The following is a 288358-nucleotide window of genomic DNA, read 5'->3' on the forward strand; positions in this document are numbered from 1 at the left end:
TGGGTGAGAAGATCTGGGAAAGAGGGGCCTTTAAAACAATATTATACTACACAGCACTACACTATCCTATACCATAAAATTTCTCCTTACCAAAACATCACTAAAAAAGTGGGAGAGTTAATACCTGGAACACAAAAAAAAAGGCTAATATGTATTTTCATAGCACAACCAGTAATATGAGTATATTCAATAATGAAGCTGTCATGGCTCACTTCACTTGCAATTAAAATGTTCCAAAGGCCAACTCCTATTACCCTGTCCAGGGTTTCTGATCACAAGCAGAAAATAGGCCAGGTACTATCATCTGGTGATCCTGCAAGCCAGCTGTCACTGAAGAATAGTCTGACCCTACAGTCACCCTGTTTTTTTAAACCAGAGAGATCAAGAAGAGAAATGGTAGATTTCTCTGACCAATCTTTAGTGAAGTAAAAGGAAATAACAACCTTTGGCAACAATCCACTCCTTCTTTGCTCCATAAAAGAGATCACCTTTTGAGCTATTTCAATATTGAATCTGTAGAAAAATTACTGTAGGTGACTGCAGTATCTGACGTGAAAATTATAGCTCACTGAGAGCATTACTCTCTCTACTCCCTGTTTGCAGCTAACTTTCCTAACCCTAGAAGTATGAGGCACCCTAATGTGGGCTAAATTTGGACCAGAGATGTCCCTGGGGCAGAGGATGCCCTGATGAGGGATGCTGATGAGGGATGAAATCTCCCTTGGCAGCCAGCTCTGCCTGAGCCCATCCCTGCGGCACGGCCGTGGCACCAGAGTTGCACTTTGACCTGGCACAGGCTGCACCAGGGAGAGAGCTACAGATGAGTGATCCTCAGGGTAGATCAACACCTGTTACTTGTTCCAGAAAATACATAAGGAATGTGTATTAACTATGGTGCAAAATAGTGAATATAAACTATGGTGTCACAGTGAGGGAGCTCCCCTTTAGTGACAACAGTGTCACCGGGACTGATGGAGCTGACAGCAGCCACAGCCCCAAGCAGTGGTCACGAGTCTAGATGGATGACACAGTGCTAAAAATCCTGTCATGCCATCATTATGGCTCTGTTGAAGAGCATCTGGGCGAGGTTATTTACATGTTCAGCCTCATTCACTGTGTGTTTTTCTATTTTTGAAAGAGTAAAAGTCTCTGAAAGCAGAGTTATACCAGGAAGTATCACATAGAGCTAGGAAAGAAGTCAGTCAGGATTCAAATCTAGCATTTGACAAAAAATACTTTTACAGACAGCTCCTTACATTTTAACTTAGTTACTTTTTAAAATCTGCAGCCCCTGCTTAGATACCAGAGGTAAGCCATGCTTTCCAGTGCATCTAGGAAGATAAAAGCAAAGAATTGCTACTGTTTCCCTTGGTACAGCAAAGGGAGCAGAATCATAGTAAGAAGCTGAAAATATCAGAGTAATATCTTTAAAAAGCACTGAAGCCTTCTGGACCCTGAAATTGTTGACAAATAGAAAATCATACCTTCTCAAAGCAAAGGTAATATCCCTTTCATACTATTTGAAGTCATTTATTTTCCTGTGGTAAGGAGAGAAAACTTTTAAAAACAATACCTGGCTGCTTACAAAATGTCATGCCAGTCAGAAATGTAGCCCTTTTGCTTTGGGCAAATCTAAGACCTTCAAGCTTCTGCAGAAATACCCATCAATAGCTGCAGGCCTAATGCTGCTCTGCACGGTGAGCAGCTCCTGTATGGAGCCAGCACTGACTGGCCATGTGTATTGAGCTGGATAAATATGAAGGAACATTTGCTGCATTAAGCAGGTAGGTATTTTTCTGCTTTAGTCCCAGTGGATTCATAGCCTTCACATTCTGTTTTGAGAGCAGATCAAAGTTGTGAGGCCCTGCCATTTCCAGCTCTTTTCCAAACTGACCTGGCATTTTTCATAAATGACCAAACATAAAACAAGGTTATAAGAGATCCACTGTTGTTTTCTATGATTCTCTTGTGGCTCTCCTGAGCATTAGTTCCCCAGCAGCTCACAATGAAAGGAGCTGACCCATACAGCTCTCATGGAAGTCAGAAAATTATAGATATTCATCACACTCAGGATAAGGGTCTGGCATCTGTCAGTACCAGTTTTAGACAGAAGAAGTTCAAAAGCTAAAGATGATGATAACTGATCCCTGATCCTTATATTTTCTCTTGAGAATTGGTTCTCCTTTGGTTTCTTTCCTTTTTTCTTTCCATTCACTCCTCTTCTTTATTTTACTATTCCATTATGAATCCTTTTTTTTTTTTTCCTCTTTCTCTATGTAAATCTTTCTAACTCAAGCTCACCAATACATGTATGTATATTCTTGTGTTCATATGAATAAATGAGTGGGACAGCAAGATGGGAGAAAGATTAGTCATTGACTTTCAGTCTCATTCTTAAAAACTTTCTTTGCTCACATTATAGCAGCCAAGAGGCTCTCTGATAACCATGTCACTCATACATAATTAAACAAAAGTGCTGATGATATTTTTAAGTAACAGCAATTGACATTTTTCCCACTTCGGAATCTGACAGACAAGTCTGGACTTCATTAACCTTTTGCAGTTTAATAGTGATTTTGTGATTTAGGAGAGATGATAAAAAGGCAAGAATCTTTATGTAAATTCTGCATGCCAAAATAAGTTGAACAATAAATCCACGTAGACAGCTTTTTGTGGCCAGGTAGAAGTGAAGAGATATCCTCATTAAGCTTCATCAAAGCGACTCAGAAAAAGTAGGTTAAGTCATTTATAATGGGGAACCAAAATATTACTGTGAGGTGACCTTTGAAGAACATGAAGAGTAAAAGTTTTGAGAAAAAAAGGAATACCTCTGAGTATTAATGCACCATAAAGCCAAATTTCAGTTTCATCAAAACAGATTTTCTCTAGAAAAGTTATCACCAAATATATTATTTATGTGAGACTTGATGACTTGCTTTCTGGGGGAAGCTGTGGCAAGGCACAGAGCATTTCCTAGGGCAGACAGGCTCTGAGTGCCCACTGCTGTCTCAGAACATGTAATTCAAGAGCACCTTGGGATTTGCTCTCAGCCTCACACAGCACGCAGGTCTGTTGAGCATCACAGAGTTTTTTGGCTCACCAAAGAAGCTTGACAGGCCCTGGCATTTACTGTCACTTCCTAGCATATCAAGGGCCATAATTTTTTTTTTTTTCCTCATTTTTTTGTGCAGCAATGTCTCTGTCTAGAACAGTTCATGTGCTGAGTTGATTGGGAGAGCTGCCTTTGGGATGCAGAGGAACGGGCATCTCTTCTTCATGGCCCATTGACCATACAACACATATACTGAGCTGCTGCCTTGATGAAGGAGACTCCTGATATCCAAACAATACCCTTCTGTCAACCAAGGCTTTAATAGAGCTCAGGTATCTCAGAGCAAAGTGCATTTCACAGAAAATCTGAGAAATCCCAGTTTGCACACAGGTTTTCTATAAAAAAGATTAAATACCCATGTCTTTTGTGTATGCATGTTGATGCTACAGTCATCTATAAATCAATATGCACAAGTATTTTTGGGAACACACAAACTCAACAGAGGGTCTAATTCTACTGCCCCTTGGTTTAATGCACTCCATTTATTTAGATTGCCAGGGCTCTGAACTGTCCATTAGAAAGAGAGAAACCTATGGCATTTCTATATTGCTTTATAAGCATCTCATTAGGTTTTTAGCAGTTTTCACTGTTGTCTTAATTTTACTTATATTGTTGGTCTTATTTAAGTTATTAAATTCTTCAGGCTGTGAAACTCAGTACTTTCATTTTTTATATATATCTAAAAAAAAAGATAAATTGACCAGAGCCCTTTCTTACTCTCACCAAACTCCAAATCAAGCCTTGTGAACTAAACAATAATATTCTATACAGCCTAATCCTTCTTGTAAGGTCCTGGTTATACCTGTTCAGGCCACACACAAATCAAATAAAAACTGGCAATGGAAGAACTCTACCTGCAGTTTCCATTTGTGTAACATTTTCCTCCCATCAGCTATGACAGCAGGTTTTAGAGCAGAAGCTGTTCTACAATGGGATCAGGATCATGCAACCAGGATTCAACAGAGAAAACTAGCAAAATATGTAAAAAAAGGGGTTTTGTTAAATAAACCTGTATTTACTGTTAGGTTTTGTATTGTCAAAGGTCTCTAAGGGAGGCATTTTGAGTGGAAGTGTGGCACCCAGGTTGCTGCTTTGAGATTCCCTGCTGAAATGAGTAACACAATCAGCTCTCTTGGAGAGGAAGGGCTGTGCAGGTTGGATTGCAGCACTTTTTGCTCTGCAGTAATATTTCTCATTTCCTTCTGAATTCATTGGTGTTGTGCTGGGTAAATTTGGTGGCCTTGTCTGAAATCCAATATGCTATAATTTATATAAGCTGCCTAACTATACAGCTGCTCACAGTACAGTAGGTGCCCATTTTGCTGTGTAAAAGTCTTTTCTTCTCACCTGATTTGCTTCACATATACCATTCATTACAGGCTAATAAACCTGGGTTGATTTACTTGGCAGTTTCAGCTGAACTCTTTCCTACCCTAAAGAGCTGCTCATCTGAGGGAACTGTTCACTACCCAGCATTTGAGAGGTTTATTTAAAACCGATGTAGAAATGACCCCTAAGGGCATGTTCCATCTCCAGCTCAGTTACTGGCAATGCCCTCAATGTGTCTCCAACCAGACATTCCAGTCTTTTTGGGGAGTGGGACATAAAGCTCTACTTATTTAGACCCTTCCTGCCCATGTGAAAATTATTTGTACAGGCACATAAGTCACATTTTGTAATGAGAAACCTCAGTTGCCTTTTGTCTGGAACAGGTCCCATGGAAAAAAATATCTTGTTTCTCTACCCTGTTAGCAAGTTGTTGATGAATGGTCACTGTCTCTGGAATACCTATACCTACAGTTCCTAATGGGAAGTGTCCTCACACATTGATTACTCTAAAATGGCTCCTTCCCTCTAAACTCTGTTGTGCTGTCACAGCTGTAACTTTCCCTGTTTCCTTGTTTAACCTCAACCTACTCTTGTCATTCCTGTTTTGCTTCTGTTCTGTTCAGACATTTCTTTGATTTCCTTACATTTTTTACCAATTATTTTTATGTACAGAGAGATCAAGAGAAGGTACAGGGACTCACAGGACAAAGTATCCAGAAAGAACTTGGGAGAGATAGACGTAGTCCTTCCCGAAAGGAAAAAGGAAAAATTCCACAGCTTCTGGAAGACTGTGGTGCTGATATTTAGAATTGAAAATTGCTTTTCTCTTTTTAAAAAGTACCCAGGACGCTTTTATATCCTGGCCAGATGTCTATCTTACTCCTATAATCTATGGACTGTATGCTGGGTTGATGCTTCCAGCAGGATGATGGGTGCACAAGTGAAACATCTCTTCTTTCCTATTAAATTGCTGTCAGTCTTAAAATTAGGCTATTAAAATGTAAAGAATTAGGCAAAAAAATGTGGCAGCTGTACAGACTTGTTTAAGGATCTTATACTGACTGCACTTCGAGCATTCTAGCACCAGAAGCATTAATTCATTCCTAAAGGTTGATGTGTTTCTTTCCTGAATATGTGATTTGCAGCCTGCCTAACAAGGAGTTGCTGCATTTTATGTTCAACTAGAAAATTATGCTGCATCCTATAAAGAAGACAAATGCATAATATGTTCTCCATGCTAGGCATCAAAATGGCAAAAAGCTTTGCATATGTTTGTATTCCAAGGGAGAACAGAAATTTCAAGTCTTAATGTATACAAAATGTGTTTCTCTTCCAGAACAACATCTTTGGACACAGCATCCATTTTAAGGATGTGCCTCTGGAAAAGACAAGGAAAGCAGCTCAACGTTTCTTTATCTGTATTTTCTCTGGAGTTTTTCATGCAATTCTAGCTAATCTTCTCTTCTATTAATAAGTACTGTAAACATATTATTTTCCATAAATGTCAGCCAACTGAAATTTCTTTTATCAGCTGAAGTTCCCACATATTATTTCAAATGCTGAAATGGATACAAAAGGGATCTGTTAGTGACTTTCAGACAGCATGAACCTATTCATCAGCTCATTCAGGAATGTGTTCTGTTTCTTTAGTTGCAAAGCTGATATATTTAAGGTATGAGGCAGTCAGGTAAGCAGCTTGTCTGCATTTGTCAGGCTGTTTTCTTGGGCATGAACTTAGAATATACTCCAGTGGTTTTGAATCTAAGAATTTTGGATGCCATGCACACTTAATCTCTTTTATCACTAAAAAATTGAGTTTTTTATTTCTTTCTTTCACAAACTCTGAAGAGAAATCTCAGAAAAAAAAAAATGCAGGCCAAACTTCCTAAGAGCTAAAACAGCCTTGTAGGTGAATTTATGCAGAAGTGGGACCTAAACCCATGGCCTCTGGAATTCAAAGCTCATCGTTATCTCTGCTTTCCCTCCTCTACATTCATTTAAGTCTGTGCACAGTGGAAGTGAAACACTGCTATTTGGATTTGGTTGCATGTAATGTTCTATCACGTTCATTTTGCTCAATTACATATCAGTTTGCACAAATCTATTTCTCCACCTCATATTTGTTTGGACCTTTTTTCCCAAAGACCTGATCAGAGCAATTCATGTGCTTTCTGACTTCAGATAAACAGCTGGGATATGTTATACCTGACTTTGCCCCTGATGCCTTCCCACAGAAGCTGCACAACACTGAAAAGTTGGATGGGAGCCTGGGCTGAGCTTCCTACAATGTCATAGTGTGTATTAGTGAGGTCTGGTGCTCAGAATGGCTTTCCTAAAGAAGGGAGTTCTTCCTGGGGCAATTGTGGTTGGTTGTCCCACATCCAGAAAGGAGATATAATAGCAACAGCAGGCTTTAGGGAAAAGTAGAAGGAATGGTCACAGGTAAAGTCCATTTTTCATGTGAGGAATGACTGAAACTAAAATCTCTTCAATCTAGAGAAGAAGGATATGGTGGAGGTCTGTAAAATAGCAGGGAAGAGAAAAGAGAAGAGAAGAGAAGAGAAGAGAAGAGAAGAGAAGAGAAGAGAAGAGAAGAGAAGAGAAGAGAAGAGAAGAGAAGAGAAGAGAAGAGAAGAGAAGAGAAGAGAAGAGAAGAGAAGAGAAGAGAAGAGAAGAGAAGAGAAGAGAAGAGAAGAGAAGAGAAGAGAAGAGAAGAGAAGAGAGAGGAGAGGAGAGGAGAGGAGAAGAGAAGAGAAGAGAAGAGAAGAGAAGAGAAGAGAAGAGAAGAGAAGAGAAGAGAAGAGAAGAGAAGAGAAGAGAAGAGAAGAGAAGAGAAGAGAAGAGAAGAGAAGAGAAGAGAAGAGAAGAGAAGAGAAGAGAAGAGAAGAGAAGAGAAGAGAAGAGAAGAGAAGAGAAGAGAAGAGAAGAGAAGTCTGTTATTCACTGTTTGCTCCACCACTGTACATCCAGTGGTGCCAGGAGGAGGCAGGTCCCTAATGAGACCTTCACCTTCTTCACACCAGGGAGCACAGGGAAGCTGTGGGTCCCTGTTCCCTTGAGAACTGAATGAGTTTAAAATTAACACAGGTTTGTGGGCAACTTCTCAGGAGAAGATTTCACTGAGGGCTCTGAATACACAAACCCCACATGGTCCTAATGAAAGTTTTTATGCTGCTGAGAGATGGAGTCTGGGAGAGTATTTGGAGGAACTTGTGCTGCCCTGTTTTAACCAGGCACACAATATAATTCCCTGTCAAAAGCAGTTCTGGACTTCATGACCCCTGGAAATATTTAACATGCTGGGGGTTTTACTCCTTGCTAATCCCCTTATGATGAGTTGTACCTAGAAGCGTTTCATAGCAGGAGAAAGATGTTCATACTTTACAACCTCAGGTAAAACCTGGGAGAAGATGCAAATGTTTGTTTCCACATCTAACAGCATTTTCCTTTTTTCAGCCCTGATAAGGCAGTGTCCAGTTCCCATCCCAACTCACATCTGATTCCCACACATGAAATTTCTTCGATGTTACTAGGGAAGAGTCTGAATTCAGGTGCTTTTAATTCTCTTTAGCCTTTGCTATGAAGTAAGAGGGCAAGATACTTTAACCTGCATCTGTATGTCCTGTTGCATCCCCAAAATATGCTGACTGAATATATGCTCTTACAACATTTGAAAATATTACCCTGAGCTAGAGGAAAATTTGCTTTTTTTACCTTGTACTACTTTCTGGCCTTTCAGGAGGGAGAAACCAGGCAATTCTGAGACAGCATATTCTACAATTAAAAAGCTGCTTTTAAAAATTTCCCTGATCTACCTGCAGTTCAGATTGTTAAAAGCAGAATATTAATTGTAGCAATAGCAACAAAATCATCAGTGCATACATTTATGAATGTACTAATTATGTTTTCAGCTAGAAATCTTTTATTAAATACCCTGGTTTTGTATCTAAGAAAAGAATGCTCTGATATTTTCTAGTTAGGTCTTAGAAGGTTGCTTTAGAGATTTCATGGCAGCAACATATGAAGCTCTGAAGACTTTTATATTTCTTCATTTTTAAGAGTTCTCCTGTTCTTTTAAATTGCTGTTTGGATAAGAATGTGGATAATGATTGGGAGTGGGGTGTGTTTTAAGGATCCACTTGATGTTGACGAAGTCACACCTTAAAAATACAGTTAGAGTCGCAGTCTTTTCCTGGAATAGTGGAATTGGTATTTCCCTTCTTCATAAAAACATTGTGAGAATTCAGAATTTTACCTCTGTACAGCACATGAAAGGTGAAGAATGCCAAGCAAGTGTATTTTATTAGTATTCCTATTCATTTTGTAACATGCTTCAGGAGTTTATCTTGACACATCCTTGTTAAAAATGATATGTCATAAAAAAGTAATGTCATTAGCAGTCAGGTCATACACAAACAAGCTACTCTATAGAACATCCTGTAGAAATAAAATTTTGTAGCAATTGATTTAGCTGAATGAACCAATACAGGCTAATTTCCTTTGAATGTTTTATAATTCATCTCAAACCTTGTAACTTTTCATAATGTCATTTCAGGATGGAGACAACTGCCAATGAAGGCATCATATTATAGTGTTTCTGTTTATAAATAGAGCTGAATCCTGGTTGATTCCTGCCCTTTAGTCTCTCTTTATTTTCCCCCTCCCCCTTTTGCTTTCAGCCAAGTGCCTGGAATCACTATAAATCAGATTATGAAAAAGTCTTATTCTAAGAATGGTAAAGCTGTCTTAAAGTTCAAATGCAATGAAGAAGAAACAAAATTATTGTTATTTCTGGCATTGTTTGGGAAATCTCAGCTACTGACTGCTATGATGAAAAAACCCTGCTGTTATTTGGAATACCTTTTCAAAATGCAGTTCTATATAAAAAGCAAACATTACTACATTTAAGGATAAATTCACCCTTAAGATAAGCCATTAAACTAAGTGGAATTTTAGTAGGGATAAATATGGTCCATCAGGTTAAATTCCCTTTTGGTTTACACTACTGGGAATTGGAACAGTTTCACTTGATGCAAAAGAATAGTAAATTATTAAAGGTGTAGAAGAAAAGCAGAGTGTACACATCTACAGATGTAAGATTTTTAATTACACATTTTATGACATGATAACAGTATGACAACATAATCTCATGGCAGCGAGGCATTAAAGTCTTAATTAAAAAAACATCAATCTGCAATATCTATTAGAACCATATACTTTCCACACATGCAGAAAGGTTTTCATACTTTATTAAGGTGGATTTCATGTTGGGTAAATCTTTGAAAACTCAGAAAAACAGAGCTGAATCTAAGCTAGACAAAAGAAATCGTCACAAGAGGAGAACTCGTTGAAGAGATGGCATTTTGATATATGTTTATTTGCCTGCTTCCTTTTCACTCAGTATTTCAGTGTTAAACAGGGACTCTCTACTGAAGTAGATAATAGAATCTGGAATCATAGAATCATAGAACTGGCTGGGTTGGAAGGGACCTCAGAGATCATCAAGTCCAACCCTTGATCCACTACCGCTGCAGTTACCAGACCATGGCACTGAGTGCCACATCCAGTCTCTTTTTAAATATCTCCACGGATGGAGAATCCACTACTTCCCTGGGCAGCCCATTCCAATGCTTGATCACCCTCTCGGTAAAGAAATTCTTTCTAATATCTTGTAGTGCTTTGGTATCAAAAAGAACTAAGGTACTGTGGAGGTGGGCATGATACCTACATTTTTAAAAGTATAATTTGATAAAACTTTCCCCTTTTCTTCCCGATTTTATCCCTGATAAGGTTATCATGTCAATTACAACGAGAGGCACAGTATAGAGTAATAAGGAAGTCATATCTCAGGGGTTATTGACTCTGTTACTCCCTGCTGCAGACCAGAGCTCTCTCCTACACCTCAGCTTTCACTACACAATCAAAAAAACCCAAAACAAAACAAAACACAGAACACCCTCAAAACCCTCAAAAACCTCCTCTCAACTCAAGGATGACAGATCAGACTCCTGAAACTAACTGCTGTGTTTGCCACAGTCACATGTTCTGCTCCTGATGCTCCTTGTCCTCCATCAAATCCAGCATCTGTGCCCTCCCATCTTGATAGCAGCTGCCTCCTGTTCTAGCAAGTTGCCCCAGGTCCCCTCATCTTCTGGGGTTGAACTCTTGCTGTCCTTGGCCACAAATTATAAATCAACTGCAATCTCTGTGAAAACAGCTCAGAAAAGACTGCTTTTTTGTTTGTTAGTTTTTAAAGGTGATATCTCTTCAAATAACTCAGTCAGCCTGGAAAGCAAAATTAAGCCATAACCTAAAAATCCCTGAAAAAACCATGGCCATTGATAGTTCATGGATTTCTTTAAGCCATCCAGAATACAGGTCAGTATCTTTGATGCTTAAAAGTATATAACACCCTTCTTAGCTGGGTGTTTTCTGCAGCCTGTTAAATCCCCTCCCATTTGTTGAGAATGATGGGCTATGGGGAGCAAAATGAAAAAACAGTAAAATCTGTTGTCTCACAGCATTTTGCAATAACACCCTTTTGTTAGAGGACTATTCAAAAGCTATAACAAGTTGCAAAGAACATCGGCAAGTTCAGACACAATAACCTTTTAATACATGTATATTTTTCTAACATTCAATTAAAATGTCATGTACGTCTGCATTTCCTCTGCCATTACTGGTGATGTTCACCACAGAGCTATATTAAGCTTCCTTTTGTTTAATCAGCTCATTCATCTTCATCAACTATTTTAGGTATTCAAGAACCTGAAAATGTTCAGGATATCATTATAATAATGTAACATTTAAGAGTTCTATAGTATTTTCTTGCCAAAATATGTGGTAACTTGTAAATGAGTTTCTGAGCCTACCAAAATCCCAGTGGTTGGAGTGAGTTTACTCCTATTTAATACAAATATTTAAAAGGTTAAAGTCCTAAAGTCAAATATTCACTTTCAGTGCCAGCAGTCAACACCAGCTTTCCTGATTTACAGCCATCTGGAATGTTTTAAGAATTTTCCAGTGTTTTACAATTCATTGTTGTGCATGCAGTTGAGATCAATTCTGTGAGAATCTCTGCATGTTCAGAAGCTCGAGGGTCTGTTAAGAAGATCCATAAGGAGTCTCTTTTAGATCTGTAGAACAATTTATACCAGGTCAGGATGTCATTCCATTTCCATATGGGAATTGACATGAACTTTCCAATTTTCAGACTGAGTCGGACTCAGTTATCCAGTCCTCTTGGACAGAGGTTGGCACAATTGTCAGTAAAATAATAATAAGTTGTTTGGTTTGGTTTGGTTTGGTTTATTTTTTGCAGAGTAGTAGCAGCTCTGGGTCTTTGGTAATTCAACTGTACACAGAGTTTATAAAAAAACAACAATGAAGAGGAGATTGTACCTATCATGACATACCTCAAAGAAAAAAAATACTACAGTGTTTGTATATTCTCTATTTGGAAACTCTAATTTGAAGGGTACCCTGAAGTCATCCAGCAACATGGGGAAGATCATTTTCCTTAGGAAATTAACAGATGGTTTTAGATAATATTGAGACACCAGATTTGTTTAAGAATGTGATCACGACTACCTCAAAGCCAAAGAAAGACATGACTCTTCATGTAGGAGTAACCTCTAAATGAAGCTCATCATGCTGATGTGGGCCTACTGCAGTCTCATTGTCCAAAAATTATGGAAGCTTTCACATCTTGTTTGTCTGAACAGATTCACATCTTGTTTGTAGTCCTGTGCACCCTGGCTATAGGAGAAATACAGAAAGGGGCCTACAGGAAAGCTGGGGACAGACTTTTGACAAGGGCGTGTAGTGATGAGAGGCAACAGTTTAAAGCTGAAAGAGGGAGAATGTAGATTGGTAATTAGGAAGAAAATCTTTACTGTGAGGGTGGTGAGACACTGGCACAGGTTGCCCAGGGAAGTTGTGGCTTCTCCCTCTCTGGAAGTGTTCAAGGCCAGGCTGGATGGGACCTTGAGCATCCTGGTCTGATGGGAGGTGTCCCTGCCCATGCGGGGTGTTGGAACTAGAGGATCTTTAAGGTGCCTGCTAGCCTAAACCATTCAGTGAATCTATGATTCTAAGAAATGTTCTTGTCATAATATTAATTTACAAGCACATGCACACACACATATATATTTATACAGAAAAGTTTGGCAGTAGACCATGTGCTGAATCACAAAACCATACTCTGCTGTAAGTGTCAAATATACAGCAGGCGTGTTTCAGTTATCAGTGCTTTATAGGAGTAGTCTTAACTGGGTGTATAAAATCATTTTTCTTACTGAAAAAGCAATAGGAAATATTAATAAATGAAATATGAACGTGCAGTCAGGGACTGGAGAGTGCCAAAATCACGTCCAGAATTCTAGAAACAAAGTGTCTGATGTCTCATCTGGAAAACTGTATGGAATTTAACTGATCTTACCTCAAAAGATTAAAGGCTTGTGTTCTCTTTGGTTGAGTGTATTGTTTTACATGGTTTAAACCTCTTAACACTCACACATTCCAGCATTATATTGTTACATGAAGTTATCATTCATATATCTATAAATATGTTTTTATTTCAGTACATCTTGAAAATAAAATATTTTGTCCTTCTCAAATTGTACCATAGGACTGTTCTGAACTATTAAAATGACCTTTCAAAGTGGATTATTTATTCATTTAGTTCCTTGTCTTATTTGTTCACATTTAATTGGAGTATTAATAATGCAGTCCACTGCACAATTTCATTTTAATGGAGATTTTTTTTTTCATATGTCACATTTAACACTTTTTTCTAGCCCTAGAAGACAGCTCCCATTTTCCTTTATGGCATACAGAAAGATCTGCCTTTTTTCAGTATCCTCTATTTTTGCCTTTCTAATATCATGCTTAAAATAGATATCCATGTAAAATATTTAGATTTTGGATGTTAAAGGATGCTCCTTTTTTACAGGTTGAAAGGTAACCAAGATAGCAATTGTAGAGATCACATTCTAGTTCAAATCTTGTTCTCATAAATATCAGTGAAGCTGCATATCAGACCCTGAGACCCTGAGAACCAGACCCAGAGTATCTGACACTGCTGATGTCTTTCCAAATCCTTTTTTTTCTCTAGTGTGACTGGAATCTGATCAGGTGACATCAAGCCAGATATGCTCAGAAGAACTAAAGCTAGAGGGTGATTATGAAATACTCACCAAAACCAACCCTCAAACCTCTGTGGAGCAGCTAGTTTGGTTTGTCACCCATGTGTCACCATTAAGCCAATAGTAATGAAAAGTATCCTGAATATCAGCATCCTCTGACGCCCTTCAGGGAATGGAATGGAGTAGAATAGAATAGAATAGAATAGAATAGAATACAATACAATACAATACAATACAATACAATATGCACAGCATTGCTCAGCTGGAAGGGACCCACAGCCATCATCTCAGCCATCATCATCATCTGCTCAATAATTCAGAGCAGATCAGAAGTTAAAGCATATTACTAAGGGCTTGCCCAAATGCCTCTAACAGGCTTAGGGTATTGACCACCTCTCTAGGAAGCCTGTTCCAGTGTCTGACCAACCTCTCTGTAAAGAAATGTTCCTAATGTTAAGTCTGAACCTCTCCTGGTGCATCTTTGAACCATTCAGTGGCCTGAGACCTCCTCCCTGCTGCCTGAAGACCCCACCTACCTCCTGGCTCCATCAAGGACCACAAACACCTGCAGGAGCCCTGGCACCCCAGGATTTACCTCAAGGACCAAACTGAGATGTCTGAGTGGATCCTATGTGCAGGCTGTGCTTTCTGAATAGCAAAAAACAAATTGTTGAAAACAATGTTTTGATTTTTTACTGTACTAAATTTTTTACTGTACTTTGATTTTGTGATTTAATTAAAAAGCAGCTTTGCAGCAAAACCCAAACAGGCTTAAATTTAATGACTGGTTATAACTTTTCAGGGCTGCTGAAGCAAAATGCTTCCTCTGTAAATGTCTGGGATAACTCTCCTGTCATTTTAAAGCACTGAATTTATACTATTTATTGTGTCTGTCATCTATAGCATTAAGCCTTATGGCATTCAATTTGAACATATGGCAAATGTTCTTGAACAAGGATTTATTCCAGATTCTGATGATAAGAAAATTTCAAGCTGTATTTTTCCAGGCTGGCTATCACAGGACAAGAGCCTTTGAATGATTTGCAATATACAACAGCAATACACAAAGAAAAAAGTGCTGCCAAAACTGATGGGTTAACTATGTAGCTTTTGAGCTTAACCTGGTTAATTTAACAGTTTTAACAGTTCTTCATAATTCATGTCTTTGTAAATACATGAGCCAATTGAGTTTGATTTAAAGATAACTCCTTTATGTTTCTAGACTGTTAATTCAACTCTGTATGACTCAGACAAACACATAACATTTTCATAAAAATTATGATCAATATGGAGATGTTTGGGTCAATTTCAGCCACTGGACATATGCCTAGCATTTCCAAAATTTCTGGCATTAATTATCTGAGAATGAAAAAAAAAAGAATGAAAGATCCTTGTAGGAAAATTGCTGAAAATTATTTTCCTCATATCAAATGTAAATAAACTGACTATTTCATTAAGAAAACAGATATTCATACTGAAATTACCCTGAATATATGACAATGCTGCTTAGTAAATGCTGGATCATAGAACTCATAAAATTGGATTATTATTATTACCAGCATTATTTCAGTCAGGAAAAAAATCTCATATAAGTGTTGAAAAATAAATCATTAAATTGTAACAAATCAGTAAGATGTTTATATTACTTTAAACCCTCACTATAATACACCTAATTGTATAATGTATTTACTTATGAAAAATTTGATCTTTCCAATAGCAGTATTATTTCTAGCAAGGAAAAAATGAAAGGTAACTGCTACTGTAGGTGATGTTGGATCTAATTTGAAAATTGCAGTGTCCAGTGGAAGTATGTGATACATCATGGATGGCAAAGAGAACACAAACATCTCATAATTTCCTCCAATCATTGTTTCTGAATGTGACAGTCCAGGGATTTAAATACAGTTGAGCACCAAAATTAATAATTCACACTCTGGAACAACTCACTAATGTGTGCTGAAAGACTTTAAGGAAGGCTCCTTTAAAAAGACTTTAAAAAGACTTTTGTCCTTTAAACAGATCACATTGCTAAACTCTTCATACCTATGCACTAATCAGTCATGACCTCCTATATAAAAACATTACAAGTTCAGGCAGCCACAAAAATTGTAAAGAAATGGATTTTAGTAGGGCAGGAATAGACAGGGGTTTATTTGATGTGCAAAATGTACACCCCTGACCCAGTCCATAAAGTTCTGAGTTTCCAGAAGAGGTGGAGCTAATGTGAAGGCTCAGGTTTTGTGACCTGAGGGGAACACTGTCACAAATGGAAAGTGAGTCTGAAAAGGCAGGATTAGATATGCATATAAATTCAAATGGGTATAATCACTTGACATGGCCCCAAGTGAAGGATCATAACTCTGCATTGCTAACAACAGACCAGGAAAATACTGATGCTCTCAGTGTGATATTCCATTTGAAGTGGCTTTTTCCAACCAGTGTCAAAGAGATAGTAACAAAGTCCTGGTACAAGTCATCTCTTTTAACTTACAAATCTCATGCCTGGGCACATTACCAAAGCATTTCTGGCTAAGTTACCGATGTAAGTGAAGATAAATTCAGATTTACTTTGGAAAAAAACACAGAGTAGGCTGTGCCTTTCCTTGTCAGTACCACTTTTGCATGTTTATATCTCAGCTGCTGTAATACTATGTGTCATTCCCTTCCACCATGAACATTTACACTTGAAATTATCTCAGTATCCAAGCCATTAGGAGGAGTAAATATATCATTAGGAGCAAGAGATAGGCAGATATGGAGGCAGTGGAGGATGCTGTAATCTGCTCATGGGCACACCACGGTCAGAATTCATTCTAAGACCATCTATCAGATCATTTGTTAAATACTGTTACAACTGAGCTATAAAACCTGAGGGGGTTTGTGCATCTAAACCACTTTTTTTTTTTTTTTTAGTGTTTGCTTTATATCTGCCTTGTCTCACTGCCTGTGTAACCATCTACTATATTTTTAAGCTTGCCAAGCCTTTGCTTTCAGAACTGCTTCAGTTGTTATTTAGAAATGTGGGCTGTAGAAAGGATAAAATAAGTTGATGCATGTGTCTGAGTCTCATGTGCCAAAGGGCATGAAAGGAAATACTCAACTAATAAATTTCCACAAATGATTGTGTACATTAACACACTCTGGTCCCGCATCTAAGATGTCAAACCCTATGTCTGGGAAGTAACAATTACAGAGATAACTCAAAGAAACCCTTACATTCAGTTTTTAGTGCTCTTAACAGCCTTCTAGAAACTATGATTAGTTGGGGACAGAAGCACTGACCCCGGGTAATTTGTTGTCTTGGGTGTCTCGTTTAATCACAAGGCAGGAAAAAGACACAAGAGGAATTCTTCTGGCAGGCAGATATTAATGGTTTTTTCTAGTGCACAATTTGATCACAGCTGGACTGAAAAGAACGAGACAGATATTCAGGAATGAACCCCAACAGAAAGTGCCTGGGAAGCTGGTACATAATTCTTGTGCTAATACCTTCTGCCTTCTCCTCAACTGCTGCGAGCTCTAAGCCATAAACATCCAGCAAGCCTCTCATTAATGCTCACTACTGGCTTGGGTTTCTCATGACCTCAACTGAAATACAGCTCACAGAGAAAGCAGCCAGCCTCCAGCTCTTACTGCTGTCTGGGATAAACTGACTCCTTTAGATTCTAACTTCAAAAAGATCATCAGTAACCAAAAATTAGATAAGCATCTTCTTTTGGCTAGATCATTCAGATTCCTACTATTCCTGCTCATGTAAATGCATATGCACGTGAACCCATACACATGCATGGAGGCATGCACCCAACTCTGCTAATGCTTGGAATTTGTTAGATTCTTTTCCCTTTATAGTTAGACATTAAATATTGTATCTTCTGAACTTCTCACAGGAGTTACTTAACCTTTAGGAAGGCAGAAATATCTGTATAGGATCCAGCTTTATGTAATTGGTAGGTATATTAAAAGTAAAATTTTATATCTTAGTTTCTGCAGGTTTTTTCCTTTGTTTTTCCCTCCTTTTAGATAATAAAAAATAAGTAAAGTATTTAACTCTGCATATTAATTTTAAAGTTATCACAATGCTTGGTTGCAAGTAATGCAAAAAGTGTATTTTTCATCATAGCCATATTATTTTGTAGGAATACCATTTGGTTTCTTTATGTAAGTCTATATGTATACGTGATAGATATGCATTCACATTCACAATATATATATACACGTGTGTTTATATACATATAAATATAACACATTTAAGCCTACATGTATATGAAAATTTGTATTTCTGCATGTGTTTTAATTTCTTTTTGGTTTGTATTGTATTTTATTTATTTAATGTGTTTTAATTTATAGCTCAGTGCTGAGAGTTTTTTCAATTGATAGTGTTCACTGGTCAAAGGAATGAGCTATTTTTCCAACAGATTAGCAAGCTTAAAAGAGTCCTCTGGCTGTAAGTGGTAGATCCATTTCAAGCTTTAGAGTATTCCTCTGTGTCTATAACATGAGTTGTAGTGAGAGACAGACTGAGATGAGAAAGTGAGGTAATTCATGTGCCATTTTGCAACATCATACAGTGTTTGCCTTTTTTGGCTTGTTTTTAAGGACAGGCAGGCATTCCCTGTCACTCTCATGCAAATAATTCCAATACATACATACATGAGCAATAATCCTGCTATTTTTGTCACTTGAGTAATGCCATCAATGTAACTGAGCACCAAAGTGGAGATGACATGTTGCTAGAAACAAATCCCTATGGCCAAAGGCTCCAGTGGAAGTTCTGTGTATGGTGTCCTGATCAACAAAAAATATTAAACAACTCCATTCACTTAAAGTGCAACAGCAAAAACACACCCCCGTGCTAAAATCAGAGTGAATCTATAGAGGGAGTAAATAAATCACAGTGGATATGTAACATGATTTCCTTAAATAACGGTGGGAACGTGTTCAGAAACTTCTGTGCTGCATGAAAAAAAATTTTTCCTGTACTGTTATCAGGTTGAGCTCTCTGCCCACAGATTCCAGACATAAAAAAAAAAAAAAAAGGTTTTGTAAATATTCTCCACTTATTCCTGCAAGCATTTGTAGGACTGCCATCACAGTGTTATCCATATAGATACGCTATTTATCTAACATAAAAAATGGTGTTAATTTCACAAATGTTGGATTAAAAGCAACACCTATTTTTCCCTTCTGCTTCTTTTTATGTATTTTTAGTCTCCCTCTTTTGGTGGCTCCATAATACAGACCTTGCTCCTAAAACCAAACAGAGAGCATTTCACTAAGTAGAGGGTCTGATGTAGACACAAACTTGATTTCAAGTGCTTATGTTTTACCAAGTATATACCTAGAAAGGCATTTAGTCACTCACTTAGGTGCCTGAGGTTATATCCAGGCCTAAACACAAGAAAGTGTAGTGATAGAACACTAAATCATGGGCTCAAGAGAGGACCCTACTTGGCAGGGCAGTTGGGACAGAAGGACTCCTAGAGTTTGGGCAGCCTAGAAGGGGAGCAAGGAGGGACAGCAGCATCACAGTAGTTAGGGAAAAGAAGAGAGAGCTTGCAAGGTCATATTCCGTCCATTTGTCCTGAATTTTTTCCAGTGACCATCTAAAATGAAGCACATGAGTAGGGCAGGGAAGCAGAAATCCTGTGTGCTGATTTCTGTAGCACAACATCCGATGCCCATGGCTCTTGCAGCATCTCTCCCACCCATCCCAGTCTAACTGGAAATGAGCAGTTTAGCAGCATGAAACCCATTCCCAGGCTAGGGCTGCAGCTTGGTCAGTGCAGCAGAGCCAGATGGCAGAAGCCCTGTGTTTCTGTGGTGAATTCCTACTGCTTTTTCCTGAGGAAGGATGCAAGCATGCAGTTAAGTACTTTCCAGAAATTTGTGTATGATTAGGTTTCAGATGCTGAATAATTTATTCCTCATCTTTGCATGGAAACATGCTTAAAAGCATTTTGATTAGTTATTTGGGATATATTTAATAAATGGGCTAGGCTGACAAATCTGGAAAATAACTGAAGGATGGGTAGATAAGGATCTTGACAAAGGAAGCTGCTGTGCCTGTGGTTTGAACACGCACAGTCTATGCTCCCGCGGTCTGATGAGAGAACCAGAAAGCATCCATTGTTAAGAAGCATTTCCTCAGGGAATGGGCACTGCTTCTTCTTCCAGGCTTTGGCCTTTTTCTAATTATCACTAATTGTGCTAGTGATCCAACTTAGTGCCTTCTTTGCTAACAGCTGAACTTTATTCCTTCTGAAGCCTGAAGTTTCATAGACAAAATTACAGTATTGCTAAGCTGGCTAATTGCAGCACGTTCCTCCATAAAAAAGATCATCTCAAATGTAGTGTGGATGCTGGGAAGGGCTGGATTCTGCAGCTACTATGAAAATGCAGATTATGCCACTCAGTACAGCCGTAAAAAAGATCATCTCAAATGTACTGTGGATGCTGGGAAGGGCTGGATTCTGCAGCTACTATGAAAATGCAGATTATGCCACTCAGTACAGCCTTAAAAAATAAACTATGTGAATCCAGAACTGCATGTCACTCTTGTAAAGGTCTGGCAGACTGTCTAGCACTCATCATTTTTCTTTCCTTCACCTAGGCCTTTGACACTTCTACTCCCCGTGTTAGTCTAAAATGATGCAACATAAGGCATCAGCCAAGAATAGCTTCAGAAAAACAGCCATTTTCGAAAGCTATTTTAAGATTGCTGTGCAAACCCAAACACTTCAAAGGCAGCGTAAACTGTGATTGTCCTGTATATCACTGGGAAATAAAAAACATACACCAGTGCCTTCCTGAATAGAAATATTTCTTTGATGATCCAATATTTTAGTTTCTATTTGCACCATTTTGGTTTCTACTTATTTTGTGGACTGTTTTGGCAGTCTTTTAAAAACTGTTTTAGAGAAAAAATTTTCTTTACAAAAATTGTTTCTTTACCCTGTTTTCACAGAAAACAATTTATTTGGATACTATGATCATACTCAAATTTTTATTTTAAATTTAGAAAGTGACCCCTGGTGAAACCCTGTGTGACAGAGCTCCCATGTTGCCTCTCCTAATTAAAAGAGACGCTGTGTGGTTTTGAGATGATTTATTATCAGCAAGTCAGGTGGGCCTATTATTTTTGAGGAAAGGCAAATATGAAGAAACAAATTTTTTAATCCATCAGAAGAAAATAAATCCTGATCTCTCGAATAGACATTTCTTGTGTTTTGGCCAATGAAACATAATGAGTGTTACAAGTCACTTGAGAACCTTGTACAGGTTTGTGGGAAATTTTCTCCCTCATAAAACATAGAACAGTTTGGGTTGAAAGGCACATAAATGACCATCTAGTCCAACCCCCTTGCACGGGCAAGAGCACCTTCCACTAGACCATGGTGCTCAAAGCCCCATCCAAGCCCCAACACTTACAGTGATGGGACATCCACAGATTCCCTGGGCAACCTGTTCTAGTGTCTCACCACCCTCATAATGAAAAATGTCTTCCTAATATCTAATTTAGATACACGGAAAGAAAAAAGTGACACTTCCAGCAGTTTCTGATACCAGAAACGATGAATGTCCTCTGCCTTCACAGGAACATGTAAAAAGAAAATCCTGTTTTGTTCTCCTATTAACTGATACTGGGTCATGATGATCTTTTCTTTCAATATGGCAACATCCATGGTGATCATCTCTATATCTGCTAGGAGCTGATCTGGCATATGTTCACTTGCTGTTGTCACTTCCCTCTCCAACACAGCATCCATTTGGTTACCAGGTAACATGCATTGCTAGGCATTTGCATTAAGCATCAATGCTTGTCATGTTTTTTAAACTGAGTTTTTAAAAATAACCAAGGTTAAAATAGGATTGTGTTATGGCTGAGAATCTTCAGATTCATCTTAGTGACTTGTCAGGATATCAGAAGTACAAAATCCATCTGTTGACAAATATATTACTGTTTAATAAGCATCAGGCCAAATTTCTGTACATGCAGCTGATTTTGGTGTTGACAGCTAGAGACAATCTGATATAGTGCCATGTGACAACATAAGGCATTATTCTTCTCTTCACTTTGAGACAATAATGGGCCAAATTCAAGTCTCAATTCAGCAAATGAAAACGTGAAATTACTAGAATGGATTCTGTATATTTTGAGGATGCTTTATGTCCATTAGGAAAAAATATTAATCACTTCCCACAGAAGAAGTTGTACACATCAAGTTCTCTCTCAAAACATGCCTAATGATGACACAAATGCTAGAGTCAACTGGAAACATTCATTGTCAGTTTTATGGAAAATCTCCTTTTCTGAACATCATCTTTCACAATTCTGTGAAGAAAATTAAAACTTTCAGACAAAACCAGAAAATCAAAAGCAATAAAAAAAAAATTCAAGCAACCCAGCTACCATTTAAAAGCTAATTTACTAGAGTATTTCAGATAGACAGCAAGTTGGAGACATTTTCTGGGAAGTGGCGTCCACGTAGCGAGACATCATCATTGGACTTAGAGTATCAGTGGCATATATGACCCAAAACTCCCATATGTAACATATTCAAAATCAGTCATTTTGTGTGCATATCAAGAGACTTTGAAATGCCAGAAAACAAAAAAACAAAGAAAAATTATATTTCCTCAAAAAAAAAGTTTTTAGATATATTTGCGTTCATAGTTTTTTAAGGTTGTCCTACGGAGAATTTGCCATTTTTTTAAATGTATGTCTCATTTTGGTACAAAAATCTTATGGATTTTAAAACGAGACAACAACAGCTTGGGATTTTGGCTGAGCTTGAGGAGGACCACAGATGAGCTGATTCCTGGTAATGCCAGAGAATGTTTCTAAGCTCTGCTCACTAATCAAGACACTGGCAATTAATACTATTATATGAATTATCAGTCAATGCAGAATTGCACCTCATAAAACCTCTAGTGTTTCACCCTTACCTTTTGAGATCTGACATGAAATTAAGCATACTCAGAAGTATAATGCTTCATTAAACACTTCTGCACCTGACATACACATTATAGATTATATTTCAATATACTATTCAAAGATGCTCGTTCTCAATGTCTTGTCATTTTTCTTCTGGGATTTCATTGTATATCATAAAGAATTAGCCTTCTTCCAGATATGTAAATCACTAGCACTTCTATCATTTCTTCTTCCAGTGCCAATTGAAAATGTTTTATATAACCAAAATGTGAAGCTTTTTTCCTTCCAAAGTATTATTTGCATCTCTCGGATGTTAATTTGGAGTGTCAGGTTACTCACTTAGTGTTAAGAGATATAGCTGCAATTACTTCAGCACAAACTCGATAAAGCCCACAAAAATATGAACTGCAATGAGTGGTTTTCTATCGCCATGGTATCTGGTGGTGATGGAATTACTCAGTGAGAGTTCATTTTCATATTTGGTCCCAGGCTGTGCCTTCAAAATGCTTCAGTACATGAAAGCATGTGTGTGTTAAAATAAGAAAAACTATTTGTGGAAGTGACAATCATGAAAAGAAGAAGCAGGTGTAAATGAATTATTCTTTAAACTCATGGCCTGCTTGAGTAACTATTGGATGGATCCATTTCTAACTGCTCACAATGTGTGTGTGTGTGTGTACACGGTAGGGAGATAGATGGGGAGACACTAAGGAAAATAGTTACAATGCTGACAGGTATTCATCTCAAGATAAATTTCTCCAAAGTGAGGAATGTTCTTCAATTGCTTACGTGTAACCTGCAGGGTCTAGTACTATGAAATGGTTCTGAATGGATGGTGTGATGATGTTTTCATTCTGTAGTCTCATTGATGTTCTCTTTTCAGCTGCATGTAGAAAACAGTGCTTGTTGCAGTTCAAAAGGTGCTCAAGGGAGTGTCAAAATTTGCTGGGTCTTAATTACTGTGCTGCTTCCCAACAGATTGCTCCTGTTATTGGTTCATTTAGACTGTAGTTTCTCCCATGGCACTTCTTGTACTTGGCTATTACCATACACCAGAGATGAAGTATCAAAGGAAGGAGATAGGAAACTGCATTTGTCTCCAGGCAAATATTTCTGTGCAAACATTTGCATTTCCAGTCTGCAAGAGGAAATCAAGTATTTTGAAGCACTTCAAGGTCTTCGTTAGAAAACTGCTCTTCAGACGATCCAAATGAATAGAAATAATTCTTGTCAATGAACTATTTAGGATATTAGGAAAAGGTTTTTCACAAAGAGGGCAGCTGAGCAATGGAACAAGCTCCCCAGGGAAGTGCTCCCAGGCACCTGGTGTGAGTGTGGAGGTGCCCTTCACAGGGACAGGAGTTGGACTTCATGATCTTGATGGGTCCCTTCCAAACCAGCAAACTCTGATTCTATTCAAATGAGACAATGATAGAGTGACAAGACTGCAAACAAAATATATGGTGCTACGCAGTGAAATGAGGCAAGCAGGTGTCACTAATTGCCAGGGAGTGAACATGAGCTTGTGTCAAGCCCACCTGTGCCTAATTAGGATTGGCCCCCTGGTCCTGCTCATGCGCAGTGGGGGCCCACCCTAATCAGGCACAGGTGGGCTTGACACAAGCTCATGCTTGCTTCCTGGCAATTAGTGGCACCTGCTTGCCTCATTTCACTACAGTGCTACTTGACCCTTTGCCTAGGCAAGGTGTATCTCTAGAAGTCACCAGTATCATCAAACTGTTATTTATGATACCATGAGATAAGTTTGGTGCTTGGCACTTCTACAAATAATAAAGTATAGTTACTTTCCCAGACTGCTTCAGATATTTATAAACAAGGAAATTATAGGTGTGTCTTTATTTCTCCCACTGAGTCTAAGGCTTATTTTATCTACCACATAGTTCCACCAATAGAACATTGGGATTCTCCATGAAGGACTGACAGGTGAAAAAGAGAGATCCTATCTAGAAAAAAAAAAAATTGGTGTCTCTAAGAGGGTAGTTTACTGTCTCTTATGTAAAACCAAGACTTATTATTTCCTTGGCTTGTAATATTTTTTTCCCCAAAAGATTACAAATTCCATAAAGGCAGATAGTTGCATTTAATGGTAGTGCTCTCCTCTGAGGGAAGTAAATTGTTGCTGAAGGCTACAAGTAAAGCCTCAAAGGAGTACTTATGTATCTACTTATTTGTTTATTTTTGAAATTAAATGAATGAACCACTACCAAGAGGTAGGCACATAGTGGTCATTTTAGGTATAGCAAATTTACACCCTTGTCTTGCAAAACCAGATGTATAAAAAACATTGTGACTGAATTCAGCATTCAGATGTTACCTTGTGCCAATTCTATGATTTTTTCTTGCATTTAGGAGCGTTAGAAACACATTAAACCACACAGAAATGCCCAATATGCTTACCACAGGAGTCATGGCAAAGTTAAATTTGTACCAGCTGTAAAATCTAGGCAGGGTGGGGGGAAAATCCCTTCTGGATGCTTTGAAGGATTGTGAGAACATCATTAGAGGGCTGCTACAGATGGGATATCTGTTGTGAGTTGCCAAAACACTCCCAAGACATAAGCACAGCCAGTAGATGTATAGTGATGGCCAAATGGGGAGAATGCAGGGTGTCTATGCAAAAATGTTAAATCCCAAGCTGAATTTAAATCTGACTTTTCTTGACAAGAATGACAAAGAAGGAAAGGTGGTGACAAAACAGGCAGTCATCCTTCAGATAGGGGCACAAAAGGGCAACTGAAACTTTACTGGCATCTATATTAAGGGAATTGGACCCTAAATATTTGGCTTCTTAATGACCCAGTCAAGAAGATTTACCACAAAAAGAACCTTTGTGTAAAGGAGTATTAAATAAAGCTTGCAGGATCAGTGTCTTGGTAACAGTCTGACTTCATGGACGTATTTTACAAATGTAGATTCAGAAAAACTCTTCCAGTTTGAGATGTACTGAACAGTGATCTATTTATTTGTTTTCCTTGATACAATAGCTAATTGACAAAACACTCTGACGAACCATCAGTGGTTAGATTTCTGTGAAGCTTTAAAAGACAATTAAAGAGCCACAAATCAGACTTTTTTCTAGATATTGTAAACATCCATTCACTTCCAAATCTGGTGTACTTCGCTCAATAAAAATTGGATATAAATTGCCAAGAAAATTGTCCCTTTGCGTCTATGTCTTCCCAGAAGTCTTTGATCACTGTGTGCCATCATGAGCCATTAATGTCACTATGGCATGAGTTAAGGACAATGTTTATCTTGAGATCAGTTGCTATTACCAGTAAGTTTTACAATTTCAATGGTGATTCCTAGTACAGTGTCACAAGGGTATATTTGATGTCTTGAGTTAATGGGTAACTTCAATCGATGTTGTGCCACGTTTCACTAAACAATAAGTCATTCACTTGATGTACTGAATGTTATTACAGGGAAAACAGTCCAATAATCTGTCCCTTAGAATGTGAAAACATGGTTTCCTTGGAAAAGAGCAAATATTCACTGCAGCTAAGAAAAAGTATAACTAATGAAATATTTGAAGTTCATCCTCCCGTTTCCAAAGGGGAAATGTCTATGGCAAAATGTCTCTGTTATCATAGCCTCACTCCTAGGAACTACATGATAAAACATGCTGCGTGTTGTTTTGATCCAAAGAACCTCATTTGGAGGCGTGCAGCTATAGTTTCCCCTAATTTATTATGTTATAGGAGTAACACAAAAAGCACATTATTCATTTTGACCTCTTTACATCTTATACCGAGACAGCATTATGAGTGCTATAAAGTGAACCCAAAAGAGACTTCTCCCATACTTATGAGAACATGAGCTATGACCACAGATATATACCACACAAGCCTCTGCAAATTCAGTTGATTTCCTGCAATCTGATTTCAGGCCTTTAAAGTGAGAGGTAGAGAGAGAAAAAATATGTATAACTACATATATAGCAAAGTCTAAGTGATACACCTGCAACAAGAGCCAAGATATTAAGTTGAGACACAAACGTAATGAGAACAACAACAACAAGGGCAAAGTAATGATACTTTCCCCCATGCCAAATCAAGTGAAAAAAGCAACAAGAGAAACTCTTCATACCTACACATGCTTTTGTTAATATGTGTGAATGGAGTGAGGAAATGCTTCTTCTGAACATCAGTAGGGAAAAAAGAAAAAAAGGAAAAAAAGCTGGTGATGCTTGAGGATTGTTTTTGTGACTCTTTTTTTTTTTTTTTTTTTTTTTTGTACTGGGAGAGGCTATTTTCTGTTAAAGTCCAAGACGTGGATAAGAAGGAAGATGGTGAATATGATTCATTGATTATTAACCTTGAACTCTTCGCTTGTTTGACTAATGAAGTTCACATCTTTATCAGTACCTGATATTTCACAGACTGCACCTATATTTGCATGCAGATTACACGTGTAAGGCCACAGTATTTGTAGCAGAATTAATGAAATTATTCCACTTTCAGGCTAGATAGATTAATTCTATAAATTAATCTTTCTGTCATTAAGTCTTTTTTCCATGTGTGATACACTTCATCTGTTCTTCAGCTAATTGAGTGCAACAGTAGGGACGGGTGTAGTTCTTAAAAGAGGGCTAAAAGTCATAAGTGGTATTGACATCCCTGTTTCCTGAACACCGAAGGAATTTTAAGGTACCTGTACCAGTTCAGAGGACACTTTTACAAATCACTTTAAAGGATCATAGGCCTGATTCAGTTCCTTCCTGTGATACCCCAGTATTTCATATATCATAAACCATATCATAGAATCATAGAATGTCAAGTTGGAAGAGACACCTCAAGTACCATCTGGTCCAACCATGGACAAAAAATTCATATTCAGATATCTTGGCTGTTTCACACATCGGAATAAAAATTCCAGAAAACAGGTTTCAAGAGTGCACTTTCTTCTAATCTATTTACAAAACAGTTTAATACTTGTGTAGATGCCCAGAGAAACATATTGAGCACATTTCCCAGTTGTGTTGAAGGAGCATGCTACATGCATGAGCATGCCAGCATGACTTTTAGCACCTGAAACTTCCACATAGAATCACAGGATCACCTGGGTTGGAAGGGACCTCTGAGATCATCACATCCAACCCTTAATCCACTACCACCATGGTTACCAGCCCACGGCACTGAGTGCCACATCAGTCTCTTCTTAAAAGCCTCCAGGGGTGGAGAATCCACCACCTCCCTGGGCAGCCCATTCCAGTGCCTGATCACCCTCTCTGGAAAGATTTTTTTCCTTATACATCTAACACTTCCAGCCTCTACTAACTCTAAAGTTGCAAGACATACATGCATTTATGTATCTCATCAAAAACTGCAAGGCACCTGTGATTCATCACACTATGCACACTCCTTGTCCTTCGATGGTGTGTCTGGTGCCTGCCACAGTGTCCTCAGAGCCATCATGACAGCTTTACCTTGCTGGGAGCTGCCCCTGTGCTGTCTCTACCTCTGTCACTCGCAAGACTGGCTTTGAGCTTGTGATGCAAATCAGGTGGAGCACAGCCAATGGCTCAGGCCCCAACCAACAAATTTTTGCAATGATTTAATGTCACATTGAACCAATATACTGGCACAGTTCATTAGACTGATAATCAGAGATGTAATAAGGAAGTTCAAAAGAGTCCTAATGTATGTAGTCTAGGAGGAGAGTCAGATTATGCGGAATTGCTTATCTAAATATAGAAAAGCATAGCCTTTTTTAGTAGGTTGAAGTCCAGCAATGAGACTGGGCCAACTCAAGAAGCCTAGAGTATTGAACATACCGAAAAGGTTCTTACTCCTGCAGTATGGAAGGTAGATGTGCATGTGTATCCATTAATCTTTAAAGAACTTGAAATAATACATCCATCTTTAATAACTGGATAATTCTGACTAACATCTGCCAATATAACATGTTAAAAAATATATTCTTGCTTTAATGTATAGCCATTGAGGAATTCTTAAAAGCTTTGACAACTATTAATCATTATGATGAAGTTAAGTACATTTAATTAAGGTAATAATTAGTTCCAGTTTATATGCTCTGCCCTGCTTGTATAATTCTCATTTATGGACATACTTCTATCTAAAACCAAAGCAGCTGAGATGAGAAATGATTCAGGAAAATGACATATTTTCATCCCATTTAAAACACTTAATTTGCAAAAATTCTGTTAAAAAGGAAGCAGAAAACTAATACCTCTTATTGAGGAGTTCAGCCATGTTCTGATAAATGGTTTGATAGCTCCAGTCTGAGAAGAACTGGTAGCAACCTCAGTTACAGTGTGACAGTACTCTGGTGTCCAAGTGGTCGTGTATTATGCTGAATACATCCTTGTCCACTGAAAAGCAATGTAAATAAATGCACCATCACTTAAACTATGATTCAGTAAGATTTTACCTATGAGTCTCATCCTTAATATAAGTATATTCACACTTACAGTGTGAAACCACACTACAGATTATAGCTGTGTGGTATATACAGTACCAGAGCTCTGCTCCATACTGAAAGCTGTCCAGACAAGGACTTTCACTACAGTGATTCTGGTACTTTTGCTGCACAATGTAGCTATATTCCTAGTGGAAATTATATGGGTCCATGCAGTAAAGGAAAGAAAACCAGTGCAGCCCCATCTCAAGTGAATGCAGGTGCTGGGAGAGTTGGAGAAATGTGAAAGTTTCCTCATGCTGGACCCAGCACTTGCAACAGCCCAGTCCTAGATAGCTCACAGCTCTCAGAGCCAAATCCCTGCACATCAGCCAAATTAGATTTGTAGCTGCTCTTCTAGAGACAACCAGAGGCAATCAGGCTTTGCATAAGAAAGGAAAACATGAGAGGCATTCAGCACATTTTTTACTTAGAGATAATGCAGCAAACAGGAATTCTTTGAACACAAAAACCAACACAGCCCAATTTCCTAAAGATCTGTGTCTGATTGCTAGTACTGAATCTAAAATGTAATGTTGATGAGAAGACTTTTTTGTAGCTTGGATATTTGTAAGGGCTTCTCTGAGTGAATTCACCAGTGCCTAATAGCAGCTTTTTTCATAGTTGCAGATTTTTTTTTTCCACTACCTGATGAAAACCACAAGGTTTTCTTGTAAAATTGGAACCAGCTGCTGCCTTAGGGCTTTTCACTCACTAAAGGATTATTCTGCTAAAAGGATCTAAATAGAATAATGCAGGTCTGCATTACTCTGAGTGAACCTGCTTAAAATATTCAGATGGAGAGAACCATTAGACATTTTCAATAGTAATAACTGAAAGATAAAGTATTTTCTGGGAAGCATTCTGCCATATAAAGAGATTCAAATATTGCTCCTAGTCATACTAAATAATCAGGAGATTAGAGTAGAAAAGGATTGTCTACTTATTGAAGCATCCAACCAGAAATCCAGTATTGCAGATTTTGATTTCCACTAATCCACCTTCGTTTTCAAGAAGTATGGACCAGAATTACATCTAGTTAACAGAATTAGAAACAGCTCTTATTGCTCTGCTTCTTGATCTTCTTGGATTTATTCTTTATTTCAGAAAAAGGAAGGGTTTTATGATGGAGAAGAAAAAGTTTAAAGTACTTTCCCATCTCAGAATTGACCAAAATTGTCTGTTCATCTTCAGTTTAGAGAATGGATGGCTATGCCTCTAAATGATGTCAGGAATTCCTTTGAATAATGATGAAATTCCCTAAAGAAGTGGTTCTTTGAGAGACATTTGAGACTATATGGTGGCAGCTCACCCTGAATACTGTAACTCGATTACACAAGTTCATAACCTAGTATCTTCTTGCTGGGAGGGTCACAAACATGCATCAGTCATAAGATGATGTATATCCAGGTTGTAGCACCCCACAGTAAAACCCATTTATTTTCAGAAGCTCTTGTTTGCCCACAAAATTAAAGATACAAGCCCAAGAGACTGTTCTAATAGTCTAGCTACACTTTATGTAGTATATCTGATATTAACATCTGTCTTTGAGAATAAAAGACAGTGTATTCACTGTGGCAGCTAGGAAAATGATGATGGAAAAACAGATGGAAATACAACAAGAATTGTATTCCCTCCATGGCTTGTTTCTGCCCCTCCACAACACATTGTGCAGATGGGACAAGCTAGCAGTGCTTTGTCATAAGTCTCCTTCTCCACAATCATGGTCTCCTTCTGCTTCAAGTGGACACACAGGTTTTTCACCTTCTGTCTCATGAACTGAGCCACTGGCATAGTCTTCTTACTCAGGTCTTCGGTCAAGACCAATAAGAAGTGTCCCATTTCTCTATTACAGGGTTTCTCTGCTTCATAATTTCCTGTGGCAGCTAAGTTTACATGAACACTTAGCAATAGACTTTCGAGAATAATTCAAGGAATGTTTGAACTTGTGATACAACTTATTTGCACACGTGCTTTCTAAATTAAAATCCACTGATGGTGGAGGTGAGTTGTGAATGCAAAATAAAGATGAGGATTGCTGTTTCACAACTACACACAGAATACCCTCTGCATTTCTACTAGCATCCATGACATCTATGTACCATTATTTATTATTGATGGGTCAAAAATATGGTGCTACAGCCTACTTTATTTGAATCTGTAGCAGTTACATACTACGTATCTATTACATAAATATTATACTTGAACAAAACATACGTTTGCCAAAATATATGGAAAAGGCCATAAGCATGCAGATATTCATGCCATCCTTGAACTAATACAGGATAGTAAGACACAGGAGTAGTGGAGAAGTTGTGGACACCCCCTCCCTGGAGGTGTGCAAGGCCAGGTTGGCTGGGGCTTTGAGTCTCTGGTCTAGTGGAAGGGTTGGAAATAGATGATATTTAAGGTCCCTTCCAATCCAAACCATTCTGTGATTCTATGTCAGCTACAGCTGACTGGGCACACTTCTATTTTTGATGGAAAATGAGTGATGGAAAATTAAAGGATGGCAAACCAAAGTAACAAGAGCTAGCAGAGCAGTCTATTGAATGAGTAGCAACAGAACATTGAAATGATAGACAGAAAAGTGACATAAAGCAGTGTGTTATGGTGCAGGGATCATGTTGTTCCTGAGTCTTCAGCGGCTTTGAGAACTGCCTGGTGAGGGAGTGAAATTATTTCATGAGACCCAGTGCACTGCCATGACCCCAGAACACCATGCAAATAGGAAATATGAGTAATGAACATTTAAAGCAAGAACTGTGAACCAGGCAAACAGTTCATAAACTGGGATATTTGTCTAAACCATTGTAAGTAAATTCAACTAATAAGCAAATCAATAGTAATCACACGGCTGTCTGTGTATAAGTCACTAGTAAAGTATGGGGCATCATTCCTTGCTACTTGCATCTTCAGCTGCCATTTCTATCATGTATGAAGAGTGTAATGTTTTTCAAATATGATTTTGTAGGATTTGCCTTCTTCAAAGTCACTTTCCAGGGACACAAGGAAGTATTCAGGTGACAGAGAGCAAGGGGATCCACTGAACACTTCTGCCCGCTCAGCTCTGCATATGACAGCTCAGCCTGGCTTCCTAAGGAAAAAATTTATGCCTTTGCCTTTCAGGTCCATTTTCCTCTCTGCAATCTCTCCACCATCGCTTCTAAATCCATTAGCCCATTTCAAAGCATCTTATCAACTTTCATGAAAAATAGTGACAGGAGAGGAACTCCCATTAGTGTCTCTGCTGAGGCTGCAATACACCGTTGATGTTATTTGCTTAATTTAGTGGAAACACTGGCCTTTCAGCATCTACACTTCCAAATAACCTGCAGCGTACGTCACTAGCAGCCAGGGAATGGGAAACTGAGGGATGGAGGATACTGAGCATAGCTCTGCAAGACAAGGAGTATCTCAGGAGAGTGAAGTGGCACCGCTTGTGGGAATAAATTTCAAGTAAAATTGAAGGTAGTTAGGTCACTAAAGCGTAAATTAAATCCACCCCAAAACCGACACATGCAACCAACAGCAAGAACACAAAGTTCCATGACTCTTTTTCCAGTCTTAATGGGCATCTACATTTAGGTAGCACTGCTAATTCATACAAAATGTTGTGCTTCAATGTGGTACCTACACAGTATTTTATCACAGAATCACAGAATCATAGAATATGCCAAGTTGGAAGGGACCCATCAGGATCATCAAGTCCAACTCCTGTCCCTGTGCAGGGCACCCCAAAGATCACACCATGTGTCTGAGAGCATCATCCAAATGCTTCTTGAACTCAGGCAGGGTTGGTCCTGTGACCATTTCCCTCTAGAGACTGTACCACTGCTGAACTGCCCTCTGGGTGGAAAACCTTTTCCTAATATCTAACATAAACATCCCTGATTCAGATTCTTACCACATGAGGTTTGGGTTTATTGGTTTGGTGGGGTTTTGTTCTGTTTATTGGTTTTATTAGGTTTATATCTTCTGCTGAATCACAAGGGACTTAGATAAGCAATTTAAGAATAAGAGTTTTAGGTTTTCTTGTTGCTGTTTTTTTTGTTGTTGGTTTTTTTTTGTTAGTTTGTTTGGTTTGCTTTGGTTTGTTGTGGGTTTTTTTTGTGCATGTGTGGTTTTTTTGTATATGGGAGCAATGAGAAATGTGTTCTATACAATTCAGAAAAATGTGACTATGTAAATGTACACCTCCAAGGTAGGTTTTATTTAATGTAATGCCATTTATCCTATGCTACAGGTATTTAAAAGCAGCTACCTGGTAACAACTTCATTATTGTTTTGATTCAAGGAGGTTCCACTTGGACTAAGCGTCCCATTTACACACCACCCCAGTACTCCCTTCCAGACATTACAAAGGGTGTAATTACAAAAGGCTGTAGGGAACTGCTGGAGGTGAAGGCTACAGAAAAAAAACCTGTTAGGTTTATTTACTACTTTACCAGAATCATAAACAATCCCATAGGGAAAACAAAAACAAAAAAACAAAACCCAGAAACCTCTGCACAAACCCTGAAAAATAGCTGAAAGTAACTTGTGGTTTTTTTTATCTTGCTGGTTGTTTTTGCTGCAAGACAGGAGCAGAACTGTGTTCTATGCAATGTTTTATTCACAGCTAGAGAAACATGGGATTAATATTGGGTCAGGATTTTTCGGGGATATCAAGACGTTTCATTAAAAAAGGTAACGTCTGGTTGTTGTCTGCATCTCAGTCCTGATATTTAATCCATGGGGAACTACCTGAAAATGAAAAATAAGGATCATAATGAGAGCTCCAAGGACTAACACTTCACTTGTGAATACCATAAGTTTTAAACAAATTATCCACATTCAATTTACTGTGTTTATTGGCAGCACAAGTTTGTCAGACGTGTCAACTGCAGATTCAGTCTAATCCCTGGGCAGCTCACTCCCCACTTCCCATCACAACGTGGGAAGAGGACTGCCCTGCCCATGCACAGCTCCCTGCTCCTGTACTGCAGAACTGCCCTGCTCAGGGAAAGCCTCAAACCCTCTTTCAGGAAAATTATCCTCCCTAGAGTTCTCCCAAGGGCCTGTTAGAATACAATACGTGGAGGAAGCTCTCCTCCCAAACGCCAATCCTCTTCTACCCGGCTGCAGGGGAGGAGCATGGGGATTGCCCTTATAATTAGAAGCTTCATACCTCTCACAACTAATCACAGTCTGATCCTCCTCTCTCTGCAGCTTGCTTCTTCCCATTGTGAAATTCTCTGTTCCTGGATGCTTCATTCTCCTTTACTAATAAAGGTAATTCTGAGTGGTTGCTGAACATCTCTTCTTCCAGTCCTTGCTGTTTGCCTTCAGCTTTGACCTGCAGAGAAAATGCCTTCTGCTTATGCCTAAGTTATTGTGACAGATTACTTTTAATTATTCTATCACTAAATCCTATTTAACGTAGAGCAGAAATAACCTGAAGTGAAAAGCCTAAAAATTCTGACTCCCATTTCATCAGACTGGGGAAAGGCAAACAAATTACTGCCTGTTACCCAGACCCCAGGCAGGTACCACAAACCTTCAAAGGAGCTCAGAAAGGATGTCTTCCATGTCAGCTCTCCTGGGAAGGGAATGCTCAGCTTGTGTAGCTGTGCCTTCACAGGGACAAGGGAGAATCCAGAGGTCTGAGCCCTACCTTCCTGCTCAGGTAGCTGTGCCTCAGCACTGAGTGAGTGTAAAAGAGGCTGTGGATGTTTCTGAAGACACAAGAGCTGTCTCCTCGGAGATGGTATTTAAGGAAAAATATTTTTGCATTGCAAAGCTTGCAAAGTTCAAAGCTAGAAGCTGATCACCGAGACAAGCCTCACATTAAGTCGACTTTTGGCTGTAAGTGTCCCCTGGCTCCCCCCTGTATAATACAACCAGGAAATGCCAGGTCTTTAAGAATGATGAGACTGGGGTTTCTTCAACTGATGTTTTTTTTTAATTTTTTTTTTTTTAATCATAAGCTTGGAACAAGTTTCTGCAACTTCTAGAAAGCAACAGCTGAGCAAGTTCAAAGCTGGGATATAATCTACCCAAGACTCATGAGCAAAGCTGAATAATTTCTCAGATTGTGAGAAGATGGACTCTCCATTTAAAAGGTTTGTGAATAAAAAAGGATAACATTTTACTTGACAGAAGGGATTACCATTCAGCTTTTAAAAAACAAACAAAAAAACAAAACAAAAAACATCTATGAAGATTACATTACAAAATATTAGTATTTTAAAAATAAAAAAAATAAACTAGAGTAAATCATTATAGAAGGTGGAAAAAAGACTTTTGAGTTTGTGGAAATCATCACTTTCTCATATTACACAAAGGAGAGCCCTATATCATAATGTTGCAAGCTGGAGCTCCAGAAACCACTCAGCAGGCATTCTGTCTGCTTGACAGAGAAGCCAACTAAGTAAATCTTATCTATTTGACTTACACATATGAGGAGATGCCTAAATTTGAAATAAATCAGTTTTTTTGACTCTGATTCAATTATAATCAAATTGATATGCCTCTGCTTAGTTCAAGTTTATTTGCTGTTTGTGTTATCCTGTGTCTACAATTGATTCTACTCCTGACAGCAATTACTCTATTCTTGTGCAGTTTTTTCCATAATAATAATAATCTGTATTAAAAAAATCCACCCACAGAAGAAAGGAACAATAAATCAATTTTTACAAACAGAAAAAAAAATCCAAAACCAACAACCAACACAAAGCCCATCTAACTTGGAGCTAATTTGACAATGGCATCTCACCAGTGATCTGCCCTTCCTGGCTATGCTCTAGCTCAGCTCCCTTGCTGCTTTTGAGACACCCAGCCCCAGCCCTGTAAGTTTCCACTTACTGTGCTACAGAGGAAAAATAGCATATAATAGCAGCATATAATTTCTAAATGTGTGTACACTGTAGCCTTTAGTTACGTGTCAGAATGCTGTCCCACTGCATCCTGTGAAAGAGCTAAGACTCTTGCAGGATCCCGTCTCGAACCTGAGACTAGGAGAAAGTGTGTTGGAGTCTGATCCATGGCAAGAGGAATAGAAAACATATTACTCCTTCTCTAGAGACTTTCAAGACCTGTCTGGATGTGTTTCTCTGTGACCTGCCCTAGGTGATCCTGCTTTGGTAGGGGGAAGATGGAATTGATTATCTCCAGTGGTTCCTTCCAACCCCTAACATTGTATGATTCTGAGCTGGATACATCTGATGAAAAGAAATAAAAAACAGAAAAATCCTTAAATCACTCACCAGGAAGCATGGAAAGCTATTCCATGATTCAGGAGGTCCCTAATCTAGACCAGACTTGGTCTGAACGATGGTGGGCTATGTTATTGCCAGATATTATTTCTGACATGACTTATTTTAAGACAATATTAGACTTGGCCAAGAAGCAGCCTTTGTTTGACTTGGTCTTATCTACAGATCTTGGCTGATAAAATGGGCAGTAGGATGGGGTGAATTTTCTCCTAGAATAGAGCTACCTTCTTTTTGCCTTTTGTTGGACTCACCACTGGGATATTAGGAGATATTTTCAGACCACCTGACACCACATTTTGGTGTTGCAGTAATTAAGATGATTACACTCAGGCAAATGATCAACTCTTTTTTTAGACAGACAGACCAGTTTTGATGCTGATGACAGCAATTGTCCTGTTGCTGGTAATATCTGCTCCTCCAAGTGAAAAATAGCCATGGATCCTGCCTGGAAAGGATCATTCCCTTCTCCACAGGAAAGTATCTCTAGTACTGCTGGGGAAGGGTCTGAAAGCCCTGGGCTGAGCTTAAATGAGGTCCTGGACTATGGGCAGGGGGAGCAGCCAGGGGAGGTTGGGCAGGGCCAGCAGCCCTGAGAATGCTTTCAGGTCCCTGACAAACACAAATCCACTCTTCTTTCTTTGAAAGAACCAAGTGTGTGGGTCACATGGCATCACTAATGTGGTCAAGAGGGTCAGCCGTGGAGAATATAACTATTTCTTGCAATGGTCAGATTGTGATTTTGAATGATTCTCCTGCGGCATATAGAGCTCCAACTATGCCTTTCCAAAACTTTGCCCATCTTTCTCCATCTGTGCCTTCCTTCCCCCTGGCTCCTCTCACTCCAGGGATGTGTTAGGGAAGCATTGCCTCACAGAGACCTAGTGGGCTCATCTATACAAACCAGGCATGAAGGGAGAAGGAAGAGCTCCAGCATGTTTACAAGGCTGGACTTCATAAAGGGTGCTCTGAAGAACATTGCTGTTATGAGGGAAAAAACCCTGCAGTTGAAAGCCTGGCAGAAAAGAGATTTCTCTTTCACTCAAGATGTCTTTCTGCCTCTTACTTGACCAACTGAAACAAAACATCTCTGAAGGAAATCTTTCCCACACAGTCTGCAAGACACTGGTAATCAGTATAACCAGAGATTTTGCACCTTTTTCTGGTAAATAAAGGAACCACAAAACAATCCCTTCAATATCCAAACACACAGGTCTAATCTAAGTGCAGAAGATGAGTGTTTATGAACAGAAAATCTCCAAGCCTAGAAAAGGATCCAGACAGCAACAGTTAGCAATTTGTTTATGAAGAAAAATTGGTTAATGTAGATAGAGGGAAGTAAACATGTATCCAGGTATGACAATAGACCTCCGTGCAGAAAATTCTTTCCCAGAATAAAGCTATTTTAACTGTGGAGTCACTAGCTTAGAGTAATTCCAGGATAATTCCTCCCTTTTGAAAGCAGATCAATTGGTTATTCTGGAGCAGTGTCTACACAGCATGCACACAGGTGTAGCAGAGAACTGCAGGAGCTCACCTATTGACTGCTCTCCCTGTCAGCTTTCTCAATGACCAAGTCCTGTTAGTGTCTCAATGTATGTGTGTATGAGAGAGAAATAAGAGACTCTCCCTTTCTAAAAAATACAAAAAAATCCAACATTAAAATTTCACAAAAACATAGTCTACTTCTATAAATTACTTACAGCCTTTCAAACTGCTCACTGAATCATGAAAAGCAGCAGAGGAACACTGGAGTTCCTGAGAATCTATTATTTCATGAGCATCCAAATGAATGAACTGGCTTGCTACGGCTTTGCCTCATAGGGCTTATTCATTGCAGTGGATAAGAAGACATTAGCTCCAGCTGAATTTTTTCTCACTGATGTGACATAAATGTATGCAGTATGAGGTATGTAACAGTGCATGAACTCCTAAACTCAGTGCATGAACACCTTTGCCATGCCCTGGGCACGAAGGATACATAGTGAGCCTATTGACACAACTGCATTCTTTTTCTTAAACTTGTAGAAATTTAATTGTCTGAGAGTTTTACCCACTTCTCATATTCAGCTGAAATTCATCAGTGGTTTCAAAAATTAGGAGTGAGATACATAGACACATCCATATATAAGGGGAGGAATATATGGAATACATAAACTACATTTCAATGTGTGATTTTATTTATAGGAGTAGGTAGCTATGAAACTTCGGTTTAATGTATAAGATATTGAAGTGTATTTCCCTGACTAAACTTAAGGATAGGGTAGGCACAAACACAGAAGTCTATGACAAATGTCCGTATTTCAAACAAAGTTGCTGGATGTTTCAACATATACCATTATTTCCATAGAAAACTAACTTTGAAATCAGCACAGCTTTGGACTGCTGCTACTGTGGGACCCATTCAGAAAACTTCAGAATGCAGGCCTAGAGAAGATCATCAGCCTTTTTAAAAAAAATTAAATATCAATATGTTCTCAAGCTGAGATACAAGGAAGCAAATAGTGTGAGGGAGAAATTAACACAGTAAATGAGCATTTAAAGTTTAACCTAATTTTCAGTAACTGAATTAATGGTGGCCATACTACCCAATACTGTTTCTTGGATGGCTTTCAAAACAATTAGGAGGTCTTTGAATTAAACAACAACAAAAAAAGGAAGCTGATAAATGTTGTGTTGGAAAGCCTTCAACTCAGCAGTGAAATGTGCAACACTGAAGGCAGAATCTCAGAGCAATGGGATGAGATGAAGTCTGAGCAACACAACCCAGTGGGCAAAGCTGCAGAGGAACTGTTATTCAACCTGAGAAAGAGAGAAGAGCTTGGAAAAAAAAACAGCCTTCTACTCCAATACCTAAAATATAGAGGCCCTTCACTGAAAGAGGGAGAGAGACTTCCTCTCACTATTGGGAATGATAAAGGACTTTCCATTAAAAAGCAATAAAGAAGAGCTATTAAACCTTATGGGAGGAAGGAAGAAGCAGCAGGAGTAGCAGAAGTCTTGAATAGACCCCATCAAGATTTGATATGATTGTGTGAGTTCCCACACCGTCAGGGGTCCTGACTCCCCAGGGACTGTACCTCTGCCATGGGATTTGGCCCTTGTCAGGCCTTCAGCCTGCCAACAGCGAGGCTGGGCTGCGGCTGCCAAGTTGTCAGCAGGATTTGGGGAACAAACATGGGTTTTGTGTTGTGTCTCTGTACCCTGCTTGGGCTTGGGAAGGGGAAAGGAAAAGAGGGGAAGGATGGTGGTGTGGGTGCCCTACTGACCAGGAGAAGGTGGTGGGTGGGTGTGTATGTGTGAGCGAGGGGGGTAGTACATGGAAGAGTGTGTGTGTGTGCACACATTCCCTTTCTGGGAGGGAGGTGTGTGTGGAGGGAGGGGAGTGGGGAGGCCTGAGGGGGTGTGCTCATTCCCTGTACTAGAGGGTTACTGTGGGTGCTCCCTTGTCTGAGAGTGGGATCCCCTGGCGGGGTGGAGGGGAGGTTTTAGCGTGGGTTCTGTGTGCGCGTGTGTGTGTGTGTGTGTGTGTGTGTGTGTGTGTGCACCCCCTGCCTGAGGGGAGGGAGGGTTAGCGTGGGCTGTGCATGTATGTGTGTGCGCATAGACGCGTGGGTGTGCATCCCCCGCCTGTGGCGGTGATACCGTGTCCGTGTGCGCCCGCACACACAGAGGTTTTTGTGTGCCTGTGTGCGCGCCCTCTACCCGCGCAGGGGTGCGGGGTGTGTGTGTGTGTGTACATCCCCCGCCTGGGGTTCATGCAGGGATGTGTGTGGGGGGTGCGTGTGCGCAGCCCTTCCTGGGGGCAGCGTAGGGACTGTGCGTGTGCGCGGGTGTGCGCGCAGCCGGGCTGGGGGGCGGCACGGCGCGGGGTGGGTGTGAGGGGGCACCGGGGGTGCCCCGAGTGCCCCGGACGGCAGCGTCCGTGCCCCCCCTCCCTCCGCCCCGCCGCCGCCGCCGCCCCCACGCACAGCCGCAGACACGGGCGGCCGCGCCGGCAGCTCGCATGAAGCCGGGGATTACAGCGGGGCGAGGGCAGCGCGGGCTCGGTTTTTATTCCACCCCCCCACCCTCCCAAGCTCCACACCTCCTCCTCTCCCTGCCCCCCCCCCTCCTCCGCCCGCCACCCCAGCCGCTCGCCGCGCTGTTTGTTCGGCGGCTTCTCATCTCGGCGGGTAGGAGGGAGATGCCTTTGCCCTGGTTTTCCACCCCCAGTCCTCTCCGTGCCCGGGGGGGGCGGTGATGTGGAGCCGGGAATGTAGAGCAAAACCCTCCCCGGGAAGGAACGACCAAAACAAACCTCTCGCCGTGGCTTTGGCGGCCGCGCAGTGCCCGGGGAAGCCCGAGCAGCCCCTGCCAGCGCCGGGGAATCCCTCCTCCAGCCCCCGGCGGTGCCCCGGGCGCCCGTGGAGCCAGGTAAGCGGACGGGCATCTCTCCTCCTCCCAGCGCTGCATTTTGCTTTTGTTTGCTTTGGGGTTAATTTTTGTGGGTTTGTTTTGTTTTGTTTTGTTTTTTTTAAAAGAGACATCCACGCCTCCCGCACTGGTGGGAGTTGTAAGGGTGGAGAAAACTGCCGGCTGGCTCCCGGTGGGCTGCGGGGCTCCCGGGCCAGGCGGGAGCGCGGTTCTCCCGCGGGTACCTCCGTTGCGCCCCGGCCACCATCCGCTCCGCTGCGCAGCGGCAGCCCCGGGATCGGGAGCACCCCTCGGGAGAAGGGGTGTGCTCGGCGGTGCTGGACGGAACAGGGTTTCCTCCCCGGCTGCCTGGATCAGTTTAAGGGAGAAGAATGCAGCCCTCACGCTAGAGCGCTTTGGAAACCGTGGCTGTATTTTTGTTCTTCCAGAGCTGCTAAAGGGAAGGGGAGAAATGAAATTTCGTAGTATTCTACCTCCTGCTGTGAGTGAGCTTTAAAGATAAAGGCTCGTCATTTGTTTCCGATGCTCTAATAGAGCTTGTGGGAAGCTGGTGATACAAAACCTCAGAGTTCTCGGTAGACAGCTGTCACTCGAATTACCCCATGTACCCAGAGACTGAAAAATCCTCCCTGCCAAAGAGGAACTGTATCATTGTGAAAGTCCAAAACATACCAACATATATGCTTTCTGTAGATAAGAAGCGTGCTGTCAGTCCCCCAGATTTAAAAGCCCAAGTAGCTTTCTAAACAGGCATGTTCACTGCATGATTTCTGCAACAAACCCAATGTGTTTCTTGTATCAGAATTTCCCTGCCCGGGTAAAGGTAAACCTTTTCTTACACCTTATGTATATACTGTCCGTATTTATGGTAAGTCTTGGACTTCATTCAACTCAAGTTACATAATGATTAAGATATAAATAAGCAGTATATTTGTGTTTTCTTGAACATTTATATTCGTTGCAGAGGGGACCATCCTTGGCTTCACTTTGCCACTTTTTAAATGTTTGTGTAAAAAAGGAAGTGTCAACAGCATCAGGTGGAGGTAACATTCCTTAGCAAATACCCAGTCATCAAGATCTTTCTATTAAAAGGACACCAAAGTGAGGGATTTCACTGACCCTGTCCTGTAGCTCTGAGGAGCTGCCAGGATTGGTTTAAAAGAAGGATAGCAGCCAGGCTGGACAGGCTTGCAAGTGGGAAAAGCCTGTCTGCTGAGGTTTTGCTTTAAAAACACATCAAGTTAAGTTTGCTCCGTTGGGGAGTTGGATCCAAGTCAGTGCAGAGCTAACACTGAACCTTAGAGTCTGAGGAACTAAATGTCCTACCAAGCCTGGGGCATCATCCTGCTCTCAGAGAGTTTTACTAGAAACTTTCAGGGGAGAGAGGTCAGTCACTACACCTTGCTTGAGAGATTTGTTTGAGCTGTGATCACCTGAGATGTGCTAGCAAAGGTCTGAAAATGTTTCCCAGAGAGATGAGGTGCAGCACACAAAAAAAGTTTGTTGCTGCTCCTTAACACCGTTGTCTTTTCCTTTCAAACAACAACAGATAAACTCTCTTCTCTCAGCCTTATTGGAACTTGCAGCTGCCTTGTTGTATTTTGTTGTTGGTTTTGGGTTTTTTTGTGTTTTGTTTGGTTGGGTTTTTTATTTTTATTTTTTTTAATGATGCTTCTACAAGCGGCTCTCACAACAGCATTTGAACTGCTCTCACTGCCTTCTTTCTCAGCTGGGTGCTGTGACTGGGGCTCAGCAGGTTGGCCTCAGTCAGACATATGCAGACAGTAACAATGAAAACATCTTCAGCTCAAGATGAGGGAGAAGCACTGTTTGGGGCAGCTTCAGTCTGAACGTTTCCACTGGCTTCAGCATTTTGAAGCATCCCGTTGCCGTAATGATGCCATATCACATGCATTTATTTATTCATGCTCAGCCTTCTTTTCCTAAGTGCAAGTTAATTGGTAAATTCTGGCTTCCCATTCAGGGCAAGGCAAGGAGTTGAGATTCGCAAGAGCTTTCTTGTTGCTTGCCAGCATTTGGGATTTTGCCAAACAGCTTGCTACTGTGACTTTTAGAAGACAATCTTGGTCTTATCTGACTTCCTTGAGCTTCATGTCACTACATGTGCAGGTAAAATCTTTTTCGTGGCGCTGTTATATTTAAAGCTACCTTCTGGGGGACATTTCAATCAGTGTTTTACTCTGTATGTTCTTATATAAACAGCATGCTGGGGAGGAGCTGTCTGGTCTCAGCTCTCCATGGTCTGGAGGAAAGGAGTCTTAGTGGGTGGGAGATGAGGTACCTGGTGAAGGAGGCAGTGACTTAGGAGCACAGCAGTTCTGTGGGATCCTGCTGCAGACCCCTCTGAAGGTGTCTGCTTTTCCTGAGTACAGACCTTCTGCTCCCAACAGGCAGATCCCAGGAGAGAAAGCTGGGAGCCAGAGAGGGAAGCACTTAAAGTTGCGAGCCACTTCGGCTTCATCAGAGTAAACACACATTCAAAAAAAAAATTTTTTTTTCATGTTTTCAGTGGCCATTTTTATTAACTAATCGTGTTATTGTGCAATACCTTCTTACCCAGCAACAAAATGCTCACACCTCTTGCAGATAATTAACTATGGCCTCTGAAAGGACTTTCCTTTTTTCTATAGTATTGCCATAGGAAATCTTTTCATTCTTAGAAATGTTTTTTTACCTAATAGGTGTCTGAATATTATAAACTTGGATGCATGATAAAAACAAGCTGTTGTTTACTTTGTTGAGCTGTGCTATTTCTACGCTTACCAGGATATGAGCACCCCAAGAAAATAGTTCTTATTTCTCATAAGTAACTCGCATCTTTCTATTATAGTTACTGCTGAGGCAGTGGCAATGGTTACTTAATTTCTTGGATTTTGTAGTAAATCTTTGAGAGATGTTGTTTTAGCTCACACTTTAGCAGGTAGAAATGAGCGTCTACTTCCTAACAATGATTTTAATTGTAAATCAAAATGAACATACCAACATTTAATTGCAGAGATCTCAAAGATGAGCAACAGTGTTCTGTGTGACACTGTGAAAAAAAAAAATTGCTTGCAGTATTATAGATTAGATTTTTTCCCTATTGCAAATATAGATTTTGTGGCATACCATACCTTCCTGTGTTTGTTTATAATTCTCTGGCTATATGAAAAGGATTTGGAAAGAATTTCAGTATTTTGAATATTTTCTTGAGTATTATGCAATTTTACACATAATATTTCATGCTATAATAAATAGATCGCTAAGTGATACTCAAATTCAATATAAGTAAAATGCATATATACTAAATTGTTTGAATTAATATAGAAAGTGAATGGAGAAGCCTAACAACTCAAATTTTTATCGAATAGAACTTGAAAGTTTCTTATCTTGGTTGGCTATAGGTATAAAGCAGTCCCAAAATAGCTCCCCAGATTACTAAATACTATAAAAGCCTCAGATATAGTATGCATCCGTCAAGACATTTAAAATCTATTAAGCTTAAAACTGCCTGTGTTCTCCATTACAGCTGGAAGGTCTGACAAGGCTGTTCTGCTTTTTGTCCTTCCTGGTGCTCATTACCGCCCGTGCAGAAACTTCAGTGCGAGTTGCCCATTAGCATCCTCCAGAAGTTTCACCTGTTTACTGTGCAGTACATCACTTTCTTCCAAAGCTGGAGTAAACTGAGGAGTTTTTTAAACTGAGGAGCTACTTTTTTTCACCAGCATGAAAGTGAGCTGCACAATCAATGGGTGATGAATATTATTTTGGACGTGCTTGTTCGTGGATCTTGGTGGCTGCGTGAACAGTATGGAAAGAGTAATGGAAGAATCTTAGGCCACTAAAAGTGTTGGGGGTTTTAATTTATTTGTTTCTAACACAGGAAATCTATATTTAGCCATAATGACAGATCAGCTGTGACTGAGGTGTCTGGCTTCTAGAGGGTCCTACTCCTCCTCTGGATGACTATAAGAAATAGTCTGTAGCGTCACTGTTGGCAGCAGCAAGGGAGTCAGAACCAGCAATCTATTAGCTAATAAATAATACATGTCACGCTGGCATAATGCAGCTCCGAGTATTTAGGAGTAGGTTGTGCTAAGCAGCAATTGTAGTCTTTACAAGGAACAATGGCAATCTACCAATTTACCTCTTGCAATACCATGACAAGGGGATGGATGGTGGTACACTGTAGAATTGTGCAAGGGCAGGCACAGTCCGAGCCTGGATGGAGGGGCTGAGCATCTCTCTTGGCACAGCACTGGTGTGTGAAGCCTCTACACTGGTCATTGCTTCCCCCTGGGAAGCCATGCTTGCTACTACAGGGTGTTCATTCCTCCATCATATTTGGGTATTAGCTGGTTAGGAAATAAAGGTTTTCTCTTCAGGTAAAACTGTGTAAAAAGGAGATGAATGCAAAGCTGTGCTGATAATAAACTGAACAAAGCTCTCAAACATCATCTGCTTTGATGGCACTGGAGATGAACTTCTTCCCCTGACTGCCTAACAAGTTAAGAAATAGAAATCAATTATGGCAGTACATACAGTCCAAATACAGAATAAGTTTGCCTCAGAGCATTAATAAGACACCTCAAGGCAGTTAATAAAATAGTTTTTCACAGTACCTCATAAATAGTTGACTTTTAGATAATTATCTGTATTTTAAAATACAGATATAAAAAATTACGACCAAATTCAACAGCTCAAAGTGAAGCCACACAACATTTCAGTTGGGTCCTTTTGCCCTCCCAAAGTGTGAGGTTTTGGTTTACCTACAAGGTTGATGACCTCATCCCAGGTGGATGCACTCTCAGGTGATTTACTAATCCTCCTATAATTTATGGCCATACGTTCACTGTAAATTTACATATAGATTGGAGAGCTCCCAAAACAGTTTGAGCAGAAAGTGCTGTCAGGCTGCAGCAGCTAGAAGAATCCCACTACTGTATTTAAGTAGCCTCAAAACACTGAACCAGCCCAATTAGCCTGGAAACCACAAAGCTATGTGTGACACTATTGTAAGTGCTTGTCCAGTGGCTGCAGAGATTTATAGCACCCAAAGCTGATCTACCTTGACAGCAGTGCCATCTAGGTCTTGCCTTCTAGAGTATTTTTATCTGATGCTTTCTTCATTCTCATTATTGCTGACAAAGAGCAAACTTCTTAAATGGGTAGGCCTTGTTCTTGAATTTGTATTCAGGACTAACCTGGCTACGGATAGCCACTTCTAAAGTGACTGTCACTGTTGAGGCATGTCATTGCGATAGCATTAGCAGTGCTGGGTACCTTCTGACACCCTTGAACAAGAGAAGGGGTTAGAGTGTTTGCCTGCCCCAACATGTTTATAAATCACCTAGCAGAAGCAAAAATATCTGGCCTTTGTTCAATAGCTTTCTGTTTAGGGTACTCACACCCCAAAATCAAGCTTTTAGGCCTTTCTTAGATTAACCTAACACCAACAAATATTTTGCTTCTTATAACCCAAGATTCCCCCTCAGTCAAAGGACTGCTCATACCCCTTACCTATAGGCTCATGCTTGTTGCCTTCTGAGCAGGGGCTGCCTCATTCTTGCTCAGCTGGAACAGGGATGGTTAGTCTCCATCTCTGCAGCCATCCTGGGGACTACTGGTAGCAGCAACAGCCTACAGAATATAGACCACAGCTCTGAGTCTCCAGGGATGAACATGGTCCATGGGTGAATGTTTAATAACAAGGCAAGTACATCAATAGGTTTCTACCAGCACAAGCTGTATTTTGAAAAGAGTGGAACTTGTCCAGTGCTTTTGAGGGGATGTTTTACATGCCTCTTACAGGAGGAGGTTTCCAGGCTTAGAATATAACGTGGGTGAGTAGTATCACCTTTGATCTTGCTTATGCACTGAACCTGGATAGGAGTTCAGAGTATCTACTTTCTGACCATGAAGTATCATGTTGATCTTGCCTTAGAGGTTCCCACACCCTTCTTTGAACTTGACTCTTGCATGTTTAATATTAGAAACCCTGCACTAATGGCTCTGATGAAGCATATTTTTAAGAGGATGCTGTGGCTTTTAAAAATACATTTTACCTTGGTTGAGGTAAATACATGAATTTATAAGTGGCAGTTTTTTAGAATTTTCCTTTTATGCTGTCTTGGTTTCAGAATTACAGCAACACTAGCATGGGTTTGTGTATGATAATGAGTCCTCACATTTTTTTATGGTCAGCTCAATTTGAGGGTAAAAAATACCAAAGTTCCTGGTATCAGTTGCCTTTAAGCTTGATATTCTGCTTTTCAAAACCTAGACTGTCTCCACTCATGATAGGACTAAAACTCAGTATGAAAATGAAGTGTAGCTTTTTTTCTGCAATGTTAAGCTGGAATTCTTAAAACCAGTCTTAGCCAGTCCCCAGATCATCGTACTTTTGTGCAGTGTGTGGTACCGAAACACTTTAGATAAGGTTGGGAAACCAAACCAAGTTTTCTGCTTTCTTGGTGACCTCTTCTCTCAGACGAGCAAGGTAAGGTGACAGGTTGTCATAGGACCTACATGACAGTTTTCAGTAGGTTTTTGGAGTGTTTTTTTCAAGACATTCCATAGCTTAAGGCATAAGAACATTGAAAAGATGGATCCTCCAGAATCAAGCCTAGACTGATTTTTGTCTTAATAATGAACAGTAAAGGCTTTTTATGAAGACTTGCTGATGCTATGATCTTGGGGACATTTCCATCTATGTATGAAGGTGCTTTTCAGAACTGAGTCACCCAAAAATTAAGGCCTTGATTCATTCCTTCTAGCTTTATTGTTCCCGTGAAGCACCAGAGATAAGAACACAGTCTGTACTCCTGCTGGGTAGAATGACTGGGTTGAGACAAATGTCTCTTGAGTATATTTGCCCTTCTCAAACTGAAATCTTTGGCCATGACTTTTCCTATCTGTTGACTAGAAAGGTCTAGGTCTACCATTTTCCTTTATTGAATCAGGGAATGGTCCAGCTAGAAATGGTTCAAAATGAATTTTTTGATAGAGGTAGTAATTGAACTGAAATGTTTTTATTTCCAAAGAAATAACTTAAGAATACAACCATGCTTTCCTTAACTGGAGATCCAGGATGATGGCATTGTATGTTTATCCTCTTTTAGAAATTTTAAGCATTGTAGACAAAGTGACAAGACCAGAGTTTTGGGTGCAATTTCATTCAAAGAGGGGTAAAATTTGACTTGTCTCAATGAGCCTCATTTCTTCAGACATCATTCTCCATGTATATGGGGTAATGGTATATATTGTATAATACTTCTCTGCCCAGAAACCTAGAATCAGTCAGTGCTACACTGAGCAAGCTTTTCTTCAGGAGAACAAAAAGACATCTGTGGCATATTCCAGTGCTTTCAACTAGCTGGCAGCACTGTTATTCAAAGGGAGCAGTGGAAAATTGAAGGGTTATAGAAGATAACATGTTTAGAATATCCCTAAAACTAATTGGTTTAGGATAACTGATTGCAATAGGGCCTCCTCAAAGAACAAATTGTGTGTTGACAATCTCCTCCATCATCTTGGATTGACAGGAAGCTGAACATGGGCCAGCAGTGTGCCCACGTGGCCAAGAAGGCCAATGGTATCCTGGCCTGTATCAGGAACAGTGTGGCCAGCAGGTCCAAGGAAGTGATTCTGCCCCTGTACTCAGCTCTGGGGAGGCCACACCTTGAGTACTGTGTCCAGTTCTGGGCCCCTCAGTTCAGGAAGGAGATTGAGGTCCTGGAGCAGGTCCAAAGGAGGGCAACCAGGCTGGTGAAGGGACTCGAGCACAGACCCTATGAGGAGAGGCTGAGGGAGCTGGGGCTGTTCAGCCTGGAGAAGAGGAGGCTCAGGGGAGACCTCATCACTCTCTACAACTCCCTGAAAGAAGGGTGTAGCCAGGGGGGGGTTGGTCTCTTTTCCCAGGCAGCCATCAGTAGGACAAGAAGGTATGGACTTAAGTTCTGCCAGGGGAGGTTTAGGTTGGATATTAGGAAGAAATTCTTTACAGAGAGGGTGATTAGGCATTGGAATGGGCTGGTTCAGGAGGTGGTGGATTCTCTATCCCTGGAGGTTTCTAAAAAGAGACTGAATGTGGCACTCAGTGCCATGGTCTGGTAACCACAGCAGTAGTGGATTAAGGATTGGACTTGATGATCTCAGAGGTCCTTTCCAACCTAGATGATTCTGTGATTCTATGATCTTAATGCACTGCACTGCAATTAAAAAAAAAGTAATCAAGTAGTGGATGAATAAATTGCAATTCAACACTCTAATTTATTAATACTAATGTATTTACTATTATTATTGTATCCTGTATATGTAATGTTTGTAATAAAATATCTGTAACACAGTTCTCCAAGAATTGTATGGAAAGATCAAAACTATGTATCCATAGGGCTAGCCAGGATATAAATATGTTGTTTGATTTAGCCCTGAAATGAAGATCTTACATAATCTCATTTCTGTAATATCTGGTTGCTTGAAATTAAAGAAAATGATCTGCCACTCAGCCTTTTACTTCTCTGATGAGAGAAGCTCATTCCCTCTGAAATTTCCAAGGAAGGCTAAATATGCAGTGAAAGACAGTATCTTTGATGAAAGCAGTAACTCAGCCCTTAGCAACCAACTGTAAACATAAATAGTAAAGTGCAGACACAACAGACATCCTAAAAAAGAGATGCTTCAAGTTGGGCTGCAGTGGAAATTGAACTGTTTTTGTAAACTGATCAGAAATGCATCGGGATTTTTTATAAGGATCAAATAGTCACACTTGTCACAAACACCAACAACAGAGCATTGCAAATAAGGAAAGAGACATAACTAGAACTGGTCCAAAATAAAGGCTGGTGATGGTCTTGATTCAGTGCTGGGAGGCATTGAAATGCCACATTTTTTACTTTCTTGAGACCTCACTGCAGTCTGACTGCTCCAAACTGCTGCTCCAAACCCAGCTCTCAGCTCCAGAGTTGTGGTGAGGCCCTACTCAGAAAGGCCATTTGAGTCTTGAATTCTAGATGAGTCTTGAGTTAAAATTACCCCTAGTGCTGTCAAGAGTTTTCAGACTTTCAGTGTAAAGTTGTCCACATCACCTTTAGAGGAGGCTAGGGCCCAACCCACAGGGCTATACCTTGAGTAAGAGCTCCAGTAAGAGCAGGTGCTGTTTGAGTAGTTTGATGTGATGTTGGGGAATTTGGTTTAGAGGAGAAATTTGTAGACTAGGGATTAGGTTGGACTTGATGATCCCAAGGGTCTTTTCCAACCTGAAAGATTCTATGATTTTATGAAAACTCAGGTTATCCAAAACTGCCAAGGTTGTGTGACTGCAAGATTTTTACAAACATTTTATCAGCTATACTCTCCCTTTTTTTCTGTCTTCTGTCTCCTTACCTATTTCTATCTGGCTTTTCTTACCCAAGGCTCTTAAAGAATATATAAAGCTTCTGTGCCTGCTGCTCTTTGATGAAGTTCAGCTCATCCATCTAAAAGACACTTCTGTGCTCAAGGTGTTGAGAACAGAGAGCTAGCAGGATTTTGGTGGTTTTAAAAGTTCATCTATAAAAGGCCCCATGTTTTTGAATGTTTACTGCAGTTTTCTGAGTCTTTGTGCAGCCGACGTTTAATTTTTCACATACCAAAAGTAAATAATTTGTGAGGTCTGTTATGAAACAGAAATAATCTTAATTTTGGACCAATTAGCCATAGTAATGGCCCAAGAGCAGGTTTTGCAGGATTCATTCTCAAAGCAAGATTTTACTTTCCATAGGCCAACACATCCATAGAGTTCTCAGGGCTCCAGGTGCTACTTGGCCTTAGCTCAAGGAAGGATGCAGCTCTCTTGCAGTCCCTGTCACCCACCAGCAGTGGCCCTGACCATGCTTGTGGTCTGCTGTGAGCCAGCCACTGCTTGCAGGGAAGATCTGTCACAAAGGAGACTCAGGCTCAGGCTCCATCCTTTTCCCTTCAGGCCACATAGCTTCAAGTGGTTTCAGCCACTTGGGTCTGAACACTTGAGCCCAAGTGATTTCACTGATAGTCTGGACAGTGAAATCTCACCTACTTCTCTCTGTGCATGCATCCCTGTGTTCCTGCAGATGGATATGACTCTGAGGCATGCATATGATGCTCAGGAGTAGTTTGACATGTTTTCCTGACATTCCCTCCCTTCAGCTTGCCAATCCTTAACTGTATGAGATGTGAAGGTGGGAAATGGAAAGAAAGAGTACCATATTTGAGAAGGGTTTTATTCAGCCATTTAAAAAAACCCTGAAAGTAAGGGAAAATACTATTAATAAAGCTCACTGCTCACCATTAAGAAGCTGCAAGTCTTCTGTTTTAAGCTGAGCAGACAGCTGAGGTGTGGTAGCAAAGATATTACAGCAAAGCAGAAGTTGGAAAAAGTAGAATCACAGTCAAACAAGCTGACATGTAAAGTTCTAAGAATTGGTTTACTCAGTAGAAATGCATTAGTTTGTCACAACTAACTTGCTCTGTCTTTTCTTGACTGACTTGCTGTATTCAGCTGTATTCATTCTAAGAGTGAAATGCTGAGGTGGGTGCAGACTTTCTAAGGCTCTTTAGAATCATAGAATATCCCAGTTGGAAAAGAACCTTATGGATCATTGAGCGCAGCTAAACTAAAAACTAAACCATATAACTAAGAATGTTGCCCAGACACTCCATGAACTCTGACAGGCTTTGTGGTGTGACCACATCCCTGGGGGTCTTGTTCCAGGGACCAACCACTCTCTTAATGAAGAACCTTTTCTTAATGTCCAGTCTGAACTTCCCCTGATATTACACGTACAAAGAGCTAAAGCTGTTTTTTTTTCCAGAAAGTGTTACATATCTGCATTATATATACTGAAAATCCTGATTTTTTCACACATAAGTAAGTAATTTTTAATAGCAAACTAGTCAACACAAAAATGACCTACTCTATCCAGATTTTTCTGGATTTCATTGAGTATTTTTGCCTGGGAAAAAAGAAAAAAACATTGGTCTTAGAGTTTTGAAGCCTGAAAAAAATGTGTTGAATGGGGTCACCTACTTTATTTTGTTTAATAATTTCAAAGTTTGATGGAGAGCTTTCTTAATCTTTAAAAAATAATAATTAAACATCAGTATATTTAGAAGCAGAAATATAAATTTTGTTTAAAAATGTTGAAGACAGATTTTCAACAAATTCTGAAAAGCTTCTTCCATTTGTTTCCAAAGAAAGGAAATAATTAATACAATCTTTTGTTGCAAACAACTTGACAAGTTTTGAAAAAAGGACATGTCCTGATAAATACAGTAACTTTGTCTTGTAAAAGTCAGAACAAAGCAAATTTACTCACTTTCTAGGGGCCCTGTGACACAGCCTTTTCTTATGTACCATGTACTTTTTTCCTCACAGTGCTTTAAATGCACAGGGGGTACATGCTCCAGCAGTGAAGTGTGGCATCACCACTTTCTTTGATGCAATTTCTATGCAAAAGATTGGGAGGGAAGTTTACGAGACCAAGGCATGGAAAAGTAACTTGGATGTAAATCTGTAGAAAGTTCTTGACCCTGGAGTCTGTGGAAGGGACTGGTGCTGCTCAGGCCAGATGGTATAGTGACCTCTGTGTGCACTATTAAACTCACCTAGTCCATAAAGCAGATGGCTGCAGATAAATAATTTATTAGGAGCAGACCTTGAAGCATGCTGACTCTTCAGCCATCCCTGAAAATTATTTGGGAGAGTTCTAACTGTGCCATGCCACTGGATGCTCCAACAGCACAGAAGCTTAGACAACTGAGTTCCTCTGTCTGAGGCTTTAATCTGCTCACATAAGCACCCCCATCAAATGGGATAAAAATGCTAAGGAATTCATAGAAAGCAGCTATCTTAATTTGAGCATCCAGAATTATTGGCTACTTCAGGCACCTGTGGCCTTCATTATAAAGCAATGGTGATAATGATCCCCTGGTGATGCTGAGAAGGGAAGCCCTGGGATACCCTAGAAATGCTCAGGTAGGATTGTGAGAGCTCCCTGAGGGAAATTCATCATTTTGCATGTAGGATTTTGTTTGCAGTTAGGGCACGCTAAATAACATCGTAGGCCAGATACTGAATGACAAAGATGAAAAGAAATGGTAAACAATTACTCATTCCCTTAAAGCAGAAGGAATTGGTGTGGGGGGAAATCACACCATTAAAAGTTGTACAGATACAGTGCTGAGAAAGACACTTAATTCTGGCTTTTCCTATCTCTTTGAGTCTTTTCATGTTTAACTTTTACTTGATGCAAAGAATTGGCTTGGATTTAGAAGACTTCCATTCAATATTACAGGTATTTCCTACAAAGTAATGTTATTATTGCAAGGAAATAATATGAGGTTTGTCTGGAGTTCCTCATCTATGTGTGGTTAGAAATTGTGTTTAATGGTCACCAAGCAGTGCTAATGAGCAGGAGTCTGGCTTTGCTTGCCTTCTGAGAGTGACATTTCTCACTAGTACCTCCACAGAGAATGTGTGTGGTGGATGTGCACACAGCCAAAAAGTTAAAGCAGTAAACTAAACTAAAAAATATTTTAAGCCTCCTCAGGACAGAAATTGCAGTGTTGAAAGGGCGGTGGTAGCTGAAATCCAGAAAGGTTATTTAATGACTTGTGAAGGCAGCTTTAGCTGCATACTTTTGTTGTAATGAAAGTTGAGGTGATTTTATATGAAATTTATGGTGCAGAATATGCAGTTAAAATGTTATGAAGTTAGGGGCTATTGATTGTTTCTTTTAAACAAAGGCACAGTTAAATACAGACTCTCTAGCCCAGACTTAGGGAAAAGCTGCACAAGACAAAATTTTTAAAAATTATCATCTGAAAAAAAAGGAAGGTATAGAGAAAGGCACTTAGGGACCAAACTTGAAGATTTTTCTTTTACTTATTTATTTATTTAAGTTATGTAGTCTGCTGCTTATATATATTTCAATGAAAGGAGCTCTGAAAGAGGGAAAAAAAAACCCTCTCACTTTTCAAGACTCTACATCTTGAAAGGGAAAGTGCTTTCTATTTTTCATCTTGTACTGTGAATGGGAATGCTGGTTCATCCCTTGGTCCCTATGTAGCACCTTGGATCCAGCTTTTTCAACACTAAACATAATGGTGTTGCACTGCTGACTTCAGTATGACCATAGTTAACCAGGATTTTTAAAGCTTTTCGGGAAAGACACGTTTCCACAAGTAAGAAGATGCAACCAGTAATTACACTGACAAATCAGAAAATGTTTTATCAGCTTTAGAGCAGTCTTGGTGACACTATAATTTTGCATTGTTTAGCAAATGTGTATGGTGACTGTACTAAAAAAAACCCTATGCTATGGTAACTAAAAGCTAACACAATGCATAGTCTTGCAGATATTTAGCTTTTTGTAATCAGAAAGGCAAATGAGGGTATGGTTAACCTAAGATTAAATGGATCAGCTGTTGGGTTTCTACTGTGTTTTACTGGGTATTACTAATATTAGGGTACACACAGTAATTTAAAAAAAACAAACAAAAAAACCAAACCAAAAGAAATCCCCAAGATTCAGTAGGGAATAAACTAGTGAAAATTTGTAGAAATTGCCTGAAGACTTGGCTGATTTAATTGAGAATGACAGATTCTCTCTACCCACTTCCTGAATTCTTTCATTTTATCATTGAAGATATCCTTTAGAGAAAAAGATTCATTGTGCATTGAAGCCTGAAAGAATTATTTCAAAAAAGATTGCAAATACTTCTTTTGTAAAATATTCTGTAGAATAGAGAGATATTTCTGGAGAAATATCCTCTCATAACTGCTTAGTGTTTATGTGGTTGTCTCTCTATCAGAAGATTGAGAAATGCATCACAGACCACTAGGAGATGCTTAAGTGAGGAAACTCTTTGAAGACAGGAGTCCCCCCTTCACAGAAGTTCCTCACTTGCATCTAAGGCAATGAGGAAGAGGGTAAAACCAGAGAAAACTTCAGCCTAAAGTGAAGAAGAAAAAACAAAACAAAACAAACCCATACAAAACACAACAGAAAGGGATATGTGCTATGGAAACCTACTGACGTCAGGGCTTTGATTTTGAGATCACATTTATCTTTGTGAGCAAAGTTATCACATTACCTTTTTCACGAATGAAGGTAAATGCTACAAGCTTCAGCCATCACATAAATAGGAACAGAGTTGTTCCAGGTTCCACTGGCAGATCAGGAGGGAGCTTCACCATGCAGTGCTGGAGGCAGGGTAGGAAGAAGCAGAATATTTTGGCCCTTGTGTTTCTGCTGTAGGTTTAGCTTGACAGTGAAACTGGAAACCTGGTGGTGTTTTGGGATGTTGCCATCATGGATGTTAATAAGACAGTAATTAGTGCACTGAACCAAAAAAAAAAAATATTCTGTAAATACAAATATGGCTCTGGGAATTTTTCCTTTTCCCTGATGTTTTTGGATGTGGAAGTCTGTTACTGCCTGAGTCTTCGTATAGATTTATCTGTTGGTGGAGGAACTTTTAAAGTTTAGATATAATGATGTATAGTGATTTTATTTTAACACTAGCAACATAGTCAACACCAGTATAAGCATGTCAGGTGACACACTGAAATAATTATTTGTTTTTCCTGATACTTTTACTAAAGCATTAGTTTAGATCCCCATTGCTCTGGTGAGGATCTGGTCCTTGTGGCTTTGTAATTCCCTTTCAAATTGCCATCTTGTTGGGTGGTGAGTTTGTACCCAGCTCTTCTTGTGCCACCGTGGCATTTTAGAACTAATAGTTCTTTTCTTTCCCTGGTGCTTACCCCTGAGGTATTTGTAGCTAACAGTTTGTCCCATCACAACCTCCATGGATACTTTGCAAAGAGAATCAAATTCTTGTTCTCACCAAATTTTTCAAAACAACAACAAAAAATCAAAATAAAACCAAAAAACAAAACAAAAATCCAAAGCACCAAAGAGCAGACTGTGGAATTGCTGATTTGCAGAGAATGGGAGAGGAGGTGATTTCACCTCAGGGAAAGCCCTAAAGAGGACTTTCTTACTTCAGAATGCAGGTTTGTCTAAGCATTCCTAATATTCTTCCATTTGGCCATGATACCATTGCTAGGTTATTATTATTATTTAAGCACTGTGTCAGATAACTGATCACAGTAGAGGTGGGGGGTGGTTTCCTTCCTTTTCGATACCGGGACTCTACATTTGGTGATGAAAAGCTGCACTTCAGAGTTCCCAGGAGCAGCAGGCACAGGGAGTGAGGACGCACTTACGGATTATTAAAACTGGAATTGCTGTTGTGCAACTGTGTCCCTGCAGCAACTCAAGAGGTGAACAACTAGGGCAGGGAAGAGCCTTTCTGAGTGTCATGGTTCAGGCCCAGCCGGTACCAACCAGGACTCTGCTTGCTCATCCCCCACTCCCACTGTGGGACAAGGAGGAGAAAATCCACCCAAAGGCTCATTAGCAGGGACAAGGACAGGGAGGTTTGCATTCCCTAATTACAGTGACAGGCATAAAACAGACAGACTCAACTTGGGAAGAAAAAACCTAATTCAATCTACAAGGAGAAAGAGAAAACATGGCCAGATCTTCATACCCTCACCCCTCCCTTCTTCCAACCCCAGATCCCTTCCCTGCTGCCTCCCCCTCAGGGCACAGGAAGGGGCAGGGGGTTTCAGGGTTAGTTCCCCACATGGTGTTTCTGCCGCTCCTTCCTCCCTCAGGGGGAGGACTCCTCACATTCTTCCCCTGCTCCAACGCGGGGTTCCTCTCATGGGGGAGAGTCCTTCAGGAACCCCTGGGACATGAGTCCCTCCCACAGGTGCAGTCCCTCAGGCACAGACTGCTCCAGCCTGGGCTGCACACAGAGTCACGGCTGCTGCGGGAGCAGTCACCTCCTCTGCCACGGGGTCCTACATGGCTGCAGATCCACATCTGACCCTCTCTGTGATTCCACACAGGGCTGCTGCTTCACATCTGCCACCTGTGACAGTTCAGGGGCTACAAATCCACACGTACCCCACTGTGGTCTTTCAGGGACTGCTCCACTCTGCTCTTCCATGTGCTGCAGGGGCAGAGCTGCCATCTCACCATGGGCTGTGGGGAAACCTCTGCTCGGGCACCTTTCCCCCTGCTTCCTCACTGACCTTGGTGTCTTCTCTGGTGTTGCTCTCTCATTTTATCCTCTATTCTGCTCTGCACATCCATTTTTTAAGCTTGTTTTTGCAGTTTCTTTCCCCCTTTCTTGAATATGTTACTCACAGAGACACATCCAGCTTCCCATATCTGCTTGGCCTTGGGCAGACCCAGCCCCAGCACTGGAACCAGGGGAGCTCCCAGCAGCGTCTCACAGGAGCCACCCCAGTGGCATCCCCTCTTCCAAAACAGCACTGCAACTGACCCAAGACACTGAGGAGCTAAGGAATGGGATGCACAGTCCTTGCCTATATAACTCATATTACTGGTCAGTTGGCTGCACAGAGTTAGGATTCTTTTGAGCTGTTTGTAAAGAAATCAGCACTGGCTGTAGCTAAAAAACTTGACTTATCAGGATGGCAATTGAATTGTTTCATAGAATCATAGAATGGTTTTGGTTAGAAGGGATGTTAAAGACGATCTAGTTCTACCCCGCTGCCATGGGCAGGGACACATCCCGCTAGGCTGGGTGTCTCAAAGCCCCATCCAACCAGACCCTGAAAAATTTCAGGGAAGGGGCATCCACAGCTTCCCAGGGAAACCTGTTGCAGTGTCTCATAGTAAAGAATTTCTTCCTAATACCTAATTTAAATCTACCCTCTTCCAGTTTACAACCATTACTCCTTGTCCTGTCACTACATGCTGTTATGAAAAGTCCCTCTCCAGCTTTCCTGCAGGCCCCTTCAGGTACTGCAAGGCCTCTGAAAGGTCTTCCTGTAGCCTTCTCCTCTCCAGGCTGAAAAACCCCAACCTCATTCTGTCTTTATAGGAGAGGGTGCTCCAGCCCTCTGATCACCTTTGTGTCCCTCCTCTGAACTTGCTTCAACAACTTCATGTCCTTGCTGTGTTGAGGTCTCCAGAACAGAACACAGTACTCCAGGTGGGGTCTCAGAACAGCAAAGTTGAGGAGCAGAATCACCTCCCTTGACCTGCTGGCCATGCTTCTTTTGATGCAGCCTAGAATATGGGTGATTTTTTGAGCTGCCAGTGCACACCCCTGGCTCACGTTGAGCTTCTCATCCACCAAGTCTTTCTCCTCAGGGCTGTTCTAAATTGATTAGTAATGTTTGGCCATGCAATAATACAGCAATCAAGATTTCAGCTGGGAGATAGAAGGAAGCAGTTTCATTTTATGGGAGGTTTTGAGAGGTTCTGTTTTATTCGGTTTTGATATCTCCCAGTTTTGATTTTTCAATTACAGGGAAGAGAGCCTCTGTCTCACTTTTTCCTGATAGGTATCCTTACAATCTTTCCCTTAGCACACCTCACAAATTTATTGGTAAATCAAATTAAGCTAACATAACTGCATCAGAAACTGTTTTTTTAAAAAAAACCCAAATGAAATGATAAAAAACCAGATCCTCTGTACAAACTATCACAGTTGATTTTTCTGAATATAGTGAATTTTTCCATTGTTTAAACATAGTGCTCTCACCATTCCAATTGTTCCAGTGGTTCTGTATACTGCCACAGAAGAGCCTCACTGTAGAGAGAGCAAATTACCATCATTAAATTTTCATCTACATATGAAAGCATAAAAGGAGAGAGCCAGAGGGAGACTGAGCAATGTATTTTACATTGTAATATTGTAAATTTTTGTCTTTTTTAGCTTCAGGAATGGAGCTGTCTGTCTGAAGAGGATTCTGCCCAAATATTTGTAGTTTCCAAGCTCATTCTCCTGAAGACTCTGGTGTTACAACTGCATCCTTTCCAGAATGGCTGAGAAGGCTCCACCAGGGATCAGCAAAAAGTCTTCAAAGTCTACTATTTCTCTGCCTCCAGAACCAGTGGAAATCATTAGGAGCAAAGCCTGCTCACGGAGGGTTAAACTAAATGTTGGTGGGCTCAACCATGAAGTGCTGTGGAGGACTTTGGACAGACTTCCAAGGACACGATTAGGAAAGCTCAGAGACTGCAATACTCACGAATCTCTGCTAGAAGTATGTGATGACTATAATCTAAATGAAAATGAATATTTTTTTGATCGGCACCCAGGGGCTTTCACTTCCATTTTGAATTTCTACAGGACAGGGAAACTACATATGATGGAAGAAATGTGTGCTCTTTCTTTTGGCCAGGAGCTTGATTACTGGGGGATTGATGAGATATACTTAGAATCTTGCTGCCAGGCAAGGTACCATCAAAAGAAAGAGCAGATGAATGAGGAGCTGAGGAGAGAGGCAGAGACATTACGAGAGAGAGAAGGAGAAGAGTTTGATAATACCTGCTGCCCAGAGAAAAGGAAGAAGCTCTGGGACTTGCTGGAGAAACCCAACTCATCTGTGGCTGCAAAGGTAGGATAAGCACTAGACTTAAAGGAAGTAGAAAATGGTTTCACAACCCATGTATCTGATGTGCAGGAATCATCAATTTCACTAAAATATTTAGAGAGAGAGTAATCTAAAAATCTACTTATCATTAAGTGAATGCACCCAAATCTGTCCTAAAACCCACTGAAATCAGCAGAAGGAATCTTGCTGACCTCAGTTGATTTTAAGCAACTGCTCTACTTTACTTCTGTTGCATATAATCAGAAACATCTGTGTGATTGTTAACAGACTTCACATTAAATGCTTCGATGAAAATACAGCTGGAGAACACTACCCTCTTATTTGTTAGAAAAACATTTGGTTATGAGAAACATATGTTTTGATATTGCTCCTCATCATATTCCAGGCCTTGCACAGGTGTGGTGTCCTTGTCTCGTAAGATGTGCTGGGTAGATTGTCAAAGGACAGTGTTGACCGCCCCTGTCTGGCATGGTTTTACATTGAGCAAGGATTGCAGTATGCCTTCTCTTATACTATATTGTGATCAAGAATTAGAGTGTTCTGAATAAAAGTGTTAAAATGCTTAAGAACATATAAGCAGACACTTACATATATCTGTGCATACACATATATGCATGTGTGTATATTATATTCATATGTACACACATGCATGCATACATATAGACATATATGTGTAAAATTGGTACATATTCAGGAAGAAAAGAGGAGCCTTTCAGATGAAGCCATGTTCCAGTACTGCTGTTTTCAAACAGGCAAGCTGGCAAAAGTCTCACTGACAACAGTGGGAAATACTGCCCTTGCTAGGGAAGCAGGACTGCACACACAGATATTGGTACTGCTATTTATAAGTTTTTCTTGCTTCTTGAGGAACTTCATTGTTCTATTTGTGATGTGAGGCACTATTTGATGTCAGAAAAATTGTGGAATCTTGTCTCCACTTTCAGTCATTCATAGTGCAAATGCTTGGTGTTTAGATGTTCATATTAAGCTTAACAATAGCTTTATTTTCTGTTGTTGATTTGTTATTGGATGCAATGCTACTTGTCTAAGGTAAGTATAAAATTATGATGGTGGAATGGACAACAACTAGAATCCTGGCAAAGATTTTGCTTGCAATAGCAACTTCTTACTATTGAGGTTCATTTTATATATTTTAAAATTATTTTTGTTTGTCATTGTGGGATGCCTTATTGTTTAAGCGAGGACTTTTGTAACAGAAATTATTTTTTGTGCTGGAATATGAGGTTCATAACTGGAATAAAAGCTTATGGGAGAAAAAAATAATGAAGTATTCAAAATAATTTAGGAAATGATATGAATACATTTTCTGCTTCTGAGATACAGATTCTGGGCCATATGTTCCTCTCCAGAAGAAGGAGCAGAGGGGAAGCAGATGGGCATAATTTGTGCCAAAAAGGTTTCAGGGAGGCCATGTTACACACCACGATCCCCTGGTACAAGCCAGCATCCATCAGCCCCCCTTGAGCACATATGTGACACAGCTGCTACACAGCCTGCAGGAGTCAGGGACCAGCTTCTCACCCCTGCACAGCTTGAAACATCACTGCTGTGGCCTGAAACAGACCTCTCCTCCTCGTGGCACCATGTCAGAGATTGGAGATACTCTGGCCAAAGGTGCTGCCTCAGTTGCATCCCACATCGTACCCTGTAGGCAGATTTGAGGGGAGAGAAGACAGGGTGTCTGTTTGTAGAACCTTTTTTGGTTTGGGTTTTTTTGTTATAGTGTTGGGGCTTGTAGGATTTGAGACACATCCCTCTTTATTGTTTTCCTAAGACTGGGTAGGAGTCAACGCAGTAAGATGGACCAGATGAATAGAGCACAACTAAAACACTGATTCTTGGGTCATTTGCTGGTGACTTGCATTTGTTCTTTTGCTTGGTGAACAAATGCAGAAATGTAGGACAGTTAATCTTGCATGAGTGCTTGCCATTGACCAAGCCCTTCTCATGACATAACAGTGCCCCATCACAGGTTTGCTTGAAAGGAGTTGGGCCATTTCTGAGCTTTAAGGAAAATCCCCCTCTGGCCACTCAGGTCAGATTTCTCCTCAGGTTTTGCAAATTAAAATGGTCGTTTCTTTCATTTCCCAAGATGCTTAAATATTTATTTTTACCTTTTTTATCTCCGGGTTTGTTTGAATGTTACAGCGCTGTGCTTTCTTGCTACAGGGAGTTTCACACTGCACATGCATACATGTTGCAATGATTTTCATTATTTCTGTTTCCTGCTGTCAGAATAAATGTCATTTGATGTGATTTCTGTGATTCTAGCAGCCAGAAGCCACCATTTTACATGCCCTTAGTTTCTCTTCCTAGTGACCCTCAGTCTCTAACTATATATATAAGCCAAAATCATAGCCAGATACACCCATGGTATCTCAGATGGCTGTAGAAACTTATCTGAATGACATAAAGGAGAGTACAATCTGCCACAGCACATTCAGGCTTGGGGAACATAAGCAAACAAGGAGAGTTGCATGTAAAATGAGATAATGTTGTAATGAGCTGGATATATTTCCAGACAATCTGGATCCATCATAGGCTCTGTGGCAAGGTTTTATCTGAAGTGTTTGGATACTATCACTTTCAGCTTTCATGTCTTTTGTTCCTTTATGTTGTAAGTCACTAGTTTGTCCTGAAACAAGAGACAGAACCATCATTCCTCTCTAGGAATAAGAAGGATGGTGGGATTTTGAGAGTGGAAAGTTGGAAACCAAATGAGAAAATACTACTGTGAAGCCCCCAGTTCAAATATTTTCTCCCTTTTGAACCGTGTTATAAGGTATATGTAACTATCCTACAGATGCCTGTTCAATCACTCAGATCCTGTACAGCACCCAGGCAGCTGACAGGAACAGCTTGCTTTTTAATCCCTTCCACGTAAAAGATTAGGAATGTGAGATAAACACTCAGGTGTGGTTTTGATACATGGCTGTGTCTCGTCACTTCTTGATTCTGCTAAGATCCCTTCTAGGTCTGATCCAAGGCTTACTGAATTAAGGGGGAGTCCCATTTGAGATTAGGCATCTCAGGACAAATCCTTGTCCTTTCAAGGTCATCAGAGGTTTGCCATTGACTTCACTTCAGCAAGGTGAGACTCAAAAAGATGACAGTATATGAGCAGCAGGTATTTTACAGCTTCTCTGACAGTGAAGAGGAGAGCACAAGAAGTGTGTGTGGTAAGGAATGAAAACTGTGGTTAGCTAGTAAGAAAGGAATACTTTGCACAGTATAGGGAGGCTTTTCTATATGAGTGATTTTAATTTTAGTAAATGCAGGCATGCACCTCATCTCAGTCATGGATGAATATCTGCTAAGCACAGAAGTTCTTGCTTCTGAATCTTCTGAAGAAGATCCAGCAAAGATCTGAGTTCAGTAAAGGTTTTAACTGAGAAATAAAAAAGATTTGCCTCCATTTTCCTGTGTTCTCATTTTTAAGCTTTATAAGTAGGATTAAGACAAAGAGGTCCTGAAGTGTGGCCATTTCTGACTTGCACAGTGATATGAAATGAGAAGCACTGCTAGAAATGAGGAAGAATGGAGATTTAATGTATTCTACACCCCAGAGAAGTCCCATAGCCTGGGCATTGAGTCACAGAGTTTCATGGGAGCCTGGCATTCTTTAAATCAGAGTAACACCTGAGGTTTTAGACCAGACATTCATTTATACTTACTGTGCAACCAGTATCTTGTGAAAGCTCCATTTGAAAAAAAAAGAAAAGTTATTTTACTAATGCATGGTGAAACAAAATGAAAACATATTGTTGAAAAATGACAGCAAAGATGTTTGAAGCAGAATAGACCTTCTCCAGAGTGGGGTCAGGATACTTCCATTTTTCTCCAGAATAGTCTTGCCTTTCACCTTAGAATTTTTGGCTGGAAGATAAAAAATAATAATAATTTGGTTTTCTGATCATGGTTGTTGCACTTACAACAATCTCCTCAGAGCCGTAGCAGCTCTGACCCACCATCAGTACTTAGAAAGTCCTCAAGACTTGAGCATTAATTTCAGTGGGTGTGAATAGAGTCCAGTTGGATTGCATAAGTGCTTCCAGTTCAGTGCCTTTCTGGACTAGGATATTAAGGATGAACCTAGCTGAGTTGATGGCCTTTTTAACTATGTATATGTTACATTGTTCTGTTTAGTGCACCTAAAAAGAGAGGGGCCTTACTTTGTGAAGACTGTGAATCAAATGAACCCATAAATTTGATGCTTCCTTCAAAGTGTTGATGCAGAAGCTCATCTTTCATTCTAGTTTGTAGAATCCAAGAGCTTGGTTTTTTTCTCACACTTGTTTTGTATTGATGAAACTCATTTGGACTAAATTCCTAATAAACATGGAATGTTTCCAACATAGATGATCTATTATAAATACAGAGAGAATGAAGGCAGAAGTAAGTGAAATATCTAGGAGAAATGGAGAACCTAGATCTTCCTAAATATATCTGAAACTGATTCAAATACCTTTCATCTACAGGAGTATTTTAAGTACCTTGCAGTAACATTATAAAAAATAGCACTCATATTTTGATGTTTTATATCCCATTTTGGCCCTTTGGACACAACTAGAGAGTAATTGCTTGGAATTGATTCTACAGGTCTTTCTCATGCAACTCAATCTTTCTCACATGAACATTTCCTTAAAGCTCAGTGGGACTACTAAGTGAAGGTAGTATAAATAAGTCATTGGAAAAAAAAAAGTGCTAGTCAGACACACTCTGTCCTTGATTTCTTGTAAAACCCCTGTTGATGTACATACACAGAAAGGTAAAATATTTGCCTGTGTGGTTATGAAGCACGGGGTTTACCTTTCTTAAAGTTATGTGGAACCTGGTGGGATTGAAATTATTTTCTCTTAAGTTATGTTTGTTTCACTGCACAGTTCATTTGTCTTTATTTATTTTGTTAATATGGTTTTTCCTTGGGGTCTTTTTTTTCATGGTTTGGGGATTTTTTGTGGGTTGTTTTGTTTTTCTTTGCATTACTGACTGCAACATGAGTAGTCTCCTTTTGGGAAAAACACACTAATTTATCAGCTAACTAGTGGACTGTAGATTACAGAAGGTATAATTATCCCAAGCCTGACTGGAAATCATGAGGAGCATGTGTGCTGTGTTCTGTAACTAATCCCCTAGGTGAAAAAATTCCTTTGGGGGAAAAAAACCCAGGAGATTCGGGCCACTGCTACTTAGTCTGTGACTTTGTAGAGCAGCTTAAGAGTGGTCTTGGAATAAGTGCAAATTAGATGGGTCATTATGCATGACTTCAGAACAGAGCTGAGTGTCATATAAGACATCTCAGTAGCCCTTAAATATTCTAGATTGTCACACAGTGTTCATTCAGGGGTGAATCCTAATTAATGACACACTACTGGTTCTTCTTTGATGAAGGTCACCTCATTTGTACTCAGAGGACTTTGTGAAAACTTTTAACTGCTTGGTTGTATTGTGAAGAAAGGTTATCTCCACATAAGAAAAGTGTCTTGTAACTGCTGAATGTTTGCACTAAGAATATTAAATTAGTTAAATGAAAAAAAAAAAACTTTTTGCTATGTTTGGGTTCTTCGTTATATGATCACTTGTCTTCCTTATGTCCCCTTCTCAGTTTAGATTTACATATCCTGTGCCATCCTCGTTTTGACAACATTTCTCTCTACAAAACTTTATAATCTATGTGCTTTCCCATATAACTGTAGACCAGAAATGCAGATGACAGAGAATTAAGACTGTCTCTTTTTCAAAGTGTGAGGAGTGGCTTTTCCACTACTTTAATTCCCAAAGGTTTTGTACTGTATATAGAATACCTCAGGCCATGGTAACAGTCATGGAAAAGAAGTGGTGTTTCTAGCTGATGTGTAAGTTGAACTTCTGTTTGACCTCTGATTTCACCTTACTCAATGCAGGGGTGAGGGATCCTGTCATGAGCCTTTTACATTACAGTTCCCAAGACTTTCAAGACATTTGTCTACAGAAGCTAAGTTATGATAAAGCAGAGAGGGTAGCCACTGATAATAAATTTGTATCTTCATCTCACCATTGTTTCTGGCCAGCACACTCATTACCACTCACTGCTCTTAAGGTGAAGTTATTTTTTGTGCCAAATGATAAAGTCAGTCAATGTGACTGCAAGACAAAGAGATTCTATTTGATCCTAGTCATTCATATTTAATAACTAAAATGTTCTGTCTTGAAAGATAAGTGAATATATTGTTTTTTTCAATAGATATTATATCAAGGAACACAGTAGACTGGCAGTAGTTAATTGATTTTGGTTTAAAAGCTTGTGTATACTCACTTCAGAGTTGGTCATTAAAAGATTATTTACCTTCTTTATACTTCTTATATGAAGTATCATGTAACCCATGATTCAGCATTTTTGGTCAGCCTAAGTATCATGGGAGCAGAGCTGCCATCAGATCTGTCTGGTGCCAGAGGTGTCTGATACCTCAGCAACCTACAAGTTCCCTCCAGCCCTGAGGTCTTACCTTTGGTGTGCTGAAAGGTCTTGCTGTAAACTTATTAAAAGAACTTACTAAAAACTACTATAGGAAAAAAAGTAAAAAGTCCCTTGAAACGACCTGATTATTATTGACACTCACTTGTCAGTAGATCAGATGCTGAATTTTTGGAAGCAGTGCCAGAGGCAAAGATGCAGTGGCTCATATTCAGTAAGTCTATCACTGGCTGCAAGTACTGGCACCAGGGTGAATCCCCATTCATAGTAATAACAGAGGGAAGGGATCTTTAATCCTGGAGCTGTGAGAAGGAACTTCGCTGATTCTGGATTTATGGATACATTAAGGAAAAATAAAGTGGATCAATGATGAGTCTTGTTAAATGGGGAAAAAAACCAAGAGTAGTTATTTTAAAAACTGGGGAAATTTGTTCTTCATATTCAGAAATAAGATCTAATTGGTAATGTTTTGCAAGACAAAGTTTTAAAGTAAGGACTAGAGTGTATCTGTACTTGTGACACCACTCACAGAATCACACAGGAGTTCTTGCACAGAGAAACAAGCTGGGATTTAGGATAGATGAGATTACAGTGAATTACATGCAGGTACAACCTGCATGAGGACAGCTATCCTTCACTGTAATGGATAGAAAGCATTATTCCAATTTACCCCAGCCCCACATGTCCTTAAGTTAGGAGAGCAATTTGCCTCTGCAGTGACTGCTTTTTTTACCTTTTGTAACTCTTACCATAAATTGAGCATAGACCAGTGTCAACTGCATAAACCTTTTAAAAAATGCAGTGCAGTATTTCTGATTAGGATGGGGAAATGTTCTGTGCATTACAGCATCCTCCCCCCCCCCAACCTAATGTCATAGGCATCCCATGGGCTAGATTTTCAGCTGTGACATGTCACTTAAACTGTGTTATGCCTGAGTGGACAGGCTGAGGTGTTTTGCCTTTCCCTTCACCCAGAAGCAGATCGTATGTCCTAAAAATGTTGCCTTTCTGTTCTGTGTTTTCATAAGCAGCTGCCAGTGCGTTGTCTTTTCTCATGTTAAGATACTTGGAAACAATCAGATGTCAGAGAGCCACACTAATAAATTAAATGATGTGAAGGTGATGTTATTTGAAAGATAATCCAAACCAAATCTGTCAGAAGCAAGAGACTGCATTTACTGTCTGGATTAACAGGTTCCATCTTGCTTTTGTAAATCTGAGAATATAACAAATCTCTATGATAACTTGCAAGCTGACCTTTCTGTTTGACTCTGATTTTGTTGCAAGATGAAGAAGAGCAAAAAAACACTCCCAAGTGAGAAGGAATACAAAAAAAAATTCCACATATTACTTATTTCATCAAAAATGCATGGTATTTACCATGACATATGGCAGGCTCATGAGTTTTCTATTTGATGAAGATGTGTGACTATTTCATGCATAGCACTGAACCCCAGGTCCTTTGAGGGAATATTGAAAACGAGCATGTGACACTGGCACAGCTGTTTCAAAGTGACTTTGAGATCAAAAAGGTAACCCAGTAGAGACTTCTTACAAAAACTACACTGTTTACATACCTGGGTAACTCTCTCTTTGGGAAGGCATGCAATAAGGCCAGTTTTTTGGGTGGGATAAGTAAATGTATTTATATTTAACTGTATTTGATTTGCACCAGTGGGGCCCCAGACAACAGCCCCACATTTGAAGTTATTTGGTTAACTGTTTAGTATCCTTTCCATGTGCACATTATGGCATTAGGAGTAAGTGAATTCATGATCTGCACACACCATCCCTGAGACAGGTCTTCTTCTGATTTTGAGCAACAGTGGAAAGGGGCAAATTGTCTTTGAAAAGCACACTCAGGCACTGTAACCATTCAGCCTACCTATTAACAAAGTAGCCTTTACTTCAGAAAAAGTATTTTATGCTTTTGGAGCTTTTAGACATGTATATCCTATCTGTTAGTATATAGATATTATTGACAGATTACCCCCTCCTTTTTTTTTTTTTTTTTTTTTTTTTCTTTTTTAATTTATAATATTTCAGTGAGAAAAAATGTGAGATGGTGGAGGCAATCAGAGAAGTTGTTTTCCCTTGGTACTTAAGATTCTACATATTGCCTGAACCGTATCTGCTGAATTTTCAAGTCATCTTGTAGATACTTGTTATAAATATTCATATAGGATTTCTCCTAAAATGGAGAGAAAGGCAGGTTCCAGAGCGTGGAATACAAACCTGAAGGCTGAGGAGAATTTTTGTCTGAATAACGAGGTAAACTCCTGAGGTTGGGTGAGTCTTAACTTGATCTCTGAGGCTCTGGTTCATTCCTCACTGAGATACTTTTATGCCTTTTGCTTGTGGGAAATTGCTTTGTGTTGCCTGAAGCTCCTGCCTAAAAGCTGTCACTTCACTGGACTAATAATAAAAAAAAACCACCTTCTAGGATTATCTAAGCTTTTCTGTTCTAGCCTCAAAAGGTAAGTTAAATTGAACTCCAACAGAAGCAAAATTCTTCACAAAAAAGCTTTAAAGGGAGATTTATTTTTTTTTTTCAAAAGGAGCATAATGAGCTTCACTGTAGAAGGCCTTTCTGTTATTTGGAGTTCGGTGTCTTGACTCATTTTCACTGGGTCCCTCCTGGTGCAACCACAAGGGTTAGGCATGGCTTTAAATAGCTCAGGGATGGCACAGGCCAGAGGTATCCCAAGGACAGCCAAGTGGCAGTGGTGGTTTCAGGTGTCACTGCAATGGAAGTGGGTGGCTGCTGGCAAGCTTTGGGACAGTCCAGCCTCCTTAGGTTTAATGTATTCTTAGAGATGGAATTTTTTGGGAAATCCTGAGCTGGCCCCATTTTTTCAGTCAGTCAGGTTTCTGTGGCAGACGATGGCATCAAGTTTTGCTTACAAACTCACATTCACATACGGCTGTTTTCATGAACTGCAATCTCCTTTTGGGGAACACTGGAACAGGCTGCCCAGTGAGGTTGTGGGGTCTTCATCCCTGGAGACATTCAAAACCTACCTGGATGTGTTCCTGTGTGACCTGCACTAGGTGATTGTGCCCTGCCAGGGTAGTTGGACTTGATCTTTCTAGGTCCCTTCCAAGCCCTAACATTCTGTGATCCTGTGTGATTGCTTAATGAATGCTCCTGGATGACCTATCTGTTGTACTGTATGGAAATATCTACCATTATGTTTGGTTTTTTGTGAGGATTTTCTGGAGAACAGTGCATGTTGCTAAGGTAGTTTTTTTGCAGACTGCAAGAGACCATCTAAAAGTGTTACAGGCTTCCATTTCTATTTCTTTCAATTTCTATTATTTTCCAAGAAAGCTTCCATATTTTTGTATATTATTTTTTAAAAATGTGATATAAATTATTATATGAATTTTATGCCATTTGAAAAAACTGTTCCAAAAGTATCTCAGTCTATGGTCTATGTATCCATGCAAATATATTTTGTGAGATTATAGGACAGAAAATCATGCCTAGTGCCCCTGAATTCTGTCAAAACACTAACATTGACTTCAAAGTGCTTTAGAACATTCCTACCAGCATTTAGCACAATAAAGACAAAGCATCTAATATAAAACGGGTATGTACATATATGCCCGGTCCTGTTTGACTGAACTCTTCAGGTTTTTTTGAGAATTCATGCAGGAAGGACAAATTTCTTGGGCATTATATAGAGCAGAGGCTGTAAGTTTGAGCTATATCATTTCTGTTCTGTTCTTAGCAGCCTCTTAGGCCAGCATGGCACAGTTAGGTCTCTTGACTGACAATACATAAGGAAACTGAAGGAATAGCAAGCACTGGCAATGCCTTGGGCAGGAGTTATAACCAGCCACCTCTGCGTCTCCAACTGAGATGGCTGGAAACTCACTTAAAGCTCCTGGAATAGGTAGGCCCTGCTCAGGAATTCAAAACAAAGACAAAAAAGCCTGAAGTCATTTTGAGACACTATTTCCTCCTGTGTCCTAGCAGAAAACTTGATCACCCTTCACACTGAACACAAGTGGCTTCTCATGCCTTTCCTTTGGCCCATGACCAAAAGATATCCATGTGGTTGGCATTTTTTTTTTTCATCTAATGATTCAAGATTTTTTACATCATCTTAGTTTGTTACCTAACTGCAGGTCTGTGCAGTGAAGTTTACTGTGTCTGAAAATGTTTAACTTGGATCAGGAGAGTGGCACCAGGTCCCCAAGGCTGCAGGTTGTGCAGGAGGTGAGCCACGAGGCTGAAAGCCCTGTGGATCCCCTTGATGAGCAACTTGTATGTTGGGAAGAAAGAATTTGCTTCTCTGGGCAGGATTAGAAATCTAGACTGGTGTTCTGTTACTTTAATAAATGATACATGAAGGTTTGAATTTGAAGACAGAGCATGGTCTGGTTTCATGCTAGAGTGAAGTTCATTATACAAGACAGTATAAAATCTGAGAGAAGTCCAAGTTATTTTTTACAAGAAATAGAATAAGAAATCCCTGGACTTCAGTTGTTTATTCTTCCAAAGGTCAATAAATGGTATGGGAAAAAAACCTGAACAGAGCTGGCCAATTATTTTAGAGGGTATACAAGCTAAATCCCATGAACTAAGCCAGATCAGGTAGTGGCTGTGTGTCCTGGTGCCATTTTAGCCTCATGCACTGAGTTTCCTGCTTCTCCTCATGACTGCATTTTCATAAGAGGAAAAATGAAATTTTTTTCCTACCATGAAAAATGAAAAGAGAGGAAAAGCAAGATGTAAAGGTCTGAAAAAACAGTAGATGAGAAAGAAAAAAAATGGAAAAAGAACTTGTTTAGCTAAAAAAATATCCATAGTAAATTTCAACCCACCCAAAGTCTGTTCTAAAGTGGTCTTGGTCAAATCAGTCACATTGATTGTGGTTCTGTTTGGCCATTTTTAGGTGGAAAAATTCTAGGATCATACAGATAGGAGCAATTTATTAATTGCTGGTTGCATTTAGTTTCTTTTGGTAAATATTGTATTTTATGAGTCCTTTTGTTTGCCAGCATTTCACCCTTTCATTAATCCTTATACATGCTTCAGTGAAGCAGATACTATTTTATTTTCATCTGAATTTTAGGTTAATAATTTCTACTCCCCAGCAGTGAGGTTGGTGTGCACAGATTTCATTTCATTAACATGAGATATTTTAGATGCTGCCATAACATTGAAATAGTGAATAGTTCCTATTAGCTTTTCAGTAACTTCTTCAGTCTGTTGAATTCAGGAAAAAACAACACACTTTGTTATGTGTATGTATATGTAGTTTTGGGTGAAGAGAGAGTTTTTTAAATAGAGTTTAACTAGAGTAGCCAACTGAAGATGAGAGATGTTGGATAGAAGGACTCTCTGCTTGATAAGAGTGCTATGGAGATGATAGGTGGGGGTTAGACACACTCTTTAGGAAGCATTCTGAGTTTTAAACTAGCAGGGATGATGTGGTGGGACAAGTCTCAGTACAATATTGTGCCACTGATGTTAGCAATGCCTGTATGGAGAATACACTCTTCTGAAATGCTTTTCTTTTCTGAAAGCAAATTAATTTCCTCTGAAGAGAGCTGATGTGTCTGTTTCACAGATGTTCTTTCCTCTCAAACTGATTTCTGTCATTATTAGAAAACAATTTCTTTAGTTCAAGGGGGTATGAAATTGGAAACATAACCCTAATCTTGGATATATCCATTATTGCACTGAACCCCAGATAATGTGTCTGTTAGGTTTCAGCAAAACTGCATTCACATTAAAGTAACTTCAGCATTTATAACTCTGGCATCATCTGTTTCCTCCTCTTTTGATTTAAACCCAACCCCCAACCCTTACCTAAGCCCACCTAAGGTTCCAGAGGAGGAGGGAGAAGTGGGAACAGAGCCCAGTTGCTACAGGGTTTAATTGCTGCCAGTCTTTCATGGAGGCTTTCTCCCCTCAGGGCTTCTCTGAAGAGGCTCAGTGGGTGCAGCTGCAAAGGGCACAGTGCAGGCACAGATGTGCTTGGGAAGTCAAGCTTAAAGCTGGTGTGCAAGCTGCAGGAGAGCCCATGACACGCAGTGCCTGCAAGGAGGCACAACAGCAAATCTCTGTGATGATGCTTCCCTCTCCCTTTTAAAAGACAAGACAGAAAGATAAGTTTCAGAAGGTCTGAGCCTTTCCCCATATTGCAGTTATGTGAAAAGGAGTGTTATCCATCAGGAAAGAGGCTGAACTCAAGAGGGGTCTTTCCAGGAGAGAAAATGCTTCAAAGATACAGACTAAGCAGGGAATCCCTTGGTCAGGTCAGTTTGCTTGCAGGATTCAGTGTGATAACCATTCCTTCATCTGTGTGGTGATGGATGGAAGAAGCAGTTCTTTCCCATGCTTCTTCCACTGCTCTGTCATAGGCAGATAACACCTACAGGCACAGTAATGACACTGAACGTGCACTGAGTTACGTGAGTAAAACTTGAAAGAAGAATTGAGATTTTTAGCTGGGATTCCCCTGACAGTTTCCCATATTTGTATGAATACTGTTTTCTTTTTCCTGTTATATATGCATGAAGGAGTCAATTAGGAATTAAAAAAAAAACAACCCAGAGTGCTGTCTATTGACTATTTTTACTAAAATTCTTATATTTTAGTATTATTTTAACTGTTGTCTTAACAATTCTCTAAAGTGAAATCTCTCCTCCAGGGGGATGGTGACCTTAGTGTCCTGAGGTCTTTACAGCAAAAAGGCAAACACGTAGTGTGCACTGCTGTAAGAGTGATCTAGTGTGTAAAAAGAAGAGGTTTGTCATTTTTCAGTGGATGAAAGACCCTGATAAATTTATACAATGATGTCAAATACTTTGGCATTCATTGTTTGCTGAGTTGTCACAGATAAGGTAGATTTCCTAGGCTTAAGGGTGCTATTTTGAAACGCAGTTGCTGTTCAAGGAGATTTACAGTGCTCTGAAAAAAATGGGAGAGAGATAATAGATCAAAATGAAGAAGTAAAACACAAAGACAACTTGTGTCTGAACTGCAGAAGAAATCTTTTCCTCCCCTTCCATGCAAAATCTGCATCCACAGTTGTGCCAGTGAATGCTGTTTCTTCTGCAGCCTCTTTTGGAGACAATCTGCCCGGGGGACAGAGCCCCGTGTCAGTGCCCTGGCAGGCTTGTCATGGTTTGAAGGAAGGAAACCTATATCTGCAGCAAGATGCATGTTGGCTGGAATGATTCATGCAGTTTAGATAACTATGTTTGCATGCTGTAAAATTAACTTAATATTTGAGCTGTAGAGCTGACAGTGTCTGACAGGGTAAGGGCTCAAGAAAAATGGGATAGGCAGTCTAAGTCATTTAATTTCCCTAAGCCAAGGAGAGATCAGAAAAAAGCAAGGCCAAGGACAAGGTAGGGAGTAAGAGCAAAATAATCAGCAAAATAATCAACTATCTAAATGTGCTGAAGCATATTAGGGTCATGGCACCTAAAACCATGGCAATGTTCCACAATTCTTAAAAACCTCTTGGCTTTATATCTCACGTAAGTTGTTTTCATCATCAGACCAGTCAGTCAAAAAGAGAAGGCAGCAGCCATAGGGTTTCATACAAATGTTCTCCAGTTTGCCATCTCTTAATCCATAGCCTGGAACTTCACTACAGAGACTGAGGAGGTCTGACAACTGAACTCCTTGGGAGTAAGATTATTCCTTCTCGGAAAGCAAAGCTGTGTTTCCTTCAACTGTGGAGGGCAGAATTCTTAACTAGGCAGGGGACAGCTGTTCCCTCATGTTTACTGACAGCTCCTCTCTCTGTGTTGGGCACGTGGATGCACAAGTTACTGTGCAAAGTGAGGAGGTGCTTTGCAGCTGTGCCAGGTCATACAAGAATGTCACCACACTGCCTCAAAATCAAGCTACCCCAGGAAGGGGTACATGTAGTGCTTGAGAAAAAAATCATTTGCTATTACCAGCCTTTTCACTGCATAAATCACTCTTAATAAAGATTTAGAGTCACAAGCTCACCTCTGTGGTGAAAACACATCTATTAAAGAAAGAATGACCATTGGTCGTATTTGGGGAGTAAAGTTAATGAGCCTTGCTTACAAAGTGAATGCAGAAAAGTAGATATATGCTCTCATCTGTCCCTAATGTCACTGGTTTAGTACTGAGTGGCTTGCAATATTGAGTGATTTGAGATTTACAGCCATTTGGCTGACCAGAGCAGCTCTGTAGTACAAATGTGGACCTGAGGTACACCACAGCTACTTAAGCTGCAAAAAGTCCATGACAAAGCAGGGAGCTAAATCCAGATCTTTCATGTCCTACACAGCCTCTTACATCTGGACTATCTTTTATTTCCGTGGAAATCTGGTCTTACATATTTTAGACTTAAGGCAGGCAGAGTTTATCCTCCCTTACCATTACTAATTGAATAACTTTCTCATTTAATAATGCTGGAAGAGATTTTCAAGCTTACAAGCCTAAGGGACTCAGATGTCTTATTTCTATTCATTTTAATGGGAAATAAGCTGTTTTAGCCAATATCTTGTGGGTGTATCTGTGTAATCGTGTACATGACTTAAAGGTCTTTTCCAACCAAAAATTATTTTATAATTCTATGTTAGTTGATTCCAGAGCCTTTTGATATGTTTAATTCAGTGCTGCTATTTAAAAGAGAATTTGTAGGTAACACCATACTTACAGAATTTAACTGCTACTTAGTAACTAGTAACCATTTGCCTTTGATCAGATTTCCACGGTGTGGCTTGAAAAGTGAATTAACGTTTAATTTAAAGGCAGTGAAAAATACTTTGTTGCTGGAAAAACAAAAAGTAATCCTAAAATAAGAGATAAAAGAGTAAGAAAGCCTCCAGGTGCATCCAGATTTTGATTTAGATCATTATTTATAGTTATTGATTCTTCATTCTTTCCTGGTCTTTTGGCTTGAAAATTCCTTTTGTTTTGGAAGCAGAGGTGAAACATCTCCTATGAGGTCTTCCAATGTATTTTGGAGAAGCTGGATTTATAATTGGTGAAGTCAGCTTCCTCTGGATTCTGAAATGGATTGCAGGGCAAGTATTCTGAAGCTAATTCCAGCTGGTCTACCCCAGGATTGGCAGCTGGATTGCTGCTCACCCTGTTGTGCTACCTCTGTGTTAATTAATTTTATTCAGAGTCAAGGCTTGCAAATTTGGATGCAGGGCCAGGCTGCCAGCCAGTGTTGCTGTAGTTTGGGGATGGACCACCATGCTCACTGATACTCAATTTCAGCACCAAGTTTCATTGTATCAGATCTGTGTCTTTCAGAATCTCTGTTTAATATTTTTTGTGAATGAGAAGAAACAAAGTTCACTGCATTTAAGACAATAATTTTGACATTCAGAACAGTGAATAATTGTCAGACCTATCCTGCAACAGCTTTCTGGGTGGGATGTTTATTTCCACTTTGACTGTGGTCAAAATTAATCTTCATTACAGTAGTGCTTCAGCAGCCAGCAGAGAATCACTCTGAACCACACCAATCTCTGAGAGCCCAAAGGCTGAGTAGGTGATGGGCAGGAGCATAAACATGAGGGTGCAGCAGATGGAGTTGGGATAGGATGTGGTTACAAAAGGCAGTGCTGTTAGAGCAGGGCATCTGGGCTTCTGGGAGTTCAATAGTACCTGATATTCTCTTAGACAATACATATATATAAACCTTCTGTGAAGGGAGTTAACTTTCCTTTTTTTTTTTCTCTTCACCTGTTCCAATTTCTCACCCTTACACAGATCAGAAAAAGGCAGAGCTGGGCCTGCTAAAAACCAGAACCAATGCATTTGGTAATCTTGGGTAATTCTTCACCTAACACTGCATTTAGTCATTTCTCTAAATCACACACACACACAAACACACAAACATACATGCACAAAAAAAAAAAACAAAACAAAACCCAAAAACCAACAAAAAAAAAGTTCGCTGAATGTTTTTTCAAACAAAAGTAGGAAAAATATGACAAGGGAAGCCACAAATCAAGGTGATCATCCACTATGCAGAAAGTTAAAAAAAAACTTCTCTCCTTAATTAAAAACAGGACAAAGATCAGTTAAAAACCATGCTGACAATAATCTATTTAAACAAAATATGTCAAAACTAACAGATCAACAAATGTTAAGGTGCTATGTAAGTCCTATAACTCTAAAAAAATAAGGTAAATGGAGTAAAATTCCTTGTTTAATTTGAGGGTATTAGCCAAATAATTGTTTCAGAGCCTTGGTGGAAGGAAATCCATCAACAGGTAATATCAAGCTACAACGTACATATGGCAGAGAAAGTCCCACCACTGGAGGAAGGCTTCCAGACATTAACAGTTCCCACTATCAGGTGAAAGGAACCCAAAATCCCAGATATAAACAGAAAGAATTAAATTCTGCAGCTGTACTGCCCCCTGCCTTGTCTGGATGAGGACAGGAATTGTGAAAAGCTGAAGGAAAACAAGGAGGTTGCAAAGACAAAAACCCCACATGATAAGGGATGATGTGAAGAGCAGATGTTTAGATCCCATAAATGTGTGTTTCAAAATATATCCATAGAAAAGCTATTAAGATTTCGTATGCTGTTTGGAAATCAGTCATCATTTAAAAGTCAAACAGGAAAAGGAAATAGATAATTTCAAAATAAGAGATTCCACAAGGTTGAGGAAATTTACTGGAATCAACTTTAAAGGAGCAAATAGGGAGGTCTGGGGGGGGGAAAGGCCTGATGCAATTATATTAGCACATATGAAAGAAAAATCTTACAAGCTGTCACGGTAAAACAGATAATTGAAGGGTTTTATGGCAAGTAAATAATCCTTCAGCAAGTGGAACTTGTGTCCAAACAAGGAAAACAGACCTCATAAGCACAGGGAAAGATCCCTTGAATGCTGCTAGAGGCAGCAGGATGAGTTTAACCTTCAGCTCTGGAAGTCCCCAGACTTGGGGGAGGTTGCTGAGGTTGGGAGTACATAGCAAGCTAAACCTCCCCCTGAGCTCTTTCCTTTTCTACTCCTTATCACTGTGAGCTTTCAGATGTGTGATAAAGACCTCGTGAGCCCTTAATCTGGCCCAACACAGACATTTTCATGTATGTTCATATGGGAAAGCTCATCCTTCTTTTCACACACACAACACTGCAGTGTGAGAGGAGTTTCCTGGGTGAAAAGGCATGTTTTGGGTATTTCGAGGCCAAGTATCCCCTAAGTTGAATCTTGTGGTTTTTTTGTTTGCTTCTGGTTAACAGTGACATTTTGATTGCTTGAGTTTATTTGGTGCTGTTCAAACCCAAAGTGGATCAAATGAGGTGTGACTGGAGGGGCTTTTTGTCACCTGAAGGGGAAGCAGGCTCAGAGGTGAGGTTAATTAGCAGAAATGTAGCTATAAAAAGATACCAGAGGGAAATGTCAAGAAAAATGCACCATTCCCCTGCCAAATCACAGCAGCTTCCCTCATTATGAGCCCAGTGACAAAGCATAGCTGGGGCCACTGCCAGCAGCACAGAAGACATTGCTCTGCCTCCCCCTGACAGCTGGTTAGCATCTCTGCTACATTGTTGGACAAGATGCTGCTGTTTTTCTTTGGTAAAGCCAGGTTTTGATCTTTTGAATCCGTTGTGTTTTGAGGGTTGGTTTGGTTGGGGTTTTTTTTGTTGTTGTTGTTGGTTTTTTTGTTTTTTTTTTGGTTTTTTTTTTTTTTTGCTGTTGTTATTTATTTTGGTTTGGTTTGGATTTTTTGTTTTTGTTTTTGTTTTTTTTTTCGTGGCTTGAAAGCATTCATCTACTAGGCTTTCTCAGAGTCATAAAATGCCTGCATTGAAAAATAAAGAATGTTTTTTTCTTTTGAATGCTAGTGTGAATCATTGACAAAAAGCAAATAAATTATCCCTCATTAATCGTAAGAGCCTGTGTGGAAAGCACATTTTGAGAAGGTTCATCTTAGGGAATGTCTTATGCCAGGTCTGCTTCCTGGCAAGGCTTATGTAGAAGCCTTCCTTGTATTTTGCAGCAGTGCTCATTCTGTCCTTTGGATGCTGGTTTCATTAGGGGTTAGCTAAAAAGCAGGATTTGTTTGACAGGTTATTCCCCATTTGCTTCCATCCCTGCAGTTTCTCATACGGATGGATAAAAGTTAAAAACCATAGAGAACAAGTTAAAGACTAGAGAGAATATTACAGCCCAGTCATTTTCTCCCTTGCTCCCTGTACCAGGAGGTACACTCTGTGTTTTCAAAATTATTTTATCAATAACATTTGTAATTTTTATACTGTATTTAGAATAGAAATAAATTATGTAAGTAGAAATATGATAATGCTTGAAATTCCATAAGTAGGAGTCTTAGTCTTGTGTTTCAAGTTTTCCGTCTTGCCACTGATTTCATTAAAATTCCATTTCAGAAGTCTAGAGGTGCTGAAATATGGCATGTAAGAGAACTTCATTATATACTCAGTGAAGCAAAGGCAAATGTGAAAAGGAAGTCTGCTCAAGAAAAATAATCTCTCCACTGTTTGTCCTTTAGAATCAAATGTCTTCAGAACAAATTTTAGTCCCCGTGTAATGATTTTTAGAAGGGTTAGTAAGGGAATATTTATTACCCAGTAGACTTAAGTATTTTAGTGCAATGAAATGAAAGAGAAGTCAAGGTATTAATCTAAAACATAATACAACAGGGTTTTTTCTATATGTTATGGAGTTTAAGAAATGTCAGCTCACATAATATGTGGTGGTTTGGTTTCTCTACAGTAGGAAATAAGACGATCTGTGTTAAGGAAAATTATATGGTGTCTGACACTTTAAGAACTTCTATGAATAAAAGGAGAATTAAAATAACATTTCAAATGTCAGCAGGTTACATGACAGAGGGTAATCCCATTCACCAATACTTTACAATCTCACAGTGCCTAGAAAGACTGTATAAAGCCAGAAAAGGATTCAATGAGATCTTATATATAATTTCAGGAGGCAAAATTGCTCTGGAAGTCACGAGAGCCCAGAGGCAGAGCTGTGACACGGTCCCAGTTGAGCAGCAGAGCTGCTGGGGTGTGTGCCCTTACAAACACCCTGAGATGCATCTCATGGGTGGCCCCCAGAGCCCCAGCCCAGGAGAGAAGCCACAGCCCTGCTCCGACTCAAACTCTGTGTTCCCATTGGGTCCAGCTTCCAAACCATGAGTTCTGTCTTTTTATACAGAATCATAGAATCATAGAATCATAGAATCCTAGGGGTTGGAAGGGACCTCGAAAGATCATCTAGTCCAACCCCCCCTGCCAGAGCAGGGCCACCTAGAGCACTTCGCATAGGAATGTGTCCAGGCGGGTTTTGAATGTCTCCAGTGAAGGAGACTCCACGACCCCCCTGGGCAGCCTGTTCCAGGGCTCTGTCACCCTTACAGTAAAAAAATTTTTTCGAATATTCAACTTGAACCTCCTATGCTTCAATTTACACCCATTACCCCTTGTCCTATCACTGGTCACCACTGAGAAAAGCCTAACTCCATTGTGCTTGTATGTATGAATATGTATATGTTCAGACATAGCCCTTGTCAGAAGTTTCCAGCATTTACCTTATGGAGAAATAGAGAAAACACATGCAGTTCCTTCACAAATGCTTTCTGACGGAAATCCCAAGGTGTCCCACTTTGTAAGATCTTTCCTTAAGTGCTTGGTAGCTGAACTCCTGTTACTCCAGCTTTCTCAGCTGCTCCTGGAAAAGCAATCTGTGGAAGGAGTACTTCTTTCAGGTTTCTTTTAACTTGAAAATAAAGTGTAAAGAATGGAAGAGGAAAAGGTAAACTATCTAAACTCCTTCTGAACAGTTTTATCTTAATGGAAATATACTTAGATGTCTAAATTATGTAGGTACTGAGCTTTAATTTTGAGACATTCCATGCATGCTAGGAAATACTGGCTTAGTGGGATTACTCTGCAACACTGCTATATACAGATCCTTAGGCAGCAGCCTAAATCTGATTCAGCTCTCCTTTATGTCAATAGTAGTCCTCGAGTACTTGGAACAGAACTGGCTCTCCAGGCTCAGTCCCACTGCAGGAGAATTAAGGTTTTATCCTGTCATTCACACAGACTGAGGTGCCTTTAGTAAGGAATCTGGTTGTCTCCAGCTCCATACAATAGCAAGGGGGAGCAGGAACTCAGCAGGGTGCAGCACAGCCTAAAGTACCCTGTCCTTCTCCACTGGCTGCAGAAAGACCTCGAGGCTCTGGTGGGCACCTTGGTTCGGCAGAACAGACCTCAGGCAATGCACCTGCATGCCATGGGCCAGCACTTGCCAAGTTGCCATCCAGTGCTGCATCACCAAATGCAGCTCTCAAAAGCTTAACAAGCAGCAGGCCTGGCTCGGCCAGATGTAGGGGAAAGAGAAGACAAAAGAGGCTTTGGCATCCTGCTTTCACTCTTTTGTTCCAAGAGACCTCTCAATTTGCCTGTCCTGTGATGCAGCAAGGTCAGTTTGCTACTTAGCTTCTCCTGTCCCCTTCTGTTTGAACAGAAGATGCAGCTTTTCCAAAATACTGATAGGATATAGCTGGATTCAGCACAAAGCTGTGAGAATTCTTTGTAAATGGCATCTTAAATTTGTGCTGAGATAAATGGGAGTTAAATTTGTCACGGTGACTATCCATCATCTAATGGGCTACAATGTCTTACTTAAGTGCCCAGCAGCAAAGCATGTTCTACAGAAACTTAGCCAGGTATTGGAAGATAGCAAAATAAATATTTATGCCTTTTTTTTTTTTACCTTCTAATTTTAAACTGTCATTAGCTACTGAAGAAAAAGATTGTAGCTACTCACACAAAGACCTGCTCCTTTCTGAGAGCTGCTCCATTGCATTATACCTACAAAACAATGAAGTAAAACTAGTGTACAACGTACCACTTCTCAGAAAATCTTGTAGTTGCTCTGCTTGAATCCGTGACAGGTACTATTAAATTTCATGATCACATCATCTACAGAATAAATAGAGAATACCTTGTACCTTTACCACATTATGTTGAGCATGGATTATATTTGGTACATACTATTTGGTCTGAATTTAGGCATGCAAGTCATCTCTTGAAATTCAGTATTTGAGTACAATGATTGGTTTGGTGAAACAGAGATGAGGGTACAGCATATTTTTTTCCTTGCGATTCACCTTCTGTATAATAAACAAACAGTGAACCATCTTTTTTCTAAATCCTCAAAATATCACTGAGATCAGACTTGATTCTGTTGGTAGTTTCATATAAATGTAATGGATTTTGCAATTCATCTGTCTTTAAAACGTTTCAAATATCAAAAAACTATGTCAAAGCAGGCTGAATCATTCTAAACAGGAGAATAGTGCTGCTAAGTGGTCTTGTTTATAAGTAACAAATAGAAAATAAGTCAAAAAGTTTTATCACTCTATTGGGAAAATTAGATTAGGGAAAATCAAGACATTGTGACAATGTGTACATTTGATGTCTAAGAGAAAAAATGCCAACTTGCATATTCATATATATGTGTGGTCTCAAGTAAGACTGGTGACATTATTGTCTTGTCATTTTTGTAGTGCTTTTTTATACCAAGAATCTAATATCCAAGTTTATGTTGTGTCATCAACTTAGGAGATCAATCTGCCCTACTCAGAAGTAACTAGCAGGGTATTTTTATACATCAAAGCACGCACTGGCAATGGAAATCAAGGAAATACTATTTTCTTCTCATCAGTTACTATTCAGAAATTACATTGCACATTCACGGTGTAAGCAGCACACCTGCACAGTGTTGTTGCTGATTATGGCTGTTCTCAAAGCTTGTTACAGTTGATGCAACACTTTATAAAAACTTCAAGAGTACAGCCAGGTCCTCTGTTGTCCCCTCAGGGGGTTGACTTTGATTCAGTGACACAGAATCTGAAATCAAACTGCTTTATTTAATTGATTTTGGGGGGGTAAGTTTTGTTTCATTGGAGTAGCTCAGAAGCAGTTGCAGCATTGTTAGGAAGGGAGCAGAAGTTTTTGGTCTTGGCCACCTGAGAGTTTTCTGACAGGAATAATAAGGCAGATTAGAGCCTCCTGAAATGCTGGTGGGATAGTCAGCAAATCACTTTTGGCTGCCTCTGGCTGGAGCCAAGTGTTTCATATTTACATCATATTCATCTGTGGAGAATTAATCTGGTACTCCAGAAGGATAGAAACTGCTTAAGAATCTGCTACCCTGGGTCCCAAATTGCCAATACTGGGGATGTCATGCTTCCAGGAATAAAAGCATATGTGCTCATTTTTAATTCAGAATCTCTAAATTCATCTTCTGCTCTGAGATTAATTTGCAGGCTGCATAAACTTTTCTATTACTTTTCTGTTGAGCAACATAGGGGCAGACAGTGTTTTATATTTTTTTTAAAGTGAATCACACTGCTATAACTTTACTTGTTAGCCATGAGATAGTTCAGGTCAGATGTATTCTCAGGACTTAACATCTGCTTTATATTGAACTGGCAGTATAAAGCACTTAAAAGAAACTGTTTTACTACAACTAGAACACCTTGGTCTGCTTTTCATGCTGACATCTAACCTGAAGAAAAAAATACAGTGCTAAGGGAAACAGGAGAGTGGTGGACAAAGATCAAAGAACATTTGACAGAAGAAGAGAAAGGGAATTGGTTTGGCTGCAGAAGAATCCCAGGAAGTGAATCTTCTCCAAATTCAGGACAAAACTTACAAAGGACTACATTTTGCAAGCTGTCTTATTTGCTGCTATTCTGACTAGATAAGGGCTGACCACTGAACCCAAGCTTGTTTTGCTGACCTTGCACCAGCTCCATAATAAAAGATGGGTCTAAGGCATTGAATCAATATATCAGGGAAATCTCTTTTGCTGTGGACTAACATTCCAACGTGGCTGAAAGCAGTTAGGTTTCATTTTGACTTGGACAGAAATGAAGCCCGTTTGAGTTTAAGTTGTTAAATGGGAGGAAATGAGAACTTTTTGCTGAGGTTTTGTGCAGGGAAAACTAATTAGCCTTGCAGGGCTTGCCTTGTTAATTTTAGCAAAAACCCATTGTCATGAGCATGTATACACCCATGCACAAACATGAACACGTGTGACTGCAGATGTGTACATAAATTATGCACAATTGTTATCTTCTTAGTTAATTATTTCATAGAAGAACAAGGGAACCACTGTATCTGGCCTACTCTGCCTTCTATTGACTGAAAGTTATTGAGAAATAACAGAATAAAGAGAAACTAGGGCTTTACTAATCCAAAATTGTAATGGAGTCTCATTGTGTTCTGGCTTTTAGACAAATGGATTCTGTTTATTTAATCTCTGGGATAATCATTGCTGTTCCTTTTGTTAAGATGTGATCCAGCCTCTCAGGAATTTCTAAAAATTTTCTTATATACATTAAATCCATTAAAGACTCATCTAAGCTGTGTTCCTACTTAGAACAGACCAGATGGTCTTTGAGGTCCGTTCTGATCTGGCATTCTATAATTCTATGACACTCTTAAGACTTTAGCACAGAAGTCTGAGCAAATGAAAAGAGCAGGTAGGTTTTGATAGGCTCATGAGTTACTCTTAAGGCTGTTCAAGATATATCTTCATCAACGTGAATCTGTGTCACAATCTAAACCAGCACATTTATGATACACCTGAAACAGGATGTCAGGTGTACACAGAGAAAGAGATATTAGTTAAGCAAGAAGGTAATTTTTCAGGTTGATGGGAAATAGTCACTTGAAGGAAACAGCAATCTTTCTCATCACATTTTATTATTTCCTTGCACCTATTTTTATAATAAGAGCTCACTGTCAGAGCTTTGTTCTGCAAAGACACAGTGCAGCTGAGCTCAGTGAGGTAAATCCAAATAAAATAACACTGACACTGGGTTTGGATTAGGAATTTACTTCCTGTCTCTATGAATTTACAGCCTATTGTAGGAAGCAGAGGTAGCACACAACATGATGCAATATGCAAAGCTGCCATGGAAAGACAGGTCGGAGGGCTAGAACTGAAAATTGCCATTGTCTGATGAATCCACACAACTAATTTACTGAGCACTACTGTCATTTCCTGGTCATTTCCTGGTGCCATTTACTGAGAGCTGCTGTTGCCTTCCCCCTGCCCCATGCAGTCTGCAAAGGCTCTGGGCTCTGAGCTTGCTTGCAAGGAACTTGTCAACACTGTAAAGCAGAAGTTTCCAGTGGAAGTTCAGGGAAATCAGAAAATCTATTGAGGGTTTTCACACCTGGCAGTGTTTTGTCATCCATCAGGTACCAGGCCACCTGAAAGTATGACTAGCAGGAGCTAGATCAGCTCCCACTCAGAGAGGCAACAGGCAATGTAAACTGGAGTGCCAGGACTTACCCCTGCAGCATGTCCTGAGCCCATCAGTGACGTCTGATAAGCAGTCACACGTCTGTGTCAGGTAATGCTATTACAGAACTCCAGAGTGGTTAAACAGCAGGCTGGAAGACACAATAAGCGCCCATATGGTACTATTGCTTACTTGTCCTTCCTCTCCCCTCCACTTTTGCTTTCCAGCACCTATGCTTTAAGTTCATTTATTAAAAAAAATAAGAAGTCAAATGCTGAGACCTGAATTTTAGAGGCTGCTGTATTTCTTCAGAATAGTCCTCATCCTTTCCCTGTGTATGCAGAGATTATAGGTTTAAACTCCCACACCATTCCTGGGATAATGACATAAACACAAAGCACAAGTGTGGACTACCTAATTTTAGTCAGGTGGCAGTAAATTTTCCTGCATAAATGCAGTATGTCATCTTTCTTTGAGGAGGAAACAAAACAACTAAATATACTGCTCACATTAGCTCCTTTGTTAATGCAGAACATCAACTGCTACCTAAAGAAGTTCTCGTTTTCTTTAGCTTCTGTTTCTATTCACAAGTATGAATTGGTGGTTACCAATTATATACCCAGAACAAAGATATTTCCAGGCAAAAGGGTTTAAAAATTATTTCTCGTCTTTCCTCCTCTTCCCATTCAATCCCACTCACACACGCTGAAATGATACTTGGCAGTGGTAGAACATTGACTTTGCTGCCACCTTAATGTATCTATTTATTCCTATTAATTTTTCTTCATCTGAGAAATGGCAACAAGAGAGAAGGGGAACACAATAGTTCTCAGCAAACCCTGCTGTAGTCTTTCCAATTAAAAAAGAAGTGGCTGTCTAAAGAAAGACAAAGGTGTATGCATTCATCACAGCACATTTATCCCAGGTGCAAGTATGCTGAACTATCAAGAATTATGCCTGAGAAATCTTTGTACCTGTGTTACCTGGGCTCAGTTACTGTACATCATTATGTTGCATTGCTTTGGAGTAATTTTACAAATGTTGGACTTTATTAAAGAACTATGTAACTGGGAGTGATAGCCTCTCATCTGCATTCATACCATATGCCATTGACATCAGTTAACTGCTCACAGAATAGAATGAGAAACAGTATCTGGTCCTTTATATATATTGGAACAAAAAAGATGTTTAAAACAGATTAGGCAAGTATTTTTTAAAAGGGATCCTTTTCCATTCCACCTGAAGGATTATGATGTATTTTAGAGAGATTCTGGGGTACAGTGAATATCTGACAGATAAGGTGATTTTCTTGCTGAATTAAGCTGAGCAGAGGACTCAGAAGACATGAACACTCTAAGTGGCTGTAATCTGCTTTGATGGGTTTAGAAAGTCAACAGACAAAAATAATACAAGAGGTCATTAAACAGCAGTGTGCAAGGTTTGGTGTCATCAAGATGTCTGATGCCATGTGCTGAATGTCCTGAAGTATCCACTGAACTTAGGTCGTGAAAGCCAAGGCAGGTTATTGACAACAAAGTAAAGCTTGTAAGATCTATGTGGAGATCCTTAGACACACTATGAGATTATGTTTGTCAGTTGAAAGAGCAATGTCAAAGCTCCCACAGGCATAATTAAACATTTTAAAGAAATATAGTAATTTCACACTCTCAAAATGTAATATTAAACACAGCTGGTTTCTTTATCCTACAGGAGAGTTTTAAGACATTTCCAAAATAGCTTAAGACTCTGTACTTTCAAATTGAGCTGAAAATTTCTTGAAGAAAGATTTTTATCCTATCAGTGCTTTCAAATGTGAAATGTAAAAAAAAAAAATAGAATATCACACAGAACATCAGATTTTGGTGATGATTATCAAATGAATGGTTAGATTTTTCCAATGGATAAGTGTCTCAAGATCAGTAGAGAATGATTTGGTTCTGAACTTGTCAGTTGTGATCTAAGATTTCTGGGAAGATGTCTTGAATGTGCATTTTGACACAGGCTCTGTATAGGAAAGTCATAGCATTTGCTTCTTTGCTGTTTTCATTTCCAGAACAAACAGCAGGCAATGGACAAGGGATGTTCCTCCCATGAAACAGCAAATGTTAAGTACATATTAAGATCACAAGAAAGTGCAGTTCTTCATACAAAGTTGACACATAGCTTTTTGCCTGTATTACAGAAGAGTGTATATGAGGAAAATGCAAAGGAAAGTTAAGTCAAATCCCAGGAATAAACCCAATTCTGCCACAGATAGTCTGACCATGTCAAGGTAAGGTCCAACTAGATCACCACAGAATGTCCTATTAACTGCACTGGGTTTTATTTTTGTGTAGTTTGAAAACCACTCATCAGCTGGAAATTATTTTTTTTTTTATTTTTATAGTAGTATTTTTTCTGTATAAGTTACTCAGCAGTTATCAAGAGCTCAGAGACTTGCGTGACAAAAGCCATGTGACAAGCTAATAAGCAGATAAACCAGACCATGTTACAGGAAGAAGAAGCAGGTGACTGAGTTTCTCTGGGTTCCTGTCATTTCTTCTGCTTGCTTAAGATTACTTAAATCACCACATTTTATCCATTGTAGAGACTTTTTCATTATTTTTGTATGTGTGTATTGGAGACTTCCACATACAAGCAGACATAACAGAAAGAAAAGCATATTAAAGGAAGCAAGCAGGTGCAATAAAACTAATAACAAACTTAGGGAGAACAGAAGAGTTAAGCAGCTTTATAGGGGGAAGGCAGGAAGGATAGCAAAACTCATATAATTTTCCAATAAGTTTTAAACTACTTGGTCAATCTTAAATTCTGTGTTTTCTTCTTGAGCCCCATTTGTGCACTGCATAATCTGAGGTATTCTCCTCTTTGCCTGTGTATCCACACAGCAGAGCATCCCTGATGAACATTAAGGCAAATCTCTGAGTAAGGACTTCCAAATACTTTTTTATATGTTGGAATAAATCACTCTCTCCTTTCTGTTCTCCTCTTCTTTTTACAAGCTCTAAAGAAACCAAATTCATAAAAGACATCCTTGCAACAGAAATAAATCCTTTGATACTAACATAAACCTGAGGTCCATCCTTTTCATTTATAGAAAGATGATGTCTGAGGACCTAGACCTGCTACTTTGTTGTATGGCTGGAGGCTAACATGAGAGATGCTGATAAGAAGAATCATGACAGAGTGAAAAAAACCTACCTTTTCTTTCTATTTAACAGTAGCACTATTCCCAGTGACCTCTGGTTGTGTGTATGACACTTGGGAGGCTGGTGGCAGGAGCTGTGATTTTAGAAATGTTCTGCCAGCTTTTCTCAATTGCTCAGGGAAGTGTCTGAGGAAATAGGTCGTCCTGTGATCAAGGAAACACATTTTTTACAGACTCATCCAGAGCCATCTTTTACTTCCTTGGATCTTGATCTATTGATCTAAGATCTATTGATTGTGGGCATGAGGATATAGAAAAGGCAGAAAATGTGATGAATTTAGCATCTCTATGTAATCTGTTGAATATGGTTAAATGTGGGGTAAATTTTCTTTGGACCATGTGGGTGTTACCTGGTCCTGGAAAATATTTTCCTGAATATTTCCATCTCTGCAAATATACTGCAAAAGAAAAATCACTCCTTTCTATCACCCTAACTCTATCAAACAAGTCCACCACCAGGAAACAGAAGTCTGAACACCCAAATTTTACTCTTGACCTTCATATATTTCAAGTATAAATTCTGCCTGCAAATAAGTGCCTGTCTCCTCTAAATTAAGCAGTATTTCAGGCTTCTAGAGCACTCACTCACAAGCTCCACAGATTTTATGCATGTTAGTTTTTATTTACCCATTTTAAATGACAGATTAGTATTTAAATGCTTTTGTCACAGTTGTATCTGTTTTGGATGTCAAACCAAACAAGCCATTATGTCTCCTTCAAAATAACACTTGCTGTTGTTTCAAGTGATTTCCTGCTATTTTCACTACTCTACAGGAATGGCTAAGCAGGGAACATTTCACAGCACATATTGAAATATAAAGTTCTTCTGAAATCTATCATTCATGGCAAATCAAGTCTAACACACTCTCAGAAAGCAGTTGCATTCACTGAGGAGTCATGGAGGCAGAGTCTTGAGTAGCAGGGGGGTTTATCAGCATAGTTTTTCCCTGGTTTTCCTCTTTTTCCTTACTTTCATTTTTATGCTATCTTCTCACACTTCATTTCCACACACCCCTCCCTCCCTCCACCACTTTCTTCAGGTTTATTGTACTCCACCAGCTTAATTTCTTGTTTTTTCCTCCAGCAATGCAAGTCCTTTTCTTTTGTCTTTCTCCAACAATTTCCATACCCTTCTCTTTTTTTCCTCCCAATGCTATGATGAGTTGGATTCATTCTTTCCATAACTTGTCATTTATATTTCATACCCTGTCTCTGTCTTATTTATTTTCCTTCTTTCTTGACACATCTCTATCACACCAGTAGATACAATCACAGGTTATCCAGCCTTCTCATTCCCAGATTTTCTCCTGGTGCAGGGGAAAGACTGAGTTGTCCATTTGAGGGTGACAGGAGTCCTCAGAAGGATCCGTAAGTGACCTGTCCCCATCATGAAGGCATGTGAACAGTTTGACCTTGCTGGGTATCTTTATATGCAGGAAAGATTCTCACAAATTTTAAGGAATACCTTGTGTTCACCACACATAATTCTTGATATTCTTTACTTTTAGATGAAGTTACCAACTCATCATGCATCTACTCTTCTGGCAACATCATACTATTCTAAAACAAGGTCATACTATTCTAAAACAAACATTTTTAATCAGTTTGCAGCACTTTAGATCTGACCCCCAGGAGGTGTTTGAGAAATACTTGCTTAAATAGAACATGGAGAGGAGATGTGCACTTAAATTGGGAACTGGAGTTCTGCAAGGAGGTCTGCAGCACCTCCTCACAAGGACCCATGTAAGATCTGAGTGTGCTACTGGTCCCTGTGAGTGTGTTGGCCCTCTGATGTGATTTGGGTTTGAAAGAACTCTAAAAACATCAGTGTAACATTGCGTTTAAACTTCCCTGACTGTAGTTAGATTTGGCTCCAAGGAAGGGAATGCTGTACATTTCTTGTGAGTTTTGTCCTCAGAACTTTCAGAGTGAAAGACTATACGTACACACTCTTAGGTACGAATACCAGATTTATTTTTATTTTCTAGGTGGGTTAAATATTCAAATATGAGCCCATTTTTAAATGCAGTTCCCCTCATCTGCTAGTGCGTGCTGTTCTGTTGCTCAATGCAATGACCCAATCCCAGATCAAACCCAGCCCTTTGTTTGCTGACCTTTTTCAGGCTTTTCTCAAACCTGGCCCAGGTTTGCCTTTACAAGCAGACTGCTCTTGTGAGAGGGTGTACAGCGGGTGGACACTGTGCTGTGTCTCACCATGGCATCCCCTGGGCAGGGGCTGTGCCCTGGGCACTGGGTTCAGTTCAGCACTCAGCACCAAGCTGGGTGCATCTCGGTCTCCTGCAGGTGAGCAGCTGCCAAACTGCACCCCAAGAAGCTGACATCAGTGTGTGGACAGGCAGGAGGCTGCCACACAAAAGAGTAGTAACAGTGCCAACCCAGTTGTGGCACAATGCATTAGAAACTCCACCTTGGGAAGGCTGAAAGTGCTCCTGATGGCTGTGACTTCCCTCTGAAGGAGCAGCAGTCATGCACCTCCCCATGCTGCTGGATTTCCCTGCTCCCTCTCTGTCTCTTGTCTCACTGAGTATATGTGTTGTCATTGAAACCTATCATAATATTTCAGAGGGGGACATTTCAAATCCTACTGGTGATGATGGAGAGTCAACAAATCCAGCTAATTTATGGCTCCCACCCTACCAGCTAGTTACAGCCCACCCAGCAGCTGTGAATGATGTTCACTAATCCCAAAAACAAGCCCTGAAAAAAAGCCCTGCTTTGCAAACAATGGAGTAAGATGTTAGCATGGCTTTAGGCTAAACAATATACATGCCTGTCTGTCTGTGAAATCAGTGAAAGAGATTGCAGTCACATCTTTGGGATTTTGGTCATATTCATAAAAGAAGACATGAATGTAAATTCAAGCATGCCAACTGAAGAGCTGCTGACATCAGCCTCTATGATACTGGCCATTGATACCACAAGAAACTTACCTTAGAATCATAGAATGGTTTGGGTTGGAAGGCACCTCAAAAGTTCCAACCTCCCTGCCATTGGCAAGGACACCTCCCACTAGACCAGGTTGTTAAAACCCCCTCAGACCTGCCCTTGAACACTGCACCCAGTGCTGTTTCAAGGCACATGTTGTTACAAGTCTCCAAATTTTACTTGGCCCTTTCTTTGGCTCACTATTTGTAGAAAATTGTTCTCCCTCCCATGATTCAGCTTCCTTGATGGAAAAGGTTTGCTGAAGAATTGCCCACTTTTCTACCTTACACATGATGTCTGTGATTTCCTTCTGGGTTCACGCTCTTGCAACTGAGTAACAGGCTGTTCAAAATTAAATGAAGAGGTATCAGCTGTGATTATACTCCCAGGTGCCAAGTGGCTGATGATAACAGGAACCTTGTAAGTACCTGAACTTGAGAACCTGAGATAAAAGATGCTGGAAAGGTGCAGAATGTCCTTATGTTTGATGTAGAGCTGGACAGTGTAGTCCTGTTCTCACACATCAGCTCTTGCTCACACAAGTGATTTTATTGAAATCACAACACTGTTTATATGAGTATATGCTAACAGTATCAGTGATGAGCAGCCTGACCTTCAGGGCATCCCAGACACCTCTGGGACAAAGAGAGGCACTGAGTTTTCCTGCAGCAAGACCTGATGAGCTATTCCATGGACTATTTGTTTCCTGCTCTAGCTCTGGTTACATGCACATCACTGTCCCAAAGGGGTTTGATTTGTTTTTCCTGGTGAAGCCTGTTGGATTTCCACTGTCATTAGAGGTTTTCATCATAGGTTTCACCAGAGGGTACCCAGATGTCTCAGCAGTTTGCAAAAAGGGGGTTCGCCTTGTTTCAAAATACTCTAAGCTGTTTAGTGCTCATATTATAGCCAAAAAATATGTAAAAAACATTCTCTGAGTGTGACAGCCTGTGACTTATGTGCAAATTTTTCTGGAAGAAATTTAAGTTGCCTTTTGTCTTTGAAGAAACAGTGATGAGTTCTTGCTCTTAAGCAGATGCATTACTGTCTACTTCATATGTAAATAAATTCTAGATTTGATAGGTCACAATCTGAAGTAATTATACTTGAAAATATTGTAAATTAGAAGCTTTGAGAGGAAAAAAATAGTTGATGAGTAGAAATCATAGACAAAATAAGAAAAAAATACCATCATTGCCTGACTGTTGCCAGCTTTTTCCCAGCCTCAAATCCTTTTCAAAGGTTGTCGTACAGTGAGAGATGCAACCTGTCAGGTATACATTATTAGAGATGAGAAAAATCCTGGGAAAATATTCTGTACCTTTTCTTTTGACAGGGAGGCAATATGCAATATGAAAAAAATTTATATCCATAAAAATGCATGTATATAGCCATGTGCATTTAATGTATAAATCCATATATTATATATTTTTAAATATTTATACATTTAAAATGAATAAATATTTAATAGAGAAATACATTTATGTCTTCATTGAGGGAAAAAAAAAATATCCAACATGCACACAGACAGAAATACTCATAATTTCTGCATTGGGATCATTTCTCCTGCTTCTTCTCACCTGCAGTTCCAGGTGGGGAGGTGAGAGCAGCGAGGTGCCAAGGGTCAGCAGCTCTGTCTGCAGGGCAGGAGCTGGGCTGCTGGGCCAGGAGCACTTATTCTAGAGGCGAAAATGGAAGTTTGCTGCTTAGGATGGCCAGAATGCTGACACTACAGCAAACACCTGGCCCAGGAAGCCCCTAAACTTACCAGGCAATGTCCTTGATAATGTGACTTGCATCCAGTGCCTGAAGGGTCCTACAGGAAAGATGAGAAAGGGATATATTCCCTTATGAGGGAATATAGTGATAGAATGAGGAGGAACAGTTTCATACTGGAAGAGGATAGATTTACGTGGGATATTAGGAAGAAATTCTTCACTGTGAGGGCAGTGAGACACTGGAAGAGGTTGCCCAGGGAAGTTGTGGATGCCTTGAGTTGGGCGGGGCTTTGAGCAAGTTGGTCTAGTGGGAGGTGTCCATGCCTATGCAGGGGGGTTGGAACAGGATGATTTTTAAGGTCCCTTCCAAACCAAATGATTCTACAATTCTACATCGTGTTACAAACCTAGTGAGAAAGAAATGTCTCCTGACTGCAGCCTGGGCACAGCTAAACCTGGATGCCATCTGCTGGCTTTGTGTGCCTTCTCCTCAGCCTGCCTTTTGAGAGTGCCCAACTCACCATGATAAGGCATTGGCCCAGACCCTCAACCTCAGAGCTGTCAGTCACCCTACTGGGGCAAGAAAGATGGATTTCAGTCATTGCATAACCCAGCTGGAGGCCCTTCAGTGCAGGCTGAGGTCCTCCAGCATCCTTCAGACCAGGACTTTTCTCTGTGCTTGGATTCAGGGACTTTCTATAACGGAGTAAAGCTTCACCACCAGCAAAGTGATGCTGATTTTACAGCCAAATTAAGGTTCTAAGTTTTAAATATAATCCACACAAAAAGGGATCTCAAAGTTTACAACCAGCCTAGTAAATAATGCAGTAAAAGTGAAAGATGTGTTTTAGGACAGTAATTGCATAATGTCCATAAAAAATTTGTGATTTTCAGCATTTCTAAGTACTACATACTTCTCTAGTCATAACTAAAATGTCTCTTCAGTAACTATCAACCCAATTCTCTTGGTAAACTAAAACTCTTTCAGGTCTTCAGACATCTTCTGTCTCTCTTCGCTTTCTTCCAACCTGCCTTGCAAATGTTCTCATTTTCCTTTTATGTGCTTCTGATTACTAAAGTCCAACTTGGAAAGGTATTTTCTTTTTTGGGGGAAAAATAATTAAATATGTATTTTAAAAGATCTGGAACCCAAGTGTATTGTTTTAAAACTCATTAAACAAAATAGATATATATACTTATAAATAATTTCCCAACTTCTGCTCAAAGTATATGTAACCTCTTTAAACTAACTGGGTGAAAGTGGCTTTTTTTTGCAGATTCATGAGAACCATTTAAAAGCTGAGCTAAACCAGGCAATATAAAAGAATAGGCTGTACTCTGGTATTGTTTAGAAATTTATTTGTAATACAAGTTTGAATTGCAACATGCAGCTTTTCATCATTTTTTCATTATTTGAGGCTCATGATACCAGAGTCCAGAGGCACTGAGGCATTAGGATATTAGATATATTTGGGATCCATTGAGACATTTTTTAAGGCAGGAATGAAAGCAATTACTGTTACAAAAGAAGCAAGCTGTCCCTAGTCAGTATTCTAACCATCTGGAGAGCAGGAAGGGTGGGGACTGATTCCAGCCAGCCTGGATCAGAGAGGCAAAGGGCTTTTCTTCCTCACTTGTAGCCCCTGTGAGATGAGAGCAGCAAGGTGGGTGCAAAGGGCTGGCAGCTCCATCTAAAGGTCAAGGGGCTGGACTGCTTCTGAAGTATTTATCTGCATTTTGATGGCCCAAGGGAGCTGTGTAGGATCAGCCCAGGGTGTCTGGCAGCTCATGAAGAATGAGTATTTTGACCTTCCTCCAGCCATCTCTGAGCATCTCATCAAAACCTTTTGGTTAAGAAGATTGAAACACGCTCTTTTCCAGCCTTATACAAGTAGAGCTAAAAATTGTGGACCTGACCAAAGACCTTTTCTTTATGGAAAGCCTCTCATGAAATGTAGCATCTTCTGATATCACTTCACCAGATATTTTAAAATTGCAGAGTCATATTTTTGGACAGTCTCCTTACTACCACAAGAAATATATGCAGCATGTGCAACAAGGGAGTCTAAAAGGACCCAAAGACTGTACTAGAAGGAAAAAATCATACGAAGAAGAAAACATTGATGAAACTTCTATATTATAATTATTTGCACTCATCATAATTCTTTACATCCAGCCACATTAAAGCATTGACTAATTAAACTTTTCAGTGACTGAAATCCTATATTATCATCAGAGCTAGCCAAAATATTTTAAAGAAAAAAAAGAGGAAATGCAAAATTTCAGGGCTCTTTCAGACTTTTAAAAAATGTTCAATCATTTTGTAAATACAGCTCCTGGATTCAATGGAAATGGGGAATTCTGTAAATTCTGTAAAAAACCAAAAATTATTGAAGTGCCACTCAGTTCTGCAAAAGCTGCCAACAAGTTTTAAAATTGCATAGTATGGTAGAAGAGTTTGAAAACAGAAAAAGAGACTAACCTGTTTCCTGGAGTTTTAAGAAAAGCAACATCAGTTTTCTAAGGAGCTTAATATTCTAGGGAAAAAAACAGCATACTTTTAATATCACATTTATATTTCTGTGGTCTCACTGCCATTTTTCTGAGTGCAGTATTCCCATCTGCTGTATAAAAATCAGTTGCTGGTTTTGGATGACCCTTTAATGTAACATTCAGCTAGTCTGTATTTTCAACTGGAAAGAAAACTCAATATTTATGTCATTTTTGAATTCTAGTGTGGTTTTTAAAATTATTATTTTTAAATTAACTCTTAATATGGACCCAGGAGATGAGAGCTGTCTAAGTAAAAAAGAAAAAAAAAAAGCGGTACAGATGTGTGTAAAGGGGAAGGTAAAAAAAAATTAAAAATGAGAGAGATAAATAGTGTGCTTTTCTTCCCACTTCACATATCTCATGCTCTTCTTTAAAAGGCAGGACCTTATTTTATTTGAAAAGCTGAAGGAAGTCTGCTCACTGCCACCCTGCCCAGCCAGGCAGTGTCTGCATCACATCTATAATGCAAATATTGGCATTGGTTTGATTCTGCTTTTGATACCAGGTTTGTCTTTGAATGCAAGCCCAGCCTTGCAGGAGCTGTGGGCTGTACTGGCCCATATGAGAGGTGAATCTTAATTTTCAGTGAACCCTACACGAGGCACGTATGGGCCAGTTGTGTCACACACACTTACCAGTGCCCTGAGGCTGCACGGGGCATCTGACATCAGGCAGAGAGGTGGATTTCTTCCCACACAGCTCCAGTACTATGGGTTTCCATCACCACGGATGTGCTAGTGGTACATGCAGACATGCATTGACCTTGCTGCAGTGCTGCCACAGAGGCTTGTGTTGGTGAGCACCTTTCTCCATCTCCCACTCACACCTGCAGATGTGTGCTGCAAAATCTGACCCAAAATTTCCCTGAGCCCTATGGCAACGTTTCCCTTGACTCTGATGGAATTGGAATCAGAGTTATGAGCTTATGCTGACATTGTATTTTATTGTATCTAATAACCAAAAAGTAATAAGGCTAAATCTGCAATGAAGCTCTATTCTTGGTGACTGCTGTATTTCCCCAAATACACATGAATGGCAGTCCTCCAAGTATATATAAAGAGCCTAATTTTCCTCTACAAACTTTCCAGGTTTTTCTTGCAATACATCATGACAGCCAAAAATATATCAAGTCAGTCACTTTACCTTGTCTTAGTGTAAACAGCAGTATCAGATGCTACGAAGGAAAGACACAGTCCCTGGGCTGAGGTTATGATAGATGGGTAAATGAAGTCCTGATTTCCACACAGGTTGTTGCAAAATACAGAGCTCCAGATTGAGCTATTCAGCCGACAAGGGAGACAATAGCAAGGCAAGTTATTTGGATCACATTGTAGTCATAATTACTGCAAATGGCAATGACCAGTTAGATGTGTAATTGGCTGCTTGATATTTCAACTATTATTACCATGTATGCAATTGAAGCCATTATATAAAATTACATGTAAGTTTCTTATAGTTATGCTTTTAATCCTGCACATACCCTCAGCTTATATTTCACTGTATTTTTCACTTCAAAGCATTTAAATTTACTTTAAAATGATCAGCATTGTTTGCTGAGGTGATGCTTTTGGAAAATATAAATTGCCTTTCATAGTACCAAATGGATTGTTCTCAGTTGCCTAGTCTGCTATTTGCTCTGGGCACTGAACTGCCCATCACAATGAAAGTATTTTGGAGGGTATAGCCAGCTGGTTGTAATCCACATGCAGTTCTGGGGAGCATATTGCACCTTCAGGGAATGAACCAAGGAATCTGAAGACTCATGAGGGGAGTTCAGGGAAATTGAAAAGTTGTGCTCCTTACAGAGCTGTCATGTCTTTATAGTTGGTTGAAGACCTGATGGTACTCAATATGAAAAGCTCAGGAACAAGTGACTTAGAACCTATGCTGTAATTCTTAAATGTTTTTCTTGATGTCATGTTTGTGGGAAGAAACTTAAACACATGGCCCAAGTGCACAGAAGTTAGAAGGCTAATCCATTTTCTTTAAACCATCTTATTATTTTCTTTTTAAACTTATCTTTCATTTTCTAGGAGGGTTTGAGGTTGAGCTGCAAGTAGATTTAATTAACTGGGAAAAAATGTGTCAGTTCTAAACCTAGATCTGAGCAGAAAAATATGCTACTGATGATACCAGGTGTGTTTAAGCTCTGGTATGTGTTTTGCATCCCATATTCTGAGTGGGGTTTATCTGCTCTTTTGGATAGGTTTTCTTTTCTGCCAAAATAGGCTTTGTCCTGTAATTATAATCACTAATGTTTGTACAATGCTTATCCCACTGATTTCCAGGCTCCTTCTGAGTAACCCTCAGCATATGGAAAGTCTCTGAGGAGAAGAGGTGGAGCTCTGTACAGCTTCCCAAGGAGGACCTGAGGGACACCAGTTAAAGTTACCTCTGGGAATAATGGGCATCCTACACAGAAAGAAATTAAATGTGATTTAAGATCTTTTTAATTTCTTTGTGTTGTTCTTCTCTGGTTATTCATTTTAGAAGTTTGAGAGGTTTGTCTGACACTTGGTTTCCCCTCCAATATTAACCCCACTTTTCCCTTTCTCCATGTTGAAGCTGCCTACTGTGGGCTGAGAATCTTACTTACCTTCTTGTTTTCCATGACAATTCAGGATTAGCCTGAAGGTCCACTCTTTGACTGTAAATCTTTCAGCCCAGGTTCCAGTGGCAGCCCACTAGCTCATGTTTCACAGCACACAAGACCAGCACAAGCCTGAGAAAGCTGGTCCTTAGAGGAAGGACATTCCCTTGGCTTTTGGTTTCTTCTGAGCTGCCAGCTCCTCTGGACTGGAGAGTCACTGCCTCTTACAGCTGTTAGGCTGAGGGGTCCCTCATCTCCTGGGCATTCAGGGACCCTCATTGCTCCCACAGCCTTCTGGGTTTCTCAGCTCTACATCATGTACTATTTTAGATGGTTTCAGACACTGCCTTATACATTTTGCATCTGTAAATAATATATCAGGACTAAATATCAATACTAGTCCAGCGCAGAGCTACGAAGATGATTAAGGGAGTGGAACATCTCCCTTATGAGGAAAGGCTGAGGGAGCTGGGTCTCTTTAGTTTGGAGAAAAGGAGACTGAGGGGTGACCTCATCAATGTTTTCAAATATGTAAGGAGCGAGTGTCAGGGAGATGGAGTTAGGCTTTTCTCAGTGATTACCAGTGATAGGACAAGGGGTAATGGGTGTAAATTGGAGCATAGGAGGTTCAAGTTGAATATTCGAAAAAATTTTTTTACTGTAAGGGTGACAGAGCCCTGGAACAGGCTGCCCAGGGAGGTTGTGGAGTCTCCTTCACTGGAGACATTCAAAACCCGCTTGGACACGTTCCTGCGCGATGTACTCTAGGTGGCCCTGCTCTGGCAGGGGGGGTTGGACTAGATGATCTTTCGAGGTCCCTTCCAACCCCTAGGATTCTATGATTCTATGATTCTATGATTCTAGCCCCGGAGATATTTTTACCAGTTGATATTGTAAGCTGACTTTTCTTGAGAAGCATTTCCCTCCTTCATCATCCAAGCCAGACATGTGCTACCTCTACCTTTGTTTTCTTCTTTGGAACAGAAGCATTCAGAAGTGCCACACTGGGATTTCCATTCTTTTCTTCTCAATGAAGGTATCTTCCTAGGAAATTACAAAACCAGAGAAAGATGCATTTTCTTCAAGCCTGTTTTACTCATCATCCATATGATGAGGCAGCCTCATGGGGCCTGGGAACATAGTTTACAATAGTATAGTAGTGCTATAGGGATCTTTAATGCTGCTTTAGTGGTGAAAATTTATGAGATAAATACCAATTTTTTCAGATTATGATCTTGCTGAACTGAACTTTTCCTGAGTGACATTTCTACTTTCAGTGGTTTCCAAGCTTGGAAAAGCCAATTCTGATATAAACGACGTAAAGCTTATTATTGTTCTGAAAAGCACTTGCAGTCTTTCATGAATAAATTTGTGTAATATTAGTTCAGAATTATTTGCATGACAAAAAAATACTTCTACATAGTAAATTGTTTGTAGAAAAACCACAGTGAAAAGAGCTGATTGGTGCCATTAAATTGAATAGCAGTAACCCACTCTCCCTTCCTTGTTTTTTGCCAATAATAAGCTCCAGTTTCTCGGAATGTTTATAAATTAAAATGTAAATATTCCCTGACTGCTCCCGTTAAGAATATTTTGTATACAAGATACAGCAAGGCTAAAACTGCTAACATAATGGCAAGCAAAGGCATGAATGAAGTATAAATGCAAAAATCTTTCTTTTAAAACTCTTACTGTTGTGGTCAAAGATGTAGTTGAAAGAACCACAAGCTCTCAGGTACCCAATATGAGTATGTAGGAGTCTCCTCATAGACAATGTTATTATGTGATAGTTTTTGTCTTATGCCTGTCAGACTGCAACACATCTGCAACTCACAGGTAGCTTTGGGGGACACTGCTATCTACAGCAATGCACTGAAGCACTGTAGCACTCAGAAAAAAACTAGGGGTTTGATCTGATCTACTGCTTAAGGGAATTAAAAAATCAGATTACCTTATGGACCTTAGATTTTTGTAGGACTGAAATGGCCTTAATACAAACCCAGGCTAACTTTACATTCACCATTTTGGGAACTTCAAGGAATGAAAAATCAGCAAGTCAGTTCTCAAATTCTTTGTACTCAAGTTTCATCCAGCTTCTTGAATGGTTTTGCCCATTTTGTGTTCACTGCCAAACAGCTTCAGACAATTTTTATGCTTCTCCTGCACCTTTGACTCTGCAAAAGTCAGTTCAGATTTGTCCTCACTAATTAACAGGGACAGCAGAGTATCCATAATAGGAATTTCTGCCTATCTCCAATGATCTTCTTAGATCTTGGTCTACATTGTCATCACTAAAGGGAATGACACATTTGCTCACTCTGTCATGTATCAGGGGCAAAAAGGAAGGTGGGGTCTTTCCTTCTGCTGTTCTGATAGCTCTTGAGATTTGAAAGGATTTTTCCACAAAACAGGGTCATTGGATCCTGGATGCCATTGGGCGTAGTAAAATGGAAAGGCAAATATATCTGTGGGAGTGAGACAGCATTTTCAGCTCTGAGGGTGGAGAAAAGGGAGAGGAGAAGGAGATGGAATTATCATCTGCATTAATGTCTGCATTTCCATTTTTGTGAAAATCTTTCTTATTTTATTATTCCTGCATTTCTCTTGCAGGTATCCTCTTTCAGCTCCCCGCCCTTCAGCCACCCATTTAAGTCCCCAGGTTCCAGGGTTTCCCACACACACTCCATGTCTCAAATGACTCTTCCTTCTCTTGTTTTCAGTGTAGTCTTCTCCCAGTTGCCATCACTCTCTTGTGCTGAGTGGGTTTTTATTTTATTTTTATTCTCCCTCCTCGATGCTGGGTAGTCACACAGACAGAAGCAAGCTGGAACGGCTGCCAGTAGTGTCAGAAACTCTTCCAGAGCTAATGAGACACCCGAATTCTGAAAGGCCTGTGATGAAAATTTTCAAACACCAGCCAGATGGAATTTTTAATTATCTGACCTAGAAGGCAGTGAGGGATCATAATTAGTCATACCTTTCATTAATAATAGGGAGATACACATGCTCTGAAGTAAGAGAGGATACTTCAATTGACTTTGATCCCTGTACAGTAGGGAGAACTTATGGGTCAGTTTGGTGTTGCTCTGCAGTGTTGCAAGACACCAGTAATGTTTACTCCTCTCTTCTTTTCATCCAGATGGACTGGTATGTAGGATGTGAAGATGATCATGCATGACAGAAGTAGAGCTGCACGTGGGAACCTGTTGAGTTACAAGTCCACTGGTACAACTTTTGTTGCTCCACCAGCTGTGTTGCTGCCAGTCACTTTGCACCAAAACCTGGTGTGTTCAAAGCTGAGAGGAGCTTTCCCAAGGTCCTTCCCTGAACAGGGACTAGCACTATAGTTAGGGATGGAGTCTGTAGAATTTTCAGATGTGTTTCTCCATGCTTGAGTATTCAGACAGATAAAATAAGTAATAGATCCAGCAATTTAGGAAGATATGTGAGTTATATATTATTTCAGAAGTTATTTTTTTCAGGTTCTGGGCACTGTACTTCATTGTCACATAGCACTTCTAAGGACCAATCTCTCTTCATCACTTTCTGAAACATGTAAAAATCAATACTTCAAACTTAGAAAAAACAAATTCCATTCTTGAAGTAGAACTAAGAATGATACCTTGGAATAATTCGTCATTTTTTCTGCAAACACATCTCACTTAATTTTTCTTTCTTTTTCTCAAAAGGTGGATTTTGCCCAAGATTGTCTGAATGCAAAATGGAAGAATCTTGTATCAAGTGTTGTTTTCTGTTATTACTCAAATTAGTGCTCACAAAGTAGAAAATCTCACTTTAATGGTGTTTTTTTTCTAGAGTGATAAGGCCTTTACTTTCATTTTTAGTCCAGCTATTTAGATCTCCTTTTGTCTAACTGATGAGAAATATGTCTGGCTTGATTCTTTAAAAAAGCAGAGGTGTTCTGAAATGGTGCTGTTTGAGAAGCATAGAAGCCAGCCATGCTGCACAGGAACCTCAGAGTAAACCATTTTAACATCCCAGCCTTTCAGTTTTTCTGTTTTTTTTTTTTTTAAACACCCACACATTTTGCACAGATGGAGGAATGTGATAGATCATGGAATTAAGAAACCAAAATCTTTTTTGTTAAATTTTTAATCCACTCCTCCCACACTTCCATAGTTCCTTGATTTACAATTTAATTCAAAATGAATGAAATAGCAATCTTTACTAGCAAGCATCTGTTCATAGCATGTGTTAGCTTCCAGCCATACGTCTAACCCTCTAATATTTTTTTTATTAGTCCTTAAACAGGCAGATGTACAGCAGGCAGTATTTATCACCAGATTATCATGTATTGCAGGCATTACTGTAGAGGTGTTGGGCAGCAATACTCATGTTTCTTTAAATCCCTAATAGCACCATCTTTACTTGAAATAATCACTGTTTCCTCCTAAGCAAGAAATGCTTCCAGGGAGAATGTCTTTGCTCATTTTGTGAAATGCCTGGAATAATAAAGACCACCATAATAAATAGGTTAAAGCAGATAAAAATAGAACTAAAAGACAATATGGTTAGTCATTTGTAAGTGATATATAATTGTGAACCACATGGAGTTTTCAGTCTGCATTACATCTCCTCTCTACCTGTATCTGCCTTGCCCTACACAAGCAGGGGACTTAAAAGCATTTCTATCTTAAAAGCTATTTCTGTCACACTAAATGAATATAACTTCAGTCACTTCTTGAAGTCACTTTTCTTGAAGAAAACTACCATAGCGACTAAACAGAAAATTTCCATTGTAGATGACATAGGGAAGCAAGAAGGAGACAGAGGAAAATAGGTAGCAGTAATCATGAGTGCTTTTAACAAAAAGGTTCTACCTGTTTCTCTCCTTTGCCCCAGCTGTGATGATTCCCCGCCAGCAGAAGCTGGAGCAGGAAGGGCTTGACTTAGTGGCTCTACCTGTCACTCAAACTTTTTCCAACACTTTGGAAAACAAGCATCAGTAGCTGAATTATTTTATTACAGGGAGGGACCTTTGTAATTAATTTTTGGACATTGAATTCTTGGTTATTAATAAATTTTTCTGTGTTGATCCTTGTTTTCTAAAATTATCCAACTGGGCATTTAAAAGCATAAAAGATTCATTCATTTTGCAAAGCGAAGCAGAAGTATCTGGGTTTTTTTTCATTTTCTTTTCTGGTTCATATTTTGCAGTGGTAGAGGCATGAAGCACATGCTGGGGACATTGACATAGGTACTTTGCTTTTGGAGATGTTCCTTATTTTCTGAAATTCAAAATAACACTTCCTGAGTCACTCTGTATCTCGTTCACCTTTGAATTCCCAAGTTCTTTGCAACTTGTTCCTGAGCCAAGTTGCTGTTGTGCAAGTTCAGACTAATGGCTTTGAAGTGAAAATATTCCTACTTCTCATTTATGCAGATATACCTGAAATTACAAACTAGTAAAGATATATTTCTGTTTTGCAGAGTTTAAACCTAAAGGCAACATCATTCTTCCTTCTAGAAATCCCTGTAAGGAAATCCTAGGAGCATCTCAAGGCATAGGTTGTTTTGATCTAAGAGCCCAGAGGGTTCAGTGCTGCCCCCAAAATAAGGAATTTAGTCATACAGGATCACAGATCTACTGCATGAGTCATACAAATCTTTATTTCTCTGGTTTTTTTTATTCTGCTGGAAATTTTCCTGGTGGTCCCTGTTGCTTAACTTTAGGTAAAGCTTCAACTAGTTCCTTGGGAGGTCTGGACTGAAGTTTCCCTTTCTTCACAGGTGACTGATCCCTGAACCTTCAAAACATATTCTGGTCCTTTCTCTCAAGTGTGCTTAGCAAAGATATGATGTGTCACAGGAATGCAGCAAACACCAGATGGATGTGACAGGCAGGGCAGGAGGAAGCTGCCACAGTGAGAGAATAAAGATTTAGAGGTGGCAGCCTGAAAGAGCAGTACTAATGTATGCCTAATCCAAGCAGGACGCTTCTTTATTAGCAATTCTTTGAATTTCCACAGGACATCTGATATCTCCACCAACTCATTGGAGTGATTGTGACAGCATGGCTAAGAGGTTTTAGATAAATTATCAGCAAGTAAAGTAGCTTGGTTGCATTTAATCTGCACAGAAATTAGAAACCTATTTTGAGAACAGTTTCCATGCTCTAAAGTGGAATATTAGCAAGACAAATTGAGCAAAGTGCCACTTCATCATCCAGGTAGGGGTAATCCCCTTGTCCTGCATCTGCCACAGCAGAGGGCCATCCCCCTTGGTGTGTCTGCTATACATTAAGGATGAGGAGTGGCAGAAGGATTTTGTGGTCATGGTTTATCTCATGACAGGAGTAATGCTATCTCCAGGGTCAGCTGGGTTTTCAGGTAAGAAATAGCAGCCAGTGTCTAAACTTTGATCCTTTATTTGAGCACTGTAGTACTGTAGTTTCCACACTAGGTACTCACCATTAAGTAGTTCAGGGAAGATGGAGTGAAACTTCTCTTTGTGAGGCTTTGCTGCAGGGCTGTGCCCTTAGGGCTCCCCATGCTGCAGGAGAGAGAGGTTCAGGTGCTATATGACCCTTCTGGGGGACTCGTCCAGTTCTCAGTGTCTAAACAGCCCAGTCAGACTAAAGAGAAAAGAATAGCACTATAGCTTTTACCTCTTCGTGGTAGAAGTCAAATGTTATGTGTTTCTTTTTCACACTTTGTGCGATTCTGCTGTGAATTCACCTTTCCTTCAAGTCAGGAAAATCAGGTTACATGATCTCCCACGTATTAAGTGGCTTTTCATCTCTCCCTCTTCCCTTTGGAGCTGCCAAAGGTAGTGTTGTTCCTTGTCAGAAAGTTTTATCTGGCTTTTACTCTCAATGTTTCCTTTCTTGGCTGCATGCTATGATTTCTAGTGTCACTCCCAGAAAATTCATCTTGAGAGTCATGTATTTATGAAGTACTACAGGGTTCCCCACTCAGCCTGCTTTTAGGCAGCTACATATTAAAATCCTCTGGTCTCCCCTCGTGAGTCAGCACTTTCCACAGCTTCTGTTCAAATGTCCCTCCTTTGCACTGAGTGTTTCTGACACTGAGCAAATCTCAGTGCCACCTTGCTGGGAAAGCCACGTTAGGGGGTTACATAAAAGGAATACCACGGGGAGCACCAGGTTACCTCCCATCCTCCTACTGCCATTCCGCTGCACTCCCAACACAATTTTTCTGCAATTTTGCATTGCAAAATCATGTCTGAGCTACTGCCTGTGGCATCTGCAGGCCCCTTAGCATTCCTGCTTTCTTGGCTTTCCTCCTGGGTTTTGGGAGCTTCCTAAACAGGGAAATTCTCCAACTCAGCTAAGGAGAACACCGAGTCCAACATAAAAGGTTCCTGGGGACTGCAGCATCTGCTGGTGCTGGTGCAGTGCTCATGCTGTGGCAGTGTTGCAGTGTAGCCCCCTCACCCATCCCAGTGCACAGCACAGCTGCACCCAGGTAGTCCAGCATAACTTCCCTAGCTAAGTGATTTTCTGGAATAAAAGGGACTTGACTTGAGAGTAAAGAAGTCATTTTTATTCCAGAGTGGCATGGCTGCACAATGGCTTACACATCCTGGCACTTGTATCAATTTATTTGTTCTGTACATATGTAAAGGAAACTTTTCACATGTAACCTTAATGTACCTTCCTGTTTATGTATGGCTCTGCCTTTCCCCCAGGTAAATCACAATTCCCCATCAGTCTGTTCATGTTTCTAGTCTTTTAAAGATGCCTTAAAGATTACTATCAACACTTGGATACTCAAATCCTTTCTGGTTTGCCTGTGTGCAGATTTCATTACTTCAAGTATTTCCTTCCTCTAATAGAGATAGCTAGCAATAACCATGTCTTGCTGTGATTCCTGGGATCCTCAGTAGAGGCATTCTCACTACTTGATATGTTGCCATTCATCACCACCTTTTGTTGATGTTTTCAACCAGCTGTCAATCCTCCTGACACTGTTTATATCCAGGGTAATTTGTATTAATTAGGAAAGTAAGATTTGCTCTGAGAGAATCCAAAGTGCGTCACTAAAATTGAAATAGCATCTGCTGTGCTCCCTTCATTCATTACTTTTATTACTTTACCTGCTTAAGTAATAAAGTCTGCACAATACTTTTTGTTCATAATCACATGCTTCACCTTTCTTAAGGTTCCCTCATCCTCTAATAAAGGACAACAACTTCTGTAAAATTACTTCTATTAGTGTACAACCAGTTGATCTGATCTTAAGAAGCATAAGGAGTCATTTCTCAGGTAACACTTGCTTCAATCAGTGTAATCCAGTGTAATCCCAGCTCACAGTCACTGTGCCTTTAAGGAGTCTGCTGTAGCATTCAGCCTCAGATGCTTTTAGCATATAAACTGGGGTGTAGTGTCTTAAATTCACACCCCTTCCACAGCAGACTGCCTTTACCAGTAGTTTTTTTATGGAGTATCAATTGCTTGTCACAATTAGAGAGAATGAAATGCTGAGGGGATGCCTATGAAATTGTGTCAGAGTCAGCCTTCTGTTCTGATGAGCATCCTCTGATCCCTGATCTTCAGTAAGGAAAAACTTTAAACTCCATTTTCCTGAAGGAGATTTCTACATTAATGGAAAACATTGATATTACTTTGAGTTTCTTAACTAGCCTGGGAGTCGAATTTGTTTACTTTTCAAAATAACAAGGCAGAATGAAGCAGAGGTCTTAGGACTCTGGCATCTCCTTCTGGATGAAGGAGTAAATAAAAGAAATTTTTGCCTTGTTATTCGGTGGCCCACTGTAAAGGGTATTTTTTTTTCTGAAATGGGGATGAAATGCCTTTAGGAAAGATCACCACTAACTGTAGAGAAGTTTAGACAACAAGCTACTTACTCCTCGGGGGATTAATATTACATGAAATAATAGTTTTCCCCTGCTCTGTCTCCTTCAGCTCTTGTGGCCTCATGGTCCTGTAAACATTTAGCAAGGAAAAATATGGGCAAATTCAAGACACAGGGTTTTTTCTAGAGCAGCTAGCATGGTTTGAAGGTGTCACTATTCACAGAGTGATTGGAAGTAATCTGAGATTGTGATGTCCACAAACAGTGCATTGCAAGCTAGATCTGAAATAGAAGTTATAGATACCTTCTTGTACATATGGTGGATACAAAGTTGTGGCATAAGGTAGGAGGCAGACCATGAAAGGACTCACACTTTAAAAAAAGTGATTGCTCAAAATACCAATTTCAGCCTTTTACAACCTAATTCCTAGCCCTTACCTCATTTCTGACTGGTCATTCAGAGTCAACTGCCCTCAGATTTACCCTGAGTAGTCAAGGAGTAGTTGGCATGAAGTGGGTATTCATTGATACTAAACTACTATAGGAGCCTATAGAATTATGTTTCATAGTTATATAAACATCAAACTGAGCATGATTTCTGACACTAAGGTAGTTACTACAAGACATAACAGTTATTTACTGCTTGAATACATTTTCTATTGGTGTACAGACTAGGACTGCAAGCCATTGAAGCAATTATTAATGGAATTGTATCTCCTTAATTCTCCAGGATGCAGTCTGTGAAAAATTGATTTAATTGTGTCATGGATTGCCATGTTAGTCAGGTGTTTGAGTGACACCAGGTAACACTGGGTTTTTGTAGTACAACAGTTTGCCATCATCAGACTGTACAGAAGTTTTCAGGAGCAATAATTGCTTTTGCAGAGAAACTTATTTGGAAGGAGGTGTTTTACAGTCATATAACACAGCACCTAGAATCAAGAAGTCTGGCTTCAAGAATATGCTTTCTCCATAATACCCTCCAGGAGAGAGGATAGTGTATTTATCTGGGATGACAGAAAGCAGCAATTCATTTTATTTTAGTAGATGTTGTATCTTCTTTTATTTGTAGAATCAGTGCTTGAAATAAGCTGCTAAACTTACTCTGTTAATACAAACAGAGAAGGAGAAGCCAAAGAGGTAAATTTTGGTTTTCAGCTTGTCTCCTGGCTCTTGTTTCACTTTCCAAAATACCTAATGCTTTCCGAAGTGTGAAATTATTGATAGCTTTATTGATAAGAAAAGCCTCATTACAAGTCCCGTTCACCATTCTCTACAATCAAGTATAGTTTCTGTCCACTCCATCTTTGTGTCCTACAGGATTTCTTACTGCCCTCCTGCTAGGAATGACCACTCTCTTAGGTCCAGGCAGGACTTGGTCTACAGCCATTTGCATCTGTGGGTGCCTTGTAGTTGACCTCTGGAGGGTGAACCAGATTGCTGTCGCTGAGGTGTCCTAGAGAGCATCTCCTGGTGTCCATTTCCAGGTTACTGGTAGCGAAAACATGCTCCTTGGTAGCCTTGCTTTTCCAAAAGGCCTGTGATGGTTTTTTACTCATCTGTCTTATTCCCATATCAGTCTGAGTGCTGACAGATCTCAGGGAGCCAAGAAGCAGCTCAGGTCTCTTCTATAAACGTGTGTTCCTGATAGCCCTGTCTGCATGACCATTGCCTGTGTCTGGCAGCTTCAAACTGCTGTGAATGAGCAGTTCTGAAAGATGATGAGTAAGATCTGAATTGATGTTTTCATCTGAATATATGTTTAATATTGATAATGTAGTTCCTTCATTTCAAGTTGGCTGTGTGGTTGCTCCACGAGTACTCCTCTGAGTTTTAGGAGAGCAAAACATGGTTTCTCCTGACTGTACTTGTGTGAGGGACAAAGTGGTAACAAGGATCAGCCTTTAATCACCCCAGAAGAGTAGCAACATGTAGATTTTTTTGTGATTTTGTGCTTAAAGTTAAAATTTCAGAATCAAATGTTCCACCACCTCTGATTTTGCACTGAAAAATAGTGGATATGTGTCCCTAGGGACTATACAGTGTTTAGAAATCCCATCAAAAGGGATTCAGTGTGAGACTTATCTTGGAATGGCACTGACACAGAAATAAAGGGGTTTTCTGTTTTAACAGTTCTGGTAACAAGCAATATCTATATTAGAGGACAAAAAAAAAAAAAGGCACATCTATGGCATGCCAAATCAAAACAGCATGAGGGATCATGTTTTTCTCCAGTGTGATGTTTCACAAGGGTATTTATTTTGCCGACTAGATTATCCTCTGAGGCAGGATTTTCAATATGTAATAGTGGCTGCACAGGCCAACCCTGCTGCTTACAGCCACTGCTGCTCCCTTTATGGCTGCTGATCACAGCCAGTGGTTCTGGCAGGCTGAGACACAAATGCCATCAGCACAGTGTACTCAAGATGTGCTTCTGGCTTCATTGTGATAAGCATGTCCCCAGCCTAGCTAGAAATGGGAAATATAATTATTGCTGAGTTGTGTAAGGTGCAGGGATTGGTACCAGGCATAAGAACACACTGAATAATGAAAATCAGCCTGCTCATCTTGGCTGGGAAGGTTTTCTGGTCATGATAGTGAGTTACTCAGATAAGGAAAAGGAATCTTTTTTCTGTGTGTGTAAATGAATCATGTTAATCTCATTACATAATTAGAGCACTTGAGAAGTATGTTCATCTTCCCATTCTCTGTAGGAAAAAGCAACATGTCAGTACTCTCAAGAGTGGGAATCTTCATTAAAGAATTACTCTCTCTGTGCAAATCCTGCTTTAATTCTGTCTAACAGAACTCTGGCTCCAATAGCAAAGTAGATAAATAGTTTCCAAAGAGAAGATTAAGCAGTGCAAGCTGCCGAATCATTCAGAGCACAAGAAATCACATTTCTGAGAATGAGAGGACAGGGTTTTGGTTTTGCACTGACAGTAGTTTTTATTAACTGAAGTTTTTGACCTTTCCTTCCCAGAACATTTTTCTCATGTAAGTACAGACATCTTAGCTGCTCCGTAGATCTATAGGTCTGTTTCCATTAAATGTACACAAGAAAGCAGTGAAAAAAACCAGAGAGATCGAGTGCAATGTTTGAAGCTAGTTGATTGTCTTAAATGGGCTGACAGTTTTGCTGTGGGAAGGAAATTATTTCAAATTAATCGCAGAATCAGAAAACTACTTTGAAAACTCTTTAATTTTCCTTTTCTTCTCTTTTCTTGTATTTTCTTCATGAAGCTCCCATTCCAATCTAACCTGACATTTTCAATCCAGGGATTAGAAACAAATGAGAGGAAATAGGTGTGCGTAGGTTTTTTTTTTCCAGCTGGAAGATAAAAGCCAGTGGCCACCTTGCCCAGTTGGTGTGTGCATGCGTCAGCAAGGGCATCACATGCTGGGGCTGTTTCACAAATGACTTAGGCACAGAAATAGCAGGCAGGTCACTGAAGGACTTCACCAGTGGCAGATCATTTAATCAGCCTTTACGAGATGGCTGCTGGACCAATCCCTCCCCTGCTGTCCCAGCAGTGCCTTCCTCCACAGGGCTGGCTTATCCAAGGATTGAGAAACTCAGCCAACACATAACAAAGATTACCTATCAGGAGGAGAACCCTTGTAGATTACAAGGCTTTGGAGTTTGCACAGGTGTGATGTGTGTGCCTTTCCATCATTCCTGTCTCCTTTCTTTTGGTTTTCTTGTTGTTTTGGTTTTTCCCCATGCAATCCAGAAGCAGTTCAAGAAATGCCTTAGCAATGTCAAAGCAGAAAGAGGGATGTGTCCTGTTTAATTGTCTGGGGAAGCTCATTACAATAGGAAATGTCATGGGAAAATGCACCAGATGCTTGAATAATCCACAGGGTTATCCATAGTTTGACTGTGACCTGCTGTATTTGTCCTTCCAGAGGCTTAAGAAGTCATTTTCTTCTTACATTCAATTGAACACTAGACAGATCGAATCTGTTTGCTGCAATTTCTCACTCTCTAAAGTGGCAATGCCCCGTGTTGCCATAGCTGGTTGTTGGTGTGCCATATTATTCAGTTTGGTGGACATACCCAGTACTGTAGCAGTGTGAAAGTATCCATATGCATCTGAAGATGTTCTGTCTACAATAACACCAAGAAAACTGGCAGTGCTTTTCCCTCAGCCAGGCTGATAAAATGCAACAAATACAGGAAAAGGAATAACAGGATCCACATGGATTCACAAATTTGTTTGCAGTGAATTATTATTTTATGCAACAATGTCATAATATTCTTCATAATTTATATTTTTGCATAGTAAATGCATTTAATTCTTGGATGAGCTCCCACTTTTGTGATGTCTGCTATCTGAGCTAACACTGGGAGATGGAGAATCCAAAGCCATTAGTCTTAGTCTTTTCAGCTCCCACTGTGTTCATATATAGGGCTATCACAAACTCAAATCCACCATGTGCCAGAGCACAGGGACAAATAATGCCCAGTGATGAATAGGCCACCCAGGTCTCTTGCTGCATGAGTAGTTCCACAACTAAACCTTTTCATCACATCTCCTGGTTTTCTGCTTGGTAAATCAGAAATAACTCTGCTGCTGCGAAGTTTGAAGAGACAATCAGACAAATCAAGTGTAATTTCTCAAGTTCTGAATCACAATGAAATGCATAAAGAAAACATTTTCTTTCTGAACAAAAGGAACAAGCAAATGAATGAGAACAGGGATATTGCTTCTGTATGATCTCAAAGCAGTGCAATATTTGTGATAAATCATTATCAAAATCATTATACATTGCTATGTTTTGATATATTTTGAAATTTATGTATCATTTATCATTTTTTTATTATGTTTTTGTTTTCTGATAAAGTCAGAAAGCCCACAATTGGGCTTGAATGGATTGCAACAGAACAGTTTCACCTCATCTTCATATTTTTATCAATTTAAGAATGAAAAATAGCAATGATGCACAACAGCCAGCACTTCATTTGTATTTATATAAATCTGCAAAATCTGCAGTGATAATTAATTTTATACTTAAGACTGTGCATTTTTGTACTCATCCAATGAAATGTCCTTGATTTATTTAGGGATCAATAAATAATGTTGCAGTTTACTTTGCTAATGATAATAATTTGGGCTTATAAAATACTAGAAAACTCACATTCAAGATTCATTAAGAAAAAGAAACAACTTAAAAAAAGCAAACGTCATTAGTTTTCTTCAGTAGCATTATCAGTCTCTTTATTTACTGTTTACCAGAAATCAAAGGCTGCTCACAAAATAAATTAAAAAAAAATAAAAAGAAAAATTAAAAATACAAACCAGTGTGCATATACTTATAGTGGTGTTTAAAAGGTGATTTGTCCAAGTGATGATCTTGAATAGATCAGTCATCCAGTAAAGAGTAGGAATGCCTCATGTCAGATGGCTGACTATAGCTTAGCCCCTGTTAGGAGTTCTTATGATGTTCAGAGGTGTTTGTCCTTGACCACTGCAGTTAGACTTGTAAAAATCTGAACAGATATGAAATATGGTTTCAAAAAGTGTGCTTTCTCACCTGTGTAAACTGATTATACAGTATTATGCTGTGCAACTCATTGCATGGCAGGGAAGCACTTCCAAAGAGAATGGGAGCAGTGTAGATGCTGAGCACCAAACTTCAACTAAGAAATATTTGGACTACATAATTTACAAGCTATCCTTCACACAGCCAGGTAATATTAATGGAGGCAGTCTGCTGAGGAATCTTTAGAATTTTCAACTCAGCAGCTAATCTTAAATGCCAGCTTCTCCCCAAATACCAAATCAAGGCATATCACAGAAGAAATAGTATACTAGATTTTCATTAATGAGGGCATCTAACAATTGTTTATTGTCCCTCATTAATCTGTCCTGATTTGCCATAAAATAAGAAGTCTCAAAGATGCTAAGGCATATAAATATTATGTTAGCTAAGAGGAAAGGCTCAGCTATGGATTCCCTGAGAGCCCTCTTCATGAGGCAGGGCATTGGATCCCTAGCCCTGATGCAGCAATCATGGTTTCTTTCCAACTTTCTTCCCCTTTGGTGAAGGGGAAGCCCCTGGCTTAGGCTCATGCTTAGGACTGGCTTTATACTGAGGGTGGTATGACCCTGAAACCAGCTATGGGTCCTCCTTCTGTGGGTGCCTGCCTGCAGGGAAAGAGAACTGAGGGAAGACACATGCCAGATCTGCTCTCCCTGGTGTGGGTCTGCTCTCCTGTTTTGCTACCTCACGAGGGAGGAACTACCCTCAAGTTAATACTAGAAGCAGTTTTCTGTGAAATGCCTCTGATGAGTAAAATATAATGCCTCTTGCCTGTCAGCTCAGTTTTGCTTATTTCTCATCATGAAGGTTCTTGGAAAATGGATTAACTGACAAGCATTCACTGAACTTTAAAGTTTAAGCCAATATTGGAGAGCATCAGCAGATAATGAAATTCATGTATTGGATTTTCTTGTTGTGAATGCAATTCTATTATGTCCATTCAACCAAAGATCAGCAACCTCTCATGTGGTCTTTTTCTCCAGGTAAAGTCATTCACATGTATAAGAGCTAACCCTTGCAGTGAGCACCTTCAGATTAGCCTCAGCTAAAGAGTTAGCTAGCAAAATTGTCTATCAGTTACTTTAAATTATGAAAACAGTTGAAAAATAGCAATTTGTTCAGGAAGGGAAAAAGAAGTTATTTTTCTGAAGTACATTTTTTGTGTCCATAGTGATCTAGTGTTGTCTATGAACACAAGGCTACAAATGTTACTCATTACAGTTCATTTCAGTTTCTTTTAAGTATTATTAGACCATTTCTTTATTAAGGGACATGGACTTAGAATTTCACACCTAGTTAAACACCACTTAACCCCCGGATACAATCTGCACAAGTCCCATTAAGTGAATTTTTTGCTAATACTATCCCAGTTAAGCAGTTGTCATCACCACTCACTATCGTTAAGCTAAACAGGTTCTCTGGGATGTATCCTAATAGGGCACCATCCTGGTTACACACATCCTGATTAGGAGAAGGATGCACTATTACTTACCTGTCTGTCCTGGGAAGAAAAAACCTTACATTTCAGAATGTGTCTGACCTTAATAATGAGAGATTCAGGGCATCCTTGGATCTAGGGAAATTTTGCTGCATGGCAGTCCTTGTTTTGTGTCTTCATTACAGAAAGTTGTTACTAGAATTATTTTTCCCTAAAAACCTTGTAGCCTGATTCATTTTGAGATTTACCCCCAGCTGAAAACTTGTAATTGTCCATCTTCATGGAAGCCATATTCTTAATGAAACTTCCACATTTTACCTACACACTTAAGCAATAAAATGTGATCTAAATATTGTTACTTGGTTGTACCATGTTACAGGACTTAATTTCTTTATTGTTACTGGATTAGATAATAGGAATGATGCTGTTCAATGGAAGCTGTATAATGCCTCTTTTAGTTTTTTCCCAGTAAAAAATCAGTGTTAATATTTATGTTTAATAGAGTATGTGATACATAGCAAAGCAATAACTTTTTGATTTCACCTTCCACCTTAAGCAATTGAAAAAAAGGCAGTGCAGTTTTCTTTTCAGGTTAGATATCTTCTTTTTTTCTAATCTGACATGATAAAATGGATCCTTTCATAATACTCTAAGGGAACACTTGGAATAGGTGTGTGTTGGCAGTGCACTCAGTTATCTTAGAGCAGATTTTATCTATCAAGAAGCTGGTTACGAGCACTCCACCCTGAACACCTCACAGTGGACAGGTGCATACAGACAGATGCACGTAACTGGCATCCCGATAAAAAAGTGCAAAAGTCCTTTGAAATAACCAGAGTCAATGCCATGTTTTCCACTACCTGCAGGCCCATAGGTGGCACAACTTATTCCTGTCCATGGCAGATTTTTCCAGAGCTCTGTCCTTTGAGTGCTTCTGTGGTGTGAACCCTGGACTTTGCTTGTGCAGCTTCCCTGGTCCCATAAAGCAACTGGATGCTGTGCTTCAAGTCATTTTTACAAGGCTTTATCACTGTGTGTACAGCTTGGTTGTGAATTGCTTATTTCAAGCAACTCATGAAATAAAACATGGCTTTACTGAGAGTGCTGAGTGCCAGAGATGACTTTGCCTCTGTACCTTAGAGCCATGCGTGCTTCAAACTGAAACACAAACCTCTTTTGGCACCAACATGCATGACCACCTGAGTTGGCAGAGGTTCACCAGGATGAGGGAGTGAAGCCATCTGCAGCTGCTGTTTCAGATATCTTGGTCTTCTGCTCTGGGATTACTGACACTTGAACTGCTGCCAGCAATTAAAGGTAGTTAGCAGTTGCCTGGTCAGTGGGAATACTTGAAGCCAGTAATTGCTGCAGGTTTTTGGTCCTGCTGCAGAATAACAGCTATTGGCTGAAGAGACACTGAAGATGTAGCTGGATGCCTGGAGGCATCTGCTTTGATGTCTGGTTGCTGCTGAAAGGGGCAATCCCATTTTCTCTGACCCTCACCCCCTCCTCTTCCTATCCCTGCTCCTGGACATACAATTCTTCTTTTTCTTTTATAGCCTTCATCATACCTTTCAGAGAGATAATTCAACTACCTGACCTGGAAGAAAATTTTTCTTTTGCCCTGTTGTTCTTGTTTCCTTCAAGAGTAATGAATGAAATCAGCTTACAGGGAGGTCAAGTGAGCACCAGGCACTGTAAAAAGTAACAGCAGAAACATGCAATCAGGAGCAGAAGAGGTGGGAAAAGAGTGTATTGGGACTCTGGTTTTGTGATAGCAAGCTGTTAGATCAGCTTGTCTGCCACATTTCTGTCTGGGGAACTGCAGAAATACAGATTGACAGTATCTGTCTCTTTCCCTTGGGAAGCACTTCCGTATTCAGAAATGGAGCTGAAGAGTATCTAGCTGTCCCCTGCTGCAAGGATAGGTTGACTTTAATACTTTGAAAGAATTAAGAATTGTTTTGGAAAAGTCTGAGTGGGAGCAATATTTCATCTTTTGTCCCAGGTGAGCCATTTATGACTGCAGAAATTTGAGAATTCTGTATTGCTTACAAAAATCACTGGGTCATCTTTGGTTACTCTCCCCCAAAATGGCATGTTGCCTGGTCATTAGTTTGCTTGTGATGGCTAAGTTTTTTCAGCTTCTAATTAGAACAGTCATTTAATTGGTGAATTTTGCCCAATTGGCACATATCAACTGAAGAGGGCCTTTTCCTGTACACTAGTCAGCTGGATATATGCTAATTAAAATTCCATCATGACATGACTGGCTGAGCATTTCCTATGAGACTGGTTACTGTACTTTCTAATTCTTGTATGGTTCAGTGAGAAATATTTCACTCTGCCTCTTATTGTCAGTAGTTTTTCTCTTCAGAATCTGGCTTTCTTTGTAGGAAGCAAGAGCTTGTACATGCCCAACAGGTAAAAAGTGAAAACAAAACTAAATAAAAAATGAAATTTCCAGGCAGGCTGGAAATGCTGCAAGTGCTTTCACTTACCCAGCAGTGTGGCTGGATAAAACTGTGTGAGTTGCCCTGTGGGTGTGGGGTGAAGAGGAGATATGGAGATCTTCACCTGGAGGTGTCCATGGGCCTTCTAGCATCCCTGTTTCATGGGGGATGAGTTGGGGAGCACCACCCACTCTGATACCTCTGACCATGGAGCATCTGTGCAGTGGGCAGGCATCCTGGCAGGAGTGTTGGCCCCTTTGCCCCCAGCCTGGTCCCCCTGGGCCAGCTACAGCTGCTGGGTTGGGCTTGTGGGTGTATCCCCCAGGAGAAGGGAGGTGCTGATGCTGTGCTGCCAGGGGAGGGCTAAGGGCTGGATATTATGAGTTTGGAGTGAGATCAAATGAACATTACTTCTTCATGCAACTTGACCAGAGGTTTAAAAATTCTCTGAGGGTGCTACATACTCCTTTCCTCAAGCACCAATATTTCCTTCCAGCCATTTCATCTCACCCTCAGGCTGATCCAAGTGCTCTGCATCCTAATACTGAATGACAAGCTAATACCTTTCCATTGCTGCCAAACCTATTAAAAACAGTGGTCGTCATGGTTTACTAGCAAAACTGTAGTGCTAACTAAAGTCATGTCAAAGTGTCCAAATAGCTTACACTATTCTCTGCAGTCCTAGAGTGGTTATCAGAAATTGCATCTCCACCCTCTCCTTATTACATATATTCCCTGTACCATCCAATTCCACACATGTATTATTCAGGGCACTTTTTGTTGGAGGTGATTGTAGCTAAAATACTGAGGAAAAAGACTATCAATGTCTTTAAAATAGTGTTTTCTCTTGTTTATGTTCTCTCTCTCCAACCTCACCTCATAATGCTGTTTGCTGAAATTCATTGCTACTTCTCCATTCCAGGGAGCCTTCCAAAAGGCTAGTGGATGTCACAGGGTCATATTTGTAGCCAGATCTTATTCCCAAATATGTCTTGAACAGATACAGCTTCGTATGTACCTGAGCTCTGGTTATGTGAGAGGAAAACACAGCAATAAAATGCAGCTCTGTTTATAAAACAAGCCAGATTATTTTGCCTTGCAGACAAGCACTATATAAGACTTCTGTGTAAAAATGAACATCTGCTTCCATCAGCTTAGAATATTTATGACATGAGACTAGCAGAAGCAGTTGGGGAGCTGGATCTTGTGGTTCACAGTGATCATTATGAAATCCAAAGCAAAAATCATAGACTGATGTTTACGTCTGAGTCAAGATATTCTTCTCTGCTTTGATATGTTTGTTTTCATTCTCCTGAAGTTTGCATCTGCAAGAGCTTAGGGCTAGAAATTGTTTAATTCCAATTCAGCCTCCAATTGAGAGGATCATAACTTAATACGCAGCAAACGCATCTGCTTAGGAGCAGCTTCATGGAAGACAGGGAAAGTCTGCTGCTTTTGGGAAGTTTTCCAAAATTTACATTTCACTTCCAGGGAAACCGGAATGCTAAAGCTGTGAATGTGAAGGGGAATCATGGATTGAGGTATTTACCACCCAACACTAACATTTCTCATCAATCCCCTGCTGTTTAAAGCTCCTTAATGTTGCAATCCACAGCACCTCTGAGCCTGCTGAAGTCAATGAAGAGAGCTCTGAGCACCACAAGCCAGCAGTACAAAAACAGCAACCGCGTGGTGATTTGGCAGCCCTATAAAAACTGCAGCTGGAGGGTGATTTGGCAGAAGGAACAAATGTTGTTGACATAAAAATTGGGCTGGCTGCTCTCTTCTCCAGTCTGAAATGTCTATGTGAGAGAGCATCCAGTCAACTGGATACCTGCATCTCAACAAAAAGGATTTGTTAATTTAATCTGATACATGAGATTGTTAAAATGACCCTACAGAAAGTTATGTTCAAGGGCTAGACTAGGCAGAAAAAAAGTATCTGGGATGAAAATGTGAGAAGTGTTCATTAGCATTTTGATCACAGGAAACAAACCTATGAAAATGAGGTCATTATTTGGTTAAATAGTGCTGAAACCTCTAAGAGCAGACTGTGCCTAACCTGGAGCTGGTAAACTATAAGTAACCTTGTCTTAGGTTACTGAGGAGTTTGATGGGCAGTTTCTGGGAAGTCCATGGTATTTAAAGTACTACAGTTCACTCTTCTGAAAAAATGTCTCACAATGCAGCACAAAATAGATAAAGCAGAGAATGAATGAGTAGGAGACAAATATACCTGACCTCTTTCCACAGATCAAAGACTGAGACACAGAATGGTTGCACAGTTTCTAACAATGACCCACAAACTCTGAAGTAGATGCTGTGGCTGCCCTTTTATAAGGAGGCTGGGTCCACTGAACAGGCTACAAAACTTTGTCTCACCATGAAAGTCTATGCTCCAGAGGAGTTGTATCCCTGACATTCATACAGAGTTGGTGGGGAGAGTGACACATCTGGAAGAGCAATCCAAAATGTCCCCATTTTGAACAAAGCTTTATCTGGAACTCACCAGCAGAAAGTTCTGGACATGAGCATCAGTCACGGTGCTCTCTGGAGAGTCTGTGTCTGAGTCAGAGCTGACTCTCTGTGAAGGAACTTGAGTCCAAGCTTCTACCCCAAGGAGAGGCATCCTATAAAAAAAGAAATAGTTTGTTTCCTGTTTATAAAAAACAAAAACTCCCAAAACCAGTCAACCAACCAACCAAAAAAAAAAAACAAAACCAACCAAACAAAAAAACACAAAACAGACTTAGGACATGAGTCTTCAGTTTTAGCAAAGCCTTATCAATAGTCATGGAGCCAAAGGCATAGGTCTTGTATCCTCTTCAGAAAAATCAGAGCACTGTATCCATGCCAGCCCATGGGGCAGGAGACATATGCTTGAGTGCTTTTTGCATGAGAAAATGTTGTCACTTGTAGATGATACCTTCTGAGGAGCTGAAGGACACTGCTGTGTAGTTTTTGTACATCACCCTCTGTCTGCAGTGCTGCAGGGATTGCTCAGAAAGAGGGAGCACTGGTTGGTTGTGTGCAAGAAGGGAGAGTGCCTAGCAAATAAATTTTCCTGCAGAACCAGTTAAATAGAAATTCTGCTTTGCCATTTTGAATTTTGATAACTGAAACCTGTCTAAATCCTGTCTAAGGCACTTGTGTTCTCCTCAAGACCTGGATCCTGACTTTCTGTGGTTATGGCAGTTATGTGGGGTGTGAGCTGGTACCCAGCTGAATCCCTCCTCTTGCTAATAACACTCTGAGTTTCCACCAAAAAATGGGCCTAAAATCCACCTTTAAAATCTTCCTTTGTTTTAATTTTCCATGGCATGAGCAAAGCTAAGACAAATATTAATTTTATTCTGCACTAAAGTTCAGTGGGGAGAATAAGTGACTGGCAAGATCTAAACAATATACCTCTGGATTCTCCTTCCTTTCATTACACTTCTATTAAGTTTATAACCATGCCCTCGCTGTGATGACTTTTTATATTAAAGGAAGCTTTAGGATTATAAATTAGATTTATCTAGTAAAAGCCATGTCATGTCTTTTATTGCATTTTTCATTTGTTATTGTTATTATTTTATGAGAATTCAGGCTGTGTACAAGCTTCCAGAAACTGTAGATCTCCCCTTCATGCTCACACATCCAGCACTGGTAGGAGAGTGAGTAGGAATAGAAATGAATTATCAGCTCTGTGGAAGCTACAGGAAAGTTCAGTAGGTCTCAGATCTTAAAATTCAAATAAAAATGCTGGAGAAGAAGTTGGCCTAGTGCTGCTTTTTATAGTCATTTCAAAACAAAATTGCAATCACATAAAGCAGGATTACCCCTTTATTTTTCAAACTGGTTAATATGAGCAATAACTGAGCTGAATGAAAACTAATCAGTTGCAGCCACTCAGTGGTGGCTGTTTACATCTCAGCCAGAACACAGCCCCAAATATAAATCTCTGATAGGAGCAATTCTGTAACCAGAGAGCACTCAGAATCTAACTTCATCACCAGCTCTTCCTGCAGCCCAACTGTTTCAGACAGGCAGGTACATGAACACAGAATCATAGACTCACAGAATGGTTAGGGCTGGAAGGGACCTTAAACATCATTAAGATCCAACCCCCCTGAATGGGCAGAGACACCTCCCACTAGATAACACACAGTGATAACAAATATCATGTGTTACCATGTTACATGACAACACATAGTGACAACCAATGCCAAGCTCCTTCATTCATGCTTCCAATTTTATTGGAGCAGAAAAAAAACCCTATTAAAAAAGACAGCAAAATAGTTGTGAAGACTGCTTCTGTAATAGACCCGCTAAGTGTTAGAGAAACAAGAGGCATGGATTTTATCTTTGAAGAAGTCATAACATGAAGAGATTTCCATATGTGTTGTGCAGTTGAGACCTTCACATGTGATCACACTGCATGTGGACACACTGAGCTCCTGGGTAAAGCATGGAAGGGTTTTTAATTGCAAAGAAACCTTGTACAACAGCAAAGATGTGAGGAGAACTTCAGCCAAGCAACTATAGAGAAATCCAGTATGAATTATATCATTTAATGCACAGTTATTCAGCAAATGTATATGAAAAAATGTATTATGGATGGATTTTTGTAATTTACCTAGTTGGTCTAGCCTGGTTTGAACTTTTCTTAGGACAAGTAGCATGAGTTTATTACGTATGTCTAGGATAAGTGATCTACTGTGAGCTTCACAGGAAATGTGCTGCCTGTAGGCAATACAGCAGCTGGAGGAAGGTCTGTGCATGGCCAAAAAAATGGCAGAGCCTTTCTTTTAGGTCATCTTCCAGCTAAAGGCATCTGCACACTGAAAACAAGGAAGGGACATAAAGACAGTATGCACAGGGCTGTCTGCATTACCTATGCTTATATCTAATGGCAGAAGTGAGTGTGGAATGAAGTATTTGAGGCTTCTCTAATTTGCATGTGGCTGAGCTCTCACCTGCACTGCAGAGGCCTCCAGAGCTGATGGGAACATGGACATCAATATGGAAAGCATTTTAAAGGAAAGGTTCCCTTTTCTTCCACTTACCATAGACACAGCACTTATTTTTACTGGATGCATTGAGGTATCTTCTGCTTTTTAATTTGCTAGAATGGCTTGAGGCCAGATTATTTATTTTTTGTGAGCTATATCTGATCAACAGACATTAAGTGGAAGACAAGATGACATTGTATGCATTGTCAGAGCTTGCTAGATTATGGCTTTGTTGCCAATGTACTAAGGCAGTATCCATAGGGCCATTTTTTGGGCTGGAAGACATTATTATCTAATTAGAGCTTCCATTCTGAGAGTTTTTTGTGCCTAAAAATGGAGCAAATGGTAGCGAAGGAGCAAGCACTAAATGCCACTGTCACCTTGACAAGGTCTATCTCTGTAATATCTAGGTTTGGTTCTTTCTGTATATATTAAAAGTAAATAGCTCTGAAACTCAAAGTGGAGGATATCAGAGTAAAAGATAAAAGACATGAATTTATAGCCCCTGTAGTGGAGAGTCTTTGTCTTTTTCAAGCAATTATAAATGGCAGATGTCATCTTGGCATGAAATATAAGGCTTCCTGACTGCCAAGGAGAAACTATTTGCTAATGCTGCAATCATTCAAGCTGACAGTTTTGCTTAATAATACTTAAGGTAACCCTTTGGAGAATAAGTATGTGATATAGATGTCAACATATATTTTCCAAAGCACTGATTTTGCTGTCAGCATGGAAAGCTCCGGTGTTCTAAGGGTTAAATAACTGTTTAGCAGTTTTTGTTTTCCTTGAGATAACCATTTCATAAATTAAATATTGGTTTTAGGTTCTTTAGAGTCAAAAATTTCAAGGACCACATCAGGTGCTTTTATGCTTATAGAAGCAGCCCAGCCCACCACTGCCCACAATAGAACAGTCATAGTATTGTTTATGTTCCTGTAAGGAAAAAGCTTTTGCAAAGCTATTTTTAGGACTTAATGAAGTCAACACTGATGGAGGAAGCCTGAAGAAAGCTCTCTGCAAGTATGTAGGTTCTATTTCCATATTTAAAGGTTATTTCTGTACATGTATTAGAAACCTTTACTTTAGTTTTCCTCCATTGTGCTTGTAATTTTGTGCAGTCAAAAATAGGAGGTCAAACAAATGGTTTTAGGTAGGCTTCAAAACTTCCATATACATTGACCTGACATGAACAGAATTTAGCTTTTGTTCTTTCTGGTTTTGCAGTTTAGACAAAAGTGTTACCATTTATTATTAAGCAGACATTAGAAGAAGAGTAAGAAAACTCATTACAGACAGAATTCTGGTATTTCAGTCTCTGAGCACCAACAGTCATATTGCATCCATCAGATGCCATAAACGCTCCTTTTTTCAACATAAAAATTTTAAGTGATTTACTATTAAACGTCAGATTATAACAGAAATTGTTAGTAATTCCCACTCTTTTTCATAAAGTTGTGCTGGTTTGAACTTCATGCAGTTTTTAAAAACATTGTCATTTTTATTCTTACATTACCATTAGAACTCCAGTCTTACTTACTGAGTTAGCACTCAGCTGTTACATTTCTTCTAAAAGCACCAACAGCAAAAGAAAAACTGACGAGTGTTTGTACAGTTGAAATGCCATGAAATTCAAAATCATGTCAGGGAAATGATTGCACAGCTCCCACCGTTATAATGGAATTTCATCCCCACTTAAATATTTGTTTCTTTTTTTTCTGTCATTCATCAAATATTATTCACAATCTTTAGTGATGAGCTTTTATAAATTTGTTTCCACAGTGTTCCCAAAACCATCAGTATTTGTTTGCTGTCATCACTTCTGTTATTTTTTTTTTTCTAGGGAATATGTTTATAAAGACTCCAGTAGGAAGAAATATTTTCCCTGATTTTGAGAATACTTATATTAAAAAATTGCAGGGTTAGATCCTGAGATCTAAACCTGCAGGCACATGAGTACACACTTTGTTATAATCCTGACAGCAGACTCATTAAATATTTTTCTTCTGTGGAAGTGGTTGAAAGATAAATACCTTACTCTGTATTTAGCCAAGCTAGCCCTATTTACTCTTTTAAATTTTCCCTTATAAAACAATCCCTACAGTTGTCTGACTTTTTTTATAATTGAAATCCACAATAATTATGTGGAGGCCTTCAGGGGAGATTATGTGCCTTCCTTAATCTGAAATGGCTTTTGTTTTATAGTTGTGGTTAGATTTATTCTCTAATTTAAATGGAATCTATTCTCTAATTTAACTGGAGTGACAAAGTGGTGCTGAAAACACTTTTTTAGGCATGGATATTGGTGAAACAAAATAATAATTAAACAAACTTCTCATTTTTTAATGAGGTCTCATTTCCAAATGATTGGGATCCAAATAAAAGATGTCTAAGGACTTCTGGGGCACCTTGCTCAGATCAGTATGATATATTTTAATGTCAGTACAGTGGCTAGATGTAATTACTCTTTTTATTACAAAATTAAACTGTTTGTGGGCATCCCACACTCAGCTGAAGTACTTCGTCCCAAACAAGGGATTAATAAGATTATCTGGCACCTAAACAGAAACAACAAAAGATAGCTTGGCCCCTAGCTATTTTGATTCACTGATAAATTTGCTTCCAATAAATTGTTCTTTTTGAAATCTTACCTTTAATGTGGAAATGTTGTGCCTAAATTGTAAAGTATATGCTGATTGATATACACAAGACTGAAATTAAGCAAGAGGAGTTTAGGAAGGACATGTTTCCTCAGGGTAGGTTGTGGGATGGATGGTAGAACTCCTCAAGTTAAGGGTAAGACAATAAAAGGTTTTATATGGCAATTCAGACTACCAAACCCATCATTCAGAGACAGGTGAATATGTATGTTTGCCATGTTCCACAACACCAGATCTCTTGCTGAAACAACTGGTCAGAGTCTGGTTGGAGTCCTAGACTCTCCTGAAGTTGCGCAGTCCTGTACTAACTCGCTACCAGCCTGTGTCCCCTGACAAAATTTGGTAGCTGGTATGTGGCTGTTGCTAGATATAATTAAAAAAAAAAATTAAAACCCAAGAGAATTATGAGAATTATACTATGGAGAGCTAAAAAGAGTAGGAAAATATGTTATTATGCATTGGAATTACTCATACCCCAAGTGGATGTGGTCAAGAATGACCTTGTTTATCTCACCCTGCTTTGAGGTGTTGGACAAGATGACTTCAGGAGGTCCCTGTCATTCTCAGTGATTCTATGATTCTGTGGAAAGAAGTAAAATAACTGTTCAACCCGAATTTAGGAAATATTTCTAAGGCAAACATAAAAGGATCTAATCTTCATACAGAAACCCCTCTGCAATATAGCAGCATTTTTTAAACTTGTAAGAACCAAATAACTGTAGGCAAAAACTGAGGAGTCTTTAAATGAGATTCAGGTAGGGATTAGTCAAGACCTAGATTTATCTCATTCACACAGCACAGACAATTATTTCTGGTTTAAGGTATAACTTCTTAGTAAATATATGGATATATTTGAATTTCCCTTGTTATGTGAGAAAACTAGACTATGTTTTCTTTCCAGTGTGTCTCAGTAGTCTGATATCAGTATCATCTTTGGGCATGTAGTCTGATTTTTGTTTACTTTGTGCTGCTCTTCCTGGACTGAGCCGTATAAAATGAAGAGTGTGGAAAATTAAATGGTGCACCATCAAACCTGGAATTCCAATTCCAGTTGCACTTAACTAATTCCATCACTACAAAAATATTTGTGTGGTAAAAAAATATGTAGAAAAAATAAAAGCTTTCCATCTTTCTCACACCTGTCATCAGCTGGGAAAAATAAACAATAACTTCCCTTGGCTGAGTTTTTCCTTCATGCTGAGGTTCAGTGTTCAGCTCTTTTGAATGATGAAGCTTTTTCAAATGTTGCAGCTGCTGTTTACATACATCTTGATTTGCTTAGCAGATCCTTTATTCCCAGAGGTCATGCATCCAAAGCAACATTATCAATGTCCTATCAGTCTTGTCAATGTCCTCCACTCTTTTATTTCCTATTCAGATTTCTGTTTTTTCATCTTTGCATTCTTGGCATCTCCACTGAAACACCTTTGGACAGTTTTTTTATGTATTACATCAATCCAGTCAATTTCTTTCCTGGGCTGGACATAATCACAGTGATCTCAAAGTCATTATCTTCCAATTTGTACCCCTGTGTCTGATCTGAACATTGAACATTTTAATGAAGTAGTCAATAGATAAGGCAAATGAGAACTTGTTCCATGCAGTTCAGTCTTGTGATGTCAGTGCTTTAAGAGGACATCTTCATCTTCTGTGCTGACACCTGTGGGTCTGTTGATGTGAAGAAGAGTAAAGAGCTGATAGGTGCTGTGCAGCCATTTCTGGCTGGGTCCCCCCGGCTAGCTGAGGAGCTGGCAGCTTTCCTTCAGGTGACTCTCTCTTTTTTAATGCCAAAGTAGCCCATATTATTGCATATTATTGACAGTTACACACAAGGCTTTCAGAAGCCAATGGAGTGACAAAGCCCCTTCACTTAAGCACAGATACACATAATGTGCTCATAAACCCTAACAAAAGGAGTATGCAAGGTAATCCACTGCTGGCAGCCACTAGGGATGGTATTACCAGTGTTTGCATAAACTCTCCTTCAAGCAGCTCAAATGATATCAGGTGTTTTACTGCCAGAACAGCCCTCTTCTTCTCTCTCTCGTTTTAAGAAAGATGAACTGATGATTTCATCTGTCCTGTAAAAATTTCACTTTAGCATTTATAGTTTTCACACATCTAAGTTGCTGCATCAGAGATGATGGACAGACATTAAAAGAAAAGAAAGACAGATGAAGGAGAGCTCTCTCTTGTAAATATATATAGACTAATATACAGAGGAAATAAACCACATTTCATCCCAGTAAGCCTTGCTGATTGGTTACCTTCTTCCTGGTAATTCCATTATTATAAAAGGAGTGAGGGGTAGAACAAACTGTAGTAATACCAGCAGGCTGAATACTGTCTGTAGCAAAAGATTAGATGAGGTGAGTGTATCTGGCTCAGCCACACGAGGAGGAAGATCAGGATAAGCTCCATAGTGGGGCTGTGATCAGAGAGCTTCTGCTGGAGAGGCAGTGCCAGGGACTCCTGATCACTTCTCCAGCAGCCATGAGCAGCTTAATGTCTGCAGGAGTTCAATGCAGTGATAGAGGTGTGTGGCATCCTCTGACATCCAAGACAATTGAGTCATTTACTATATCCTACCAGGAAGCCTTCATCAGGCCTTTGAAAAACATAAACTGTTTGTTATGCCTAAAACATAAGATAGAAGTCCTGGAGTTTTTAATGTTGTAAAAGATGTCATGTAAGATCATTATTTGAGAGCTGTTCGGTTTGGTTTGTCTATATCAATATGAAAGGTGTCCCTAAAAAAGCCTGTGTCCTATTCTCAGTGGTGAAAAGCTTTCATTGAACTAGAACATTTTTCTTCCAACTCCATTTTTGGTTCAATGTTTTGGTTATATTCTTGTAAAATAAAAACTTTAAGAACATGCTTTGGTGAGACCCCACATGGAGTACTGAGTCCAGCTCTGGAGTCCTCAACACAAGAAGGACATGAAGCTGTTGGAGTGTGTCCAGATAGTGACCACAAAGGTGATCAGAGGGCTGGAACACCTCCTGTGACAACAGGCAAAGAGAACAGATATTTTTCAGCCTGGATAAGACACAACAGAGACCTTATAGTGGCCTTTCAGCATATGAAAGGACCTATTGAAAATTTGGGAGGGACTTTTTACAAGGACATGTAGTGACTGGATGAAGAGGAATGGTTTTCAAACTGAAAGAGGGTAGATATAGATTATATATTAGGAAGAAATTCTTTTCTGTGAGGATGGTGAGACACTGAGACCCATTGTCCAGGGACATTGTGGATGCCCTATTCCTGGGAGTGTTCAAGGCGAGGCTGGATGGGGCTTTTAGCAACCTGGTCTAGTGGGAGGTGTCCCTGCCCATGGCAGGGAGGTTGAGACAAGATGATCTTAAAGGTCCCTTCCAACCCAAGCCATTTTATGATTCTATGATTGTATTGTAAAGAACATCTTTGCTGCCATAAACCAGGCTTGCCTGCAATACAGCAAGCACTTCTGGGTGAATAGTATGTGAATGGCTTTGAGGTGAACTACTGTCCCACTCATGGCTGTCTTTCTTGAATGCCATTTGCACTGTACAGTGTCAGGCTGGGAATTTTATGTTTATTAATGTAGTCAGTACAGTCAGTGGGATGATAAGAGAAAGGTGATTCAAATAGTATGGGTAATTATGCCTGAATAGGTAGAAGAAGAGAGCACAATTTATGATAAGCACTGGCCCTTTTTTCCTGGATTATGATGAATGTGGTTTATTTGGAGATATTTGATGAAGCACAATGAAATTACTTAACAGGGTTTTATCTTCAAGTCACAGAGTAATAAAGTAGAAGATACATGAAGAGAGTGCTTAGTGAACCCTCTGGGCACAGAATCAAATACACCTGCTTTGCTTCTGAGAAACTTCCAATCTTTCCTTAAACACCTTGAACGATGGTGTCTTCACAGCCTTTCCAGGCAACCTGTTCTGCTTTTCCTACATGCTCTTTGCTGAAATTGAAGGCTGTTAAATATTTTCATCTCCACAGTAGATGTGGAGAGCTGATTGCCACAGTTCTTTTTCACTGATCTGATGTAAATTGAATCCTATCATCCCTCAGCCTTCTCTCAGACTGAGCAACTAATATGTATTTCCTCAGAGGTAATGTGTTTTAGACAACTGATTGTTTGCATTGGTCCCTTCTGGCTCCCAAAACTGGACACTGTAGCTGGACAAGCCTTTCTTGCTCCTGAAGCTCAATGAGCTGCTGGCCTCTCCATTGCTTCGCACCAGAGTGAGCTTAGCTGGGCTTCTCTCTGTGGGTGTGGGTCCCACCTTTATTGCCCCTGGTCTTGCTCATGCCCAATAGGGGCCTGCCCTAATCAGGCACAGGTGGACTCACACCCAGTCTTTGGCAACTCGAGGCACCTGGTTTATCTTGATTCTCTACAAGACGCAGCAAGAGCATGAGCAAAGGTGTGGAAATTACAGCCTATACAGATGAATGCAAAGATGCAGGGTGAAGGTGCCCCTTTGAAAGCAGCCTGAATGTGTGAGGTGTCATCAGCTCTACATGCATCAGCATTTGAAGCATTTATGCAAAAGAATTAGCAGTGAGTAGGGAAGGGCTATAGGGCTTCAAGCAGGTAATATTTCATGTGATGGAGAAGGGAAAGTGAGACAATGGCTGTTAAAAGCAGACTAATCATACTCAGTGCTAGAAAAGCATTTCTTTGCAGTAGAGCTTGTGATGTCTACTGGAGAATGTGAGCCTTGCAAGGACAAAAAGGCAAAAAAGTAGATGCAATTCTGAGATATTCCTGAGATATGGAAGACATGACGTATGGATATATATGGATGGATGCAGAAATGTCAAAAAATATAGGGCTAGAAGCCAGGAGTAGCTTAGAAAAATTTAAATACTTCTTGTCTGGGTCCCCTAAAGGCACTCTCATCACTTATTTGCCTTTTCCTCCATCCTTTCCTGCACCCCTGGAAGTTTGTGAAAATCAGTGGATAGCTAAAGAAACCCAAGTGCTTGGCCACAGGGCTGAATCACTTGATACCAGCTTTGGTTGTTTTGTAGCTGCAGACAAGGAGATGGTGGAATGGGAGGAGGTAGAACCTCCTCTGCTGCAGGTGGGATTTGCCTTTAATCTGACACTTGGGGTAGATCCATCTCTTAGGATGGAGTGTGTTATCCTCTTGGAATACTTGTCCCCCACTGCTTCTAGGGAGTGCATGAATGTCTTTCAGCAGAAGCCACATGAGACACAGTGTAAGTAGGACTTCCACAAAAGGCATAACAGGGGAACAAGAACAGAGGAAGCAGAAGGTGACATGGTGGACAAGTGCCCTTATGGAAAAGAGAGAAAAAAGGCTGGAAGGAGAGGAAAGCAGAGAATGAAAGAAGGCAGGGAAAGCTGAATTAAAAATATTTTGTTCTGGTGAACTGAAGAGGAGTTGCAGGCTAAAAAACAGCCCCATTCACAGAGAAGAAACTCAGAAATTCACAGTATTTCTCCCTAGGTCTTCTCACTGGTGACCAGTTTCCCAGAATGACTTTTCAGCCCAAATTTTCTACCTTCTGAGGTTTGTTTACAAACAATGTCGTACAGTATTTAAAGTGCTTCTGAATTACATTTAACTGGTGTTTCTTCTGTACCACTGCATGTTAGCAGTGGTGCCAAGTTATGTAAAAGACTTGCTAGCTAGAACAATTGAGCTGCCACCCACACTGGAAAGCCTCCAAACGTTTCAGTAAACATGGGAAGGTGTTGGCAGTCCTCTTTTAAAAGAAGCCTCAAAATGATCTCCTGCTTCTCTGAGGAGACAGTGTACCCAGTATGTACACAAATATATATTATGCATGAGGGGAGTACAAACATGATGAGCAACTCTGACTGTGGGACTTAGAATTGCACTTCTGATTTTAGAAGGCTCTTCACATTTTTTGACTGAACCCTAGGGTTTAGCCTGACGAGAGAAGCTTCATACTAGGACTGAGAATATCACTTTGGAAGAAATAAGAGTTAGACTGGATGCAAACCACTTCTTGAGCTGTATTCTGTATTTAAAAGGGCTTGCTTCCTTTTGATTATCATTAATGTTTTGCTTGTATTGACATCCACCCAATGACACTGTGTTGTACCTTGTGTTGGATCTAACACGAGCTACACACCATGAAAGGAAAAGCAGCAGCATCCAAGCCAAAAGAGATAAGGTAACTCATCTCACACAGACCTTGAGAAAAAGATCTTTCTAGAGATGAAGGTCTCAGGAAAGTTTGAAGTCCTGGTAGACTCTACAATGTCTCAAAAGGATAAAGAGGAAACCAGAGCACCATGAGAAGACTCAGTAGTTGGAGCCTTGTTGCAAATAAGGATTTCAAGTGTGCCAAAATAAATTTCTTTATCTATTCACATTTACAGACCTTCAGCCTCAGTAGGCTAATCCTACCTCAGAGATATGTTGGAACACAAAATTTGAAGAAACACCAGGGTTTCTGATGAACACGGGAGCCCAGGTGCTGCTCTAACATCTGCGTTTCCCACGTTAGTTACTTTCACATCAAGGGATTCACTCCTATGAGTAAAAAGATCAGAATATGGCCCTGAGTGTCTTATTCCTGCACTTCTAATCCTCTATCTTTAATAATTTTGAAATCTATCACATCAAAATAAATGAAAGAGACTTCCTGAACAGAAGCAATTTTTTTTGCCATGCTAAAGACAAGTCGGAACAGACAGGAAATTATAAATAATATTAAGTTATTACAGAGTCCTGATGGAACAATTCTCTCATTAAACTTTGGAAGTCCTATAATATGTACTCTTGGAAAACAGCAGGATCTTTGCATTTTAAAGAAAAAAATGACCACATTTATAAAATTCAGTTCATGTTTTGGGGAAGCAAATTGTTCTGGAGAAGTAGTCAGCATGGGATTGTTAGCATAACGCATTGCTTCCTGTAACATCTTCTAATATTTTTCTAAGAGAGGATGACAAATATCCCAGAGTAATAGGCTAGTAACTCATTAAGAACTGCAAAATGCAGTATTCACAAACAATCAGTCTAGTCCTAAAGTGTCTAGCTAGTTCCTTGCTGAAGAACCTTATCTGTCATTGTGACACTTGATTTGGTCTTTCACCAAAAAATAGCTGTTGTTGACCAAAAAGCCCCAAAAGTCCCAAAACTATAAACACACCTCAGATTCAGAGTGTGATTATTTAACAACCTCCCCATCTGGATTCCTCTTGGCTTGTGGAAGTTGAGCTTATTTCAGTACTTGCAGCTTAGCGTGGGAGGTTATTTGAAATCCTCTGTAAAAGCCCTTTAATTTTACTTGAAGTACACAAGGAACATTCCTCTGCCTGACAGCAAAAGGCTCACAGAGGAAGCTGCCCTGCCACATTGCACATTGGGGCAAGTGAATGTTCTTTAGCCAAGTTGGAAGAATCATGAATACTAAGTATGCCTAAGGATCATATGGTCTATCAAAACATCATAATGAAGAGGCTAAATAGAGGTATGAAAAGTGTCTTAGCCTGCACTTATCCTCCATCTTTAATAATTTTGAAATCTATCACATCAAAATAAATGAAAGAGACTTCTGAGTGGAAACTAATTGTCAATGCCTGGTGACAAAACAGAACAGCGTAGGAGGGGTGAACCATGAAGGCTGGTTGAACCTTCCCTTACACATCCCTCAGCATTTTGGTGACAGGTTGTCATGACAGTACCAGAGCCATGGAGTGAGGGAGGGTTTCTTCTGTGATATATAATTGGATGTCATTGAAGACAGCACTGGTAATATCCCCAGAAAAAGATATAACAGAAAGCAGACCATCCTACTGTGTTTTTCATTCCTCCCCTCAGTTTTTTGCCTTCTTCTGCAGTGTTAAATTTAGAACAGTTTCAATCTTGACCTACCATTTCTTCCAAATGAACATACTGTCTGGAGAGCAGTTGTTTGTCACTGTGAAATAAGCCTGTCTGAGGCTTGAGTGTGACATTTGCTTGTATAAACTGGGCAGCACTACAGTACTGATCACTTGGTTCCTGTTACAATTGGGAAATGCAATTGCTTTCTAAAGTCTTAATGGTTCACTGAAATTTAACCTTCCTTCCTTCCTCCTTCTTTCCTTCCTTTCTTTGTCAGCAAACTGATACTGCACCAGTGTATCCCAACTCAGCATTTGGAATTCGGTTCAAAACTCCCAGAGCTCAGACTTCCTCATTCATCTTAATCTGAGTCCTTCTTTTTGTCTGTTTTTAAGCTTGTGCTTGGGACCTGGCCTGCTTCACAGTCTTCTGTCATGGAGTTCTGTATCCATGGCACATCTTCATCAGGACTGGCAGCCCTATCAACTGAGTCAACATCATGCACTGGATTTTTGGGAGAAGAAACAGTGGTCTCCAGAAGTCATTTTATCTGTGGAATTGGACTAAATTGGGGTGGATATTTGGGGATGGGACATCTGTCCATTGGAAGCCAGATTCTTTATCTCAATTATTATTGAACCTTGGATGATCTCCAGGTGAGCCATTCAATTCTGAGGGAGCCCTGAGGCTAAAGTCTGACTTTCACCAGCAGTCTCATTGACTGTCTCATATGTGCTATTAACATTAGTGGTAAAGAAGTGCCCTAGGTGAAGTCTGAGCTCTCCAAACAAAGCCTGAAGCATAGCTTTTTGCAAAGCAGAGTTCCGTGGGAGTTGAATGAGAGGCTTTTGTCTTGAAACACTTGGTACGTGGCCTTGGCACACACTCGGGCAGCTGCATCTCAGCTCTGATCATCACCCCAAGCAGCACCTGACACTTTGGGTTTGTCTAAGACTGGGTATATAGGAAAAATGTATTCACTGAAAGGGTTGTCAGGCACTGGAGCAAGCTGCCCATAGAATCATCATCCTTGGAAGTATTTAAAAGACATGCAGATGTGGTGCTTATGACATGGTTTAGTGTTGGACTTGTCAGTGCTAGGCTAATGGTTGTACTTGATGATCTTAAAGGTCTTTTCCAACCTAAATGAGTTCTGACTGTGCCACCCCTGAACAATGTTGCTTCCAGCTGGAGTAGTCATATATTTGGCAATGCTCTCCTGCCCTGACACAACAGTAGGTACTCCTCCAAATCACATGATTAAATATGATGGTTCCTCAGAAATTAGTCCAGTTATTGTCCATATGTGGTATCCTGGTACTTGTTTTGCAAAGCAGGAGACAGTGCTGCATAGGGCAGCAATGCCAGTTCCTTTGGGAAAGTCTAGTATGGAAGAAGTGGATTCTTGGCTGTGAAAGCTTCTCCTGGCATTGTCAGAAGTAAAAGCTTAGCTAACTCTTAATGTAGCTCCTCTAGAGCTTGAGGAAAAAAGCTGTCTTGCTGGAAAACATCACATTAATCCTCTTTACAGCTCCTAACTTTTGCTGTGGCCGGTAATCTTTCTTGTTATTTACTCATGGCCAGACAGAAGCTGCCCATCCCCTGCTTCTATTTGTAGCTAAGTAACAAGGCCTTTCTTTCAGATATCCACATTATTTAACTGGTCTCCGACAGTTTTGAATTTACTCTCAGCATGAAAAAGCCCTGCAAGTCCATTTAAAAGATCATCTTTTCCCTGGAAAGAGAAGAAGAGCATGTTTATTTCAAGATAACTTGCAGTCATATTTTTTCTGCATGTCAAGAAGACTGAACCAACAGCACAGATATACTCACACAAGCCTACAGCTCTCCTGCATCATGTCTTGTACTGAAATGCACTCCTTATATATATGAAATGGGTATCTCTGGTCCATACCATCCCATCATTACTGGTTCTCTTCCCATCAGAGAATAAACTCCAGTCTTGGAGTCAAACTGTGGAGTTCTGACTTAGGAAATAATTCTTGTTGTTGCTATTATTTTTTAATGGTAATAAAATAATAATGGATCATTATTTATGTATAAGCTGATTTGTATTTAGATCATGACTATGAATTTGCAAGTCTCTTAAATGCAGAGTAAGAAAACCATGAAGGCTCTGCTAATTTTAAAACCCAAATTAAATGTGTATAGTCCCTTCCTAAATATAAGGGAAAAAATGAGACAGCAAGCTGTTAGAAGATTGCTCAGCTGGATAAAGTTTGAGTAATTTATTTTGATTTTATCCTTGTAGAAAAAGCCCCCAAAGTACTTTACTTGGAAGTGTTAAAAATAATCCAATTAAAGTTTCCTTTATTTAATACATGGTAGATTATATTTTAAAAAATCCAAGAAAATGAAGACCTGCGGCTTGTTTTCTTTATAATACCAATTTAAGGAGAAAGATTTTTGCCTCATAACTCTTTCACAAAGTTTGTGCAAGGTTAGAGAGCAAGAAGTCTCATTAACAGTACCAATTTCAGGGTTGCTTGGATCATCTTACTGTCATTCATCTAGGATTTCTGTGTTTGCACTGGGATGTTTCACATCTGCCATCCTCAAAGGATACAAACAATAGTGTATCATTTATTTACTCTCTTCTGTTGAATAATTTTCCTACATTTTTTATTTAGGGAAATGTTTTACTCTTTGATCCACACCTGCCCATATTTGCTTTGTTTACTGCCACCAGTGACAGCCTACACAGTTCTACATTGCCATGTTCTACAGCTGCAAGAACATTGTAGCTCAGTTTCTGAAACAACCTTTTTTTCTGGGCAAAAAAATAAATCAGCCTTCATTTCATGGTTAGTATCCAGAGAAAGGACCTTGCAGTACTTCATCTGAGTCATTTTTCTTCATGGTGAGTCCTGGCTCAGGTATGTGTGAGTACTCAGAAGACACCTACCTTTAGTCACTGTATTTCATTGTTAAATTCCTTTTTTCCTAGCATCAGGCACCGTTATTATCTCACCTTTTATCATCTTTTCTTTCAGAATCTACATAGTGTCTTAGCTTAATATTTTCCTAAAAAAGCATTAACTTGAAGTAAATATCTTTTGAGCAAATATGATGCGTGGCCCAAATATCGTATGACCACTGCCTAGACCTCACTAGCCTGAAAAGTGATGGGTCCATTGAGGACTGAAACTGACCCTGCTGTGTTGTTGTGGGTTTTTTTCTATTCTCTGACCAGCTTGGTTTTTCTGGTTGCTTCTTTCTATCCAGTGGTAACCATATATCAGATGTCCTCTTCTTGCCATGACATGAAAAAGCTGCTCTGCTCTTTTCCATAGCCATGAAATAGATCTGATCCATGTCAAGCACAAAATGATAGAGAGAACAGGCTTCTTAATCTTGACACACTTTCTGGATTATTTAAAGAAAAACAATGTATTTTTAGTAAATAATTTAAACAAAAAAGGAAAACTAACCCCATGCTCTGCATACCTCCAATTGCAACAGTAGAATTATTATACTAGCTAACAATTTTCTCCAATGAGTTTCATATGTTTTGCAAAAATCAACATATAAATCTATTACCAGTAAGTAAAAATTGAGACAACTAGCTTTGGTACCAGATTTACCATCACTGAGGCTCCTCTTTGTGAGAAGCCAGGTTATGCTTTTCACAGTTTCTTCAGCCAAGAAGCTGAAGGTCAAGGCTGGAACAGAGTCCCATTGGCAAAATCCTGAGCATCATTGCTCATTTGTCTCATTTGAGGAGAGGAACCACAAAGCACTGCAGTGCCTCCCTCATGCATCACCCTCTTGGGAGGGAAATAATTAAGCTGAGAAATTAGACCAAAATAAGCTTCCCTTAAGCATAATTTAACTCCATGCAATTGCCAAGAATGTGACAAGGAAATGGTAAGCATAGGCTGATATATATTTTTAATTCTTCTTAGAATGTCTTCTAATCTTGTGAAGAAAATGGCTATTCACTGTTCCTTCCTGCTTTGTGATGCTCTGGGGATTCTTTCATTTTTTTGTTCTTCCCACCCTTTCATTTGCAGTAGCAGCAGTGGCTAATCAAGATGCAGCTGTCAGGACTGCTGCATCCCTGTGTAGCCCTGGTAGCGCCTGGTGAACTCCAGTTCACAAAAGCATCGGTGCACTTGCTCAACGCCAATCTCCTTTACCATGTGGCCTTAGTTTGGGTTTATCAGCACTAAGTTTGGGCTTAAAATGCCTTTGAAACCAACAAGACACAAGCACATGTTGCAATGCTTTGCTAGATGGGAGCAGCTCCTTTCACAGACGGTTGGAACAGACTGTGCCTGGCTGTTGAGCATCACAGAAGAGGATGTGCACAGACGTCCATCCATCTGCAAAATTTGGAGGATGATTAAACGTTGTCTCCCCATAATGAGCCAGCCTTGTACTTAATGATCGTGGTGATGAAAACAAACCTAACACACCATTTCGTCTGTTAATTTTGCACAGCTCATAGGAGTTGATTTTATGACCCTGTCATGCCGGACAAAAAAAGTGATGCCCAAAATGCAAATTTACAACTAAAAAATGTGAGTATGATTGATGTAATGAAGCAACTGTTAAAAAAAAGGTTTCTAGGCATTATGGGTTCTGTGAGGGGATCCAAAGAATAAAGACAACATGTGGTATCTGAAGCATATTTTATGCTATGAGTTGCTCAAAGGCACATATATTTTCTCTTTGTGAAAGAAAGTTGGCTGGTGTCTCCACTGAACTTCAAGGTTTTTATTATTATTCCTAATTATGCTATTTTTCTGATGACCTAATCAAATAGAAAAAGTAAATCAAACCTTTGACTTTTGCAAAGTCATAAAATGCCTCACCGTGTCCTTGAATTTAATATTTCCTAATTGGCAGTTGTTCCCCAAAATAATTATGCTGTAAATTTATTTTTATAGCCTGAAGTTCTGTTCTAGGACAATTTCACCTCTTGAATTTGATGTTGATGTTTTAGGAGATTTTTTCAGAAGGATGGTTACCACTGAATTATAAAAGATTTCATATGCTACAGTGGATCATTTTATTCTCTGATGCAGCCTTGAGAAGTCAGAGAAGTTATAAAAGATTAAATTGACTTGGAATGATTGAATACTGACATACAGGAATATCTGGGATTAACTTGTTTCTTTGAATATTTGAGAAAAGAATTGTTGTAAATAGCATCATCATTTTATACTAGATGACTGCATTTCTCCATAGATCAGCAGTCTCCATGGGTTCTAAAAGTACCCTTGAGTAAAAGATATTTTTTAAAGTCTCTTTTTCACAGATTACACATGTTAAATGCAACACGGATTTCAAGTTTCTATAAATGTACTCATTTATTATTCAATGTTTTGGGTGGATTCCTAAAGCTCCTAGCAATGCTCTAATTTGTTTTAATTAAGTTGTTTCGTATTATCCAGGAACCATCTTATTTTTTCCTTACATGGAACTCTGATTCCAACTTATTTTCTTATGGCAAGTTATTTTCTCTGCTCAGTTCAAAAGTAGCTGCCTCATCCTGCCAGGCCTGATGCTTGGTTAATATTTAGTAACTCTTTAAATTATATGACCTAAATACTTCAGTCAGTTGTCTAGCTTAGGTTTGTGCAGGGAAACAACAGCTTGGAGACTATCATGAAAGCACTGGCCAGAAGAACTGGGCTGGTCCAGCACAAGTCCTGTGAAGAAGGGCTGAGGGAGCTGGGGGTGTTCAGCCTGGAGAAGAGGAGGCTCAGGGGAGACCTCATCGCTCTCTACAACTCCCTGAAAGGAGGGTGTAGCCGGGGGGGTCGGTCTCTTCTCCCAGGCAGCCATCAGCAGGACGAGGGCATGGACTTAAGCTCTGCCAGGGGAGGTTTAGGTCAGATATTAGGAAGAAATTCTTTACAGAGAGGGTGATCAGACATTGGAATGGGCTGCCCAGGGAGATGGTGGATTCTCCATCCCTGGAGATATTTAAAAAGAGACAGGATGTGGCACTCAGTCTGGTAACCATGGCGGTAGTGGATCAAGTGTTGGATTTGATGATCTCACAGGTCCTTTCCAACCCATCTGATTCTGTGATTCTGTGAGGGCAAAGCTGGAATCCAGTCTCCTGTCTCCCTGCAGCCAGGAAGGGCTGAGCCCCAGGAGTGACAAGATGGGCAGGTGGGGCTGGGTGCCCTGGATGCCTTTGGTAACTTGTACGTTACCAAACGTACTGCCTGGCTGCCTGGCAGCCCCGCTGGCCCATGCTGCTCAATGTGCAGAAGGACTTGCTGAAAGGCAGGGAGGGGACTTGTGTGGCCATCACCTTCCAACAGTGAATAGCGTTTTTTCACACAAGTTTCATGAAAAATAAAGCTTTTCACTGATTTTAGCCATACTTGCACCAGACCCAAAAATTTGCACTCTTCCTTCTGTTTCCTCAGAAAAGTCTTAGCTGTCATATCTGCCCCAGAAAGAGCTTGAGCAGGCAACCATCCCCAAAGTTTAATCTAACTATATGCAACAATTAAACAGACCAGTATATGTTGCTGTAAATCAGAAGAGAGCAAGGCAATATTTACACAGGGTATCTGCTTGTATGGAAGGGACATTCATCTGTTTGTCTTGTAGTCCTTTGAGACACACCAGAACAATTTCTGAGGGAAATGATTGAGACTGGTTTTGATCCCTGTAGCCTTGTGCAGTAATATTAGGCAATGTTAGAAAAAAACAACCCCCTGCAATGGAGGAAGTGGAATGATCCCTTCTGAATTATTTAAAATGTGCATTTGCTATCAAGTGTCATGAAAAATAAGCAACTGTAGGAGATGCCCAGAGCTTGACTAGAGAATATTAAGCCCAAGAGAATACAACATTAACAGGGTATTTCTTTAACCCAATGGCAACCACCATGTGCTGCTGAAATAGTAATTCCTTGTAATATTTCTCCAGACTGCTTTAAATGCTCTCCATATTTTTTTTTAGGTTTATAGTGTTCTAGGCTGCAGCTGTTCCATGTATAATTGTAAGCAAGAGTGATGATGGCATCCAGAGAGTGGAAAAGTCTTGAATTAACTGCTTAATTTTACAGATTTCTGTGTTTTGTCTTTCTCTTCATCTTTGTCTTTCCTTCTATCTACCTAGGTAAGTGTACTGGTTTTTGAACATTTTTGTTTCACAGTAAGGAATGATTCTCTTCTGGCTGATGCTATACTTCCTGCTATACTGCTTACTAATTTTGGGTTTTACAAAAAATATTTTTTTTGTTTATTTTTAGTTGTTAACCTTGGAAAGAGCTTGCCTTATCTAGTATTAAAAAAATACTAATTTGAGGCATATAATCTAAAAAGAAGCCTTATGGCTTTAGTATACATAGCCAGGATCTAGGTAATTAGTAATGCTTTACGAGCATCTATAAATGTTAGCCCAAGAGGTGGGAAGAAGAGAATCATACTATGTGGAGGACTGCTATGTATAATTATATGGTTCAAAAAAACACAGACCTCAGTATAATAAAAAGAAAAAGAGGAAGAATAAAAATATTCAGAGTTGTCAGAATTTTTCAGCAGCAAAGTTCAAAGTGCCGCCTTCCTTGTTTCTAGCTAATTACTACTCTTGAAAGCTCCTTTTAATTTGGGAAGGGAAAACAAAAGGATTAGGGATTTACATTTGAACACAAGACCTCTGGTACCTATGTTTCTGCAAAGATCAGTGTGGAATTGGTCAGGTACACTGAGACTGTAAGACCTGGCCCAGAATTACCCTCTGTGATTATTTTTTATTTTCTTGATAGATATTTTTTTCCAGTGTTTGAGAACTTGCTGATAGCCTTCATCTTTCCCCTGGCCCTGACTAGGTCTTGCATCTGGACTTTTTCTGATTATTTTGGTATCAGAAGTAAGTTTGAGTAACAGTTAATCTCCCAGATCAGACTTTATGTACTGCCAGACAGCATTTCATTTCATTCTTACACAGAAGTACCTGCTGCTCAGCCTTGTGGCCAGGTGATCCTTACCACTTCATTTATTTTTCAATACGTCTTTGCACATTAAGTTATAGGATGACAGCAGAAGATAGTGGGAGGTAATCATAGACAATATTATCATGATCTCAAAAGCAGGGGTAAATCATTTAGTAAATCGGTTCCATAAGATTTGGACCACCGCCCACCTAAAGAGACTTTCAGCATAAAATTTCATTACCTGGTCCCACATATTCTCAGTAAAACATGAGCTGGCACACTTTGTAAAATAGCTTAAAAGCCACCGGTCAAAAGTGTACTCTAAAATGTAGAACTGCCTTTTCAGTTTATGATGCTGTGGAAAAAATTAGGAGATTATGCCTGTCTTTCCAAGGATTCAAATTGCTTCAGACTTGAGGATCTTTTCTGGCATCTGCCAAAACCAGGTTTTAAAGCCAAATATCATACTAAGTGTCCATTCAGTGCACATTCTCATTGATAAAGTATTTTCATTCACGGCCTCATCCTTTAGGTTATATAAAATAAGAGGGCATTCCTTCAACATTATTTTTAACCATCTACATTCTGTTTCCTCTCCTCCTTTAAAAGCTTAGACTCTGTTCTGCTTGAAATTCATTTTATAGCCCTGGGTACTCAGTAGGTCTCTTACACACACACTTCAAATCAATGAGAGGAATGTCAGGAGCAACTGGGAGTGCCTGTTTCATCAGTGCAGTCTCATCAGAGATCTCCTCCTGAGTTCTGCATCTTAGGACTCCTAAATGTCAAATTATGGCTCTTTGATGTCAGAATGGAAAAGATGACAGAGAGGTTGTGATCCAAGCAGACAGAAGATCATTTGGGGATTGCGTTGGGATGCAGACTTTCCCCAGTAGGATACTAAAATCTGGGTTCCTCCCTGGTAAAGAATATATGGCAGAATAATAGATTCATAGGATCATTTTGTTTGAAAAGACCTTTAAGATTACCCAGCCCAACCATCATCCCGAGAATGTGTGATTCTGAGGTCCCTTCCTCGTTCAGTTTCCATCGGAATACACGTGGAGGCAGATGTTGACATAAAATGTAGCTCAGACACCCTGAGGGAAGTGAGTTGGAGTTGGAGCAATTCACTTCCCTGCTGATTGTGCTCGCAGGGTGAGCAGGACTTGCCATAATGTCACCTTTTATTAAAGGCTAACATGAGCCTGGTCACGTGCAGGCAGAGGAAGAGTGGGCGTCTGTTACCGCACTTGGTGGCTGCAAATCAGTAGGGAATGCGTCACTCCACCAGGATCATTCCAACCCCTTTTATTACACACGTAGACAGAGAATTAAGGTCAAATCTTCTGCATGGAAATAATCCAAGGGTTTGGGTAAGTATCATATTCTTTAGTTCTCTCCAATCTGAAATAACAAATAAAAAAGCAACTAACGGGACTACAGATAAATCACACTGGCCTTTTTATTGTAAAACCCATTTGGCTGGATAGGTATTAGTATTCAGAATGGCAGTAACAGTTCCTATACAAACTCCACGACTTGACTACATCAACAAATACAGTTGACTAAATGCCAAAGCTGCTGAGTTTAGCACAAGCCACGTTTTACTTCCTCTTTTTGGAGTATACTTTTATGGCTAAAAGTAGATTTTGTAAATTCTATACTGAGATTAATCATCTGTTGTGTTCAAAGACAAAACAGAGCCTAAAAATGAAAGATTTTTTAAAACTACATCCTATGTTCATTCATTAAATCTTATTCTATTGTACATTGGGGAAATAGTCCACAACCACAAAAGGCTTCCTTATTCCTTTCATCATATGTAAGGATGCTTTCTTCACCCTTATTTGAAAAGTTTACAAAAGGTGTTTATATCTCCAGGAACACATGACTGAATGTAAACCAAGTTCCCTCTCTTATAAGGCATGTTGACTGAGCTTTCATAAGATCTGAAACGAAAAGCCTAAGGATGAAATCCCCCATGGAAACTCAAATAATCCTGGACAAATAGTACATATATGATATTTACACATGGAACTGTTTAGACTGGTGATATTTTGAGGGCTGGAATATTTTTTTTTTTTTTTTGTCAAAGCCTTTTCCTCATGTGGTCTTTTCTGTCCATTTTCAGGGAGTTATCTCTGGCTCTCAGTCCTATGGATTTAGTAAGCCACACATCCCACAGAACGATATTAGAGTTCCTGAGAAAGGGAGAGGGTTTTTTCTGTTCATACCATCCTCCCCTTAACCTTCCCAGTTACTTATATTTTAACCATTCTTATCATATTGGCCAGGCCCTCAGCCTCTCCATCCCTCCAAAGCAGTATTAGCTGCTTTCTCAGATTCAAGGAACTTGACATTAGGTGTGATTTTTTTCACCCAGTGCTGTGGCCATTCCTCACTGCTCAGTTACAGAACAAAATTGAAATCATCAGTAAAAGGCAAAATTTGGTGCAAGTCCTGACTTTTTAAAATTTTATCTTTCATATGTATTTGCAAGCACAAAATACACTGTGTTACAAACACAAGAGGATGCTCAAGTGTGTGCATACTCACACATGCACCTTTGTATCTCTTTAAACAGGTGTCAGAGAATGCTTTCATATATAAACCTGCTACATATGTGTGTATGTTAAATCAGTTTCAATCTCCATGAAATTATGATTAGTATGAGCTGACTGATTTTCCAATACAGTGCCAGATGTGATCCAGTAACAAGTTAACCAACACTAACTGATAATTTTGGAATTCAATACAACTCAGCAACAGAAAGGTTAATGGAAATGAATGAAATATAGAGACACAGGGCCAGATTTTAATTTGTAACTCCTGGAAGCCACAGGTTCAACATCTTTAGAAATACAGAGTTTTCTGCACCCCAGATGACACTGGAATGCAGCCACTCTTCCCAGGAGCTTACTGGCCACATCAGCAACCCAGGGGAGCTGGTAGAAAAGAGTTCAAATCCTCTTCTTCCTTTGGCATAGCCCTACATCAGTGCTTTCCTGGTGCTTCCACAGACTACCAGTTATGTTGTTTTTGAGCTTTTTCTCAGTAGTAAACAACCATAGGATGGGAGAATTAGAGCAGGGAATTGAGGTTCTTGTTTTTATTAGCACTTACCTCCACCAGGGAGATGTTATATGGAAACTTGACCTAATAATTTTTGTCCCATCTTCCTCAGCTGACAATAATGTTCTAATTAAACAGCTGTTGTTATAGTAGGTGCAGTGATTCTGTCAGCCTGGAATTAGCCGGTTGAAGGAAAACCATATTTCAGTTGTAAACTTCTGCAAAATCTAATAAGATAATAAATACATTGTAAGACAAAATTATTAAAAGCAATGTGATTAATGGCTAGAATCTGGCGTGGTTATTCCTGGTGTCTGTCTTTTAATGATGGAGAACATCATACGTGATAACTTAACTAAATTCATTGTTCTGTTCCTTTATTATCTTGAAACCACAAACAAGAGCAACCCAAAACTAAAATAAAATATTTCTCAGGAAACAAGAATTGTTTGTTTTTGAATAGTAAAACAGTCCTTGTGGAAATGATAGTACGTCTCAAAACTAGAAATATTCTTGTTTCTTTCCAGATAGGGATAAGAACAGAAGGAACAACTCGTTTTATCTGTAATAGCTCTTCTTAGTGTATAACTTACTAAAAAATTAAGCTGCTTTTCTTTGTATCCCATTTTCTAGGTACAATCATCCTTTAAGTATGTGTTTATTTTCCTGTTTCCCTCTATTGCTTCAGGTCTGTATTAGACAGCTATGATGGCACGATGGGAAGGTTTCAAACTTTCAGCTGAAGATCTCATTGCAAGTTCCATCTTCATTTTATGTAAGCAGTTAAATTAAGTAGGAGGGCTAGAAACAGAGATAAAACTCAATCTCCATGTACATTAATAATTCTGTAGGAGTTACACAAAGCTCATAGTGAAGCCTACAAGAGATTTGTCTCAGGGAAGTCTTTAAGACTCAATATTTTTATTTCATATGTGGTAGTTCATGTCTAAAGATATATAACAGAAAAAATATCTTTCTTTCAAGAGAAGAACCCAATAAACTATTTACCTCATGAATGAAATATAAAAGACAACAGAACAAGTTGTTGGGGAGTGAGAGAGTCTTGTTGGCTGCTGTATTCAATTATATCTCAGATAAATGTGTTACTTAAGACAGCCCGTGAAGGTCACAAGCAAATCACAGCCCAGCAGAATTCAAGATTGCAGAAAGAAGAATATCAGAGAAAGGTATAATTTTTTTAAACAACCCCCCCCCCCTTTTTTATCAGTCTCAGGGACTTATACCCCTTATGCAAGGGATAGTTTTGGCCTTTCCCTGAGAACTGCAAACACCTCAGTGGTATATAGGAGCCAGGCAGATGCTCCCCTGACGGCAGCCCTGGGGATCCCAGATACCTTTCCCAGGGACAAGCAGAGTGGGTTGTACATGGCCAAGATTCTGGGGACCAGCATCCCTAGGGGATGATGGAGGAATCAAGATGCTTTTCCTCTTGGAGTTGTAGCCACCTGGCACGCTTTGTTAGCCCCAGAGCAGTCAGCATCCTTCTCAGTGACACGGTGGTTCTGCTCAGGCTGGTAAATGTGTCAGGACAGACTTTGCTTCAGGGGAGGGTTGGTGTGAATTCCTGCCTCTACCACTGCTGTGTGACACTTCTCATCATCCCACCCAAAGGTGGAGAGTGCAAATAACCCCAGAAAGAGGAACATCCCATCACAGGGAACTGCAGTTTGAACCTGTCAGAGCTGTAAGGTCACTTGTGTGAAGCCTGCTTGGAATGGGTGTTACAAGCACCCTGCAATGGGATTTTGTGCTCACTGACAGCAACCTGATGACAGCAAAATTGAAATGCTCGTCGCAGCACACACTCAATATTTGTGTGAACTTCACCCTGGCCTTTTGTTCTGAGTTTCTCTCGCTCTTCAAAACAATGGAATGAAAAAGAAAGAGCAAGTCCTGTACACCAGAAATGGTTGGATGTACAAGCAAATTCAGTATGAAATATGCTGATAGAAATCTGGAGTTGTATGTCACAATGACATGATGTTATAAAACCACTCAATGGTGAAACAGAGACAGTTCATATCATTAAGATTCACAGCCTTGTTAAGGAGGATCCTTATTCTTGTGGCACTCTGCACCACAGATTTTATTAAATGAGGTGCTTGCTTGCCTCATTATGAAAGAAATGAGGAATTTTTACATTCATAGGCTATTCCATAATCTCCCTATATAGATGTACACAAGTTTGTACATCTTTATACATGTGCACAGACATCCCACTGATGGAGAATATCACATATAGTATATATATACTTTGCAAAATAATTGTAATATTTACACTGTGGTACTATTATATGCATAATATTTACAGGCATGCTGTTTATGGATTTGTAATTCTTCCCAGTTACAGGAAAGTAAAATGCTGCAATGCTAAAAAATATATATAATATATTATCAGTTACACCAACCAGTGACCAGATGTTATTTGTATATAGCTGTATTGTAGGAGTATTTCAAGAAACAATGCTAGTAAACATATTTCAGCTGTATTTACAGTTCCAACAGCTGGTTGGAAAGGTGGAGAAGAGTTTTTGTTCTAGAAGCAATGAGAAGTCAGTGATTAGAAGAAAGGATTTTTGTTCACCTGTCCTGACACCTTCCTGCTATTTGTAGCAGAAGTCTGTCCAAGAGCAGTGATTCTTCTGGGTGCCAGGAGACCTGTGGAGAATGGGCTGCAAGCCCACAGCTGGATCTGGCAGCCAGTGAGAGCTCTGCTCCAGCTACAGACAGAACTCATTATAATCTGGGAGAAACACTGTCCTGCATCTTCAGTCTGTAATCTCAGCAACATCCAGTTTGAGGGTAGATTTGTCAACAGGGAGGAACATTTGCACCCCTTTCCCTTAGCCTCACGGGGCACCCTGTGGCAGCCTTCTGAGGGTGCTGACCACCCTCTTCCCTATCCACATCTCTACTGCAGCTCTTCCTGGGGTATGTGTAGCAAATAGTCTGGAGGCTGTCTGGGTAGATATCCTTCAGCTCATCCTGCCCACTGGAGTTCCTTGAAATCGTCCCCAGAGTTGAGAGGCCAAGAATTACCATGGAAACTCTCGCAGCAAACTCTTGTACAAATATTTCAGTGTAGTTAACACAGATTTACGAAGATGCTGATTGCAAGAGCAGCTCACTTTGTTCCCTCTCTGAAGTCACTTAGCTAATCTGCCCACTAAATCTGCATGCTGCACGTGTTGCTTTCTACTGACCTTAAAAGTTCTTGAAAAAGATGGATCGGAGGGGAGTTTAGAAACAGCACAAAATATTCTTGGCAGTAGCCCCTGACTACATAATAGCTATGAAGAAAGGATGACTCTGGCTGTGTTTCTGCTCTAGAGGTTAATGCAAATATGCCTGTCTAAGAACAGTTCCTGAGCAGGAAACTCATGGCTACATGGTGCCATCAGCAAGAGGGGCTGTTTGTCCTATATTAGCAATGTGATCTCCAGAAAAGGCACCACACTGAGATCCTAGCTCACTGGCCTGATGCTGCATGGAGCTGTGCTCTTGGTGCTTTCTCTGGTTTAGGATGCAAACGTGAATGTGTCACTTCATTGCCTGGTGTCCCTGCTTCCGTCTGTGCTCTCTTTCTTCTCAGTATAAATCACTGATTCTTCTACCTGTCCCTTGTTTTATTTCATTGTATAGACATAGCCTGTCAACATAACCTTCAGCTTTGCCATATTCCCTTTTGTGAAATCCCTGTTTTTTCAACAATGCTCAGTTCTTTCTTCCAATGTGATGTTTTCATCCGTACCTAATGGACATTGCCTCCTATTTTTGTGTAATCAGCAATTTTCATTAGCCCTGTACTCCATTTTATGCCAAATGTGATAATAATAATTTTCCATTTATTTACACTTTAATTTGTAGATCATCCTTCTCTATCCTCTTTTTATTTTCTCCAGACATATTGCTTGTAAACACTTTGGCAGTGTAAGTTCAACATATGTTTGCACATGAATAATTTAGTAATTTCACTAAACCACTATCAGCCTGAAATATCAGCCTGGATATGCTGAGTATACTGGGTACTGATTAGTATGGAGAATCTTTCTTCAGTAGAAAGCATCGCTGTGAGAACAAATTTAACACAGGAAATATTTCACATGCAAATATGTTCCGTTTTCACAAAAAATTTGAATGCATATGCTGCTTATTTTTGAATGACTCCTTGTAAATGGTTTTTCTTGCACAACACTATACCAAAACAGGATTTAAATTTAAAAGTAGTACAAATAGAAAATTTGCCAATACATGGCTTCATACAGCTCAAAATTTACATGGACTTGGATCAGATTTGCCAAGTACTTTCAGCTGCAAAGGTGTTTAGGCTGTGGAGGAGGAGACATGTCTTGACAGAGGGACAAATCATGCCCCTTCTGCTCCTTCAGGATCCAGAGATTAAAGCTGTCAAGCAAGACAGGGGAGGGTTACATTCAGTCTTCTGCCACCTGCATTGATTTGAACTGTAATTCTCTCACCTCACGAATGCCTTATAAAAAACAAAAATCCCAAGATGTGTTTTCTTGATATTTACAGCTTTGAAAAACATTTTTATAAACACTAAAAGATCAGCTGTTAAGACTGAGAGAATGGCACAGCACAGTGGATAGCTTCTTTTGCAGGGGATGCAAATTTGTAGCCTTTCAGGCAGAGCTGGGACTTGAATGCAGGTCCCAGAAGTGTCCCCATCACTAGGGAAATAAGGCAGCCAACAAAGGTATGCAGTCCAGCCTTCATCCCCTTTTGTTTCCTGAAAGTCTGCCACAGGATGAGACCTTTTTCTTGCAGGCTAAAGAGATGTTCTGATGCAAAAACAGTTTGATAAGAAAATAATTTGTTTTACTTTGGCTGAACAAAATGAGGAAAAAAAACGGTACTGGTCAGCCTGTTCTAACTGGAAGACAGAATGCTTGGGTTTTTTCCTTGGCACTCTTAGTCCATGTGTAGATAATTGGTTTTAATGGGATGGCTGATCCTGTGGCTGTGCTGCTCCTGCTTAACGTGGAGCAGAGAGGATCCCTTCCCCCTTCACAGAGTGAATATCCCGAGAAAAAAGACAGCACAGCTACAATCCCCACCTCCAGGTGCTTTGTCCCCTTCATGAGAGGCAGAGAGAGCCCAAATCATGGGTAGAAGAGGCAAAGAGGAGAATAAGGACTGGGGCAGATCACTTGTGCAAGGATGGAGGTGATTTAAGCCACTTTCAGTGAAGAGCAGCAGGGTGGTTCTCCTCCTGCTTCTGCATGGGATGCTGGCCTGAGCATCAATCCTCTCTCCCAGCTTCCCTGGCATCCTTCTGCCTGTGGTGTAAGGAGAGCAACCTTCTCTGGCACGTGTGCTGTCTGTGCTTGTCAAAACGTAGGGAAATATCCAGGCTCTGTCCACCTCCCCTTGGGAAGTCAGAACACTGCTACAGCTGTGTTTGACATGCACCATTCAGGGTTGCTTTTTTTTAGAAAGAAGAAAGCTGAGGAAATTCTTCAGCTGCCAAAATGCAATGCTTTAGCTTGTCAGAGCCACTGTCCCCAGCTCCAGGACTGCATGAGTGTGTGATATGAGTTACTTCTTTTGACTTTGATTTTTACAAGGGCATGTGTTCATAGGGCAAGGGGGGATGGTGTTAAACTGAGAAGGTTGGTTTAGATGAGACATCAGGAAGAAAATTTTTACTGTGAGGGTGCTGAGACACTGGAACAGGTTGCCAGGGGAATTGTGGATGCCCCATCAAGGCCAGGTTGAATGAGATTTTGAGCAACCTCCTCTAGTGGGAACTGTCCCTGCTCATGGGAGGGGGCATTAGAACTTGATGATCTTTAAGGGTCCCCTCCAGCCCAAAGCAGTCTGTGATTCTTGTAAATGCAAGTTTTACGGAAAGATCATCAAGCAAGGTTTCAGTTCTTCATTTGACTTAGTAGCAAATGTCATTTTCCAGCATTTATTATGAAACCCAACTGATGAGAGGTTTATTTGCATGATCAGTCTCTTCAGCTTCGATGAGTCTAAGAGTACAAGCAGATCAACCTTGTCCCTAGAGACTATGAAAGTATACTAATTGAACGTATGCAAGAGGCCATATTTTGTATAAATACTAAAGAGATATGATTTATTATGCTTGCCTTGTTATAAAATGCCAACAGTCTAATATTGTTTTGTCTTGAAAATTTATGTTTTCTTTTCCCTTGTGGAACTAAAATAATGCCCACTTCCATTTAAACTCTAAAATTGCTGGTTCCCAGCAAAGAAATCAAAAGAGACAGCGTGCCTTTCATTATACACAAAACAAGAAAAGAACAGAACTCCACCAGCCTGCAAACTCATCAAAACCAAATTGCCAGGGTGATGGAGGAGAGTATTTCTATTCCATTTGATGCTTTTAATTGCAGTTCTTATGAATGGTCTGAATTTTTCATACCTGAGCTGCAGCACAGAACAGGTTATTTTTAGCAGCTGTAGCCCAAAGCTACTGTTACTGCTCTAGAGAGACATATCCAGAGATAACACTTTCCATCCTGTGGTTTCAGGCTCAGTAACCAAATTAAATGCATTACCTGACAGGCCATCTTTAGTAGCTATTAACAAATATTAGACAAATATTAACTTAAAGGAGCCAGGAGGAAGATAAATGCAACCAAAGAAATTACCTCCTCTTGTTCAAAACCTCAGTAGACACATAGAACCCAGAAAGTAGAGATTCTTTTTAAAGGTGTAGAGTGGAAAGCTCTTTGAGATTTGTCTTTCTGCCATATCCACACAAAAGGAACACCATTATTGTTTGCTTATTCCTAAAGAAAAAGGCATTTGCAAGTGAAGGTTAAACTTTGTGTAGAAAAAAATCTGTTTCTGCTTTCTTTGAGGATTTTTATGGTTTTCAGTAGAAAGCAGTTGGTTGAAAAAACAGTCTCTTCCATAAAGCATTAGACAGCTTCTTCCTTGCAGAGTGCATTTTCATTAGAGGGAACAATGGAGGCTGCTGGGTGGGTTGCAATGAGTGGCTTTACATTGAAGGACAAGCTGCATTTATCTGAAGGCAATTCATGGGTTTATAATGGACAGCAGGGCCTTTGTCTTTGCAAAGAGCCTTCCTGAGAATAGCTCTGTGATTCACAGCCAAATCATAGTTGCTTCCTACTATCATGGCCATTTTAATAGCAAGGTTAACAAAGGAGTCTCTTCAAATGCGAAGTGGCACAAAAGGGCTCACACCCTCTTTTTTTTTTTTTTAATTTTCTAGAATCAGATAAAATAAATAAGTCACATTTTTGATCCTTGTAGGGATTTGTTGTGAAAGACTAGGCTCGAAGCACAATGTCTAGAACCACTCATGCTTTTTTCTCAGGTATACTAGAGAATCCACCTAATCAAGGCTAAAAATCTCATAGATTTACAGTTGCAAAAATAAGCAGTTGTGACATTCAGAAGTTTCTGATCAATGCAGTAGAAGTATTTTGAGACCTTTCAATGTAAATTAGTATATACTCTGTACATGGTAACATCACGAGGGTGCTAATATTGATGATACAGAACCCAGCTTTCATAACAAATATTTGGTCTGAATAAAAATAAATACATGTTAAGTTCTACTCATAGGAGTAGTAAGTGTATGTCTTAAAGTAGCATGGAAGGCCAAAAAAGGATTGAGGTACTTTTGTGTTACTCGTTCACAGACATGAAAAATACTGTCTGTGCCTAAGGTTGTATAGCTTCTGTTTAATTAATCCACTGTTTTTTTCAAGTTAATTTGTGTTGATTCTGGGGGCAAACTTATGAGTGAGTAATAACTGTTTCCATAAAGTATTTGTCCAAGATGCACTTTAATTAAAAGTGAGCTCTGTTTACCTTGGAATATTCAGAGGGCATGTGTGATGTTGCTGAATGACTGTTTACTTAGTAAATTGATAGTCTACTCAGAGGTAAATGGGATTATTGCTATTATATGCCGCTAAATAAATATATATATTCTAGAAGTGGATGAGTTAAAGTCCATGGATTTTAGCCTGTTTCAACTCAGCAACCTTAACTGGAAGAAAGTAAGTTGAAATTTCTCAAACCTCATTTCTTTCACTATGAACTACCCTGAAAAGCGTAGTCTTCTCTTGGAATGGACACGACAGCGGGGTTGTGAGATGAGAATAACATTGAATTCTGTTTTCAGGCAAATGAAGACTTTGAGAAGTTGTTTGCTCCTCTCTAAACTAGTTAATAGTGGCCAAGGGCATTCTTATAGCACAAGGACAAGATGAGAAAACCCAACACCCCACTAGAGAATTGCTGAATTGCTTCAGATGGAGAATTCATTTCAGGCACTGATTCAGTTTGGCATTTGAGCATGTACTCTTGCAGCAGCTTCAGACAAAATTGTAATTTGATGCTCTGGTCCAAACAATCTCCTGCGGAATATCCACACGGTGGTTTCCACCTTGTGTTTGTACCCTGTGTTGAGATGCAGTGCCCTTCTGAGCTGTTTCAGGGGGTTAACACAGAGGCCCAAAGAATCATAGAATATCTCCAGTTGGAAGGGACCCATAAGAATCATCTAATCCAAGTCTGTGTTCCTCACAAAAGTATTTAAAACTAAACCAGAGGACTAGGAGTGTTATCCAGATGCTCCTTGAACTCTGACTCTGTGGACCCTGTTCCAGGGACCAACCACTGTCTCAGTGAAAGCTTTCTAATGTCCAATCTGAACTTCACCTCATGCAACTTAATTCCATCTCCTCATGTCCCACCAGTAGTCAACAGAGAGACCACCACCTCCTCCTATGTAGCCCACCTTGACCAAGCTGTAGACTGTGATGAGGTTACTCCTAAACCTTCTCCAAGCTGAACAACCCAACAACAAGCCATTCCTCAGAAGTCTTGCCCTCAGGGCCATTCACCATCTTGGTCACCCTCCTCTGTACACACTCTAATAGACCTCTTGTGTTGCTGTAAGATGCTCCTATACTGAGGTATCCAAAACTACACACAGTGACATCTGTCAAGGTGAGGCCTCAGCAGCCAAGTACAGGAGGAAGAAAGCAAACACAAATTATAGAGTAGGGGCACAGAGTAGTGTGGGAGTCCCTGCCTGCCAGGCAGTGCTTGACATAGTAAGAAAAGAAATTTTTACCCTTGGAGCCACAGACAAGAAGTTTGCAATCCCAGAAAAAAAGGAATCTAACCCAGGTAGATTCCCAGCCAGGTTGTTGCCCTCTTGAGAGCCCTTTGTTCCTTGTCTATGCAAGAAGACTGATCAACATGAACTGATCTAAAGTGGTAAATGCTAATGTATTGTGAATTTAAATCAATTTGAATACATCCAAGACTCTCCAGTCTTATTGCAGTTGATCCCAATATCTGCATCAGCTATTTGCCTGTCATGTTCAACAGTCTGGCCTGCCTAACAACCAGAAAATTGTAAATACCTATGCAAAGTCCTAAGGCAGCCAATACTGCCAAAAGTGGTGCCCACTCCTTCAGAGTGGGAGGATTGGCAGCTTTGACCACCATGAGGTCGCTGGGGCTGGGCACCATGAATACTCCCCAGCCCCCAGCATCAAGGCAGCACCATTACACTGAAGTGGTCCTGATGTGGGAAGGACACAAGCATTCTCTTCATTTGATATAGATCAGATTATTACTAATGGTCCCCTTCTTACCTGTAAAAATATTCTTCCATCAGAGGTGATAGCTTTCAGAGAGAGGCTGGGGGTTCTGGGGCAAGGTCTGGAGCTGGAATGTATCAGCAGAGATTGCTTCCTTTTGAGGCTCTTCTGCATTTAGTCTCTTGAATTCCTAAGGCTCATCCTATGACACTTGTGCAAGTGCAAGTTCTAACTGCACAGTATCTGCACATTACCACCTGTATGTTTAGACTGAAGTGTTGGTCTGTCTCACTGAAAAGTGAAATCAGCTATCCCTGGCAATCATTCCAAAGACAGATTACATACAGAAATGTGACCTTACTTGTGCACTCTAGACCAGCAGTTGCAGCAGAATGGACATAATTTGAATCTTCTAGTTAGTTATACAGGATCTTCAAAGCCCAGAAGTTAGAAACTACTGGCCAAAGTCTTTAGTGATTTTGTAGTCTACCTATCATAAATTCTGTGTTCTGGGGGAGAGCTTCATTATGTTCAGAGGAAACACTCATGGGCAGAAAATGAAACATCAGTTGCCTCTGAACATCAGGAAACACTTTTTCACTGTGGGGGTGACAAAGCACTGGAACCACTGGAGGTGGTGGAGTCTCTGTCCTCAGAGATATTTTAAAAATTACCTGGATACACTCCTGGGCAACCAGCTCTGAGTGACCTTGCTTGAGCAGGAGTGTTTGACCAGGTGACTTCCAGAGGACCCTTCCAGCTTTGTGACTCTGTGATTCTGACACCTCCTAGCAGAAGCCAAGGCATTAAAATCTGGCCTTCAATTGTTTTCATGCAGAGAAAAATATCCTATCTTTGACAATGTCCTATCAAAAGGTACTTGTAATGAAATGCATGGAAACTAAAGCAGGGTTGAAATAAGCAATTTTGTCAACAACATTTAAAATGTAACATTTTGCTCTTTTAATACAATTTCCACAGCTCTCTGGAAATACCTGGTTTAACTAAACTGATTATTCTTCTGAGATAATAGATTCTTTGCTTTAAGGCACCATTTGAATTATACAGCAGGATTATTTTTTTTTTAATTTGGTCAGAAAAAAAAAGAAATTGCATTTTTTTCTTTTTAGTAGCAATCTGGTACTTCTATCTTCAAAGCTGTTATTTACATATTAACAGCTTTGTTCAGCTTCTCTGTTCTTTCGCCAAGTGTGAGACTACAATGAAAACCAGAGAAAGGGGTGGCAACTCCATCAAGTCAGATCAGAAGAGGCAGAAAAGTAGTAAACAGGACTATTTGGAGGAATAAACAACGATGGTAAAAAGAGAACAATTAATGCATTTTTGTGTTTTGATTAATTTAATTTCACATTTATTTGTTAAGTGTAAAATCTTGTCAGAAGTTTGAAAATAATTTTTCCCTTCTAACTAACTTGGTCCTTTCCCATTTGGCAAGCCCACTGCTGGGTTTATTTTTCCCTCCCATATGTTGAATGGTAATAAAATAAATGTATCTGTTAGTGGGCTTTGTGTTGGAAAATAACTTGTCTAATAAACTCCTAATGAAGTAAAAATTAAGTATGTCACTATTTACTAGCAACCAGTTATGTGCCAGTATAGAATTCGTCTCTGTCTTGGTGACAAAGATGTCCCATCAGGTTTGGGAAAGGAAAGGGAAGGGAAAGGGAGGTAAGGGAAGGAAAGGACCCCAATACACTAAAAAATGGAAGACTTTGATTTAAAGAAGAGGGTGGAGGCACCCCCATGGTTTCAATTGCATGGCATTAGACACTGGTGCAGTGCTACCACTTCCATGATGAAACAAAATACCTTTTACCACACCTTGTGGCTACACATCTCAGGGCACTAAATAGACTTAGAAGCAAGCCTCCTTTAGTCATGAAAACAAGTTAGGAAGTTATAGCATCCAGACAGAAAGCTCTAGTTAAGGAGGGACTAAAGGGAAAGGAGGGCAACAAATCAGAAAGGAAGACTGAAAAAAAGAGAACAGTGATGAACTTGAAGATGATTCTTGTACCATTCTCTTGTCTTACCTCAGGTCCAATCCCTGCATGTACTCACACTTTAGTTAGGGGTACCAGCCAGCACTTTGTGGCAACATAGTTTGCCTAATGCAAGTGTAAGCTGAATAACAGGGATGCTGCATCGTATCTTAGATACTTTAGGACTTTTTAGTCCATGAAAAAGGACTGAGGGGAAGTTGTGGTCTTTGGGAAAATGAATGCATTTTTAAGTTCTCTGCACATCTCACTGACTGGTGGCTGGGGCAGATGTGAACTATTCACTCCTTAAATCTTACAGTATATTATATATATTATGTATGTTATAGTAGTGTCTCTAGACACTACTGGCTAGTTAAGATCTTGAGCTCTTTTCTTATCCTCTTATGCTTTGTCATTCCCTACAGTCATGGAAGAACTGGCTTTCTCCCCATGACTCACTTGATCTTCTGTGCCTCTCAAAGCTGTTTTCTGAAAAAGGGTCAGCACTTTTACAGAAGCCATGCAATCTGCAAGTCTGTTCTGTGAGGCAGAGAGGAGTCTGGAAGAGAATATGAACTATGGGTGCAAGGTTTGTTTCAGCTATCAGAGAAGTGCAGCTGTCTCTGTGGCTGGGTGCAGCTTTGAAATAATAGGCACCACCACTGTACAGTGTGTCAGGGTAATGAGAATACATTGCTCCACTGAAAACAGAACTTCATATTGAGATGAATGTAATTACTCAAATGGATGTCAGCCAGTACACCTGGGCTCACTCACCATAGCAAATTCTAATTCCAAAATAGAAATTCAGGGGAAATGTTCTGTGGCATATATAAATTCTCAGAAATATTTGTAGAGTTTATATTTTCATCTTGACTTTCAAAGTGACACTTTCTTTTATTTCTGTCACCGGATGATCAAAGTTTCTCTATAACTTTGTCAGAACTCCGAGCAGCTGGAACTGAGACACCAAGGTAACAAATTCTTTAATCTTTCACTTCAGATACTTCAACACTGTAAAATACAAGGGATTACATACTCAAGTAATGTTCATTGGCCAAAAAAATATCTGCTTTATTAATGTTTATTTTGACCAACTGAGGATCCAGTCCAGTAATCTGAAGCATATCAATTGCTGACAAAATGCTGGTTCCTTTTCACACTTGGGCAGAGGAATCTCAATCCCAGAGACACTGGGCTGGCTACTCACATTGGCAGAGATGGACCAAAACATTCCTGCTTTTCCTCCACACTGGCTAAAAAGCAGCCAGGAGCAGACCTGAAGCCACTTTTGATCTGTATTGTGCCTGATAGGACTTTACTGAGAAGCAAATAAACATCCCAGGGAGGAGTCTGGATGGCATTTCCCTTGCTGGACTTGTTCTGCCCCAAAACCACCAGGTCTTCACCTTCTGGTTTAACACAGGCACTCTGTGCTTTACCCATAAGAACTGTCTTTCAGTACTAGAGGCATCCTCCAAATGGAAAGGATCAGCTTAGAGGAAAAATGGGAAGTGTGCTCTTGACAGAGAGATGATTGTGGTGATGTGTAGAGAAACAAGATAAACCAGGTGCCTCGAATTGCCAGTGAGTGGGTGTGAGTCCACCTGTGCCTGATTAGGACAGGTCCCTATTGGGCATGAGCAAGATCAGGGGACCAATAAAGGTGGGACACACACCCACAGAGGGAATCTCACTCTTGTGCGAGGCAATGGGGAGGTCAGCAGCTCGTCGAGCCTCGGGAGCAAGAAAGGCTCGTTCTGCTACAGTGATGCCCAACAGCACTGCCACAGCCAAGGAATAACATCAGGCAGGAAATCTAAAGTAGCCCTTCTGTCATATGAAGTTTCAGTACCTGTGTGCTAAAGTTCATTCTTCCTGGGCTTCCTTTCCAGGACCAATTATCATAATCTATTATCAATAAATTTAGATAGATGACTAAGCCTCTAAAATCTGGGGGTTTAAAATCAAGCAGAAGAAATAGCTTTCTCTGGACATGGCCTTAAGTGTGACTGCAGTTCAGCCTGCTAAACAGCAAAGGTTGAAAAGTAAATGTTTGTGAAATCCTCTTGTGACTTGTCAGGTAAAAAGCACAGGACATCAACTCTTGTAAAAGATCTGAGCCCTGAAATTCAATCAAATCCCTTTTTGAGGAAGAAGAGGCCATGTTAGCCAGGGCAGCATTACCTCCAATGCACTCATTTGCTCCATAATTGGTCAGTAAAGTACAAATACTTAGTACTGAAGAGTCAAATTGGATTTTTAGCCCTTTACCAATTTTTGCTTTGTTTTCTTCCTTAGGATCAATCTGCAGCAGTAGACTTAGAGTAAAATACCTGGCTGTGGCTGGTCCCCTGCAGATATCCTGTAAGCAATGTTCCTGCAGTACTGGACTTTCATTGTATTTACTATTACTGTCCTGAGACTGAGAATCTAAATGGGAAGAAAATTAAAACAACAAACTGGAAGATTTGTCACATTTAGCAAGGCAGACAGTACTGGGCTCTAATCACTTTGTCAAAAAAAAGGAAACAAATCTCTTACAAGGTTTAATCAAAATTTTAGAGTTTTCTACATTTCATCATCAGGTGTTCATAATTACACTTTGTAAAAGAATCATATTAGGAGTTCCTGATCCTGGTGCATAAAAGCAGTTCTATAACTTGTCACTGGATTAAAATAGGTGTACCAATTAATTCAGAACTGGAGAATATTAGATGACATCAGTCTTTGTATAGGTATGTGATATTTGGGTTTACTTTTCAGGCATGTTAGTGAAGTGAGACTACTACCTAGCCCAGAAAACTAAGGAAAAACAATGAACCTGAATCAAACTAGTTCATTAAATCGGATGAGTTAATATATTTCTTGTGGATGGTGACATCAAATCAATTCCCAGATAGCATGTTGTGTTTTCACTGCAGTAGTGTTTCTCACACAGGTGGACACAAGTAGCAGAAAACTGAATTCAGATTGTAATGGCCAGAAAAGGGTGTCAGTCACACTGGCTGTAGCCTGCCAAATTTCATGTATATTGTATAGAGTTCCTCCATCCTTAATGCTGTGTATCTGAAATCCAGTGGCCTTTGGTCCCTGATTAGTTCTTCTTTATCAATTTTTGACCCATTTCTTACCTCTCAGCAGTTATTCATTCCATTTTACATTATTTATATTTGGATTAACTTGATTTACAGGGAAAGAAAATAGAAAATATAAGAAAAGAACCATGTGGAGATGGTTTGACACACATTGAGGTCAATCTCTTTAATTTTACTGAAGCTGGTCAGCATACTCCCAAGTATATTTTAGTAACATGCACACATCTGTTTTTCTTCTAATACACAAAGCTTCTATTTGGAGTAATAAAACCTGATATCAATATATTTAGCCTAAATTGCATTATAGATTGTATCCTAAGGTTTTAAATATGTATTAATGAGTATTTAACAACTCAAGCTGGTAACATTAAATACTCCACACTTCTTTTCATCTTAACCACAGCATCTGTGACTGCTATTGATTCTTTGCCTATAAAAGAAGCTTGAAACCTGTTTGGTTTCAAGGCCACAAGAAAGTTCAAGTAATAGAATGTTTAAGAAAACTTAGATGAAAACATGATTTCAACAAGTTCTTATAGAAAATCATATCTAATATGCAAACTAAACCTTATTTCATGTTCTCACCAAGTCATTTCCTCATTTTAGCTGCTGACTCTGAGTTATCCATCATGATCTAGGCAACTATTTGAGGACCTTCATATTACTATTATTTCAGGATATATGGATTCAAAATTGTGTTGCAGAACATCGGATAAATATGAGTTATCCAGTCAGGAATACCTCACGCTGACAGTAAGGAAAATCTTTTGTCTGCAGGTTGATACCACTGTTCTCAGGTCAGGTTTTGTGCTTAACAGCTACTGGACCAGCAGAATTGCTGACCTTGTTTTGGTGTCTCATGTCTCATACTGTAAGGATCAGTCAGTCATATCAACCAGGTGGTTTATATTTCACAGGGAGTTTCCTTCAGTTTGTCCTGACTGAGCTTAGGAACAGTCTAAACTCCTGTGAGATCCTTTCTCTATAATGAATGGAATAAAACCACTTCAGGAAGCTAAAAGCAAGGTCTAAGCCAGGTGTCTCTGGTCTCTTGGTAGTCAGCAGCTAGATGGGAGGCTCCAGAAGGTCACTAACCCAATCCCACAAGAGTTATTTCAAAGAGGTACCTCTCTCCTCTGACTGTAAGCATCATCTTGAGAACTAACTGGTACCATCTGCCTGACTTCAGACAGCTGACATTAGGTAGGATGAATTCCTCCTTTCATGATTAAGATGTCTGTCATGTGGCTTAATAAAGGGAAAATTAGATCTAATAAAAAGAACTGCCAGGTGGCAGCTGGAATGATAATTTGTGCATCCCAGTCCCACATGCAGATGACTAGACTGTGCTCCTTCCTGTCACTGCATTAGAATGCTTTTTTTTCTTTTTTTTTCTTTTTTTTTTTTTTCTTTTTCTTTTTTTTTTTTTTTTTTTCTTTTTTTTTCCCTGAAAAAAATCATGGATTGCATTTCTTACCTTTGAAAACAAAGTTACATAAGACTTTTCAGGGATTACCATATAGACTTTGTGCCTCTTAATATACTCTTCTTAATAAAATAAAGAGCAGTCAAAGATAGCTCATGAAAGATACAGGGTAATTAGTCATTTATAGAACTCACCATCTCACAAACCAAATTAGCTTCTGTATAAATGTCTAGGCAGCACACTAGTGCTTTGCCTAAACTGCCCAAGAATATATAACTGGTAAAGATCAAAGGATCCCAGCTTCCTAAACTCTATGTTAGAACTTGTTACACTTCCCACTGTCAGTTGCATTTTGGCAGATATACACAAAATGTACAAGTCCCAAATATTTCAACCTCTCCATTAAACAGAGCTCATGTGAGGTTTTATTTCCATAAGTCACAGAGGATTTGTTTGTGGAGAGCGTTGACCTCAGAGAGATTTCAGACGTCCCTCAGGACTGTGTAAAATGAAGGCCTGCTTTATTTACAGCATCATTATTTCAAATGTTATTTCCAAGTAGTTCATGGAGTATACTCAGCAGACTACTGCTTGATGGGTAAGGTAACAAGACCTTAGTTTGAATGTAGCGTTTTATGATGCAAATGGTCAGAGTTACAGAGTTTGGGCCAAAGACTTTCTTCCAAACAGTCAATTCTTGCTTTCAGTAACCATCCTGTTAAGTGCTGGCACGCACAGGCTTGTCACATGCTGTGGAATCCCTTGTGAAGGGTATTATGGGGAAAGGGAAGTAGTGGTTGAAGAGTAGAGGCATGTGGGTGTCCAAATCCCGCCTGCAGGGCTTTTTTTTGTATGGCACACCACTGACAGCTTCACCCAGCACCAAGATCATTCATAGAATCATTTTGGTAGGAAAAGACCTTTAAGATTATTAAATCCAACCTTTATCATAGCAATGCCAAGTCCACCACTAAACCATTTCCCTAATCACTATATCTACATGTCTGCCCTGTCACCAACTCCAGGGGTGGTGACTCCACCACTTCCCTGAGCAGCCTGTTCCAGTACCTAACAACCCTATCAGTGAAGAAATTTTTCCTAATATTCCATCAAAACCTTCCTGGCACAATTTGAAGCCATTTCCTCTTGTTCTGTCACTCAGGTTCTTTACCTCTTCTCTTAACCACATGTATTAGCACAAAAGCCCTGTCTTGAGGAGGTTAGATTTGACTGTGGCATCACACAATGTAAAAATTTCCTGTTAGACTGGATTCCTGTTCACTAAGGCACTGTAACAGTGGAGATTTTCGTTCTTGGTGTTGTTCAGTGTCCAGATCAAAACCAAACTTCAAACCTGAATCTGGACCCATGTTCTGTTGCTCAGTCGCATCTCTGTTCTTTCTCTGCAGAAAGGGGGAAAAACAAAAAGAAAAAAAAAATGTAGGCTATCACATTGTTGCTGCCCACATATCCTATTCCTATTTTGGAAGGCTTTCTAAATTCATTACACAGGCTGAACTCCCACTTAGTTTTTTGTTCCTCAGTGCAGAAACCAAAAAAACAGATCAGAGAACAGAATTGTCCATTGCTGTAAATATCTAAGTTACTGACTTGCTGAAACTGTGTTTTGCTCACTCACTGAAGGGCATCCAGACAGATCTGGAAATTCAGGGAGAAGTTATAAGTTGAAGCCCTCTTGCATATTTAGTGACCACATGAAAATAACCAGTGCTGCCAAGAGCCATCGGATTTCTAGATTGAATGGACCTTCAGGGGAAAAAGAAAATGTTTATAGTGAAAGGAAAATGAATTAATCAGAACTTTAGCCTTCAGCTGTCAGCACCAGAATACAATGTCAACTGAAAAGAGAATTGCTTTGACAAACCTCACCTGCTCTCATCAGTCCTGTTTGCAATGCCTTACACACAGATCTTTATAGGAACAGTGATGCTCACCAGCACAACCCATTAGATGTGGAAGTTGTGGTGTTAATTTCAGAATAAAATGATGTAGGAAAAAAAAAAAAAAAAGCATCTTTAGGTATCTTTAATGGTCACTATGCAACATTTGGTATTTGTTTAATTCCAGAACAATATTCATATCGTACGGTAAAAGAAGATAATTTACCTAATAAGTCTAATAAGCTACCAGTATATTTAGGAAAACACAATATTTTCAGAAAGGTATCAAAGAAAATTAGCTAGGCTGCAGTACCAAAGCTGTGATTTTGATTCTTGATCTTATAATTTGATTTATGCTGTTAGGACCAGGGAAGTATGAGGCTCAGGAAATAGTTCTGTTAATGCTTTGTGAGAGACAGGGTGCCAGGCTGGCAGAAAGCTTCAGCCTCTCCAAGTTATTCAAAATGGAAAAAGGTAACCTTTATGTTATAATGAGTTTATAAATAAAGTTTAATTTTTTTTTCTCTAAATAGCGAAATATCTAGAAGTGAATGATAAGCTGCAATTGCTCCATGTCATCATAAATCTGCAGGTGAATATGTTAGTTCAAATTATCTGAACTAATGAATCCACCTGGGCAAGTCTTGCTTCCACATATCTTGAAGACCATACTTGGAAGTTAAAGATGGATGTCAAACGAGATGGATGAACCACACATCCCTTGTTGGTGCCACTTTGTTCCCCTCCTTTATGCACCGTGAACTGCACAAGGTAGTCAGACTATATTATTTGTATTTGATACAAGATTTAGAATCTCTTATTAAAATTCTATTTGTTTTATAATATTAATGAAAAACAGTTTTGTGGGTTTTGTCCAACTGGTTCTGCTAAGTTCGTGATCTTTGGAAGAGTATCCTCTAGAACTCACTTAAGGAGTGTTACTTTGTGTTGCCAATTACTCAGGTGGAGTCTCAGGGATGGTTTCTCTCTGCTTCTCTCACTGAGACAGGTGAAATGTGCTGTGCATGGGACAGGGGACTTCTAGAGGAGGTTGAATACTCTCATAGTTGAGATGACTCTGGTCCAAGAAAATAGGATTCTTAGTTCTTGCTTCTTCCTGTGCCTTAGTGAGCAAGTCCCTTAAACCACACTTTGGATGGTCTCTAACTGGGTTTCTCAGTATATTAGTGCCTGGCCTGAGAGCAGCATGGTTCTAATCTGCAGAAGTGTGGGTAAGATATGCCTGGATACCTTGATATTCTTGATATTCCTCTCAAACCAGCTCCAGGGGATCCTGCTCTAGCAGGGGATTGAACTAGATGATCCTCAGGTCCCTTCCAACTTCCTACTATTTTGTGATTCTGTGATTCTGTAATACCAGACACAGCTGAACTTGAGACCTGTTCTCAGAACATATAACCATAGTACAAATGTTACCTGGGCTAAAATGTCAGGCGTGGTGCACCTCAAAATCAGCACATAAAGCCAGTAGGTATTCAGCTTCAATCTCTATTTGTCCCTGTGCAATATCTGTAAAATGCTGCTGATGCCTATCACCTTATCTTACAGGTCAAGAAAATTTATAAATAAAATTTGCAAATCATTGGATGGTTTTCTGTATACCACAGAACAGCCCAGGAATGAATCTATTATATGCAGCTGAGAGCTTCCTTATTGCAGTGTACACAATGTATTGAGCAAGGAGAAAGCAGAACATCAAGTGCTATTTAATGCATACACTCAATGAGATAGAAGGAAAATAGAAAAAATCATATGTGCTCAAGTGACTAAAAACTATTTGAATGTTTGGAGAGGGAGGGTAAATAAGGACAAATAGAATAGAAAATAATAATAGAAATAGAATAGAAAATAGTAATTCTAGTTTTTCCAAAGTTCTCATTGCTTGATATCTTTATATTTATTAAATTCTTTCAATGAAGCCAGGAGTGAGTGTGCAGGTGTGCCTGCCTTCCACACTCATTTCCTATCCCGCCTCATATTCCTTGCCAACACATCCCACTGATATCCCATCAGCTCTCCTACTTTAGGTAGTTTTATTGCAGCTTGGATGGAGGTAATTAACCAGTAATTAACCACAGAGAGAACTTGTGCTCATTCACTAACCATGTTCTTTCTGTCTGCACCCAATTAACCTTCCTCCATGAGTCCAGCAAGCAGTGTGGAAGCTCTGTCATCATTCCTGGGTCATTACAAAAGTTCCATGACATTTTTTGTGGGAGTAATTTTGTTAGTCTCTATGTCCTGGCCAAATCCCAATTTTGTTTAATTACTTGAATCATCTGAGAACTGGACTAATGTATTGACTGTACATTTTACTTAAAATGTCATAGAACACACTGAAGAACATATTCAGAAATATATTTGTGAGTGATTCAGCTAGGTCTCTAAGCTGGGCAAATAATGGCAAGATGTTTTTAAAAGTATTTTAGAATTTGTCAAAGAGGATATTTGATGATAATCAACTGGCCTTTCTACATCCCATTTATGAAATTCTCTGGAGTTTTATTGAAATACGTGATGCTTTTCTTTCCTTCTTCTCTAACCAGTTCTGCAGGGTTGGTCATGTTTAAAATAGATATGCTTCTCTATATTATTACTTGAAATATTTCAGTGCCAAGGAAATTGATACTTTAATGGGATTCCTATCCAGTAAAACTGGATATTCTCCTTTATTCTATGAGCAATCTTAATAATTACACTCTAATTCAGTAATTACTTGCTATTTGTGTAACTCACTGCATCCCACTAACTCAACAAACTTTAAAGACTTCCTGGCTTTAAGCAATTAGAAATTAAGCTGTTGACCTTTCTAAATCCCAGAGAATGTCTTGCTTTTCTTAGTGTGATCCTTGCTTTTTCTTAGAATGGCTAAGCTTGGATAAATTGCTCATTTCTATACAGAGCAGGAGAAAAGTTCCAGGTCAAGGATTTCAAAGAAGAACCCATTTGCAGTTCGTAATCAGGAGTTTTATTGATTTTACAAAACCCAGAAGATCTGCTACTTTTTCTTAGTGCTTCCTATTGGCATTTTATCAGTTAACCACTTGGAGATATAAAGACAATTATAGACTGCTTTTATAACATAGTTTTTGCCAACACTGGGTAGTCAATGCACTGTGCTGTTCCATTTTTATGTTTTTACAGGTGCACTAGCAGACCCTTTTTATAAAGGAGATAAAAATAAATAAAATATTGATCCAGGCAATTACTTTCTATACCATTGTTTCTTCTCTCAGCTAGATATCACAAAATGAGTCCTTCAGCTCATTTCCTTATGGTGATGATAGGCATAAATTACTAGAACTGAGCAGTCTAAAATAAGTTTTGTGTAAGCCACTCTTCTGTGTAATTGCAGTGTTCCATGTAATGATGTATTTACTAGTGGTGCTTGACTGAGACATGCAGTAATAGTACTTTTCTTCACCAAGTATCTATACAGTAGTTTAGTAACATTCAGAGGCAATTTTTCTTCTTTTTAATGAAGTTTGTCTTTATCTGAAACAATAGCATTTTAAATGTGTTATCCTTTTGAATGTGTCATTCCTTTATATAATTTTTACCTCTATACCCTTTCCACTTCACAGTTATTTTTTCTTAAGGGCCTGAGGTTTAGGCAGCCTGCTCTCATTTTTAGTGACAGTACAAAATTTTCAGTTGGAAAAGATTGTTATATGGAGATTAACATCTGGAAATTAAATATGGAAATATAGAAATTAAAAAATACCATATGTACCATGGACCCTTTGCCATTGTTCATTCACGTTGTTGGAACCAAGAAGGAATGTAACTTAAACACTGTAGTCTCTGAGTAGAAACCATACTTTATTACATGCTCTTTTTTCAAACCAGGATTAACTTTTATTTCTACTTAGGAGATAAAACAGTGGCATCTTACAACTGTCACACAGTTTGTAAAGGTATTTATCATCTTTACCACCAGGACCTTTTTTAAGTTTTTGGTTCATGTCAATATTTAAATGCTTCTGGATTTCGCCCAGCCTGGTGTGTCCAGCAGCTGCATTTGTTTCTGATCCTTCCTTACTACAGCCTGCTCAGTGGGGAACTCTTCTGACCAGCTTCCATGGATTATTCAGCCACAGAATTTATCTGTCTTTGGACAATAACCTGAAATTGAGCAAAATAGCCCAAGCTGTGGTGAGGGGTCACACAGTAGAAGTCTGTGTCTGAGGTGTGATTCTGCCATCCCTGCTTCTGCCTGTGTCCTATCCCATATGTAGATATGACAGAAATTCAGGCACCTTTTCCCTCCGTTTTTCTGTGGTGCTCTCCTGGTGACAGCTGCCCAAGTATGGATATTCCAGACTGATTCTTATTCATCACTTTGTGAGTGTCGTCACTGAGTCAGTGATGTCAGTGGCCTAAGAAAGGAGGTGGAGAATAAGACCTACAGTTACTGAAATGTTATCTTCCTCAGGCCAAAACTGAGACTCTGGAAGCCCAGTTCAGAGGGCTTCAGACTCAAATTGCATTTTACTGACAAACTGACAAGAGAGATTTGACCTGTGTGAGAGCCTCTCCCTTGAGCTAAATTAAAAATGCATTTTTGTAAATATAATTGAAATTGCTCTCGGGTTCTCCTCATGTTCTCACCCATTAGTCCCTTCCAGAAAATGGAGTTGAGATTCTTTTTCCTTCTCTCCTACAGACATAGCAGGTTTTCAGCCTCTGCAGATGTCATGAGCTCTCTTTATAAATCTCTACAGAATAACTTGGCAATTTCATATAATGAAATTTCATATAGTTTCAGAAAAATATGCTCGACCACCCTATAGTAATGGGTCTAAATGTGGGATATGAAGGCCAAATTGCACCTAAGGTTGTTTTCTTTGCATAAGGTGAAGGTATCTTACAGGGTAAAGTGTCTAAAATACTTGCTTCTTACCAAGAACCAATAAATATACCATGATTTACAGTCTCTAAAGTGGAAAGTGCAAGCAAGTCAAGCCATTAATGTCAAATGCAGCAGAATTCTTCAGTGCTTATCCAAAGAGTTACCTTCATGACTTTATGACCATAGAGTGGCAAACTGTTCCTTACACCATACTCCTTTTGTGAAGGGGAATTTAGAGCTATTCCCCTGAAAAGAATTAAACAGTTTAGAGAGTTTAGAAAGGTGGGTATTCCTTCCAGACTAGGATACACCAACCTGGGATATAATTAAATATGTTTTAGGTAAGGTTGAAAGTGGAAAGTGACATAAATGTCTTTATTCTGTTTTAAGTAATATAACACTGAGTAATGAGATAAGACCTACATGTTCACCTTGCTATAACTGGGTTTGTGAAAAGCCAGCTTCTTTCCCAGTATAATTTGCTCTATCTGGCAATGATTTAACCAAAATTCTTGTGTTTTCCTGAGGAAAATCACTTGGCTTCACCAAGTGATTACTTTACTTATGTTCAATTTCTAATTGGTATGCATCTATCTGATTACTTTACTCACAAAAGGGTCTTGGTCCTGATTTTGTTATGCAGTTGACATCCATACATCCTGTGGACTGGTCAGAAGATGTGGAAGAACATTTCAAGAGGAAAAAAAATCTTGCTTTCTCATCACTGAAAACTTACTTTCACTAAAAGCTGGTAGGAAAATGAATTAAAACCTTTAGATTTAACTGGAAATGTGGTGGCCCTTCCTTATTAGCACATGAGATACAAGCATCAATATATAATAATATACAATATACAATACATCATTCTCTTTCTCCATTGTGACTGGCAGTCAGTTTAGTTTGATTGGCATCAATTTAGACAAAATTAGGCAGCTTCAAGAAGGACAGAGGGACACTCTTCCTTGCCTGTGCTATACATACAGTACAATGGCTGCAGTCTTTTCTTTAGAGGAGAGACACATAAATTCCAGTTACTGTGCTGAATCAGTCAGATAAGATTTAAGCAGGAGGTTCCTATCTGCCAGGGGAATACCTTGCTCATTGTCTGAAAGCTTGAATTACAGAATACAATGCTACCACACATGGTTTGCATAGCTGCATCTTCCTTGGTGTTTGAAAGGCAATGGAATCTTGTTATGAAGGTAGTCTAGAATTCCTTCACTTTCCTTACTTTTATCTTAAACTACCTCAAATTATCACAGTTCTCAAATATTCCTCTGAATTTACTCAAAAAAAAACCAAACCCCACACTGAAAAATTATTGTCTGCTTCAACGCAAATGGAAGTTTTCAGCTGTGTCTATTTTTGTTCAGCTGTGCATTTTTGACTCTCACAGGCCTGGTTTCCATGGGTAACTAAGGCTGCTTGATGCCAAGAGTTCCTAAATATGAGATACCATTTTAGTCCAGAAGAAGTTGTGTAAGTTCCTGCTTTTCATTCTTTCACGCCCTGACAGTTTTTTTCTCAGGCTGTAAAGCTTTCCAGCCGTAACTGGGGTACTATAGCCTTACAAAATGATTCATAGCTCTTACTCTCCCCTTTGGATAGATGAGTTAGCTGCAGAAGAAGACGTGCCACATGATACCTTCACAGCTGCTTATTCATCCTACCAGCTGACAGGGTGCTAACTGGAACTAACATTGCCAAAATGAGAGTTAATCCTCTGAAGAACCTTAGAGTAGACATACAGTGATGTAACTTGATTATTTTTTTTTATTTTTTTTTTTTTTTGCCAATACTTTGGTTGTGTTATGAATTCTACTGCTTAAATACAGGGGCATGCTTAGGGAGACCAGGTGGAGATGAGACGTAGACCATGACACAGCAAGGAACTCTGCCCTTACTCTGTTATTTCAGATGAATGCTTTCATTTGCAGCAAGGTTTTGGTTATTTTGAAGCAAATCCCTGCATCACCTCTGCTTAGGATGTTCTGCTTCAGTTAGGGCAACAGTTTTGGATTTTAAATTTCTTGCAGAGGAAACTAAATCGGAAAATGGTCTCCAAGTGCTCATTAAGGCATGCTAGCTCTGAAGGAAGAGTCCAAAATAATGACTGCACTTGAACAGCTTTGAGCCTCAGCCTGGTGAGGATGAACCAGACAGACTCAGTAAATTGCTTCAGCTACATCTGTCAAGGATGTAGGAACCTCAGCACCGAGTCTTTTGATCTACAAATCCACTCCTATCATGCCACATGTATAACAACATTTTCTTCAGTGCTCATCCAGTGCTGTGCTGGGTGTACTGGCTATCTGTAATGATTCCTTTTTATTTAATTCCCTGTTAGGAGATGTTAATTTTAATTTTTCTAGGGTTTATATCTGTATAGTTGCTCATGCCATCCACTGCCATTTTTAAATGAATGAATATAGCACAACATTAACTCTTCTCCAGTCTTTGACTATCTTTGAAATTACAAGTTAGGCTTACAGCTCTCAGACAACTTTGAAAGGTCTCCTGGGTGGAAGTTTTTCAGAGCTGCAGCCTGAAAGATATTTATCTCCTGTACATCCTGATACCCTTCTTGAAAGTGATAGAAAGTACTTCAGTGTGCTCTTACAATACTTAATTCTGCTGCCTTGTGAAAACAGAACAAAATGTATTAAATGCTTTCTGTTCTACACCGATATAAACCATCTACATAGAAATGGATTGTGCCAGTCATAAATTTCTTCTATTCCACTTCTTTATTTTTATCACTTATCTACAGAATTTTTTGTGTATTATAGAAACCTCCATCATCAGCATTTTTTCCTTTCTGCCCTATGTATTTTTTTTTAAGTTCTGTATATATCTTACCTTCATTTTGACAATCAATTTCTGTGTTTTCAGCCCAAACTGTGCCTTTCTAGACTATAAATTTTCCCTGAGGTTAAGTCTCATCCCCAGTGCTTAACATCTGGAATGACAAAATTACTATTACAAACTACTGCATTAGCAAACAATGTTATTTAGAGAATAAGGATTAATATTTTGCACTTTGTGATAGTCTGCTAGACAACATGTACTCTGCATGTGATGAAGCTTAATTTCTGAGAAGTCAGAGTGAGGAATATTTTCTTCTTTTCTATTGAATTCCTATGTTTATAAATAAGCAAACAGAAAACAGCAGATGTGTAATTTCCTTTTTATAGTTTTTCATTTGCTGAAAAAAACCCTCAAAAGAGAATGTTTGAATAAACCACATCTTGGTCTTTTAGAACACTGTCTTTTTTCAGCTGATCCATCCCTGCTGTTCAAATAAATAGAAAAGAAGCTGATGATCTATCAAAACTCATCAAATTGAGAAATTATTCTAAGAATGAAAATCACTATCCTGAAGTGTATATTCTTGGTATCACTTAAAGCTGAAAAACAGGGCTTATTTGTATCAACACAAATATTACTTGGCCTTGTCACTCTCTACAGCTGATACATCATGCAGTCTAGAAAACAAGTGAAGATTTCACACATAAAGCATGAATAAAGTTTGAAATAATGAGGAAAAACAGTTGTGAATGAGACCACTACACAGATACGATGACTGACACCTGGCTGCATGTTGTACCCTACACCACCAGGAAACAAGTCACCCAAGTTTTCCCAGAGCTGCTCCAGCATCTGCTCCTAGCATGTAGGAAATGAACTAGTCAATGAAATCTGCCTTTGTATCAGCCTTCCCAGTTTAGCTGTGAGCCAAATGAACCAAGGAGAACAGATGTGGAAGCTCATTTATATCTGCTGTTGCAGATGTCATGCACTTCATACAACATATTCCCCTTTAGTCTGGCATGTGCAATAGAAATTATGCAGGGAACATCAGTGTTTGAAGGAGCCCAAGTATCATTCATACCTCGAGTACTGTGTCCAGTTCTGGGCCCCTCAGTTCAGGAAGGATATCAAGGTCCTGGAGCAGGTCCAAAGGAGGGCAACTGGGCTGGTGAAGGGACTCGAGCACAGACCCTATGAGGAGAGGCTGAGGGAGCTGGGGCTGTTCAGCCTGGAGAAGAGGAGGCTCAGGGGAGACCTCATCACTCTCTACAACTACCTGAGAGGAGGGTGTAGCCAGGGGGGGGTTGGGCTCTTTTCCCAGGCAACTCTCAGCAAGACAAGAGGGCACGGTCTCAAGTTGTGCCAAGGGAGGTTAAGGTTGGATATTAGAAAGAACTTCTTTACCCAGAGAGTGATCAGGCATTGGAATGGGCTGCCCCGGGAAGTAGTGGATTCTCCATCCCTGGAGATATTTAAAAAGAGACTGGATGTGGCACTCAGTGCCATGGTCTGGTAACTGCAGCAGTAGTGGATCAAGGGTTGGACTTGATGATCTCTGAGGTCCCTTCCAACCCAGCTGATTCTATGATTCTGTGATTCTATGTTTCTATGATTCTATGATCATGCTTTGTTTCTCAATCCTCCTGCCATATGTGTCAGTGGTCTAAGGCATGGATTTAGCTGCTCCTTTTTAAGTTGGTTGGATGTTGACTGAGTAGCAATTATGCTCACTTGAAAAATATGAATATCATCACTGGAATTCACAGTTGTATAACAGGCACAAACTGAAATCAGAGGCAGGAAAAGATGCAATATCTATTATAGATTATAACCTCCAGATACCTTCTCAGTAATCATCTAATCGCTCACAGAACAACTGTCATCCTAAATCAAACTTAAATGAATACTGATTCTAATAATGGGAAGAGTCACCAAAATTTTTTGTTAATCAAGAGACAGATCCCCCACTTGACACATGAGAAAACTTAAATGTAGTTTCAAAATAGCCTTGACTATCCAGTTCAACTTGGCCAAATTTATTGCTCCCAGTTAAAACAGTTACCTTCTATTCAGACCTATGATGCAGCTAAATATGCCAATTATTAAATTTGTAAAACTGACAAAAATAAACCCAAATAAAGTACTTAAGCTTTGAAACTAGACAACTGAATAGGAATAGGTGTAAACAGGTAAGTGTAATAAATGCAGGTATTTTTCAATGTCCACTCTGCAACTCACTGATTTTTGAAATTTTTTAACCAACCCAAAGAAGGTTATTGAAATGATAAATAAGATGAAATGGAGCAGGAAATGCAGACTTTAACACAATTTCATCTAATTGAAGTAGGCTTTCCCTGAGGCAGGACAGTGCCATTTAATCAGATTTTTCCTGACATTACATTTTACAAGACTGGAGTTTTATGGAGATTCATGTCATGAATAACAAATATGCTGCTTTGTACTTGTGTTTCCATGAAATATGAAAAATTTTTCACTATATCTTCTATAATTTAGCCATTTTCAGCCACTGTAATCTTACCTATAACCTATTTGAAGTATAGGGGCAGCTACTACTTTATAAAATAGAGACAACTACAAGCAATATTATGCTGAGAGGGGATCACTTCATTACTTTACAGTTAGATGCTCCTGTTAGATACCTTTCAAATGGTGCTTTCTGTTCATACTGGATGCAGTTGTAGAGTGGCAAAGAAACTCAAATAAATTCCATTTAGAAGCTTGCTCTTTGTGTCCCCAGCTACAAAACAGAGTGCTTCAGAGTGCTTCTGGCAGAAACAAACCATGTGCTGCTGTGCTGCTCTGCCATCTCTGACCCTCAGTGTGAGAGATGAGACCCCAAGGTTGCACTTCCCTGCTGAGCCAGTTCAATAGACTGTGGCTGCTGTAACCTCCCAGCACATGGAATTGCTCATTTTGTCATAAGGCTTTCTGCCTTACAAGGAGAACAAGATAGAAGCAGCATCCTAGGAAGTGGAAAAAAAAAACCCAAACAAGACAGACTTGCAGGGTTTTTGCTCTTTGAGGGCACTGCTGAGCAGTGGCAGCACCTGCTGCCCACTACAGCTCCTGCCTGCCAAGCTGCTCCTCCCAGTCCACATGTTTATATAGCCTGGATGCTCTCCAAGGGCTGAGGATTAAGTTGCTCTCCACACATGACAGGCTAACCAGGGGACATCAGCTTATATGAATCTTTATTTGTGTGATTTCCATATGTCTTAGTACTAAAGTCTTACTCTGGATATTCACTTACGGAAGAAATGAGAGGAAATCCCTGGCTGCAAAAAAATAATCCCAGGAAAGATAAATCAGTGTGCAGGGTGAGAGAGTTATTTTAAAGAGTACAGAAATTGTACAGCTTGCCTCTTGTACAAATCTTTTTCCTGGCTTTCTCTTGTACTCAGACAGCTTGCAGTGATATTTCTAAGAACCCTGAGGGGTTTGCTGAGAGCTGCCCTCCTCCTCCCTTGAAAACTGGTGGCTGGCCAGTCCTTCAGGAGCTGGCCCCACTTCTGGTCTGTCTGGAAGCACCTGGCAGAGGCCAGCAGGGGGGAGGCATCCTTCCTTATCAAATACACTTTCTCTTCCTTTGGGCATCATATTGTGTTTTTCATGTGTGACAAGGCAGCATCAGGCACTCAGAGCCACACAAAACCCAGGCTTGTTGGCTGAACAGCTGCCGTGGTAGCTTTCTGCCTTAAAGGCCTCTTATTTTTAACCTCCCCTGAAACGTTATTGCTAGGAACTCTTGTTGGTCTCGTGGCAAACTTTCATCCCAATTATACTAATGGTACTGAGAAAGGGAGATGAACTATGTTTTTAAACCATGTGGATTGTGTTACTGTACACAAAGAAAAGGTAACTGAATCTAGTAAAGAAAGGAGGATATTCATTATAGATGAATCAGAAAATAAAAGGCAGTGATGGAAGATAAATATGATTTGAGAGCTCCTGAGTTTGCCTGCCTTAATTGTCACCTACATTGGTTTTGTTCACTTTTAAGAAATCAGGCAGGCAGCTGGTGATATATCTGAGAAGTGTGCTGGGTTTTATTTCTGTTTTGTGAGAGAAATCAGTGGGCACAGATGTAAAATTGATACCCAGTGCAAATATGTAATTTACAGTGTTTATATAAATCATTGCAGGATATCACTTTGAACAGAGACATTATCTTCGCCGTAGTAAAAGAATTATTTATACCACAAAATCACCGAGTTTCAGAAAGAGGAAATCACTACCAATTGTTGTGAATCATTGCTGTCAGTATGGGCTAATCCTGTGCTTTACCCCTCCTGATCTGCTAAGCTGATGCAGATTTCAGGGGCCCAGGTGTGGGCAGGTGCAGCCTCGTGGTGCTGGGACAGGCAGTGACTGCACCAAGGGTTGGCAGCTCCCTGAACACTGGGCCAGGCTTGTCAAGTGCCACCACTGCTAATTCAACCCTGAGAGTCATAGAAATCCTGTAGCCTGCAGAATTACCATCAGTGTGGTGAAAATTGACCAAAATGAGTTACACCACAGAGCAGCCTGCTTCCCTAGCAGCCTGGGAAATACGGTGGAAATCACAGCATGATCTGAAGGGCTATGCCTTTCCCTCAGCATCATGCCCAAGGATACTTTTAATATGGCAAAATTTCAAGGATGTTGATTTTGGCTTCTTCCCTTGCTCAAACCAGGACAGAATGTATTTTCTTTTCATTAATTTTATTTTTCAGTCAAGTCTCTTCTAAGTAACTATGCTTGCTGAAATGAACAGCATGTTTTTCAGCCAGTGTCTGCTTCTAGGACTGATAATGCTCAATATTTATAGGTATTGCAAAGGTAATGGTATGACTAGTATGCAGAAAGGCTCTTGCTCATCCTTATTCCTAGAGAAACCAAAGGCACTACTTGGTTATGCTAAATTTCTTGTGCACCACAAACAAAAGGGAGGAAAAGAGGTCACATCTGTGATCCTTCTGCAGGGAGGAGTGGACCAGGAGAGGGTATTTAGGTGGCTGAACTAGACAATAGTTGTAGGTCCACTCCAAGAGAGCTATCATCTTCCTTTATGTGGTGGGTTCCTAACAGATGTCAAGCCAAAAAATCCTACTGATCTACATGGACCTTTTCTGGACTTAAATCTGTTGAGGAATCTCTTCCCCAACAGGAGCATTTGGTTTAATCCCAGCTCTGAGGCTCTTTAACTTTCACTGTGGAACTTCTTTTTGAGATGCTAAGAAAATAAACTCTCAGCAGCTTTGAACTTTGTCTTAATACCTTAGAATTTCAATAAATCTTCTGTACTTCCACAAAATAGCTACTTTTCATACTCCATAGCTATAAGGGTATCAAATACAGCCAATTTACCTTTGCTCTACTGAGTTGAGAGGATCTCTGTTACTTCATAAGATGCAGTCATACAAGATGTAAGAGCTCATTTCTGCCAAAACTCAACTGATAATAACTAGAGGTGGAGTTAGTTCCATACTAGGATAGGATATAGCCCAGAACAGGCATTTGAACTTATGTTCCTCTGACCCAGTGATATTTTTGTTTGCCTAGCATAAAATAAGTCTTAGTAGAAACATCTTAAAGCTCTACAGTACAAGGACTTGACCCTTGGTTTCCCATGTCCCAGATGAATGGCCTGACTGTGCCACTGTAGAGTATGTTTCTTGCAATAGCATCTGTTGGAGCTGTTCCACTTTTAAATAATTTAGTAGTTCCTCAGCAAGAGATACCAAGACTGTCATACAGTGGTCAGGAATCCCAACTGAACTACTAAAATAGAAAACTGGTAGAAATTAAGAGCTGAGGGAAGTTCATGTGGGTTATCTACCATTTTAGAGAAGAACCCTACCCTCTTATGGTATCCTGAGATTTGGACTCTCACTAGAAAGGTCTTAGTTTCATGCCAGATGGCATAAGAGAAATATAAAATCAGAAATTTTTAAAGGAATTAAAATTATCTTCAACCACGCTCTAAGAATAATCATAATCAGATTATAAGGAAATAGATAACTCATATTTCAGGGCTTTCTATGTTTTCTTCTAAGAAAAAATTTCTTGCTGCTTCAGTGTTTCACTTAGTCTTCTATTAATTATCAGCAAAAATCATGCATCACACACTGCTCTGACCTGAACACCCTGGTGGAATATCACCAGCAGCAGGATCATGCCAAAACTTTGTGATTTGCTGCCAGTTTTCTGCTTCAAACTGGCCTTTTTGGTATACACAATGCAAGAGATCTAGACCGCTCCCTAAAAATACTACTTTAGATGTCATAATGCTCTTTCAATCTGCTTCAGGTGGACACTTTGGCACTCAGATCTCATTCAGGTCCCCTCCTAGAAGATGCACAATAGCATGAGGAGCAGGGACTGTCAGCATAATGATGGAGTCTTCTTTAATAGAGCCAGTTCAATAACTAAATCAAAATATCATTCTTTTTCTTAATTTAGTGCTGTCTGCTAATAATTTCTCTATTAACTAGTAACGCAGAGTAATAGGCAATGTGCATTATTAAATGCATGCTAATGAGATTTTCAACTTTACAAGCTGTTTTCTAATATGTTTTTCAAAGTGCAGCAGTCTCCTCATGGTAGCCACCCTTGTACAAAGATGTTCCTCTCGGATAGTTTGGACTATCTTGGATAGTATGGATAGTTCTCAAACTCATCCTGGTTGGTAACTGACAGAACTAATGTTGATGAACAAACTTAAAAACAGTAGCTCTGAAAAATAAAGATAATAAGACTTAAGCTTTTCTGCAGAGCAGCAATGATCACCAGAACCTGTGAAGAAGACAGCTTCTTCAGGCTCACATAGAGAAACTGCAATTCTGGCCAGGACTTATCCTGCTAGACCCATAAAGCAGTCATCTGGCCTAAATCACCAGTGTGGGAGCTATGAGGCATGACAGCTGAGAGATCAAATGCTTGGAAATCAAAAGACAGAAATCAGATGCAATGCAGAACCCTTATGTACAACATTAAACGTGGAATCATAGAATCTGCTGAGCTGGAAGGGACCCACCAGGATCATCAAGTCCAACTCCTGTCCCTGTGTAGGGCACATCATTTGCCTGAGAACATCATCCAAATGCTCCTCAAACTCAGGCAGGCTTGGTGCTGTGACCACTTTCCTGGGGAACTTGTGCCAGTGCTCATATCAAAGTCTTGGCACTGGCAGGGTTTCACTTCTGTTTTTTACCAGATAAAGTCCTTGAAAGAGAGATGGGGCTAAAAGGTGGCTGGTATTGACTTCACAGTTATTGGAACTTGCCCTCAACCTGACTTGTTTTTATAATAATTATTACCTCTAGAAAACCTTAGATTTCCAAAGAAATAAAATGGATTTTCTTTTTTTCTGTTTTCAAAACCAATCCAAATTCCACCTTCAGGGAGCTTTCCATTTCCAGTGTAAAGAAAAAAAACCCCACGGATTCTAAGAAATTCAAGTTATCTGAGTAACCACAGTATTTATTATGCTGTGGTGAAAAAAAAAAAAAAAAAAAAAGTGGTAAAAAAACCTCTCTGTGTTACTGTCCTCCACATGACCTCTAGAGCACCAGTACAATTCAGCTGCAATTGCTCCTGAGGCCAAAAGCATCAGCAAGTGTGAGGAGGGGAGCCAGAGCCCAGTCTGCCTGCTTGCTCTACAGAGGACATGTCAGATGAGAGGCTTACATAGCTCTGGGCACTCCCAGGCACCAGCTGGGTGGCCAAGATGCACTTTGCAGCTTTTTGGAGCCCCAGCTGAAGTTCCAAGTGACTACATTGCTACCAGAAGCCCGGGAGGGATGCTCCAGCTAGGCACAAAGGCTTCATGCAGGCAGGCTGGTGTTACTACAGGTCTCTCTTACCCACAGCTCCCTGGTTAACCATACTTTAAAACTGTCTGTTACGATTTTCAGAAGCAGGAACAGTGGGAGTTGTATGTCTGCTTCAATCATGTAAGCCAGATAGGATTTGACAACTTTGGGAAAGATTAAATTTAGATATATCAAGTTAAAACGCAGAACCACAACAAAACCAAGTAATTTTTAAATATTTTACTCCTTCTGCTCCTCTGAAAATTCCTTGTGGAGAGGGGTTATTCATCTGGCCCCAGTTATTTTGGGTAGTTGCTGATCTTTTTTTAAAAAATTGCATGGCGTGCTATTTAAACAGCAACCTTTAAGCTGTTTAACGGGGGAGAGTGCAAAGCACTGGATTAATCTGCTTACAGCCCATATGGCCAGATGTTCCAAGGACTGTGGAGAAGCACAGGTCACAGTTTACTTGCATTCAAATGCCTTTCTCAGCAAGAGGGCTTTATTCCACTTGATGAATCAAACTGGATGGCATTTTTATCTTGGAAATTTATTGTAATATTCTACTGTCAGGAAGAAAAATCAAGATGCGGGATGCTTTTCACGGGCACATCCTTGAGCTGGTGGGGAGCTGACCAGTAAATTATCACACTAGTAAAAGATGAGATTGCATATTGTAGTCAAAAGGTGAGAAGAAAATAAATTTCTGCTTCTCTGTGGGAGAACAGGGTATACAAAACTGAATTTTCTGATCTAATGAAAGGAGTCAGAAAGGTGATGACTGAGGAGGAGTGTTATTATAAATTAAAATGAAAGCCTTTACAAGCTGATAAATAGAGCATAATGAATAACATTTTAAAGCATCAGCTAATTTATGAATGCTGTTAAATCTTCACCCCAGCCAATTCTTGTGACTTTTTCTTCCTAATGGATTTGACCCATTGCGTGTTGTTTTACAAACCCACCTTCTTGACAAGTGGCATCTTTTCCTTTTGTATAATCTCATTTGTGTTACTCTTCAGGGGCCCAGTCAAAATATTGACTACAATATCTTCTGTAGTATAGAACAAATGCTCTTGTTCTTTCTGTGGTCTTGGTTTTTTTATATTGGGAATAGAACCAGGTTATAAAAACTAGTATGCTATTAATTTAAAGATGGTATAACACTAGCAGTCCTGGTAGAGCCTTTTAAAAGAAGCAGAAAATCAATATAAAGTTGTAATTTCTCAACCTCCTGGACTTCACAGCACCCAGTATAAAATAGATCAAGATCTGAGTTTGCTGTCGCAGGATGTGGTGATTTTCAAGTCCCCCAGAAGCAGAGATGACATCCCTGCTTCAGCCCTGACTCTCTGCATAAGCTTGGCCACACTGGCATTTTGTTTGCAAAAATTTTTGTGTGGCTCAAGTTGCCTTCATTCAAAAGGAAAAACTTCCAAGAGTGGGGTAAAACCACTGCATGTATTGCTCAGCATTACAAGGTCCATAATAAATGGCCCTGGGGTGTTGTTGCAAAATTAGTTGGGTTTTATAAGGAGTGCTGATAATTACTGTGGTGGCTGATTGGGTTCAAAAGGTTGATGAGCAAGCAATCAGCCATGGCCAAAGGGGTGGAGTGGAGGTGAAAGGACAGCTGGCAAACATTTAATCAACCTGTTAGCAATCAATAAAGAGTTAAGTCTCAGTTTCTTTAATGGAGCTCTCATAGGGACCCTACTGCTCATTTTAAGCTACCTGAGAAACTTTCATTCAACATTTTGACCCTCTAAATTTTCTTTTCGGTGCTTGAGTGGGCATTTTCAAATTACTGACAAAGGGGCAATGAGCACTGGTGAAGTGGTGGTCTGAGGATAAGCATGCTTGCAGGAGAAGTGGGGAAAAATCACAACACAGGCAGCCTGTGATCACTGGGTAACAAGGCTATGTGAAAATGGACTTACAGCAAATTTTGGAAACCAGGATCAGGAAGCCAAGACATTAGGAAGAACTTTAAGTGTTTAATGAAGGATGAGGGTTGTGATAATGAAATATGATCAAGAAATGTGTTAACTTTCAGATAATTTACTGGCAGGGATATAATTAGGATTAAATGTTTCCTCTGATTTTCTTTGGTATACTAGGGAATGAAAAATAGTCATGCCATGCAAAATTTCCATAGAAATAGAGTACTAATAGCCATGCAATTTTTTATGTACTGTGTCTACTGCTGGAGCTAATTAGGAAATCTTAAACAAAATATATTCCACAAAAAAAAAATACAGATTTAAAACAAAAAAACAAAACAAAACAAACCCAAAAAACCAAAACCAAAAAAGCCCACCAAAGCTCAAATTAACTCTTTCCCAGTAATGGAGAAAAATCTGTTACAAAATTAATTTTATTATTGTTTTTAAACTTTGGATGATAAATTATGAAGTTGTAGCAATGAAAACAAAATGTTTTAATTCTCTCTAAAACATTCCAGATGATACTGCAATATTCATCATAACTCATTTATGAAGTCACTATACAGTAGTCAGGGGTATAATTAGTACTTAGACTTGGCTATTGCTAAAATTGATAGATTTTTACAATTTATTTCATCAGCAAGTACTCTCTGGAAATGAAGAATATAAGTTATACAAACCATCATGTGTTTAGGATGTACAGAGAATTTTCAGGAAGGGAGATGTCATGAAGCTCCTTGAAATCACAATAAAATGACAGTCCTTGCAATGACAGTAAAACAGACTGAACTGGTTAAAAGCTACCATAATAGTGAGCTGACTCTGAATTTTAATTTTGTTCATCATGCCTGCATCTTATTTTTAACAAAACACATATTTCTGTATATATGTTCTTTTTATCCTCTGAAAAAAATGCAGTAAGTGTTCATGAACAGCCCTATAATGCCAAATGGGAGATCAGGCAAAAAGAAACAGCTTGGTTTTTACATAGGTGCAATTCCAGATTGAACCTGGAATTAAATTGTAGCCTATTACATTCAAGATCAAGACAAAATGCTCCTTTGTAGCACTTTAACTGTACATTGCTATCAAAATATCCCCTCTCACTGGATGTTAATATAAACCTTCTCTTTCATGTGAGGTAATTCAAATCTCTTCAGATCTCTTCTCTAATGGTTTTCCTGTAAGTGCCAGGAGGGAGTACAGAGTGCTAAGCTGTGTTGTACGTAATGTGCATTTTTCATGATGTAAAAATGACATTTACTGGAACATTTCTAAGACCCTGCACCGAGTGAACTGAGTCATTAAAAACTTGTTATCTAGACAATTTGCATTCAGGGGAAAAAAATATTTGTTATTTGTATTGTGTTGCTAAGTGACATGACATCATTCATTACAACGGCTGACCCAAATGAATAATTGACCACTGTTCCAGAGAAGATTATCTTCCCACTTTTGTTCTTTTACTTTCTTCATGATCCTTCAATCGTGAACCGTAGTCTGAGATAAGAAAATAATAAAGGACTGAGCAAATCCTTTGGAACTAGTAAGAACAGAGGAAAAATAGATCAGACCTTGGCAACGTCAGGATAAATGGCAACATTCCCTTTGATTTTTACTGTTTCATTGAATTTTTGGTCTTATCTTTGCTATTATAACTTGATGTGTTGCTAAATGATTTGTAGAAATAACCATCATACGACCACAGGATAATCAAATATCAAGAAATGGTGATCATCCTTAGGGAAGTACTTTTAAATCATAGCAGTTTTTAGATGCTGGCAGAAAGTTATGTCAAGCAATTAGAAAAAGCATTTTTTTCACCTAATAGCTTTTCCTTTTTTTTCTAGACTATGTTGGTTAACCTAGTAGAAGATTCTGTCCTTCCCACAAACCCTGGCCCCTGTATCTTTAGACTGTCACAGCTTCAGTATCACTGCTGTTCCATCAGATAATACCTTAATGATTTCATGCCTGTAATACCCCAGAATAGACTGTCCCAAGACACAAAGTTATGTAGCAGTGTGGAATTTGGGCAGTGGAAGGAGGTGAGAGGGTGTTCCTTTTTTTGCTAGGCACCTATATCAGTAACATGCAGGTTGTGAAGTATTTACTGGGTAGCAGGCCAGCAAGAGACACCAACTCTTCCTGACTCTTTTCTCACCAGCAGACAACACTGCTTCCTTCCAAAGCTCATTCTCTGAAACTTCCTTTTTGTCTTCCTAAAAGAAAAATGTGAGAAAATTACTGTTACTAGATCCAAAGGGAGGTTGATCTGGAGTAGTTTGGGCTTTGGATGAAGTTTAAAACAGTGCCCAAAGACACTCTGTTTATCCAGCCTTGCCTTTTGCTTTGCAAGGCAAAGGTTTTTTGGCTCTTTTGCTGGGGTAAGGACACTTGAGCCTCTGTAAGTATAAGGTGCCTTCTTTGCAGACATCAGAGAGACATGGAGATCCAGCTAAAACTCATTCAGTCAGGATTCCCGAGCATTCCAGAGGACATGCATGGGTACCAAAGTGTTTCTTCTAAAAAAGGTCTAGAAAATTAATCTGGTTTTTGAGCAGGGGTACTAACAGATGTATGAGTTGCATTCCCAAAATGCTTCTCAAAATTAAGAAGAAGAAAAATCCCTTTGCTACTGGAACTACTTCCACACATTTTTTTCAGAGAGCAGTGCTAGAACAAGTTTCTAGCTTAATGATATAACAGGGTTTGCTGTATTTAAGTTGTATGGTCTGTGGAGATGTAGCTTTCATAGTAACCATGTGGACTGAACTTCTCTTGCCCTGACATAGATCTGAGACAAACTAGAAGAAACTACCAGTGATTTTCTTATTCTTTACTGGGCCTAAGGCTTATCAGGACCCACTCTTAATCATCTGACTTGAAATAGATGAGAGTGATTTTTGTTTCTTACCAGTACTGGCTATTGAGCAGTTCAGATGGCTGTGGTGGAAAGACACTGAAAAATCACTTACAACAAGAAAACACACTGTAGTAGTTATTCTTTTACAATGCAAGAATTAAAACCAACCTGGTTGTTTAAAACAAGTGATTAATGTGATAGAGATGGCATTGATACTACCCTGTAGTAAGGATTGATTACTATTCTATTGGTGTTACATAGACTGGTATGACAGGACTCCTGTATTACCAGTTCAAAATACACATTGGTATCATCATTCCTATTCCTCATTCTGCTGTTATTGCTGCTAAGAATATTAGAAGCAAATTAAAAAAAATAAATTAATTGTATTTACATTAAAACTTAAAATTTCTCATGGAATACCAAGTTCTTGTTCCACATGGTTGGGCTCTTTTTGATCACTTTGTATCCCCACAGCTGCTGAGAAGCCTTTGACAGGCTTTCACACTGAAAAGAGTAATCAGTAAAGCTCAAGCCATTCTCAAAGTGTTAGTTTGGAGGCTGAACCCAAACTGAGTGTTTGTACTTAGAGCTTCTTTCCTGAGATAGGTAGTCAGCTGTTTCATTGTCCCAAACCTCCTGCTTTCTCCACCTTGCCTTGTTTCTCCAGAATATATTTCCTTGGGCACTCTCCCTACGGACAAAGCTTCCCTGTTTCTGAAGGGGCTGGCCCTCATCTGCAAAGGGACAATTTTTAATACAAAATGGGAAATTTACTGGATTTATAGACTCCTCACTAAATGTTGACTTCAGTCCACAGCTGTATCTGTGAACCCCCATCACAGAAGTAATTCAGACACTGCTTTCTATTCTATTTATCAAGCACTTTAGGCTACCACTGACAAAAGAAGAGAAAAAAAAAACAATTTGTTACTGAATCATAAAGAACACATATTCCTAGTGCAGCTCAGGCAAAATGTCACTGGCTATGTTATTAGAGCAGACCATTTAGACTAAACTTAGTTCCTACCTTTGTATTGAGGTCATGACTGATGTAGCTCTACTGTGTTCTGCAGACTTCACAAAGAAGGATACAAAGCCCTTTATTTTATGGGGAGGATTATGATTATCTTTTTCTCTTTTTTTTTTTTTTTTTTTTTTTTAATTAAAAGAAGGGGTTTTCATGATAATGTAGTTCCACCTAAACTGTTGTTTTTTGTAACTTCTGGTAAGTTTGCAAGACCAAAGGAAGAAAAGCACTTTGTGCTACTTCTACTTTCTCAGATTAAAAAAGAGACCTCTTTAAAAGAATGGGTATTTTTTAATTTATTTATGGTGATGAGAAATAAAAACTTCTATAAACTGTCTCATACCTCAAAACTCAGGTCTACAGCAGGATTTTGGATAGTTCATATTTCTTCAGCTTTGATAATTTGCAAAAGTCCAGCTTTCAGTTTGGTTTTTGATCACTCTCAAATAATGTTTCAACTTTTCAGTTTACCCAGCCCTATTCAGTAGTAAAGATGTTCTGGCACTTTTTTGTTTAGTTTATCTTACAGCTATCTAAAGCAACAGTTACATTGATGAAGTGTACAGACTTATCAAATAATTGTAACAAAAATTATTGTTCCTGATCTTATTTTTTTTTAATTCTTTTTTCTTCTCTTTTTACTAGTAAAATACTGGTATAAGATAGATATATTTTCTATAATTTTGTATGTAGTGTATATCTAAAACATTAAAAAATATTAATATTACTGCAAACTATGCAATAGGACAGTTTATGAGACCTATAGTTAGAGTGACACTTGCATGTGTACTATAATCCCCCAGAGACTTTGTGAGTCTTGGAGAGCAGATGGGATACCAGGATGCACTCTTGTAAACACATACAGTAGAAACATATTCTTGGTATTAATTGTCCTTTCCCAGCAAATAAGGGACAGTTTTCTATATTTTATCTGTGTGTTAAGCAGAGTAACATTTTCTCTCCCTCTGCTCCTCTGTCCTCTGTGCTAATGCTTCATGGAGGTGGTATCACTACTGAGCAAGCTGTAGGGTCTGTGCTTTGCAGGCATCTCAGCAGCATTTGTGCTACAAGCTGGGGATTTTGTGCCTTTGCTGTCTTTAGACTGCTGTGAACAGTCTCCAGTTGGGTAAGGAGTAAAAGCCTCTCAGCAGGAGTCCCAAATATTGTTATCCAGAGAGCATCCAGGCAAAGCTGCTAATGTCTGCAGTTATTACTACCATAAATACTCTGTGAAAATGGGTCAGATTCTTGGAAAATAGAATATAGTGCAATGGAGAAATTGTCCTTTGCACATAAGAAAGAAGAGGCCACACAGTTCCAGACCTGATGTCCATAAGTTTATTTTTAGCAGGACCCTGGAACCAGAAATTGTTTTCTGCACACTGAGGCACTCAGAGCCCCTGGTGGGTAGCAGTGCAGGGAGCATCCCCTGATGCTGCCTGCATCCCTCTCTGGGACCAAAGGGCCAGAAGCCCTGTGCTGCCCTCCAGGAGCAGTGAACTGGAGGTGAAATTTGTTGGATTTGTTTCTCTGTTACAAAAACCAGCATCCAGGAGACAGAGTCACTTATGTAGAAGCAGTCTGAGGTCAGGTTGTGGTCACTGACCCATTACTTCAGAAGTCCACACCCTTTCATAAGACTGCTGTCTCACCACCCTGCCACCAGATTACATGGATGGAGATTTAAACATATCCAAAATTGATTAAATTCTTGAGTTTGGTTAAATTTAGGTCTGCCTTCTTAGCTCCAGACTCTCCCTAAGATTAAGAAGCAAAGGGGATTACTGTTTTCCACAGGCGTGCTGTGTGTTCTGCAAACACGTTCCTGTCACCTCTCTGGGAACAGCACATTATAGCTGTAACTGAAACAATCTGTTCTTTTTTTGGCTAAGCAATCACCATTATATAAGTCTGATGGCTGGGCATTCTCTTTTTTCTCAGTTTTCACTGTGGTAGAAATAGCACATTTATCTTCTCTAAATACTTCTTCTTTGGGAAGCGAGATGAAATGTCTTGGGAACAGAAATTTTAAGCTAATAAGTGAAGCAATTCTGTTTAAATTATTATTTTAAATGATTTCACATTTTGAAACCTGCTGATCACTGCTGTTTAATCACTTAAACACATACCAGCAAGATCCCTTTGTTGTACTCTGCCTATTAAATGATGTTTATTGCTTATTGTACTAGAAAGCTAGTGACTCAGAAATTTAAAATACTAGTTCTGTAGAGATTGCATTTGTTTTTCATTTTCATTAATATCGTATTACAAAGAAGAAAGCTTAACTTCTTTCCCCTGTAACATGTAAGAGCCCTTTCCCTTTATGGTATGCCACCATAAAACATATTGCATAACTCCTTATTATAGTCACATCAAATGTGGATTGTGAGTCTAAGCAGCCAGGTTGTAAACCACACAAGGATTTTACACTGAAGAATTTACATGTATTAAATCCATGATTCATACTGTTCCCAGCAGAAAGACCCATTCAGTACACTAGTCAGGAAAGACTAATACCTCACACTGTCAGAGCCTCAGGAAATTGCTATATTTAGAACCCTAAATTATAGAATGCTGCTATTAGCATGAACTTTATTTTCATTAACACTATGATTAATACTAAAGCTTAAAATTACTAAAGAATTTTACTTCCTCATCAAGAAGAGTTTTCCCAGCTCCAGCAACTGGATATATGAGCAAACTCACTTACATAACATCCTGTGTCGTGGCATGGCTTTTATAATATAATTATAATACTAGAGCCTCCACAAAAGTAAAGTAAGGTATTCCCCTCTCACCCTTACCCAAGGGACTTATTAGGCCTAATTCATCAGGATGTAGAACAGAAATTCTACTGTAGTTTGTGCTGCAAAGTCCTTTTCTAACTGCAAAATCTGCAAGCAGATGTGATTATATTGCTACATGCTCATAGCACCTGGCACTGCAGAACCCAGTCCTATCAGAGGCATTTCTACAAAACAGAATGGTTCATCAATCATGCCATATATCAGGGTCTGAATATCTATTTCTTACTTCAGCTCGGTGTGTTCCTAGTACGCTTTTGAAATTCAAGAAAAACTTTCAGTGTCATGTAGGAGTTACAAGAAAATGAGCTTCATCCTTGTGGGATATGATTCTGAGTCAAAAGTTAGGGATTTGGCCCACTGTTATCCTGCCATTTGAAAAAAATACTATTTGAAAGTCAGGAGGGTCTGGCAGTAACCCCACCAGAAATTTGTCCACATCTTTATGTAATTACCAGCAGCATAAAACAAAAAAAGTCTTCTCACTTAAGCAACGTTTATCAGCTGGGGCTTGGTGACTGCCCCAGGCTGTAGCCACTATCAGCAATTCATGGTTAATCATGAGCATTATGCACCATAAAAACAGATTGTATTTTTTAAGCTAACTTTACCCTGCTCTGAGAAGGGGACAGTGCCATGCAAAAAATCATGTCCTGCTGTGCTTCTGCAGCAGAAAAAATTCTAGATGAGAAGTTTAAAGCTTCTATCCCTTAAATCCAGGCCCATTAAAAAAAAAAAAAAAAAAAAAAAAAAGGTGTCTTCAATCCAGAAACATCACCTTTGGACTGGCAAAATATCTGGCACAAAGAAGCCACTGAGGTCAGTTTGCAGGTTTCACTGATACAGAGGAACATTTCATGGGATTCCCTAGTCCATCAAGATTATGATCCTTTTAGCACTGGATATCTGCAAGTATAGCCCTACTGCTGCCATCTGTCTGGGATATGGGAAGAGCAATGGACATCCTGAGCAGCATGAATCTGTTGATGTTCTCAGAACAGAGTTCTTGATAATTAAAAAAAATTCCTCTGTTCCAGTCTTCAAGGTTAACTCTTCAAATCATTCGAAAGGAAGCAGTGTGGTTTGTCCTGGTTTGGGCCAGGATAAAGGTGATTTTCTGTCTTGTACTTTTGCTTTTAGCTGAGTCTCTTTAAGTAGTTGCACTTGCTGAAATTAACAGCAAGTTTCTCAGACAGTGTCTGCTTCTAGAACTGATAACACTTGATGTTTATAGTTACTGCTAGAGACTGGTATGCAGAGCCAAGGGCACTGCTCAGCTCTGAAGGAAAACTTTTACCCTCCAGAAGGATAAAGAGGTCCCACCTGCAGCCCTGCTTTGGGGAGGAACAGACAAGATAGATGCCAGAATTGACCAAACAGAATATTCCATCCCATATACATCATACTCAGTATAAATTTGAGGGATCACGAGGGCCAAGCCAGATTTCCTGATTTCCTGCCTCCTTTCCTTCACCCAGCATCCTGGAAGGATTCTGTCTGTTCGTCTGCCTGTGGTCCTGATCCGTGCCAGCCCATATCTGTGTGTTCCTGCCTCCAGTTCCCAACTGCTGCTGACTCCAGGAGTCCAGCCTGGACTTTCCCAGGGCTGCCCTGCAGCCTCAGTGGTGATGTGAGAGTTACTGGGGAAAAGGGGGGAGGAATGTGGTTTCAATTTTCCTGCATATTTGTATCTATTTAGTAATTTTTCCTATTTATCATTACTGTTTCATTAAAGTTGTGTAGTTTAGTTTCCAACCCATAAGTCTCTCTCCCTTATTCTCTCTCCTTTCTCTATCAAGGAGGAGAGAGAGATTAATAGAGGGCGTCTGTTACTCGGTTTCATTGCCGGGCCAGTGTTAAACCGTGACAGTGGTTCTAGAGTTTCACCTTGGAAAATATTCAAACTTTTACTTCTGAAAAGATCTTTAAAGATCTTAGAGCTTTCTACTAACATTAAACGCACAGGTCTATAAAAATATAACAAGTTTACACAGAAGGGCTGTGGGAGGATGAAAAGCTACTGCTGGGAACCATGGAGTAGTCAGTGCAGTCTAAGAGGTTGTGCCTGGCTGCATCCTGAAGGACAGGGTTTCCAGAGTGTTAGGTCTGCCCAGCACAGGTGGATCTGATGAAGCGGGGTGGGCACAGTCCCTTGTCCTCAGCTTAATCCATGAATCAATACACCAGAGAAAAGCACTGAGAGATACACCATGTGTACACCTGCCCATCAGCCTCTGAAAATTCATGTTCAGCTTATATTACCCTTCCCTTCGATTACTATTTTCTTTATAAGGGAATATTATGTAGTTTTTAAAAAAGTTTTAGTGGTCTTCTGAGACCATGGCCACACTGGGGATTTTGTGAGAAAGTGAACTTTATCTCCTGGCCTCAGCTGAATGACATAGAGTAACAGTGCAAAACTTTGGCACTCCAGTACTGTGACTGAAGTGATTATCCAGTGGGAATATTGCATGTTAAACAATTTCCAGAATGAGGAGTTCCCAAGTATATAACATATGAAGGTGATGATTCAGTCTGGTTTTAGTTATTCATAATAGTTCAGAGGCTTTTTTCAGGGCACCACAAGGGTGGCAGGGCAGGACCTGACAGCTTGTCCCATCCCACTCCAGCCAGGAGCAGGGCAGCTGAGGGGGCACAAGAGCAGCTCCAGCCCCAGACATCAGACACCTTGCCCCTGACAGGACAAGAACAGCCTGGGCCATGGGTCGAGGAGTGGGCCTGGCTCAACGGAGCCCATGGCAGAGCTGGGGGGGAGCTAGAGGCCAACCCTGCTGTAGCATCCCTGGGACAGGGGCTGGGGTACCAGGCAGTAGGCAGGAAGGAGCTCCAGGGAGCTGAAATGGTGTCCTGGGACAAGGGTAGAGGTACAGGCAGGGCTGGTGGGGCCTCATGGACTTTACAATTTTATTCAGCCTCACTGCTAAGGAAGGAAATAGGAAACTGGCAGAATCTGAAGTAAGAAGAGAAGTTTCAGTGTGAAACTTAAGATGTGAGGAGCAAAAAGAATGTATTTCTTTAGCAGTCCTAGGAGTTAAGAAGTTTGAATCAAGTCACACTTTCCACACCCACAAATACTGAGCAGTCACAACACTGTGTATCTGCAAGGGGAAATACAACATTTATGTTCTGGATTTGCCTAGAGCCTACCTCTGGCTTGCTGCTTTCATAGGAGATGGTTTAGATTTTTCTGTGAGTGAATTGTCAAGAGCCCATCGATAAAACTCAAAGCAGCAAGACTGGACATGTGGCTGCACACATAAAAACAATATGATGCAAGCCTCATCTGCCTTGGGCACCATGGAACACCTAGGAACAGGGGATGTAAGATAATGCTTTACAACAGGAGTTTCAGAAGCACATTTCACCCTTTGCTAGGTATAAAATGACTACAAATGCAAGGCAGTTACACTTTGAGACCATATTTGTTTTGGCTGGCATAAAACTGCTGTAACCCAGTCTTGAGGTAAAGAGCTGGAGAGGAAAATATTTCATTTCCTATACAGCTACACATTAATGTATGGGCTTGTGCAGAACAAACAAGTGATAGTAATTTTCAGAGAATTCCCAGCAGAAAGCTTCCCATAGGGTTACTCTGAAGTCCATTTCATGGCCATGGACTGGGTTTGTCAAAATATTGGACAGGAAAGCATCTTAAGTTTTTCATTCAATTTTATTTTCATCATTTCATTTTGACTCAAATTATTCCTCCCCCTTCTAAATCATGGTACTTGTCTCTTAAAAGCCCATAGCATTAGTGTTGCAGAAGTGCTTTGCAAAGGGGATAATTGTCACCATAGTTGTACATACAAGGTACTAGAAAAGAGAAAATGAGAATTTCTGATAGTTTAAAGTTTTGAAACAAAGCCCTGGGATGTTTCATTTTGAAAGTCAGATCAAGCACCTTGATTCAGAATCTGGAAAATAAGAAATGCCAGTATCTCAGTGTGCCCCAGCAAGATGCAACTCAACCCTCTCATAATATCTTTCTTCAAGACAAGAAAAGAAAAGCATAATCCAACCATTTTTTATATCCTCGAATCAGCTGTCACTGTGTCAGGGAATGGTTTGCAGTGAAAAATATCCCACGCTAAAGAAAGTCCTGAACTTGAGTCTTTTTCTCTCTAACAAATGGCAGAGCTGCCAAGCTTCCAGCCTGGGTTTATTTTATCAACATTTCCAATTTCCCTTTCAGTCAAAATAAGACTGTGGGACCATCTGAGCGGATAATTATGTAACTGTGAAAGTTCAGAGCATGCTGAACAAAACAAAATATGTTATCCCTCATTTATGCAGACTAAACATATTGTCAAGGTTTTGAAGCAGTAAGTCCAAAATTTTCACAAAACACTGCAGTTTCCCAAGCAGCCTTTTAGTGGAAGAATTGCACCAAAATTGTATCTCCTCCTTAAATGCTCATCAGAGGGAAGACTTTGCTGAATACTTCCAGTGCCTAATTAATTGCAGACATCTGAAAAAACATTTTGCATACTCCAATACTGACAGCTGAGGAATTCTGAAATCACTGGTGAGCTTCCCATAATTATAAAAAAAAATTAAAAATAATTATGGATCCGAGGAATCTGGTTTGGATTCTTTTGTTTGCATTCTTTTCACACAGAGGACTCCTTTCATCTGCCTAAATATAGATATCCAGTATCATTTGAGATGCCCTTGGGGGGCATTAGGGACATCTGTGAGGTGCTCAGATGTGACACTGGAGCAACAGCAGTTGCCCAATAGCTGGAGGTCAGTCAGGGTGCTGTAGGGCATCCAAAATGACACTAGAAGCCTGTGTTTGGGTCACTGAATCGTGCTCAGATTGTCACATTTCCAAGCTGTTCGTTATAATTGTGAAGGTTAAAAGCCAGTGGAAGTTGACACTTGTGTATGACTGGCATCAGAAGCTGCAGCTTTACACTGAATATCTTGAGATGTTTTATCATCCCTGCTGCTCAAAGAAACAGTTTCAAGACTGTGGGGCCCAAAATCTGACCTCTCTGGAAAACTTTCTATAACTATACCCATGGTATATAACATCACACACTTGCTACTCAGTCCCTTAGCTTTAAATGAGAGAACAGACTTACAGACTTGTTTCTGAATAAAGAATTAATGTAAATGGGTTTCAAATCCAGCCCTCTAAGATCTTTTTCTGAACTCACATCTTAAATGTTCATTTCATCTATGTCTCATGTCCAAGATAAAATCCCCTCTTCTGAATTTAAGGTCTCTTAACGGCAGGGGCAAGATGAAAGTGCTTGTACCTCTGAAAATCAGTGGTTTTTATGGGGGACTGAAAATATGCTTGTCTACTTTCAGGTTCTAAAATACTATACTGTATTGATACTCCTGCCTTCAAAATGTCAGACTTTCAGGTGACTCTTGGCTGTTGCAGTTTCCATAGAATTATATTTCAGCCTTTGTAAAAGACATAAGAAAATCCACAGTGATTGGATTCACTTCCATCTTCCATTGGTCCTCTGGCATTCTGATGAAGTTGAGGGTGAGGGTATTCTGGTCTTTCCTCCATTATGTCTTCACATGAAGAAAAAAAAAAGAAAAACACAAAACCAAACAAATAAAAAATGAACAAACAAAAACCAAAACCCCCAAAACATTATTGCCTTGCAAGTTGTGCTTAGATCTTTCTTCCAGTTCCAGAGCACTTCATAGGAAGGGGAGCACAGGATGGTGATGAAGGGTGTTCAGGGTCTTTACTTTCCATCTCTAGTTGTTCAGTCTGATAATTACATCTTAATTATGCTCATGTTTAAACCAAAACCAGACTGAACTAATTTCAGTGAACCAATTTAGTCCGTGACTGATTCTGTGCTGCATTTCTTTTCCTTGGTGACTTCTGCAATATTCTGAATGTTATGGCCTGCTGCGTGGCAGGATCCAGCTCATGTTTACTAGCCAAGAGGCTAGTGAACAACCTTGAATTTCATACACAGGTAGAGCATACTTCTCAGTTCCTGTTGGCTTCAGCACATATTTGTATCGTATATATCACACTAACATTTTTTCTATCAAATTCTAGCCACCCAGACAGCCTCTGGCTTATAAGATTTAAAAAAAAAAAAAAAAAAAAAAGAAAGGTAACTTTAAATCAGATTGTACTATATGGACATGATTAGGCTCAGTGTAGAAGCAGCCTTAAGTCTATTATTCTTTCTGAAGCAGTTAATATAAGGTGGCATAGTTTTATCTTCAATATGGCTGATAATCATTATTCTTAATGCAGCAAAATTGGCCACATTTTAAACTCTCATAGGCTTTGCCTTCTATAAAGATGTAAAATAAGACCAATAAAAAGGATATTCCTTAAAGAATGTTTAGGAAATTCTATTAATATGGGGTAATGTTTTTAAGGATAAAATGTAGCACATATTCAGCTTACCACTCTCAGTCACAAGACTAATGAACTAATGTGAACACCTCTCTAAGCAATATTCTCTTTTATATCAGGAGAAATCTGAGCATATAGATTTTCCACCAAAGCAAGCAAATTAGAAACATAAATATTAATACACTTACTGGGACTTTGTGAATATATATGTATTTATAGTTAGTAGTTTAAGATTTTTCAAGTCCATGTTTGAAAATATTGAAGTAAAAAAGTCATCCTGAATGAAAAGGACAATTTGTTTGGCTTAAAAAGATGCACCTCACCAGATTTTGTTTATTATTTTAGTATGTAACTTCCAAATACCAAATTAAAGCAATGTTTCAAGAAATGAAAAGAGAGAAACCCTTTGAAATTCAACAAGACAAAGTGTAAGGTACTGCATCGATGGAGAAACAGCCCCATGCACCAGGATGGGAGCATTGTGGAAAAAGATCTGGGAGTCCTGGGGGACAACAGGATGAACGTGGGCCAGCAATGAGCCCGTGTGGCCAAGAAGGCCAGTGGCATCCTGGGGGACATCAAAAAGAGTGTGGGAGGCAGGTGAAGGGAGGCTTTCCTCCCCCTGTACTCCACCATGGTAAGACCACATCTGGAGTACTGCATCCAGTTTTGGGGCCCCCAGTTTTGGGCCATGAACTGCTTGAGAGGACACAGCAATGGGCTACAAAGATGATCAGGGGCTTAGGACATCTCTCTTATGAGGAAAGGCTGAGAGGCTTGGATCTTTTTAGTCTGAGGAAGAGAAGACTGAGAGGGAAACTTATCAATGCTTACAAATACCTGAAGTGTGGGTCCAGTCTATATTCGACAGTACATAGTGACAGAACAACAGGTAACAAGCACAACTTGTATATAGGAAGTTCCATTTAATCATGAGGAGGAGCTTCTTTACTTTGAGGGTAGTAGAGCACTGGGCAGCAACAGGCTGCCCAGGGAAGTGCTGGAATCTCTGGAAACATTCGAAACCCATCTGGGTGCCAACCTGCTCAACCTGCCTTAGGTGAACCTGCCCCAGCAGGGTGATTGGACTAGATTATCTCCAGAGGTCCCTTCCAACCCCCCAACATCCTTGTGATTATGTGAATCTCTTATTTTTATCTTGAAATAATCTTAGTAGCTGAAAAACATCAGAAAAAATACATGCATTTCTCCTTGTGTTCCCTCTGCAGAAGAATTTCACTTTAATGTCACCACTAACACTAATTGCCTTTCAACCCCATGCTTTTAAAAGAATCATACTCTCTGGCAATAGAACAAATTGTCTGGATATGTTTGGTTCTTCAGCAGCAAGGGATGCTTGAGGAATTCCTTGGGGAGACTCCAGTGGTGGGTGAGAGGGCCAGGAGTGAGCAGGGATGGAGGCAGCAGAACCTCGAGAGCAGCCTGCACTGTGCAGAAACATACCCTGGCAACAAGGCTGCAGCTGTCTGGTGTATCCTGATGGCCCTACTGGTCCTCTGCAAAGAAGCCAAAGAGCAGAACATTCCCAGATGAATGTCACTCTGAGGTGGTAAATCCAGTTATCTGAGGAAAAGTTCTTGGCAGCTCAGTTTTGATGACATTGATCAAAGAACTGGCTACTACAGTAGGCAGCCTGTATGGGCTAGAATTGCAAGGGGGGCAATTTGTCTTAAAACAATTTATCATCAGAAATAATTATTTTCTAGCAACCCCATAGTTTATTCTTTTCCCTCAACCAGCTGGTTTCCATGTTTTTTCCAGCATCTTAGGCAAGAAGCTAAAGTACTGAAAAGTCATGCTCATGAAACATTTCTTCTGCTTTCGTTTCCCCTCAGTTCTGCTGTTACATTTTGGAAAGCTTTGAACAGAAAAGCTTGCTAAACCTGGTTGAGGTTACCCAGAATGGACATAAATCTGCCACAATCTTATCTGCCACAGCTAGACTCTCATCTTGTCCATCCTGAAAGTATAACGTAAGCTCATTGAAGTCTTGGGAAAAAACTACTTTTTTTCTGTCTTTCAGACTGCTGAACTTGAATGTAAATGCAAGATCATCAGAAGAGAGGCTGTTCTTCCATTAAAGCAGTCCTATAAAATTTTAACTGTCAGATTTTTATTGCAGTTTGGTAGGAACAAGCACTTGGAATAAAGATTTTACAGTTATTTGACGGATTTAACCTCTGAAGAATCACAGGTTCCTACAAAGATGTTGCTTCATGAATCAGTATGATTTTCTCTCTTTTCTCATTCATTCCTTCTTAACTGTTGCTTAAGGTAATAAATTCTTGTTGGGAAGCATCCATCACTTTAGATTTCATCTGTCCAGTCTTCAGAGATGCAATGTAAGCCATAGATCTTCACAAATGATCAGACACTGGTCTTTTCCTGAAGAATGTTGAGTACCTTTCTGCAATTGAATTAATGACCTGCAATAACTCTTACCCGCATTTGCTGTCATTTCTCTACTGGTAATAACAGATTCCATTTCTAAGTCTGCACTGGCTAGAACCAAAGATCACTGTACTTGTCCTCATAGCAAGGAGGGTCAAAGCACAAGATTATGATCATCTGTTGAAAGCTCAGCTCCACAAACGAGCATGCTGGGCACGCTGTTGGGTGGCCATGCAGAAGCTGAGGCTTTGGAAGGAATTCTCCCAATAGCTGTGAAGGGAGGGAAAGTTGGCATCTCCTTAGTTATCAAGGATGGAGTCCTGTACCTACTGCAGAAAAGAGTTGACATGTGCTGTCAAACAAGTCTTTGCCTGGAATGATAGATTAGCAATCTGCCCTACTAACACCCTACTAACAAAACACAGGCAAGGTTGTTATGAATTTGCTCACAGTCCAGAGCCATCTGTCCCTTTAACACAGCAAGTGTGTTAAACACAGGAACAAACCATTTTTAACAGAACTCTCTAGCCAGAGATTGCAAACGCTACCTACATGTTCTTGGTAGTTGATACTCAAAAACAGAAGGCAGATGTAGGTGATTTATGTACTCAAGTGTGGTTCAAGGGCACTTCTCTTCATTCCTCCCATCCCATGTTCTGTGCAGACAAGTGCATCTTGTGCCAGTTAAAGAAAGGCAAATGGAGAAAGCAGAAAATCAGAGACATGCAGAAGCTATTTAAAAATGCCTGTCTCAGTCTTTTTCCTTCACTCTTTTTCTTCCCTCGCTGCCTTCTTCCTCCTCCATCCCAATAAATCTAGGTATTAATTGCTTCTAAGAGTCTTACCCCCCTCTATGTCGTCTCTCTATAGGTTTTCATACTACGCTTATCATTGTATTGTAATACATTATTATCTTGTATGAAGCAGTGTACTTAACAATTGCCATTGTTTGTTCTCCTGCCCTTTCCCCAGAGATGGAAATACTTGAGGGTTTTGTTCTTAAAACCCAAATACATTAACTAAAAGATGTCATTAATACCCCTATATAAGACAAGGTAAAAAACCAACCAAACAAACAACATGCTATTGCAGGATGGAGGTGTCTGATACCCTTATTAAAATGTCTGGATGTGACGGCCCTATTCTCTGTAGAAATGAGCTTTACCTCTATTATCCCTTTCCATCTGAGGAGAAGAGTTGTCAGGTGGCCTCATCCTCGTGCTTAGCCCAACTTTTGAATTCTCAGTTTCAGTGAGAAGAGGTCTTGAAGATGAGGACTATGACCTTCACTTGGTTCTTCATTGTACAAAGAACAATATAAAGCACAGAATCCAGGCCTTGTAATGTTTTCAGGGACTGTGATGCTGAGCAAAACATGCCTCTGCATCCTGTTTTAGCTGGCATCCTTCAGTGCTAAATCTTGTTATGGAGGTGTCAGGTGTTTCTGTAGTCAGGGCCAGTGGAGTACAAAGACTTGAAAGCTGCAAGCAGACTGTAAATGATAAGCATGGCACTTAGGTATGCTCAAAACTGGTACTGATTTAACTAAACAGGACATTGAATTAAGACTGGAGCATATTGAAGTATGTTTTTCCTGACAGATTTTCACGTTTTTTGGTAACTTTAAAATGCACCCTTAAATTTAAGCAGTGCAAGTTTGCTGTTACAGGAGGCTGCATCTGCCATACCATTAACATATTCATTGTTTTTAAAATTCCCTCTGCTTTTGCCTCAAGTCTTTGATTTCCACATTGCCTTTATTATTTTCTCTCTTTGCCATGCCCCTATGCTGCACCACCATCAGATTGAATCTTGAGTATTCATTAGTTCCCAGAAAGCTATTAGCTACCCAAGGACATACATATTTCTCCATATATTGGATTCCAAAGCAATTACATTGTTCTTTTTTTCTTTATTTTTATGGTTTTTCAGTTAAGAAATAGGGACCAGATCGTAAAAGAGAAAACTAAATTATGGATCCATAAGGATCCATATTTTGGAGGAAAAAAGGAGCAACATACTCTTTTCCCACCTAGTTTCATTACCTTTGGCCCCTTTTGTCTGAAATTAAGTAGCTTTTAATTATAGTAGGCATAAGACTCAAACCTTAATCATAATTTCATAAATTATAAGCTGTATATCCTCTCATTTTCACACTGATTGTATATGAAGAGTTTGGATTAGCTCTATCAATGCTTTTTCTAATGCTAATTATGAAACTTACATACTGTGAAACATTTACATCCAGTCTTCTCCCTCAATCTGCCAGCTGATACTTAAATATTTAAAGCCATTTGCCATTCTGATCATATTACAGCTGGTCCTTTTAAAATATATTATGACAGCTTTGTAATGGGTAACTAGTGCAGTACAATGTTACTTTAGATGGCTCTCCCTTTACATGAGAATATTTTCTTTAACAAGGTAAAAGAACATTTTGTTCACTCCCTCCTAGCTGCGGGGTGGGTTGGTGGGTATTCATCTGAAGAAATTTCTTCAGCTTATTTTAAGGTAAGCTAGCCCTTTAGAAGGTAGTATATCTGACTGTCAGACTTAACTCCATTTTTGTGGGTTTCTTCTTTACAAAAAGCTGGAAAGCAAAAGAAATTAGCAAGGGTGGAGGCTCTCAAGGCACTTCTAGAACTGAGGGTGAGAATTCTCTTTGATCTTTCTTAGATATTTTGGCCTATCTGCTTAGATACCCAGTGACAAAGTACTTTTACCTTCCTAACAGGAAGACATGAGGTGGAAATTTGAGGTATTGTAAGCCTCAAAGACCTTCCTCCTTTCATCCATTTTCCCTTTCACTGCTGCTGCTCTCAGGAAGAGGTGAGGAGGAAGAAGGATACATAGTGGGTACTCCAGGAAGAAAAGCTGCAGACAAGCTAGTTTGCTTATTTTTAAGTTGTGTCTATTCATAATTAGCAGTATAAATTAACCAGACAATTTAAGAACATGTATAGCTGAGTGGGTGAAAAAGTCCCCTTGTGCTCCTCGCCTCAAAAATATTTGACTGGTAAGCATTTTTATGTTTTATTAATTAGTCCTGTCAGTAGTTCTGTGATACTGATAAAAGAACTGATACTGATAAAAGAACATTCTGCAGAGTGGGAAACAGAGTGTTTGGGTGGCTTGATGAAAACCAGAGAGCTAATGCCAGAGGGGAACAGAATAACACTTAGAGACTTTGTTTGGTGGCCATTACTCAATGAGATTAATATAGTTTCTCTCTCATGCTGAGCTCACACCATTAGAAAACATTTCTCTTTCCCTCTGTGGTAACTGATGACTTCACTCAGTAGGCTGGAAGGCATCTCTTCTAAGAATCTGGAAGTGTTTTATATATAACTGATCTCACTGTTTGGAAGAGGCTGCCAGGATGTCTTAGCATGCACCACAAGGGTATTCAGATTCTTCCCATAATGGCATTTTGTCCACTCGAGTGCCTGAGCTAGAGCATATGAACTGCAAGAGGGAGGATATCTTTAGAAATCAAATTATAGGATACACTGAGTTGGTAGGATCCTATTAGAATCACCAAGCCCAACTCCTGTCCCTGTGTGGACATCCCCCCAGAATCAGACCGTGTGCCTAAGAGCATCAGGGACATCAATTACATCCTATTCTAGCATTCAAAAGTGAAACAAGCTGGGGCAAAAAAACTCCTTCAGTTTCAGTAGACTTTGGTTCATCAGTGTCTTCCCTATGATCCCAGACTTTTCACTCTCTTCCACATTCTGCTTTATAGCAGCATTTGGAAAGCAGCATTTGGAATATTTGGAAAGTCTAAAAACTGTGCCCAGCCTTGTGCAGTGTGTCTCTAAACAGAGGGCTTAGAATACAAGCACCAGATTCTACTTTGTACCTCTTGACCTTGGGAGCCTTTGTAATAATTTCTTAAACTTCTAGGCAATAGGCTATAACAGAGCAATGTACTTGGGATCATTTTTATTTTATTAATTTTATTAGTACTTTAAGGTTATATGGAGAATTGTTAAGCTCAGTACCTGTTGCAGGTTTGGGACTCAAGTCTTTTTATAAGTCATATTAAAGCATTTATTAAAGTGCTTTAAAGGTAATGTGGAACTAATTTTAAATAGGCAAAATCAGAAATGATGTCTTCTGAAAAAATCTAAAGAAAATCTAAATAGTCCTTGTACTGAATAGCTAAATAGAGAAAGGTCAAGAATGTTGCAAAATATGAGCTGTTTATGAAACCAGGGGGCAAAATGAACTTTTCCAGTATCTGAATGGTTAGAAATTCTGCAGCCAATGCCTTTCCCTATGGCAGAAAACATTGTCACATTTACTTCAGGTCAGTTATATCTGTAGGGAATACGTTATTTGTAATGAAGAAAGTCCTCTTGCTAGAATACTTAGCTCTACCAGGAACATCACTTACACCTTGTTGGAGCCCATGTAGTAATAACTAAGGAAAGAGGCTCATCACTACTGCTGGTCTTTCATTACTGAGTAATCACTTGTATCCAAACACAAAACTCTGTGGAGAATGATTTTCTGTGGTTAGATATGCTAATATGTCCTCTCACTTACATTAAAGTGTATTTAGCAACATTCTTTTTGAGACAGGGAAATAAGTGCAGCTGAATATTTAATTCCTGGTGGTGTGGAGAGGTTGGTTCAGTTTAGAAAACAGGAGCTGTGACAAGCAACCTCAAAGCATTTCATCAGCTTCTAAACACAGAGATCACAACAAGGGACACCCACATTTTCTGCTGCTTTATAGGGTTTGTATAGCAAAGATGCCTCTTGTTAGAATAAAGAAAAGAGGACTAGCAGCTCTGGACCTCAGTCTGCAACTCAACTGTGGGATGCAAAAGCAGTGTCCTGCTCTCAGGTTTGGGTGTGCATCCCAGCTACAGCCTGACTACACATCACAATGAGACCAGGAGCCTACAGCCTTCCCTCTCCCTGCCTCAGAGGGCCCCTGCCCCTTGGTTTCTACCAGAAGAAAAGTTCCAGTAGGTCTCAGTCAGGACTGGAAGGGAGGCAGGACAGCAGGATGCACTCTGATGGTCTTGCTGATCTCTCAGTCTTTGGTCTGCTCAGTTTCTTCAGAGGCAGCTGAGTGTAGCAGTTGACACAGAGTCATTCTGTCCACGTGTGAGCTCTTCAAGGAGACTTTAATGTGGAAGGGAAGGCAGCAGAAGAGTTTAGGTACCTCCAGGTAGTATGTAAAGCAGTCTATTTTTTAAGGCATCTTAAAGACGACCTTCAACAAGACAAGAGGACACAGTCTTAAGTGCCAGGGGAGGTTTAGGTTAGATATTAGAAAGAATTTCTTCACGGAGAGGGTGATTAGGCTATGGAATGGACTGCCCGGTGAGGTGGTAGATTCTCCGTCCCTGGAGACATTTAAAAAAAGACTGGATGTGGCACTCAGTGCCATGGTCTAGCAACTGCTCCGGTGGGTCAAGGGTTGGACTAGATGATCTCTGAGGTCCCTTCCAACCTGGCTAATTCTATGATTCTATGATAAGGCATTTAAGGGGTTCAGTGACTAATGTCTACCTAAATCCAGTTGCAGGGGGGTAATTTTGTCTCTGGCCATACACTGATTCACCACTAATATCCACTTCCATACAGTACAACTGAGCAAAACTCCTGAATTCATTTCACTTCAGAAAAAAACTTATATCCCACGGATCTAAGAAAGGTTTATCTACCTCCCTCACACCAGATATGTTCATGTGTATTACTGAATTGGTGCCCCATTAGCAGTGAAGCACAACAGCAAAGATTAGCTTAAACATAAAAGACAATTGATATTTCCAGAGGTAGCAACAAACAAGTTTACAATCTTTGCTACAGCTTTGGAGAGTGTGAATATTTGGAGTGTTTAGGGAAGGGGAATTTATGCTTCATTTAGAACCTTTATTCATACACTGAGATCTTTTCCCTAAAGGATGTTCTTTTCTTTGCCTGTAGTATTGACTATCTACTGTGAGCCTAATATTATGAAAAATATTATTTATTATTCCCAACCCTTAAAATCCTTAATCTTGTGTTTAGTTTGCATCTAATCAGCTCCACTGAATAGAAAACTTTTAACTTGTTTTCGTACTGAAAAATACAGCACTGACAGGGGAGGTTATAATAAATAAGAATTTTATTTCCATTACAAGATGCATGATTTTGGAAAGGTTTGCTTTTTGCCGTTCTTCAGTATTGTATCAAGACTTCACATATCTTCTTCATGCAATTGCCAATTCTCTTTTGAGAAAGGCAGAGGCTGATAATATTATTTTTAATAAGTGCCTACTCAGCTATCTGCCCCATGGCACCTGTGGGGTCAACTTCCATCAGAACTTCTGCTGCATCTGATTCAAGCTCATTCATCCCACTGCAGGTTTCCCATTTCCCTGGTGGTTCTCTTGCAGGGCTTTCTCACCTTGAAAAATACCTGCCTTTCACAGATCCAAAGGGCACTTGATAAGAGGAGCCAAGCAGAGAAGAAAGAGTCAGCTACAAAAGCTTATTTAAAGAAATCCGCACAGATGCTTTCATATCACAAGCCTGGGAGGCAAATGGCAAGCATTTAATCTGAGAGATGAGGAAAAAGCAGAAAACTGCTGGGGCTAGAAACAAGGTTTCACTTTTTTTTTTTTTTTTTAAAGCTAGCATGATACCATGATTTAGCTAAAGAAGCAAATTTTATTACACATTGTAGCTGAGAATCTGTTATACTCACTAAGCAAATGAAACTGTGCTTTCAATAGCATATTACCTTTATTAAACAATCCCCAAGAATCAAAAACTTTATGCATAACCAGACCAAACCTTTGAATTGTACTTTGGAAGTGAAGAGGAAGCTCACAAATGAACCATCTCATGAAATCTTGCATTACTTGTGGTTTTTGCCTTTCAAGCAATTTGCTCTGTTTGTTCTCCACTCTGCTGAATAACAGTACCTGCCAATGGAAAACCAAGGAGGTGGATAATAAGGCTATTAAGGAACCTTCCTAAATAAGGAGGGTAAAACTCCTGATTTCTTTTTAGATAAGTGAATAGCAAAAGCCTTCTAGATGAAAATTTTGGGCACTGAGAGTCTGATTCTTTCCTCAAGCAATAATAATTGAAGGAAAGGCAAGGAAGGGTTACTATTATGAACTGAGCAACAGAAAGCTTATTCTACTCTAGGAGAATTATAGACTTGCCTAGTTCCAGGAAGGCTTTCTTAGCCTTCCAAATAGAAAACGATCTATAAGCAAATATCAGGAGTAAATATCAGGGAGGAAGACAGCTACTCCAACTACACTGACACAAGAATGAATTGCTGTACACTTATTAACAGCTAACTTAAATTGAAAACTTGAAGAACATTTCCATCAGACCTATGATGCTCAGAGAAACCCTACCAGTAGGAACAGTGGGAGAAAGAAACAAAGAATATTACCAGGTGTAGGTGTAGCCTGAGCACCTCATGAAGCACAGTCCCATTTGTATGTGTAGCAAGTGATGATGCTTTATTAACGTGGAGGTGTTTCAGTTCTGTAGCAGAGGTTCCTCCATCCCTGTGAATATATCAGTCAGCCACTTCTCAATTACATAAATTCTTTCTAGATCCGACTCTGAAGTTTGTTCTCCTCCTTCCTTCATTCCTGTTTCAGTAGCTCCTATTTTAAGACAGAAATAAATGGAGTAGTGTGACAGTTCTCCGTAGGAACACATGAATGTCCTCTCCTTCACTCATTAAAACAAGCTGGTCTACACAATCTCTTGCTGCCTATGGAAGAAGTTGTGTCCAGCCCCATTTTTCCTGAGACTTCAGGTCAAGCAAGTCTACAGAAAAAGGAGAGAGTCAGTGGTAACTGCACAACTTTTGACTGTGCAAGAGGATAATATGTCTTGGCTGGGATGATCTTATTCAGCAGTGAGGAGACCTCACCTGTCCTGTAATTTGGTTATGTACAACAGTGTTAATAGGACACTCTGAGGTTGGATTATAGAGAGCTGGGAAAGAGTCCTTCAGCTGTCCTGCAGTGTCTGGTTATGTGACAGAGAGAAGTGAGCACTCAAAGCACATGGAAAAGTGGAAAAAGGGGGAAGTGAAGAGAGCAGAGACAAGGATTCCTATGTGTCAGGTGGAACCAGCTACAGAGCTGAGGGGAGAACCTGAATTCTAGCAGGGAAAGGAAATAGGACCCCAGAGAAGGCAGAAAAGAGCAAATGATTCCCAGTGGAGAGAGAAAGCAAATAGCAGGGCTTGCCTGGCATGATGGGGAGGGCAGAGCATCCCCAGATGTATGGAGGAGGAAGGGAGGAAGCAATATGGAGAGCCACAGAGTTCAGCAGGAGCACTTTAAGACCATGCTGTGCCAGCTCACTAGTGTTTTCAGGGTCTGGTTTCAGCTTTCAATTGAGAATAAAATCTGCTTCTGGATCTCAGACCTTCTCCTGCAGCAAGGTCAAGAGGAAGAGGAAGGGGGGTAGATGAAGGCCCCACACAGGCCAGGAAGATGCAACCCCCTGAGAGAACTTACAACCTTACTGCTTTCAGAGCTAGCCACAAAACTATTTACTCTGGCAAGTGAAAGGTCCCCATACTTTATTTTCACAAACAGCCCTACAGATTAAATGGCAGATTTCTGCTGCATCCTGTAAGGACGGAGTAAGAGCTTTTTACTGTTAATGATAGGGAAATACTTAGGCACTATTAGGATGGAAGACAAAAGATTAAATAGAAAGGACTTTCCTTTCTGCACTTTCCACCCTTAAAGCAGCAGTGTTTAGCTTCATGATAGTTCTTAGATATGTCTAAACACTCTAAGATGGTAGAAGTGCTTTTCTGGATGCTTGGAACCCAGTCCCAAATCTGGATCCCTTTCACTAACCAAAAGCTGTCCACCAGCTCTGTCAGCCTTGAGATAAAGAATAATATAGACCAGATCTGTAGAGAGAAAGCAGAGGGAAGCTTGGGAAAAGACCAGCATATTTTCTCCAAGCCAAATCTTTTATAATATATATACATATATGCAAAAACCATTGCTTCACCAGAAATGTGCAGGTTATCAATCAGTCCAAATTTTGGTCCATTTTCAGTTGAAAAAATCAAACTTGCTGATTTACAGCTGATGTCTTAGATTCAAGCTTATTCACAGTCATGTATTTGAGCAACAGAGCTTGGGTTTTTGTGAAAAATATTAAACAAACCCCCAAGTACTGAAATAAAAAGGACTGAATTCAAAAGGCAGATTAAAAAAAATGCAATGTATTGGCAAAGATCACATGACATTTTCTTAGCCATTAAGGTGGAAAAGGAACAGTCTGGATGCCTGCCAGTCCTAGAAGTGTGGAAAATTAGGTATCATTTTGCACACAAATCAATACAGTAAGTGGGAAATCTCAGGTCTCCCAAACTGCAAACCTAGCTGCTAATTGACTCTATTAATCTCTGATTCTGTTTCTACAAAATTATATGATTAGAATAAGGAGAGACTGACAGTGATGTGGATGATTAGAAAATACTGCTTTAATGAGCTTTTCTCAGCCATGAGCAGTTAACTGACCATTAATCTTCAGAAGGAAAGTGCCAGGCCCTGCATTTACAGTAACGGGAAGAAAAAATTTTGGCAACAAAGGCAGCTTTTAAAGAACTGCTAAAAATGTGAATAGATGCACTGATGATTATTATAATCATTACCCATCTGTAATTACCCATCTGTGGCATGTGCTAACATTCATTCATGAAAATCCATCTTCATTCCTTATGCAGGCCATGAATTCTGCACAGGTTTGCTCTCTGAAAGCATTAATGCTGCCTGATTCTTTTCTGAATTCTTTGTACTCTAAACACAAGATGTGTCAGTGGAGGATATTCTGGACAAAAGTTCCATAGATGTGTGCAACTGTTCTTGCACCCACAAAATCTGCACCAAAGGAGAAGATGAGGATATTATACATTTCCTTGGAAATTAACTATACACTAGAAGTGAATTAGGATTGCCTCTGCTTTCTATATATACAGACAAACCCTGGCATCTTACTGTATTTTCCTGCAGAGGTACAGAGGACACAGAGGAAATTACTTCAGGAAGGCAAAGGACAGTTAAGGGTAATTGTAATAGGATTTCTATATTTAGTAAGGATGTGAAGCCACTTTTAGCACTTACTCATTCTTTCCTGGTAGAGGATGACAAACCGTCTGATGTTTCTTCAACAGCATTTTAGAGCAGAGTCATTTTTAGGCTTTATTAGATTATTACTTTATTGAATGTCATGCATCAGATACGAGGCCATTAAAACAAACACAGATCATGCGTATGAGGCTGAATTTTTACAGTTCATGAAACAGAGCTTAAAAGACAAGAGCTAGGGGTAGAGCTCGAGTTATAGAAATATTTCTGTTCAACCTGGAAATTAATTTATTTTTGTATTTACTCTCAACTTCTTAAAATGTACCCTTCCACAAAGCTTATCCAGGTTATAACCTGAGCATTGGCTGTTAATGAATACTTAAGGGAAAGATTATGATTATACAAAATTTAGCACGGAGAGTTCCTGCTGTGCATGGGTCAAGGTGATTTTTATTTATCATTTGTATAGCTCCAGGAGTATGGATGGAGTTTTCCATGAGAAAGGAAAAGGAAAAGGTCAACTGTTGATCTGAAGAGGCTAAAATGGTAATGAGGCATAACACCTTAAAGGCATGGTAAAGCACAGGAGGAGAAGAGTCTCACTGTGCACTGTATATATAGCTTACTGACTGCCTTTTAACAAAAACACAAGCAAAAATGCATCAGCTAATGTGCTTGTCAGTACCATTTAGCATTGAAATGAACCATCAAAGGGAGTACTCAAAAGACATAAAAGGTGGTAAACTGTCAGTGTATTATATTTTATTATAAGGGAAGGTGTTTATGATTCTGTAAGACATTTAAAATGTAGTTTGTCAGTTTGGCAACTGACTCCTTGCTGCAGTTGGGCTTCATGCAACACTGGAGGAAATGAAGTCTGATCCCAGGAATTGCACAGGCTGGGACTGAGTGGCTAAAATATCTGGTGGAAGTGTCTTGTACTGACTCTGTGTGTCCATTCTTTCCATGACAATACTTCAGGGAGGTTACTGTTTGATGGTTGGACTTGATGATCTTAGAGGTATATTCCAGCATTTAGAATTCTACTGTATTATTTATTTGCACTTTTGAATAGCAAAATATGTGACATAGGAAGATAGATATTTAACTGATTCCCCTGCTCAAGAGGGACAGGGATTTATTTGGGAGAGTACAATGGAGGGCTACAAGGATGATTAAGGGACTGGAACATCTGCCTTATGAAGACAGGCTGAGAGACTTGGGGCTTTTTGGTCTGGAGAGAAGATTGAGAGGGGATCTAATTAATGTGTATAAATATATGAGGGCTGGGCATGAGGAAGGAAGGGACAGCTTCTTCTCACTTGTGCCCTGTGTTAGGATGAGGGGCAATGGATTCAAGCTAGAGCACAGGAAGTTCCACCTCAAGAAGAGGAAGCATTTATTTACTGTAAGGGTTACAGAGCCCTGGAACAGGCTCTCCAGAGAGGTTGTGGAGTCTCCTTCTCTGGAGACTTTCAAGACCCATCTGGATGCATTTCTGAGTAACCTGCTCTAGTTTTATCCTCCTCTGGCAGGGGGATTGGACTCGATGATCTCCAGGGATCCCTTCCAACCCCTGACATTCTCAAAAATTGCAGCCCTGCAAATCTACTTTCAGCAATGATAAATACTTAAGACACGAGGTCAGAAATATATTGTAATTTGTCTGGTGTCAATGTTCTGTTCCAGTAACTTTATATCTTTCATATCAGATGATTAATGACCTCAGGGCTCTAGGTATGTGCTGTAGAATGGCAGTCCTACGATGTAAATATATTCAAATATATAGGTTCAGAAAACAGACTGCATGCTGCAGTCAATGCCATGCAAGTTCATTTCTAAGTCCATATGCCTTGGGGAAAAATTGTACTGCACTAATGACAGTTCAGAAATGTCAGTTACTTATTTTTCTAACCAAAAGTTGCTAAAAGGAGCCATTTAGTGAATACAGTGGTAAGCAGGTAGCTTTTAGCCTTGCTTGAAATATGAAGTACTTTAATTAAGCCCCAAGTTTTTCTTGGTTCTCTGTGCCTGTATCTCAAAGCCCCAGGTTCTCTTTGCCTGTATCTCAAAGAAAAATAACATATTGTTCTAAAAGACCCCCATCTCTCTGGCCCAGCATATTTCTTCCTATTATTCTGTTTTTTGAGCTTCAGTTGTTCCCAGCTCGTACTCTGCCCTTCAGCAAACACACTCAATCCCTCTGCTCATCCCAGGCTGCATTATTAGCTGTTATCTGCTGGCATTAACCACTGTGGCCAGACAGCAGGGATGAAAGGGAAAAGCTTTCTGTGACTCTGCAGAAGCCTTGCACTCCATTCCTTCCTACTTGTTCAGACAGCCCTGTTGCACAAGTGCTGGGAACACAGTTCCCTTCCACAGGAAAAGTTTGCATTCATTTGATTTCCTCATGACTTTCCAATTATCCTTTTGGATATGGCCTCTAAATCTTTTCGAGGTTCGCCCACTTGTGATTTGTTTCCACCATACCTATAAAGCTCAAGAAAAAGGAGCATGCAAATATTTATTTGTTATGGTGGGACTTAGTTCTCTTGTTTAAATGTAGAGAAGCTGAAAGCAAATGTTTGGCAAATGTGTTTTGGTACAGAGATTTTTCATTGCCTGATATAATATATTCTCCTTATCAGTTTTCAGGTAACAACAGTCAGAGAAAAGTGTCTTTAAGAAAAAGAAAAAAATTGTTAGCAATGAACCTAGTACAGCATTGAAAAAGCTATAAGACAGTCTCAGGAAATTCCAAACAGTAGAAATTTTCTAAATAGTCTTTTTTATTATAATTGTGTTTCATTCCTACTGTAACTCTGACCATTTTCAATTTTCAGGAAACCCTGTCAGTAGTTATTTATCTTCCCTGATAAATTGTTTTATTCCAAAATGTGGTTGAATTTATTATCTGTATTACCACTTGACACACACACACACAAAAAAGGTGGACTTCAGATGTAATTTATAGTTATGAGCATTTTGCTATGGCTTTTTACTTTCTGTGCTAAAATCAATTTCTACCATATCTAGCAAGTCAGAAGGTGTGACTTTCTGTACATTGTGGTAACAAGATGTTCTTCTATGTGGAACATAAAACTGGTCTTCAGAGTGGAAACCTTTTAGCAGTAAAATAAAACCAAAAATTCTAGTAACTGCTTTCTACATGTTATATTATTTATTTATGAGTCACTCTCCTCCACTTATCTGGGGGAATTCTGAGAATTAGTAGAATTTATTGTCACATTTATAGAAATCATAGAATCACAGAATTGTCACAGTTGGAAAAGACCTTTAAGATCACTGTGTCCAACTGTCAACCCATGAAAAGAAAGAAAAAAACCCACCAAAAACCAATCACCCCACTAAAGCATTTCCTGAGGTGCCTCATCTACACATTTTTAAATACTTCCACCAAGTCCCTGGGCAGCTCATTTCAGCACCTGACTACTCTTTCAGTACAGAGAGTCTTCCAAACATCCGGTCTAAACCTCCCCTGGTGCAACTTCAGGCTATTTCCTCCAGTCCTATCATTATTTACTTGAGAGAAGAGGCCAACACCCCCGTAACTACACCCTCCTTTCAGGGAGTTGCAGAGAGCAATAAGGTCTCCCCTCAGCCTCCTCTCCTCCAAACTGAACAATCCAAATTCCCTCAGCCTCTCCTCAAAGGACTTGTTCTCCAGACCCTTCACCAGCTTGGTTTCCCCTCTCTGAACTCACTCCAGCACCTCAATGTCCTTTTTGTAGTGAGGGGCCCAGAACTGAACCCAGTACTCGGGGCACAGCCTCACCAGTGCCCAGTACAGGGACACAATCACTTCCCTTCTCCTACTGGTCACATTATTCATGATACAAGCCAGGATGGTGGTGGCCTTCTTGGCCACCTGGGCCACTTATATTCAGCCAGGTATCACCACCAGCACCACCAGGTGTTTTTCTGCTGATTTTAATATAGCCTGTTCAGAGCCAATAGCACTGAAGATGTGGGAATGTGGGATCAGGTCTGCCAAAGAACTGATCCTTCACAGTAGCTGCATCTCATGTTGTTAGCCCTACATCTTCAGAGCAGTTCTTCCAGGTTCTGTGAGTAAATCACTGATGGAAGTTCCTGTGGACTGCAAGAAAGCAAATGTCACTCATAATTTCAAGGAGAAGATGCAGACTGGTCAGCCTTACCTCAGTCTCTGGAAAGATGATGGAGCAAACCATCCTGGAAGCTGTTTCCAACTATATTAAGGACATGAAGTTGACTGAGAGATGGATTTACATAGAGGAAATAATGCTTAACTAATTTGATAACTTTCTGCAATGACATGACTGTCTTGGTAGATGTAAGGGGATGAGTGGAAGTTAATAATGCTTTTAACACTATCTCCCATTATGTTCTCACTGACAAGCTGATAAAATACAAGCTAGGTAAGTGGGCAGTGAGGTGGACTGAAAAGTGGCTGAACTACCAGGCTCAAAGGGTTGTAATCAGCAACAAAAAGTCCAGCTGTAGGCCAGCCACAAGTGGTGTACCTCCAGGGGTCAATACAGGGGCCAAAACTGTTTAGAATGTTTGTTAATGACCTGGATTATTGGAAAGAGCACAACCTCAGCAGGTGTGTGAAAGATAAAATTCCAAAAGAGTGGTTTATACACCAGAGGATTGTGTTGTCATTCAGAGACACCTGAACAGACTGGAGAAATGAGTCAATAGAAACCCCCTGAAGGTCAACAAAAGACCAGGGGAGGAACAACTCCAGACACCAGTACATGCTGAGAGCTCTGGAAAGCAGCTTTGCAGAAAAGCAGCTTGGGATTGAACACGAACCAGCAATGCACCTCTGAGGCAAAGAAGGCCAAGAGCATCTCAACTCTGTTACGGTGAATGTTACCAGCAGGTCAAGGGATGTGGTTCCTCCCATTGCTCAGCATGGCTGAGGCCACACCTGGAATCCTGTTCCCAGTTCTGGGCTCCCTAAGGCAAGAAAGACAGAGAGAGACTGGAATGAGTCCTCCAAAGGGGCACAAAGATGACTGAGGCTGTTCACCTCAGAGAAGAGAAGGTTTTAGGGGAATCTTTATAATATGTACAAATACCTGATTGGGGGAGTGGATAAAGAAGATGGAGACAGACTCTTCTCATTGGTGGCCAGTGACAGGAAAAGAGGCAATTAGCACTAGTTTAAAAATAGCATGTTCCCTTTAAACATAAGAAAAATTCTTTTTTACTGTGAGAGTGGTCAAACAGTGGAACATGTTGCCCAAGATGGCTGTGGAATACCTGTCCTTAGAAAATCTTTTCCCTCTAAACAATTTTTTTACAAATGCAACGGATAGCTAAGACATTTTGTTTCTAAAAATACTTTCTTCTTTCTCTTTTTTTTTTTCACCATTAAAACAGAAGAAAAGGCATGGAGAAAATATTTATTTCATTTTCATTTCACTCAAGATTTTCCTCAGTAAATCCTTGCCCATCTGTTCTAGTGATCAATATTTATGATACATAATGAACATGGAAGCACTGGTGAAGTACATCCAGGCTTCATTCAGTATTCTGTAGATACTCCTAACTTTGACAAATCAATATTAGGTGGATAACTGTTCTAATATACAAGTCAGTCTGGAGACCTTTTCTTTTTGTTTTGTTTTGGGGTTTTTTTGTCTGAAGAAAAGGTCTAGTGCAAGGTCTAGTAATAATTTTATTCTTTTCCCCTTTCTCTTGATTCTCTTAATACCTGACTTTGTTAAAAGGGTATAAATTGCTGTACAATATTGCATTGGTGAAGCAAATCAGGAAATACTGTGATCTGATATTTTTTAAAATCAACAAGAACCCCTTGGCAGGGTAGAGCTCCAGGAATTTCATCATATTGAATGAACTAAGAATCACCCTGTGTGCATTCAGTACACAATAATCTACCTGAAATCCTCAGAGCCCACTAATTGCGAGCATGGAATACATGCGTTTTCATTATTATTTTTGAGCTTTTCTTTCTTACCATTCTCCCTATGTGAGATTCTCACAGAATTCAGTGAGGGCATCGATGTAAGGGGAAGTGCAAGCTTTGGGCAAAGCAGTATGCAATTAAAAAGAAAAAGAACACAACATGATGCCCCAACATCGCACCAGATTAGCTTTAGATTGGATAGTAGTAAAAAAATTGGAAATTCTTTCCTCTGAAAGGGTTGCCAGGCACTGAGCTGCCCAGGGACTGGTCAGTCACCATCCCTGGAGGTATTTAAAAGGTATGTAAATGTGGTGCTTAGGGATATGGTTGAGTGGTGGACTTGCCAGTACTGGGTTAACTGTTGGGCTTGAAGATCTGAAGGGTTTTTCCCAACCAAAATGATTCTGTGATGCAGTGCAGAAAAGATACATAACAAAGCTGTATGTACCAGTAGACCATTTCCAGCCCAGTTCAAATGTGTCCTAACTGTATCATCTTAATTACTTTAAAAAATCTCTAGCAATCCAAATTAAGCTCCAGGAACATGACTTTTGACTCAGTCTTTCAAAGCTGACATAAATACATTAAATCTTCCAAACCAATCCTCTTTGTTACTCCTAGCACATCTGCAATTTTTTTGTATAATAAAACATTGCATAAAAGGCTTAGCAAATTGCATTTAACACCATGCCAGCAATGTAGGCCACACCTTTAAATGCTCCCAGACTAACCCTTGTCTCTCAGGTTTGAAGCTGTTTATCTCTCTCTGTATTAGTGTACAAACATACATATATGTGTGTGTATACCTATATTATGTAGGATTGTTGACAGATGCTGCATTCAAAGTGCAAGTGAAAGCAAGCTTTGCTTGTTCTTCACTTCAAAAACAACACAAAATGAAACAGAGGAAGAAATCTCATAATCAGTTTCAGCTCTTGGAAACACTGTCAGAATTGTATTGGAAGGATATTTATGAGCAGAGCAAAAAGAATTCATCCCACTGCATAGAACATAAACGAGTTAGAAATGTATTTTCACCATCTGCCGCTCTCAGGAATTCTAGGGATTTGTAAAGGGCAGTTTTGTGTAAGAATAAATCTGAGATTTGGTGAGTTTGTTGCAGAGTCTGTAATCTTGAGACAATGTTCATCTGTTTCAGATGTATCTTTTGGACATTTTAGATTACTCTAAGTATCTAAAAGGCTGCGAGTGGTAAGTAGTCTGAGCAGATATCTATGTACTCATCTGTACAGTACATGAATTTATGAACAGCTGAGGGAGATCTGGAATGAAATCTTTGTAAGAGAAACTTGAAATGGAACTCACAGTAGTCACAGACAATACTGCCATTTCTTGCTTGTGATTAGAATTTTCCCTACCAGTGCAAAATATTAGCACTTAAAGTTCTAAACAGATGTCTTTTACCATTAAGTTTGCACTGGGGGAATCATTTTACTCTGTTACAAGAAGCTACAACAAACTCTGCTATATGCAGTGGCTCATTTCATGTAAGTTCCTGCTTCTGCACTGCACAGCCTCCTGCAGGTGTGCTGGAGAGATGCTGAACCACATAGTTTTATCTGTTACAAAGTCTTCCACACATCTCCAATTTCATTCTTCTCAGGTGCCATCTCCATGGTAATGACAGGAGCAAAGGCAGCAGTTCCCAGTCACATTTCTGCTCAGAAGGAAGCTGTTGGCTTCCTAAGTATTGTTTATTCATCTTTCAAGGCAGTCAAGTGTTACACAGTTTAAGAAGCCCTGGGCTAAGCAAAGTCATTTAACTTACTTCTATTCATAAACTAAGCATAATGTTTTACTTTATTCAGAACCAAGCAGCATGTGTTTGCATCCAAGAAGTACTTTCAAAGTAGCATAAGCAAACCTAAATTCATGCTAAAGGGAAACCAATACAACTAATGCATGGAGTCAAACTTCCTGTCTAACCAGGACGTCTGATAGTCTGGGGCTGGTTTTATTCTTAACATGAAGGTTTTGATACTTACAGCCAGCAATTTCTGTTCCCCATATGCTCAGGAGTTAGTAGTACTGCTCCAAGTGTGAGTTAGCTTCCACACCAGAGAAGATTAAGAAAGATTTCGTCATTGAAGGGCCTGAGATGCAGCTTTCTCTAGACCTTGAAGTAGCAGAGGTATATTTCATAGCTGAATGCAGCTCAGATCATTTGTGATTTGATGACTATTCCAGAGAGGAAGTAGTAGAGGAAATCCTCTTAAGTGGCCATTAATATTTAATAAAATTTATTCAAATGACATCTGTCAACGAGAGGAGCTTCACAGACATCTGTTGTTCCCTTGCTTGGCATTCAGTTTGCTTTATGCATCTGACATATGGATCAGATACCAATGCTCCCAGTTCACTCTTTAATGCTATAAATAACCATGCGTGCAAGTAATTGCTTAAGCTTTCAGCAGGAACATATGCAACTCTGTAAAGGTTTGACCTCTTGTCTGTCAGCATATCAGCTGTTCTCCTATGTTTCAACTCAGCTTTCTGCCCATCAGTTGTAATTGCCATTAATAAGGCATTTGAACTGAAACGATTCACAGGTTCCTTTCCTGACTGCATTAAGGTTTTTGCTTTTGTAGATGCTGTAGTTAAGGCAGATAACCATGCACAAATGCCTGTATGGATAGATTATGTCTTTGCATAAAGTTCTGAAGGGGAATCTTATTTATTGGTAAACAGAAATTCTAATGAACTAACCAAATGTAGTGAAAAGGTTGTCCTGTGAGAATAATTCATCATGGCAGCCATCCAGCTTGGCAGGCAGCGGAGAGCAGAGAAAAAGGATGAGTTGTTTGGTTTTGTTTTCTTTTTTAATTTCTAGTTTGTTAATAGGTTTTTCGCCAAATGGGATACTTAAACTTCTTCCTGCCATAGAAGATATATAAAATAAATACATTATTCATGTTTTTATGCTTTGGGCAGAACTTCTGCAAAAAAAGTGCTTCTCAGGAGGGAAGAGAAGGAAAAGCCAACTATTTTTTTGGAAATTATATTTGATATTATAGATGTGGGAGAAAGCAAAGAGAATTAATATAAGCCACTCCAACCAACTGAACTACACAGACTCTGGAGCCCTAGACTAGTTTACCCATCTCAAGCCATGCTCTTATCTTTGAGGATTAACGTTGTTAGTAGAAGTAATAATTTGCTGTGAGGAAACTAAAATTGTTGACTATTAAACCAATTATCATTTAATCTAAGTACACTTTTTTTATTGTTCCAAAAAGATCTTACATATATAAAGCAGGTACAAATATTAATGATCAGTGAAAAAAATAAACTGTACTTTTTATCCATCAAAAGGGCACTTACTGCTGCATTGTTACCAGAATTCATAAGAGCCCTCATTCCCTCTGAAGGCACTCATGTAAAAAACATATAAAGTAGATAATATGTGGTACTAAGCCTTGACCAGTAAAGAGAGCATCCTCATCTTCCTATTGTTCCTTTCCATTTATTGTGTTCATTCAGTAACAAGTTTAATCTAGATCCAGACAAGAGTGTCAATTGTCTGTAAAGAGCCCACTCCAAAGCAAACTACATTCTTCCAGCAAGGCAATTTAAATCGTATTAAATAATGAATTACAAAGAAAACAAGATATCCAATGCCACAAAATCATGTCATGCAGACCAGTACTCTGAAGAGGTAGTAAAGTTGTGGTTAATGCTAACAGTTGGTCCAGTGTGGTATCTTCCAGAGCTATTTAAGAACTGGTAGCAAGAATACCAGTGAAGGTCCTTAAACTGTGGCCAACACACCCTTGAGCTCCTGTGTGGCAGGACATGAATGATAACCCCAACCCTTCACTCCCAAAAGAGAGCCAGCAAGCTGCTGTGATTTAAATGGGAACTAATATCTGAAAGTTTATCACATGCCAAACTTTATTAATTGATCCTCATAAGACCAATGTGAACTTGGCAGATACTCTGCAGTATTTTTTATGTAGGCATTTTATACAATAGGAAATTCATAGCTAGGAAAAGTGTGACTGTAGACATGACATTCTGCAGCCTCCCCCAGGAGCTCTTTGCATTTCAGTCTCTTGAAAATGCAACAGCTTATATCTAGGAAGGCCACCTGGTTTCCAATATCAGGACCTAGGTGTAAGTTTTGATAATGCACAGGTCAGCAAAGCTTAAGGTAATAGTAATGAAAAACAACAAATTCCTTTTATAACTTCATTCCTGTGAAACTTCTGGCATGCTTGATAAATAGAAAATGTTGATGATCAGAAGACTAGAGCACCTGCCATATGAGTAGAGCCTAAAAAAACTGGGTTTGTTCAAACTTGAGAACATAAAGCTTAGGGGAGACCTTATTACAGGGTTATAGTACTTAAAGGGGGCTACAAAGAAGATGAGATTCCCTGTTTACAAGGAGTCACATGGGCAAGAGGAGGGGTAATGGGCACAAGTTGCTCCTGGAGAGATTCTGATTGAACACAAGAGGAAAATTTGTCACTCTGAAGACAGTCGGACATTTGAATGGTCCCCAGGGGAAGTGGTGGATTCCCCTGTTTTGGAGAGTTTTAAGTCTCAGCTTGACAGGGTGCTGAGACATGTCATATAAACAGTAACATTAGAAAGATTGGACCAGATGATCCTTGAGGTCCTTTCCACCCTGACATTCTATGATCCTTTGTTGTCATTTTATATAAGGCATCCATGCCTATGTATTTGCTGCCTCTATTCAAACTTGCAATGGCTAAATACTATTTAAAAAAAAAAAAAAAAAAAAAAAAAAAAAAAAAAAAAAAAGGTGATAGCTGTTTAAACAGATATGTCACTGAAAAAAAAATCTAAGAAACATCTAAAGTCTGACTCTTTTGAGCTGGTTTAAAATATATCAACCTAAAGTAGGATTTTGATCCCTAAAGCCTGCTTTGCACGTGTCTTTGACTCTTGAAGTTAGTGAGGATATTCCAACTAAGTTAAGTGGACCTGGATTTCTGAGCTTCAGAAAACACACTAGACCAGGTGTAGTAACTGTGTTCACAGCAGGCACAGAATGTTGCAGTTTAATCTCTTGTCACCAATGGGCCAAGGTTTACATTGCTTAAGTGCTAATATGCTAATCCCAACTTCTGGTACCAAGAGGTTCTGATGCCTCTGCTTTGTAATTCTCTCTGACTTAGACATTAATGGAAAATTGATGAAACTCTTTAGCAATTGTAACACCCTGTGGAAAAAAAAAATATACAATTCATTCCTAAATGAAATCTGATAAGCAAATAATTTAAGTCATTCATCAAATTCAAAAGCAATTGGGAATTCCAAAATAAATATTGCTTTTCTTTCCGGCTACAGCGTTAGAAACTAAATGAGTTTTAATAAAAGAACAAGACTTTTTAGTGGAAAGAGGACTGCAGTTTTTTCTCTTTGACAGGGTATTTCAGAGGAGACATGTTCTCCTTTGATGTAAAGAAGAAAAACCTAATCCCTTTCATTCAAGCTTCTAGGTTCGGTTTGCAGCTGGTGATCCTACTAACATTGCTGATGTTTAACACTTTCAATACGATTTTATCTGCACATTTTTATGATAGCAATGCTGTTCATCATATCAAAAGACTAACTTTTAGTGGAAGGATCAGCCAGTGAAAATACATCTACTAATCACTTCCTTCACTGGCACCATTTTACTGTTTGGATCCCTGATTTCCACTGAGAGAGGTTTGGAGCTTGTATTCCTCTTCTATGATTTCACAAGCCTTTAAGGGATTTCTTACCCAAATCATACTGCTCTGAAATAAGCCTCCTGCTGATAAAAACCCATCGTTTTTTTTTATCTTGTTGAGTTCCATGTAGCATGCTTCCCCCTACAGATGCATAAAATACACACAATTACATCACACAGTTGTGATGTGAGTGCTTTCTCTCATCAGTCAGGCTCAGTGTCACATTATAGCTATAATATGTGCATTTAAAAGCATGTCTGGGACAGTGATGATGTCTGTCCTGTCCCAGCCTGAGCACACAGACAGGTAACAGCAGTCCCTCTCATTTGGGAAGTATTAGTGGGGCCACCTACAGCAAAAGAGGTCCTGTGCAGAGGTGGAAGTCATGGGGAAATCTCCTCTAGACATCCTTGTTCCTGTTTTAGACTTAAATGTTTTGTCCATATTGGTCTCTTGGAATATATTATCAGGAATATTGGTCTCATCTCAGAGGGAGGGGGTTACCTGCCTCTGGAAAAGTCCTGGAAGTGAACCAGGGCTTGAAAAAGAATCAGGGACCGAATCATTGTAGCAGAAAGGGATCCACAAAGGGTGATGTTAGGGCTGATGGAGGATGGTATCTTTCCCTCAACCACTGTGAGTTAACATAGTCCCATATTTCTAAATAATTTCTATATTTCCAAATAATCCTAGTATTTCCGAGTAATCCCAGTTTCTTTTGTCAAGACAGAAGATATTATTAAAGATTAATATAAACAGAAGCTCAAAGATGACTGTTCAAGGCCCAATATCTCAGACTTTGAAAATCACCTTAAATATTCCTCCTTCCTCCACCTCCCATGAATTCCTGCATCATGTATGATGGCAAAAGCAGTATTGCCATTTCCTTGCTTTCAGACTTAAATTAAATTTTCTGTGATGCCAAATGTATTTTACTGATGGCAACAAATCACCTCTCTCCCACCTCTTATCTTTCAAAGGAGCAGAGAACCATTACAGGAGCATGCACTTCCATGACTACTAGGAGAAATCATTTTGGAAAAAAAGCAAAACTGCAGCCACGGTGCTGTTGCCATGTTTCTATTAATAGCAATGAAATACATTAATGTCAGTTAGCTTCCAGTTATACTGAAAGAGGTATTTTCCCATAAAAATGTGTTTCTCATCAGGCTATCTACATGAAAAAATAATTGGGCACGAAGGAACCAAAATAAAGCAGAAGTAACCACAGTCTGTAAGATCAATAATAAATAACTGTGTTGAAATAAAAGAGCTGTATGTTTACATCTCAGAGAAACCATTCATAACAGCCCATAGCGTTATCACATATATTCCTTATGCACAATGGTTCCAGTTTATTCCAAGTGTAACTGTTCAGTTCCTTACCTGTACTGCCCTTCTCAGGTATTGTTACTATTCTTTGTAAACTACCAGTCACTTGGGTTTGTCCTTTATATTCCACAGTAAAAGACTTTTCAAAAAAATTACTTTGTTTTGAGTGGCCCATCTGATTAATAGTAACACAGATTTTTGTCTCTATGATTTTCTTATGCAGTGGTACCCCTTATCACAAACACTGGGCAGAATAAAGGATCACATTGCCCTTAGAGCACACTTTTGGCTTTCTGGTGGTGGTAGTTGGGGGGGCTATGTGGCTTTCAGGAAGTAGATGTGATCAGTGTAAAGTTAAAAGCAATTGAAAATACCCCAAAGACTCCATTCCAAGTCTTCATCATAAATTACCAGATTCTGGTAGATAAAAGAAAAAATACATGTTTTATGAAATTGTCAGATACAAAAGATACTTCCTGAGGTGTAGCCAGAGTATCATGTATTTATTACATGTGTAAGTGTTCTTTGAGGATGGATTTTACTGTCCATAGCCTTGCTGCAAATAGCTACATTATTATAGCTGTTCACACTTGCCAATTTTTTTGTAAGGATTATTTCTTGCATTAAGCTTGAGTGAACTGTGGAAACTGCTGTGTGCAGCTGCAGTCATGGAAGCTCTGGGGTTCCCGTGGACTGGCCATCAGTTTGACAATCAGGAAAATTTGACAGCCAATTTGGTCCTTCTTTTGCAACTGCTCCACACTGATTTCCCCTTCCACAACTAGCTTTTCATCATCTGTGCATTTGTGGAACAGCTGTGTCTAACAATAAGTCATTACAGGGTAAGGCCTGACACTTCCTTCTACTACATGTTGGCCTTGGCTCCTAGAAATAGGTGTCTGCTGAGAAGGTGGAACCAGTGACACAGGACCAATGACTCTTTGAGACTGACCATCTGTTCTTCTAATCAGAGGGCACTTAGAGCACAAATGTGGGTTAAAAAGCAGCCCACAAATGGCTCCTCTTAACAGTGGGAAAAACAGGCACAATATGCGAGAGTGTGAAGATGCAGGGAAACTCCATGACACATATTTCTCCTTGATGCAGTGCTCCCTCCTGCTTCCCCCAACATAAACTTGGGTCTTTATGGTAAATAAAAGTCTCAAAATGCCTCTTTGGTTCATGTGAGCACATCAAGCATTTCAACAAGGCAACATTTTTCTTCACTAACATAAGATGCTTATGTGATTCAATTAGCGTGAGGCAGAGCCACAAATCCAAGCAGCTTCTAGAGGGTTTCTAGCAAGGGAGCACCTGACTAGCATGGAGCATATACAAAATCATAGATTTTTAATAGTTTCAAAACTGCTGATCTCTTTATAAAGATTTTAGAATAGGTATATAGATCTCCTAGATATTTTTCAAATCATGAGAAAAATATGAATGTCTGCATAGAATTGCATCACATGAATATTTTCAGTTAGGTGTGAATGTCTCAAAGGATCCACATTACTACTCTTGATAGCTATAGAAACAATAATATTACCTTACACATTCATGAAGCAGAGAAGATCATTCATCTATCTCAAAGTGGAATTTCTTGAGGCCTTGTATAGAAATGAAATACACCCAATGGTCCTGTACGATGCTCCCAAGAGCCTTCACATGTGATAAAGAAAGCTGTCCTAAAGTTACTACACTTTAGATGGACACCCATATAATCACACCAATATTATTTTGTCCCCCTGAAATCCTACAGAGTAGTTCCACAAGGAAAGTTTCTAAAGTTGGTTAGCAGCCAGAGCTCTCACTAAAGCTTCCAGGGGCTTATGTTGGTCAGAAATCAGCAGGGTATGCCAAGAGCATCAAGTTGGCATTTTTACATTCACCCACATTCCATGGCAAACGTTGTTTGTACTAAATGTGTGTTGTGACAAGAATAATAGTGTCCTTGTCAACAAGTACATGATCGAACAGAGCCATCTACTGGTTAAAAAAAAAAAAGAAACAGGAAAAATATCAAAACACCGTTTGTGGAATGCTAGACCAAGGCTTGTCACTTTGTTCATTTGCTTCCTCATCCAAACCTGCTCTTTTTACACAGGCATCCCTCTTCCCCTGGTGACCATCAAAATCCCAGTAAAGTTCACAGAAATACTCGAACCCTACTTGTGCACTCTGCTTAAAGGCAATGGCTGATTTCCTTTTGCTTTCCTGAGAACAAAACCTGGATCTGTGATGCAGGTAGATCATGAGTGTCTGAAGCCTGAGAGATGTTCGTATGTGACTGGACAAAACCACTCTTTCTGTAGAGCACTGAATATTCAGCTCCTCTTCTGGCCAACGCATAGTTTAGGAGAGAACATTCCTTGAACACTGTATCCATCACCTTACCAAGCTATTTGTGCTACAAGTGGAGTCTGAATAACAGCCCTAAACTGGAAGGTTTACATCATTTACAGGCATTTTCCTATTGAGTAGCTCACAATAGCATAAGCAGTAACTTTGAATAATATTTTAACAATAGATCATATATTCTGCGCCTCAGATCTTTATTCCATTACATTTTGGCCTTTTTAAATATGATGTGAGGACCTTTATGTATTTTTGTGAAGAGCATTGGTACCCTGCAGGTGTTACAGAAAACTTCAAACCTTAAAAAAGGCTTGAAACTGGAATATTAAAGATGAAGTTTCTGGAGTAATTCTGAAGGGACATTTAACATAAGAAAAAGTTTCTAACCAAAATTCTGATCCTGAACTCTGTTTCTCAGCATCCAACCTGAAGAACTGTCTTCAGTCTAATGTGTACCTCTGCAAATTTTGGCTGTGTAGCCACAGCAGGAGATGAGACTCGTAGAAGCACAGATTTCAGAGTCACTGGAGAAAACAAACATGAAAGACAAAGTTGAAAAGGAGGGTAAGGAAGCCTGTTCAAAATGTGTAGCTCTGTTTCCAAGTCCATGCCGTTGGTTTTATCATAGCAGCTCTACTGGCAGTGTGTTCCCATGGGTTTAAAAAAAAAAAAGTCAAAAATAGGAGCACTGAAAAACTGGCCATCCTTTGCATCAGCTTTCAAAGAATCTGACTCCATCTTTTCCTGGATGTTTGGATGTTTGGGACCTGCTGAAGCTGAAAGAAATAGTAGTAAATAATCAATTGATTCACTACCAGTAAAAGCAATAAGCTCTGATTTTATTACCTTCTTATGTTATCTGATAGGGTCAGGGTGTGCAGCTTGAATATTTATTGCACCTAGAGAGGGTCTCTGAATCTGTGTCTTGTTTAGGCCTTCCATAAAGTATCCTGTTTTCCACCAAGCTGTCTAATGCTCTAGAGTACCATTTTAGCTGTCACTGACAAAACAAACAACCTTCCTTATATTAAGTCCATAGTCCCCACGGTTATGGGCATGGTCTTTAAATAATTAATTCAGTGTAAGTAATAAATCAATGTCTGCTACAATTTGATAGCATACTAAAACACTTGATGTAATATGAAAGGTTCATATATTCTTGTTGAAGTTATAGTTAATATTTTAAATGTCATAAATGCAGGTCTGTATAATAATGAGAAAAAAAATATGGTATTGTGTATATTTCCAGGGAAGTATAAATTGGTTATGAGGGAAAAGGGAGGAAAAAAGTTGGTAAGAAATAGGACACTTAAGATAATTCAGGCCTTTAAGTAGGCACAACTGTATTGTGAAAGAGGAAACAGCAGACTGGACTCATTTCCCTAGCATTTTCTCTGATTCCAAGTGTCAGAAATTTTGGCATAATCTTTATGTAAACCTATACATTGATGTAGATGTTGTACATAGAGTGACAGTTGTGAAATATATGTCTAAATTGACATGGAGCCAAGATAAAAGGATTATTTTTAAAGTGTGAGTAAAGATTATGCCTGAATTTTGTGCCTGTCATAATTTCAAATAAGGATGAATTGCAAATCTCTTTGATAGATAACAGCAGCCATCAGGTGGGAGGTCACACTTACTCACTATATCATGCCACTAATAGTCATTTTTAAGAAAGCTTATAAAATTGAGAATAGTTTAAATAAAAATCTTAATATGATTGTCAGCAAATTAGTCTCAAGTGTACAGTCAGTCCTGGTTAACAACCTGAGGTCTTGACTATAAGCATTCTCCATTAAAACTAAATAGCAAATACAGTGAGAACCAATATTTTTTTTTCCAATTTCTACAGCATTTATTTTTTACATCTGTTTCATCCAGCTCTCTGTTACAAGTTGAGTATTAATATCAAAATTAGCAGCATCAGAATAAATCTTTACATCAGGTGTGCTGATTTCCTCCATTATATTCATTCAACAGCCTCTGTTAGAACTTCTCAGAGCTAAGCAGCTGGGTTTTGATTTGTCATTACTCCTTGTTTAGCTCCACTGTGATTTGCTGGATTTTTTCAAAAAATTATGAAACAGCAAGCAAGAAAAATAAATCTTTGAGACTTTGAACAACTTTGTCTGGTTGAGAGGCATCCCTGCACATGGCAGGGGGGTTGGACTAGATGACTTCTAAGGTCCCTTCCAGTCTGAATCATTTTATGATTCTATGGTCTTTCACCTCTGGTGAGATTCCATCCTCCTTCAGGGGTATTTTGTGAAAACCAAATACTCTGCCAGCACTGCTTTTAGTGTGGTTTAGATGAGGGGATCCTGCAGCCAATGGGCGCACCCCAACCGCCTGACCAGCACCTCCCTTGCTAGGGGCCCGCGTTCAGCACCGGGGATCGGGACAGCTCCCGGCCCGACCCGCACCGGCCCCGACGGCGCCCATAGCACCCGCGCCCCCCGCAACGCTCCCTCTGGGTCCCACCACCCCGTCTGGGTCCCACCACCCCGTCTGGGTCCCACCACGCCCTCTGACTCCCATCACCCCCTCCTGGCTCCCATCGCCCCCTCCTGGGTCCCATCACCCGCTCTGGGTCCCACCACCCCTTTCTGGGTCCCGCCACCCCCTCTGGCTCCCATCACCCCCTCTGGCTCCCATCTCCCCCTCCTGGGTCCCACCACCCCCTCTGGCTCCCATCACCCCCTCCTGGGTCCTATGACCCCCTCCTGGGTCCCATCACACCCTCTGGATCCCATCATCCCCATGGGGTCCCATCACCCCCTCCTGGCTCACATCACCTCCACTGGGTCCCATCACCCATCTGGGTCCCATCACTCCCTCCTGGGTCCCATCTCCCCCTCCTGGCTCCCATCACACCCTCTGGATCCCATCATCCCTGTGGGGTCCCATCACCCCCTCCTGGCTCACATCACCTCCACTGGGTCCCATCACCCATCTGGGTCCCATCACTCCCTCCTGGGTCCCATCACCCCCTCCGGGTCCCACCAGTGCAGCCATCAGCCCAGCTGCTTCCTTGAGATAACTTCTTTGTTTGTGATATTGTTTTTGGGGGGATTTTGGTGGATTCAGTTCCTGGTAATGAGGCCAATGTTTTGTGTTTGCAGCAGTGCAGAACAGATCTTGCACATGGTCTGCTGTGCAAAAGAGTTGGGAACTTAAAGCTCTTTGTCTAACTTGGATGGAAATTATGAAGATTCTGGTATATTCATCTAAACATTAATAATCATCTCTCACTACCCAAAAATTAGACAGCTAGTACAAAACACAATCTAAACATGTCAGCTGCAATCACCAAAAGGCTTAGAAAACTTCTGAATGAGGACAGGCAGGGGACTTTAATAAAGTAATCACATTCATTTTTTATATAAATTTAGTTGACTTGTTACACACATTGGCGAATTGTTTTATCCAAAAGTAACATTTAAGGAGGTCTAAAAGTTCTGCAGACACAAAACTGATTTATAAATAAAGCATTTAGTGTCACTCTTGCAGTTAATTTTTTTGCATTTATCTGTAGTGTGGAGTTAAATCTCCCCCATTATACAGCAAAGAAAGCTTTAGCTAGATATACTTTTTATTTTCACTGTGACCTACATTACTTCAAGTTATTTAATTAATTAAACTACTTAGACTATATTTTCAAGCAAATACCAGCTCCACTTCTGTCAGTAATATGACAAATATTCATAGGCTTATCTAGTTCCTAGTGGAGGAAAAAAATAAATTCACTGACTGACTCTGGAACAGCCATTTCTTCTCTATTAAGCCCGAGTGGGCAGTTTGCTATTTATTATCAAATAATTCATTATATGCCTCCAGCTGAGATAGTTTTTGGCTGTTCAGCAACAACAAAAAATATTAGAAGTTACTTGACTGGGATTTTAATCTGTTAGTGAGCCCAAGGTAATGCTCATTAGCTTACTGCTCAATAAACAGAGGTCAATAAACTTACTGCTCAATAAACAGGGTTGTCTCCATTGATGGTGAACTGTACACATGTGCCTCTTGTCAAAATCTGAAGACTGCCTTCATCTGTGACTACTTAAGGTCTACCATTTTCACTAGCCTAAGAGATATTCCAAATATTATCCTCAGCTTTTGCTCATAATTACAGCAGGTTTCTTCAGGGCTTTGCTGAAGAGCCAACTGATAGTCACACTTGCATTTCATTGACTCCTACTTCTGCCTAGTGCAATTTCTCTGGTCTCCAAGATCTCTGCCACCACTGCTGATGAACTTGTAGTCACCTCTATAGATCTTTAGACATTTTAGGGAGTATCTGTACACCTAGTGTTAAAATTTTTAGTGAAAAACTCCTAATTGAGCATTTCTAGACAATGTTTTAAAGGTGACAGTGATGCCAGTGCAAAGAGACAAAAAAAAGACTTTGCACCACTTAGGCACCAGATAAGTAAAACATAAAGATCTTAACCTTCAGAGTCAGGCTTAACGAATATCCCTGAAAGATCAATGAAAAACATTCAAACTGAGTCCTTAAAAATATTAATAATGATCTAGGGAAAAGTGGAAATGAAAGGTCAGAATTCTAAATAATGTCATCAAGGAAGGAGATGGAGTGTAGCAAGAAAGAAGCTGTTCAGTGATTACACAAGCTGTCAGAGCCATTATCAGATGTGATCCTGAAAGGGCAACAGTGATAAAGCTGTAAGATGAACTAAATTTATGTTACTCTGTTACATTATTCCCCTCTCCTCCATCTTATTTTTCAAAAATTAAACACAGCATTCTATATGGAGCTGTTACACTTGTGCCAATACTCTGCAATCTAGGTTTATTCTGGAGAGGTAAAAAGAGATGTAATGTGTACTCTGAAAAAGTTGATGTGCATAAGTAATGAAGGTTTGCAGGCCTTGTAAGATAACTACAAAGGATTTATGTTTGGAAATTTTTTGACAAAATGATGTAACTTCTTTATTACTACATCTTACTACTACACTGCTTGCATGTACTCAGCACAAATAATGACAAAGCAGATGCTGAAGTCACAATACCTGGCTTAAAATGAGGGCTGATATCTAACATTTCTCAGTAGTAGTTTTAGGGTATTTTTAAATTGTCATGTAGGTCTAATTAACTGATGGAGAATTCTTTCATTACTTAAGACAAGGAGTGTGTGCAACCATGTGCAATACATCTATACTTATACATAATTTTCAGTGTTGAGGAATGTAAGTTTGGCTAAAACTGACAGACCTTTTGGTTAGAGTTGGCATGCCTAAGGCTTACCATAATTCCAGTGTTTTTCCAAGTAGGGTTTGTACCTATTCATTTCCTGTGTCATGTCCCCTGGCCAAGGACCCTGTGTTAATAAAGGACATTAGCTAGAATGGGCCAGAGCCCATTACTGGTAGCAAAATGCCTTGCCTGTTTGTTGAACTTATTCAGTGTGACCTGAAACATCAGAATCAAAGCAACAAATGTCTAAGTCTGCCAGACTGTTTGTGATGTGAGACTCTGGGACACACTGCTCCACAGTCTGAGTGCAGAACTGCACTGAATACAGCCCTCTCTGCAGAGAGCACAATGTAGAACAGTGGGGCAGAAAGAAAAGGTGATGCTTGGAACAGGGAAGTCCCAGGGTCACAAACAAAGGAGACAATGAAAAGACCAAGGACAGAGTCGATGTCTGATGACCTTGTTCTGCAGGCCCTAGCATGGAACAGTGGTGGCAGCTGCTGAAGGCATTGCCATGGTGTGCTCCTGATAAGTGCTATCTGAGCTGGTAAAATATCCTTGCACTTAACCAGTTTGTACAGACATGGAAATGTGCTTCTCCTTTGCATTTTTTTTTTTTTTTTTGCTGAAGGAAAGTAAAATGGACTCCTCCCTAAATATCCACAGACCTGTCCTGACTAATCTTGAAATTCCACATGATAATGTGTACAGCTGGAAAGCAGCTCAATTTCTAGTGTTGTCTTTGCTGCTCCAAATAAGCCTCTATTTCGGATAGTCCTAGGTGTCAAGAACAGGACACACGCAGATTTAGACAGATGTACAAGACAAGGCTCCTACTCTGCAAAACTTTTTGTTCCATTCAGCTGAAAACTCAATACTCAATCTGAAGACTGTTGCCAATAAAGGATGCTGCCAATTTCAAATTATTTCTGTTAGCTTCCCATCAAGCATATAAATGTGTCTTCCATTTTTATGGGCTTACTCCCTCGGAGAAATGAAAGCCTCCCTGATCTGACCTTCTGCTTCTGCCAGGGTGGCTCTGAGTTCGTGTTCTGTCTGGGCTCAAGCTGGGAGCTCTGTGCTACAGGCTAGGGATGCTTTTAGGCAAGATACAGCAGACCCTGGTGGCTACAGCACTTGGTAGCTCTCAGGTTTCTCTGAAGAACTGAGACCAACTCCAGTTATCTATCTGCCCAAACCTAGATCTGGGCAACTCTTTCCTAAGAGCAGATGCTTCAGAGAAGATACAGCTTAGTGCCAAAGAAACCTGATACAGTAACTGCTATCAGAACTCCTTCAAAAGCTGAACAATTACTGGTTTTTTCTACATTTTTTATTAACGCCAAAGCTAAAGAGACTTTATTTGAACATAATATCATACATTTAAATTCAGAAATAGAAGAATATCCAACAGTCTGACCAATTTAAGTGCCTATGGAGCTAGAGATTTGAAAAATAATGCAACTATGTTGTTGTCTGTTATTTACATGATCTAGATCCTACGCTAGATCCCACCCTGGAACAAAAATTAAGGAAACATTGCTGGTAGTTTTATCTGTTGGCAGACTGAAACCTCTGTTAACTAAATATACTTCACTGACTGCTAGATATGGCTCAACTGAACTGTCCCTGAGCAGCTATACTTTCATGGGAACTTAATGTATACTTTTTCCTCTCTTTATATAACAGCAACACTGGCACGTCAGTTATGTCAGAAGCCTTTTCACAGTATCAGCTGCTGCAGAACTGCAAGGAGCAATTTGAAGCCTATTCAATTACACCTTTCTTTTCTGCCTCAGTTTGTATGCTCATTCTGCGAAGAAACCCTCAGTGCTGGCAATAATGAGTAATGAAATTAATGTACAGGTTAAAAAAAAATAAAAATCCAGTTTTTAGAGGTAAGTTAATACTGGGAAACCACTGTATTATCAGATTGCTACCAGTTCTTGCTCCCACAAAAATCAGAAACAGTTGTATCTTGAGTAGCCTGTTATGACTGCATCATTAACTCAAGGAATGTTTTACTATTCCTTGCACTCAAATGTCTCATACCCAGACCATTAGAGAGCAAATTAAGTATGTCCATTCTTTTAGAGGCATTCAGCAATTTATAATGAAGTATTTTTAAAGTTTCTTAGAGTTGGACTTTCACATGGTTTTGAAAACCATAGCTAAATAACAAAAACTGCCAGAATTTCTCATGTAAACAGAATATTAATTATATTCCAAAATTCAGATTAAATATTGCATGTTCAGAATTATATTGCTAAACTGTGCTCATAGAATTACTACCTGGAGTATGCAAAATTTTCCAGGCATTTCAGTCCAGAAGACAGTTCCAGAAACATACCCAGAATGCAGGAAGTTCTGCTGGTAAAGATTCAGTCAGCAGAAGTTTTATTTACTCTTCTGTATCAGCACAGCCAGCTGAGCAGATTGCTATGGGCCCCTCTTATAAACTCAGTGTTCCTATTAATATAAGCTGCATTTGGTCTATGAGGATTTACCAGGGTAATGCTATCTACAAAGTGTTCTTTATGTAGACTCAGAATAGGGAAGACCTTTTTTTCTTGGTCTTTTCCATGCAGTCTTTGTAGTGATCCCCTGCCATTCTTTGCCTAACGAGCTGTAAAATCTAATCAATTGAACTAACTAAAGCACACTGTGTGTGGAATGATGCACAGCTTTAATTACACAACAAGACAGACAAACAAAAGCTTGAAGTTCTTAGATTAGAAGAAACCAGTATACCTTCTTTTGCTATAGATTTTTTTCACCAAGAACAGACTCATGTTTTTAGATGATATGGATAAAACTCTAAAAATTCCAGGCCTGCTATTCTGTAGATTTTATTCAAATATCTGGCAAGAGATCAGGCTTGTGTGTCACCAGCATATGAATAAATGCCTGGAATAAACAGATAGATTGTCCTTGTCAATAAAACAACCTGGGTGACAACAGGAAAGTTTTGTATTCAGGACCTATAAAATGCATTAAATTTTAGCACTGTCACACTTTGTAAGAAGGGGTGTTATACATGGAGTCATCTCTTTTCTAGAAACTTTTGTATGCAGGCTAATATTTAGGCATAAAGTAAATTCCCTATGACAGACACTAATGTTTCCTAATTAAAATAGGTTTGATGATTTTATTTTTTGAGAAAAATGGATGTCAAATAATTGTGTCCCTCATTGTACAGCTTTTTCCTATGCTGTTATTTAGATTGAGATGCTGGCCCCAACAAGCAATCAGTTTGACAGAAACTGCAAGCTCAACAATTCAGATCTCTACCGTGTTTTGCTTTTTTCTTTGAATTCTGAAAGCATAATTATGCTACTGAGTATGCTGGAGAGTGTGAGCATGCATTACCTACTTCACAGTAATTTCAGTGGAGAATCCAGTACACTTTAAGCTTCAAACTTTTCACAGGGAAATGTGGTACAAGCACTTGCACAGTAGGAAAGGTAGTTACTGCTTTCCAATAGTGTTGCCTTTTGTCTGCCTCTGTCCTAGCTACAGGACCTCACACATTTCATTATGCCCCTGTACTCAGCCCTGGTGAGGCCACACCTCGAGTACTGTGTCCAGTTCTGGGCCCCTCAGTTTAGGAAGGATATTGAGGTCCTGGAGCAGGTCCAAAGGAGGGCAACCAGGCTGGTGAAGGGACTCGAGCACAGACCCTATGAGGAGAGGCTGAGGGAGCTGGGGCTGTTCAGCCTGGAGAAGAGGAGGCTCAGGGTAGACCTCATCACTCTCAACAACTCCCTGAAAGGAGGGTGTAGCCAGGTGAGGATTGGTCTCTTTTCCCAGGCTACTCTCAGCAAGACAAGAGGGCACGGTCTTGGTTTAGGTTGGATATTAGAAAGAACTTCTTTACCCAGAGAGTGATCAGGCATTGGAATGGGCTGCCCCGGGAAGTAGTGGATTCTCCATCCCTGGAGATATTTAAAAAGAGACTGGATGTGGCACTCAGTGCCATGGTCTGGTAACTGCAGTGGTAGTGGATCAAAGGTTGGACTTGATGATCTCTGAGGTCCCTTCCAACCCAGTATGATTCTATGATTCAGTCCTGCCTAAGGATGCAGTGTTACTGCCCTCATTCTTTACTGTGCCTGGCTTCTTTTGCTATGGTTTTGAAGGGATGCATAGCTCTTCTAAATGGGATAGATAAATCAGAGTATATTTTCTGTATGGGCCATGTGAAGGATGAAGACAGATGGTCTGCAACTCACTTTCCAGGAGAAATAAATGATTCTTATTCCTCCAATAAATATGGGGAGAAGAAAAGGCAGAAGCAGCACTGGCAGGGACAGATACAAATCTGTTAGGAATACTTTAAAATATGAAAGGAGCTACCTGTTCTGCACTATTATAAACTGGGAAAGGCCAAATAGAGCACATAAGTACAAAATGGTGCCAAATACAGAACCTCATACCATGAGCTATTTCTGTCTGTGCTTAGAAAGCTGAATTTGTGCTTAGTAATCCTTAGCTGAAACAGACTTTCTGCTATTTTTCTCTGAGAGTGAGGTGGTCTTTCTGTCTCTGGAGCTTTTATCATCACTTGTTACCAGTCTCTACCCATGTATTCATCACACTTGCATTCTGCTTAGCTGCATTTCATTTTTCTTGGGTATTACAGAAATCTTGTCAGATTTATTGTGTCCTTCAATGTATACACCAAATTACTATCACCAAATTAACAGGACCGTTTCTGAGAAATGAGAACAAATGGTTTTATGAATTAGCTTAAACTAAAAGCACAAACCAATTTATTTCAGCATTTCTAGTATAAACCTGGATTTACTTAGGACTTCTAGACAAAACAATGTATATTTTCCAATTTAAATGTTTGAATAATTTTTGCATCACTTTAACACTTCACACATTACCTCAAAGCTACCCAAGTTCCTTTGAGTATAAATAAATAAATAAAGTTTGTAGAAAAACCACTAGGTTCTCTGATAGATTAATTTCTTTTCTCATAACACTAGTTCTGTAAATGAGAATGACCAGGTAGCCAGGCTGTGAGGCACAGAGGTGCCTGAACCTTATCAAAATGAATTATAAAATATTTCAGAAAACCTTATTCCTGGGACAGAAATTGCATCATTATTTCCAGAGAGCATTAATCTACTTACACATTTTAATCATGATGAGAAACTGGGTACAGCGTTATCATTTTATTTTTTAACACTTTGCTCTTCACTTAATTCAGGGCCAAAGTATCACCTGATATTTGTCTAGGCATTTGACATGACTACACTGAATAATGCTTCTTGTTTATTCATAACTTTGACTTCTGGCTCATGAATTTATTATGCATGGCTAGGAAGGTGTGCACTGTGTAGTACTAAATTGGCAGCTCACACATGGTAGGTTGTCAGTCATTTCTCCACCCTATGTGAAGCTTTACACAATTAATAAAGTTGTGCACATCAGCAGGAACTTTACATCCTCCACTTGGTCATTTGCAATAATAAATACAAATTCCCATTGTAATTGAAAAAAGGTAAGATCAGTCATGGCTTGCTTCTGAAATTAACTGGTTTACTGCAGACAGGAAAACCATCTTTTGACCGTGTCTAGGATGAGCCCAATGTTTTCTCTCTTGGAAAAATTAAAGCAGTAAAAATAAAATAATGAACGCAGCAGCATCCAAAGCAGCTTCCACCATTCTGAAGCACGTGCACATCTGAAAGGATTAAAGCAAGCCCTGACAAATACACTTGTATCAGTCTAACCAAAACGTTGTTTATTTTGTTTTACAGATTTTGGCCATTGTGTCCATTCTGTTCATCGTACTGTCCACTATTGCTTTGTCTCTTAACACACTACCAGAGCTTCAAGAAATAGATGAATTTGGGCAGCCAAATGACAACCCTCAGCTAGCACACGTTGAAGCTGTCTGTATTGCTTGGTTTACCATGGAGTACCTTTTGCGTTTTCTGTCCTCACCAAATAAGTGGAAGTTCTTCAAAGGCCCATTAAATGTCATTGACTTACTGGCTATCTTGCCATACTATGTCACCATTTTCCTCACGGAGTCCAATAAAAGTGTCCTGCAGTTCCAAAACGTCAGACGTGTGGTTCAAATATTTCGTATTATGAGGATCCTAAGGATTCTTAAGCTTGCCAGGCATTCAACAGGCCTTCAGTCTCTAGGGTTCACACTCAGGAGGAGCTACAATGAATTGGGCTTGTTGATATTATTTTTAGCCATGGGAATCATGATATTTTCAAGTCTTGTATTCTTTGCTGAAAAGGATGAGGATGCTACAAAATTTACCAGTATCCCTGCATCCTTCTGGTGGGCAACAATCACTATGACTACTGTAGGATACGGTGACATTTATCCTAAGACATTATTAGGTAAAATAGTTGGAGGACTTTGCTGTATTGCTGGAGTGCTGGTCATAGCCCTGCCTATACCAATTATTGTGAATAATTTCTCAGAGTTTTATAAGGAGCAGAAAAGACAGGAGAAGGCAATTAAGAGGAGAGAAGCACTGGAGCGAGCTAAAAGAAATGGCAGCATTGTCTCCATGAACTTGAAAGATGCCTTTGCTCGAAGCATGGAAATGATAGATGTGGCAGTAGATTCTGGAAAGCCTGAAGAAACAGTGAATCCAAAGGAGACTCTTGATGACAACCACCTGTCCCCAAGCCGGTGGAAATGGGCCAGAAGAACACTGTCTGAAACAAGCTCAAACAAATCTTATGAGAACAAATACCAAGAGATCAGTCAACAAGACTCCCATGAGCAATTAAACAATGCTGGAGCCTCTTCCAGCCCACAGCACCTCAGTGCCCAAAAACTGGAGATGCTGTATAACGAAATTACTAAAGCTCAGTCTCAGCCTAATCTTAATGCTGGCTACCAAGACGAATCAGCAAAGCCACCTAGGTATGAAGAAGAAATAGAAATGGAAGAAGTTGCAGGTCAGAGAGATCCCCTGCCAGCCGGCCTCACAGACTTTGTTACTGATATAAGGAGCACATCCAGCATCGACAGCTTTGCCAGCTGTGCCACAGACTTCACAGAAACAGAGAGGTCTCCCCTTTCTCTGTTTCCTGGCTCTCACTTGCAGATGAGATTTCCAGCTGATCCTGCTAACCTGGGAGACAACCAAAGAGTAAGGAGTTCTCAGTTTATACCATCCACAAAAGACAGAATATTTTCTCCAACCGATGTCACCTTTGACTATAACCCAATCGACAGAGCTGTGGCCAGTGATGGCAGTGGGTCCCAAGCTGTTTTGCATGGTCATTTGCATTTAGACACTGCCATGGAAAGCCCCAAAAGTTCCCTGAAAGGTGGCAACCCGTTAAAATCTAGATCCCTTAAAGTGAATTTTAAAGACAACAGAGGAGGTGCTCCACCTACTCCACCAAGCACTGCAAGGCCACTGCCAGTAATGGCAGGAGCAGAGGCCACACAGGCCACCCCTCAGCACATCAGCACCATCCTCCTAGAAGAAAATTCACCTCAAGGGGAACGACCTTTACTTGGTGCTGATGCATCAGCACTTTGTCAGGGACCCGTGAAATCTTCCCCTCTCTTTCCCAAACAAAAGATTTTCACTTTCCCTTCAAAAGAGAGGAGGAGCTTCACTGAAATAGATGCTGGAGAAGAAGAGTTTATGGAGTTACACGGTATAAAGGAAGAAAAACAACAGGATGTCAAAACAAATTGCTGTGGAGATAAACACAGTGATGGCAACCATTTAACAGAGGAGCCACAGGTCAGCTCTTCACCCAAAACCATGAGCCACAACTGCACCCAAGACATTTACCATGCTGTGGGTGAGGTAAAGAAGGACAGTAACCAAGAAGGTCACAAAATGGAAAACCATTTATTTGCTCCAGAAATTCATACAAGTCCTGGAGAAACTGGTTACTGTCCCACACGTGAAACTAGCATGTGACTAGTTACAAAAGCAATAAAAATACCTTTTCTTAAAACACGGTTAGTAATGCCTATGAACTAAAACATGGAAAGCCTCAACAAAAAGTGCATAAAAAGTTATTTTTGCATGGCATGAAGAGTTGTTTAGTTTAAATACTATTAAAAAAAAAAAAAAAAAAAAAAAGAAAGAGTGAGAGAGAAAAAAAAAAAAGACTGCTTTTTGTAACAAACTGAAAAAAAAATGAGGGAAATGACCTAAGAACAGTGAATTAAAAAAAACTCTGCTAGGAGCCAGTGTTCTGCAACATCTGACATTTTTGATCCTTTCACTTATGATTGTAGACAGATTTTAAACTCTTTTAACTTTTTCGTTTTCTTGGTTACAATGAATTTTAGAATTTGCACATGAAAGGATAAAATGTCAATGCATGCATTCATAAAGATGTGAAACAAGGTGCTTTGAGTTTGAAAAAAAAATGCATATATTTGTAAATAGTTTGGGGTTGGGGGAAAGCTACTCTTAACAAGGATTTATGGAAAAAGCATTTCCTGGGACACAGGTACTTCCTTCACAGCGTGCTGCCTGGAGGTTTTGTACAGACTTATGTTGCAAAATTGCAACTTCTACTTACAGCATCTCAAGTATCTTGCTTTCTGTTAAAAAGCTCATGAGTATATCTGTTAATTAAGGACTACAGTATTTTAGTTTATCTGTGCTGGAAGTCATGATAGGTTTGTGTTTTTTTTCATTTGCATAACTTTGGCTATTGTGTTTGTCAGTTTAATTGATGATCCTGTGAGGAAAAGCAAAGATTTAATGACCAGAACTTGAAGTATTTCATATTTTTTGTAGAAAACTGCCAACATTTCATAACTCAGAAAAAAAATCCATTTTAAGAAAAAAGAATATATTATTTTGGTGGCAATAAATAGTGCCAAATGGCTATATAGACATATCCCAAAGCTCTCAATCTCTTAGAACATTTATTTTAACTTGGTATTAAAAGAAAACAAATCTACCCATGTTCTTTTTTTTTTTCCTTTGATGTAACAATATTTACTTCTATATTCTTCGAGTCCTCTTCCTCTTTTCTTTACATGTAGTGCCCATACTTCAATAATGGCAATGTTGTTGAAGCTGTTATGGTGCAAGGACAGAAGAGACAAGCTTTGTAGGGGGAGGTAGTACCCTTTATTATCCCAAATCATATAGCTGGAAAAAATCATATAGCTGGAAAAAACAGCTGATAGCCAGAGGGTCCAGCAGTTAAAAGTCTGGGGAGATGTTTAGAAGTTCCAGCATCAGCTCACTGCTGTGCTACAGGTTTGCTGCATTATATTTGGCCTTTCATTTCCCCATGCGTGGAGGGGAGCAGCTGCTTCTTCCAGGGCAGCACTGTAACAGCAAGCATGGTGAAGACCATGAGAAAGCAAGAATGGAAACCTTAAAAGCACTTTAGACCCCCCAAAATTTGGTTTAAAACAGAAGGCTTCTACTTTCCAGAGAAGACCTAGGTTAATTCTTATTTATGTGTCATTTGTTGTCACCTAAATGAGTAAACATCAGGCACCTAATGCACTTAATGTAAAAGAGTAAGAATTTTTGTTGCAAAGTTGCCCTCTGCTTGAAATCACTGAGCTTATGCCACAGACCTCACCCAAGCCTGGCCCATGGAAAAGAAGCAAGTTTGAAAAGCACCAAAATTTAGAATCTGGTGTCTGGACCAAACAGTGAGAACAGCACAATCCTTCAGTTTAAAAAAAAAAAAACAAAAAACAAACAAACAAAAAACTTTTTATATTTCCCTAAGTATTCTGATTTCCATAACAAGATAACATTAAAGAGTCTCTTCAGTCATTCAAGAAACTGGGAATATAATGTTATTTTTTCCAAACAATGTCTGGTCATTAATTCTCGAAATAAAAACGATTGGTTTTGTCCTTTATTGCAGTTCATTGCAACTTGTTCCTGTATTCAGTTCTATCGATTTCTATGGCATTCTGCTTAACATATTTCAATCATGTTGTGTTTCACTGTTCCAAAACATAGCTCTTGAGTATTTTATAGTCATTAATCTTCTATATTTATTTTTCTTTTTTTCTTCCTATATATTTTCAGTGACTAAAACTAAATGCCAGTCAATTTCTACATGCCTAAAGTGTTGGTCTGTATTTTCTATGTGCAATTTTATGAAATCACATGGGCCTGTTCAATCTGCCTTTACATTCTAGTGAACTAACGAAGACCAAATTAAGTCCAAATGGCATCCGATCTCATGCTGTGGATCCACAGAAAAAATCCCACTCAAGATGTTCTGGGAAGACTGAGGTGTGTCGTGTTCCTATGTGTGCTTTTTCTCCCAGCTGACCCTTACACTTTGGAAAAGCCCCCTCAGATCTGTGCCACTTGGTGGAAAGGGAGGAATCCAGCCATAGGGAACGTGTTGCAGGAGCAGAGGTTTCATTCCTTAGGCTCTCCTGAGCACAAAACCAGTTCTCCCCTAGTAAAATCACTGGAACTGTGAAATCAAAGCCTCAGTCCTTGTGCAGATTAATTTCTTCTGAAAACTGTGGGAGCCTAAGAAAAGAATAGGAATGACTGAAATAAAAACAAGGATGGCAAGAATCTCTCTCCTGATGGAAATCAATGGGAGCTTTAGCTGTATAAATCAGATGAGATTAGGCCCTCATGGACTGCTATGTTTTAAATGTTTTCAGAGAAGCACATTTATTTTGAAATTGTGCAAGCAAAGGAAATGCAATTCTCTTTATTAACAGATGCTGTATTTTTTAAAATCTTGGAAGCTGTGGTAACAGAAGCAAAAATATCAAGCTTTAGAAATGCTTTTGGTATAATTTCATTATATGCTTTTGACTATGCTGAATATTATTTCCAGAAGCACAGCTTTAAACATTTGTTTTTTCCCATCTCGACTTCATGCACAGAATCCATTCCTGAATATCCAGCTCATGTATAATTCCTGATCAAAACGTTTGCTTGAGCAGTTGCAGGACTGGACCTGGCTTTCATTTGATTACAGCAAGTATAAAATGTGCAATCCAGGATCACTTCATTCGTCATGAATTGCTACGTAGCAAATCATGCAAAATTACCTGAGTATATTTCTTCTGTTTTTTCTAAAACTTTGAAGCCATTTCAGACCTGTTTCCCATTCACCACAGTAAGGGGAGGAATATTTTTGAGTTCCAGAGTCAGTCTCCAACAGCTGTGGAATTAATTTTACAACAACTTCAAGAGTCTTAAGATGAAGGCACTCCCCTGTGCACCTGAAAGGGGTCTGACTCTTCATAGCACTGGAAAATGAAGATTGTTCAGGGAGATAGTTTTGCAATCAATATATTTTTTTATATTTTATACTAACTGCAGAATCCTGAATCAATGTTTTAATTCCTTTTCAATGAAGAAACCAAATGTTCAGAGAGTAATTGGATCAATTTTTGAGCAAATAGTCACATTTATCCAAATCTAGGGTGGGGGGAATAATATATCGCACAAACTGCAAAGGAAGTTCAGGAAAGCTGTTTACAGGGGAAACATAAAGAATGTAACATGGTGTAGGGTGTTATTGCACTGAAGACTTTATATAAAATACACTTTTTTAAATAAAAAGACAAAAGGCCTTTTAATTTGTCATTATATAGAACATAGGAGCCTCTGTGCTAATACAACCATACAACACACTGTGTCCTCACTTCAAAATTAATCTCAAAATCCAAACATCTGTGATGTTAGAGAGGTGATATCTGATCTAACATTAGAGCAACTGACATAAAGAACCTTTTAGCACAATATTCCATAGCCAGAAGAGTGTGCAGAAAATTGTATTCTTTCTTGTAAGATACGTAAATTAAACATAATACTGGCTTCTTGAGTCTTTTCCTAACAAGCAACACCAGGCAACATATTAATTGTCCTTGAAAAAAATTAGTTCTTTTAAAAGTGGGTCTCTTCCCCTACATCTAAACTGATCTTCTGATTCCTTAGATGCATTTGAAGCAAGGTTTACATTCAAATTGTATAATTAACTCCTTTGACTTCACCTCCAAACTGGACTCCAAATTGTCCTTTTCAAGCCCTATTGAAAATACAGTCATGTCCAGGCACTACCTGACTGTTGTCTCTATTCATATAAATTTTGAATCATGTGTACAGAAAATGAAGTTTAACATTTTGATCCTACAAAAATATTTTAAACACAAAAAAAAAAAAATTAAAGAAATAAGCTTTTTTTTCAAAGTAGCCAGCAGAGATCAAGCAAGAATGCAAATACAGCAAAGGGGGAAGAAAGGCAGAAAATTCTAAATAAACGAGGCATGTTTTAATATACTGCATAAACAAGATCTCCAATAAAACATATATAAAGTAGTCCTTATTGACACTTAATGAGGTAAAATTGCCAGTAGCAGAAGATTTCATTCCAGATTTTGTTCCCTATCTTAATTCTTATCCTAGAATCTGAGCTTTTGGTGATGTTATTACCCACTTGCCTGCTACATAAATATCTAATCTGTAATTGTCTTTTCATAAGACTTTCCTGAAAAAGAAGATACTCTTTTCCTATCTTTGTTGATCTTTGGATCTTTTCCCATGGCCCTCCAAATATCATCTTCCTCTTGGGAACAGTTGGGGACAAACAAGATGATAGGTGGATCTTTTTTATCAGGAAAGCATTTTGGTAATCTGCTATAAATGGCCAGATGGACTCTATTGAATACGGAAAAAGAAGGAAGAAAAAATAAGTGTCATTTCTCTTCATCATTGTTGCAGCCATACCACCTCCCAGCTTCACGTGTTTCTAGTTTTAAAATGGTTTCTTCCAGTGTCCCCCTCAACCTGCAAGTTGTTCCAATGCACTGATTGCACCCTTCACAGCTACTGCTTTCCTTGGTGAAGGAGGGTTAGGGGACTGGCAGCTTGAAACAAAATTGTTTGCATCGTGTGATGGTTTCTTGTTCAGCAGTTAAGCACCATGTGATATCTGCAGGTGGAGTAACATTACTTGTCTTTGTATCTGTTCCATTGCAGGTTTAAAGAGTATTTTTTAAAAAAATGTTGTGTTACAATAATTAAGAGGTTTTACCATTTAGTGCAATGGAGATTTCTTCCAAAACAGCAGTGATATTTTATAGTCTTATATGATTATTGATTGCTATTTGATTTTCTTCTATGACACCTAACACAGATCCAGATGGATTTCATTGTAGGACAAGGAAGTAGCACAGATATATGATTGCTCTTTTTAATTAAGAGTAGCTAAAGAATATGCTATTAGCTCACATTAAATTTAAAAAGACAAGATTACCCTAATTATACCTCTGAAACAAACAGCAACATGTCTTTACCTTGGACATTAAATGTAGTTCTCTGGTTAACGTAAACCCTGAATCTTGAGGCAGTAGGGTAATTAATTTCATTAGGCTATTTTTTTTACCTCAAATCAGTATTTAAGTAGACATTTGACATCAGCAGGAGTAATGTATACTACTAAACCAGAAAGTCTATGGCTTATGTTTACACTGGCAGCTTAGTGGAAATCAGGAGAGCTCTCCTGATGTGAATCTCTCAGCTATCCCTGCTTCTCATGCTTTGGTTCACACCACAGAGCAGTCCTGGAGCATGCAAACTGGATTACTTTTACATGAAGCTGAACCAGAAAACTTGTTCCATGAGGGCACCTCCTGTGCTGCAACCAAACAAAGTATTGAGGTCTTGGTACCAGACTAGAGCTGGTCCAAAACATTTCCCCTGATACACAGTGTGAATTGTGCACTCAAACTGTGCTCCTCAATAAATCTGCTTCTCTTGTGTTGTACTACTTGCTAATGTAGACACAGAATACCCTTAGCATGAGTTATTACCTTCAGTCCATGCAGTCTTGGTTAAATCCCTTAGTAAAGCAAATTTTGCCAGTGTCATCAGTGGTATTGCTTAAAAAAAGCAAGATATGGATGTGGCACTCAGTGCCATAGTCTAGCAACTGCAACGGTGGTTCAAGGGTTGGACTCGATGATCTCTGAGGTCCCTTCCAACCCAACCAATTCTATGATTCTATGATATAGCCACAGATGAAATTGTCTCCAGTGTGTTCTCCAACTTAACCCAAGTGGAATAATCTAAAAACTAAATTCTTGATAACCATTGGATATTGGATAGCTGTGGTTTGCTGTTTGGGCACACTCTTCAGCACTGCATATTTCTATAGTCAAGTTACTTGAAAGTTGGTGTTACATTTGATTAAGATAATACAGCCCTACATTGACTCCCTCTGAAATTATTAAATCAGTGAAATGAGTAAACTGACTGCAAGTAGACCCCTTTAACTTAACAGAAATCTTAGTTTATACTGGTATGAATAAAAGCAGATGGCTGTGAAAATGGCTAAGCTTTGGCAGAGGATCAGAAGCTCAGCTTGTGTATTTTTTGGTGATCTACCATGTCTTTCCATTTGGATCATCAATTGAAATTCATTTAAAATAGGGGGCTAGTAGGGTTTTGATTGTGTGCTCTGTTGCTCTGATGTCTTTGACATACCTTGTAAAAGGTAATGCAAGAAACAGAAAGCCTGTTCGTTACCTTATTTTTTTAACAATTGCCAAGGTGAAGGATGTATGTCTTATACTGATATTTTTGCTCTAAGTTTTGCTCAGATAGCATCTCTCAGTGGAGATTCAGAACATGAAACACTTATGCCTGCTCTTCAAGTCCTTAAGCAGAAAGCCAGTGGGAATTCTGCCTGTATAAAACTGAAGGATGGAGCAATATGTTATAGCTTTAGGCAAAAGGAACAGTTTCTAACATATCACAAAATGAAAAAAAAAAAAAACCCACCACAAATACACTGTTGGGGAAAATCATGGGTACTTCTGGTAGGATGCAGAGTTCTAGACTTATACCTCTAAATTTTCAAAGAGTTATGCAGAGTTTACCTTTGTAACTCTTCCAAAAGTCAAAGGAGCCATGCTGATAAAGTGAAACACGGAGGGATGAGTGCACAAAGAACTCGAGAGTTGAATACATAGCCTATTGCTTTAAGATCACTGTAAATATCAACTAAAATATGTACTAGTTCATGTTTATAAGTTATAACTGTGTTTCATAGATACAGTAGCATGACTAAGATTAGTTTTATTGAGTTTCATGAACTTTACTTTGTATTCTTCTGTGAATGCTCTGAATGCTGCAAACAAAAAAAGCACAACAGTATTTTTTCAAGTTCTCTTGGCGCGATAGCAGTGTCTACACTATTGTTCAGTTTTACAGAATTAACAACATCTCATCATAAAATCCTATATTAACAACATATCTTTCTTTAAAAGAACTGTCACTAGGAGATAAAAGCATATGTGATAAGTCTTGTCTAATCTCATTCATATGCCTTTACAAAATGCCCCAGACATCTGTGGGACAAAATGCTGCTTTTGCTTCAGGCGTTGTTTGTATCTGGGGGTGGGGCAGGGAAATAATAGGGCATTTTGCAATGGTAATTGCATCAAACATGCTTTTTTCATAATTATTGTATTTGTTAGAAACATTTTGGTTTAATTTCTTTTTGTAGGTAAGACTGTTCGACAATAGCTTTATTTTTTCAGCTAACCATCTGATTCCATTAGACTAATAACTTTTCACATTTAGTGGTATTCGTATCAATGTCTCCATATCAGCTGCATTTTAACTTCATAAAAAAGGAAATGTGATTATTATTTTGTCATACTAGATTTTGCTGATCAACTAAATATCTCCGCACCAATCTACATATTAATATGCATGTTGTAGTCTGTACAGTTGTTCAACATCAAATATCTGTTTAATTTATGTCAAATGTCTGTAAAATAAATGCATTGTTCTCCATTTCAGTCTGATAGAATAAGCAGGGTAGTAAATAAATGTGTAAATGAATCATCTGTGTCTCATTTCAGTTCTCTGCATGAAACCACTTCACATTAAACATCACATATAGATCAAAACACTAATCCATAGTGTCTTTAGATTCCATAACTTGACAATACTATACAGGGATCTCTGGCAGACAATGTGTACATAAATAAATCATGTGGCTATGCAAATAAAGTCAGAATCCATTATTATTTTTTTTAAATGAAATAGAGTGCTTCTAAGCCTTTTTATTTTCTTCTCTGTTTGGCATTACTGCTAATTACTATTTGCACTGTCATAGAGACAAGACCTCAAATGGCTTTACAAGGGTGAGTGAGCATTATTGCCTGCAAGATGGAAAGCCAAAGTTTGAAAAGAATTAGCAGCCTTTTTGGATAGTCAGACCTGGGCACCTGGGCACCATTCAGATGTGGTGGATAAACCAATCTCTTGTTCAACCTACGAGTAAGCAACCTAGCTTGGAGCCCAGCACCTTGTTACCTAAAGTGGAACATTTTTTTATAGCCCAAAACCTGGGAGAGAAAGTGTAAGTTGTACTGGGAACTAGTTTTTTCCTTTTGGATGAGTCATGGAATTAACTGGGTGTCTTACAGGCAAAGTTTTGCTGCAAATCCACCTTTAATTGAGCATCTCTACCATTTAGAAAGTAAGGAATATTATTTCTTCATCTTCAAAATACAATGCTATTTTTTTTATTTCTACATCTGAATACTATTACAGTGACATAAAAACCGTAGGAGGACCAAATTCAGCCCCTTGTTGAGGAGCATGCTGAGTATAGTTATTAAGAGAGAGCTTAGAGACATGCTTTAGCTCCACAACCCCACTGTATAACACATACCTCAAGACACAGGCTGTTGCACTGCTGAACTTCTCCCTTTCAGCTTTTAACCTAAGGGTTTTTTCTCTGAACGGGTAGTACTGTACAAAAATCTGTATTTGTTCCATCTCCTCTTCTACCTTAAACACATTCTTAACCTCTTCTTTCCTTAAAATCAAACCCCACATGTTTCTTCTTGCTTCTCCCAGTATCTCCTTGGCATTGATACAAATAATTGCATTTGAAAGAAGGGATTTAAAGTTTTATGTATTATTCAATTACCAATCAGTCTGCAGACCACACAGCTATCCATGGTACCCAAAAGTATCTTCCCAAACTCCATTTCTAGCTGCACATTCCAGCTGCCCCATGGCTCCACCCTGCAGCAAGGCCTGGGCTTCTGTAAGTCCTCTGACCCTACAAATTTTAACTGCACAGAAAGTAAGCCAAGCCATGCAGGAGAGACTGAGTAGAAGCAGGATCCACCACTGGAGTTTAGACACAACATATTATCTCTTCAGCTATGCCCTGAGATTAGAAGAGCTTTCAATTCACACTATTTCATCTTTTTCCATTTCCTCCTCTCCCTCTATTCTTTCTTGTGGAGCTCATTCTAAAAAAATATCTAGCACCCTAGCATCTCATCCAACTCCCCAGCAGCCTAAGAAAGGAATGGACTTGCTGCTAGCACCAAAATAAAAGCACAGAAAATCCCCACTATTTTATTGGTGCGATCTGACCTGCAGCTGAACACAAATGCAGCTAGGAAGCAGGCAGGATATTTCATGCAAAGCTCCAAGTGGGATATGTGTTCAGGATTAGGTCCTAAAGAAACATATATTCCTGGCAGAGGAGGAATAAAGCAGGTCACAGAGATCATACTGCTAAGGTACTGAGATGTACAAAAGGTTAGCATAAAAGCACGTCTCTCTAATCTATTCAGAGGAAAATTTCAAGCATTTCTAATATAAATAATAGGAAACTAAACAATCTAAATAGACAGGGTTTGATTCTAAACCTTAAGTTACTGTAAAGGCTTAAATAACATTTCTGCTGATTCTCTGAATGCAAATATTCATTGAGCGTAGAAAAAACTAAACCAAAAATCAAGGGAAAATTGTTCAAGCCTTTTTTTTTTTTTTCCTCTGGAAATCCAAATCCATTCTTCCATCTGAAAGAAAAAAAAGAAATCCAGGGGTGAGGGGGGGGTCAGAATTAGACTATATTGTATTATGCAGTGGGTTGGGTGTTTCTTTAAAGGTTTCAGAGAACCTCACAGACCCCAGGCCAGAGACCTCAACTGCCTGCATTAGAAAATGGTGAAAGTGTAGAAAAAAAATATTCCTGTGGCTTTCTCCAAAAAAATTATCAACTTTTAATGGATATATCTAAATATGGTTGTTAATATAGTTGACTCATTTTTTGACTCTCAGCCAGTAAACTTCCCCCAGTAAAATAAGTCAAATTACCTTTCAAAGGTAATCTGTTCATTTAGGACTGAAGTTTTCAACTAAGCACTGAAATACCAGCAGACTTTATGGGCACCACAGAATCCACAACTGAAGTTACATTCATAAATAGATATTGATTTTTGAAAGCAGTTTCATGTAAGTAATTAGCCACCTTTCAATATTTCAGTACTATTTTCTACTCAGTCATACACTGAAAAGGTACCAGAATTGCAACATGCAAACTTGCTTTCTCTTCATCAACTCATGATGAAAACGGTGATCAAAATCATAACTGCATCTTGCAAGAAACAGAATTTTTGACTCATATTTTTGTTCTGCACTAGAACAAAAATAGAACATTGATATAATCACTTAAAGTCCTCTTCTTTGGTTTTCATGGATTCTCTAAGGAGACATGGCCCTCATTTGGGTCTTATAACTACAAATTTGCACTGTGGTCTCTGAACCAGAGAAGCACAGCGTGGCCTCCAGCACAGACCTGGCACTTGGGCACTTTCCAACATTTGCTTTTAAAACTGAAACATTTAAGACTGAATTCTATGTCTTAAAGCCATTATCTATAGATAACAAACATTATACAAGAAGCCCTGATCAACTGAAATCAAATTATAATGACTCAGTATCTAAGAAAATTATAAGCTTATATCCTTATCCACACCGGGACTTACACATCGTCATTACGTATTAATAAAACCCCACTATGAGCCAACAAAGATAAAGAACCTGCTCTAAATTAAGTTTTAAATACCTCAATGATTCAACGTTGAACTCCAATTGTTGTACAAAATTATCTTTTCAGCTTTTGGGGGAAAAGTAGGGCACAAACAAGAAGGCTACATACACCTCATGAAAATATAATTGCATTATTGGCTCATAGTAACTAATTCATCAGATTTTACTGATGCTTGACAGAGAGAAAAATAGATGCTATTAACCAGATGATGAAAAAGTCTGCAGTTTTGTTAGGCAACAGCTCCTGAGGGCCCAGAGGGATTTTACTCAAAACTGCTAAATTGGCTTAAAACTACAAACTGACTTTGTGTTAATGAGGATTTTACTTGGTATTACTTGCCACAGGTGAACTGAGACTTAAATACATTTTCTTCTTCCTAATGAAGATAGGATGACAAGGAGCAAAGCCAGAAAGACCAAAATTCTTTTTAATCACCAATGTGCCTTCAAATGCATTTATCTTAGAAAGCATTTAACAATGTTGAGCTACTAAAAGCATAAAATGCATCCTCTTTGCAGAAAATAAAAGCAAACCAAACATGAACATCAAAAAAGGAATAAATTTTAAAATTACAATAAATAACCATGATTTGTTTTGTTATTTCTCACTCTTCGTGCTTTCAATAAATTACCATCCTTGCCATACTGGAAATCAGCACAGCAACAATTTATTGCTGATCTCTACTAAACAGCCATTTATGTATTTCTATTGCAGAAAAAATCATGTTATCATTCCCTGTTATTTAAGCTACTAATGAAACTACTGTTTTGCTTTACAAAAGAAATCTATTTTTAAGATTTGCTTTCTTTTGTTACAGTTTTCAAGTGGCAATTTGCAGTGAGTTTTCATCATTTCTTCCCATGTCATTTTGCTTCTGCTAGACAGGAAAAGATGAGCTGTCAGCTGTGAAATATCAGTACAGTATCCATATCCATGCTAGTGAAGTTAAAAAAGCTTCTTCAGAGATTACTACAACTTAGTGCATTCATTAAGGAAAAAGGTTCAAAGTGACCTGTACTCTGGTTATGTTACAGTCTGGGGTAACATAAAATTTTTTTGTTTTTTGTTTTGATCTGAGTGAACAAAGTCCAACCAGCAAAGGTTGGGTGCAAGAATAAACTTTCATTTGACAACTGCCCAGCCACCTTAGCCAGGTACATCAGCAGAAATACAATCAAGGTGGCTTCCTCCACCCCAGCCAGGACTGTTCACTTCAAAATTGTCTCAAGGCAATGAATAATTCCAGCCCGAGAGGAATCTCACAGATTAGACTGGATAATCCACAGTGAACAGAGCCATCATTAATGCCTCAGCTGCAGGAAATGTTTCTACCAAATTGAACACTAAGGCATCCAACCATAAAACAGCTCCATAAAGAAGCAGAATTCATTAGCTCAGCCACTCAAGCAACCTCCCTATTTATCAACTTTTCCATTTTGGCCTTTTTCCATTGTTTGTTTAATGATTTCATTAAACTATATAAAGAAGTGGGCCTAATTGTACCATTCTTTGAAAAGAACCATGTTTTCAGTTTTCCAGTCCCTCACCAGGATGCTACAATAGAAACATCTTATGTTTGTGCCTCAAATTCCAGTGGTAACTCTGAGGACTTCCTTAGCAAGTGTCTCCATATACATATATATATATGAACACCCATCCACACACAGAGCACATATGGAATCTGTCACTGTCTTAGCACACTGACCTGCAAACCAAAACCCCACAACACCTCACACAAGTGCTAGGGCATAGTCACAATCTTTCTCAGTTTGCAGAAAGGAGGATCTGACAGTCCTCACACCTCTTAATTCATAATTGGACCACAAGAAGGTGGATACCAGGACATCATTCCATACACACAGAAAAATGGAAGTGTTAACATCTGCACACCACTATAATTCCCATGAGGCTTGTATGGCTGGCATAAATTAAAGCATACGTAGACTAGAATAGTTTCACTCTGGCATGAATTGCTACAACTGCAAAACAAGAAGTTTCTTACAACAGAAAGAGTAGAACTACTGCTTGAATTATTCTCCATTTTTGCTTGGTTCACCCCTTTTCTCATCAGGACCACATAAGCAAATCACCTCAAGCAAGTTCCACAAGTGTGTTTACCTTACCTTGGTAAAGACTGGAGAAAAGCTCTAATTTTTCTATGAAATATTTTAAAACTGAATCAAAAATTGCCACATGTCTTGAGGAGGATAAAATAAGATTCCCAGTTATCAAAAGAAAAAGACTGTGCTACATGCATACAAAAAATCTAAACAGATAATCAGTCTTATAGTGTTAAATAGTAAAAGAAAAGTGTAGCTACTTTTCTTTTATGTCTAAGCCCTCATTCTTGCCCACAAAACTGAACAAAGAAAAAACAATTTTCAAGAGGCACCATTGCATAAATATGCAGCTACCTCTGCTTTCTGTGACAAGTTTCCCTTCAGCATTTCCCCACAGTTAAGAATGAAAGTGATTTTTGCCTAATCAGCATGTTTTGAAATTTCTAATTATGAATTAAATCACAATTTTAACCAACAGCAGATGATTCCACTTTCATTTGGAAGCTTGGTTTCATAAGAGCATCAGACTCAGTTTCACCCATTCACTTGAATCTCAAAATCTCTGGTTTTCTGGTACTAAGTACATCTCATCTTCTCTGTCAGAATGTACAGATACACAGGTAAGTATGTCTGGTTTTAATATTTTCACAATATTAAAGTTGTTGCAAGTCCATTCTCTTTTTCCCAGTCTGCTAAACACATCCAATCTTGAGCTAGTCAGTAGAGACAGGGAATCACGTTTCCAGGACCTTATTTTCACATTGGGAAAAGTTTCAAAGCTAATAGTCCCCAGGGTTTGGCACACTTAGAAAAACAAATAAACACATAAAGAAATTATTAGTTCTAAACAAGCAAAGTTTCCAAGAGGTCTTTAACAATCATTTAATGGAAATATTGTGACCTGAACTGACATATTATGTATCGCAGGAATAATTCCACAGAAAATGATGCCAAATGTCAGTCATTGCTCAGTATACCAGGGATATCTAGATCTGGCCAGTAACTCAGGGACTCATTCCTATATCTCTATCAAACAATTTACATAAAATGTAATCCATAAAGATCATGTAATTCATTAAAGCCTGTAAACACCATGGATTTTTTAACATATTTAAATGTCTTGATCTTAGCCAAGGAGAATTCCATATAACTTCATCAGGAAATTTGGCATATGTGCTATAAAAGTATGTCCTGGGAATATCTAGTAAAGTCAAAATGTGAGAAGTATTTGCTTCTGGTAGCAAGATGGATTGCAGTCAGTGCCATACAGCATGCCAGGTTTCCCTTCTTCTTGTTAAGGGGAGTCTCACACACTGTGGTAAAACATTGGTTTGACACTCAGTGGTGAGAATGTGCCAGTGGGGATGGTGGGTGATATTGTAGTCAGCTACACTATCTTTAACTCTGCTCAAGTCCCTAATGTAGCTCTTCAGCTGGGCCAAAATAAAATACCTATCAATTCTTTTTCTGTGTGTGAATTAATCTTAGTAAAGGGGAGGAGACCCTGCTGAGTTCATTATATTGAATACTATAATACGCTTTTCTCTAAAACTCTATTACATTTACTGAGAATAAAGCAACTTTTATTCTTTCATACATATATTAGCTTAATGAGCCATTAAAATGTCTAGTATTTAAAGCATACCATGAGGGCATCTATGGTTTAAGCTTCAGAAATCACCCAAGCATCTTGCAAGTGTTAATAGAACTCTCAACAGGAGTAATCTAGCCTTTCATTTATTTTTTAATTCCACCTTCATTTAATGCTATAAAATGCAATTATTTACAAAGAAAGCAGGCAAAACCTGGAATATTGTACGGAGTAATCTAAGTTAGGAAAGGCAGAATGGGAACATATATGTGGGATAATACCCTGCTGCTGATCAGGTCCCAGGAAAGTCCATATATTTTCTTTCACACGTTCTCTAGTTAATTATTCAGAAACTTCCTTTTCTGATGATCAGAGTTCCACAATGAATCTGCCCTCTTGGAAGCAGCAGTATCCATCCACAAAGGGGCCAAGTGCTTTTTCAGTGACCTCCAGACCTTCCAAAAAGGCTCTCATACAGAAATATTGGATTTGGAGCTCCCCGTGGGAATACCCCAGCAATCTGTGTGACCTGGAGACACGTGAGCCATTGGATCAGCTTTACCACATTTGTCTGCAAAGCCCAAAACATTTGAAACCACAGCACATGCATACCCAGAGAATCAAGGACAGGCAGAAAATGTTTACAGAGCTGTAGCTATTTTATACTGCAGACCAACCTCACCCATCGTATTTTTCTCCTCTCAGAAATTTACTGCACCTAATTGCTTCTGCATGATTGGTTCAGGAACCCAATACCCATAAACCTATGAAATGTCTACATGGCATTATCCTTACATAATATTGGCACACTCATAAACAAAATCCTTCACTGAATAGAAAGTTTCTGTCAATAAATTCTAGACAGATATTCCAGGGCTACCCAGTCCCCTGAGCTGGAAGACAGGGATGAGGAGCAGAATGAAGCCCCAGCAATCCAAGAGGAGATGGTTAATGACCTGCTGCACCACTTAGACATACACAAGTCCATGGTGGGATAATCCCAAGGGTACTGAGGGATGTGGCAGAAGTACTCACCAAATCACTTTACATCATCTACCAGAAGGCCTGGCTAACCAGGGATGTCACAGTAGACTGGATACTAGCTAATGTGACCCTCATCTACAAGAAGGGACAGAAGGAGGATCCAAGGAACTACAGGACTACTAGTCTGATCTCAGCACCAAAGAAGGTTACGGAGCAGATCATCTTGAGTCCCATTATGCAGCACAGATCTGGCCCAGTCAGCACAGGTTCACTAAAGGCAGGTCATGTTTGATGAACCAAATCTCTTTCTGTGACAAGGTGACCTGATTACTGGACGAAGGAATGGCTGTGGACACTGTTTACATGAATTTCAGTGAAGCCTTCAACACTTTTTTCCACAGAATTCTCCTAGAGAAACTGGTTACATGTGGCTTAGACCAGTGCACTCTTCACTGGGTAAAAAAAGGGCCCTTGGTCAGGCCCAAAGAGTTGTGATAAATGGAGTTAAATCCAGCTGGTGATCAGACCCCAGGCTCAGTTCTCCAAGGCTCAGTATTGGGGCCAGTTCTGTTTAATGTCTTTATCTGGATGAGGATATCAAGTGCTTCCTTGGTAATTTTGCAGACACCAAGTTGTGCGGGATTGTGGATCTGCTTGAGGGACGTGGACAGGCTGGATCAATGAGCCAAGGCAAATTGTATGAGATTCCAAAAGGCCAAGTGCCAGGTCCTGCAATTCAGTCACAGCAACCCCAAACAACACTACAGGCTCCGGGGAAGTGTGGCTGGAAAGCTGCCTGGTGGAAAATGTCCTGGGGATGTCAGTCAATAGCTGTCTGAACATGAGCCAGCAGTATGCCCAGGTGGCCAAGAAGGCCAACAGCATCCTGGCCTGTATGAGGAATAGTGTGGCCAGCAGGACTAGGGATGGGATTGTCCCCCTGTTCTCAGCACTGAGGCTGTGTATCAAACACTATGTTCTGTTCTTGGGCCCCTCACTATATTGAGATGCAGGAGCAAGTACAGAAAAGGGCAACAAACCTGGTGAAGGGTCTGGAGAACAAGTCTTATGAGGAATGCCTGTGGGAAACTGGGTTATCCAGACAGGAGAAAAGAAGGCTGAGGGGAGACCTTATTGCTCTCTCCAGCTACTTGAAAGGAGGTTGTAGCAAGGTTGGGGGCGGTCTCTCCTCCCTAGTAACAAGGAATAGAGCATGACGAAATGGCCTCAAGTTGTGCCTAGGTAGGTTTAGACTGGATATTAGAAGAAACTTCTTCACTAAAAGGGTTATCAAACACTGGAAGAGGTGCCCAGGGAGGTGCTTGAGTCACCATCCTTGGAGGAGTTCAAAAGATGTGTTGATGTGGTGCTTAGGAATATGGTTTAGCACTGGACTTGGCAGAGTTAGGTTAATGGTTGGACTTGATGATCTTAAAGGTCTTTTCTGAACAGAATGATACTGTGATTCTGTGATTTTCCAAGATCTGCTATTTTTTTACAGTATTCTACCAGAAGTCTGGTCTGATCCTTTATTTCTATATATGAAAAATAAGTTCTGTAATATTCTTTTAACAGAACATTCAACGCTCTATTCCTTTGATTTTTCCATTATTCTACATTGCATGACTATTACCATTGAACTAATTTAATAGGGTATATTACAGTAGAGCAGCATTTCAGTTGATTAAATGTGCATCAAGAGTATTAAACCATCTCTTTCATCTTTGTTCCAAAGTAAATGCATATAATACTACATAACCACTATTATAACAAAATGTATATTTCATGCTTTTGAGGATTTTAAAATATCTCATTCTAAAGTATACTGGTTTAATTGCTCTCAGGGCTCAGCACTGCTAGTAAGATAAAAAAGGACCTCTGCTTTAGCACTCAGGAGAAATTACAGTTTGTGTGCCAAGAAGCAGCTTTGTCATGCAACAAAAGACACCTGTGAGTACACACCTGAAAAAGCTCAGCAGCTTTAAAAGTGTGCCTTTTAGACAGAAAAGACAGCTAACAGCATAAGCTTGACTAACACCACAAAAATTCCTGTACATTAAAAGGACCTTGGAGTTTTCCATGCATTACTTTTTTTGGGTTTTTTTTCTCATTAGTTCACTGATAAATAGGATTTAATAGGATCCTCGATTCTGGTTGAGGCAGGATTAAAATATTGGAAGAGCAATTCATGCAGAGATCTAAAAGAAATGCCCACAGAGAAAGAAAACAATTTTGTATTATTTGTGGAAAAAACAAGGAAGAATGTTTTGGGGGGAACTCTAAAACTTATGAAGTGCTAGATTGTTTTCCAGAGTGCTACATTTGGAGTAGCAATGTAATATACAGACTAGGGAGGCACAGAAAAATAAGAAATGACACTTGATTTCAGTGTATTTTCCAATAAGTAAATACATAATTTAAAAAAAAAAAGTACTTAATCTAAAACTGTTGCAGTTTATCAGTTTTGACCAGCCTGCCGTGCCAGCTCAAGAACCTCTCTGCACTCTGGCAGGGAATTCTGTCAGCCCCATTTAAAATATAGTTTAGGCTACCCATGTTCTGTATCCTATATCATTTCTTTCCCCAGATTTGTTTCCTTATAAAATCTAGAAAATAATGGGGGAAATGCATTTATGCAATGTTAATAGTTAACACTCAGATTATAGATTAAGTAAAAGATGTATTGTCCAAAGGAGGGCAACCAGGCTGGTGAAGGGACTTAAGCAAATATCCTATGAAGAGAGGCTGAGGGAGCTGGGGCTGTTCAGCCTGGAAAAGAGGAGGCTCCGAGGAGACCTCATCACTCTCTACAACTCCCTGAAAGGAGGGTGTAGCCAGGGGGGGGTTGGGCTCTTTTCCCAGGCAACTCTCAGCAAGACAAGAGGGCACAGTCTCAAGTTGTGCCAGGGGAGGTTTAGGTTGGATATTAGAAAGAATTTCTTTACCGAGAGGGTGATCAAGCATTGGAATGGGCTGCCCAGGGAAGTAGTGTATTCTCCATCCCTGGAGATATTTAAAAAGAGACTGGATGTGGCACTCAGTGCCATGGTCTGGTAACTGCAGTGGTAGTGGATCAAGGGTTGGACTTGATGATCTCTGAGGTCCCTTCCAACCCAGCCAATTCTATGATTCTATGATTCTATTCTGTGTAGGCACATGCACACAGTGCTGTGTAGGCACTGTGTATACAGAGCACATGTACACACCACATCTATGCATACAGATACAGCTGGCCACACAGATCACAGAGAAACATTCAGAAAACTGACACAAACATTGATGCCAGAGCCAACAGCCACCTCTTGCTCCCTTCTCTTCCTGAGGAGGAAGGAAGTCTACTGGGCTCAGACACAACCACATAGAGCCCTCGCCCGGGAACAAGATAAAAATTTAGTACGAAGATAGGACAGATCAGGCACAGATAAACAAGCCAACCAGAAAGCTATTTTCATGAAAGCTTTGCCCCTCAATTTTCTGACACTTATCTGTCCTCCGCATCACCAAATTCCTCCCTTCTCCTTTTTGTTCCTCCCCTAGCATGCCCTACAGTTCTTGTGGGATTCAAAAATGCTCTCCTGCATGTCACCATGTGTCCCACCCCTTGGCAGCACTTGAAAGGTGATTCAGTGAGATGCTCCAAATGACCCATGGTAATGGGTTCCATGCCTGGACATGGGTGGCTGAGATTCTTCTCCTGGGGCAGCACAGGGAAGGGTCTAGATATTGTGTCTTCATTCCTGGGAGTCTGTGGTTTGGGTTCCTGCCTGCACTGGTGTCTTGTACTTCTCTGGGTTTGTGGAGGTGGGACTGTGATGAGTTTGGGAGTATCCAGGACGGGATTATTTGGGCTCTCCCTCCCCCCTTACTGTCTCTTGGTGGTTGAGGTTTTCTGACAAACTGTGACATTTAGCTTAACACAGAGTACCTGAAAACAGAGGGGTACAGGCTGCAGTAGGACTCTGAAAATGACATTAAAGTTGTATTTTCTTATCTGAGAAGTTAATTGCATTAGAACTGTGTTCACACATTTTTTTTTCAGTTTTAAAGTACAACCTGGTTTTCAAAACAGTGTCCACTGATGCTGCCCACAAGGCAGGCAGAAATGTTGCAGGACTGTTTTAAGGGGCACAGGTATCTTGGGACTTCCAGGTCTTAAGGGTGGAGAGAATCTAGATGCAAAAATCCACCTATAAATAAGGAAAATCAGAAAGAACACCCAAGTGTGTGCATCACAGAACGTTCTCCCTCCTTCCTCCAGCAGCCTTCGCTTTCCAGAATCCACATGAAGAAATACTTTCGGGAAGCCCTGCATATCACACATGCAGAAAACACCGGTGTTTTGCCGTTTAGCCCCTCAGGACCCACGGGACGTAGCAGCTTTCATGGCCACCTGCTGCAAGCTTTCATGGGCACTCCTTTAATGGCTGAACCCCTGACACCCAAAGCCCTCAGGATTCACACGGCTACACCACAGCTCCTCGGGGGAAAGCTCTCAAATCACGAGTGGGCCGCTGGGGCACAGCTCAGACCTCCCAGCACACTCCTGCTCAGGGTACAGGGCTCTGCCACCGCATTACGTCACGCACTCCCTTCAACCCGCAGCACAGCCCCGCCCGACAACGAAGCCCCCACCGCTCAACAGCCCTGCGTGACGTCACCGGTGAGCGAGGCTCCCAGCGGCGCGGTGACGTCACCCGGGCCCAGAGGAGAAGGGCGCGCTGATTGGCTGCCGCTGCTGCAGGAGGGGCGGGGCAGCGGGAGCTCGAGCCGGGCCGTTGGCGGGGGCGGAGCCGGCGGCTGTTGGCGCGCGGGTTGAAGATGGCGGTGGTGGGAATGGGGATGGCGATGGCGGCGGCGGCGGCGGCTGAGCGCTCTTCGGGAGAGGCGGGCGGCGGCAACAACAGCGGCGGCAGCCGGGGCCGTGCGCCCTCGCCGGTTGAGGTAGAAGCCGTGGCGGCGGACTGGATGCTGGAGTTCGCCTGCCACAGCCTCTGCCGGCACTTCCGAGAGGGGTGCGCGGCGGAGCTCTGGCGGTGGGGGGACGTGGCGCAGGGTGAGGCCGGCAGCGGTGCGGAGGGGCTTGGAGTGGGGGGCCGGGGCTTGTGGCTCTCGGGTGGCTGGTCTGAAAGCAGCCTGAGGGGAAGCTTTCTTTAGCACACTGAAGAATGCTTCTGCGGTTATTGTTTGTTCCGGCTAATGGTTTTTATATATATATATATATATACTCGTGCATTTAGGTGTCCAGTGATCGCGGTCACTGTTTTTGAGGTTTTCAGGGCTTTTGAGGGTTTAAGAAGACTCCGAGAATGATACAGGGTTGTCTGTTGGGGTGATTTCACGGCATCGGCAACTCTTGTACGTGGTGGAGATAAAACAGTGCTTATTTACTATTTTCTTTTTCACTCTTTGTTTACCTTTAACCCAGAGTTCAGACTGTAATAGTGGCTCGAGTGGAGTATTGCAAGATAATCGCAGTCTGGGGGAGTTTTGGTGGTTTAGTTAAGTAATACCAGAGAGTAAACCACACTGAACTGTTACAAGGAAACTGTTGTTGCCGAAGGCTGAGTGGTAACATCTTAAGTGGTCTTAAGAGATCATAAGTGATTATTTGAATTCAAGGATTGGTGCTAATCTATCGTCTTGATTCTGTGAAGCTGGAATATATAGTATGGTTGCCAATATGCCACCAGCATTCACTGAAACAGGCCTCAGATCCAGAGATTTCAAGGCAAACTTGAAGAGGTTTTAATGGAGAGAGATGTGAATGGGATGAAAACCAGTGTAGAATAAATTAAGCACCCTCAGTTTCGTGGGCTTATATTCAGGGTTATTCAGAATACAAGACTTTTTCAAGGAACTAAAGTCTCGTAGACAAAGGTGGAATGAAGTCTAGAAGCTGGATTTTGAATGGAGAATCATTTTAAATTTAAGGTTAGTTAGTAGCTGGAAGCAAATGTCTAGGTCTCAGTTAAATTTGATGGATTTGTGACGTTTTTTCTGGGGCAAAATCCTGAAGATACCAGGTTAGACCTCTTGGGAATTTTGTGTGTGTTTTTGACTCAAGAAAATGTGGTAGTATGACTTGTTTAAGCTCTTGTAAAGAGCTGAGCACAATGGCATGCACACTTCAGTTGTTAGGAGATTGAGATGAGAAACTGTAAGAGGTTAATCAAAAGAGGCTAATCAAAAGATAGCCTAATGACATCTATTGAGTGGGGGGCTACTTGATTAAGTTATTGATGGTGTTTCTCTGGGCTTGGCCTTCAGACTGTGTCTCAAGGGGAGAGTCATACTGAACTTAGGTGAAGACATGGATGGGAAGCAAAGACACTCTCGATACAGGTGCACGTTGAAATATTTCATGAGAACAGGAAAAATTTTGACTACTGTATTAGTAGAAACAATTAGTTAATTTGTACATGGTCATGCATGGTCACAAGGAATTGGGAGCTAATAGAAAATTTGGAATTTATTCCTGCTATGCTCAACAACAGAGGAAAGTGTTGGGCAAATTTATTCTGTAAGACTACAAAGTCAGAAGTGTAGAAGTCTATGGAAAAAGCTAAGCACAGGCAATAAGATTGCATTAGAAAAGTGGGCTTGTCTGTTTTCATAGACATGCAGAACTATTACTCTTTTATATGTCAAAGTGAGACCCTACTGAAACAACAACCTGTTAGTTCAATTACTGATGACAGAAGGTCAGTTCAAACTGAAGCAAATGTAGAAAAGTAGAAAGGCTAAGGGAACAAGGCAAGCTATTTTGTCAGGAGTTAAATAATATCTCTACAATTCGGTATATTGCCAAGCAGAAATAGGTAGGTTGCCTGGGATGAAGGATTTAAAGGCAGCATGGCCAGGTTGTGTGACTCTCCTACCTTTCTCTGCCTTGGCAGGAAAATTATGGTCTGTATACCTGAGCTAGCTTGTGTGGGTATCTACATGGCAAGGAACTGGATTTCCAGAATTTTTAATGAAAGGTGAAGATGAGAAGTAGATCTGAGTGGTCATAGGGAGAAAAGCAATTTATGATTCAGGGCACTCGTGATAAAAGAACTAAAAGAGAAAGTGTCTTGGGGGTGGGAAGGGAGAACAGGCTACAGAATTTCACAGCTGTGTCTCTGTCTGCCTTAATTGTAATTGCTGTTAAGAACTTGGTGTCCATATATTTCAAGGTTTCTTTTTCTTTAGAATACCTCTAAAGAAATTCAAATTGTGTATTCAAGATTGCTCGCTTGTACAAACCAAGCAAAGGAAGGTTGCTTTAAAAATGCACCCTTGCTCTGAATTAAAGTACTGGTGGAGGTGTACCTTCAAAAAATGGAGGAAAACTAAAAGATCTTAAGCTACTCCCTTTTTGTTCTGTAGAATAGTTCAGCTACAATATTCTGCTTACTTCCCAGATTTTCAGCCTCTGGCTCCATCTTCAGGGCATGATGATGGTGCTTATTTTTATCATTGAACTCACAAACTCCTTCCAAAATTAAACTCTGTTGTCTGCTATGAAGATGCATGCATAATAAGTAGTTCTTTACCACTGTTCTAAGCAATGTTGGTTTTTTTACTTTCAATTTTGGCTAAGGAACTAAAAGCTTTTGTATCATCTGTCCTTACTGAAAGAATTGTTAATTGGGCTTGGAAGAACACGTTTACAATATTGTGCTTGATGTTAGCTTAGGTTATCAGTCAGGACTATTTAATTACTTTATAATTTCATGTTTATGCATTTTTTCATAGGAGATGATAGGCAAGTAAGCTGAGTACCTCTAGTGCACACAACATATTGTTTTACTTGGCTGTGTTATTGCCATGTTCCAGAATCCTGGCTTCTGCTAGACTGACAGTGAAATGTGTACATGAACACTGGCTGAACCAGGGTGTTCAAACCTGCAGCTTAGACAAGTCACCTGATAGATTCTTTGCTTTTCAATCTGAACCTTTCTGTATTATGCTGTGAAGATGAATTACTATATCCAGTGCATTAAAATATGAAGTTTACAGTAACCAGCATGATGGAAATAATCTCATAATAACTCCCATTCTAAAATACTTAATAATCCTTGACCTTCCAGCCTTGCCAGAAGGATTTCCCTTGAAGAGATACATTTCTGACTAAGCTCTCTGTGTAGCTTTTACTGCTTTTAGTCTGCTGGTTGCTATAGCAACAAAAAAAGTGTTAGCAGTCTGCATGCTGCTTATGTTTTGTGGGCATTCCACAGAAATGTTCACAGAAGCAGGATGTTGTCTTTTGTAGAAAGCTACCAGTATATGGGATACTCTGGTCTTCTACTTTGATCAGTATAAAAGCCTGTGATGCATCGTAGTGCAAAAGTTATCCCTCTTGCAGTTCACAACAATAAGGTTTTTTTCTATCAAATTCTTAAATTTGATTTAAGTTCTTTTAACATGAAAGAGCATTACTAAATGTGTTTCATCAGTTTTCTAATGAATTAGAAATGCAGTAGATTACTGAAATGTGATAAAGCAGTGTCTAGTATATTTCTAGCCACACTGTGGCAGTGCTGGAGCAAGACTGACTTAACTTTTCTCTTCTTTTCCAGCTCTTATTAATGGCCAATCCAAAACACCAACACATCAGAAAAAAACAGTGTATATCTGTCAGCTTCTGATAAGAATTGCAAAAGGAAAAAATCTTGGTAAATACTTTTTCTTTTTTCACTTGTTTAAGTAGATTTGTGTGAACTTGCATAACTTGCATGGAAGTGTATTAAGTATTCTTTTACATGGCCTTTTACTGTACATGTGTATATGTATACATAAATTACTGAACTCTACTGTTTAGACTGTCCATGTTCCACATGTGGCTGAGCTTTATGCAGGACTGCTGTTCCTGTGCTGACAGATTTAGCTGCTTTCAGTTTTAATGACTATATGCTGCTTAGTTTACAGGTCTTTTTTTGTCAGAGCAGCATCTACAAAAGAAATATACTGGAAAAAATTGAGCAATATTTGCAAGTTTAAAGCACAGAATGTGTTTCTTTCTGCACGTGTAACTCCAGAGGTTGAAGCAGGGCAGACAGGATTAACACTATGGATGAGAAGGATGACTTCTCTTGCTTCTTACAGAGGGCTGTAAGACTTTCAGCTGGCAATAGGCCCTTGGGGCTGTTAGTCACTACCATATCTCCTGTTTGGCTGTATTCACAGCTTACTGGTTTAGCCAAGCTACTTCTGCTTCCATGCTCAAGTTTCTGGAAGACATTTTTGCTGAAGGGTTTTGCTGCTTGATAAAACTCTTTGGAATTTAAGGATTTCAAAAGCAGTCTTGCCAGCATAAGCATAAAGAAAAAAGTGTATTCTAACCTAGTATTGCCACAAAGGCTTGTCTTTATAAAATGAAAATTCTTATGTTCTTGTCAGATAGTAACACACTCTTTAATTTATTTCAACTGATAATCAAATATTAATATTTAAAATAGTCGTTATATGCAAATTATGAACCTTTTCTGATAATGCTTTAACACTATATTGTTTTATGTAACATTGGGAATGTGATTTCAACGTGGTTTTAGGTATGAGTGTAGAAAATTACTTCTTTGAGGAAGACTGGATGTGCTTCTGCTTGCATAATGTACATGGAAAGCTAATGCACTGTAGTTGTCCTAATTCTTTTCCTGTTATTAAAAATTGTAGGAAGTTTCAGATGCCAGGTCTTTAAGAGTTGACCACCTTTTTACAATCTTAAAATGTAATATGAAGTGTCATGCTGATTTAAACAATGAGACACATGGAAGCGTTACCTTTTTAGTGTACATAGATACATATCATGCTATTTAAATATTCACTGTATATCTTTTACTGTAGCAGGTATCAATTTTTTTTCAGTATTAAATTTTTTACTTTTCTGAAAAACACAGTATTATCATATTACTTACTGTAAGAAGGTACTGAGATTGTGCTATGATGTCATATAAAATGAAAGAATAAGTGAGGCTGTAGTGAAGTGAACATCTTGAGCTAAGCTGGCAGTGCCATGAGAAAAAGCAGTCTTGTGCACCTGCCTGCTCCTACAGCATCTGTTTTGTTGGCACAGTCACTTGTGCAGATGTGCAGTGACCAGGCTGGGAAACTGTTTAGAGTGTTGAGGGGGTGGTTGTTTGGCTGGGGTAGATTTCTGCCAGAACTGCTCACTGATCCAGGTTGCTGGGAGTTAGCACAAACCTTGGTGTTGGCACAGTGGTACAGTGACATGGGAGGTTGGCTCTGTTGTTTCAGTGACACTGAAAACCAGTAACACACCTCTGTTAGGCTGTTTGAATTTACCTCTGTTTCAACCCTTCAAATATAACAAAGATATGGAAATATAGAGAGACTCGAGGAAAAAAAAGAAGAGAGGGGAAGAAAAAAAAAAACAAAACACCTTAGGATAGTGGTTATATTACAAAACTAAGTGTCAATACCAAGCCTTTTGATATCTGATACTAAGGTTTTTGTAAGAGTATTATTAATGCCAGCCCAAATGCAGGATGCTGAACTTGGCACTGCAAGTAGCTTTTTTTTTTTTTATTTTTTTTTTAAACAAACCATAACTAGCAGACCTAATCTACCTTAAAAATGCAACAATAACATTATTGGCAAGGGTAGGAAGACCACTGGGTCTTAAACACACCTGAAGAGAGACTAAAGGGTATTTTATGAAAAAGGAATGGAAATTATGTACTGTATGAATTACTTTACTGTGTGTATATTTAGCTTTATCCTTTAAGTTTTTTAAACCTTTCCCTCCTGGCCTTCAAGAATGCCATTTTGAAAATGATCAAAGAATTTCACCTTTGGAATCTGCTCTGTCATTCTGGACTTTACTTGAAAAGGAAGAAATTAAACTGGAAAAACTTCATGAAGATATTCATCGCTTGATTCAAATTCAGGTCTGTGTGACTCATTCAAAATGCTTTGGGATACTACCCATTCATTCTGCTAAAATAGGGCTCCTTACACAAAAAAGGTTTGGGCTATTAGCAGGTTGAACTAAATTTTCTAGTTATGTTGTATTTTAAAGCAGATACATCTGTACAGGGGACCTTTTCTTAAACTGGTTTTACATGTCCCAGTTCAAAAGTGTTTGAAGAGCTGTCAGTCTGACAAAAAATGAGAGATCAGCTTCAAAATCTTGAGCTTTAAAAATATATTGTATGTAGCTTTCTTAAAATAATTCTAATATAAAGAAAACTTTATTTTAATGAGAAACATGTAAAAATGTGACAGGTTCTGGAACCATGAAATTCTTTCAGGGAAAGATGAAAGCAATACATAGCAAGTAAGTGTGGGACATATTACAGTAGTGAGGGGCCTTTTAAATGCCTGATGAAGAGGTTTTAGGCCTTTATACATGAGGTTTAATATTACTTCAGAATTAGGTGGTATAATGAGAACTATTGGTAACTCTTAGATACATCATCCTCTGGATTTTCAAAGCCTTGCAAACTAAAAATGTGACTTCCTTTGTTTTTCTGAACCTCAGATGAATGTGTTTCAGCATGTTTTCATTATATTGATTGTAGATTGTAGCAGTCTATATGGAAAATGGATATTTCAAGGAGGCTGCTGAAGTTCTTGAAAGGCTATTTACAGACTCGGAGTCAGATAAGGTAATAACTACCTTAACTTGCTGTTAGGTCTCATCTTCAGAGAAGAGGGGAACAGGTTCCCAAAGCTGGCAAATGGTACCTGTGTGGCTTTTGTCCTCGTTGCTGTCTGTGTTGTCACTTACACACCCATGGCACTTATACACACAAAAGGAAATCTGTGATGGTGCACTGATAATGAAATAATGAGTGATTTGGGAAAGTAAAACCATTCCAACAGCAGTGGTTCTTCACTCTGGGCAGCATCAGTCCAAACTTAATTCCTTTTTCCAGCCCAAGTCAGGAGTGAGATGTCACTAGAGATTCTGGGTATTTGATACTGCTGTTTTCTCAGAGTAAATAGACCATAAACATGCTGGTACAGATGGAGTAACTAATAACATCTGCTGACATTTTCTTAACTCTATGTCATCTCTAATTAGTGGAAGAGTGGAAGCATCACAAGGAAGGAAAGCTTATTAGCATCTATAATATAGAGTAGGTATTATTATGCCTCTATCTAGAAAAGATAATATGAAGATCAGGCAGCTTCCTTGTTTGATGTTGACTGAAATAATTCAGAAAGATGCAAATTCAAGTGCATGTTAATTAAATTAATAGATAGTGCACATACTTGAATTAGCTGCAGTGGAGATAAGAGCAAAAGAAAGACTGCAGGCAAAAAGAAGGAAGGCAAAAAGTTGCATGTGTCTTCCTCTGGTACATTAGAATACATGTTCTATGTAAATAAGATGCACCTGTGTAACTCTGCTGTTCAGAAATGCTCTTTATTCAGATGTTCAGGAAGTATAGGCTGTGATAATAGCATTCAGATTCATTAGTGAGAATGCAGCCTGTACACAGAAGTTAATTCTTGGCTGTATCACTCTGTAAGATTCAGAGTTGTTGGTAGACAAAATGTGAAGTTGCAATTGTTAGTATTGATGTGTCTTTAATGCTAGTGTACTAAGCAGTCTTTTTCCTGAACACTGTAAACTCCTTTCAATAGCAGCCTTTCTTTTTGAAGCAGCAAATGAGAAAAGGAAAAGCAGGAATGAGCAGCCTTTTCTGGATGTTTTTGCTCCATTAACAACCCTGCTTTGTGTTATTTCTAAAGGGAGTGTAAATGAGAATCCTTAAAAAGTTACACTTGCCATTTACTAGGTAGCATGCCTAGTTAAGTTTAGAACCCTTTCAAACTGTAGCATGGAGTTTTATATTCTTATTTAGAATACTATATAGTTATCTAGTTGAGCTTTGTGTATATTGTGTTTATCATGGGTGCAAAGTTTTGTGTTGTATAAAGCTGTGCTTTTCTTAGCCTTTAAGGATGAAGCTGGCAACAGTAATCAAAAGCAAGGATCCATATGTTCCTCTTCTACAAAGCTTCAATTACAATCTTTTGATATGTAAAATCAAGACTTACATTGAACTTTTCATGAAAGAAAATGAAAATAACTTCTTAATACAGGTATGTCAAAAGTATTTTACAAAATTTACTTCAAAGAAGGTTCTTGATAAAATTAAATAGGTTCATGCTTTCAATGGGGTTGTTGAGACAATGTTGTTGTTAGATGAGATGAAAAAGAAGCTTTATTTTCCTTTGGATTATCTTATTAATGAAACATATTCAAAATTTTTTTTAGTAGAAAGTTGGTAGGATTAAAACTCCTCTAAAATATCTGTTGTGAATTTTTTTCCATAAATGTTTTTATTCGAAAAATAGGGGAAAAACATCATTAAAACAAGGTCTGCCATTAGTGTATATTTAAGAAAAATGGTTCTGTTCTGAGACTCTTTGAAGGATGAATGAAAGAAACATTAAATACATCACTTAAATCTATATGACTTCTCATACTAAATCTAAAACCTGTTAATTTGGCTAAAAGCTTTAGGGCTGTCAGAGGAATTAGGATTTAGAAGACTGTTATTGCTGTTTTCTTGTAAATAAAAAAAAACCTCCATGCCCAAAAGTAATTTAAAATTGGCAAGAACAACATTCCTTCTGCAGTTCAACTTCAGGAGGATTGTGAAGAATTTCTCTTATGTTTACTTCCTGTAAAATAATATTGAATTACAAAAACACAAACATCTACAGGTAATAAGAGTAAATTTTAAATAAACAAACTTCAAGTTCCTCTGGGGTTTTCATTTTCTTACCAGAAAGAGAGATGAGAGAACTTACTCAGTGCACCTTTTAATGGTTTCACTTGCTGTCACTTCTCAAGTTTAATTGTCAAGGCTCTTTCTTTGTATTTAAGAGGAGCTGTATGGCAACTTGTCCTCACTTTGAAACTTGTTTTTTTTACCATCAGCTACTGTGACAGAGCCAGTATTTTGAAAACTTAAGAGCTGAAGGATTTAGTATCTTGGGTAGCTATGAAATTTGATGGTGAAACATTTTCTTCTGTGATTGGATATACTCTGTGACCATAGAATACTTTCTAGTATTTTCATGGCTGAATGAGTGAAATAGAGAATGTTTTTCCATTGTGTGACACTTATAAATGTTGAAATTATTCAAGCAAGTGTGAAGGATTAGTTAAGGTTTCAAGAAGGTTGAAAATTGGATAGATGACAGAAAATTAAACAGCAGCAAAATCAGTCCCTGAAAGAAGGAATAAATGAAAAGCAGGAGCAATTGGCTAAGCAGAAAAATAATTAATATTGGGCTTGTAGTGAATTTTTCAGCTTCGATTCATTTTGATATTTGTGTTGCAAAACAGATCACCATTTAGGATGCATAGACAGTGTTGGATGGAATATGGTTGGCTCTGCTTAGTAATAGTAGTCCACAACCAGAATTTTTTGTTGTTTTGGCAATAAGTGTATCTTCAGGTGCTAAAGAAGAAAGCTGATAGCAAAGTGGCAAGAATGACCTCATGTGGACTATGTGGTTTAGTTTGGATTTGTTTTTTCAATAGGTGTTACTTATCATAGCAAGTAGGTGGAAGAAATTGGAGGACAAATATAAATCTGATAATCATCTAGATACACTTTATAGAAGGATAATCTATTCCTTGCACCTCTTGGGAAAGAAGGAAGGAGAAATAATCTTAGTTTGTGACTAAAAGTTTAAGCAGAATGTTGCAAGATTATTCTGCTGATACAGGAAATATTACATCACGAGCCTGAAGTCTGCTTAAATGTATGTCTTTTGAAAGTGTTATAGATATTCTTGGTTTGGCCATGCTGTACAGAAAAAAATGAACTTGTGAAGCCTGCCAGTTTTCAGTTTCTAATCTAGTTATATAAAAAACAGACTCTGGAGTATTTAGATAGTATTTGCAGCCTTGATAGATTTTGAGTGAATACACTGCAGTTGTTTTGAAATGGTTTATTTTAATGGTAGTGCCTGTGAATGTGTGCTGTGAAATCAGCCCTGTTAGTTCTCATAGCAAGTACACATATTAATCTTGGTGTAATTACTATCTAAATAGTAGGCTGGCTTTAATTTTAAAGTATTGATTCCATTTTTCACAGGCAGCCATGAAAGAGGTAGAGTCTAAAGGAATGGGAGCAAAAGCATTGGAAAACAAAACTCTGAATGTCAATGAAAATGACAGAAGTAATTTGGAAACAAAACAAAGGTTTGTATTGAGCATTATACTGCTGAGGGATGTGCTTGGACAGAAACTTGAAACTTGTAAAACTAAGAGTAGGTAGAAAGAAGGATGTGAAAATCCAAACTCCTGTCCAGTAGAAAATTAACTACAACCCCACATCCTATTTTTAATTTTTGGCTTTTCTATGATTGTTACTCTTGGCATTCACATCAAATAGCTTGGCATTAGGTTTAAGGACTTGTTGAAGATGCACATTTTTCGGTTTAAACAGCTGTCAGTCTTGTATAACAATAAAACCAGAAAGCCTTTTTCTTTCTATGCATGATTGAGTTCTTTTTAGTCCTGCCCTCCTAGTTTTAGGCTATAGGTCATATAGAAAACAAAGAAGATAAGGAGAGACAAGTAGTTTATTACTTTTTCCTTTTAGCTAAACATAAGATTCCTTTGATGCAAGTGTTACAGAAGTAGTTATGGCTCTTCATGACTAGCAATGTCAACTCTCAGAACAATTAGACACTTTCCTAAGAAGTGCTGGAGGAACTTGAAGCCCAGTTTGTTCCCCTTCCTTTGACTTTATTTTGAAAAATACTAATATTCTAGTTTTACCACCACTGTTTTTCCATGTATAATAAATTGCAGTCCTTGGTCACTGTAGAGCTCCTATTTCTGCTGTTTTATACTTGTAATACTTGACATTGTTTAGTTAAGGAAACTGACTGATGCAGACAGGGCAAAGTGGAAGAAAAATCACAGGATTTTTTTAGCTCCTGACATAATTACATCAGGGACAGATGTGATGAAAGAGGTATGATTTTAAAAAACTGGATACAGTTCCTAGATTGTGGAGAAGTAAGATATGAAAATATAAATTTTACGTGTCTTGGCTTTTTTTACTTAAATATGTAATGTTGTGTTCCTTCAGGTTATAGGAAGGCAAGGTAAGAAAGTTTTAAGAAGGAAGGAAGGAATTGCTTTACATGTGGAAGTTCCATGTTCTTTAAGGCCTTTCAGCATTCAGTCCTGAACAAATGGAGAGAAGCAGATAGTGGTTTTGTGCCACTGTTTTTGTGTAGAAATCTTAGTTTCTTTCATTTAAATATTTTTTACTCATGTAAGTGGCAAGCTGCTGCCTAGGAAATTTTGGGGGGCTTCTTTTTTTTTTTTTTAGGATTAGTGAAAAAGAAACAAAGTATTACAAATGAGTCACCTAGAGATATAAAAAAGCCTTCAGTAAGGCAAAAATTGTTGATGCTCTTGCTCTTGGACATCAGCACTTAGTGGATGTATTTTTACTTAAGTTCTGTGTTCCTTGCAGGCCACATTCTGAATGGAATCAAAGAGCGAGAAATGTTCTTCAGAGTGAGTATTAGCTTATTTCTACACTTTCAAAACAAAGTAATGTCAAATTCTTCATGTCTGTCCTTAATAAAAGGGTTGGTGGTTTCATAACTGTTGTTCATTGTGAATGGACTAATATAAAAATTATGATTAAAAAAACCCTCCCAGTTGTGTGTATTTTCTGCACAAATGCAGATTTTTAGTTTGCTGCATTATAAAGTGGCTTGAGTTTCCCTGGCATCTCATTTTGCAATTCACTATTTTCTGTTTTGCTTGGGGTTTTGTTTGCTTTGTTTGCTTTACTGTGTTTTTGGTATTCTGTGCTGAAGAAAGCTGCCAGAGAAGTACTGAAACATGTCCCTTTCTGGCTTCAGAGCTAGATAACTTTGGGAGGGAGGAACTAATATGGTTGGCTGATATGAAAATAAAATCATAGTCTAAAATGCAAAGTTAGGATGTTCATACATCTTCCTGATATTACTTTTTAAAATTTAAACATGAAATATATACGTAAGTAGATTATGAAAACCAGTAGCACTCTGTTACCACAAAGAGATGATATTATAGCCTCTGCATGTGGCCACGTTTTACTTGGGTGGACAAACTCATAAGATGTCTTGAATGCTTGCCATGATTAGGACCCACCACATGTTATGTGGAAATTATGGAGCCTGTATAAAAAGTATCATATCTCTGATGGCTGCTAAGTTCCCATTCTCTTTATGTAAAATGAGAGAAGTATTTGTAGGAGAAATATTTTTACCAATATGAAATAATTTTTCTTTATTATGTAGCAATTTTTACCCAGTTGTTTAAAATACAGTTCTGTGAGCTCTACTGTATAGAAAATAGTGGCTTTTGAACAGATTTTTTGAGTCCTTGGTCTAAGGTGAGATTCATGTGAATGTGCATATATAAATATACTAATCTACAAGCAGACACTGATATTTTTCCATTCTGTGAAAGCATGTCAAAATACTGTACATTCTTAAACGGTGGAAAGCAGAACTGCTGCCTTAATGGTGACTCCTCATTGGTTTGAATGTATATGAATTTTCTTCTAGGTCTTAAGAACTTGCAAAATGTGGAGAAACCAGCTGATGCTTGGGCTTGTGGCCGAAAAAGACAGGTTTGTACCCATTGCCTATTCTAAATGGAAATAAAATAAGTCTGCCTAGATTTCTGCCCCCACCCTCCATTTGCCTCTGACTCCAAAATGGTTGGGTTGAAGATTCTTTACAATATTCAAGCTGTGCTACAGCTCTGAACTGGATTTTAATTCCTAATTCCTGTCTCAAATATTCCTGCTAATGCTCAGGAGCCTTTCATTTGTTGAAAGAAACTGTTAATAAAGCTTAGCCTGAGTCTTTTAAAACATTATGATTAAAAAAAATTCCCCCTGTTTGGATTAAAGAATTCAGGATGTCATTTGCCCCCAAGAGTTTTGGGCAAACTTCAAAGCCTTTTTTGTTCTCTCACTTAAAAGGCTAGAGATTTACCAATTTTATAATTCAATATTTGTTAATTTGAGGTGAAAACATATATAGTATAAAATGACTTTAGTTTTTATAAACCAAATAATAAGACCTTATTAAAATGCTACATTGTCTTCATGGGAAAGCCTACTACATTGAATGACTTTAAAATAATTCTACTGTGTTCTCTAATACTAGAATTTCCTATTGGTGGGAAGTACAGAAGTCTGTGCCCTAATAGAAGAGAGTTTGAAGTTGATTTGATCCTGGGGTATACTGTTACAAACTGATTTTTGTGCAAAGCCAGAGTTCTTCAGTTATTATGATAAACACTTATGCATTAAATTATAATTAAATAAATGTATTCCCATTGACCTCCTACTAAGAATATCTCTTATAAAGCAGTATGGAGTCTTTTTCCTTAGCTAACAGTGCAAGTTATCAACGTATGTCCATTTTGGTGTGAGCTGTTTAGATTGGCTTTTTTTTTTTTGAGGTTGATTGTGATGTTTAATTTTTCATATAATGGTGACGGACAAACCTGCTTGTTTTTTTCAAACTGTTCTTGAGGAGAGTTGTATTCATTTCCAGCTCTGCAAGCATTTTTATGGCATTTTTAGTAATGGTTGAGTCTTCAGTTGTATCCTAATGAAAGGTCCTAATGAGAGCTGTTGTTGAGATAGGGTACCACATCTATGCTTGAAGATGGCGTTTCCTGCTACATATAGTTTTTCACTTTCTCACGAATCTCACACGTGGTTAAATCACTGAGAGCCTCCTTAGAAGCTGCAAATACAATAGTGCTTTGAAAAAAAAACAGTAATTACTGTATTTGCTTGTTGTCTTCAAAAACATAGTAAATCACTTTAGTCCAGCTTACACTTGGATGTGTACATTACCAGCCAGTTGCTGGTAAGCATGTACATTTCCATCAATCCTTTTTCAACAACAAAATTTAAACTAACTGGACAGCAGCTGACACAGAGCTAATGACAGCTTTATATTAACTTATTTTCATACTGAGGTAGTCTACTATGGGGCAGCTGCAAGAACTGTGTCCAGGTATGCACACATCTTGCTAGAAAAAAAAAAATGGATGAGCCTAATTTTCTTACTATAGTTCAACTTAAATTGAAATGTAGAGTCTGAGTTTGTAGAAAACTAGATCCATTAGCAGCAAAGAATTCATTGAAAAATTTATAAAAACTTTGATTTAAAAGTAGAACAATGTTTATTTAAACACTTGGGAAAGTAGGCAATTGCTGTCTGTGTGATATTTATGCCATACTCCCTGCCAGTGGAACCTCTTATAAATACTATGTAGAAAGCAAATTATATTGGCCTCTTAAACAATAAATCTGCTTCTCTGCTTAATAATCTGGGTTATAAAATTGTCTGCATGCATGAAAGAATGCAGTGAATGTCAGAGCTGTTGACTTCTAGAACTTCCTTTTTCCATGTAGTTCTTCTTTCAATGTCAGCATTGTTTGCTCTTGTTTTGTAAATGACATTTCATTGCAATGGTTCAGTGCCCATTTTCAGCCTTTCACTGCTGTGTTCCCAGTTAGCTGTGTACAACAGTCTGCAGTGCTATTTAAGGGAAGTGGACATGATTTTCTCATTCCTAATTTAGGGGATGCAAGTGTCACAGAATTTAGGGAACGGTTTGTACTCAATATTCCTATCCTCTGCGTGTGTGGTGAGTTCTACGATTTTCTACAATCTGACAGTTTAATTTAAAGAATGTGTCTGAAAACCTGGGTGTTCAGAGTTTAGTCAGACTCGTATGGAAAAAAAAACCCAAAACCTACCATATATTTAAATTTGGAGAGGAAAAAAATAAAAATCAGAGCATAGCCCCAGAACACACAGTCAAAGGAAGATGGTTTACTAGAGCAGAACTGATTCTAAGGAATAACAAGATCTTTAGATACATTGTGGCATGTCTACATTGTCTGTCTGGCAAAGTCAGGCTTGCTCTGCCAGTGTTCTGAGCTAGCCAAAAGTCACATAGCTCAGGACTAGGCACTGTGATTATGTTAGCTCAGGCAGAGTGCTGCATTATGTCCACTCTCTCCCAGTCTGGGTAGCTTGTAACAGTGCTGGAGGCTATGTGACTGCCTGGGCCTAAGCAAAAAACAACCCTTTTAACAGCAAATGTAATTAATCATTGCAACAAGTAACAAGAGTTGTAATTGTCTCTGTTCCCTGGAAGTATATGAATTATCTGGTGCTGTAGGTCAAGCGTAACTGTGTAACCTGAATAAAGATTTTATTTAGGAGAGTTTTCTGGCATGCTCTGCAATGAGATGAACTAGATAGTTCCAGTGGTATCTCTGGCCTTTAATAATAGTAAAAAAAAAAACCCTCCACATTCACCTCTAATGTTACAAAAATCTTTGGAACAGGAAGTATTGGAAAAAGGAAGTATTTTTGATAAAGGGTAGAATGGAGAAGTTTTTATCTGCTTAGAAACACAGCTGAACTACTGCTCTCAGTTCTTTCTGCTTAGTGAAGCTGATGAGTGGTCACAGTCTTTTGAAGAGGCACTGCTCATTGCATTAAGCTGGAGTAAGTCCAGCTTTCAGATGTGAAATTTGATCTTCACATACCTGAGCTTGCACTTTGTGTAGATGCCAAATTTTTCCTTGTTGTGGAATAACCAGAATACAGTTTTGACCAGTCTGAATATTATCTAACCTCCTTCCCCACCCAGAGTCATCCACCACCCTGTCTTTCACTTCTGCATGAAAGGCGTGCAGAATGTCACTCAGAATTGTCACCTGGCCCATCCCTGGTGCCTTAATTGTTGTTGCTCTTAAGAGCAGAATTTTACCAGGATCCACAGGAAAAACAAAAAAGCTTTATCTAAGCATCCTTGAACACATAGACCCCTTGTACTATGGACAATCACATTGGCTGCCCCTAGGTTATGCTGCCCAGCCACTTGTTGCACAGAAGCAATAGGACAGTATGCATTTATCTAATGATGGGAGCTACAAGATTTACATTTCCAATGCCTACATTATTTGCAGAGTTAAGTGGTGTTTATTCCCCTGGAATTCAGATTTCCTTTGTCCTACTTAGTTCTCCTATGGCTCTATCAAGTTTTAATTTCTGTAAATTGAGGCTACTTCTCTGCAGCTTCATTTCCCTTTATTGCCAATTCTCTACCATTTTGAAAATGCGAAGGTCAGCAATAGCCTAATTCTCTCTAGATCCCTTCTGCTTTACAAAAAACACCATTTATCCATTTGATAGTGGGGAATTACCTGTTATTTACAGGAGGAGGTGTTGCACATACTCTGGTGAACCTCTTTTCATCCCATGAACTACAAGTTCTTGGCCTTTGGCACCAGACATTTACACTTCTTGTTCTTTTCTAAAGTTTTATAGAATTTTTTTTTCTTCCAGTACAGTTATTCTGTTTAACCTGAGGATTTATTAATACCTAATCCCCTTTGGGAGCCCCCATAAGGCTCTACTGGTGTGGTTATAAATTTATCACTCTAGGCAAATCAGTACACTATCACAGAAGGATTATATACATTTAATCCTGGGGATAATTGCAATTCTACTCACTCCTGCTGGCTACAGAACTGTTAAGGGATGTTAGAATTGTAGGATCATAGAATTGTTTTGGTTGGTTGGAATATTTCCTTAAGATCAAGTCCATCCGTCAACCCAGCACTGCCAAGTCCAACACAAAACCATGTATCTAAGCACCACATCTACAGCCTTTTAATGCCTCCAGGGATGCTGACTTCAACCACATCCCTGGACAGCCTGTTTCAGTCCTTGACAGCCCTTTTGGTGAAACATTTTCTTCTAATATCCAGTGTAAACCGTCCTTGGCACAACATGAGGCCATTTCTTGTTCTATTGCTTGATACTAGGGAGAAGTGACTGACATCCGCATTGCTGCAGCCTTTCAGACAGCTGTAGAGGGCAATAAGGTCTCCCCTCAGCCTCCTTCTCTCCAAGCTAAACAACTCCAGTTCCTTCACCTGTTTCTCATGAGACTTGTGCTCTACACCCTGTCTGAAGCAGCAGTCTCCTCCAGCAGCCCAAGATGCTCCTTCCTAGCTGAAACCTAGCCCAGGGACCCAGCTCAGGCTGGGTGACACAGTTGCTGCTTTCCTGTTTTGAAGTGTCACCCAGCAGCAAAGCTGAGCACAAATTCCAGACACACAGACTGCTGTGGACAAGGTACTGCCCTCAACAACACCTGCATGCAGAACACACGTAAGACATAAACACAGGTAGCCAAGTCCCCTCCTCTGTCTCATAGAGGTTATAGTTCATTGGTAAAAGCACAGGGTTTTTTCTTCCTTTAACTTGTGAAATGGGAAGCATATGGTTCTGGTTCCAGCTGATTTATGAGTATGTAGCCTTTTTTTTTATTGCATTTAGTGTCAAGTTATGGTGCTCAAAAGAAACCAAAATGACCCTACTGACCCTCAGACATCTGAGCTCTATAATAACTAGAGCAGTGCTGAAGAACTTGCTTTGGTATTTTCTTACATTAATACCTTTCTCATTTCATATATCTGGTATTTTCTCTGTTCTTCCCCTAGCGATGGACTTATAAAGAAGATTTGCAACTGAAATCAGGAGTAAGGGAGTTTGGAGTGGGTAACTGGGCTAAAATTTTGCTCCATGGTGACTTCAACAACCGAACCAGTGTCATGTTAAAAGACCGGTGGAGAACACTGTGCAGGATTGAACAAGACTAATTTGGACTACAGGAATCAACTCTTCTTGACAGGTCCCTACATAAGGACATAGTCTGGCTTTTCCAGAATAATAACTTATTTATCTCAGTATCCAGCAGTGTGTCCGTCCTAAAACATGAAACAGAATAGTAATGGGTGTAAAATGTTCATGTAAGCTCACTTGCTTGGGTACTGATGACTGAAATGTAAAGCCTGGCTTTTTATCCACACACAATAGATGACCTAATTTCTGAAATGTGAAAACACTTGGAAGTGGTTTAAGAAATATCATTATGTACATAGTATATGAGTAATAAATGACTGGCAACATGCTTAGCTTGATAGAAGTTAATACAGAAACCAAGTGTTGTGTATTTTTAATGGTTGTATCACTAGTCAGACTAAGTTTATCATTTTACTTCCTCCTATATTATCTATTCTAATTGATTTCTAATTGATTTGCTTTACTTTGAAATTTTGGTCATGCCTGTCAATGTTATACCCAAAAATATGTTTGTATAAGTATTGCTAATTTTACAAACTGATTCCTTGTCTTTTTTCAGTTCAAAATGTGATACTCCATGTAATTTTATAAGTAGTAAAGGTTCTGGAGCTTTCTTTTTAAAGAATTAAGCTTAAATTCTGGGTAGAAAGTTGTGTTGAGCATACCATATATTGGCATAATGACACTTTTTATCTCACAGAAGAGATGGAAAACATGGAAAGTAACAGAATGATGGTAGCTCTTAGCATCTCTTTATTATCTTATGCCACCTACCTTGTCATGAGAAGTGGCTCATAGGTGAGAAGGGCAGGGAAAGCTTAAAAATGCATGGCCAAAGTGGGGCTCAGCAAGAAGTCTGTACTGACACTGACAGCATAGCTCATGAGCCTTGTTTCATTTTTGTTTTCCACTGTCTCTGTCTGCAGTGACAGCAAGCAAAGCTTGCTTGATGGGGGTAACCAACTATCAAGGTGTTAGTTGGTCACTATGTCCTGCTCATGACAGACTGTAAAAGGTGAATGATAGTACTACTCTGTCTCTTCATTCAGATTGTGTGGGAAAGGGTTTCACGACCTCAGAAACCCCATACTTTGCACTGTCCATCTAGTTATTTGAACTAATACATCACAGCATTCTATTTTAAGTGAAATCTCTTCAATACAACTGTTTTCTGTACCTTTGCCCTTGGATAAGGCTTTTATTTTACAAGAACACTACAAGGAAAGTATCTTTCCAAATTGGTCATAATAAAATAAAACTCTCTGAGCTGTTTTCCTGTCTACAAAGGAAGAGATACATACTTGAAGGCTGAAATGTTCAGGAAGTATTAAGATAATATCTCTGCCTTATTTATTTGGGGCCCGCTTCTGTTAAGATAAAACAGTAAAGTGCAGTTTCAAAGGTTTGTTTCACACTCTTACTGGGGACAGGACCTCAGTCAGATCATGTTCCTCATTCTTGCCACCAGACACTATGGTTTCTTTTTGCAGCTACTAGAAACAGCAGCAAGCAGAAGTCTTTAGGTTCCACAGAGATGTCTTGTGTCTTAATGGTAAATTTTGATAGCTTTAAGGTATTTCTTTTTAGGAAACATGAATTTCGGGATTTTCGTAAAATAAAAGGCTAAAATAAAAGTCCTTCAGCAAGGAATGCTGGAGCAGCTGTAAGCTGTACCATAGCAGGGATCTGATAAGTGAGGAAGTGCAGTATGCAGCCTCTTTAATGCTGTAACAATAATTCAAGATAAGTAACAAAACAAGGATTTGAGACAGCAGTCTTGCCAGTGCTCTAATATTGCAGGTTTCTATGTTAATCATAGTACATGAGCAGTTTTAACTAGTAATAAGTAACTTCTTTAATACTAGCCAAAGCTTCAGTCACAAAATCTTATTTAGGTTCATCTGCCATAAAGTTCACACTTTTGCTCAGAACTTTGTGACACTGATACAGACTGCTCATCTGTCTTTGAAGGTGGCTGAACATGAAAACTGCAGTGTGGAAGAATACTTATCCATTTGCAGTATAAGCACTTGTATAGCTGATATTGGGAAAGGACAAAGGATCTAAGCTGAAATGTGGGTTTAACTCCCAAACCTTCACTTTTATTCACCCTTGCTATTTAATGGTGAGAATAACTGTTCTCAAGCTTGAGGGAGGCTGTCTGGCTTACTACTGAGGAGAAGCAGAGAAGCAGTGCCTGTAGTCAGGACTAACCAGTAAAGAACAAGAATTTAGTATAAGTACCTGCTGCAATTAGAAACATTAGCTCTTTAATAACAAAAGCAAAACATGGAAACATGCTTCTAGTGTTCCAATACAAAGATAAATTTTGGCGTTTTGTAGTAAGGCAGAGAGAATTTCCCAAAAGGCTTCTTTCAAAGTTCTCACTCCTTTAAAATATGTTTAGACTCCAGAAAATGCAGCAGAAATATGTGGGCTTCTTGGCATTGGTATTAATTTTCTTAATCTTTTTGTTGTTGCTATTTTTAAGGTCTTTTGAACTTTTATGTAAAAATAAAGCTATGCACAAGGGGACATGAACAGTGCTCCAGTTGCCGAATCTTCTTCCAGGTTCCTTGGCACTGAGAATTACCAACTGCTTCCCAGTGTAAGATTTTACCACTGAAACGTGACAATAAATGAGGAATTAAAACGCTGAAAACTCTGTTTCGCATTGCAAGGCTGTGTCATATAAGATGTGAAAATTAGATTTGCTTAATAATGTAAGACTTTAATTAGCTCATCTAGCTCTTAAAATGCTTTCTGGAGCAGGCATTATATTCCTATCGTATACAGGATGGTGGACTGAGGAGCTTGTTGTACATGTATTAAGCACTATGAATATTAATAAATATATAGATCAAATTAAAATCTGTTCCAAATATGAAATCTCTACTTTCAAAACTACTGTTCCAGAAACCAGCTGTAGAGGCTTGAGAGGAGTACTGCTCCACCACTTTTAAACCTGAAGTCAGATTTGGACTGTGGCAGGTGGAAGGTACTATTTTTAAGTAAACGTCCCCATAGCTGTAAAAAGACCTAGCAATTCAGAAGTTGCATCATCTCTTCACAATAGTAAATAAAACATTCAAAGCACTATTTCCCAATTTTACTTAGGTTTTACAAGTGATTTCTGTGAAAACTGAAAGGGTAACTCTGAGTTGTACAAGTTATGTGAGCCGTTTCATTTTTTAGGGTGTAATAATTCAGCTTTTAACAAGACCTGGAGAAGCCTTAACTTCTGTGCTGGGTTTTGTTACAGAAGAGACATCAGAAAAACCTCTTTCCTTACCCATCTGCATTGTGGCCATCTCCAGAACAACGCTGTGTCCCAGCATTCATAGCTGGAGGCTGGCAGGCTACACACACGGTGTGTCCTTCCCGTAGGTACTGCATCCATCGCGCGTAAGGCCGGTTCTCCAAAGCACAGTGGTGTGAAAGTGATTCTGTTTTAAATTCCACACAGTATCTGCTCAGAAGGAAAAGTACTAAGTTAGTTATGATAGCTAAAGCACAAGCTGGGTGTGCATCTTAAATTATAGAATCACAAAATCATAGAATCGGCTGGGTTGGAAGGGACCTCTGAGACTGTCAAGTCCAACCCTTGATCCACTACCACTGTAGTTACCAGACCATGGCACTGAGTGCCACATCAGTCTCTTTTTAAATATCTCCAGGTACGGAGAATCCACTACTTCCCTGGGCAGCCCATTCCAATGTCTGATCACCCTCTCCATGAAGAAATTCTTTCTAATATCTAACCTAAACCACCCCTGGCACAACTTGAGACCATGCCCTCTTGTCTTGCTGAGAGTTGCCTGGGAAAAGAGACCGACCTCCCCCCCTGGTTGTAGAGAGTGATGAGGTCTCCCCTGAGCCTCCTCTTCTCCAGGCTGAACACCCCCAGCTCCCTCAGCCTCTCCTCACAGGACTTGTGCTGGAGTCCCTTCAACAGCCTAGTTGCCCTCCTTTGGACCCGCTCTAGCACCTCAGTCTCCTTCCTGAACTGAGGGGCCCAGAACTGGACACAGTACTCAAGGTGTGGCCTCACCAGCACTGAGTAGAGGGGCAGAATCCCTTCCCTGGACCTGCTGGCCACACTATTCCTGATCCAGGCCAGGATGCCATTGGCCTTCTTGGCCACCTGGGCACACTGCTGGCTCATGTTCAGCTTCCTGGCAATCCAGACTCCCAGGTCCCTTTCTGCCTGGCTGCTCTCAGCCACTCTTTGCCCAGACTGGAGCTCCCATGGGGTTGTTGTGGCCAAAGTGCACAACCTGGCACTTTAACATATCAGAGAAGTGGTGTTTGTGAAGTGCAAGTTTGACACCATTGCTAATATCTCTGAAACTGGCCCTAGCCCAACAACATTACACAAACTCTTTCTCATTCCATGCCCCAGTCCAGTGCATCACGGGTAATCTCACTTTCTGGTTGTGTTCTGTATTCTTAAATTCTGATGAAAAACTGATTTCAGTAACAAAGACTGAGACAGTTGAGGTTGTCCAGCCTTGAGAAGACACCATGGAGCCCTTATAGCAGCCTTCCAGTACCTGAAGTGGCCTACTGAAAAGCTGGGGAGGGACTTTTCCCAAGAACATGTAGTGACAGCCCAACAGGGCAATAGTTCTAAACAGAAAGATGTTAGATTTATACTGGTTATTAGGAAGAAATTCCTGTAAGAGTGGTGAGATACTGGCATGTGTTTCTTAGAGAAGTGGATGGCCCCTCCTTTTAAGTTTTCAAGACCACATTGGATGGGGCTTTGAGCAACCTGGTCTAGTAGGAAATGTCCCTGCCCATGGCAGGAGGGTTTGAATGAGATGATCTTTAAGGTCCCTTCCAACACAAACCATTCTGTAATTCTAATTTTTCTCTTGTGCTGCTAAAAAAGAAAATGTAAGAGGCTTTAAGAATGCCCTGGGCCTTTATTGTTCTGGTGAAAGCAGCATAGGGCAAAGTATTATGAGCATTATAGACCCAGTAACAGCCTAATTTAAACATCATAACCATCTCTACTGGTAACTAAACAAAATTTTTCACTGCTTGTGGCAATCAATTCAAAAACAAAAGGTCTCTTGAGTCTGATCACATTCAGCCTCTTGTTTGTTGTTGTTTTTTTTTTCAAAGACTTAATTTCTCAGACTTACAGATAAATTCAGCTTCGGTTTAGCATTATTTATTCTTTGGTTTCAAAAGCAGCTATCCCCACATTGCCATGACCCCAATGTCTAATTGCAGAACAATTAGCAAGTACCACAAAACAACATCCAGAACATGCAAATGAACCGCAGGACTGAAAAACAGTACAAGCTGTAGCTTATTGTTTAATTATTGCAAGTTTAATTACATTTTTCTCTGTAGCAAGCTATGTTCTATTGAACAAGATGACCCACATGCATATGATAATCAGTTTACCCAGCTTCTTCTTTATCTGAAGACCAGAGAGAAGGTGCTGCTCGTCGTTTTCTTTCTTTACTGTATTCAGAGGTAGTTATGAAAGCAGGAACTGAGGAAGAAAACAGTTACAGTAAGGCAGCAAGACACAGAGTCACATTTCATTTAACATTCATTAATGAATCAGGAGCTTGTGAATGGTGATGCTGACTGGCTATTGAAAAAGTGATAAAATGTTGGCAATGCCAGACCTCAACCCTGTTCCTTACAGCTGAGCTCTCTCCTTACTCTGAATAAATATATCTTATCTAGAAATGCATGCCACCTAGTCCGTGAGGAAATAGGATGTGCTGGAATCCTACGAGGAGCTTTGCTTACTGTTTTGTACTGAATTTGTGTTCTGACTTTGTACAGACATAATTTGATACTGGGGAGCTTAAATCAACAAACCAAAGGCATGCAGGTGGCTTAGTTGTTTAGTTAATGAAATTTTAAAAAGCTTGAGCAGGGAAAAAGAAAAGAATGAAGAGCAATATAACAAGAGAAAGTAAGGTTTTAACTTGTGCTTTTAACCAGCCAGCTGCTTTTTTCATTGCCAGCAGTAAAATTTATGAAAGCCCTGATGGGCACAACGAACAGATAAAGCAAAGAAATACCATGTTCCTGGCCGCAGTCCTCTCCCTGGTAAGTCAGGTATTCCAGGCATCCAGCTTTCTCCTCTAGAGCAGGACAAGGCTCCCCCCCGTTCTTAGGTTCCTGTTGCACGTAGCGCCTGCGGACCCGCAGGTTGGGTTGGCACTGCTCTGCACAGCCGCTCCAGTGGCTCCACTCCCCAACGATGCATGGAAGAGCTGCAAAGCAGTATGAAAACTTCACTAGTGGTCAAGGCCTCTGTTTTATCTTCATTCCTCCCAGAAGCTTGAGTAGCAAGACTGTTTTTCCTACGTACTTCTTTTTATAGGCTTAATATGCTCTTCGAGGAGTTTACATCTTCAAACTCAACATTCAAGCCTGCCTGCAGTGCTTGGGGCCTATTCCTTGTCCAGAGAGAAAGAGCTCCTCATGGAAACCTTTCACTACAGCTGTGGGGTTCTTCTATACCCCCTTTTGAAGCACACAGCATTAGCCCAAAAACAGACCAGCTTGTGACTTATCTAGACCAGTGAGTAGTCTGACCTACCTGGGCAGTTCCCAAGTCAAGTTTTCTTTAAAGGCTGGAACATAAAGTAGCAGAGTTCAGGAAGCCTTTCAGACCTCTTGATTCCCCTCACATTAATTTCTAGCCCCCTTTCCTCAACACTGAAGTAAGTTCCACTGCCACAGCTTTGCACAGGGCTTTCACCACAGTTCTCTCTGTAAAGACAATTCTTTGTAGAGAAAGAAGATAAACCAGGTGTCTCGAGTTGCCAGTGAGTGGGTGTGAGTCCACCTGTGCCTGGTTAGGACAGGCCCCCTATTACCAGGGGGCCAATAAAGGTGGGACACACACCCACAGAGAGAAGCTCACTCTTGTGTGAGGCAATGGAGAAGCCAGCAGCTTGTCGAGCCTCAGAAGCAAGAAAGGCTCCTCCTGCAACAATTCTTGGTGACAATTGTGGTTTTGTTTAGTCTCAGAACAATGAAGGGTCATGTGTAGAGTTGTTTCTGTGTCTCAATAGCTACTGATAGAAGTAAAACATATAGATATTTCAATGTACCAAACAAAATGTGTAAAAATGCAATTTAAAGGCCTTCTGCCCATTCCCAGCTACAGAATAGTCCACTGAATATTTGACTTTTAGTTTTCATGGATCACAAACTTCCTCTGAACTTTACCAAAATACTATGGAGAAAGTGCCATTATTCTGAAAATAAACTTTGAATCATAAGAAATTGCATTTCCCTCATGGAGAGCATTGATACCACAGGTACTATATGCTTGAACCTTTGGTTTCTCGTAACCCAGCCTAATCCTCATAGGTACAAAAAACTTTTTTCTTTATCTGTTAAATTAACATAGGTGAAGGTCTCAGATAAATGTTTCAGATGAAGAAAGGAAGAAAAATGCTTTGTTTTGTATCCCATGGTATTTTTCTGGCAAACTGTTGAAAACTTTAGCCCAGTTGATGGCATTTTACACCTTTTTTTGATTAATATACAGGTTCTTCAGAAAAAAACTAAAACATTAAGAATGAGCCTTTATTTCATGTTTGTCACTTTTTGTAACCTTTCCAGGAGAGAGGTAAATGATAGCCTAAACATTTATTGTCTTGAAACTCAGAAATGTTCAGATCTATTATATTTGCTATCCACTAGTCATTTCCTTACTTATTATATTCTCTGCAGTGCATCTAATAATGATGGCATGTTCCTTGTAGTTCTCATATTAACCATGATAACCATTTTTCCTGTCTATAATTGCCCCTTCTCTTGCATTTCTCATATTCTGACAAAGCAGTAGCTCTGTCTCAACCTTGCCAGTGTAAGCATGGACAATATACCAGTTACCTTCTAGGTGTATCCAAATAATCTGCTCTGAAATAAAAGGTTTTGTAGCCTGATTCCCATAAAACAGAAACAGGTGATGGACACATTATTCCTGGGTAAGAAGCTACAGAACACACAAGTGTTCACTTTATTCGTCCATCAACACAGTACACAACAGGAGGAAACAACCATTTCACATCTTTCCATGAAACTGAGATGTCCTTAGCTTCATCTACAGGAACACCAAGCCACAGGTTTTGAAAAACGTGTGGCCTAGCAATTTCACTTTTAGCAGTCAATATAATTAGTAGAGCTGTTCAAAACTACACTGAGCTGACCACTTAGAGGCTGGATGAGAATGGTGTCTGAGTTCTTAACCGATGGAACAAACACAACCCCTCCAACGAGGAACTTCAGTCTCAGCAGGCAGAACAGAAAAACAAACAGGTCAGAAAAATAGCTCACACATAATCATCCATCAAGAGGAAGAATCCTCCAAGGATAAGGAATCGTTTCCCTACATGAGTAGTCCTCAACCTGTGGCCTACCAGAACATTTAATTGGACCAGTGGTCCATTCCCAGTAGCTTCTTGTCCTGGAGGACACCTGTTGGATGCTCTAGGTTGGGCAGTTGCATCCCCCTAAACCACATTCCCTCTCATCAGTGTGTGTCTCAAGAGGTTGGCTGGGATATCTTAAATGGGTTTTGAACTGCTTTGGCTCAGATCTCTCATTATCCAGCTAAATGAAGCTTTTTATTTTCCCATGGGTGTGGTTTCCTATTAGCTTGTAATGGAAGATATCACATGGTTTTGATTATTTTTTTTTGTTGTCTTATTTTCTGATTACAGTTTAAATCCCTGGGGAGCTTTATAGCTTAACCACTAGTTATGTACTTGTATCAGTGTTGAAGAAAAGTGGTGGGACCAAATTAATCTTTCAGAAAAATACCTTTTGCCCTCTGGGATTCTGCCAGTACAAGACATTGGGAAGAAAGAGTAAAATGTGACAACCTCTTTGGTGTTTGTTACTCTTCATAAAACACAGAAGTTGCTGGTTTTGCTCTATCACTACATCTCTAATGTTTTGGAGCACTACAGACATCATAAAGCAGATAAACTCTCTGACAGAAGCTACCTGGCATATGTCCTTAGTGCACTATTACAATTCTCCTACAATGCTTTCCTCTCACTGTGTGCTTGTTCTGACCAAACTTCCCCACTTTTGAGTGGCCCAGCATATGGTGAGCAGCACCAAGCATGTGAGTCGCCAACGATGCCACATCACACACCCTAAGGAACTCTGCTGAAACAGAACCACAGAGCAGTCCTGGGCATTGGGCCACGGATTGTCCATCCTGCTTAACCATTAGCACCTTCCCACACAGCTTCTGGGTATGATTTGTAGAACAGCACTGGGAAATATCATGGAAAATCATACAGTTCCCTTTATCACATACAGATACCTGACACTACACCACCAGGCATTGCCCCCAGGCACATGGAGGTACCCCAGGGGACAGGACACCATCCCTGTGGCTGTGAAGGCACCACTCTAATATGTTGCAGCACAACTCTCAGACATTTGTTTCAAGCATTTTGAACTAGAAAAAAAAACCACAATGATAGTAAAAATGTCTTACCCCCCACCATGAGATAGCCAGGACAAGTGCTAAAGGTAGTATGGACATAACAATCTTTCCAGCCTGGCTGCAGGTCCAGAAAACAGTCCTTGGGCTCACACTGCTTAATAATTCAGGCACAGATGTCAATGCCTGATCACACATCTTAGTTTCACCTGAAATACCCAAAGTGTCATCTAGTTCAAATTCCTTATCAGTTAACTCTCATCCAAGCTGGTTGTATGAATGACCTACAGAAATAAGAATTTCCCCATAATTTAAATCTCCTGTTAGCACCTTGATATGCAGACAACATCAGGTCTAACATCACATTTTGCACACAGAAAGCTCCCCAAGGGAATGAATGAGCAGCTGCCTAACAGATAAAGAGATGACTTCACATCTTAGAATGTGAACCAAACTGACAGTCAAATATTGGTCATCCACAGAAAGACATGGTAATTTTATGGTCATCAAGACTTAGAACAAGAAGTATGAATTGCCTTAGTCATGTGGAATAATAAGAATATTGGGTTGCTAGAAAGGAATTTAGCCAGTGGGATAATAATGTCGCTCTTCCAGTCAATACCCAGCAACTATTAAGGGACAGTGCCTCAGTTTTGTGCTTCATTGGAAAGATGTCAAATTCCCCAGCAGGACAGAGGATGGTTCTTAGAGATGACATAGAGGGAATGGTGCCATCTCTTGAAACACAAAAAGAAATATCAGGACCCATAACTATATTCATGGCCTCTATGTTGCTACTGATCCAGATTACTTAACACGATGATGGTAAAGGATGATTCATTGAAACAATGAGAAGGATACAAGCCAAAGGAACCTGAAGGACAGGATTTGTGCTCAAGTACCTAACAAAATGTGGAAGCTGATGAGACACTTGGAAGTTCAAAAATACACAGAAAAATTACGTTGGTGAGCTGTGAAACACTGCTTGAGTGGTCAGAACTTTTTTTTTTTTTTCCAATTTACAGCATTTTGAATCATAGATATTTTTGAGTCACACTGTTTCATTTTTTCCCATCCTTGAAAAGAGAATTACAGTATCTTCACTGAATTACTGTGCAATGGATGTTGTAATGTGTAAAGGACCTTCAGATATCCTCAGAGTAAACACTTCCATTCAAATGGCAAAGTCATTCCTTTTTCAAGGATTTCTCATTGTACAGTAGTTTCTATTTAAAATGCTCTCTGTGTATACTCTTTCTTCATAATTAGAGCTATATGGAAATTTATTTTAAAACTGTAAGGTATTTTATTTAAAAACTCTTGGACCTAGCCATCTATTTAAAAAGTACCAGACCTACTACAATGTTTAAGCAAGACAGAACTCAACCATGATACTGGCAGCTTTGGGACACCCATCATTTGAGTGGTTTCTGTTATTCTGCAGTATTGGCTTTGTATTATTCCTAACACATTTCTTGATTAAATATACCTGTTATTGAGGTAATTTACACCCACCCCAAATACTTTGGCCTGTTAAATGTTTGCAAAAGAATGAGATGTCATTTCAGTTGGTGATGAAACAATGAGCAGCAAATGGAATAACAAAAAAGCTGTAGCACAAGAACCATTGGTCGCCTTTCTTCACATATCTGTTTTAAATCTTTGAACACAACTTCAGAAGAGTATTTTAGAGTAAACTATGCAATAAATAAGTTAAATAATTAGTGTCATTAAACACATGGACGGAATTTAGAAAAACTCAGTGGTGAGACCTCAACATCCAACGGGAACAAAAACAGCTTTAAAATTTCCAGCCATTCTTGCCTAAGTTGATACAATCTCCCACTGAAACTATTTGGAATTTCTGTCTATGCAAAACACAGCTTACTGGCTGCTTGCAAGAGAAAGTACATATGACCATTTGCTTCCAAGAGAATGACTTCTTGTGATCAGTTTTGTAGTTTTTGCATGTGTGAGTTACAGGACCACCTTGCCAGGCTGCCAAAGTGCTGTCCTCCCGTGCTACACCCATGTAACACCTCCAACTCCCTTTGCTTACACTACTACTGGTGCTTGCACAGCCTGGCCTCTAGAGAGGTGGTGCAGGGAGTCAAACCAGGTGAAATGTGCAAGACAGAAAACAGAAATAGATATTAGCTCCCTGACCTGGGCCACCTGAAATTCCAGCTCTGGTGCAGAAGAAACACAGATTTCACTGAGATTCCCACCTTTCTGCCTGTATCAAGAGCACCCACTGCCCTCCCAGGGTGTAGGACAGAGACAGCACAAACATCATGGCTTTTGAGGCAGTCATTACTGAGCCCAAAAATACCAACTCCACAACAACAAGGCCTCCTCAGGTGCCATAAATCATGGGTAGAAAAGTTTCTAAACCAGAACTTTTCAACCACAAATTTGAACTGATTTTTGAAGAACACAAATTTTTATGGGGTAACAGCTCCATTTTAATGCTAGCACTACTGTCTCCTGTTATACTTGAGTATTAAAAATCATTTGATTTCCTGAAGATGCTGTATGCTATGACTCTACAACAAGTCCGCATTTTGTCAGCTCTCCTGCTTTTTATTTTCCTGAACAAAAGATCAATCTATTTTAAAAAGCTAATTTTAAATATGCTACCTTCTGTCAGACCTCACAGTGCATGGTCCTCTCCCTTCTGTTATTATGGAGAGATTACTTAGCAGTCTTGAGAATTGACTTAGAATCATAGAATCATAGAATTGGCTGGGTTGGAAGGGACCTCAGAGATCATCAAGTCCAGCCCTTGGTCCACTACCACTGCAGTTACCAGACCATGGCACTGAGAGCCACATCCAGTCTCTTTTTAAATATCTCCAGGGGCAGAGAATCCACTACTTCCCTGGGCAGCCCATTCCAATGTCTGATCACCCTCTCCATAAAGAAATTATTTCTAATATCCAACCTAAACCTCCCCTGGCACAACTTAAGACCGTGCCTTCTTGTCTTGCTGAGAGCTGCCTGGGAAAAGAGACCAACCCCCCCCTGGCTACAACCTCCTTTCAGGGAGTTGTAGAGAGTCATGAGGTCTCCCCTGAGCCTTCTCTTCTCCAGGCTGAACACCCCCAGCTCCCGCAGCCTCACCTCATAGGACTTGTGCTGGAGTCCCTTCACCAGCCTAGTTGCCCTCCTTTGGACCCGCTCCAGCACCTCAATCTCCTTCCTGAACTGAGGGGCCCAGAGACTTCAGAGGCCTGGGGTCAGAGTTCTGCTCTGCTGAGTCTTTCTGTGTAGCTTTCCAACTCCTAGGACATGCTTGTGCCATCTGACACTTGAGCTTCCTCTTCCCAAACCAGACAGGCACAAGCCAACTTGGGTCCCAAAGCTATGTGGCTATGTCAGCACAGCACTGAGCCTACTAAATAAGCTCCAGTTAGCAGGACTCTGCAGTGGAGACTGATGTGCAGTGAGGGCAGTGTCCCGTATCACAGAGGAAGGGAGAACAAATTGTGAAGACCATGAAAGGTAGAAATGCCACGGCATGAAGAGGTGTAAGTACCTACAAGGCTGCTGGATCCAGTTTGGTAGAACTGGGCCACTTTCCCCTCATTGCCACTGCTCCCCCATGAGCCAGACCTTCCCCTGGGGCCTGGCTGAGAACCTTCTCAGTTATTCCCTTATGCTTTTGCCTTCACGGTGAGTCCTTGTCATTCCTGTCAGGATAAATTAGGATGAAACCTCACCCTGGCCATTTCCCCAATTATTTCATTGATACTTTTTTGGCAAGACGTGAGGAATCAGCTGAGAGACACAGACAGAGCAAAACCAATTTTCCTGTTTTCTCCATAATCCTACATCCCTGCTGTAAATGATGGGTAGTTGGGATGAGAGTGGGTGAAAAGTAAAATACATCACATTTTAGAGGGAAAATAACTTCAGGCAGGAAAACTTCAGGCACTGTACTATAGATCCAGAAATCAAGCAAATGTCTAGCATGGGACAAGTCTCCCTTTATTCCCACTCCTGTGCCTGCTGCTCTTGGCACAAAACCCCAGCCTGGTTCCTGCTCATGCCCTCGCCCCGAGGTTGTTCATATCGGGGAGGAATTTGGCTTTGCAGAGCCCCCTCATACCTGAGACCCACACTGCACGCCCCAGCTCCAAATCCCAGGAAACCTCCAGCCAGCAAAGCACCGGCAACCAGCCAGGAGAACTGTACCTGAGAAAGAGTCGGAGGTGGCCGGGGGATCATCCTGCTCCCCACCCGCGCCCCTCTCTGTGGGTTCGCTCTGGGCTGCGTTTCCAGGGCCCAAGGCGGGGGACGGGGGAGGGGAAATACGGGGGGACGCACCTACCCGGGCACGCCTGGCCGTGGTCGTGGCAGCAGTCCCCGGCTCGCCGGCATCCTCCGTCGCAGTAACAAGTCCCGTAGCCCCCTCCCTCCCTCCATCCTTCGCCGACACAGGCGGCGTCCCGGCCCTCGCAGCACCTCCCCGAACAGCTCCCTCCGGCCCCGCTCCCGGCCCACAGCAGCCCCAGCCACAGCGCTCCCGACAGCGCCGCGCCGCCCATCACCGTGCCGCCCCGACGGAAGGATCCCGACACCGCTTCGTGATCGTGACCTCGCCGATACCGGCACCCGGCGGAGTGGAGCGGGGCGGGCTCGGAGGGCAGGGAGGGGGGAACAGGGGCGGAGGGGGGGTGGGGGCCCTGCCCGAATGGGCCGGGCAGGGCCGGGCAGGACCGCGCCGGCTGTCCCCATCCCCACCCCGTTCCGCCCCCGCTCCCTGCCCCGGGCGGCGGTAAAGAGAATCCCAGCAAGCAGGTCGAGGGAGGTGATTCTCCCCTTCTGCTCGTGAGAAGCCCCCTGGAATACTGGGGACAGTTCTGGAGCCCCCAACACAGGAAGGACACGGAGCTGTTGGAGTGAGCCCAGGAGATGGTCAGGAAGATGATCAGAGGGCTGGAGCATCTCTCCTATGGAGAGAGGCTGAGAGCGTTGGGGTTGTTTAGCCCGGAGAAAAGAAGGCTCCAGGGAGACCTTAAAGCAGCCTTCCAGTACCTGAAAGGGCCTACAGGAAAGCTGAGGACAGACTTTTTAGAAGCGCATGTAGAGAAAGGACGAAAGATAATGGCTCTACACTGAAAGATTGTAGATTTATATTAGCCATAGGGAAGACATTCTCTCCTGTGAGGGTGGTGAGACAGTGGCACAGGTTGCCCAGAGGAGTCGTGGATGCCCTCTCCCTGCAAGTGCTCAGGGTCAGGATGGGGCCTTGCGCAATCTGGTCTTGTCAGAGGTGTGCCTGCCCATGACAGGGGAGTTATAACTAGAGCTGCACCAGAGGAAGTTCAGAGTAAATATTAGGAAAAATTTCATCATCAAGAGTGGTAAACTGGATGTTGGTAAAGTTGCTGTGCTTGGGGGGTATTTAAAAAGCAGGTAGATGTGGCACTTCAGGAGATGATTTAGAGGTTAAGGTGGTGTAGGACAGACAGCTGGACTCAACAATGTTGAACATCCTTTCCAACCATGATGAATATATGAGTCAGTGATATTTAAGGTCCCTTTAAACCCAAACCATTCTGTGATTCTATGAAAGCTCACACAGAAAAGCTTTGGGGAGTAGGAGGGAAAGGGAGATGAGGAGGGAGTGTGTGCCCCAGGGACTGTCCTGCCAGGTGGTGTCCAGCGCGGGGATGTTCCCCACAGGATCCACATGGCAGTGATCAACTCAGTGATGTCCCACACAGTCCTGTACACGAATGTCCTGCCAAGCCATGACCCTCACAATGATGTCCTGTACAGGGACGTCCTGCACTGCAATGTCCCACCCACTGCATAACACACACAGCAGTGTCCCAGTGGTGACCGGTGTTGTCCCTAACAGCAGTGTCTGCCGTGGTGGTGCTCCTCATGGCAACATCCCATGTAGTGATGATCCTCAGAGCAATGTCCCACACATCAGTGTCCCACACTCCAGTGACGCCCACAGGAACGTCCCACACAGTGATGTCCCTACCTCGCCACAATGTCCCACACAGCATTGTCACACAGCCATGTCCTTTACTGTGGTTACCCTCACAAGACTGATTTGCACAGCAATGTCCCACCCAGCAGTGCCCGGCACAGCTGTACCCTGACCAGAACTGACTCACATAGCAGTGACCCACACTTCTATCCCAGAGTGTTCCCATCCACCTCCACACATCCCAGCAGGTGGGGACAGCCTAGAGGCACCGGATGTGGTTTATTGACACAGGCACTTTCTCATTTCAGGGCATATCCCACACAGCCAGGAGCATTTGTTTGTGCTGTGTTTTTCATTCATTCATTGACTTTTTTTTTTTTTTTTTTTTTTTAAATCTCCGTTTCCAGAGCAAACAAAAGAAGCTGGACCTGCAGGTGCACAAGAAAAGCAGGATGGATCCTCAAGTAACTTCCTAAAACATGAAAAATTAGATTCTGCCTTGCTGTTGTCTCCAGCCCTAACTGGTTTCCAGGATTAATGGGACCTGATCATTTTAGCCAAATCCCAAAAGTAAGTATGTGAGGTGACTGCAAAAATATGCTTGCTTTGCACACTTCAGTTTGCAGATAGTTAGCTACTAAGGCAAGAGACATCTGCTGTCCCAGAGCTGCCTGCAGATGGGAGGTAACTGTCTATTGTATTATCTGCTACAGATGGGTACTTGGACCCCCTGAGAGATCTCAAGCCATCCAGAATTTAATTTCTTCTAGCCATCACAACATGGCTATTAAAATGTTTAAATCCCAGAGGACAAGGTCTGTGCTGTAATTCCGTGTGCCACTAATGAACTCACTGGCACCTTGCCAGCCTAAAACTTGAGCCCTTGAAGAGCAAACACTGAGGGAGTTCCTGTGGGGAGCTAGAGGAGAACAGGACTTGCAGCCCTCCTTAATACCAGGCAGTGTGAGAGCAGGAATCCCTCTTTATGTTTTCCTTTCCTTTATTGGTTTCTTGTGGTTCACCTGAACGGCAAAATATTAACAAATCAATGTAGAAACTATCTTCGTAAGTAGAAAAATCATGTGTGGATGACTTATGGTAAAGGGATAAGTCAGTAAAACTTGGATGAGCTGAGACAGATTAAAGAGTGTCTTTCTCTAAGTGGATATGTTTACAGAAAAATAAGAAACTATGTCTGCAATGGTCTAGTAAAAGGAAACAGAATAGGAAGGTTTCTACAAGATGTTGTAAAGCAGATTTTTCACAGCAATCACAAAAAGAAACTTAATTACATGAGAGAACAAGGTCACCCAGTTTGCTCCAGCGACTACTTTGTTCCTTTTAGTTTGGTTCCTTGCTATTAGGAGTAGCAGGAGGTAACCTGTGAAGAGAAAGGACAAAAAAACAGAACAGTGTGCTCTCGGGCAGTGGAGCAGCACTGAAACCCTCACAGGAAATTCCAGCAAAATAGCCAGAGATTTCTTCCTAGTTTGACATAAGATGGTACATAGAAAGTAAGTGTTGCTCATGCCCTACACTTGGTTATCTTTTTATCATGCAGATTACTTTATGAGGAAAAGCATCTTTGGGCTCAGCTGATACTAAAGGCATGTGTAGGGAAGCTTAGGGAATGTGCAGAGCCCTGGCTCCATCTTCCTTGTAAGCCACGGAGGAGTATTACGTGGAGCAGAGGTCATCACTCATCTGTTCCACATATGTCCTCATTGCCAAAACCCCTTAATCCCAGAGATGAGAAGGAATCTCAGGACTGCGTTGTAGTCCTCTCAATAGCAGGTGTTGCTGCTGGCTCTGAGATTTTAGAAACCACATTCTAGCTCAAGTTGCCAGCCATTTTTTTTACTTTCTTGCCATCTCCGCCCTGTTCTAGTTTTGTGTACTCAGAACTCAAATTCCCAAACAAAAAGTTTAGTATTATATAGTAAGAGGGAACAAGAAACCAAGAAACTTGTTTTTTAACTAACTTCTCCAACATGTAAATGGTTCTTATGAGTCTCATTCCATTGTTTTCTTTTTCCAGTAAAAGTGTCTCCATTGCCTTACATGGAGTTCTTCTTGCTTTTTAACACCAAAAAGACAAAACTGAACCAAAGAGCTCCAACAGTGAATAAGAAAGAGAACTTGTCTCTATTCTTTACCCAACTCTATTAAATATTTGCCATGGTTATTTATGTACTCTATAAAGCATATAGAGCAGGGCCAAACTCTTAGTCTCTGTCCATTTCTATGAAGTGCACCTACCCATAATATTAGACTGAAAACACCTACAACTGGTAAAAGCTTCAGTCTGGGAACAAAATATATGTTTGATAGTAAAATATTTCTCTTTCACTTTTCAAGTTTAACTTACAGCCTCAGTGACTTTGAGGATCTGATATAAGGACTATTCAGCTCCACTTCAAAGTATTTTTTCAAATACATCATCTGTCAGCCTGCAGCATTCCACATGTCCACATCTCCTCACAAGCAAACTCTGTGGAAGGCCCTAACCTGCACAAATAGAGCTCATTTCTGTTTGCTGCTGGGAGGTTAATCCAGTGGCAACCAAATGAGAAGACTTCAAAGTTCCTGTAGGGCATTTCTTTTTCTTTTAGACCCGTGTTTGCACACAGCTCTATTTATTTTACAGAAATACCCTCCCAAAAGAAAGATGCTTACATATTATACTGAGACAACATGCTGACTGATGTGACTACAAAGGCTACAGGCTGGCTCCATCCTGCCAGGATCACACTTCCTGGGAGCACCGCAGTCGGCTACAGCCTGAGTTTGCTGTTAGGGGCCCTTATTCCCCTTGTTCTCAAAAAAGTAGACTTTCTCCTGATAAGAACTAATCCCCACTAAGGTGAATAAGCAAAGCAGGGTATTTGCAAGTGTAGGTGACAGCTTAAAGCAATAGCAACAATCCATATTTAAGAAAAACAAAACGAAGAGTCATTTGTCTTAATTATCTGAACATTAATAAGAACACAGTAGATGATGCGTAAAAGGTTCCTATAGTTTCCTATAGTGCTCTTGTACTGAAAACATAATGCTGTTTGAAGGAATAGCCTCAGCTATTCATATACTGTTTTACACTGAATCACTCCTGATGATAAGAGAGCATGCTGAGTACCTAGGTAGATTGGAGAGAAGTGATGTGCAAACAGCCTTCCCCTTCTACCTGCCTTGGGCTGGCAGCCCTGTCAGGTGCAGCCCTGCCCTGGGAGACACATTGGCTTGCTGCATCTCTATTACAAACATTGATTTTGGTTAGGATTGGTAATGATGCATGAAATTGCTTGAATTCTAGAGGTTAGTGGGAATATATCAAAGCTATCTATCAGGTTATTTTTAGCTGATTTTCAAAGGCTTTCACTCCCTCTGGAAGTGAATGAAGAAATGTCGAAGCACTGAGGTGAACACAGAGTTGCTGTCAAGCTTCCATGCAGAAAAAGTCAGGCAAAGGTGTATGCCTGATGTAAGCAGATCAGTGCTGGCAAACATTCTTTTCCTCTCTTTTTTCCTAAAAGTTTCTCCTTCTTAGGGGTTCAGGGAGCTGAAGTGAAATTAAACTTCAGAGAAAACATGAGGAAGGAGAGG

General features: G+C 39.7%; 3 protein-coding genes and 1 long non-coding RNA gene across 6 annotated transcripts; 2 read left to right on the plus strand and 2 right to left on the minus strand.

Annotated features, from left to right (window-relative positions):
• Window positions 1-33537: 33537 nt before the first annotated feature.
• LOC115597784 lies at window positions 33538-40589 on the minus strand. Its single transcript, XR_003987162.1, has 3 exons — window positions 40517-40589; window positions 34134-34301; window positions 33538-33709 (listed from the first exon to the last, which is right to left on the minus strand). It is a non-coding gene; the product is annotated as an uncharacterized LOC115597784 (long non-coding RNA).
• KCNB2 (potassium voltage-gated channel subfamily B member 2) lies at window positions 40194-233905 on the plus strand. Of its 3 annotated transcripts, XM_030444107.1 has the most exons (4): window positions 40545-40632; window positions 42617-42762; window positions 58417-59101; window positions 228962-233905. In XM_030444107.1, the coding sequence occupies exons 3-4, from the start codon at window positions 58523-58525 to the stop codon at window positions 231116-231118; spliced, it is 2736 nt and encodes a 911-aa protein (XP_030299967.1). In that variant the 5' UTR covers window positions 40545-40632; window positions 42617-42762; window positions 58417-58522; the 3' UTR covers window positions 231119-233905. The 3 variants fall into 3 exon arrangements, 2 of the variants coding, with proteins under 2 accessions (XP_030299968.1, XP_030299967.1); XM_030444108.1 differs by lacking the exon at window positions 42617-42762 and having other exon boundaries at window positions 40194-40632; XR_003987161.1 differs by lacking the exons at window positions 58417-59101; window positions 228962-233905 and adding an exon at window positions 44162-44473.
• A 17587-nt stretch (window positions 233906-251492) lies between these two features.
• On the plus strand, window positions 251493-269835 carry TERF1 (telomeric repeat binding factor 1). Its single transcript, XM_030444697.1, has 9 exons — window positions 251493-251727; window positions 255236-255331; window positions 257433-257563; window positions 258197-258283; window positions 259581-259730; window positions 261743-261849; window positions 263141-263184; window positions 264228-264292; window positions 269216-269835. The coding sequence occupies exons 1-9, from the start codon at window positions 251493-251495 to the stop codon at window positions 269372-269374; spliced, it is 1074 nt and encodes a 357-aa protein (XP_030300557.1). The 3' UTR covers window positions 269375-269835.
• A 2005-nt stretch (window positions 269836-271840) lies between these two features.
• Window positions 271841-283358, minus strand: SBSPON (somatomedin B and thrombospondin type 1 domain containing). Its single transcript, XM_030445791.1, has 5 exons — window positions 283142-283358; window positions 275411-275605; window positions 274776-274866; window positions 272650-272826; window positions 271841-271979 (listed from the first exon to the last, which is right to left on the minus strand). Exons 1-5 carry the CDS (start codon window positions 283356-283358, stop codon window positions 271862-271864), a joined length of 798 nt encoding a protein of 265 aa, XP_030301651.1. The 3' UTR covers window positions 271841-271861.
• Window positions 283359-288358: the final 5000 nt, after the last annotated feature.

This window comes from Calypte anna, chromosome 2 (genome assembly GCF_003957555.1).
Source record: "Calypte anna isolate BGI_N300 chromosome 2, bCalAnn1_v1.p, whole genome shotgun sequence".
In the NCBI taxonomy this organism is placed as follows: Eukaryota; Metazoa; Chordata; class Aves; order Apodiformes; family Trochilidae; genus Calypte; species Calypte anna.

Excerpts from the sequence above, each read along its gene's own strand:
- KCNB2 (XM_030444108.1), top strand. The coding sequence starts at position 58,523 with ATGGCTGAGAAGGCTCCACCAGGGATCAGCAAAAAGTCTTCAAAGTCT. Across the intron at positions 59,102-228,961 it reads ACTCATCTGTGGCTGCAAAG|ATTTTGGCCATTGTGTCCAT; the intron begins GTAGGATAAGCA and ends TTTGTTTTACAG.
- TERF1 (XM_030444697.1), top strand. The coding sequence starts at position 251,493 with ATGGCGGTGGTGGGAATGGGGATGGCGATGGCGGCGGCGGCGGCGGCT. Across the intron at positions 259,731-261,742 it reads AAAATAACTTCTTAATACAG|GCAGCCATGAAAGAGGTAGA; the intron begins GTATGTCAAAAG and ends CATTTTTCACAG. Across the intron at positions 261,850-263,140 it reads AATTTGGAAACAAAACAAAG|GCCACATTCTGAATGGAATC; the intron begins GTTTGTATTGAG and ends TGTTCCTTGCAG.
- SBSPON (XM_030445791.1), bottom strand. The coding sequence starts at position 283,358 with ATGGGCGGCGCGGCGCTGTCGGGAGCGCTGTGGCTGGGGCTGCTGTGG. Across the intron at positions 274,867-275,410 it reads GGACTGCGGCCAGGAACATG|TTCCTGCTTTCATAACTACC; the intron begins GTATTTCTTTGC and ends TTTCTTCCTCAG. Across the intron at positions 271,980-272,649 it reads GATGGCCACAATGCAGATGG|TGGTAAAATCTTACACTGGG; the intron begins GTAAGGAAAGAG and ends GTCACGTTTCAG.